The sequence below is a fragment of the Oncorhynchus tshawytscha genome, linkage group LG03 (genome assembly GCF_018296145.1).
Source record: "Oncorhynchus tshawytscha isolate Ot180627B linkage group LG03, Otsh_v2.0, whole genome shotgun sequence".
In the NCBI taxonomy this organism is placed as follows: domain Eukaryota; kingdom Metazoa; phylum Chordata; class Actinopteri; order Salmoniformes; family Salmonidae; genus Oncorhynchus; species Oncorhynchus tshawytscha.
The window spans coordinates 64,983,786-65,272,143 of record NC_056431.1 but is presented as its reverse complement, the minus strand read 5'-3'; the positions used below and the strand labels follow the sequence as shown (position 1 = coordinate 65,272,143).

The following is a 288,358-nucleotide window of genomic DNA, read 5'->3' as shown; positions in this document are numbered from 1 at the left end:
AATCAAGTTGTAGAAACATCTCAAGGATGATCAATGGAAACATGATGCACATTAGCTTTATTTTGAGTGTCATAGCAAAGGGTCTGAATACTTATGTATTTTTTAATACATTTGCAAAAAAATTCAAACAACCTGTTTTCGCTTTGTCATTGTTGGGTATTATGTGTCATGAGGATTTGTATTTATTTAATCCATTTTAGAATAAGGCTGTAACGTAACAAAATGTTGAAAAAGTCAAGGGGTCTGAATACTTTCCGAAGACACTGTATGTATTATGTTGTGTGTAATGACCAGTAATTACTATTCTCTATACAGCGTTACTGTTGTTCTAAGCCAATTTTCCCCTCAAGGACATTCAACTTTGTTCTATCCTACACACACAACTTACCCAGGCAGCGGTAGGGCACCACGATGTGTGTGTGACTGCTACACTCCTTGCGTCCCTTCTTGCGTCCCTTCTTGCACCAGCTCTGAATGCTGACTGGCTGGTTGGCCTCCACCACGTTAGTGATCTGGAGCTCAGGGTACACCTGGGGGAAGGAGCATGCTTTAATGAATGTACTTCGCAGTTGTTTTCTATGGGTTTAATATTCCAGACATTTACCTCGGACCTCCCCCTTTCCTATCGCTTCCCTTGTTCCCTTTTCTCACCCTAATCTCATTCTGTTTCCACCCTTCTATCTTCCCACCCTCTTCCACTCCTTTCCCCCCTCTCTCCTACCACTCGCTTTTTTCTCCCTCTCCCAAATTTCCCTCACTCTCCTCCCACCTCTCCTTCAGTCTCTCACCTACCCCTCGCCCACATCTCCGCCCCTCCCACCTCTCCTGCCCTCCATCCCATCTACCCCTCTCCCTCCCACCCCTCCTTCCCTCCCCCTCCCACCTCTCCCTCTAACCAACCTCTCCCTCTACCCGCCTACCCCTCCCTCCCTCACCCAACCCTCCCTCCCTCCTTCCTTCCTTCTTTCTTTCACCCAACCTTCTTTCTTTCACCCAACCCTCCCTCTCCCACCTATCCCTCCCTCTCCCACCTCATCTGATGCCTCTTCTTATCTCCTCTCCCACCTCATCTGATGCCTCTTCTTATCTCCTCTCCCACCTCATCTGATGCCTCTTCTTATCTCCTCTCCCACCTCATCTGATGCCTCTTCTTATCTCCTCTCCCACCTCATCTGATGCCTCTTCTTATCTCCTCTCCCACCTCATCTGATGCCTCTTCTTATCTCCTCTCCCACCTCATCTGATGCCTCTTCTTATCTCCTCCCCCACCTCATCTGATGCCTCTTCTTATCTCCTCCCCCACCTCATCTGATGCCTCTTCTTATCTCCTCCCCCACCTAATCTGATGCCTCTTCTTATCTCCTCCCCCCTCTCCCTCCCTCTCATCCCCCCTCCCCTCCTACCTCCTGACAGTACTGCAGGATGCCCTCCTTGGTTCCGATGCAGCTCTTGGTGCCAAAGGGATCCGACTCCCACTTGCCACTCTGAACGTTGACATGCATGTTGAATTTCCCACAGAACATGGCTACCTGGGGCTCTGCCAGCAGACCCACTGAGTCATCAGAAGGCACCTGCAGTGAAGGAGGAGTGCAGAGGGAGTCAAATTACTGTAAATAAATGATTAAAAACATTATTTGCAGTTGAAGTGCACTCAAAATCTAAACCAGCGGGCACAAAATACACATCTACGCCCCCCACCCGCCCACCTTTGCACTTTCCAACAAAGTTGAATGCAAAGCATTCTGAGATCATTGTTTTTCCCCACTCTTTTTGTTCCGTGATACAATGGGAGGAAGTTTCATTGTAGCTGGCCGTCTGGCTCTCCTTTTTGTCTCGCGCACATCGGAAAAGAAGGATGCCGTAAACTACAAAACAGAAGCCTGCTGCCATTCTGCTGGTAAATGGCCTGCGAAAAGAAAAACACAACGATCCATTTCCTAGATTGATGATACTCATTAAAAAAAAACTAGGCCCTAGTTATTTCTGCAGCCTGTAGTGTAGCAGTTAATGTTAAATTACCACACAAACTTGGATGTATATTCTATATATTTTCTCCCCATATTCATGGTTTCCATTTTGTCTGCAATACAAGTGTTATAGATGGACACATATACAGTGCCTTCGGGAAAGTTTTCAGACCCCTTGACTTTTTGTTAAGTGACAACCTTTTTCTAATATTGATTCAACTGTTTTTTTTTTATTAACTGAGATATTACATTAACATAAGTATTCCGACCCTTTACTCAGTACTTTGTTGAAGCACCTATGGCACCGATTTCAGATTGAGTCTTTTCGGGTGTGACGCCACAAGCTTAGTACACCTGTATTTGGGGATTCTCCCATTCTTCTCTGCAGATCCTCTTTAAGACTGGACCTACCTGGGTCACTCAAGGACATTCGGAGACTTGTCCCGAAGCCACTTCTGTGTTGTCTTGGCTGTGTGCTTAGGATCATTGTCCTGTTGGAAGGTGAACCTTCGCCCCAGTCGGAGGGACCCGAGAGCTCCGGAGCAGGTGTTCCATCAAGGACCTCTGTACTTTGCTCCGTTCATCTTTGCCTTGATCTTTACTAGTCTCCCAGTCCCTGATGGGGTCTGAATACTTTCCGAAGGCACTGTATGTTGCCCTTTAATTTCTTATAGCAGCAGTGAAGAAACAATTCAGGGAGTCTGGTTTGCGCTCACAAGGTGCTTGTTTTGTTATAGCCTACCTTAGGGCTGACCCCATTTAGTCAACTGTTCGATTGTTTGGTTGACCAAGATTTTTTCAGTTGAGTAGTGGCAAATATATATTTTAATTATGGAACACAAGACACCTGTCTGAGTGGACTAATCCATTGCGGAGGCTGTGAAGATAGCACACCTGTTAAGGGTTTGTACTGGAGGCGAAGCCAGGTGCAGGAGAGCAGAGTGAAGTGAACAGCCACACTTTTTATTCCGGTCCAACGAAAGTACAAAAGTACATAAACGTGCACAAACACGGAACATAGACAAAAAGTAAGGCGCGTAACAATACCCACATAACATAAATACAATTTCACACGAAGACATGGAGGGGAACAGAGGACTAAATACATGCAGTGTGATTGGGGAATGAGAACCAGGTGTGTATGGAACAAGACAAAACAAATGGAAATATGAAAAATGGAGCGGCGATGGCTAGAAAGCCGGTGACATCGATCGCCGAACAAACAAGGAGAGGAGCCGACGTTGGCGGAAGTCGTGACAACACCAGTAACACATTTACCGTTAATGATCATTTCTCATCTACAATGTTGGTTTGGTTACAGTCATTTCTGTTAATGCATTCAATATATTATTACAGTCTTCCCTATGTCATTGTAGGAGTGGACAACCTAGGTGACACGAGGAAAAAGTTTTGGTTTATTTCATTCCATGTTTATTTTTGGTTTATTTCATTTAAATGTATTCATTGTCTTTTGTTTAGAGCGCTCCTGTCAATCTTGAGTAAGGACACGCACCTGATTACGCATAGAACTAGGCCTAGTCTGTTTTTAAATTCACTGAGAATGACAATAGTTCAACGTAGCCTATTTGAAAAATCTTTCCAGCACTTTCCAGCAACATTTATTGTTCTGATCAGGTGGAAATGCCATAAAAAAGGGGTACCTGATTACTTACTATCACTTCCGCAAATAGCCTACAGCTGTGTCTGTCTGTCCGGAGCTCACAGACCCAGGGAACTCTGGGGCCTAGAATATTTTATACAATGCTGCAAGTTTGCTAGCACCAGTTTCAAGCTGGACCCAAGTTAAAAGTTATTTTAACTTGGGTCCAGCTTGTCCAGTTTGTAGGCACATTTTTTAAACATATTGGCAATAGATGTTACTTTTAGATTTGTATCATTTTAACTTAGATAGAATTTGATTAATCATATGACATTGATTTTGAGATATGAAGACTTTTATAAATGAAATGAAGCTGTTCTAAGAAAAGGTGCATATGAAAATCAGTAGAAATGGTACCATAACTTGGCACTCCAAATGGAAAAGGTTGTCGACCGCTGGTGTAGCCTATTACCGTCAACAGATTAAAGGCAGAATCTGTGAAGTCCAGCAGCATCGGGCAGGCTATATTCTGGTTAGCCTATATTGATCTCTGGCTCCCTCTTTAGTAATTTGTGTGTCTTAATTTGAAATTGCAGTGCTTAAAGCTTCAGGCAAAGTAGCCAACATATAGTTGATTTTATTCAAACACAGGGTGTGTCTATATTTGGAAAAGTACACATTTGAAAATGTGGACCAATCGATTGTTCAAAAGAACCAATGACTCTCGATCAAACAATATTTTGTTTTTTGTCGGGGACAGTCCTTGCCTACCTGCAGGGAAGCTCTTTGACACTGCTGGTTTATTAAGTCTTTGTCTAGTTTATTTGTGTTTAATTGTAAGGGGCCCTCGAGGAACATGGCTGACATGAGGAACACAAACATGAACCATAGTTATCATCCATTAAGGAGCCTGAATGGATGTTGATATTATGAGGTGGTAGTGGGATGCCAGAACCAACTGATGCGATGGGGAGAGGACTGCAGCATTTCCAAGATGGTGTCAACAGCAACGATGTTGGTATGGCAACGGAAAGGGAGACAGCATCAGCCGGGTTGCAGGTGTTGGTGCCTTCTAGAATCTTAATTCACCACCTGGTCATCAGGAGTGAAGACACTCACCATAGATTCACTAGGCTTGAGTCAGCACAATGAACTGGGTTAAGGTGCTGGTTGATGCAGGAGTTGCCATTCATGGAAAAATCCACCTATATATTTTGGCATTTCTTTCATTAGTCCACTGTTCATACAGTCCCAACATTTCTCAAGATATTGGACTTTCAAGAAGTAGTCTCATTTGTCACATCCTCATGATGATGTGTTTTACATCAAATTATGCATTTCGCATCATGATGATGTGGCAAGTGACACTGCTTATGGAGTGGATTTTTCCCTTAAGCACAGATCTAGGATCAGATACCCTCCCTGAATCCACCAATCGTCAGCTAGGGCTGTCCTGGTTCCACAGGCTTCCTCAGGCTGTGCAGATCTCTGAACAATTTGTTGATAGAGGAGGAATCCCTGTAACAGTAGTGGGAATGGGACAGAGATTGTACATGCAAATGTACTAGAGGTCGACCAATTAATCGGAATGGCCGATTAATCAGGGCCGATTTCAAGTTTTCATAACAATTGGAAATCGGTATTTTTGGATGCAGTTATTTTTTTTTACACCTTTATTTAACCTTTATTTAATTAGGCAAGTCAGTTATGAACACATTCTTATTTTCAATGACGGCCTAGGAACAGTGGGTTAACTGCCTGTTCAGGGGCAGAGACAGATTTTTACCTTGTCAGCTCGGGGATTCAATCTTGCAACCTTACAGTTAACTAGTCCAACGCTCTAACCACCTGCCTTACATTGCACTCCACGAGGAGCCTGCCTGTTACGCAAATGCAGTAAGCCAAGGTAAGTTGCTAGCTAGCATTAAACTAATCTTATAAAAAACAATCAATCATAATCACTAGTTAATTACACATGGTTGATGATATTACTAGTTTATCTAGCGTGTCTTGCGTTGCATATAATCGATGCGGTGTGCATTCGCAAAAAAGGACTGTCGTTGCTCCAACGTGTACCTAACCATAAACATCAATGCCTTTCTTAAAATCAATACACAGGAGTATATATTTTTAAACCTGCATATTTAGCTAAAAGAAATCCAGGTTAGGTTAGGAGGAAATATTAACCAGGCGAAATTGTGTCACTTCTCTTGCATTCATTGCACACAGAATCAGGGTATATGCAACAGTTTGGGCCGCCTGGCTCGTTGCGAACTAATTTGCCTAGAATTTTACGTAATTATGACATAACATTGAAGGTTGTGCAATGTAACAGCAATATTTACACTTTGGGATGCCACACGTTCGATAAAATATGTAACGGTTCCGTATTTCACTTAAAGAATAAACGTTTTGTTTTCGAGATGATAGTTTCCGGATTCGACCATATTAATGACCTAAGGCTTGTATTCCTGTGTGTTATTATGTTATAATTAAGTCTATGATTTGATAGATCAGTCTGACTGAGCGATGGCAGGCTCGTAAGCATTCATTCAAACAGTACTTTCGTTCGTTTTGCCAGCAGCTCTTCGCGGTGCTTCAAGCATTATGCTGTTTATGACTTCAAGCCTATCAACTCCCGAGATTAGGCTGGTGTAACCGATGTGAAATGGCTAGCTGGTTAGCGGGGTGCGCGCTAATAGCATTTCAAAAGTCACTCGCTCCGAGACTTGGAGTAGTTGTTCCCCTTGCTCTGCATGGGTAACGCTGCTACGAGGGTGGCTGTTGTCGATGTGTTCCTGGTTCGAGCCCAGGTAGGAGCGAGGAGAGGGACGGAAGCTATACTGTTACACTGGCAATACTAAAGTGCCTATAAGAACATCCAATAGTCAAAGTATATGAAATACAAATCGTATAGAGAGAAATAGTCTTATAATAACTACAACCTGAAACTTCTTACCTGGGAATATTGAAGACTCATGTTAAAAGGAACCACCAGCTTTCATATGTTCTCATGTTCTGAGCAACGAACTTAAACGTTAGCTTTCTTACATGGCACATATTGCACTTTCACTTTCTTCTCCAACACTTTGTTTTTGCATTATTTAAACCAAATTGAACATGTTTCATTATTTATTTGAGGCTAAATTGATTTTATTGATGTATAATATTAAGTTAAATAAGTGTTCATTCAGTATTGTTGTAATTGTCATCATTACAAATAAATGTAAAAAATTTTAAAAAATGTAAAAAAACGTCAGATTAATCGGTATCGGCCTTTTTTGGTCCTCCAATAAATCGGTATCGGCGTTGAAAAAAATCATAATCGGTCGACCTCTAAACTGTACCATTGACCATGATCAGCCACAGACCAGCCTGGTTTTGGTCACTCAACATTACACAGTATGTGACATGCAAGCAGTAATACAATCCCAAGAAAAGTCCTTGTTATTGAGGGGGTCAGTTGTAACAGGAGTAACAACAGAAATCCCATTCCACATGATTAAGACCTTGGGAGTGCCTGTTATGCTTAGGAAAAAGGGAGCTTGTGTTTATGTAGCTTGTCTTGTTCCAACCCTGCCAGGATTTGATACCTGCCACTGGCTGACTAGCACTCTGGTACCAACCATAGCCTACCATGAGACTAGAGCAAGCTAGCTAGCTAGGTGACAGACAGTTTACTTCAGGTCCCACCATCTCCAGGAAGGTGACATACCAAGGAGAGGCTACACTCTGCTATAGTGCAGCCTCTCCTTGGTAAGTACCACCTTCCCTGAGGGGAAATGACGTGGCATGTGATGGCATGGTGGGCACAACTCATCCAATGAATCTTAAAATCTGCGAAATTAGCCTATAACTAATTACACTACGGATAACAGAAAACTATGAACTTTTTATAGATTGACTTGCTGTTCAAGCATATCGAATTGACAAAGTGACCAAGAGAGATGATTTAATCCAGCGAAACGTCCTTCCAAACAATCAAACATAACAATGGAAGAGGATGCGGGTACAACAATGTCCAAAAAGGACAGTGCATTGACGGCAAGCATGTACATAAGGCCTCAACAGCTTGATCTACAGCCCGGAGTAATGGAGGACATCGAGGCCCTCAAGGTAGGAATGGATAACAGCAACAAATGAACGGAAGAAATAATGACTGAAAACAAAGGTTTGAAAGCGTCAGACTCCCTAAAATCAATGATGAAACTCCTGAGTGATAACACTGAAATGAAAGTGGAGCTACTTGACCTAAAAATGCAGAAGCATGACAAAGTCATAAAGTGAGCGAAAGAGAATGAAAATAAAGAAAAGGTGAAGGATTTTACTAAGCAATCTTAAAAATGGCCAACAAACAGGTGGATAAGATTGATTTCCGAAGACCGCATCATTTTGGCCAAAGGGTTCCCCAGAAACCCTGACCCATTCTTGCTAGACTCTCACATTACAAGATGAAGGTGGCCGTGTTGGAAAGGGGTAGGGAGTTGAAGGGCACACCATTCTCTATCAACGAAAAACTCCCCCATGAAATAAGAGAGACAACGCATCCTTTATCCCATTTTCAAAAGACAGAGCAGAGAAACAGAATGTGCGCTTAGTATTGGATAGGCTGTACATAAACAACTAGCTCTTCAGGGAATCAAAGGTTACAATATGACTGAGTAATTCTGGCATGCTAAGCTAGTTCCTAATACACAGCATTACAACAATATTTGGTAAAAACAGTTGTTTTTTGTCTCCATCAGACTACTAGGCCGCGAACAATCAGTAAAGGGCAAGGTGCCCTTACAGTAGGGCTGTCCCCGACAAAAAAAATCTTGATCGACCGAGAGTCGTCTGTTCTTTTGACCAATCGGTTGGTCAACATGTGTATTTTTTCCATATATAGACACCCTATGCTAGAATAAAATCAACTATACTGAACAAAAATAAAACTCAACATGCAACAGTTTCAAAGATTTAAATAAATACCATTATGCCTTAATTCATCTATGGATTTCACATGACTGGGTTGGCATAGGTCTACCCATTTGGGAGCCAGGCTCAGCCAATCAGAATGATTTTCTCCCCACAAAAGGACTTTATTACAGACAGAAATACTCCTCAGAAATAGAGCACAAATAGACACATTTATAGGTCTACATTTGCACGCAGACCACGTAGCCTAGGCCTAGTTCTATGCGTAATCAGGTGCGTTTCCTTCCTTAAGATTGACAGGAGCGCTCCAAACAAAAAACAATGAATAAATTGACATCTCGTAAATGGAATTAAATAAATCTAAACTTTTCTCACAAGTTTCACTAGGTTGTACGCTCTGCAAACAACATGTCAACTCCTACAGCGAAAACAGTCAGACTGTAATAATAATAATATATCGAATGCATTAACAAAATGACAGTTACCAAACAAACGTACATTTACCGTTAATTCTGATCATTTCTAATCTTCTTCTGGTGATACTGCTATGCCGCTGCCTCCGCGGTGGATTAGTCCACTAACAGGTGTCTCGTGTGCCATAATGTTTTCCCATGGTGCCGGACCATTTTGATCTTATTTCTTTTGTCTACGCTCTAGCTTTCTCCCTCCACACCTTTTCCACGTTTTGTAGAACAGCATTGGAACAGCGACCCTGGTGCAAAAGGGGGATGTCCTGGAATCATATTTTATAAAGATCTAAATTTACGATATACAACAAATCACTATAATTACAATTTCTGCATATATTGTTTTATTATTATTTTTCCCTATTTGTCCTTTAGTGTCAAGGGCAATTATACATTAGGATTATGTATTATTTGCAAGGGTGTTGGGATGTATAAATCAGATACCCATCAGTTATTGCAGATTCCTCAAATTATATTTGCAATGCTAGAATATCAACAAGGATGAAATTGACGACATGTTTTCAATTTATTCATCTCATTTTACTGACATTCTGATCTAATGAAATGAAGGAATGTCTTTCCTCCATTGTGATTGTAGGGATGTGAATTAGTGAGCCTATCATTTTCAGCAGAATTTGGCTTTCCTTTGTTGTATTTGACAACTGCCAACTCATAAAGGGAGCCAATAATGAGCAGCTGTATATGGATATTTGTGCATCACAGTTTTTATGACAGTAATGAGGATATAATAATTTATTATTGTTAGTAGTATTATGTTCCACATTCTGCTGTAATTGCAATGGCTTAGCAGATTGATTATAAAAATGACAGTCTTTACCTGGCTCAAAGAGAAGGAACATAATATCTATTGTTTACAGGAAACTCACTCTCCAATTACAGATGAGGTTATATGGAAAAAGGACTGGGAGGGAGAAATATATTTCTGTCATGGGCAAAGAATCTCAAAAGGGGTGATCATATTAATTAATAACAATTTTGATCGGAGTGTGCAAACTGTCCAAACAGATCGGAAAGAAAGGTGGATCATTTTAAAACATGCAATTGGACGATAAACAGATGTTGCTAATTAATCTATATGGTAGAAATAATGATGATCCACACTTCTTCTATATGATATATGCTAATCTCTCGAGCTCACAAGCAACAAATGACTATTACTATGGTGGGAGATTAGAATACAGTTTTAAGTACCCCAACGGATCATAAATGAAAACACCTTCAAGCTATTTGGGAAATTACGAATATCATGGACACATTAAAACCATTGCATATATGGAGGCTTAAAAATCCAGACTTAATGAGATATCCAGTTGAAGTCAGAAGTTAACATACACTTAGGTTGGAGTCATTAAAACTCGTTTTCAACCACTCCACAAATTTCATGTAAACAAACTATAGTTTTGGCAAGTCGGTTAGGACATCTATTTTGTGCATGACACAAGTCATTTTTCCAACAATTGTTTACAGACAGATTATTTCACTGTATCACAATTCCAGTGGGTCAGAAGTTTACTTACACTAAGTTGACTGTGCCTTTAAACAGCTTGGAAAATTTCAGAAAATTATGTCATGGCTTTAGCTTCTGGTAGGCAAATTGACATCATTTGAGTCAATTGGAGGTGTACCTGTGGATGTATTTCAAGGCCTACCTTCAAACTCAGTGCCTCTTGCTTGACATCATGGGAAAATCAAAAGAAATCAGCCAAGACCGCAGAATGAAAATTGTAGACCTCCACAAGCCTGGTTCATCCTTGGGAGCAATTTCCAAATGCCTGAAGGTACCACATTCATCTGTACAAGCAATAGTACACATGTATAAACACCATGGGACCACGCAGCCGTCATACCACACAGGAAGGAGACGCGTTGTCTCCTAGAGATGAATGTACTTTGTTGCGAAAAGTGCAAATCAATCCCAGAACAACAGCAAAGGACCTTGTGAAGATGCTGGAGGAAACAGGCACAAAAGTATCTATATCCACAGTAAAACGAGTCCTATGTTGATATAACCTGAAAGGCCACTCAGCAAGGAAGAAGCCACTGCTCCAAAACCGCCATAAAAAGCCAGACTACAGTTTGCAACTGCACATGGGGACATAGGTCATACTATTTGGATAAATGTTCTCTGGTCTGATGAAACAAAAATATAACTGTTTGATCATAATTACCATCGTTATGTTTGGAGGAAAAAGGGGGAGGCTTGCAAGCCAGAGAACACCATCCCAACCGTGAAGCACAGGGGTGATAGCATCATGTTGTGGGGGTGCTTTGCTGCAGGAGGGACTGGTGCACTTCACAAAATAGATGGCATCATGAGGCAGGAAAATTATGTGGACGTATTGAAGCAACATCAGGAAAGCTTGGATGCAAAATGGGTCTCCCAAATGGACAATGACCCCAAGCATACTTTCAAAGTTGTGGCAAAATGGCTTAAGTATAACAAAGTCAAGGTATTGGAGTGGCCATCACAAAGCCCTGACCTCAATCCTATAGAAAATTTGTGGGCAGAACTGAAAAAGCATTTGCGAGCAAGGAGGCCTACAAACCTGACTCAGATACACCAGCTCTGTCAGGAGGAATGGGCCAAAATTCACCCAACTTATTGTGGGAAGCTTGTGGAAGGAATGTGATGAAAGAAATACAAGTATAATTAAATCACTATTATTATTCCGACATTTCACATTCTTAAAATAAAGTGGTGCTCCTAACTGACCTAAAACAGGGAATTTTTACTGGGATTAAATGTCAGGAATTATGAAAAACTGAGTTTAAATGTAGTTGGCAAAGATGTTTGTAAACTTCCGACATCAACTGTACATTGAGGAGGCTTAATACAGAGACAAAGTGGAGTCGCAATTCAACCGCTCAGACACGAGAGGTATGTGGCAGGGTCTACAGTCAATCACGGACTACAAAACAAAAACCAGCCCTGTCGCGGATCATGATGCCTTGCTCCCAGACAGACTAAACAACTGTTTTGCTCGCTTTGAGGACGATACAGTGCCACTGACACAGCCCGCCACCAAAACCTGCAGGCTCTCCTTCACTGTAGCCGAACTTGAGTAAAACATTTAAACGTGTTAACCCTCGCAAGGCTGCAGGTCCAGACGGCATCCCCGGCCGCATCCTCAGAGCATGCGCAGACCAGCTGGCTGGTGTGTTTACGGACATATTCAATCTATCCTTATCCCAGTCTGCTGTCCCCACATGCTTCAAGAGGGCCACCACTGTTCCTGTTCCCAAGAAAGCTAAGGTAACGGAGCTAAATGACTACCGCCCTGTAGCACTCACTTCGTCATCATGAAGTGCTTTGAGAGACTAGTCAAGGACCATATCACCTCCACCCGAGACACACTCCAATTTGCTTACTGCCCCAATAGAGCCACAGACTACGCAATCGTAGTCCCCTATCTACATTGACAGGACAGTAGTGGAGAGGGTGGAGAGTTAAGTTCCTCGGCGTACACATCAAGGACAAACTGAAGTGGTCCACCCATATAGACAGTGTGGTGAAGGTGTAGCAGCGCCTCTTCAACCTCAGGAGGCTGAAGAAATTCGGCTTGTCACCAAAAACACAAACTTTTACAGATGCACAATCGAGAGCATCCTGTCGGGCTGTATCACCGCCTGGTACGGCAGCTGCTCCGCCCATAACCGTAAGGCTCTCCAGAGGGTAGTGAGGTCTGCACAACGCATCACCGGGTGCAAACTACCAGCCCTCCAGAACACCTACACCACCCGATGTCACAGGAAGGCCAAAAAGATCATCAAGGACAACAACCACCCGAGCAACTGTCTGTTCACCCCACTATCATCCAGAAGGAGAGGTCAGTACAGGTACATCAAAGCTGGGACCGAGAGACTGAAAAACAGCTTCTATCTCAAGGCCATCAGACTGTTAAACAGCCATCACTAACATTGAGGGGCTGCTGCCAACACACTGACTCAACTCCAGCCAATTTAATAATGGAAAAATTGATGTAATCAATTTATCACTTGCCACTTTATATTATATAAATGTTTACTTACCCTACATTACTCATCTCATATGTATATATTGTATTCTATACCATCTACTGCATCTTGCCATCTTGATGTAATTAAATGCATCACTAGCCACTTTATATAATGCTTACTTACCCTACATTACTCATCTCATATGTTTAAACTGTACTCTCTACCATCTACTGCATCTTGCAATCTTGATGGAATTAAATGCATCACTGGCCACTTTAAACAATGCCACTTTATAGAATGTTCTCATACCCTACATTTCTCATCTCATATGTATATACTGTACGCTATACCATCTACTGCATCTTGCCTCATTTATATATTTTTATTTACATATTCATATTCATTCCTTTACACTTGTGTGTATAAGGTAGTTGTTGTGAAATTGTTAGGTTATATTACTTGTTAGATATTACTGCACTGTTGGAACTAGAAGCACAAACATTTCTCTGCACTTGCATTAACACCTGCTAACCATGTGTATGTGAGAAATACATTTGATTTGAGTGAAATAAGTATGCCCCCAACGCAATTCTGAAGTATAATTTTTTAATAATACATCCAGTGTGATTAACACATTTGTCTAATTAACAAAATATTGTCTTTAGTTGATTATATATAACATTCCAACCTCGTTTAGCATGATCTATTCAATTATAGCATAATTCTACTATTTGTATTAATTTGCTTCACTGTCAAAGACATACGTTTATTTTGAAGGCTAAAGTTCACTACTGTGGCTAATCCTTATTGTGGCTAGCGTCACATAGATGTGTCCGACCACCATTAATCAAATAAGAACTGTCTTATGAATTCGGGTGATTTTAGATGATGACATCTAGCTAACTATAGCTACTGAAACAGATTGTTATTTTGCTATGTTTTTGGGGAAGAACATTGTACGCCTAGCCTAGTGGTTAGAGCGTTGGACTAGTAACTGGAAGGTTGCAAGTTCAAACCCCCGAGCTGACAAGGTACAAATCTGCCGTTCTGCCCCTGAACAGGCAGTTAACCCACTGTTCCTAGGCCGTCATTGAAAATAAGAATTTGTTCTTAACAAGCCTAGTTAAATAAAGGTTAAAAAAAAGGTTAAAAAATTAAAAATCCATGAGCTAGCTAGCACTTTTTATGACCAGCACTGAAGGTGTGCGAGACAACTACAGTCCCTGGTAAACGGGGACGTACGTAAATGGCAACAAAGTAACTTTGTGGTCAGTGTCTGTTTGTGTAACCTTTATGTAAGTAGGTGTAACGGTATAGCTTCCGTCCCTCTCCTCGCCTCGAGCCAGGGACCCTCTGCATACATCAACCACAGTCACTCACGAAGCATTGTTATCCATCGCGCCACAAAAGCACAAAAGCGGCCCTTGCAGAGCAAGGGGAACAACTACTTCTAGGTCTCCGAGCGAGTGACGTCACCGATTGAAACGCTATTAGCGCGCACCATGCTAACTAGCTAGCCGTTTCACATCCGTTACACTCAACCCCTTTTGACCTCCTCCTTTTCCTCAGCAACCAGTCATCCGGGTCAACAGCATCAATGTAACAGTATTACTTCCGTCCCTCTCCTCGCCCCAACCTGGGCTCGAACCAGGGACCCTCTGCACACATCAACAACAGTCACCCTCGAAGCATCGTTACCCATCGCGCCACAAAAGCCGCAGGCCTTGCTGGGCAAAGGGAACAACTACTTCTAGGTCTCAGAGCGAGTGACGTTACCGACTGAAACACTATTAGCACGCACCACCGCTAACTAGCTAGCCATTTCACATCGGCAAGTCAGAACAAATTCTTATTTAGAATGGCGGCCAAACCCGGACAACGCTGGGCCAATTGTGCGCCGCCATATGGGACTTCCGTGACCGGTTGTGACACAGCCTGGGATCGAACCGCAGGCTGTAGTGATGCAGTGCCTTGGACCGCTGCGCCAGATTGTGTTTTTATTGGTGATGTTGCAAATGATTAGGCTACTTGGTGTGGCCAAGTAAAATGTGCCTACAGTTGTGCTTTTCTTTCTCCATCAGTTACAGGTACACAAAACAAACACACACATACACACTGCAACCAAAGTAGACTATTCTTTCCCTAAACACCTTCAAAATGATATAAAGATGATAAGAAAACGTTAAACACATTGTTTTATGTTCCTAATAGAGCAGCTGTCAAACAGAGACTTGTCCATGTCTTTTAGCATGTCGGGGTTGACCGACTGTTCTGGTATGCACACTTTGTTTACTAGTTTACAGTGCAATTATCCTGTTGGTTTTATGCTTACAGTCAAGGCACCAAGGAATGGCGTAAAACAGTCTAGATGCAACATAAGCTACTACTATCGACCCAGGCCCATTTTGAGGCTTTACTCACGAACATAGACAATTTGATGCTGTGTCATAACTCTTAAATCAAATAATGCGCTGTTAAAAACAGCAACCTCCTCAGTGCCGTCTAGCCACCGTGTATCTCAGCACTGCAGCACTGACGCCATCTTGCTTGTGTCAAGCTTCACTCTTTTCCATTCTCCACTCCACATAAACCCATCAGCATCCACTGGCCGGTTATGTGGCAAACGCAACATTGTATCATGTTAATGTCTGTTCCATAAGTATCCATATGCACAGCAGTTCCATATTTCCATGTATCGGAAAAGCAACAATGTGTCTTCACTCTCAAAAGGAGTAGGCACAAACTGATTTATAGACTAAAATAAACCCTGCTATGTGAATCTAACATAGAGATTTGAAAATGGGTCACAGCATGAGCAAAATTATGTTGAAAAGACGTTGAAATCGAATCCAACATACAAAGATAAACGGGTTGAATTTAGGCTCTGAGCGAAAGATGAAACGACGTCGATTCTGGAAATTGAAAATACGCATTTACTGTACTGAACTATTACTCTGCTATGCCCTACTGTACTGTGCTGTCCAAACTTGTGAAACAAAGACATCTATTATTGTCAGAACCAAATCATAAATGTCTATGATCGGGACAAATCGAGGCCGGTCTGGGCCGGACGTCTGTGGACATTGAAATCAAGGCCAGGGTGGACGGAACACATTTCTACAACTTTTCAATGTCCATGTACATCAGGTGTCGGACGTGCTCACTGGGAGGCCCTACGCTAGTTAAAGTGTAAAATGCCCGAAGGATGTAACTTGTTGGTCCTTCATTTGATGTTGATAAGCAGATAGCCTATCATTGCAATAGAATTGCATTTTCATGGTAGGTTAATTTTAGGCACCGATTTTTTTTTGGGGGGGGGGGTATTGATATCCCCATTGATAACCCATGGGTTGCAGCGTCGCTTGCAGTTGAACCGGTCGACAACCTTAAAATGATAATAGACTGCTTTATGGTCCGTAGGCTTAATTATGTTGTTTATCAGGTCTAAACGCGTGTCTAGCCTAATCTGTTCAATATTCCTGAAAAGGATCACACACCCGTGAAAAATACAAAATGCGGGGTGTATTCATTAGTCAGATTCCGTTGCAAAACATTTTGCAAAGGAAATTGTTTACTCCAAACGGAAAACGTTTTGCAACGGAAGCTATATTTTATATTGGACAAAATCTGGTATGTCCCTCCCCGTTTTTTTTTGCTCTGTTTGCTTCCTAGAGTAAATGGTAAATTGTTTCCGTTGCAAAACGTTTTGTAACAGACGAAACGTTTTGCAACGGACTCCAACTAATTCATACACGCCAGCATACCTTTAACACCATTGAAACAACGTAACCTCACAATATAGCTAGGCCCTAATATTTTCGCATATAGGCTAAATGAGTAGTCTGTCAGTAGAGAAACGGACCAATACTTTATTTTGTCATTCCAGGTCCATGTAATCTAGTGCCAAACTGTCAATCCAGTGTCGTTGACAGATTCAACAGTAGGGCAATTATAGGCCTAAAAAGAAATGTTGAATGTTTTTGCTTTACGCATTTGGATATTCCACTCCAAAGCTAGTTAAGGCTATGAGGTAGATAAAAACAAGCTATTCTCGACACTACTACGCAGGCTGCAACTAGCAGAAATATGGAGTGGTTGGAACAAGATGAGAAATTTAGCCTAGTAATCGCATTAAAACCTATGGTGTTTAGCGTAGTGCCTTAAAAACATTGTAGAATTTTGTAATTTAGTAACATATCTTTCTGCCTCCAAATGCAATCCTGATTCACCGTGGGTCTGAATTCCGTTATTTTCACTCCTCCTGCCTTCAGTTCACCCTTATCCTCCGCTGCTACAGGGACGGGAACTAGCTTATGGAGGTTCGTGCTTTGCCCGATACACGAAGAACGCTGACCTGTTCTCCCCTTTTCTTACCTCAGATGCCAGCGTCAAGGTCGCAACCCATAACAGCAGAAATGCCGTTCGCTCGCCCATGCCGTTGACCCTAAATCAGTTTTGTCCGATATCTGGAAAATATTCCGATAAATCCGATGCTCTATCCCGTTCCCGTGCACTCCCGGTTGGCGATGGCGTGTTAAATGATGGAAAGCGAGAACGAGGCTGGCCAGCTTCCCCAAAGCCTGTCACCTGACCGGGCCAATAGTGTGTGATTGCGGCCGGAGAGAATAGGCTAGCCTATGGGAAGAAACTTGAGGGAGGAAGGACTGCAGCCAGCTCCGATTGTGGGATATTGGCCGATATGAGCAGATGTTTAACACACGTAGTCATACACTTTATAGAGAAAGATCTCTTTAGCCCCCTCTGTCCCCTACAAACACGAAGGTTTCCTCTGCTGCTTTAATCTGCTCTCATTCATTCTTTGTTTATGAAATGTCCCTATAGGCTAGTTCTGATAACACACACACACACACACACACACACACACACACAAAGACATACATACCACTAAAACCTCATTTCACAATCCTAAAAGAATTAGACAATCCCAAAATGCAGCAGTTTTAACGCAATATCAAATCATTATATATATTTTTGAATTGTTTAATTGAGCCTTTATTTAACTAGGCAAGTCAGTTAAGAACCAATTATTATTTACAATAACAGCCTATTTAATATTAAGTACCTTACTGTTATTTTTTTTCAATTAAAATGGTCAAAAAATAAGAGAGATACTTTTGTGTATATAGTGTATGTGGGCACCACTTTAAATTAGTTTATTTGGCTATTTCAGCCATACCCTTTGCTGACAGGTGTATAAAGTTGAGCGCACAACCATGCCGTTTCCATAGACAAACATTGGCAGGAGAATGGCCTTACTGAAGAGCTCAGGGACTTTCAACGTGGCACCGTCATAGGATGACACCTTTCCAACAAGTCAGTTAGTCAAATGTCTGCCCTGCTAGAGCTGCCCTGGTCGACTGAAAGTGCTGGTATTGTTAAGTGGAGTCTAGCAGCAACAACGGCCCAGCCACAAAGTGGTAGGCCACACAAGCTCACAGAACGGAACCACCAAGTGCTGAAGCGCATAAAAAACATCTGTCCTCGGTTGCAACACTCACTACCGAGTTCCAAACTGCCTCTGGAAGCAACATCAGAACAAGAACTGTTCGTCGTAAGCTTCATGAAATGGGTTTCCATGGCCGAGCAGGCGCACACAAGCCTAAGATCACCATGCACTTGCAATGCCAAGTGTCAGCTGGAGTGGTGTAAAGCACAACACCATTGGACTCTGGAGCAGTGGAAACACATTCTCTGGAGTGATTAATCACGCTTCATCATCTGGCAGTCCGAAAGACAAATCTGGGTTTGGCGGATACAGGAGAACTCTACCTGCCCCAATGCTTAGTGCCAACTGTAAAGTTTGGTGGAGGAGGAATAATGGTCTGGGGCTATTTTTCATGGTTCGGGCTAAGGCCCCTTATTTCCAGTGAAGGGAAATATTAACCCTATAGCATACAATGACATTCTACGATTCTGTGCTTCCAAACTATGTGGTAACAGTTTGTGGAAGGCCCTTTCCTGTTTCAGCATGACAATGCCCCCGTGCACAAAGCAAGGTCATACAGAAATGGTTTGTCAAAATCGATATGGAATAACTTGACTGGCCTGCACAGTGCCCTGACCTCAACTCCATCAAACCCTTTTGGGATGAATTGGAACGGCGACTGCGAGCCAGGCCTAATCGCCCAACACCAGCATCCGACCTCACTAATGCTCGTGGCTGAATGGAAGCAAGTCCCCTCAGCAATGTTCCAACACTTAGTGGAAAGCCCCCTTTTCTGCCATCTGGGAAGGACCAATTCCATATTAATGCCCATGATTTTGGAATGAGATGTTCAACGAGCAGGTGACCAAATACTTTTAGTCATGTAGCTTCTTAGCAAGGAGCAATTTCGCAAGCAAGAACTTTGCTAGGACTGTCTATAAGTGGTCTGAGTAGGGGCCTAATGGGAGAGATATATAACATGAAAACTAGCTGTTATTGGCAGAGAGGTTTGAAACTATTTTTGTTATTGGTCTATTAATTTATACCACCAGGTGATGTCGCCAGGCAGGCCAAAACTCCATCCCACCAAAACAGGCTGAAATTTTACAGTCTATTCAAACAGTTCTTGCACGAAAACACCATTATCGTCATTTTCACAATTATACAGTATTATTCCAACCTCAGTCTGAAAATATAAAACACAGGAAAATCACGTTTTTGACGTAATGTACTTTATTATTCCATAGAAACGTGTCAATCTGAAAATAACTGATCTGAAACTGTTTGTTTACCTTACTTTTTAGCCTCACAGTGGCCAGATGGACAGAGGAGAGGTTCCTTCTGCCAAAGAAATCAAATCAAATTTTATTCGTCACATGCGCCAAATACCGTGAAATGCTTACTTACAGTAGCTTGCGAAAGTATTCACTCCCCTTGGCATTTTTCCTATTTTGTTGCCTTACAACCTGGAATTAAAATAGATTTTGGGGGTTTTGTATAATTTGATTTATACAACATGCCTACCTCTTTGAAGATGCAAAATATTTTTGGGAGTGAAACAAACAAGAAATAACACAAAAAGCAGAACTTGAGCTTGCATAACTATTCACCCCCCAAAGTCAATACTTTGTAGAGCCACCTTTTGAAGCAATTACAGCTGCAAGTCTCTTGGTATGTCTCTATAAGCTTGGCACATCTAGCCACTGGGATTTTTGCCCATTCTTCAAGGCAAAACTGCTCCAGCTCCTTCAAGTTGGATGGATTCCGCTGGTGCACAGCAATCTTTAAGTCATACCACAGATTCTCAATTGGATTGAGGTCTGGGCTTTGACTAGGCCATTCCAATACATTTAAATGTTTCCCCTTAAAAATCAAATCAAATCAAATTTTATTTGTCACATACACATGGTTAGCAGATGTTAATGCGAGTGTAGCGAAATGCTTGTGCTTCTAGTTCCGACAATGCAGTAATAACGAGCAAGTAATCTAACTAACAATTCCAAAAAAAACTACTGTCATACACAGTGTAAGGGGATAAAGAATATGTACATAAGGATATATGAATGAGTGATGGTACAGAGCAGCATAGGCAAGATACAGTAGATGATATCGAGTACAGTATATACATATGAGATAAGTATGTAAACCAAGTGGCATAGTTAAAGTGGCTAGTGATACATGTATTACATAAGGATGCAGTCGATGATATAGAGTACAGTATCAACGTATGCATATGAGATGAACAATGTAGGGTAAGTAACATTATATAAGGTAGCATTGTTTAAAGTGGCTAGTGATATATTTACATCATTTCCCATCAATTCCCATGATTAAAGTGGCAGAGTCAGTGTCATTGACAGTGTGTTGGCAGTAGCCACTCAATGTTAGTGGTGGCTGTTTAACAGTCTGATGGCCTTGAGATAGAAGCTGTTTTTCAGTCTCTCGGTCCCAGCTTTGATGCACCTGTACTGACCTCGCCTTCTGGATGGCAGCGGGGTGAACAGGCAGTGGCTCGGGTGGTTGATGTCCTTGATGATCTTTATGGCCTTCCTGTAGCATCGAGTGGTGTAGGTGTCCTGGAGGGCAGGTAGTTTGCCCCGGTGATGCGTTGTGCAGACCTCACTACCCTCTGGAGAGCCTTACGGTTGAGGGCGGTGCAGTTGCCATACCAGGCGGTGATACAGCCCGCCAGGATGCTCTCGATTGTGCATCTGTAGAAGTTTGTGAGTGCTTTTGGTGACAAGCCGAATTTCTTCAGCCTCCTGAGGTTGAAGAGGCGCTGCTGCGCCTTCCTCACAATGCTGTCTGTGTGAGTGGACCAATTCAGTTTGTCTGTGATGTGTATGCCGAGGAACTTAAAACTTGCTACCCTCTCCACTACTGTTCCATCGATGTGGATGGGGGTGTTCCCAAGTCCACAATCATCTCCTTAGTTTTGTTGACGTTGAGTGTGAGGTTATTTTCCTGACACCACACTCCACCTCCTCCCTGTAGGCCGTCTCGTCGTTGTTGGTAATCAAGCCTACCACTGTTGTGTCGTCCGCAAACTTGATGATTGAGTTGGAGGCGTGCATGGCCACGCAGTCGTGGGTGAACAGGGAGTACAGGAGAGGGCTCAGAACGCACCCTTGTGGGGCCCCAGTGTTGAGGATCAGCGGGAGGAGATGTTGTTGCCTACCCTCACCACCTGGGGGCGGCCCGTCAGGAAGTCCAGTACCCAGTTGCACAGGGCGGGGTCAAGACCCAGGGTCTCGAGCTTGATGACGAGCTTGGAGGGTACTATGGTGTTGAATGCCGAGCTGTAGTCGATGAACAGCATTCTCACATAGGTATTCCTCTTGTCCAGATGGGTTAGGGCAGTGTGCAGTGTGGTTGAGATTGCATCGTCTGTGGACCTATTTGGGCGGTAAGCAAATTGGAGTGGGTCAAGGGTGTCAGGTAGGGTGGAGGTGATATGGTCCTTGACTAGTCTCTCAAAGCACTTCATGATGACGGATGTGAGTGCTACGGGCGGTAGTCGTTTAGCTCAGTTACCTTAGCTTTCTTGGGAACAGGAACAATGGTGGCCCTCTTGAAGCATGTGGGAACAGCAGACTGGTATAGGGATTGATTGAATATGTCCGTAAACACACCGGCCAGCTGGTCTGCGCATGCTCTGACTTACTCACCCCATGCAGTGAAGGAGAGACCGCATGTTTCCGTTGCAGGCCGTGTCAGTGGCACTGTATTGTCCTCAAAGCGGGCAAAAAAGTTATTTAGTCTGCCTGGGAGCAAGACATCCTGGTCCGTGACTGGGCTGGGTTTCTTCCTGTAGTCCGTGATTGACTGTAGCAACACTCGAGTGGTTTATCAGTGGTTTATCAGTGTGGTTAGGGTCATTGTCCTGCTGGAAGGTGAATCTCTGTCCCAGTCTCATTCTCTGGAAGACTGAAACAGGTTTCCCTCAAGAATTTCCCTGTATTTAGCACCATCCATCATTCCTTCAATTCTGACCAGTTTCCCAGTCCCTGATGATGAAAAACATCCCCATAGCATGATGCTGTCACTGTGGGGATGTTTTCTCGGGTGATGATAGGTGTTGGGTTTTGCGGTCTCTTTGTTGCCCATCTGATTAATGCTCTCCTTGCCTGGTCCGTGTGTTTTGGTGGGCAGGCCTCTCTTGGCAGGTTTGTTGTGGTGCCATATTCTTTCCATTTTTTCATAATGGATTTAATGGTGCTCCATGGGATGTTCAAAGTTTCTGATATTTTTTTATAACCCAACCCTGATCTGTACTTCTCCACAACTTTGTCCCTGACCTGTTTGGAGAGCTCCTTGGTCTTCATGGTGCCCCTTGGTCTTCATGGTGCCCCTTGGTCTTCATGGTGCCCCTTGCTTAGTGGTGTTGCAGACTCTGGGGCCTTTCAGAACAGGTGTATATATACACTGAGATCATGTGACACTTAGATTGCACACAGGTGGAATTTATTTAACTAATTATGTGACTTCTGAAGGTAATTGGTTGCACCAGATCTTATTTAGGGGCTTCATAGCAAAGGGGGTGAATACATGCACTACTTTTCCATTTTAAATGTTTTTTTGAAACAAGTTGTTTTTTTAATTTCACTTCACCAATTTGGATTATTTTGTGTATGTACATTACATGAAATCCAAATAAAATGCCATTATAATTACAGGTTGTAATACAACAAAATAGGAAAAATGCCAAGGAGGATGAATACTTTTGCAAGGCACTGTACAAGTCCTTAACCAGCAATGTAGTTAAGAAGAAAAAGAGTTAAGAAAATATTGACTAAATAAACTAAAGTTTTTTTTAAAAAGTTACAATAAAATACAAATAACAAGGCAATATACAGGGGGTACCGGTACCGAGTCAATGTGTGAGCGTACAGGTTAGTCGAGGTAATTGAGGTAATATGTACATGTAGGTAGGGTGACTATGCATAGATAATAAACAGCAAGTAGCAGCAGTGTAAAAAAAGGGGGGGGGTCAATGTAAATAGTCTGGGTAGCCATTTGATTAATTGTTCAGCAGTCTTATAGCTTGGGGGTAGAAGCTGTTAAGGAGCCTTTTGGACCTAGACTTGGCGCTCCGGTACCGCTTGCCTTGCAGTAGCAGAGAGAACATACTATGACTAGGGTGGCAAGGGTCTTTGACAATTTTTTGGGCCTTCCTCTAACACCGCCTGGTATTGAGGTCCTAGATGGCAGGAAGTGATGTACTCTGTAGCGCTCTTCAGCCAGAAAGTTAACAAGAATATGTGATCCACTTGACAGGAGGAATATAATTCAATATCAACTTAATTAGGTATGATACAACTTTGTCATTTAATTTAAATTTGTTGTTTGTATTTCAAGGAAAATATAGTGTTTTGTTTTTACACTGTCCCAAGCAATGGTTCTATAATCCTGAGATTTGGTTCTGGGTTGAGGCAATGTTGACCTCTCTGATGTAGATGTACTGCCCTCTGGTGGCATGTGCTTTAATGCTCATTTCTGCCCGTGCAAGTATTACTGTACCAATTTATTAGGCTCATGAGAAAAAGACAAAGATGTCTGGGTGGCCGATGAAGTTGATGTAGGCTACTCCATCAGATTCCAGTTATACTGCCAGATACATTTGATTGAAAACGAAGAGATTAACACCAGCAGCATCTCTAGCTATTACCAACGAAAACGATATGATAGGAAAACGTCGGTCACTCACCCACTCCTCCATTCACATTACATCCTCCCAGCAGCTAGCTAGCTAGCTAATGGTTATGCTGTGTCTTTCGCTTGCTAAATAAATAGCTAGTTACATAAATTGATAGGCTAGCCCAGGGTGTCAACTCGGGCCAGACATACCTATTTGTTTTGGCAATAAACTACGACCCAAACTGGACATCTTTTTAAAAAATAAAACAATGTCCCTTTATAACGTTCACTTACACTAAACAAACACATATAAACGCAACATGTAGTGTTGGTCCCTTTTTTCATGAGCTGAAATAAAAGATTCTAGAAATGTTTAATATGGACTAAAAGCTTATTTCTCTCAAATGTTGTGCACAAATTTGTTCATATTCCTGTTAGTGAGCATTTCTCCTTTGCCAAGATATTAAATCCACCTGACAGGTGTGGCATATCAAGAAGCTGATTAAACACCATGATCATTACACAGACTCAAATCACTGGCCACTTTAAAAATTGATTTAATAATGGTATCACTAGTCACTTTAAATAATGCCACTTCAATAATGTTTACATATCCTACATTACTCATCTCATATGTATAAACTGTATTTTATACCATCTATTGCATCTTACCTATGCCACACGGCCATCGCTCATCCATATATTTATATGTACATATTCTTATTCCATCCACTTACATTGTGTGTATGAGGTAGTCGTTGTGAATTTGTTAGATTACTTGTTAGATATTACTGCATGGTCGGAACTAGAAGCAAAAGCATTTCGCTACACTCACATTAACATCTGCTAACCATGTGTATGTGACCAATAAAATTGGATTTGATTTGACAGATGCACCTTGTGCTGGGAACAACAAAAGTGTGCCATTTTGTCATACAACACAATGCCACAGATGTCTCAAGTTTTGAGGGAGTGTGTAATTGGCACGCTGACTGTAGGAATGTCCACCAGAGCTGTTGCCAGAAAACGGAATGTTAATTTCTCAACCAGAATTTGGCAGTACTTCCAACAGCCTCACAACCGCAGACCACGTGTAACTACGACAGCCCAGGACCTCCACATCCAGCTTTTTCACCTGCAGGATCATCTGAGACCAGCCACCCGGACAGCTGATGAAACTGTGGTTTTGCCCAACTGAATCAACTCTGTACAAAATGTCAGAAGCCGTTTTAGGGAAGCTCATCTGCGTGCTCGTCGTCCTCACCAGGGTCTTGACCCTAACTGCTGTTGGTGGACGTAAGGAAAACTACAGGCGAATATCCGTCGAATATCCAACCTGAATCTGTTTTGACCTCAGTGTGAACAGAGTGCCCCATGGTGGCAGTGGGGTTATGTTATGGGCATGCATACGCTACGGACAACAACACAATTGCATTTTATCGATGGCAATTTGAATGCTCAGAGATACAGTGACGAGATCCGGAGGCCCGTTGGGGCGGCAGGTTAGCCTAGTGTTTAGAGCATTTCTCTAGTAACTAAAAGGTTGCAAGTTTGAATCCCCCAGCTGACAAGGTACACATTTGTCGTTCTGCCCCTGAACAAGGCAGTTAACCCACTGTTCCTAGGCCATCATTGAAAATAAGTATTTGTTCTTAACTGACTTGCCTAGTTAAATAAATCAAATTGTCTTGCCATTCGCTCACCTCACGTTTCAGCATGATAATGCACAGCCCCATCGCTATATACAATTCCTGGAAGCTGAAAATGTCCCAGTTCTTCCATGGCCTACATATCACCCATTGTTTGGGATGCTCTTGATCGACGTGTACGACAGCGTGTTGCAGGTCCTGCCAGCATCTTCGCACAGCTATTGAAGAGGAGTCGGACAACATTCCACAATCAACAGCCTGATCAACTCTAGGAAAAGGAGATGTCACGCTGCATTGGGCAAATGGTGGGCCCACCAGATACTGACATTTGTTTAAGGTAACTGTGACCAACATATGCATATCTGAATTCCTAGTCATGTGATACTCAGATTGTGGGCTAATTTCTTTCTTTCAATTGACTGATTTCCTGAACTAACTCAGTAAAATATGTTAAATTGTTCCGTTTATATTGTTCAGTGTATGTACGTAGGATGCTGTATATAGCATTTTCATATATTAAAACAAAAGCGACAATGAATATTTGTCCATCCTTTGCTATGTATTGTAGTTGAGTAGCCAAGGCTACTTGTAACGATGTGCGCTGAGAGTCAGGAAGCAAGTTCGGGGAGTGAGTGTTTTAATAAATGAAACGTAATACAAAATAAGAAACACGAACAACGCAAACAGGAAACTGAAACAGACAGAAAATACACAAGCTTATTGCCCAATTTCTGGAACCGTGACGTCAAAATTAAAAAAAATCGACAGGTGACACTACTGACTTTCACTCTTTCCACGTTTGCCGTCCAAACCGGATTCACGACAAACTTTGATCTCCTGCTTACATTGATTATAATTTCGGCAGAAAATGGAAACCTACAGGTAAGGTCATGATAATATGTTCATGCAATACACTTTGACTACAACGGTTGCCAGAAATGGAAGTGAATTGAATGTATTGTGTGTGTGCGGGGGAATTAAGCTCTGATTCATATTTCACCAAACATTATTCACTTTTTTTTAAGGTGTCTTTATTACAGTGTGAATACACGTCTTGTAGTTAATTGTCATTACAACTTGTAACTAACTGGTGGTAATTGCAGTGTGTAATTACAGGGGTTTTAACAACAAATGATTGTTACCATGCTAGTCACAAAGTCACCGATTTAGTGTTTAGTTTCATAACTGCATCCGATTAATTAATAACTGTCACAAGCTTTTAATATCATGTGGACAGATACACTGGGTGTCCAATATTGCAAGGGTTGGAGGCTCAATAGGCTCTAATTACCTACCAGTGAATGGCACTCTTCAAAATCTCTTCAAAGTCCTTGCTAGCACTTGCCCCCAAAAAGTGTACCATGTGGGTTAACTTGGTTGTTATGTTACAGCCTTATTATAAATGGGATTAAATTGCTTTTTTCCCCCTCATCAATCTACACACAATACCCCATAATGACAAAGCAAAAACAGGTTTTTAGACATTTTTGAAGAAAAAAAGCAAAACTATGAAATATCACATTTACATAAGTATTCAGACCATTTACTCAGTACTTTGAAGCACCTTTGACAATGATTACAGCCTTGAGCCTTCTTGGGTGTGCAGCTTTTTTCAAGTCTCTCCAGAGATGTTCAATCGGGCTCATGTCCGGGCTCTGACTGGGCCACTCAAGGAGAGACTTGTCCCGAAGCCACTCCTGAGTTGTCCTAGATGTGTGCTTAGGGGTGTTGTCCTGCTGGAAGGTGAACCTTCGCCCCAGTCTGTGGTCCTCAAAGCAGGTTTTCATCAAGGATCTCTCAGTACTTTGCTCTGTTCATCTTTCCTTCGATCCTGACTAGTCTCCCAGTCCCTGCCACCGAAAAACATCTTCACAGCATGATGCCGCCACCCCCATGCTTCACCATAGGGATGGTGCCAGGTTTCCTCCAGATGTGACGCTTGGCATTCAGGCCAAAGAGTTCAATCTTGGTTTCATCAGACCATATAATCTGGTTTCTCATGGTCTGAGTCCTTTAGGTGCCTTTTAGGAAACCAAGCAGGCTGTCATGTGCCTTTTACTGAGGAGTGGCCTCCGTCTGGCTACTCTACCATAATGGCTTGATTGGTGGAGTGCTGCACAGATGGTTGTCCTTCTGGAAGGTTCTTCCATCTTCACAGAGGAACTCAGGAGCTCTGTCAGAGTGGCCATCTGGTTCTTGGTCACTTCCCTGACCAAGGCCCTTCTCCCCAGATTGCTCAGTTTGGCCGGGCGACCAGCCAGTTCTAGGAAGACTCTTGGTGGTTCCAAACTTCTTCCATTTAAAAATGATGGAGGCCACTGTGTTCTTGAGGACCTTCAATGCTTCGGACATTTTCTGGTAATCTTCCCCAGATCTGTGCCTCAACACAGTCCTGTCTCGTAGCTCTATGGACAATTCCTTCGACCTCATGGCTTGGTTTTTGCTCTGACATGCACTGTCAACTGTGGGACCTTATATAGACTAGTGTGTGCGCTTTTCCAAATCCAAATGTCCAATCAATTGAATTTACCCCAGGTGGACTCCAATCAAGTTGTAGAAACATCTCAAGGGTGATCGATGGAAACAGGATGCACCTGAGCTCATTTTTGAGTCTCATAGCAAAGGTTCGGAATATTTATGTAAATAATGTATATTTTTTATAAATTTGCTAACATCTCTAAAAACCTGTTTTCGCTTTGTCATTATGGGATATTGTGTAGCTTGATGGGGAAAACAATTCATTTAAGAATTTAAAATAAGGCTGTAACGTAACAAAAAGGGGAAGGGGTCTGTAGACATTCCGATTGCAATATAGATGCCCTCACCCGCTAATGACATAATGCTGACTTTACTTTGGTCTGACCCCGCTACAGGCTTTCCAGCAAGAACCAGGCAGATGTGTCCATATTCAGAGTTTTATTCTCTAGTTCACCACCACACATCAGCACACACACACATAGAAGTGATTTTTGTGTGGTTCTAAGCAAAGGCAGAATAAACTATCATTAGGATCCATATACAAGAGGCTAATGAAATATACATACAATAGTAAAGAGATGACGTGATATATATATGGCATGCTGTTCTAACAGTGGATGTTATAGTATAACATGCAACACTTGGATATTCACACAGCAGGAATATAGAAGTACCCAGAGAAAGAAATAGAAGGCCTAGGCACTTAAGATTTATGTCCCTCTCTCAGGCCTGTCTACAGATCTTATCTGATCTTAGAAGGCACTGTTACTAGGCTCCTAGGTTGTTAACCAAAGTGCACATGCAAATGGTATTTGTCCCTTCTGGAACCTCTAGAAACTCTGCAATGTTGCCCTCTGATACAGCAGTATCATCTCTAGGCCATACAGTGGGGCAAAAAAAGTATTTAGTCAGCCACCAATTGTGCAAGTTCTCCCACTTAAAAAGATGAGAGAGGCCTGTAATTTTCATCATGGGTACACTTGAACTATGACAGACAAAATGAGAAAAAAAAATCCAGAAAATCACATTGTGAGATTTTTAATTTATTTATTTGCAGATTATGGTGGAAAATGAGTATTTAGTCAATAACAAAGGTTTATCTCAATACTTTGTTATATACCCTTTGTTGGCAATGACAGAGGTCAAACATGTTCTGTAAGTCTTCACAAGGTTTTCACACACTGTTGCTGGTATTTTGGCCCATTCCTCCATTCAGATCTCCTCTAGAGCAGTGATGTTTTGGGGCTGTTGCTGTGCAACACGGACTTTCAACTCCCTCCAAAGATTTTCTATGGGGTTGAGACTGGCTAGGCCACCCCAGGACCTTGAAATGCTTCTTACGAAGCCACTCCTTCGTTGCCCTGGCGGTGTGTTTGGGATCATTGTCATGCTGAACGACCCAGCCACGTTTCATCTTCAATGCCCTTGCTGATGGAAGGAGGTTTTCACTCAAAATCTCACGATACATGGCCCCATTCATTCTTTCCTTTACACGGATCAGTCGTCCTGGTCCCTTTGCAGAAAAACAGCCCCAAAGCATGATGTTTCCACCCCCATGCTTCACAGTAGGGATGGTGTTCTTTGGATGCAACTCAGCATTCATTGTCCTCCAAACACGACGAGTTGAGTTTTTACCAAAAAGTTATATTTTTTAGTTTCATCTGACCATATGACATTCTCCCAATCTTCTTCTGGATCATCCAAATGCTCTCTAGCAAACTTCAGACAGGCCTGGACATGTACTGGCTTAAGCAGGGGGACACGTCTGGCACTGCAGGATTTGAGTCCCTGGCGGCGTAGTGTGTTACTGATGGTAGGCTTTGTTACTTTGGTCCCAGCTCTTTGCAGGTCATTCACTAGGTCCCCCTGTGTGGTTCTGGGATTTTTGCTCACCGTTCTTGTGATCATTTTGACCCCACGGGGTGAGATCTTGCGTGGAGCCCCAGATCGAGGGAGATTATCAGTGGTCTTGTATGTCTTCCATTTCCTAATAATTGCTCCCACAGTTGATTTCTTCAAACCAAGCTGCTTACCTATTGCAGATTCAGTCTTCCCAGCCTGGTGCAGGTCTACAATTTTGTTTCTGGTGTCCTTTGACAGCTCTTTGGTCTTGGCCATAGTGGAGTTTGGAGTGTGACTGTTTGAGGTTGTGGACAGGTGTCTTTTATACTGATAACAAGTTCAAACAGGTGCCATTAATACAGGTAACGAGTGGAGGACAGAAGAGCCTCTTAAAGAAGAAGTTACAGGTCTGTGAGAGCCAGAAATCTTGCTTGTTTGTAGGTGACCAAATACTTGTTTTCCACCATAATTTGCAAATAAATTCATTAAAAATCCTACAATGTAATTTTTCTGGATTTTTTTTCTTCTCATTTTGTCTGTCATAGTTGAAGTGTACCTATGATGAAAATTACAGGCCTCTCTCATCTTTTTAAGTGGGAGAACTTGCACAATTGGTGGCTGACTAAATACTTTTTTGCCCCTCTGTACATTGCAGCGGTAACATTCAAACAATATAAACCTTGCTGATAAACATACTGAGTATTCAGCAATGATAATGACCACAACACTTATTATAAATGTAGTAATGATAACCACACTAAACCGAGGTAGCATGCACGGGATACACACAAACAATGCTATCATTAGCTGGTAGCTTTCAAAATAACATTACTTATCTACAAATATCTAGCACAGGGCAGCTATAAACAACAATCATCACACCAAATATCCCCATATTTACATGCCAATGGACGCACACAACACTAGTAAGGAAACAGCATGATAAAGGTCCATCAGCATCAAACACTTGATTCTTTCTCAAGGCGGCAGGTGACAACGCTCTAACTTGGGCGGAGCCCTGGAGTGCGTCCAATGCCCTGATTGGTTGGATGAACTGAGGCGTGAAGGGTCTGAAGGCCATTCAGGTTGAGCTTTTTTCTTTTTACAGCCGCCCCTGGATTTCTGGTGGAAATCCACACATCTTAAAAGGCCTCAATGCGGGACTTAGTCCTGAAAGGGCCTAGTTCTATCCAGCGGGGCAGAGGGGCAGAACAGCGAAAGGACCAGACAAGGCCGGGTCCAGTCCTAGTGTGCATCTGGCCGAACTAGAAGGGCAGCTGATCACTTTAGAGGGCCATGCGGGCCAGTAGGGTACTGGCTCCGGTGTGCATAAGGGTCTTAGGGGCCGCCCCGTGAAGAAGGTGCACGGAGACGCAAGGACAGTCCTGTGCCACCCCATGAAATGCCACTGGTATGGCGGAGGATCTTCTGACTCAGCTGGTGCAGGGCAGCTGGGGCCCATCTGTGAGCGCTGAGTACAGTGCTGGGAGCTGGCTACAGCTGGTGGAGGTAGCTCGCCTACTGCCTTGACGAAATTTGGCATTTCGGCCACAGCTGTCTTTTGCAGCTCACTGGTGGGTGACTCTCTCCCCACTGCTGAATACGATGGCTTCCATGGTGGAACAGGTGAGTACACCTGGGCGAGGCTTATGAGGGATCTGGAGGCAGGTAACGTCTGGGCCCCAGAGACGAGGTCAGGTGGTCTCTCGTGTGGCAAGGGCTGAGGGTCGTCCAAGTCAGGGGGCTGAGGGCCTAGCAGGTTAGGAAAATCAGGGCCTGATAGGGCAGGGGACTTGGAACCAACTAATGAGACTGAGGACTGCAACCCAGGGATGGAGGGAAACTGCGAGCCTAGCTGGGCAGGGAACTTTTAGCCTAGCGCTAGTGTAAGTGAATGGGTGCCGGCTGAGGTTGGGGGCTACGAACTGGCTAGGGACAGACTGCATATCTAGAGAAGCAGATAACTCTGAACCCAGCGGAACAGGAAACCCATGGCCTAGAACAAGGGCAGATGGTTTGGCGTGTAGCACTGAGGGAGCTGACTGCTTGCTGAGTGAGGCTGCAGACCAACTGAGGTCAGAGAACCTATTGCCTAGCGGAGCAGTGGACTGAAGGCCGACTAGAGCTGGAGACAGCAAAACTAGAACGGCTGAAGGCTGGGAGCCTAGTGCTGATAGCGCTGGGCCTGACAGGGAAACTGACTCTGGACCTGACAGGGTCAACGACTGAGGGCTAGTAGAGCTGGAGAAACTCGTACCTTTGAACCTAGCGGGTCAGGAGCCTGATAACCAACCTGGGCTAGGGACTGAGGTCCGACTAATGCTAGAGATAGCTGACCTAATGCAGCTGGAGACTGAGGACCTAGTGCTAGGGACTGAGGACTGAGAACCCAACACAGGTAACTTGTGGTTCAACAGGGCATAAGGCTGTAAGCCTCACAGTCTAGGTGTCTGTGGACTGACTGTTTCTGGAGACAGCGAGGCTAGCGCAGTGAACTTGGGGCCTACTAAGGCAGGAGGCTTTAAACCTGGTAGGACAGGCAACTGCCTGCCAACTAATGCAGGGGGCTGCAATCTGAGCAGGGCAGGAGACTGCAGACCTGAAGATGGGACAGATAACTTAGGGCCTAGCATGGCAGGGGGCTTTACGCCTGGTGGACTAGGATGCTGAATACCCTATAAGGAGGGGTCTGCTGTCCATGCAGGGTAGGATACTTAGGGCCTGGCAGAGCCACAAACGTAGGGGCTACTAGTGCAGGGAACTGTAAACCTAGAAACGGCAGAGGACTGGGGTCTAGCACTATGGCATGAGTCCGGGAACCTAAGTCAGAACAATGTGAACCTGCAACTAGGGCCAGAAACTGAAGGCCGGGTACTGGCAGAAACTGAGAACTTACCAAGGGAGCAGGATAGACTGGACCTACCGGGAAGGTATGGAGCTCTAGACTTACTTGAGAGGCAGGAAACTTAAACCCTACAAGAGAAGTAGGGAACTCTAAACCTGACTCTCCCAGGAGGGAGAGTTCCCTTCACTGACCCTACCGGGATGGAAGGGAACTCTGACCCTGTCCAGGATGGAAGGGAACTCTGACCCCCCCGGGGGAGGCAGGGAACTGGACAACTAGCTCAGGGGGACATCAGGGGTGACTTCTGATGGGTCACCTGCAGTGATATCTGGCGGGTCCCCTGAGGCAAGGTCTGGAGGTAGAAGGACCCTTGGTGCTGGAACTAGCATGGTGTTGGCAGGTGGGGCTGGAGAGGCCCCAGCTTCCTGGCTGCACTTGACATCTGCAGTAGCTGCAGGCTGTGGCCCTATTCTAGGAGCGGGCGAAGAATCCACTGCGGGCTTGGGCCTGGAGCAGGGAGGGGCTCCTGAGGGAGAGCAGGTGGAATCTTTGTGGCTGAAGGTTCCAGGGTAGCAGACAGTCAAACCTCGAGCACCAGAGTGTGTCTCGGTGAGCAGGGGGCCCCCACTGGGAGGAGAGCACAATTCTGCAACTGCGGCAAGAACATGCCCCAATGCAACGGCTGGCTGTGGCTCCACGACTGGAGCAGGAGTCTACTCAACTGTGGCTAGTCGAGAAGCTGGCTGAGGGGGGGTGCAGACATAGGTGTCGTGGACTGTGCACTCTGGAGTTGCCTTTATCTGATGGGGAGCTGGGCCGCCCTGGACAGCAGAGGCGGACCTGGTGATCTGTTGGGTTGGGAGGACCTAACAGGACGTTGGTCGAAATAACCTTTTTGTGCAGCTCATGAAACATAGGACCAACACTTTATATGTGGTGTTTATATTTTTCTTCTGTATATGGCATGCTGTTCTAACAATGAATGCTATAGTATAACATGCAAACACTTGGATATTCACACAGCAGGAATATATACAGTATGTAGCCAGAGAGAGAAATAGAAGGCCTAGGCACTTAAGATGTATGGTCTTCAAGCCTCCCGAGTGGCGCAGCAGTCTAAGGCACTGCATCAGTACAGATCCTGGTTCAATCCCAGGCTGTGTTGCAGCCGGCCGCGACCGGGAGACCCATGATGCGGTGCACAATTGGCCCAGCGTCGTCCGGGTTAGGGGAGGGTTTCGCCGGACGGATTGTCCTTGTCCCATCACAATCTAGCGACTCCTGTGGCGGGCCGGGCGCAATGCATGCTGACACCGTTGCCAGGTATACGGTGTTTCCTCCGACACATTGGTGCGGCTGGCTTCCGGGTTAAGCGAGCATTGTGTCAAGAAGCAGTGCGGTTTGGCGGCATCGGATTTCGGAGGACGCACGGCTCTGTTTTGGAGGACGCATGGGACAAGAATATAACTACAAATTGGGGAGAAAAAGGGTACAAATAAAATAAAAAAGAAATAATATTAATACTAAAATATTTAAAAAATACTAAAATAAAAAATAACAACAAAAAATAAATATTTATGTCCCTCTCTTAGGCTTGACAACAGATCTTATCCGATCTAAAAAGGCACTGTTACTAGGCTGCTACGCCGTAAATCAAAGTGCACATGCAGATAGGATTTGGCCATTCTAGAACCTTTAGAAACTCTGCCATGTTGTCCTTTCATACAGCAGTATCATCTAAGGCTATACATTGCAGCGATAACATACAAACAATATAAACCGGCTAACCACACTAACCCGAGGTAGCATGCATGGGATGCACACAAATACGGAATATCCCCAAACTTACATGCCAATGGACGCACACAACACTTTCGTGAGGAAATGCATGTCACCTGCCATCTTTCTCAAGACGGCAGGTGAACACACTAACTTGGTGTATGAACAGAGGTGTGAAGTGTCTGAAGGCCAATCGGATTGAGAGGGCTGGCCTTTTTCACAATACCCGCACTGTATCTGCGAGCTGTTGGCTAGAACGCACGTGTGATGGAAATCCAATTAACTTGTATTTTCTATTCGGTACATGGGAATTTAACTGCAGAAGTAATTTTTATATGCATTTTACCAGTAACAAGGCAATTTGATGGAAAATGCGCAAGGACATTTGCATATGGTTTTTATGCAGATTTGAGAATATTTGTGTGAAAATCTGTCGCCAATTGAATGGAAACCTAGCTAGTGTCTCCTTTTTACATTTATGTTCTAAACAATATCCTAAATCTAAAGCAATCCACCAATCATACAATATCAACCCACCACCTATCCTGCAATGCAATTTGTGATTCTATTATGCTTCTTCATGTTGATCAGCAAGCCTCTGACATATGTAATCATTTTCACCTTCAGAACACACATTGTCATGTGGACTGTCCTGTGGTTAGTAGAAGTCTTCCTGTGTGCCTCAGGTAAGTTATTCTCATTGCCTCAATAGAGACATGGTGTAGATGCTAAGTTTAGGAGGGGTGGTAATGGTCAGCAAAACATCTCAATTGCTTATAGTGTTATGTTGTCTTAAACTCATGTCTCTTGTTGTAACACATCCTCAACCTCTGTGGATATTCAGTATATCTTCAACTGAGACATGGTTCTGAGGTGAAGGTTGTTGTTTCTGGTTTCCTCAATGAAGAATCAGAATCAGAATCTTAATAATTGCAGTTGTCTCTCCTCAAACCTTTTTGTCACACCCACACATTCTCCCACACATCCTCAGTTCTCCTTTCTACTCCCCCGTGTGTGTATGTGTGTGTGTGTGTTTAAAGTAACATCCCATCCAAGAAATGATCAGTCTATAATTTTAATGGTAGGTTTATTTGAACAGTGAGAGACAGAATAACAAAAAAATCCAGAAAAACTCATGTCAAAAATGTTATAAACTGATTTGCATTTTAATGAGGGAAATAAGTATTTGACCCCTCTGCAAAACATGACTTAGTACTTGGCAATCACAGAGGTCAGACGTTTCTTGTAGTTGGCCAGCAGGTTTGCACACATCTTAGGAGGGTATTTGTCCCACTCCTCTTTGCAGATCTTCTCCAAGTCATTAAGGTTTTGGGGCTGACGTTTGGCAACTCGAACCTTCAGCTCCCTCCACAGATTTTCTATGGGATTAAGGTCTGGAGACTGGCTAGGCCACTTGATCATTTGTCAGTGGGCAAACGTACAAAATCAGCAGGGGATCAAATACTTTTTTCCCTCACTGTATGTGTATCAAATCCAATTTAATTGTATTTGTCACATGCTCCAAATATCCTCCCACATGTCACACATCCTCAGTTCTCCTTTCTACTCCCCCTCCTGTGTGTGTTTACAGTAACATCCCATTCATCCATCTGAGTATGTCAAATCCAATCTAATGTTATTTGTCACATGCGCCGAAAACAACAGGTATAGATAGACCTTACCGTGAAATGCTTACTTATCAGCCCTTAACCAACAATTCAGTTTTAAAAAAGAGTTAACAAAATATTTAGTAAATAAACTAAAGTAAAAATTAAATAAAAGTAACACAATAAAATAACAATAATGAGGCTATATACACAAGGGGTACCAGTATCGAGTCAATGTGTGGGGGTACAGGTTAGTCGAGGAGTTTGTGTGCGTTTACAGTAACATTACGAGGTTGTTTACAGTAAAATCCCAGTCATCCATCTATGAGTTTGTGTTTACAGTAACATCTGTCATCCATCTACGAGTTTGTGTTTACAGTAAAATCCCAGTCATCCATCTACGAGTTTGTGTTTACAGTAAAATCCCAGTCATCCATCTACGAGTTTGTCCCAGTCATCCATCTACAATACTATTATTATTTTCACATTGCACGTATACACTTCTCTTTGTATATCAAGCAGGCCCACACACACACCCTCTGTTGTCTTTTGAGAGAGAAAGATATCACTTTTGCTATTGCTGCTTGGCAGCTTCAGGACAAGAGACTTGATCAGCAAAAAGTTGTTTACTCAGAATGGGGAAACATTTAGTTTAAAAAAAAAAAAGTTTATATTGGACAAATTCAGCCTGGGTCTTGCCAGGACACACAGCGAGCCCTGCCACAGGCATCCTGTGTAACACAGCTCAAGTCAAGCCTGGGTGGGGGGGCTTGACTTACTACAAGTTTAGAAAGCTGTCCACTAGACTAATTTACCAATCTAAAAACATTTAGCTGACAGGGGCTAATTGAGTGACTGTTGATGTACAACCAAATTCCGAAATTGCACCTTGTATATTCTATTATTCTAACTCTCAACAGTAAGTTGAGACCCCGACTGAGTTCCTGTGTGTGAAACTGGTCCGCGGGCCTACAGAAGGGGGGTGGCGTGCCAGTTGCTCTAGTCCATTGTCATAGTCCTGGAGGGCCGATGCCGCTCGTTTTATAGTCAATAAATCCATGAATTGCCTTAACCAAATGTCCATGCTAATGTAACAGTATAACTTTAGTCCGTCCCCTCGCCCATACCCGGGCTCAAACCAGGGACCCTCTGCACACATCAACAACTGACACCCACGAAGCATCGTTACCCATCGCGCCACAAAAGCCACAGCCCTTGCAGAGCAAGGGGAACCACTACTTCAAGGTCTCAGAGCAAGTGACGCCATCGATTGAAACGCCACTAGCGCGCACCACCGCTAACTAGCTAGCCATTTCACATCGGTTACACTAAGCACTGAGGTTTACACTCTTTCCAATTCATAAGTATTGTCCATTTGACTGTTATGAAGGCCAATGCAATGATACGTTGCGTGGTTCTAGGTTGGATATTGTCCACCCTACTTCCTAACAGGCACACCACAAGACAAAGTGGGGATACATACACTCAAAATTCCAGTCAACATACAATCTACATCAGTCAAATCTTTTAACGACTGGACATTTCCAAAACGGATTCATTGGTGTGCCAACCTCACCGCAGCCATGCCAACACAAATCTGAAAGGCTTTGATCCATGTTTTTCAACCTGTGAAGTGTGATATGATCCTGGTGAAGTCCTTAATTTTAATAATTGTATACCTTAGACAGTTGGATATGGATGTTGTGTTTTTCCATATTGCATCCCACTGTGCTGCCGGGGGAGGGGGGCAGGGCAATGAAAATAGTCCGGGTAGCCATTTGATTAGCTGTTCAGCAGTCTTTTGGCTTGGGGGTAGAAGCTGTTAAGAAGCCTTTTGGACCTAGACTTGGCGCTCTGGTACCGCTTGCCGTGCGGTAGCAGAGAGAACAGTCTATGACTAGGGTGGCTGGAGTCTTTGACATTTTTTAGAGCCTTCCTCTGACACCACCTGGTAAAGAGTTTGTTTTTGGAAGATGGGCAGGGACTCTGCTGTCCTAGCTTCAGGGGGAAGCTGGTTCCACCCTTGAGGTGCTTGGACTAAGCTGAGCGGGAGCTGCATGACATGAGAGAACTTGGGAAGGTTGAAAACCAGGCAGGCTGCAGTATTTTGGATAAGTTGCTGGGGGTTTGATGGCATAAGAGGAGAGCCCAGCCAACAGCGAGTTGCAGTAGTCCAGACGGGAGAGGACAACTGCCTGGATAAGAACCTATCGCCGCTTCCTGTGTGAGGTAGGGTTGTACTCTACGGATGTTGTAGAGCATGAACCTGGAGGAGCGGGTCACTGCTTTGATGTTTACAGAGAACGACGGGGTGTTTTCCAGGGTCACGCCAAGGTTCTTTGCACTCTAGGAGGGTCGACACTGTGGAGTTGTCAACCGTGATGGAGAGGTCTTTGAGTGGACTGGCCCGCCCCGGGAGGAAGAGCACTTCAAGGTTGCGCTTAAGGTGATGGGCCGACATCCAAGTTAAGATCTCTGCCAGGCCTTCAGTGATGTGTTTTGCCACCTGGGTGTCAGAAGGGGGAAATAGTTCCCTGTTATCCGCATAGCAGTGATAGGAGAGACCATGTGAGGATATGACGGAGCCGTGTGACGCATAGAAAAAAAGAGGAGAGGGCCTAGAACTGAGCCCTGGGGGACAACAGTAGTGAGAGAGAGAAAAGGAAACAAAGTAGTGTTCAGAGACCTGGAGGGGGGTTGCAGTGAGATTAGTAGGTGAGCAGCCTCTACTAAAGATGAGGTCAAGCGTATTACCTGCCTTGTGAGTTGGAGGGGATTAGGAAAATGTGAGGTCAAGAGGCAAGGAAGGGAAAGAGTTGGAAAGAAATGAATCGAAGGCCGACGTCATGAGGTTATGTGTTTAAAGTAATAACCTGTCCTCATTTCTAATATCTCAAAACATGAGATGTCAAATATGATCTCAAACACCACCTGCACCGCCAGCTAACTGACTGAACAAAAATAGAAACGCAACATGTAACAATAAAAGATTTTACTGAGTTTAAGTTCATACAAATGGAATAAATTAATTAGGCCCTAATCTATAGATTTTACATGACTTGGAATACAGCTATGCATCTGTTGGTCACAAATACCTTCATAAGGTAGGGGCGTGGATCAGAAAAGCAGTCAGTATCTGGTGTGACCACCATTTGCCTCACGCAGCGTGACACATCTTCTTTGCATAGAGTTGATCAGGCTGTTGAGTGTGGCCTGATGTCCAGCTCCTCTTTAATGGCTGTGCAAAGTTTCTGGATATTGGTGGGAGCTGGAATAAGCTGCCGTACAGTGCCTTGCAAAATCTTCAATCTTTTTTCCTATTTTGTTGCATTACAACCTGTAATTTAAATAGATTTTTATTTGGATTTCATGTAATGAACATACACAAAATAGTCCAACTTGGTGAAGTGAAATGGAAAAAATAATTGTTTCAAAAAATAAATAAATAAATCAAACTGAAAAGTGGTGTGTGCATATGCATTCACCCCCTTTGCTATGAAGCCCCTAAATAAGATCTGGTGCAACCAATAGCCTTCTGAAGTCACATCATTAGTTAAATAAATTCCATCTGTGTGCAATCTGTCACATGATCTCAGTATATTCTGTTCTGAAAGGCCCCAGAGTCTGCAACACCACTAAGCAAGAGGCAACATGAAGACCAAGGAGCTCTCCAAACAGGTCAGGGACAAAGTTGTGGAGAAGTACAGATCAGGGTTGGGTTATAAAAAAATATCAGAAACTTTGAACATCCCATTAAATCCATTATTAAAAAATGGAAAGACTATGGCACCACAACAAACCTGCCAAGAGAGGGCCACCCACCAAAACTGACAGACCAGGCAAGGAGGGCATTAATCAGACAGGCAACAAAATGACCAAAGATAACCCTGAAGGAGCTGCAAAACTCCCCTGCAGAGATTGGAGTATCTGTCCATGGACCACTTTAAGCTATACACTCCACAGAGCTCGGGTTTATGGAAGAGTGGCCAGAAAAAAAGCCATTGCTTACAAAAAGCAAACACGTTTGGTGTTCACCAAAAGGCATGTGGGAGACTCCCCAAACATATGGAAGGAGGTACTTTGGTCAGATGAAACTAAAATTGAGCTTACTGGCTATCAAGGAAAACGCCATGTCTGGCACAAACCCAACACCTCTCATCACCCTGAGAATACCATCCAGATGAGCTTCCCTGAGATGATTTCTGACAGTTTGTTCAAATATTATTTGGTTGTGTTAACCCACAGTTTCATCAGGTGTCTGGGTGGATGGTCTTAGATGATATAGCAGGTGAAGAAGCCGGGTGTGGAGGTCCTGGGCTGGAGTGGTTACACATGGTCTGCGGTTGTGAGACCGATTGGACGTACTGTCAAATTCTCTAAAACGACTTTGGAGGTGGCTTATGGTAGAGAAATTAACGCTAAATTATCTGGCAACAGCTCTGGTGGACATTCCTGCAGTCAGCATGCCAATTGCACACTCCCCCAACTTGAGTTAACTTTGGCATTGTGACAAAACTGCACATTTTAGATTGGCCCTCTATTGTCCCCAGCACAAGGTGCACTTGTGTATTATTCTGTTTAATCAGTTTCTTGATATGCCACACCTGTCAGGTAGATGGATTATCTTGGCAAATGAGAAATGCTCACTAGCAGGGATGTAAACACATTTTTGCACAAAATTTGAGAGAAATAAGATTTTTGTGCATCTTGAACATTTCTGGGATCTTTCATTTCAGCTCATGAACTATGGGACCAACACTTTCAAAGATGTTGCGTTTATATTTTTGTTTCGGTATATGTCCCAAATGAATTGAAACGATCGGCACCACATGTCCCCATGATGACTTCTAATCATTATTGATCCAAGGAGCCCAATGCAGGCTAAACGCTGCTAAATATCACAAATGGGCACTTACAAACTGTCTGGGTCAATGAAAGACTGCCAAGGCTGGTTCCTCACTTTGTTTACCTAGCTAACCTAAGTACTCCATAAAGCTGTTGCGGTGACTGTATTACTGCCACACCGGTAGTCTGGAGTCATGACGGCAGTAACATTTCACGTGATCGCTGAGTCATGGTAATCTCTTCTTGTGCACTCTGAACATGCGTTGATCGTACCCAACTCACTAACTACCATCAGGTCGCTAATGGCCTGGTACTCAGCACTCTATTGTCCCTCTAGCCACTCTGACATTAATGAAAATACCATCGAAAATCACATAAATAGTATCATGCTTTTGAAACTCAAATCACTGTGATGATCAATTTGAAGAAAGAAGTTCAACAACAGGTTGAGCCTGAATGGAAAACATGGTCGTTGTGGATGTGTTTCAAAGCCAAACAATGAAACGGACAGCACTTTCTAAGCTGATGATTACAGTTATAGGGCAGTATTTTATATTTTCATAATTAATAGGCTGACACATTACCTTTAGCTATACAAAATATTTCACCACTGTGCATTTCCATCTCCTCATCAATCATTCATTCCTTTCTCGAGTGCGCAGAGAGAGGGGCTGTCAACAAACATGTTAAGTTGTGAAAACATTTTACTATCGATGTTCCCAACCAGATTTCCCTTGGTTTCCCAAATGAAGCAATGGGTATCTCTAGGAACAGTCTTGGAGAGCCCATGGCATACAGAGTTTGGGCGAAGTATCACCTGTCATGCAGTGAGAGCAACCTCCTCAAAGAGTGGTTGATGCATGGAGTGAAATAAGTTGTTTTATAAGCCCAGACATTTCTATGTAATCCTGTGTGAAAGCCGAGTTTTGATGGTTGCCACTAAAAAGACGAGTATCCCAGCTGCTACTATATTTATTATTTATTTCTCAACTGCTCTTGCTCTGGGAAAGAGGCGTCCATTCGCTATTTGAGTGCATACGGCTGGCATGTACTGTATATTTGCCCCTGCCCCTGTTCCTGACCATTTTATGGATTATTTTAGCAAAAGAGAAATGCTCATTAACAGGGATGAAAAACAAATTTGTGCACAAAATCCTGAGAGAAGTCCTCTTTTTGTGCGTCTGGGATTTCTGGGCTATTTTATTTAAGCTCATGAAACATGGGACCAACACTCTACATGTTGCGTTTATATTTTTGTTCAGTGTAGTTTTTCACGACTTAACAAGGGAGGTTCTAGTGAGGTGAGAGAGGTTGTGTTTGCTAACATGGGAGTGTTGGTTTCTTTAGGAGAAAGGGGCAGAAATAGTCTCATAAATATAAATAAAACCAAATGTTATTGGTCATATACACATGGTTAGCAGATGTTAAGGTGAGTGTAGCGAAATGCGTGTAGCGAAATGCGTAGTTCCGACAGTGCAGTAATATCTAACAAGTAATCTAACAAATTCACAACGACTACCTTATACACACAAATGTAAAGGGGTGAATAAGTATATGTACATATAAATATATGAATGAGCGATGGCCATGTGGCATAGGTAAGATGCAATAGATGGTATAAAATACAGTATGTACATATGAGATGAGTAATGTAGGAAATGAGGACATGATTAAAGTGGTGTTATTTAAAGTGACTAGTGATACCTGTATTAAATCTATTTATGACATTTATTAAAGTGGCCAGAGATTTGAGTCTGTATGTTGGCAGCAGCCACTCTGTTAGTGATGGCTGTTTAACAGTCTGATGACCTTGAGACAGAAGCTGTTTTGTTATTGGGATGTTACTGGAAACACACACAATCGCCATCTTGTTTAACTTACCTTGTGGGGACACACAATGTACACTGCATTCGGAAAGTATTCAGACCCCTTGACCAAACTGAGCAATCGGGGGAGAAGGGCCTTGGTCAGGGAGGTTACCAAGAACCCATCTCTGCAACACTCCACCAGTTTATGGTAGAGTGGCCAGACGGAAGCCACTCCTCAGTAAAAAGCACATGACAGCCCGCTTGGAGTTTTCCAAAAGGTACCTAAAGACTCCCAGACCATGAGGTACCTAAAGACTCTCAGACCATGAGGTACCTAAAGACTCCCAGACCATGAGGTACCTAAAGACTCCCAGACCATTAGGTACCTAAAGACTCCCAGACCATGAGGTACCTAAAGACTCCCAGACCATTAGGTACCTAAAGACTCTCAGACCATTAGGTACCTAAAGACTCCCAGACCGTTAGGTACCTAAAGACTCCCAGACCATGAGGTACCTAAAGACTCCCAGACCATTAGGTACCTAAAGACTCCCAGACCATGAGGTACCTAAAGACTCCTAGACCATGAGGTACCTAAAGACTCCCAGACCATGAGGTACCTAAAGACTCCCAGACCATTAGGTACCTAAAGACTCCCAGACCATTAGGTACCTAAAGACTCCCAGACCATTAGGTACCTAAAGACTCTCAGACCATGAGGTACCTAAAGACTCTCAGACCATGAGGTACCTAAAGACTCTCAGACCATGAGGTACCTAAAGACTCTCAGACCATGAGGTACCTAAAGACTCTCAGACCATGAGGTACCTAAAGACTCTCAGACCATGAGGTACCTAAAGACTCTCAGACCATGAGGTACCTAAAGACTCTCAGACCATGAGGTACCTAAAGACTCTCAGACCATGAGGTACCTAAAGACTCTCAGACCATGAGGTACCTAAAGACTCTCAGACCATGAGGTACCTAAAGACTCTCAGACCATGAGGTACCTAAAGACTCTCAGACCATGAGGTACCTAAAGACTCTCAGACCATGAGGTACCTAAAGACTCTCAGACCATTAGGTACCTAAAGACTCTCAGACCATTAGGTACCTAAAGACTCTCAGACCATTAGGTACATAAAGACTCCCAGACCATTAGGTACCTAAAGACTCTCAGACCATTAGGTACCTAAAGACTCCCAGACCATTAGGTACCTAAAGACTCTCAGACCATTAGGTACCTAAAGACTCCCAGACCATTAGGTACCTAAAGACTCCCAGACCATTAGGTACCTAAAGACTCCCAGACCATTAGGTACCTAAAGACTCCCAGACCATGAGAAACCAGAGTCTCTGGTGGATGAAACCAAGATTGAAATCTTTGGCCTTAATGCCAAGTGTCATGTCTGGAGGAAACCTTGCACCATCCTTATGGTGAAGCATGGTGGTGGCAGCATCATGCTGTGGGGGTGTTTTTCAATGGTAGGGACTGGGACACAGTCAGGATCGAGGCAAAGCTGAATGAAGAAAAGTACAGAGAGATCCTGATGAAAACCTGCTCCAGAGTGCTCAGGACCTCAGACTGGGGCGAAGGTTCACCTTCCAACAGGACAACGACCCTAAGCACACAGCAAAGACAACGCAGTAGTGGCTTCAGGACATGTCTTTGAGTGGCCCAGCCAGAGCCCGGACTTGAACCGGATCAAACATCTCTGGTCAGACCTGAAAATGGCTGTGCAGTAACTCTCCCCATCCAACCTGACAGAGCTTGAGAAGATCTGCAGAGAAGAATGGGAGAAACTCTCCAAATACAGGTGTGCCAAGCTTGCAGCGTCATACCCAAGAAGACTCGAGGCTGTAATCGCTGCCAAAGGTGCTTCAACAAAGTACTGAGTAAAGGGTCTGAATACTTATATATATGTAATATTATGTATTTTTTTAAACCTGTTTTTGCTTTGTCATTATGGGGTATTGTGTGTAGATTGATGAGGGGGAAAAACTATTTAATACATTTTAGAATAAAAATACCTAACAAAGTGTGGGAAAAGTAATGGGGTCTGAATGCTTTCCGAAGTCACGGTAAACATTCAAAATCCTATTTTCCCCAAACCTGACTGTAAAATCTAACCTTAACCCTAACTCCTAAACCTAATTATATCCCTAACACTAATTCTACCTTCACTCCCTAGAAATAGCATTTGAGCTTGTAGGGACTAACAAAAATGTGTTGTGTATAGTTAAACACATCCATAGATGGATGACTGGGATTTCACTGTAAACACACACACACACACACACACACACACACACACACACAGGAGGAGGAATAGAAAGGAGAACTGAGGAAGTGTGGAAGTTTGTGTGGGTGTGATAAAAATGTATAGATACAATTGACTAAGTCAGATTTAAGATTCTGCTTGATAAACAGTCTTCATTGAGATATAAAAAGTGTGTGCTCTTGTGTGTGTGTGTGTGTTTCCAATAATGTGCGGTATCATGTTTATTGGCAAACAATGTGTTGTGATATTGCACAATAACCGTTTTGAGAGAAACCACATACCTCCTTTAAAGTCTGGTTCTTCTTGTTTACTGTACTCCTCTGTACAAATGGGAGATTTTGTTGTTGTTGCCATTTCAATGTTTTTTCTTATCTTGTTAAAGACCAATGCAACTTCCCTAAAACATTATTGAAATTAACCTTGAACCTGCTCAACTGATATTCTAGCCCATTTGGAGCCGCTCCAAGCTATTGTGGGACAAAACGTCCTCCTGCAATGCCCCTGCAAGAAGAGAAACGAGAGAATGGACATGAAATGGCAGTTAGAAGACCATACCACCGTGCTTCACCACAGTGGAAGTCATAACACCACAAACATCGGGGAGGGATATCAAAACAGGGTCAGTCTCTTTCAGAATGAAGATAAGGACAACTGTTCCCTGCTCCTCTCAGGCATCACTGTCGCAGACAATGGGATGTACAAATGCTTCTTTCAAACCGAGACTTTGGTCTACATTCACATCACTCTGCATGTGATTGGTAAGACATTTGTTTTGCTTGTTTTTTGTTGTTGTTTATTGTCATTCTGCTATTGGTTGATTTATTTGTTTTCTCCCTCCCCCTTTTCTACTTCATAAATGACTCCATTTCAGGCATGCTGCAGTTGATTTATCTCCTCTCTGCTCTCCAGCCAGCTACAGTGTCTGTATGTACCAGGTACTAGACCAGGCTTCGATGGGTTCCGGATGGGGAGAGAGGTTCGGGGTGTACCAGTGTAAAGCCAACGGGGGATACCCAAAGGGCCAGATTCATTGGAAGATGGGTGGACATCCTCTGGTGAACACCTCCAGGAGGGATGAGACCCACCTGGATAACTCTACAGGACTATACAGTCTGACCAGCATCCTGACCATGGATCGGAGTCAGGGTGAAAAACTGCAGTGTATGGTGGAGAACACAGACCAGGCTTCTAAACTCAACTCCACCTGCAAGGAAAAGCCTGGTGAGTACACGAGACTAGTGACACCAGTAGCCATAACACAGCAGCAGTAAATCACGGTACTGTAGTCAGGGTCAGGAGTTTCAGCCCCATAGTGATTTCATTGAAGAATGTTGGTTAGAGTCTCAGCTTGTACCCAAAAATCCCAAAACATCTGCATAGGAATGCATGAGAATGAAAAGCTTGGAGTGGGTGCATGCGTATGTGTGTGAAAGTGCATGAGGGTGGGGGAATCTAGGGGCAAGCACAGGCATAAACACAGGAAAGGAAAAAAACTCTATGCTAGAGTGAAACTACAGAGAAACAACAGCGTTATCTTTGGGACTAAACTATTAGCATTACCAATGATGTAGTGTTTCCTCTGACTGAACACAAATGTTTGGATAAAAAGGAAGAAGCTGGAATACACAGTGATGTGTTAAAGAGTAGTAGACAAAGAAAGTTACACTGCTGTGACAAATAGGGAGGAAGTTAGAGTTTCATTTGGAAAGTCTTCTCACCACTTGGTCAAGTTACACTAAGAGGTCTGCCTTTTCAAATTCCTCAGCTTTTTGGCTTCTCTGTCTCTCATCTAAAACACGTTTTTGGAGCATTTCATAGTTTGTATTAACTATTTCTATGTTTTCTGTTTCCTCTCTGCTTTCCAGTATACATTAGAGAGAGTCCATTGGAGAGTCCTGATAAAGTAGCAGTAGCAGCAGGTGTGTCTGTCAGTGTGGTTGTGATGCTTGTTGCGGGAGTCCTGCTGGTGATCTTCTTACTGACTAGATGTCACCGGCGGGAAACGTCAACGGTGAGCCCTTGTCCTTATTATACCACTGTGATATCAGTCAGAGTGTTAATGCTGCTTGGATCTAGAAAAAATGCCAGCATCTGGGCACAAATCAGAGCGCAAACTGCAAAGGTGTTAGTCTTATTAGTCTTTTTTATTTGTAATTCTAACAAACCTCATACCGAACTTGCACATTCAATCTGATATTGATGCACCTAAATAGTGATTGAATAGAGCAGTTTCAGTCCTTGTGTGTGATTGATTCATGTTTTGTTTTCCCTGGAAGAAGCAGAGAGACACAGAGGAAAGAAGCGTGACCCAGCAGTTGAACATGTATGAACACTGAGTGTGTGGAGCATCTTCTCCCTCTGATACAACAATCTCTCCTCAAATGACGGACGACAAAATGGAGGGATGGTGACTTGCAACAAGACAAACTTAAACTTAAAATAATGCCTGTGTTCAAAGTAGCAATGTGGAGCAGCATTGAGCAATGAATTGTAATGTCATGTCTGAACCATATTCTGTGACCATTATGCAACGAGGCAGGAAGTGAAAGAAGTGGAGAACAGCATGATGGGAGAAATGACTGGTCAATGGACTGAACATGAGCCGAACGCAGTAAATGAAGTCCAGAGAAATCCCAAGAAATAAAGTAGACCTAAAGCAGCCTGTATATTATAGAGTTGACTAACTACAGGTGCATTCACATTTCTAAGAAGAGAAGCAGATGATACAGGACTACTATAGTTAACAGCCATCATGGAAACTCTTGTTACATACATCTACCGCATGTTCCTGGTGTTACCCATTTGAATCATGTTCATAATTCAGGTTGATAATTCGCTTTCATGTACAGCAGTCATTTCACCATTTAAATATGAATTTAATTATCTGAATAATGTGAAGAATTTGACATGATCAATGTTTTCATTGCTGCTTATTATTATTATGTAGCTTGCTGTGAAACAAGCGTGTCATGGAATGACTAAATCAAAAGATTAGTAACACTTTGGTCCAGGGTCCGTTTTGTTGTATTATTAACCATATTGGTTAAGCTTACAACACAGGAAGAGATGATTGGAAATCAGGGAAATAAAATGACTTTTTATAGGTCTTGTCCCGAGGGACTAATACAAGTTTCACATCTGTGTTCATGTTTATTTTGTGAGAGAAAAAAACTACAGACATTATACAAATACATTATCCACCCACCTCTCCCCTTTCCACCCACATGACCTGCTTATTTGAGTACAAATATCAAAGTAGTGATTTTAAACCGTTAATTGTTGGAGTCCATATGTTGATACTTGGTTGCCTGGGTGTTAGGTACAGTGAAGTTAGTCATCATTAAGCAGTAAGAGATTGGCAAGACAAGGGATTGGTTTAGATAAAATGCTTGATAATGATGAAGACAGATTGCCAAAAGGAGAACAATCTGTTTTAATACTTTTATACCACTTATATTTTATGCTGTAAGTGACAATACTGGCTGTTTTTCTGTGTGTGAAAGTATTGTTCAGTTGTTTTTATGTGTTTGTACTGTTGGAAAGTAGCTGAAATTCTCTGTCCTCTTCACTCTTGGTGTTTCTTTTTCAAATAAACTATGTACTGTAAATATGAAATGAGATAAACCCTATATTAAATGCCATAATAAACCATATATTAAATGCCATAATAAACCCTATATTAAATGCCATAATAAACCCTATATTAAATGCCATAATAAACCCTATATTAAATGCCATAATAAACCCTGTATTAAATCCCATAATAAACCCTATATTAAATGCCATAATAAACCCTGTATTAAATCCCATAATAAACCCTATATTAAATGCCATAATAAACCCTATATTAAATGCCATAATAAACCCTATATTAAATGCCATAATAAACCCTATATTAAAGCACAGCATTGATTGTCACTGCTACGCAGATGATACACAGCCTCACATTTCTGTGTCACCAGAGGATTCTAGCTCCACGGATACATTATTAGACTGTTTTAGTGAGTTAAATAACTTCCTCCAGCTAAATCAAGACAAAAACCTAGGTACTTATTGTTGGAGCCAAAGTACAGCGTGAGAATCTAGCAGCATATTTTAATTCACAGGCAATAAAGATAAAACACCAGGTAAATAAACCTAAGTGTTATTTTTACATTCTGAAGTAAATTTCGAATCACACATTAGGAATGCGACCAAAATTGCTTTTTACCAGGAACATTTTGAGGTGTGGATGTTTCTCTCTCAGGCTGATACAGAGAGACTCATCCATGCTTTTATTACATTCAGGTTTGACTACTGTATTGCTCTCCTGTCTGGTCTACCCAAGAAAGCCATTGGTCAACTGCAGAACATACAGAATGCTGCAGCACGGGTACTGACCAAGATCAGACGGAGAGCACACATTTCATAGGTTTTAAGGTCTCTGTACTGGCTGCCTGTGAGTTCTGTAATGCACATTGCATTGCAGTCCATGTCTGAAATGTTCTGTATAAAAAAGCTTGATTTGATTAAATGTCAAAATAAACACAATATTAAATGCTATATTCTAATCGTCCCTCTGTCTGAGATGTCCTCTGCCACATTGACTTTAAGGAGTTGCTCTTTGCAAGAGTCAATTCAGTTTCAACACTATATTTCCGAGACCAATTAAAACCTCATTAAATTGTTGACTTAACTATGGCATGCCATCAGGTAAGGTAAGTCAAGTAATTCAACAATTGAATGCGATATCTCAGCTTACTCATCATCATAAATCAGCCTTGGCCTGATTTCAACTAGAGAGGACGGGTATGTTGTAGTCTTGTTCATGTAAAAGATAAACATTTCAAGTTAAGCTATACTAGTCCTCAACATCTGCAAAATAAGGAGTTATCTTACTATAACCTTAATCAGAAGTTTTAGTTTTAATCTCAAGTTTTATAATAGATATTAAACGATGTAGCTATATAGTTTACACAGGGCACACCCATTCTCATAATAGTTTATACGCATGTTACAGTAATCACAGGAGTATGTCAATCTCCACCTTCACTGGTTTCTCTTCTAATACGACTAACAGATGGTATTACCTACTATCCACCTACTATGTACTTTGAATCTCAATATTCGACTAATAATAAGTTAAAATATATCCATCCTTGACAGATGTCTTTGTACGTGTCCTGGAAGTTTCATGATCAAGATAATGTTCTCTCGAGATACAATGATCTTTGTTCAAGTTAATATCAAAGAATAAAATCTGAAAGGTCAAGAGCACAGGAGGTTGGTGGCACCTTAATTGGGGAGAGCAGGCTAGTGGTAATGGCTGGAGCAGGATAGTATCAAATACATCCCACCCATGATGCCATTCCATTTGCTCTGTTCCAGGCATTATTATGAGCCCTTCTCCCCTAGTTCCTGTGGTGAAGAGTGGATATGAGAGTGTTAGCTACTTCCTGGTTTGCCTAGTTTGATCATAGTCTGTTGTAGCAGTGACGTGTCCAGTTTCGTTGAGATAACTGTTGTTAGAACATGAAACTCCCTCTGCCTCTGTCTCAACAAGCCTGTTTGTGAAATCCTCAGAGGACAACTTTGGCTTAACATTTAGTAATCAAGGGTAATCACTGCTTCCCACAGTTGTGTCAAGTTGGCTGGTAAACCATTCTTGATACGCACAGGAAACTGTTGAGTATGAAAAACCCTGTAGCGTTGCACTTCTCTACACAAACCACTCCACAAATTTCTTGTTAACAAACTATAGTTTTGGCAAGTCGGGTAGGACATCTACTTTGTGCATGACACAAGTAATTTTCCCAACAATTGTTTACAGACAGATTATTTCACTTTTAATTCACTGTATCACAATTCCAGTGGGTCAGAAGTTAACATACACTAAGTTGACTGTGCCTTTAAACAGCTTGGAAAATTCCATAGAATTATGGCTTTAGAAGCTTCTGATAGGCTAGTTGACAATATTTTAGTCTATTGGATGTGTACCTGTGGATGCATTTCAAGACCTACCTTCAAACTCAGTGCCTCTTTTCTTGACATCATGGGAAAATCAAAAGAAATCAGCCAAGACCTCAGATATTTTTTGTAGACCTCCACATGTCTGGTTCATCCTTGGGAGCAATTTCCAAATGGCTTCATCTGATCAGTTAGGATCACCACTTTATTTTAAAAATGTGAAATGTCAGAATAATATTAGAGAGAATGATTTATTTCAGATTTTATTTCTTTCAACACATTCCCAGTTGGTCAGAAGTTTACAAACACTCAATTAGTATTTGGTAGCATTGCCTTTAAATTGTTTAACTTGGGTCAAACGTTTTCGGGTAGCCTTCCACAAACTTCCCACAATAAGTTGGGTAAATTTTGGCCCACTCCTCCTGACAGAGCTGGTGTAACTGAGTCAGGATTGTAGGCCTCCTTGCTCGCACTAGCTTTTTCATTTCTGCCCATAAATGTTCTATAGGATTGAGGTCAGGGCTTTGTGATGGCCACTCCAATACCTTGACTTTGTTGTCCTTAAGCCATTTTGCCACAACCTTGGAAGTACGCTTGGGGTCATTGTCCATTTGGAAGACCCATTTGCGACCCAGCTTTAACTTCCTGACTGATGTCTTGATGTTGCTTCAATACATCCACATAATCTTCCTTCCGCATGATACCATCTATTTTGTGAAGTGCACCAGTCCCTCCTGCAGCAAAGCACCCCCACAACATGATGCTATCACCCCCGTGCTTCATGGTTGGGATGGTGTTCTTCGGCTTGCAAGCCTCCCCCTTTTTCCTCCAAACATAACGATGGTCATTATGGCCAAACAGTTCTATTTTTGTTTCATCAGACCAGAGGACATTTCTCCAAAAAAGTACGATCTTTGTCCCCATGTGTAGTTGCAAACCATAGTCTGGCTTTATGGCGGTTTTTGAGCAGTGGCTTCTTCCTTGATGAGCGGCCTTTCAGGTTATGTCGATATAGGACTAGTTTTACTGTGGACATAGATACTTTTGTAACTGTTCCGTCCATCATATTCACAAGGTCCTTTGCTGTTGTTCTGGGATTGATTTGCACGTTTCGCACCAAAGTACGTTCATTTCTAGGAGACAGAACGCGTCTCTTTCCTGAGCGGTATGACGGCTGCATGGTCCCATGGTGTTTATACTTGCGTACTATTGTTTGTACAGATGAACATGGTACCTACAGGCGTTTGTACCCACTGTATATAGCCTCGCTATTGTTATTTACTGCTGCTCTTATCTCTTACTTTTATAATGTCTTTTCTTAACACTGCATTGTTGGTTAAGGCCTTGTAGGTAAGCCTTTCACTGTAAGGTATATTGTTGGTTAAGGCCTTGTAGGTAAGCCTTTCACTGTAAGGTATATTGTTGGTTAAGGCCTTGTAGGTAAGCCTTTCACTGTAAGGTATATTGTTGGTTAAGGCCTTGTAGGTAAGCCTTTCACTGTAAGGTATATTGTTGGTTAAGGCCTTGTAGGTAAGTAAGGTATATTGTTGGTTAAGGCCTTGTAGGTAAGCCTTTCACTGTAAGGTATATTGTTGGTTAAGGCCTTGTAGGTAAGCCTTTCACTGTAAGGTATATTGTTGGTTAAGGCCTTGTAGGTAAGCCTTTCACTGTAAGGTATATTGTATATACCTGATTTGTATTCCTACAGTTTGTGTAATCTAAGATGAAATGTTCTTGTGGTTTTGATTGTTACTGCAGGGGGTTGATCAGCTTTAATAGTGTGTTTTTTTATAAATGTAATTATCTGCATTATTTCCAATCACCCCCCCCCACCCTAACCCTAATTAGAGTGACCTGATGGGCAAAATACAAAAAGGCTTCTACTTCCAGCTTATACATACAATACACATTTTACAGACAGAGTATACTGTACATTAGTCATCATGCCTTTTTGTTATTTCTAGTCCAAACCTTCAGCTCCACCCAACCCCTCCCATCTATCCCTAAACACCATCCAGTTTTGATTTTATATATATCATTCAACTGTGCTGTGATGTTTCACAAAAGTTAAGAATGTTTTTATTCTGATAGTTTCTACAGATTGTAAATTAAAGACATTTTTTGCGAAGAGTATTATTATATTATTTATCAATTGACTATGGCTTTTCAAACCACCCAGCAGTGCTCTTTGCAGAGTTAGCTCCAAGTAAATGTTGCAATTCTTCAGCCATTCCTTAACCCTCGACCAAAAACAAGCTACATATGGACGGTCCCAAAACAAGTGATCTAATGATTCTGTATCTTTGCAGCAAAGTCTTCAGGGCTAGGATGGTTGTATCCCCAATACAGTGCATTCGGGAAGTATTCAGACCTCTTGACTTTTTCCACATTTTGCTACGTTAGTCTTATTAAACTTGATAACATCATTTCCCCCCCTCATCAATCTACACACAATACTTCATAATGACAAAGCAAAAATGTTTTTTTTTTCTTTTAAATTTTGCAAATATATTAAAAGTAAAACACTGCTTCCAAACTTCTTCCATTTTAGAATGATGGAGGCCACTGTGTTCTTGGGGTCCTTCAATGCTGCAGAAATGTTTTGGTACCCTTCCCCTGATCTGTTTCTCGACACAATCCTGTCTCAAAGCTCTACAGACAATTCCTTTGACCTCATGGTTCTGTTTTTGCTCTGACATGCCCTGTCCACTATGGGACCTTATATAGACAGGTGTGTGCCTTTCCAATCAGTTGAATTTACCACAGGTGGACTCCAATCAAGTTAATATATTTTTTATTTTATTTTACCCCCTTTTTCTCCCCAATTTCATGGTATCCAATTGTTAGTAGCTACTATCTTGTCTCATCGCTACAACTCCCGTACGGGAGTCATGCGTCCTCCGATACACAACCCAACCAGCCGCACTGTTTCTTAACACAGCACGCATCCAACCCGGAAGCCAGCCGCACCAATGTGTCGGAGGAAACACTGTGCCCCTGGCAACCTTGGTTAGCGCATAATGTGCCCGGCCCGCCACAAGAGTCGCTGGTGCACGATGAGACAAGGATATCCCTACAGGCCAAACCCTCCTAAACCCGGACGACGCGAGGCCAATTGTGCGTCGCCCCACGGACCTCCCGGTCACAGCCGGTTACAACAGAGCCTGGGCGCGAACCCAGAGTCTCTGGTGGCCACTGCGCCGTCCAATCAAGTTTTAGAAACATCTCAAGGATGATCAATGGGCACCTGAGCTCAATTGAGTCTAAAAACCTGTTTTCACTTTGTCATTATGGGGTATTGGGTGTAGATAGATGAGGGGGGAAAAAACATTTTAATCCATTGAAGAATAAAGCTGTAATGTTACAAAATGTGGAAGAAAGTCAAGGGGTCTGAAGACTTTCCGAATGCACTGTATATATAAATTCTAGTCGTACTTTATCAAAAGCCTTTTCAAAGTCAGCTGTGAACACCTGGCCTGGTTTTCATAGTGTTCTGTTGTTTCCAGTGCCTGTCTTATATTATCTCCAATGTATTGTCCATGAAAAAACCTGTCTGATTAGGATGAATAATACTCAGCAATACCTTTTAAATTCAATGTGCTATGCATGTTGCTAGAATTTCATCACAACACTGAAGTGTGAGGGGAGTGTAAGGGGACTCCAATTTTTTAAATGGACTCATCATTATATTTACAACATGGTTACTGTTTCAGTAATAGTGAAATCAGACCTACTTGTTGAGTATCGGATAGTCAACCATTTTTATAGGAGTGGTCCAAACATGCGGTAACACTTTACATGACATCTAGCGTCATAACACATTATGACACAGTCATAACCATGTAATAATGTAATAACGTGTCATAACACTGTCATAATATGGTCATAACACTGTCATGACATATTTAGACTGGTTATTTTGTGGCTGGTTATGACACTGACATAAGAGTGTCAAAACCCACAACACAAGGCAAAACATTCCATTACACCATAGATTACTTGTCAACAGTATTTTTATGTTATATAGCATTTTCTGAAATTGACCATATTAAATTATCATTGTAATTGTGCACACATTAATGTCAGACATGTACCTACCCCAAAGCTCTGTTGCTGATGACCGGGATGAATGCATGAGCAGATTTCAGGAGCAGGACAAGACACCCTCTTTTTGACTGATGACTGACATTAGGGCATGTATGTGATAGGCCTATCTGGATTATATGATTAGGATTTTCATAATGTTTCATGACAGTCTATCAAATTTATTTATAAGGCCCTTCTTAAAATCAGCTGATGTCACAAAGTGTTGTAAAGAAACCCAGCCTAAAACCCCAAACAGCAAGCAATGCAGGTGTAGAAGCACGGTGGCTAGGAAAAACTCCCAGGAAAGGCCAAAAACCTAGGAAGAAACTTAGAGAGGAACCAGGCTATGAGGGGTGGCCAGTCCTCTGCTGGCTGTTCCGGGTGGAGATTATAACAGAACATGGCGAAGGTGTTCAAATGTTCATAGTTGACCAGCAGGGTCAAATAATAATAATCACAGTGGTTGTCGAGGGTGCAACAGGTCAGCACCTCAGGAGTAAATGTCAGTTGGCTTTTCATAGCTGATGATTCAGAGTATCTCTACCGCTCCTGCTGTCTCTAGAGAGTTGAAAACAGCAGGTATGGGACAGGTTGCACGTCCGGTGAACAGGTCAGGGTTCCATAGCCGCAGGCAGAACAGTTGAAACTGGAGCAGCAGCACGGCCAGGTGAACTGGGGACATCAAGGAGTCATCAGGCCAGGTAGTCCTGAGGCATGGTCCTAGGGCGCAGGTTCTCTGAGTGAGTGAGTGAGTGAGTGAGTGAGTGAGTGAGTGAGTGAGTGAGTGAGTGAGTGAGTGAGTGAGTGAGTGAGTGAGTGAGTGAGTGAGAGACAGAGAGAGACAGAGAGAGAGAAAGAAAGCAAGCTGTCATTGAAACGGTCTTGATATGTTCGTCAAAAGAGAGATCAGGGTCCAGACTAACACCGAGGTCCTTCACAGTTTTATTTGAGACGACTGTACAACCATCAAGATTAATTGTCAGATTCAACAGAAGATCTCTTTGTTTCTTGGGACCTAGAACAAGCATCTCTGTTTTGTCCGAGTTTAAAAGTAGAACATTTGCAGCTATCCACTTCCTTATGTCTGAAACACAGGCTTCCAGGGAGGGCAATTTTGGGGCTTCATCATGTTTCATCAAAATGTACAAAATTTTACAAAATTTTCATAAAAAATGTCATCCGCATAGCAATGAAAGTTAACATTATGTTTTCACCAAGACATCACCAAGAGGTAAACTATAGTGAAAACAATAGTGGTCCTAAAACGGAACCTTGAGGAACACCGAAATGTACAGTTGATTTGTCAGAGGACAAATCCATCCACAGAGACAAACTGATATCTTTCCGACAGATAAGATCTAAACCAGGCCAGAACTTTTCTGTGTAGACCAATTTGGGTTTCCAATCTCTCCAAAAGAATGTGGTGATCAATGGTATCAAAAGCAGCACTAAGGTCTAGGAGCACGAGGACAGATGCAGAGCTATGGACTGACACCATTAAAATGTAATTTACCACCTTCACAAATGCAGTCTCAGTGCTATGATGGGATCTAAAACCAGACTGAAGCGTTTCGTATACGTTGTTTGTCTTCAGGGAGGCAACAGCTTTTTCAATTATTTTTGAGAGGAATGGGAGATTCGATATAGCCCGATATTTTTATTTATTTTCTGGGTCAAGGTTTGGCTTTTTCAAGAGAGGCTCTATTACTGTCCCTTTTAGTGAATTTGGTACACACGTCCAGTATGCAGCTTGAAGGTTTAGAGGCCATAATTATTTTCATCAATGTGTCAAGAGATATAGAACTAAAAAACTTGAGTGTCTCCCTTGATCCTAGGTCCTGGCAGAGTTGTGCAGACTCAGGACAACTGAGCTTTGGAGGAATACTGTAATTTGCTTTCTAATGATCATGATCTTTTCCTCAAAGAAGTTCATGAATTTATCACTGCTGAAGTGAAAGCTGCTGCTTTTTAGTTAGCTTTGCAACAGTATCAAAAATACATTTTGGATTGTTCTTTATTTTCCTCAATTAAGTTGGAAAAATATGATGATCGGGCAGCAGTGAGGGCTCTTCGATACTGCACGGTACTGTCTTTCCAAGCTAGTCTGAAGACTTTCAGTTTGGTGTGGTGCCATTTCCGTTCCAATTTTCTGGAAGCTTGCTTCAGAGCTCAGGTATTTGCTGTGTACCAGGGAGCTAGTTTCTTATGACAAATGTTTTTTGTTTTTGTGGGTGCGACTGCATCTAGGGTATTGTGCAAGGTTAAATTGAGTTTATCAGTTAGGTGGTTAACTGATTTTTGTACTCTGATGTCCTTGGGTAGGCGGAGGGTGTCTGGAAGGGCATCTAGGAATCTTTGGGTTGTCCAAGAATTTATAGCACAACTTTTGATGATCCTTGGTTGGGGTCTGAGCAGATTATTTGTTGCAATTGCAAACAAAATAAAATAGTGGTCCGATAGTCCAGGATTATGAGGAAAAACATTAAGATCCACATCATTTATTCCACGGGACAAAACTAGGTCCAGAGTATGACTGTGACAGTGAGTAGGTCCGAAGACATGTTGGACAAAACCCACTGAGTCGATGATGGCTTTGAAAGCCATTTGGAGTGGGTCTGTGGACTTTTCCATGTGAATATTAAAGTCACCAAAAATTTGAATATTATCTGCCATGACTACAGCGTCCGATAGGAATTCAGGGAACTCGGTGAGGAACGCTGTATTTTTTATTTTATTTATTTTTATTTCACCTTTATTTAACCAGGTAGGCTAGTTGAGAACAAGTTCTCATTTGCAACTGCGACCTGGCCAAGATAAAGCATAGCAGTGTGAGCAGACAACACAGAGTTACACATGGAATAAACAATTAACAAGTCAATAACACAGTAGAAAACAAAGGGGGGAGTCTATATACAATGTGTGCAAAAGGCATGAGGAGGTAGGCAAATAATTACAATTTTGCAGATTAACACTGGAGTGATAAATGATCAGATGGTCATGTACAGGTAGAGATATTGGTGTGCAAAAGAGCAGAAAAGTAAATAAATAAAAACAGTATGGGGATGAGGTAGGTGAAAATGGGTGGGCTATTTACCAATAGACTATGTACAGCAGCAGCGATCGGTTAGCTGCTCAGATAGCTGATGTTTGAAGTTGGTGAGGGAGATAAAAGTCTCCAACTTCAGCAATTTTTGCAATTCGTTCCAGTCACAGGTAGCAGAGTACTGGAACGAAAGGCGGCCAAATGAGGTGTTGGCTTTAGGGATGATCAGTGAGATACACCTGCTGGAGCGCGTGCTACGGATGGGTTTTGCCATCGTGACCAGTGAACTGAGATAAGGCGGAGCTTTACCTAGCATGGACTTGTAGATGACCTGGAGCCAGTGGGTCTGGCGACGAATATGTAACGAGGGCCAGCCGACTAGAGCATACAGGTCGCAGTGGTGGGTGGTATAAGGTGCTTTAGTGACAAAACGGATGGCACTGTGATAGACTGCATCCAGTTTGCTGAGTAGAGTGTTGGAAGCCATTTTGTAGATGACATCGCCGAAGTCGAGGATCGGTAGGATAGTCAGTTTTACTAGGGTAAGCTTGGCGGCGTGAGTGAAGGAGGCTTTGTTGCGGAATAGAAAGCCGACTCTTGATTTGATTTTCGATTGGAGATGTTTGATATGAGTCTGGAAGGAGAGTTTGCAGTCTAGCCAGACACCTAGGTACTTATAGATGTCCACATATTCAAGGTCGGAACCATCCAGGGTGGTGATGCTAGTCGGGCATGTGGGAGCAGGCAGCGATCGGTTGAAGAGCATGCATTTGGTTTTACTAGCGTTTAAGAGCAGTTGGAGGCCACGGAAGGAGTGTTGTATGGCATTGAAGCTTGTTTGGAGGTTAGATAGCACAGTGTCCAATGACGGGCCGAAAGTATATAGAATGGTGTCGTCTGCGTAGAGGTGGATCAGGGAATCGCCCGCAGAAAGAGCAACATCATTGATATATACAGAGAAAAGAGTCGGCCCGAGAATTGAACCCTGTGGCACCCCCATAGAGACTGCCAGAGGACCGGACAGCATGCCCTCCGATTTGACACACTGAACTCTGTCTGCAAAGTAATTGGTGAACCAGGCAAGGCAGTCATCCGAAAAACCGAGGCTACTGAGTCTGCCGATAAGAATATGGTGATTGACAGAGTCGAAAGCCTTGGCAAGGTCAATGAAGACGGCTGCACAGTACTGTCTTTTATCGATGGCGGTTATGATATCGTTTAGTACCTTGAGTGTGGCTGAGGTGCACCCGTGACCGGCTCGGAAACCAGATTGCACAGCGGAGAAGGTACGGTGGGATTCGAGATGGTCAGTGACCTGTTTGTTGACTTGGCTTTCGAAGACCTTAGATAGGCAGGGCAGGATGGATATAGGTCTGTAACAGTTTGGGTCCAGGGTGTCTCCCCCTTTGAAGAGGGGGATGACTGCGGCAGCTTTCCAATCCTTGGGGATCTCAGACGATATGAAAGAGAGGTTGAACAGGCTGGTAATAGGGGTTGCGACAATGGCGGCGGAAAGTTTCAGAAATAGGGGGTCCAGATTGTCAAGCCCAGCTGGGTCCAGGTTTTGCAGCTCTTTCAGAACATCTGCTATCTGGATTTGGGTAAAGGAGAACCTGGAGAGGCTTGCCGGGGGGGCAGAGCTGTTGGCCGAGGTTGGAGTAGCCAGGCGGAAGGCATGGCCAGCCGTTGAGAAATGCTTATTGAAGTTTTCGATAATCATGGATTTATCGGTGGTGACCGTGTTACCTAGCCTCAGTGCAGTGGGCAGCTGGGAGGAGGTGCTCTTGTTCTCCATGGACTTCACAGTGTCCCAGAACTTTTTGGAGTTGGAGCTACAGGATGCAAACTTCTGCCTGAAGAAGCTGGCCTTAGCTTTCCTGACTGACTGCGTGTATTGGTTCCGGACTTCCCTGAACAGTTGCATATCCCGGGGACTATTCGATGCTATTGCAGTCCGCCACAGGATGTTTTTGTGCTGGTCGAGGGCAGTCAGGTCTGGGGTGAACCAAGGACTGTATCTGTTCTTAGTTCTGCATTTTTTGAAGGGAGCATGCTTATCTAAAATGGTGAGGAAGTTACTTTTAAAGAATGACCAGGCATCCTCAACTGACGGGATGAGGTCAATGTCCTTCCAGGATACCCGGGCCAGGTCGATTAGAAAGGCCTGCTCACAGAAGTGTTTTAGGGAGCGTTTGACAGTGATGAGGGGTGGTCGTTTGACTGCGGCTCCGTAGCGGATACAGGCAATGAGGCAGTGATCGCTGAGATCCTGGTTGAAGACAGCGGAGGTGTATTTGGAGGGCCAGTTGGTCAGGATGACGTCTATGAGGGTGCCCTTGTTTACAGAGTTAGGGTTGTACCTGGTGGGTTCCTTGATGATTTGTGTGAGATTGAGGGCATCTAGCTTAGATTGTAGGACTGGCGGGGTGTTAAGCATATCCCAGTTTAGGTCACCTAACAGAACAAACTCTGAGGCTAGATGGGGGCGATCAATTCACAAATGGTGTCCAGGGCACAGCTGGGAGCTGAGGGGGTCGGTAGCAGGCGGCAACAGTGAGAGACTTATTTCTGGAGAGAGTAATTTTCAAAATTAGTAGTTCGAACTGTTTGGGTATGGACCTGGAAAGTATGACATTACTTTGCAGGCTATCTCTGCAGTAGACTGCAACTCCTCCCCCTTTGGCAGTTCTATCTTGACGGAAGATGTTATAGTTGGGTATGGAAATCTCTGAATTTTTGATGGCCTTCCTGAGCCAGGATTCAGACACAGCAAGGACATTAGGGTTAGCAGAGTTTGCTAGAGCAGTGAGTAAAACAAACTTGGGGAGGAGGCTTCTGATGTTGACATGCATGAAACCAAGGCTTTTTCGATCACAGAAGTCAACAAATGAGGGTGCCTGGGGACATGCAGGGCCTGGGTTTACCTCCACATCACCCGCGGAACAGAGAAGGAGTAGTATGAGGGTGCGGCTAAAGGCTATCAAAACTGGTCGCCTAGAGCGTTGGGGACAGAGAATAAGAGGAACAGGTTTCTGGGCATGGTAGAATATATTCAGGGCATAATGCGCAGACAGGGGTATGGTGGGGTGCGGGTACAGCGGAGGTAAGCCCAGGCACTGGGTGATGATGAGAGAGGTTGTATCTCTGGACATGCTGGTTGTAATGGGTGAGGTCACCGCATGTGTGGGAGGTGGGACAAAGGAGTTATCAGGGGTATGAAGAGTAGAACTAGGGGCTCCATTGTTAACTAGAACAATGATAACTAACCTGAGCAACAGTATACAAGGCATATTGACATTTGAGAGAGACATACAGCACGGCATACAGTAATCACAGGTGTTGAATTGGGAAAGCTAGCTTAAACAGTAGGTGAGACAACAGCTAATCAGCTAGCACAACAACAGCAGGTAAAATGGCGTTGACTAGGCAACGGGGCCGACAGATAAAACATAAACAAGCAGAATGGAGTACCGTGATTAATGGACAGTCCAGAGTGCATCAGCTATGTAGCCAAGAGATCAGTGTCCAGGGGGCAGCGGTGGATGGGGCAGGGAAGCTGGACTGGCGAGTGTTATCCAGGTTGAAAAAAAGTTAACAATGACTAAATAGCTTGTAGCTAGTTAGCTGGTTAGCTTCTGGAGGTTCTTGAGTGTGTTCTAAAAATTAAAAATAATAGCGATTCCGTATCGCATTGGGTGAGGCAGGTTTCCGGAAAGGTATAAACAGATTAAAAATCAAGAAGAGATAGAAAGTAAATATGGGTCCGGTGAGTGTTTGGGACGCGGCGATTCAGACGGTTAGCAGGCCTGTGCTAACAAGCTAACAGTTCGTAGGCCCGGGCTAGGCAAGCTAGCAGTTAGCAGGCCTGTGCTAACAAGCTAACAGTTCATAGGCCCGGGCTAGACAAGCTAGCAGTTAGCAGGCCTGTGCTAACAAGCTAACAGTTCGTAGGCCCGGGCTAAACAAGGTAGCAGTTAGCGGACCGGGGCTAGACAAGCTAGCAGTTAGCAGGCCGAGTTTAGCAAGCAGGGAGATAGCGAGGGCCAGAGAGTTGGCCTTTGGGGGACGTCGCGATGGGGTGAGTCTGTTTATTCCTCTTCATGCGGTGACATCGATAGACCGTTCGTGGGCCCAGGAGTATGCTACGGTGGTAGTACAGGTGCGCTGGCCGGGCTAGCTTCACGCTAAGTGGGTGGAAGCGCTAGCCAGGAGTAATCATCCGGGGTTGCGGTTTAGCTAGATAGCTAGTTGTGAAGATCCAGCTGAAAAATGTTCCGTTTGCGGTGGGAATCCAGGGATGAATCCGGGGATGAAAAATAAATAGGTCCGTTATGCTCTGGTTAGTGTCGCGTTGTTCGAGCTGGCGAGAGCTTTCCGAGCTAAAGGTTAGCTTAGCTGATGATCGGTTAGCTGAAGACCGCTAGCATAGCTGGTGGTTAGCTGGCTAGCTTCAGTTGAGGGGTTCCGGTTCCAAAGTAAATATAAATACTTTAGGAAAAATAGCTACATTGGGTGAGGCGGGTTGCAGGAGAGTATTTGGAAGCTTATGTTTAGCAAAATGTTTTTGAAGAAAAATATGTAAAAAACGAAAAATAGACGATATATACAAGGGACACGACGAGACAGGACGACTTACTGCTACGCCATCTTGGTTTAGATCATATGGCCCAGGAGGCCTGTAAACAGTAGCTATAAAAAGTGATTGAGTAGGCTGCATAGATTTCATGACTAGAAGCTCAAAAGACGAAAACGTCTGGGGGTTTTTTGTAAATTGAAATTTGCTATCACACCTCCGCATTTGCGGGATGCTCGAGGGATATGGTCACTAGTGTTACCAGGAGGTGAGGCCTCATTTAACACAGTAAATTCATCAGGCTTAAGCCATGTTTCAGTCAGGCCAATCACATCAATATTATTATCCGTGATTAGTTCATTGACTATAACGGCCTTGGAAGTGAGGGATCTAACATTAAGTAGCCCTATTTTGAGATGTGAGGTATCACAATCTCTTTCAATAATGTCAGGAATGGAGGAGGTCTTTATTCCAGTGAGATTGCTAAGGCGAACATCGCCATGCTTAGTTTTGCCCAACCTAGGTCGAGGCATAGACACGGTCTCAATGGGGATAGCTGAGCTGATTACACTGACCGTTCTAGTGGCAGACTCCACTAAGCTGGCAGGCTGGCTAACAGCCCGCTGCCTGGCCTGCACCCTATCTCATTGTGGAACTAGGGGAGTTAGAGCCCTGTCTATGTTTGTAGATAAGATGAGAGCACCCCTCCAGCTAGGATGGAGTCCATCACTCCTCAACAGGCCAGGCTTGGTCCTGTTTGTGGGCGAGTCCCAGAAAGAGGGCCAATTACCTACAAATTCTATCTTTTGGGAGGGGCAGAAAACATTTTTCAACCAGCGATTGAGTTGTGAGACTCTGCTGTAGAGCTCATCAATCTCCCTAACTGGGAGGGGGCCAGAGACAATTACTCGATGCTGACATCTTTCTAGCTGATTTACACGCTGAAGCTATGTTGCGCTTGGTGACCTCTGACTGTTTCATCCTAACATCGTTGGTGCCGACGTGGATAACAATATCCCTATACTCTCTACACTCGCCAGTTTTAGCTTAAGCCAGCACCATCTTCAGATTAGCCTAAACATTGGTAGCCCTGCCCCCTGGTAAACAGTGTATGATCGCTGGATGATTCGTTTTAAGTCTAATACTGCGGGTAATGGATTCGCCAATGACTAGGGTTTTCAATTTGTCAGAGCTAATGGTGGGAGGCTTCGGCGTCTCAGACCCCGTAATGGGAGGAGTAGAGACCAGAGAAGGCTTGGACTCTGACTCCGACTTGGCTGAATGAGCGACACCGGTTGAGCATTCCTACAGCGTTTCCTTCCAGAAGCCATGAGAAAGTTGTCTAACGATTGTGTCTGAAGCTGGGCTTGGAGCACAGCTATCCTCGACGTAAGGCGATCGTTCTCCTGTATATTATGAGTACAGCGACTGCAATTAGAAGGCATCATGTTAATGTTACTAATTAGCTTCGGCTGGTGGAGGTCCTGACAAACCACGTCCAGATAAAGCGTCCAGAGTGAACAAGTTAAATGAAAAAAAGTTGAGCAAGGGAAACACTAAATATATAAACAGTAATTAAAAAGTAAAAACCGTAAAGTTGGCAGGTAGCAAAGTAAGGTTAGCAACAAAACGCACAGCAGCACGTAAACAAGTCTACAAGTTGTGTCACTACAAGAGTGACAAAGGATAGTCATAATGCTTCTTGACAGGGTCATAAACTATATTTTCAACAAGTTATTTAAAATATGATGGAAAAAACATGACTGCAAATAATGAATTACAACCAAGGATATAAGAAACAATCGAAAGGAAACTTCTTGGCAGAGAAAAAACACATTTGAATAAATGTGGGTTTTGACACTTATGTAGGTGTCATAACCAGCCATAAAAAAACTCAATATATGTCACAACAGGTGTAAATGTGTTTGACAGTGTACTGACCATATTATGACAGGTTATGACAAGTTATGTCAGCTGTTATGACATGGTTATGACCGTGTCATAATGTGTTATGACGCTAGGTGTCAAGTGAAGTGTTACCAAACATGCTGATAACGGTCCTCTGAGTACATCAGGAAAAAGGTTTGATATACCTCAACTGGTATGCTCATCCAGCCCAGGTATTTTCATGGACGTAAAGGCTTTAATTGCATCAAGAAGTTCCTCCTCCGTAATTTGGCCTTCACATGAGTGAGTACAGCTGTTAGTTTTACTTTATTAATAGGAAAAAAAATCCTTACAATTAACTTTGGTTAGTGGAAATTTAAATTAAAACATATTCTTAAAGTACTTTACTTCCTCTTTCAAAATATTGTTTGCTGAATCATGGGTGACAAGTTGCAGTAAATTATTGTTGGTAGCATTTATATGTTAAAGATTAACAAAGAATTTGGTGCATTTTTCTGCATATTCCACCCAGTTGCTGCAAACTTAGCTATACTTGAGTGTCTGAATAGGGGAGGAACTGAAGTGGAAACAGGAAGAGCAGATGAGAGGGAGCAAATATGAGCAGTGAAGCTTAACAAGACACAAGACATACTTTTGTGTAAGATATGTGTAAGATATGAAACATATCCATGACGGTCCTCTTAATCCTGTTTTTGTACTGGAGAGGTAAAGTGCACTGTAGCCTACAGATCACACATACCATTGTCTCGTTCATCTTCCAGGGCTGAGTATTTCAGTGAATCCTATTTATATGGACTTATGATAACCCTTTCCTCATTGTCATTTAATGTAATTTATCCTGATTTAGCCCAAGCCATGTGTATAAGGAGGCTAAATGGTTCAGATTGGTAAAGCCACAGATTATCCATTATATTGACCAGATCAGTTGCATAGCCAGAAATTTGTTGGTGGGTGGAACAACAGGCACAACTGAGATATACCGAGATGTCACCTGTCCTATATATATCAGTACCCTCGTAAGAACCTAAGCATTACATAAGAACCTAAGCATTACGGAAGTTCTGTTCGATCAAATAAGCCACACCTAGAAAATAAGCCATTCAATTTGACCCTCTCTCATTGACCTCCATACAAAAACTCCTCTCTTGATGAGTGAAAAAAACTAAAAGATGCCACCTGCTGGAGAAGACAGATTGTGGGCCCAGTTATCCCTCTCCCTTGGGAAAGACTATGGACATGCCTGGTACCCAAATTTACAACCTGGACAGCTTCTCATAGACTAGATGTAACATAGTAAAGGTAAATCCGGGACACTGAAATTATTCTGATAATTATTTAGTTACATAAGACAAAAATGAAATGAGGGTGGATGGATGGGTATACAATGCAAACATCTAGCAACTACCTTTTGGCTTCTTTGCACTTACTTAGCATGTTAGCTAACCCTTCCCCTAACCTTAATCCTTTTATCTAAGCCTTCCCTAACCCTTTAGCCTAACTCCTAACTTTAACCCTAACCCCTAGGGCTAGCTAACATTAGCGTAAGCCACCTTGCTAATATGAGCCACAACAAATTGGAATTTATAACATCCTCTATAAATATGTGGACACCCCTTCAAATGAGTAGTTTGGGCTATTTCAGCGACACCCATTGCTGACCGGCATTTAAAATAGAGCACACAACCATGCAATCTCCATAGACAAACACTGGCAGTGAAATGGCATTACAGAAGAGCTCAGTGACTTTCAATGTGGCACTGTCATAGGATGCCACCTTTCCAAGAAGTCAATTTGTCAAATTTCTGCCTTGCTAGAGCTGCCCCGGTCAACTTTAGGAGCAACAACGGCTCAGCCGCAAAGCTCACAGAATGGGACCACAGAGTGCTGAAGCATGTAGCGCAATGCCAAGCGCTGACTGGAGTGGTGTAAAGCTCGCTGTCATTAGACTCTGGAGCAGTGGAAATGCTTTCTCTGGAGTGATGAATCACGCTTCACCATCTGGCAGTCCAATGGACGAATATGTAGGCAGTACAAGCCATCTGCTGCTGAAGTGGCTCACATTTTCGGAAAGAAGATGGGCCTGTGATGGGGAGACGTGGAGGGAGACTTTGACCTCAACGTCCAATGGGATGCAGGAGGAGCCTACCAGACCCAGTGGACAAGCCTTAGGGATAGGCTGAAATTGTTATATCCTGCCAGGACTGACTGGCCAGCAAAAAACAATTGCACTCAGAAGAAATATCACTGCCTGGGGGACTATCGAAAATGCCTGGAGATGTGCTTCAGACTGAACAGTGGCATGGTCTCTGGCACAGATGCATACAGACATTTGATGAAAGACTTCTTAGTCCGAGGACTGAAGGAAGAGATCCAGAAAATGGTCAGAACCACCTGCATCAGTTGGGAGACGGAGCCAATCAACAGTGGTCCAGCACTGCAAGCATGCAGAACGCCAGGTGGGTGAGAGGCAGGAGGAGAAAAAGAAGGAGAGGGAGGTGAAAGGCCAGAAGTTACAGGCTGCCCAGCTGACATTCTATCAAGGGCAGGCTGAGAAGGGACGTGGAAGAGGGGGTGCCAAGAATGACAGAATCTGCTTCACATGCGGAAAACTGGGACATTATGCAAACAACTGTGATCAGGGCACTGCTCAACAAGGCACTGGCTAACCATGGAGAGGCAGGGGAGGACAGAGGGTTAGAGGAACCCCAAGGGGGGCCCTGGGAGTAGGAGGAGAAGGAATGCCCTGGATGACAAGACCACCTCCACAGACGACACTGTACAATCGAGACTATCAAGACGGATGTGAGGTAGAGACAGGGGCAGACAAAGGGGAAGTTGACACAATTGGAAAGAGGAAGTAGCTGAGGGACTAGAGTCAATTTTTCTTAAAAACAGTCAACTACAGTAAAAAAGGAACCTACTGTGGAGTCAATCATTTTTATTTATGATACTGGGGCTCCAATGTCTGTAATTAGCTGTAAGGCTATGGAAAAACTTCCCATGTCTAGTGAATCAGTAAATACGGTGGGGGAATCAGGTATTCGCATGAGAGAATATCTCTCCATGCCCCTACCAGTAAAATTGTGTGACAAAGATTACCAGCATCAGTTCCTCTTTTCTGATCACTGTCCTATAAATCACTAAGATAACATGTGAAGCAGATGGGTTGACAATGACTCATGAGGAGGAAGAGGGGGAGCAGCTAATGTCTGAATTTTGTGACTGGTAATATTCATGAGCGTTGATTCTTTAGAACTTACACGACACAAGTCAGTTAAGAACAAATTCTTATTTACAATGACGGCCTACCAAAAGGCCTCCTACGGGGATCGGGGCTGGGAATAAAAATAAGAATATATGACAAAACAAACATCACCACATGAAAGACACCACACCACTATATAAAGAGAGACCTAAGACTACAACATAGCATGGCAGCAACACCACATGACAACCACATGGTAGCAACACAACATGACAGCAGCAGAATACATGGAACAAACATTATTGGAAACAGACAAATCAAATGTTATTTGTCACACACACAGGGTTAGCAGATGTTAATGCAAGTGTAGCGAAACGCTTGTGCTTCTAGTTCCGACAGTGCAGTAATATCTAACAAGTAATCTAACAATTCCCCAACAACTACCTAATACACACAAATCTAAAGGGGTGAATGAGAATATGCACATGTAAGTATATAGATGAGCGATGGCCGAGCAGCATAGGCAAGGTATAATAGATTATATAAAATACAGCAGCAGCCTCTCTGAGTTAGTGATTGCTGTTTAGCAGTCTGATGGCCTTGAGATAGAAGCTGTTTTTCAATCTCTCGTCCCAGCTTTGATGCACCTGTATTGACCTCTGAACAGTCCTTGATTATCTTTTTGGCCTTCCTGTGACATCGGGTGCTGTAGGTGTCATGGAGGGCAGGTAGTTTGCCCGCGGTGATGCGTTGTGTAGACCGCACCACCCTCTGGAGAGCCCTGCGGTTGAGGGCGGTGCAGTTGCCATACCAGGCTGTGATACAGCCCAACAGGATTCTCTCGATTGTGCATCTGTAAACGTTTGTCAGGGTTTTGGGTGACAAGTCAAATTTCTTCAGCCTCCTGAGGTTGAACACCATTTGTGTGGGTGGACCATTTCAGTTTGTCAGTGATGTGTACGCAGAGGAACTTAAAACATGTTTATCTGTATGACATCGCCATGACATCGCCTACAAGATTGATCTTCGAGTCCAATGGTCATCTCGCACCGTACTGCCCATGTCTAGGCCATTAAATCAAAGACACTCCTACAATATAAAGTTGTTTTTGACAAAAATGTAAATGTGTCAGTTTGTCTCATTTACAAGGCAGGAGTAATAACATGTTCACCTACTTAAGATATTGGCTCGAATCTAGGTTGTGCCTTTAGATTTCGAGAAAATGAACATCTAAAGTAGAAATCTTCACTTCTCTAATTGACTTCTCAAACTCCAAACTCCGGCCTGGTCAGCTTGGTCTGCTTCGCAAGCGTTCCAGGAAGACTTGCAATGTTGCGCCTTGTTGAACCGAAGACATTAAAACAAGGGTTGCGGTCCATACACTTAAAAGACACACCCTATCCCATCAGACCTAAAATCAAGTGGACACTTCTGATGACGTATCATGATGTCTGACAAGTATACACTTGCAGGGCAAGGGGCGATGGAGGAAGGAATGATTTTTAAATTGACCACCCTTGGCCGGAAATTCTTCACTCCTTCATCCTGCAATGATTTTGTTTTCAGCCACTGGTAGCTTGTGGGTGCTTTATATGCGCTACAGTCAATTATGAGTGCATGTCTACTTATATTAAAAATATCATTATTAAAATACGCCTACTGTTTGATAGTTAGCAAATTAATTAGCTAACTAACATTAGCCTGCCTAGCTGGAACTTCTGAAGAAGGAAAATGTTTTATTTATACAATTTCCAAAAGATAACCAAACAAAAACATATTTACTTTTTATGTAGTAGCAAAATGTCTACCTTATTTGCATTAGTTTTTACTTGTATGTTGACTTCTCCATTGATGTTGTTTTAAAATTTTACGGACTTTTCTTAGCAGGATGTACAATCTTGAATTGAATTATGGGGAGTTTCAGGCCATAGTGAACATAATTGTACACTTGCAAAGTCGACTAAAAACTAGGGCTGAGGGGCTTACATTGCAAACTTCTCTTGCTTGGCTGATCATTTGAACCTCCCTCCAAGATGGCGACGGGGATTCCCCCAAGAGCATAAGGCGAAGGTAAGCGGACGAGGGTGTCTTTTAAGTGTTTGGACCGCATCCCAGGTGTTGAACGCACCAGACGCAGTGAGGCTATTCCTGACTACTACAGCAGGAGGCAGCAATAACACCAGATTCTAGAAGAAGAAGAAAATGAAGAAGAAGAAGACAATCTGAAGCAGACCAGGAAGCGACGAGGTTGTTTTGATTGACAGAAATTTGAATGAAGATGGGGCTCAGACAAAATGTAGGTTTATATCAAACAAAAAAACTATTTCGCTTTGTTTTGAAGGTAAGGTCGTAGTCTCTCAAGTCCCAATCATCTAAATGTTCTCGGAAGCATTACAGCAAACATACTAGCTGGCTTACCTAGCCTCATTTCTAACTTGCTAGCTACGTTAGCATGCTACCTCCAAGCCACAAATTAATCGGTTATCTATGGGAGTCGTTGTCCAAGCCACTACAAAGGTAATTCCTCGACTTGCTAGCTTACTTGCAACTGCTTATTCATAGATACACTTTGGTAATGACGCTTATGGAAAGGTTATGTTGTAGTTAGATCAAGTCATAGGTTAATCTGAGCAGATTGTGTAGTTGTAGCTATCCATTGACATGTTTATTTCATTGTTTACTCAGGTGCATGGTTCCTCTAAATGTAAGACGCCTGTATGAGTGACGCACACCACCATGGGCCAGCGAAGGAGGGGGGCAGCTTTCCACGCTCCCCCAGCCAACAGACACCCTGATGGGCTCACAGTGGCTCCCCAGGCCCCTGCCAGGAAGCACAACATCTGCATGGTGTCAGACTTTTTTTACCCCAACATGGGAGGGGTGGAGAGCCACATCTACCAGCTGTCTCAGTGTCTGATAGAGAAGGGTCACAAGGTGGTGATCGCCACCCACGCCTATGGCTGCAGAAAGGGGGTCCGGTACCTGACCAATGGGCTCAAGGTCTACTACCTGCCCCTGCAGGTTATGTACAACCAGTCCACAGCTACCACCTGCTTCCACAGCCTGCCGCTGCTGCGCTGCGTGTTTGTCAGGGAGCGTATCACCGTGGTGCACGCCCACAGCTCCTTCTCCGCCATGGGCCACGATGCATTGTTCCACGCCAAGACCATGGGCCTCAACACGGTGGGTAGCAGTCTAACAGAGTTGTGGGTAGCAGTCTAACAGAGTTGTGGGTAGCAGTCTAACAGAGTTGTGGGTAGCAGTCTAATCAGAGTTGTGGGTAGCAGTCTAATCAGAGTTGTGGGTAGCAGTCTAATCAGAGTTGTGGGTAGCAGTCTAATCAGAGTTGTGGGTAGCAGTCTAATCAGAGTTGTGGGTAGCAGTCTAACAGAGTTGTGGGTAGCAGTCTAATCAGAGTTGTGGGTAGCAGTCTAATCAGAGTTGTGGGTAGCAGTCTAATCAGAGTTGTGGGTAGCAGTCTAATCAGAGTTGTGGGTAGCAGTCTAATCAGAGTTGTGGGTAGCAGTCTAATCAGAGTTGTGGGTAGCAGTCTAATCAGAGTTGTGGGTAGCAGTCTAATCAGAGTTGTGGGTAGCAGTCTAATCAGAGTTGTGGGTAGCAGTCTAATCAGAGTTGTGGGTAGCAGTCTAATCAGAGTTGTGGGTAGCAGTCTAATCAGAGTTGTGGGTAGCAGTCTAATCAGAGTTGTGGGTAGCAGTCTAATCAGAGTTGTGGGTAGCAGTCTAATCAGAGTTGTGGGTAGCAGTCTTAACAGAGTTGTGGGTAGCAGTCTTAACAGAGTTGTGGGTAGCAGTCTTAACAGAGTTGTGGGTAGCAGTCTTAACAGAGTTGTGGGTAGCAGTCTTAACAGAGTTGTGGGTAGCAGTCTTAACAGAGTTGTGGGTAGCAGTCTTAACAGAGTTGTGGGTAGCAGTCTTAACAGAGTTGTGGGTAGCAGTCTTAACAGAGTTGTGGGTAGCAGTCTTAACATAGTTGTGGGTAGCAGTCTTAACAGAGTTGTGGGTAGCAGTCTTATCAGAGCTGTGGGTAGCAGTCTTATCAGAGCTGTGGGTAGCAGTCTAACAGAGTTGTGTGCGGTGAAACTTAGCCAATTTTGACCGAAAGTGGTGCACTTTAGGGAAGATGATGCCATTGCAGGCGCATCCTAGAGCAAGATGAGAGCATATAAAGTTCTTAAACTAGTTTTTGTGTGTCCATTTAGTATAAATATCTAAAAGTTGTTGTCTGTTTACAGGTGTTTACTGACCACTCCCTCTTTGGTTTTGCTGATGTTAGCTCGGTACTGACCAATAAGCTGCTGACGGTGTCTTTGTGCGACACCAATCACATTGTGTGCGTGTCGTACACCAGTAAGGAGAACACCGTGCTTAGGGCAGCACTTGACCCCGAGATTGTTTCTGTCATCCCCAACGCTGTCGACCCCACAGACTTCACCCCCGACCCTTCCCAGCGCTGTGACGACAGGATCACCATCGTAGTGGTCAGCCGCCTCGTCTATCGTAAAGGTAAGGAGCGGTGAGACTATATAATGATAAATGTAGACCCCACATAGCAAGAAGATGAACTATGTGTGCTTGTCATTTATCAATAAATAAAGCCTGTAGATATGATTGTAGGAATGTGAAGTCTCAACTGCTGCTTATACACTTTTTTTAGGAATAGATCTTCTGGGTGGGATCATCCCAGAGCTGTGCCTCAAACATCCCGATCTACATTTCCTGATTGGTGGAGAGGGACCAAAGAGAATCGTGTTGGAGGAAGTGAGAGAGAAATACCAGCTACACGACAGGTAGAATTAAACAGTGATGTGTGTGGGTTGGTATATATTTGCAGGTGTAGGTGTGTGTCTGATTTCCTTCTCTCTCTCCCCAGGGTGCGTCTCCTGGGGGCCCTTGAGCATAAGGATGTGCGGGGGGTCTTGGTCCAGGGACATATCTTCCTCAACACCTCCCTGACCGAGGCCTTCTGCATGGCTATAGTGGAGGGGGCCAGCTGTGGACTACAGGTCTGTTTGCCGACTGAATATACAGATACAGAGTCTGAGCGGAAAATCTGTCAGACAGCGCAAGAGCTACTGCTAAAATATCTCAATCAGCAAATGCATATGCAATGGAAGGCAGGCTACATCAATGTGACACACACCACTTTGCAATGAGCTGGAGGCAGTATCATTTTGAAAACATAAACTTTATTGTTTGAAATCTGAATGTTTTACTACATATTATGAGGCATGTCTAACCATGCTTCAAAGTAGCCTAAATCAGACCATATCCGTAGAGGCAATTATTTAAAATCCACTTTCTTTCATTGTCCATTAGCCAAAAGCACAATCCTTATTAGCAACCCATGTTAGTTGTTGCGTATTACATCTCCCCTCTTTCTACATTTCTAATGGATATTTTCATCTCTGTCACTCATGTGCAGTGCGCTTTGGATAATGCTGTTTTCCCGCTAATTGCATTACAGAACGAAACGTTTATACTATAGTAGATTGACAGGCTAGTGATTTTGCTGTTAGTTACTGGTATTGTTGTCTGAGGAAAAGTTAATGTGGATAGTTATTCTAACATCTTCAAAGTGCACATCAGAGTTCAGTAAAAAGGACCGCACATCGTTGCACCTTTTAACTTTTAATATGAATTACCATATTACCACAAGCTCCGTGAGTGGACACCCTAATCGGGTTATGCACCCAATGCATATGGGTCTGGGAATTTTCTCAAATGTCCAGTAAATTTAAGTTCTGCCTGTCAAATGTCCGGCACCACATTTTCCTAACCGAAACCCTGGTTGGTATCTGCATGTGGCTGGTTGGATAGGTGTCTGCTTGTTATTCTTAACATCGGTGGATTGAGTATGTGTGTGTGGTTAATGAGGTTCATGGAAGTGTGTGTGTGTAGGTGGTAAGTACGCGTGTTGGAGGGATCCCTGAGGTTCTACCTGAGGATCTGATCACCCTGTGTGAGCCCACCGTGCGTTCTCTTTGTGCCGGCCTGGACAGTGTCATTGCTAGACAACGATCGGGCAGCGTCGCCTCCCCAGCTTCCATCCACGCCCACGTCTGCACCCTCTACACCTGGAGGAATGTCGCAGAGAGGACAGAGAAGGTGGGCTCATACATGCGTAATATATTTTGTATGTTTCCTAAATCTAGTCTGTGATACCTTTAATTGACACAGACTGAGATATTGATGAGGTTTAATTCATTGATACTAACACTGTGTATCTGCTCTCTGTTCTGTCAGGTGTATGACCGTGTGGCTGGGGAGAAGGTTCTTCCTCTGGACAGACGGCTGCTCAGACTGAGAACCCACTGTGGCCCTGTGGCAGGCTCTATCTTTTCCTTCTTCGCTGTCCTCAACTTCCTCTTCCTGCTCCTTCTCCGCTGGCTCCTCCCAGACTGCCTCATAGACGTTGCCATGGATGCCACGGGGCCCCAGGGGCTGTGGAGGCAGGGCTTGGGCGATAGGAAAGGAACTCACTCTAAAAGTGCCATGTTGACAAAGGAGGAGCCAGGTGGTCAAAAGACCAAGCTATGATGATAACTCCAAGCAAACACAACTCCTTATCCTCAACCTTAATATAACTGCTTAAAAAAATCTTAACTTGACTTCTGACCCAACTACCTAATCACCTGTGGATACTGACCACTCATTGCAGAATGTTTTTAGGGGGACCCTGATGTTTACAATAGGATGAGTGTTCTTGCTCAGGTTAAGACGGTTATAGATATACGTTTTATTCTTTGTAACCCCGGAATGAACCCCAAAACTGAAGTACTCCTGTATTAATGTTCCACTCATAGTTTTTGTATTTTATAAAGAAGGATATAGGTTCATAGAGAATTATTTGATTAAGGAAGGAGGTTGGGGGGTACACCGTTATTACAAAAATGCCACATTGAATGCCACTGGTTGCCATAGACAGCAGTATAAACGTTAAGGGGAGTCTGTAATAACATTGTTTTGTATTCCAACCCCACCCACTAACCAAGTTCCCTTCCTTGTCCTTTTATGGTTGAATTTCATTTTTTGTAGTTCTCTGCTGTTTAACTTTTTTACTTATATCATGCTTTGCCAATGTCTTTGTTGGGTGGTTCCTCTGCTATGGAAATGTTTTTTTTTGTGTTTTTTTTAAAAATTTTTACAAATGTTTGTGAGCTCATGCTTAAGGCTGTGTGTACCCTGATGATGCACTGATTCCTGAACCTTGACCTATGATGGAAATAAGGAAAGTAAAGTCTGTTTCAGGATGACCTATTTTATCACCCTTTTTTCTGATCAAGGATTTTCAATAGCTAGGGCCTCAAACATGTTGTACGTCCTGGAATAAAAACATCACTGTTTTCACTGTAAACATCTTGCCAGACGAAACACATAGCAATGAAAGGGGAGGAGGTAGGATTGGCATTCCTATCTTTTCAAGGCTGAGGGTAGTGCACCATTCACACATCGTTAGGGTTGTAGTCTGGGTAAATAGCATCATTGTTCTCACTATAGGAACATTTTCTGCCTGAAGTGGTTAATTAAGGGTATTGATGAGGGTCAAATGTTTCAAAAATGCAGGAGAGAGTGTACTGTATGCAGGGAAGGTTCCACAGGTGCTGGACACCCATCCCCCCTATACATGTAACATACTAGCTCAACAGCTCAACAGTTTTAGAACAAGTCTGAAAAGTCTATATTGTATGTATGTAGCCCTCATTCAGACTGTTTGTGAAGAGTGAACCACAGTTTGGTAAAAACAAGTTTTTACTTTCAAAATACCCAACTATTCACCTTCCAATGTCGATGTACTACAGGCACCATGTTTTGACTGGCTGTTTTGAAGTGATGTCCCTGAAGGAAACAGTGAACCGGACTTGAATGATGTAATGACACAGATATGCAGATAGCTTTACAACTCCCCTCTTAAAATTGGCTTTTAGAAAGCCCTAAACAGATTTCTTAAATTCAATCACACCTTATCCAATTTTGTTTTTCTTACGCCATAAGGTTGACCTTTGCACATGTTGAAATACCACACCTTACCACCTAGATATCAGAATAGACACAGATGTTCCATTTGTGTGTGTCTATGTCTATCCGTCCTATGCTTACCTCTATTGTCATGCAACGGTTCCCCAATTCCACGGAAAGGGGGGTTGTAGGGGTGGTACTCCTTTCCTCAGGGTTGGGGGAGGAGGTAGCTTGGGGCCTGATAAGAGGTCTGGGAAAGCCAGCAGTGGACAGACAGGTTTGTGGATCCCACCCGTAGCTGGTTCATTCACTGTGGAGGAGGCTGCTGTTGTTTGACCATGGCTGGTGTGCAGACGGAGATTGCCCTGTGCAGTCGGCCTTGGAGGGGACCCTTCCATATCTATGGTGGACTGGCATGCAACTCACTCATGGCTGGTATGGTTTTCTCTTTTTCTTCTGCTGCTTTGGCAAAGTAAATACTGTTAGTTTGTGTTCTGTGAGAGCAAGAAAGTTACACTTACAATTTGAGAGAGGCCAAGAGCTCTTCAGTGTGTTCTGTGCTTTTGTCTGTGGTATTGGTGTTGTTCAACAGAGAAGGTTGGTGTCCTGAATAAACACATTATACAGTATGTTTTCCTAAGAGTTGAGAACAAGAGTTGGTTCAGATATTTCAGAAAGTTGGTAGAGGCGATGAGAGAGAGAGAAAATGGAAAGAGAGAGCAGTTAGGTCAAGATTTATTGGTGTGTGTTTTTAGAAGAATACTGTACCTACTGGTTGATTCAATGTTGTTTCCATGTAATTTCAACCCAAAAAATAAATGTGATGACGTTGAATCAATGTGGAAAACTGATTGGATTTGAAGAACAAAAGTAAACAATTTAAATCCAATGACATGGTCAAATATTTTTGTTGATAAATCCAACCAAATGTGAATCAAAACTAAACGTTAAATTGATATCTGTGCACAGTGGGTAGCCGACTGATGTATGCCCTGAATAAATATACTGCATATCATTTTTTTAGTGAAAGTAAGGGAACCAAAGTCTAGTTTAGTAATACCCTGTGATGGATAGAGTAACCAGTTGCCATACTTGAGTAAAAGTAAAGATACAGTGCATTTGGAAAGTATTCAGACCCCTTCAATTTTTTCACATTTTGTTACATTAGTCTTATTTGAACATTTTATTAAATTACAAATGTTCCTTGTCAATCTACACACAATACCACGTAATGACAAAGCAAAAACAGGTTTTTAGACATTTTTGAAACTTGTTTTTCTCATGTAGTGACATCATCGCAATAGTTAATCACGTCCACAGACACACATACACACTTCTGAAACCATTAATGTGCACCACACAGTGCACATTTTTATTTCAGTCCATTTCCCATCTTCAGTTTAACCATTCCCCCCACAGAGAGACAAACATATTTGCATGAGGGGGTGTAGAAATTGATAAGATATATTTGTGATGTTAGCCTGTAGCCTATTGCTTCCCCATGGGACATAGATGTGAGAGACTGTTCCATTTAGGGTGACACACATTAGCATTGCCGGTGTAGTCATTGGAAATCAGATTACCCGCTGCTGATGCATTACATGGATCTCTGAATCTGTGTGAGCACGGCAAGCAGGAGAGGTGTTGTTCAACATATCATAGTAGTAAACGAACGGGTATGAGGGCTACCCCGAGCGACCTCTGGGATCACTTAACATAAATTGGAGCATTGGGGTAGAGATGCCTGGGGGCTTTAACACGGAACCCAAACCGGCTGCGCGCGTGCGCCATCGTGCATTCATGTATTTTGTCCCAGTTTTGATCGCGTTTGGTGTAGGGGGACAAAATACATGAATGCACGATGGGGTTTGGGTTCCGTGTTACAACCTTTGATTGGCTTGTGCCATTATTACCGTGCTTTAGCGATGGCCGGAAACATTCGCTTAATCTCAGACCAAACACGTTGAGCACTCGATATATGTGAGTTTGCGACAGAATCAAGTCAATCTCAAAAGCTAGTTGCCGAGTCATCGAGGGCGCCTGCGCCCTTCGGAAGCCTCTTTATCGACAACAGTCGCTACTACATTCTTCTCAATTTTCCCCAAAACTTTTCCCACATTTTGTTATGCTACAGCCTTATTCTAAAATGGGTTAAATAAACATATTTCCTCAGCAATCTTACACACAACACCCCATAATGACAAAGCACATTTTTGCAAATGTACTAAATACAAAAAAACAGATACCTTATTTACATAAGTATTCAGACCCTTTGCTATGAGACACGAAACTGAGATCATGTTTCTACAACCTGATTGGAGGCCACCTGTGGTAAATTCAATTGATTGGACATGATTTGGAAAGGCAAACACCTGTCTATATAAGGTCCCACAGTTGACGGTGCATGTCAGAAAGAACCAAGCCATGAGGTTGAAGGAATTGTCTGTAGAGCGCAGAGACAGGATTGTGTTCAGGCACAGATCTGGGGAAGGGTACTAAAAATGTTGGCAGCATTGAAGATCCCAACGAACACAGTGGCCTCCATCATAGTTAAATGAAAGAATGGAACCATCAAGACAAACTGAGCAATCTGGGGAGAAGGGACTTGGTTAAGGAGGTGACCAAGAACCCAGATGGTCACTCAGAGTTCCTCTGTGGAGATGGGGGAACCTTCCAGAAGGACAATCATCTCTGCAGCACTCCACCAATCGGTCCTTAATGGTGAAGCATGGGGATGGCAGAGTCTGAATACTTATATTTTCATATAACATTTGTAAAGATCTGTTTTTGCTTTGTCATTTTGGGGTATTGTGTGTCGATTTGATGGGGAAGAATGTATTTAATCTAAAAGATTCCTAAAAACCTGTTTTTGCTTTGTCATTATGGGGTATTGTGTGTAGATTGATGATATAAAAATGGAATTAATCAATTTTAGAATAAGGATATAAAGTAACAAAATGTGGAAAAAGTCAAGGGGTCTGAATACTTTCCGAATGCACTGTACTGTAGTCTGATCCATACAATGAACTGTTTACAGATATGTATATATCTTCAACCAATGCTGAGATGTTTATGGATTGAGATGTCTATGGGTTTGTAGATAGAACGTTTCCAAGCCTTTGATGCAGGAGTCGGAATAATTATATTTTCATATAACATTTGTAAAGATCTGTTTTTGTTTTGTCATTATGGGGTAGTGTGTGTAGATGAGGGGAAAACATTTATTTAATCTATTTTAGAATAAGGCTGTAACGTAACATGTGGGAAAGGTTATGGTCTGAATACTTTCTGAATGCTCTGTATGTTACAGATACATCAGCATGTAGATATGCAGAGTAACAATAATGTACCTTAATAGAAAATGCCTCAAGTAAATGTGAAAGTCACCCAGTAAAATACTACTTGAGTACAAGACTAAGTATTTGATATTAAATATCAAAAGTATTTCATTTAAAATTCATTATTAGGCAAATCAGACTGCACAATTGTATTTTTTTATTTACAGTTAGTCAGGGGCACATTCCAACACAGATGTAACTTACAGAATAAGCATTTGTGTTTAGGGAGTCTGCCAAATCAGAGACAGTAGTGATGCACAGGGATATTCTCTTTAAGTGTGTGATTTTGACAATTTTCCTGTCCTCTTAAGCTTTCATAATGTAACAAGTACTTTGGTGTCAAAGTGTATGGCGTAAAAAGTACATTTTCTTTGGGAGTGTAGTGGAGTAAAAGTTGTCAAAATATACATCCCCCCCCCCACACACACAAAAAAAACTACTTAAGTATTTACACCACTGGTAGTACTTGAGTATGTGAGACTACATTTCCCTTACAGTGCCTCTCATTTGCACATGACCTCTCCTGGCTGTTCCAACAGCTTTGTCTGATGCATATTCATTTACTTCTGTTGATGAGATGAGCCAGTTAGTACAACCAGTTTGGGGGGAGAGAGGGAGGAAGTCATAGTGGTTGTTTAGTTCTCCCAGGTAGTGTTTTCTGTGATACCGGGGCAGGTAAGGGGGCAGGAACTGGGCTTCAGTGTCTCTGAGGTCCAGGAGGTTGATTGTCTGATAATGATGTGCTTGAGTATGTGAGACTACATTTCCCTTAAAGTGCCTCTCATTTGCACATGACCTCTCCTGGCTGTTCCAACAGCTTTGTCTGATGCATATTCATTTACTTCTGTTGATGAGATGAGCCAGTTAGTACAACCAGTTTGCGGGGAGAGAGGGAGGAAGTCATAGTGGTTGTTTAGTTCTCCCAGGTAGTGTTTTCTGTGATACCGGGGCAGGAACTGGGCTTCAGTGTCTCTGAGGTCCAGGAGGTTGATTGTCTGATAATGATGTGCTGTGTTTGGACCGGCTACAGTATGAATGATTTTGTGTGTGTTTCCACAGACTTGTGGTCAGACAGGACTCCTCTTCACGATGCCGCCTACCAGGGTAGACTCCTGATCCTGAGGACTCTGGTCTCACAGGTAAACAGTCAAAACCATGTCTTACAGTAATAAAGCTGCCATAAAAATGACATACTGACACTAAACAAAACACACACACATCACATAGACATGAAGTGCTCCATCTTCTCCACTCTCAGGGGTTTCCTGTGGACATGCTGACAATGGACAGGGTCTCTCCCCTCCATGAGGCCTGCCTCGGAGGACATTACGCCTGCACCACGTTCCTACTTGAGAACGGGGCCAATGTAAGGACACCATGTTTTTTCTCTCGCTCAAACTAGGAATAATCACAGGTTTTTACCAATATAGGTAGCGTCTAACCTAAAGCCGCTTCATGTGATTGCTCTCTGTGTGTCTGCAGGTGGAGATGGTATCGACTGATGGAGCCACACCCCTCTTCAATGCCTGCAGCAGTGGGAGTGTTGCCTGTGTCAGACTGATTCTACAGTACAGCCCCAACACCCATGCTGTCCATCACCTGGCATCACCCATCCACCAGGCTGCAAAGAGAGGTAAGTGTGCATGTGGATTTATTTTAAGTGCAGTGACTCAGAATGACCATTTCATGCAGCATAATAGTAAACATTGTAGTCAGTAAAAGTTGTTTCCCTCCCCAGGTCACAGGGAGTGTCTAGAGGTGTTGCTGTCCCATGGATTCCACATAGACCTGGAGCTGCCTGGTGTGGGAACCCCTTTGTACACAGCCTGTCTGGCCCAGGCCACCGACTGTGTGGAGAGACTGCTGCAATCAGGTGTTGATGTCCAGGGTGGGTGTGGTCATGACACACCATTACATGCTGCAGTGCTAGGGGGAGAAGTCAGGGTGGTGGAGCTTCTGATGGACTACGGGGCTGACAGGAGTTGTAGGAATTCAGACGGGAAGACTCCTCTAGAGCTGGCAGCTTGCGACAGTACAGTCAGAACTACAATACAGAAAAGAGGTGAAAATGCTTGTTTTATTAATGCATTCACACGCACATCCACGCATACATGACTCTACCCAAACGTCCCACTGGGAACACAATGTTTTAATCAACGTTGTTCCAACTTCATTTCAATGAAGTTAACTTGAACCAACATGGAATAGACGTTGAATTTACATCTGTGCCCAGTGGGCTATTAGTGCATGTCTACTGATGGAAGGCTATCAACATATTTTCCATGTCTGACATATCTCCTTCCCCTTTGTTTGACCTCCTTACTGCCTCACCTCTTTCTCCCCAGGTCCCTGCACTCTTTCTCAGCTGTGTCGGTTCTGCATTCGGAGGAGTTTGGGACAGACTCGTCTGGACAGAACATCAGCCCTCTTCCTCCCTTACAGACTCCAGGCTTTCCTGCTTTACCAGTAACACTGAAATGGCAACTTTTTTACAAATGTTTGGTAATTTGTATTTATTGCTATTTTAATCAACTTCTACTTGTTCAGTGGTTTTAGCAGTGAGTTGGTAACTGAACAAATGAATGGTTTTGTTTTTCTTGGTTTAATAGAAACTGGGTTGACTGATTTGTAGCTTTTCTCAGGATGCTATATTTTCTAATAAATGGTCATATTCAACATATCCAAAATAGCTTTTCTTTTGTCATAAACCCCTTATGTTGACGTGGACATGTTACCCAATTACATAAACAGTAAGGGAAGCCCCATCAAATACTGTATCAACCCCTGAACCCTGGCCTAGCCATCTACTTGACAAAAGGCGAGGTGTCTGGGCATTGCGAGTGCATCTCAACAGTCACCATCTTCTCCCTGATGCCTTTCCTTTGTCTGTGAGAAGAGGGGGATTAAGGTGCTGACTGAGAGGGAAGAGGCATAGCAGATGGAGAGGTGTGGCTCCAGGGTGTTTCCTGTCCTCCTTGTATGCCAGTTTAGATTGAGATTGAAAAGGTCATATCATCAAATGCCTGATGGCCAATCAGGTCTCCTGAAACAGAGATCACCTATGGCTCATTAATGACCTCATGGGATGCTGGAGTACCCATAATGATTGTTGTGATAATAATCGGAGCCAAAATATCACTTAGGATCTAGACCAAACTATGAATTACCTTGAGGGAGTCTGAGCATTCCACTGTGTGGGAATGCTAAAAAAAAATTCAGTGGGAGGGCCCAGGTCTCAGCTGTAAATGAGAACTTGTTCTCAACTGGCCTACCTGGTTAAATAAAGGAGAAATAAATAAAAAGCAGAATAAAGCAGATGGTTGGAATGTTGAGTACTGCGTGTTCCCTGGAGAGACATGCTATCAAAATCCAATCAAAGTTTATTGATCGCATACGTAGTTAAGCAGATGTTATAGCGGGTGAAGCGAAATGTTTGTTACTAGTTACTAACAATGCAGTAAAATGTCAAACGGGTACACAAATATTTAAAATAATAACAATGAACGAAATGTCTGAACGAATCCAATTAACCCAAATAGCAATGTAACAGTAATCTAAATGCAATCTATATGTATCTACACCAGATTAATTTACACAATATATACTAAGAATGATGTACAGCAGTAGCTATATTAGAGTGAGCTATGTCAAGACTCCAGTATATAAATTAACATGCGGTGTGTATATACAGTGTAACTACGAGGCAGTGTACAATTGTAGAAATGATAGAATGAGCTATGTTAAGAACAGAGTATTTAAATACACAGTGCAAAACCTCATGGCAAAATATACTGGTCAGCAGTTCCTGCAAGAGGAAGGCATTGATGCTATGGACTGGCCCGCCCGTTCCCCAGACCTGAATCCAATTGAGCACATCTGGGACATCATGTCTCGCTCCATCCACCAACACCACGTTGCACCACAGACTGTCCAGGAGTTGGCGGATGCTTTAGTCCAGGTCTGGGAGGAGATCCCTCAGGAGACCATCCGCCACCTCATCAGGAGCATGCCCAGGCGTTGTAGGGAGGTCATACAGGCACGTGGAGGCCATACACACTACTGAGCCTCATTTTGACTTGTTTTAAGGACACTACATCAAAGTTGGATCAGCCTGTAGTGTGGTTTTCCACTTTAATTTTGAGTGTGACTCCAAATCCAGACCTCCGTGGGTTGATAAATTTGATTTCCATTGATAATTTTTGTGTGATTTTGATGTCAGCACATTCAACTATGTACAGAAAAAAGTATTTAATAAGAATATTTCATTCATTCAGATCTAGGATGTGTTATTTTAGTGTTCCCTTTATTTTTTTGAGCAGTGTATATACTGCATGTATGAGAATGGTGCGTATGTTAATTGAAAATGTGTATAGAATACAGCATATACATGTGAAGTGGGTAAAACAGTATGTAAACATTAAGTGACCAGTGTTCAATGACTATGTACTGCAGCAGTCTCTAAGGTACAGGGTTGAGTGCCGGATGGTAGCCGTTTAGTGACCGTGTCTAAGGTTCAGGGCAGAGTACTGGGCAGAGGCCGGCTAAGCTGTTTTTCAGTCTCTCTATCCCAGCTTTGATGCACCTGTACTGTCTCTGCCTTTTAGATGTTAGCAGGGTGAACAGCCCGGATGTTGGGGGATGTGTTGAGGAAAAGTACAGGACAGCAACATTGAAACACCACACACCCTAATTTTTCAACCATTTAATCAACACTAAACATCATAATGTCGCCTACATAAAAAAAACATTTTAAAATGTACTGCTAAAAATATATTGCCACTTATTTTTAACACAATAAAAACTTTGGCACTGTAAACAAAGACAACACAAGCTTGTTCTACAAATAAATGTAGATCAAATAACATGATGGCGTGCTAAGCTGTGCTTTTGCAGAGACACCAGAAAATGCTCAAACAACAACAATATATTAAATTCACCCAGAGAGAATTACTTTTTATATTTATCAAACACTGAGAAACACAAGTATCACTTTGGACAACATCGAACTACTCTTGGTGTCACGTCCTGACCTTGACAAGGGGTGGTTTGTTTCGTTTTTTTGTATTGTCTAGGGGGTTTTGTATGTCCTAGGGGTTTCCTAGTCTAGGTGTTTATATGTCTATGGTTACCTGGATTGGTTCTCAATCAGAGGCAGCTGTTTATCATTGTCTCTGATTGGGAACCATATTTAGGTAGCCATATTCCTTGGTTTATCTGTGGGTTATTGCCTATGTATAGTTGCCTGTGTCAGCACTAGTGTTAATAGCTTCACGTTCGTTTTATTAGTTTGTTTAAGTATTCTTAGTTTAATAAATAGGAATGTATTCTCATCACGCTGCACCTTGGTCTCCTCGTTACGACGAACGTGACACTTGGACATAACTGTCAATTTTCATCTGAACCAAACAATCTGATACACAGAGTATTCAGAAAGTATTCAGAACCCTTGACCTTTTCTTATGTTACAGAATTGCTCTAAAATTGATTTAAAAAATAATAATTCTCATCAATCTACACAAAATACCCCACAATGACAAAGCAAAAACAGGTTTTTAGAAATTGCTGCAAATGTATTACAAATTTAAAACTGAAATATCATCTTCACATAAGTATTCAGACCCTTTACTCTGTACTTTGTTGAAGCGCCTTTGGCAGCGATTACAGGCTTGATTCTTCTTGGGTATGACGCTACAAGCTTGGCACACCTGTATTTGGGAAGTTTCTCCCATTCTTCTCTGCAGATCCTCTCAAGATCTGTCAGGTTGGAGGGGGAGCGTCGCTGCACAGCTATTTTCAGGTCTTTCCAGAGAAGTACAGGCTCTGGCTGGGCCACTAAAGCACATTCAGAGACTTGTCCCGATGCCACTCCTGCTTTATCTTGGCTGTGTGCTTGGGGTCGTTGTCCTGTTGGAAGGTGAACCTTTGCCCCAGTCTGAGGCCCTGCACCCTCTCGAGCTGATTTTCATCAAGGATCTCTCTGTACTTTGCTCCATTCATCTTTCCCTCGATCCTGACTAGTCTCCCAGTTCCTGACGTTGAAAAACATCCCCACAGCATGACGCTGCCACCACCATCCTTCACCGAAGGGATGGTGCAATGTTTCTTCCAGATGTGACGCTTGGCATTAAGGCCAAAGAGTTCAATCATGGTTTCATCAGACCAGCAAATCTTTTTTCTCATGGTCTGAGTCCTTTAGGTGCCTTTAGGCAAACCAAGCAGGCTGTTATGTGCCTTTTACTGAGGAGTGGCTTCCATCTGGCCACTCTACCATAAAGGCCTGATTGGTGGTGTGAGGCAGAGACGGTTGTCCTTCAGGAAGGTTCTCCCATCTCCACAGAGGAACTCGGGACCATCACATCCCTGACCAAGGCCCTTCTCCCCCAATTGCTCAGTTTGGCCGGGCGGCCAGCTCTAAGACGAGTCTTGATGGTTCCAAACTTCTTCCATTTAAGAATGATGGAGGCTACTGTGGTCTTGGGGACCTTCAATGCTGCAGACATTTTTTCGTACCCTTCTCCAGATCTGTGCCTCGACACAATCCTGTCTCACAGCTCTTGGGACAATTCCTTCAACCTCATGGCTTGGTTTTTGCTCTGACATGCACTGTCAACTCAGTAAAAGGCACATAACAGGCTGCTTGGTTTGCCTAAAGGCACCTAAAGGACTCAGACCATGAGAAAAAAGATTTGCTGGTCTGATGAAACCATGATTGAACTCTTTGGCCTTAATGCCAAGCGTCACATCTGGGACCTTATATAAACAGGTGTGTGTCTCTCCAAATCATGTGCAATCAATGGAATTTACCACAGGTGGACTCCAATCAAGTTGTAGAAACATCTCAAGGATGATCAATGGAAACAGGATGCACCTGAGCTCAATTTTGAGTCTCATAGCAAAGGGTCTGAATACTTATGTAAATAAGGTACTTTTTAAAATTTTTAATACATTTGCAAAAAATTCCTAAAACCCGTTTTTGCTTTGTCATTGTGGGGTATTGTGTGTAGATTGATGATATAAAAATTGAATTAATCAATTTTAGAATAAGGATATAAAGTAACAAAATGTGGAAAAAGTCAAGAGGTCTGAATACTTTCCGAATGCACTGTACTGTAGTCTGATCCATACAATGAACTGTTTACAGATATGTATATATCTTCAACCAATGCTGAGATGTTTATGGGTTTGTAGATAGAACGTTTCCAAGCCTTTGATGCAGGACTGACTAATCCTGGGCAGCTGTTGTTAAAGGAAGTTGATATTTCAGTGTAGGCTACAGAATTCAAACACTCATATAAACAACAATCCAATATGTACAGTGCCTTGCGAAAGTATTCGTCCCCCTTGAACTTTGCGACCTTTTGCCACATTTCTGGCTTCAAACAAAGATATAAAACTGTATTTTTTGTGAAGAATCAACAACAAGTGGGACACAATCATGAAGTGGAAGGACATTTATTGGATATTTCAAATTTTTTTAACAAATCAAACACTGAAAAATTGGGCGTGCAAAATTATTCAGACCCTTTACTTTCAGTGCAGCAAACTCTCTCCAGAAGTTCAGTGAGGATCTCTGAATGATTCAATGTTGACCTAAATGACTAATGATGATAAATACAATCCACCTGTGTGTAATCAAGTCTCCGTATAAACGCACCTGCACTGTGATAGTCTCAGAGGTCCGTTAAAAGCGCAGAGAGCATCATGAAGAACAAAGAACACACCAGGCAGGTCCGAGATACTGTTGTGAAGAAGTTTAAATCCGGATTTGGATATAAAAAGATTTCCCAAGCTTTAAACATCCCAAGGAGCACTGTGCAAGCGATAATATTGAAATGGAAGGAGTATCAGACCACTGCAAATCTACCAAGACCTGGCCGTCCCTCTAAACTTTCAGCTCATACAAGGAGAAGACTGATCAGAGATGCAGCCAAGAGGCCCATGATCACTCTGGATGAACTGCAGAGATCTACAGCTGAGGTGGGAGACTCTGTCCATAGGACAACAATCAGTCATATATTGCACAAATCTGGCCTTTATGGAAGAGTGGCAAGAAGAAAGCCATTTCTTAAAGATATCCATAAAAAGTGTTGTTTAAAGTGTGCCACAAGCCACCTGGGAGACACACCAAACATGTGGAAGAAGGTGCTCTGGTCAGATGAAACCAAAATTGAACTTTTTTGGCAACAATGCAAAACGTTATGTTTGGTGTAAAAGCAACACAGCTCATCACCCTGAACACACCATCCCCACTGTCAAACATGGTGGTGGCAGCATCATGGTTTGGGCCTGCTTTTCTTCAGCAGGGACAGGGAAGATGGTTAAAATTGATGGGAAGATGGATGGAGCCAAATACAGGACCATTCTGGAAGAAAACCTGATGGAGTCTGCAAAAGACCTGAGACTGGGACGGAGATTTGTCTTCCAACAAGACAATGATCCAAAACATAAAGCAAAATCTACAATGGAATGGTTCAAAAATAAACATATCCAGGTGTTAGAATGGCCAAGTCAAAGTCCAGACCTGAATCCAATCGAGAATCTGTGGAAAGAACTGAAAACTGCTGTTCACAAATGCTCTCCATCCAACCTCACTGAGCTCGAGCTGTTTTGCAAGGAGGAATGGGAAAAAATTTCAGTCTCTCGATGTGCAAAACTGATAGAGACATACCCCAAGCGACTTACAGCTGTAATCGCAGCAAAAGGTGGCGCTACAAATTATTAACTTAAGGGGGCTGAATCATTTTGCACGCCCAATTTTTCAGTTTTTGATTTGTTAAAATGTTTTGAAATATCCAATAAATGTCGTTCCACTTCATGATTGTGTCCCACTTGCTGTTGATTCTTCACAAAAAAATACAGTTTTATATCTTTATGTTTGAAGCCTGAAATGTGGCAAAAGGTCGCAAAGTTCAAGGGGGCCGAATACTTTCGCAAGGCACTGTATCTTTCAAAGCACTGAGGTTGTTGGTGTTTTAGTCAGCTGGAGATATCCCTACAGAACTGTCCTTTAGGCTCCTTTAGGCTCGTGTACACAATGGCAGCTTCATTACCTCTTCATTACCTGGTCATCGGCATCTTATTCACATCTGGTTGGGTTGTCAACTTCTCTAATGGATCAAAACAGTTCTAATGAGAAACCAGAACATAACTGCATCTCTGGAGGACTGAGACACATTGGTTTACATACGTAGCAGTAGCTGTTAAGATGATACATTTGAAACTTAAAATCAGAGGTGTAAAGTAACTAATTACAACTACTCCTGTTACTGTAATTGAGTAGCTTTTTCGAGTACTTGTACTTGTATGAGTACTTTAACTACTTGTAATATTTTTTTTTATCTCAACTACTTTTTCTGAGTACCTTTTAAATTAGCTACTTTTCATTTTTACTTGAGTTTTTTTACACCAGTAAATGTACCTCTTCTTGAGTAAAATGTAGTTAAAGTAACTTCTACTTGAGTAGGATATTTCATTAGTCTTTCCACTCCTGCTTAAAATAAAACACTTTGTATCAATCATGGATCGTGGGATGCATATACTGAAGCCCTGCATATCAACCATAGAATTAGAATTAATTAATGGTGCTACAATATCAACACTTGGAGTTAGAACACAGGCCCACTACAGTATATGGGTTACAGCCATAAATTATTCTGTGATTTGATTGGTTGGCAGTATGTCAGTCTTGGAATGTCACTTTTACAAGTCTAAAGCATCATCTTCAGCACAGTCACTACACACAGCCTTCCTGACTAACATGAGCCCCGTTGACGAGGCTGAAGTTAGCCAGAGACTGATTGTTGCTCTTGACCGAGGTCAGTCGCGTGTTGCTCCGCCCTGTGCTTTGAGCATTACAGTTGATTGGTGGACGACGGCGGCAGTGGAGCTGCTTGTTGAACTGCTTCTGGAAGCTATTACTGAGCAGGTAGAGGGCAAAAGGGTTGACACAGGAGTTGGTAAAGGCCAGGATGCGGGCACCCACGCTGGCGATGAAGTGTCCCAGGGACGTGTCCACCTGGCCGTAGTGGTAGGAGCGGTACAGGTAGATCACATGACTGGGGAGCCAGCATACAGCGAACAAACCCACAAAAACCAGGACTGTCTTAGCCAGACGCTTCCTTGACTCAATCTGTGGGGATGGTAAAGAAAGCATCATTCAATTGGAGTATTCAGCAGGACACACACACAAACTCATACACACATTTCTCATTTCCCTATTTGACTATTTACCATGTCTCATTAAATGATAAACACCTAAATGTCCAGTGTCCAAACACACATTCACACACCTGTTTTTTGATGTGTAAGTGTGCCTCCACGGGCATGTCTGAGGCGCTCTGGATCAGGCTGCGTGCGATGAAGCAGTAGTACACAGAAATGATGAGAAGGGGGATGATGTAGAAGATGAGAAAGAAGGCCATAGAGTGGATCTTAGGGTGCAGATCCCCAGCATGGGGGTAGGGAGCGCATGTCACAAAGGTGTCGTTGGTCTGGCTGATGTTGAAGGTGTGAAGGTCGGAGAAGACCACCTCAGGAACAGCTAGGGTCATGGAGAAGAGCCATATGGCTGCTGCTCGGAAGCAGATCTTAGCTGTGGACGTATGGATATCCATGGGTTTGACAATGGCCTTGTACCTGGGACGAGCAGAAAACTCATTTCATTACATTTACCAGTCATTTAGCACAGGGGTTCCCAACCATTTTTCCCCAAGGCCCCTTTTTCACATTTGAAAATAGATAGGCTATTTAATAATTATAATTATCATAATGGATAAGGAAAATAAAGTCTTGACCCGATTTCCCCAAATGCTACTCCGTTAGCAAATATGTTTTACTATGATAATTATACTTTCTCTTTTACAGAAAGTGAAGAGATCAATTGATAGTGACAGAGCCACACATTGTATAAGATTACTTCCCAAGCAAAGTCCAATTTTGTTGACTTCTCGACTTTAGAAGATCGTAGCTTAGCTTCTGAATATCATAGAGACAAAGCAAAGATATTCATTCCCATGTGCATCAGAGTCGGGTCAACATCTTGTTTCTAGCTTAAAGCCCACCCTCCCCCAGATCCTTTATCATTAAAGAAAAATTGTCTCACATTGCTCTGATTAAAAGAACCAGAGAATTCAATGAAAAGCAGCTGGTGTTGGCTAATTGAGTTTGATCATATCTGTAATGAGAGAATATGGATGCAACATACATACATAAGGGTACTTCAGGACTATCAAAGAGTGATAGAATGGCATTTGGTAATTAATGTATGGAAAAGAACAACTCTCATAATAAAACATGGATTTCCTAAATCAAAATCCATTGATTATATGGTATCAAAGTTCTGCAAATAATTACAAAAACCTTTGTTAATAAAACAAAAATATATATACAGTACGAGTCAAAAGTTTGGACATACCTTCTCATTTTCTTTATTTTAATTATTTTATACATTGTAAAATAGTAAGTAGAGAACACATCAAATCTATGAAATAACACATATGGAGTCATATAGTAACCAAAAAAGTGTTAAACAAATCAAAATATATTTTAGATTCTTCAAAGTAGTCACCCTTTGCCTTTACCTTGATGACAGCTTTGCACACTCTTGACATTTTCTCAACCAGCTTCACCTGGAAGGCTTTTCCAACAGTCTTGAAGGAGTTTCCACATATGCTGAGCATTTGTTGGCTGCTTTTCCTTTCACTCTGCAGTCCAACTCATCCCAAACCATCTCAATTGGGTTGAGGTCGGGTGATTGTGGAGGCCAGGTCATCTGATGCAGCACACCTAAGGACAGATTTCCCCTGGTCTAATGAATATTGCTCATGTTTCTTGGCCCAAGCAAGTCTCTTCTTCGTATTGGTGTCCTTTAGTAGTGGTTTCTTTGCAGCAATTCAACCATGAAGGCCTGATTCACACAGTCTCCTCTGAACAGTTGATGTTGAGATGTGTCTGTTACTTGAACTCTGTGAAGCATTTATTTGGGCTGCAATTTCTGAGGCTGGTAACTCTAATGAACTTATCCTCTGCAGCAGAGGTAACTCTGGTTCTTCCTTTCCTGTGGCGGTCCTCATGAGAGCCAGTTTCATCATAGCACTTGACGGTTTTTGCGACTGCACTTGAAGAAACTTTCAAAGTTCAAATTTACAGATTGGCTGACTATCATGTCTTATTAAAGTAATGGTGGACTGTTATTTCTCTTTGCTTATACGAGCTGTTCTTGCCATAATATGGACTTCTTCTATATACCACCCCTACCTTGTCACAACACAACTGATTGGCTCAAATTAATTAAGAAGGAAAGAAATCTGAAATATAAAATATATTTTGATTTGTTTAACACTTTTTAGGTTACTACATGATTCCATATGTGTTATTTCATAGTTTTGATATCTTCACTATTATTCTACAATGTAGAACATAGTAAAAATAAAGAAACACCTTTGAATGAGGAGGTGTCCAAACTTTGACTGGTACTGTATATATTCAACTGTAATAACAGGTGACATGTAAGGAATGTAAAAGTAATCCCTATTTATTTGCCTAGATTGGTTACATTATTGATGTTTTCCTGAAATTCTGCTGTTTCTAAAAGCATGGGTAGGGCAGAGAACTGCAGTGACAGGTAGGGTGTTAATGCATCCGTTTTAATGTATAGGGTTGTCGTGTCTTTGGCTATGCCGGATTAAGTGATATGACATGCTATTCTATAAAATATTTTCTCCGTAATTAATATTACCTGATTGAGCTAATCATGTAAATGTAATTAACTAGAGAGTCGGGGCACCACAAAATAATATTTATAGAGCTGTTATCTTCCGAATAAACTCTTAAAGACCTAGTAATATTTTACATCAATAGCAGTCAATATTAATCCTCACCTTAATTAAGTCTCATCTGAAAGTTGTAAATTCTTGGTTATCTGCACGAACCCTGGCTAACAAGTTGAATCAGCAATACAAAATTATTTATTTGCTAAATACCTAACTAATTACACATACACATAATGAATCATAACTTGATTACAAATTATGTCATAAAGGAAAACGTCCCTAGCAGGCGGAACAGATATGACAGCTTGTTACACAAAAGAAAAGGGACTGGGTTTGAGTGAAAGAGCGGGAAGACTGAGGAACAAAGGGCGAAGCTGTACTATCGTAAATACAGTATCTCATGCATTCTAAATTACAGCCCATTTGGAAAAGGAAAATGCAATAAATATTTACTCTGAGCTGAACTTCGGTAGGTTGGTGGTAGATGGGAGGCCGTGTTGCCCAACCGAGTCCTTTGTCCTTTGAAGATTGTCTCTGCTGGTAAATTGAATACGTTGTAGTAACGTCGTTCTGTGGTAGACGGGATACTCTGTCTGTTCCTTCCTAACCTACGTTTGCAGCTGCTGTTGCTAACTCAACGGCTAGGAGGTATCACTTCTGTAGTGAATAAGAGTTCAAAGTTCATACCTTTCGCAACCAAAGCTCACGCTGATGTTGGCTTCGTTCTGTAGTTATTATCTGAACCATTCTGACATCGGACCGTCGTCCTCACATCCTCGGAACAGGAGGTTATATTGTCGTCAAGGCTTGATATAGGAAGGGAGAGGAGGGCGTGTTTGAAAGGTTTTATAGCTCATGTCCCTTCACAGGGGCGGGCCACTGATTGAGCAGAGCCCTACCTTATGAAAACCCAAATCTCACATTTTAGAAGCTAAAATCACATTTCATCCCATCACGGATAGTTTCATATTCAAACATTTAAATTGAACAACAATTCCATGTGAATCCGATAACTTTGATGTGTAGACTGTCATCTTATCATTGATGAGAAGGTCTCAGATGACAACCGAACTGACATCATATTCATTAAGTACCACTGCATATGTTCAATTGGTCGGATTACCAGAATATAGTTAATTCCCCCCACCTTCTGATGTTCCCAGAATCTCTATGTTAACCAAGGGGTTTTCAAATGTAACATCAGTATGGTAGAGAGAGGAAAAAGGGGGGAAGAGATATTTATGACTGACATAAACCTACCCCCAGGCCAACATCACGACACTGTTTGAGTGTGTCATGTGTGCCTGTAAGAAATTAAGACTGAGTGAACAGCTCTCTGGTTGTTAATTAACTGAGATAGGCCAGTCTGCCTGTCTTCACCTCACTAAAGGAACATTCACTCTCTCTTTCAGCTCTGACTAATAGCCTTCTAAGAACTTTTTGAACTCCAGGTTCCAATGATGAAAGAACTTTGATGAACAAAGAACTCTGCAGAGCAAGAACAGAGGAGCTGAGAACATAGTGGGATAGAATAATAGAACCGAATAGAGAACAGCTCAGGAGCCTGCTGAGCATTCAGCCTTTCCTGCTCACTTTTCAATATTTGGTATTCAGTCGTGTAAAAGCGCTCTGCGGATGTGACTACCTTCAAATCCTGAAATACCCTCCCACTTGCTGGCCAACAGATTTTCTCCTGGACGTTTCATTCAATATAGTTGTTTGTACATTTACAGTATCTTAAGCCACCACTTTAAATACGGTATACCTTTCGGTAAGAATTTTTTCGACAGACTACAATATATAGAGAGAATGGTTCAGAATATTAAGGATCAATGAAAGAACAAAATCTAAATATATGCCTATTGTCTCTGTTTCAGCACTAATTGGTAGATTAAAAAAATACTCTGACATGTAGATTATTTAGGTTTAGGAAAGTATTTATAATTGCCTGCACTAATCATAGAATTGTTTGATAACACAGCCAAGTTTTGCTCCATATGTGGTCAGGTTCAAACTGTTACCGCTTGGTCTGCACTAACAGTTGAATTAGCCCACATGTGTTTTCTTTATATTATCAACTGTTACCGCTTGGTCTGCACTAACAGTTGAATTAGCCCACATGTGTTTTCTTTATATTATCAACTGTTACCGCTTGGTCTGCACTAACAGTTGAATTAGCCTACATGTGTTTTCTTTATATTATCAACTGTTACTAATGATCCTCAGTAACAGCCACACAGCCTTGACAGCGTTTACAGTGAGCAAATGAAGGTAAATTAGACAATGAAATTAAATGGAATGATAAGTGTACCAATTGAAGGGAACTAACAGTAAATTGGCAGTTGAATATTTGTGGTTATTAGGCCTACTGACGGTTGATACTGTTATTGGCTAATATTTGACATGATATAAATAGGAAACAGAGAAGGTCGGGGTAGCATATAATTTAGACATTCGATAGTGCCCATCCCTGGAAATGTATGCACGCCTAAAAACTCGGGTCAGAATCGGTCCCTTGATGTACTGTCGAATGCAACAGTTTTCTTTGCATCATGAGGGCAATTCTAAAGCCATTAATTATCAACATGTTGAAAATGGCTTTTATGTTGTTTCTGTGTGTCCTGACAAGTGATTTAATGTCCATGGGACTTCAGTACTGTGCCAGTTATACACTCTCACTAAAAGCCAAAAGCGGCCATTTAACGACCATTTCTGCCATTATTTCTAAAAAGTGGCGCCACAAATGCCACAAGGGTTGCCATATCTCTTTATTTCTGTTGATTGAAAATGTTAGGATAACAGAATTTTGAGGAGTGAATTGATGAATAGAACAAAATAAAAGATTGGACTTGAATTACATTAGGCCTACACAGAATGAACATGAGTATGTGAGCTAAACCCCACCGGTTCACTCTCTCTTCCGTGAATTTGTCTGCAGTGAACAACATCTGCAACCAGGCTGAAAGTGTAGGCTGGTGTAATAATGTATCACCTAATTACACGACCTGTCTGTTCGTGCTACCATACCTGCCTGTTCATATTACAATGCCAAAGAATGGTTGGAAAACTTCAATGAAGGCTGTTCTTTTGTTTTTACGTTTACTTGAAAAAGTTCATGGAACTTCCCGTCGGAGGGATTGAGAAAACAACACATCTGATTAAAAAAGCCTCACCTATCTGCAGAGAGCGCAGTGAGTGTGAAAACGGAGACGCCGACGGAGGTGAGTTGGATGAACGGGATGAGTTTGCATCCTACCCGGCCGAAGAGCCATTTGTCCGCGAGGTACCGGCTGGCGTCCACCGGAGCGCACGTTACTAGAAGCAGCAGGTCCCCGAGCGCGAGGCTGGACATGAACAGGTTGGGCACAGTCCGCATGGATTTAACTGTGATAAACGTCCTCATTAGCGTGACGTTACCAATAAGTCCAATAATTATTAGTAATCCGTAGACGGTGGCGATAGCAATACCGGGCAGCCAAATGTAGTGCGTCTGGACCTCTGTGTTGATACTGGACACTTGCGATACGTTAAAAATCATGTTCTCAGGGTTTAAAATGAACGAGTCCTCCAAAGACATAGTTGGTGTCTTCTTTCTTGAAAGTTTGTAAAAATATATATTCTTAAAGTTACCTTTGGGATGGCTTGCTGTTAAAATAAATGTTGTGACTCATAATTTATTGTGTTCCCCAATACCAATTAAGAATAGCCTAATAGTATCATAAAAAGCTGCCAATCTGAAACTAAACCTTTAAATATCAGGGCTCATCTGTAAAAGAGACGTTGGTCTCAGTAAAAAATTACATAAAAATATAATAATTTGAATGATGCAAAGAATGTCCAACTATCAGATATATATGTAGGGTTCTCTCATGAACCTTCAATGTATATTGAGTCGGCATCTGTGTGGGGGTTATAAACTCACTGACGGCGTGCGTCACTTGCGCCCTGCCCTATTCTGTGGAAGAGTTGCGACAAGTGGATGGATGGACTTAACTCAGGAGTTCCAGTCCACCACGCAACCAATGTACACTACTGGGATGTTTGTTTGGTGCATAGACGTAGGTTTGGTGCGCCTTATTCACCTTCATATTCCCTTTGCATTAACTCAGTCCCAACCCAGACCTTAGCCTGTGCTCTGTCTATCTGACCATTAGAAACACCGTTGTCATCTTTAACTGTAATTTGCTTGGGTAAAAAAATACCCCAAATAACGGTGGTTAAAAAAAACACAACATTCTATCTACCGTCTCAAAAATTCGACTACATCACACTGTCCTCGTTAATTTTGAGCCTGTGGTATGTGTCAATTCTCTGATAATAACCCAGCCCACTGAAAGTTGGTTTTGTCAAGATCCTCACCAGGAGGCCAATAATTGAGCTGTGATAATGGGGGAATTGACTGAATATTCATCACACATGGAATGACTAAGACGTTTTTGTGATGGACACACACGAATTTCCCATTTCACGTTTCTCATTAAATGATACACACTAAACGTCCAGTGTCCCGTATGTTATGTGTATACATAACGGTGAAATGAGCTATTTTCTGTGATTCACTGACTGATATTACAGTCCAAAAAATGGGTTATATTGTCACATACACCAGATAGGTGCAGTGAAATTAGTTGTTTTACAGGGTCAGTCATAGTAGTATGGCACCCCTATTGAAAATGTGGATTAAGTGCCTTGCTCAACGTCACAACGACAGATGTTTAACCTTTTCGGCTCGGATATTCAAACCAGCGACCTTTTGATTACTGACCCAAGGCGCTAACTGCTAGGCTACCTGCTGTGACTGTTCTTTTGTTGAAATACACTGCACTCTATGCCACAAAGACAAGGGGACCGTTTAATTATAGACACACCGGATCTGAATAACAATTAACTTATGGAAATCAAATCAAATCAAATGAGCAGTAGACAACAATGTGCAAATCAAATATGCTGATTTCTCAAGAGGTCTGCTGAGAAAATGAAGCTTTTAATGGGCAGCTACTTATTTCAAACCTTACATCATCATCCCCTAATGAATCTTTGTGTTCTTCTCAATTAGATGATTCATGTTATTCCCTGATTAGAAAGTTATTGTTATTCCCTGATTAGAAAGTTATTGTTGTTAAACCAGCTCTGTTCAATGCTCAGGCTGTGCTGACAAAATGAAGCTTTTACTGGGCAGCTACTTACTTCAACCCTTACATCATCATCCCCTAATAAGTATATTATATCTATGTGTGGCTGCATACCTGAAGGATGCACTAACCCATATCAGTGGAGATACTGCATGCCAACCTCGGTAGTCCCCAGTGATCCTCCCAAGGATTGGAATATCTCTATTGCTTCTGTCTGGTTGTTTGATATTTATTGAGCAACACAATCAACTCATAGCCAAAGGAGGGACTGTAAGAATGAATTACATCGTGAATTATCCAACACCCTCAAGATTCCACCTGCAACTTTGCATGAATATTTGTGCAGAATTCACAGCATCCAAGGATAAATTTGACATCAGCAGTTGATGTCAGCATTCCAAGGGTACAACTTTGCTCTCAGGAAATTAAGTTGTTAGTTTATATATGTTTATATATGTGCATGTAAAATGGAATATATCTACATAGTTTCATATTTCTACCTCATCACTAGTAGCAGCAGTAGTAGTATGATATTACAGTGTCTAGTATTATTAGTGTCTAGTATGAGAAACAGACGCCTCACAAGTCCTCAACTGGCAGCTTCATTAAATAGTACCCGCAAAACGCCAGTCTCAACGTCAACAGTGAGGAGGCAACTCTGGGATGCTGGCCTTGTAGGCAGAGTTCCTCTGTCCAGTGTCTGTGTTCTTTTGCCCATGTCAATCTTTTCTTTTTATTGGCCAGTCTGAGATATGGCTTTTTCTTCGCAACTCTGCCTAGAAGGCCAGCATCCCGGGGGCCTCTTCACTGTTGCCATTGAGACTGGTGTTTTGCGTGTACTATTTAATGAAGCTGCCAGTTGAGGACTTGTGAGGCGCTTGTTTCTCAAACTAGATACTCTAATGTACTTGTCCTCTTGTTCAGTTGTGCACCGGGGCCTCCCACTCCTCTTTCTATTCTAGTTAAAGCCAGTTTGCGCTGTTCTGTGAAGGGAGTAGTACACAGCGTTGTACGAGATCTTCAGTTTCATGGCAATTTCTCACATGGAATATCCTTCATTTCTCAGAACAAGAATAGACTGATGAGTTTCAGAAGAAAGTTATTTGTTTCTGGATGTTTTGAGCCTGTAATCGAAACCACAAATGCTGATGCTCCAGATACTCAACTAGTCTAAAGAAGGTCAATTTGATTGCTTCTTTGATCAGAACAACAGTTTTCAGCTGTGCATTACATAATTGCTAAAGGGCTTTCTAATGATCAATTAGCCTTTCAAAATGTAAACTTGGATTAGCTAACACAATGTGCCATTGGAACACAGGATTGATGGTTGCTGATAATGGGCCTCTGTACACCTATGTAGATATTCCATTTAAAAAATAATCAGTTTCCAGCTCCAATAGTCATTTACAACATGAACAATGTCTACACTGTATTTCTGATCAATTTGATGTTATTTTAATGGACAAAAAAATGTGCTTTTCTTTTAAAACAAGGACATTTCTAAGTGACCCCAAACTTTTGAATGGTAGTGCATCTCTTGTCCCCCTATATTAGGTTGGTATAAAATGCTACCATCTGGCTCGTCACATGCATTGTAGTCCACAGACTGCTCCTGACGACTTGCCCAGAATTGAATTCCGCTGCTCTATCGATCGCTACATACGCTCAATCTAAATTTGCAAGTTGTTTGTGTGACTTCAAAATGAGGGGTGTTGTATAAAACAAATTATTGGATAATGTCTAACAAATCTGACCAATCCGAGTATCAAAGTTGACAAAAGTCATCATGTCAGCTGGCTCTGTCTCAACCCACCGGTTTCTGAAACCAATCAGAACAGTCATAATGTGTTCCTATTCTAGAAATCATAGGAGAGGGAGGCAAATCTAGAGTCATCGTGGAGAAGGAACCTCAGTTTGGCCGTAGCGGTGTGGATGGGTAGCCAGGCTTATACAGCTTATCAGAGAGCCTGATAAAGTGAGTCTACCCAGATGCTTTTAAATGTCACACTGCAGATGATAACCTTTTTTACATGCTGTAATTGTGTACAACTCAAAGGGGAGCAGTGTGACAGTGAGTCCTGTTTTGTTGCTGGTGATTGTGGCTTGACATTTTTGGGGTTGGGGAGAAGAGGTGACCAGTAGGGGGTGACCAGTTTAGCCACTTCATTGCTCTCAGTCACGGCTCCTTAGAAACTGTGAAATAAAAACACATGAACTGAATGACATTCATCCACTCCATAACAGCACACCAATGGTTCCCCCACGGAGAGTGTTATCCACTGATTGAAGGAGGCACAATAGCCCCTCATACTTGATGAATAGATCTCCAAAGGTCCTCAGCATTGCTCTGTAACTTGGACTAAAAGCAGCAGATGATGTTTCATGCCATGCACCACTTCAGAGAGAGCACACTGGTATCTCACTAAAATAGGTGCAATTTTCACAACTAGGCTGTGTTGGAAGATCCAGTAGAGTCATGTGTACCAGTCTTTTTTGTGGTATACTTTGGTGTGAAATAGTCTAACATGCTGCTAAGTGCATCTTTTATACCTTAACTGGTTGATTAGAGGAATATTCTCAAAACTTTAGGTCACAATCTCAAAACATTTAGGATCCAGCGTTCCAGAACGTCCTCCTATGCCCAGCAGGGTATAAACATATTATAGGAGAAGACATGGCACAAAGCATCTGCCCTGACCATGTTTCTACATTGGCTCTCCCGCATGCCACAGAACTGTGTTAGCCAGCTGAAAAAAACACCTAGATATTAGAATTTGATTAATCAATCACATGCATTCTAACGTCTAGTAGTTTGATATTACAGGAGTAAAATCGATTGTCTGTTCTTTCAGAATGCTCTGGGATATCTGATTACCACTGAGATCTTGCTCAAGCATTGCCAGGGCTGGAAGTTATTATTATTCATTTAAGATAAGGAAAGGGCACAGGTTTCAGAGCATTGATGGCATTTTATTTCTCTAACTCAATCACAAATGACATTCAGCCTCTCTCTCTGTCTTCACTTCAATGAAAGGGGACAGAATTTACATCATAGTTCAGATTAGTATCTGGATTTCCCAGGCAACCAACGCTCCCCTCTATCGCATAGGGAACTGGTTATTTGTGTCTAAAATGAACTCATCTCTATTGTTCAGTTAATTTGTCTGAAATAGACTGTGGATATCCCAGAGAGAAATCAGTTATTTCTAAAAGCCATCGTTTGAATGAGTCATTCAAGACTCCTTATACAATTACCACCTCCCATAGAGTTAGAACCGCAGAAGGAAACAATAGGAATAAAAGTAATCTAAGAAATATAATTAAAAAAATTATCTATTAAAAGCACTTTCCTGAACTTCGTGAACTCTCTGAACTATATTACAATTATTGATATAATGTTGTCTTTGTGCCGCTCATTGTGCCGCAATGAGTTTTAGCACCACGGACAGCAACTGGTCCGACGCTCTAGCCGTATATGGAACCGCGAGAACATCTGTGCATTCCGCCTTCATCCTCTCCCGTTTGAAAAATATTTCTCAACGGGGTGCTCCGGCCAGCTAAGGCACTCTTGCTTTGATCTGCAACGCAATAAAACGTGACTACCGTCTGTGTATGGACATCGTGCATCATATATAGCTGAGTCCTGTCTACTCGCATTGCATTCAGTGATCAAAGGGGAATATAACGTTCCCATAGGCATTTTTGGTCTATAGGCCTACTAACTATGTCCAACTTTGTTTGGTTTTAAACTAAATGAAAAAAAAGTATACTTTACATTTGACGTTCATTGCATGAATAACAAGCCTTGTGTAAACTTGTGCATATACCACCATCTACTGGTAACACGCCTGTACTTGGAAGGCATGTATGAGATAAAACTTGTTGCTGGTCTGTGATTCTTCTGATCAAAAGTGGTTGGGATAATTTGCTTTAATCGATTGATTAACAAAAATAATTGTCTTAAAACACTAGGCACATGATGTTGGAATAACAATAACAAATCGGCATTGATTGAGGGGGATAGAGAATGCGGTGTTGAGAATACAAGTCCCATAAATCTTAGGTAGATAATGGTTGGTAAATAAGATATTTCCGGGTTCCATGAAGACGCCTGATCATCACCAATATTAGGCTACCAGACATTTTATCCAAGGCGTTTAACAGTCAGTGGTAGGCTATTGGCCAGTGCATTGCTTCTTTCCATTGGTGATGGAAAACACCCGTTGATTTGCCAACCGTTTCGCCGACTACAAAGGTGCGTTTCTCGTAGGTCAAGGCGTCGAATCGGTGGTACTCACGGTTAATGCCTTTATAGAGAAGATTCTAAACAAGGTGCCACCCGGATCCACCGGCTGCGATGGTGGGCTATACGACGGTCCCGCTGGGGTGGCATACATGCTGTACCATGTCTCCGAATGTGCTTTTTTTTCCGACCATAGGGATACTTATCTCAAAACCTCAAAGCAGATCATTGACGTGTCTGTGGGGTACGTGGATGGGGAGAAGGACACAAACATGCAGGCCTCATTTCTCCTCGGTGGGGCGACATCTATACCGTCGCCGCGATGGTGTACAAAGCCCTGGGCATGGCGGACTTCGTTGAGCCGCTTACCAAATTTCGGAACCTGCGGAAGATATGCTCACCCATCAATTTCTTGGAGTGCCGCTCTGACGAGCTGTTCGTGGGGCGGGCGGGGTACCTGTGCGCTGACCTGGTGGTGAAACAGAAACTGGGGATAGAGGTGAGAGCCTGAGGGAACAGGGAAAATACCAATTACTAAAATCAAAAAATTATTCGGCCTACTGACCAGGAGATATATGACCTGAAAAATAATGCATCTCTACTGGCTCTCTTGGCTCCATATTCCCTGATCTCAAACATTCCTTTAATGAAATAAACTTCTCAAATCTAATGTCACAGATTCTTAGCAAGGATCAGATCCAGGCCATTTGCCAGGCTATCACAGAGTCTGGTAAACAGTATGACACTAGGAAGAGAAAACCCTATCCTCTCATGTACTCCTACTATGGGACTGAGTATTTGGGGAAGTAGGCCTACATGTCTAGCCTACATGGTTGAGTGGCAGGAGGTGGGATTACTAATGAGTTTATATTGTCATGAGGGCCTTAAATTACCTCTTTGTCATTTGTGTGACGCCTTCACTCTTATCTGAAAGGACTAGATAGGTGAAAGCCCAGTAGCAGACACAGCACCCAGAACCACCGCCTCAACAGAACACAGTGCCCAGACCCAGACCCACCGCCTCAACAGAACACAATACCCAGACCCACCGCCTCAACAGAGCACAGTCCCCAGACCCACCGCCTCAACAGAACACAGTACCCAGACCCACCGCCTCAACAGAACACAATACCCAGACCCACCGCCTCAACAGAACACAGTACCCAGACCCACCACAGTACCCAGCCCACAACAGAACACAGTACCCAGACCCAGACCCACCGCCCAACAGAACACAATACCCAGACCCACCGCCTCAACAGAACACAGTACCCAGACCCAGAACCACAATACCCAGACCCACCGCCTCAACAGAACACAGTACCCAGACCCACCGCCTCAACAGAACACAGTACCCAGACCACAGTACCCAGACCCACCGCCTCAACAGAACACAATACCCAGACCCACCGCCTCAACAGAACACAGTACCCAGACCCAGACCCACCGCCCCCGCCTCAACAGAACACAGTACCCAGACCCAGACCCAGACCCACCGCCGCCCCCAACAGAACACAACCCAGACCCAGACCCACCCCACCGCCTCAACAGAACACAATACCCCAGACCCACCCAGACCCAGACCCACAACAGAACAGACCCACACAGAACACAATAGACCCAGACCACAGTACCGCCCAGACCCACCGCCTCAACAGAACACAGTACCCAGACCCACCGCCTCAACAGAACACAGTACCCAGACCCAGACCCACCGCCTCAACAGAACACAGTACCCAGACCCAGACCCACCGCCTCAACAGAACACAGTACCCAGACCCAGACCCACCGCCCAACAGAACACAGTACCCAGACCCAGACCCACCGCCCCAACAGAACACAGTACCCAGACCCAGACCCACCGCCTCAACAGAGCACAGTACCCAGACCCACCCACCGCCCCAACAGAACACAGTACCCAGACCCACCGCCTCAACAGAACACAGTACCCAGACCCACCGCCCCAACAGAACACAGTACCCAGACCCACCGCCTCAACAGAACACAGTACCCAGACCCAGACCCACCGCCTCAACAGAACACAGTACCCAGACCCACCGCCTCAACAGAACACAGTACCCAGACCCACCGCCTCAACAGAGACACAGTACCCAGACCCACCGCCTCAACAGAACACAGTACCCAGACCCACCGCCTCAACAGAACACAACAGAACACAGTACCCAGACCCACCGCCTCAACAGAACACAGTACCCAGACCCACCGCCACAGTACCCAGACCCAGACCCACCGAACACAGTACCCAGACCCACCGCCTCAACAGAACACAGACCCAGACCCAGACCCACCGCCCAACAGAACACAGTACCCAGACCCACCGCCTCAACAGAACAACAGAACACAGTACAGACCCAGCCTCAACAGAACACAGACCCAGACCGCCTCAACAGAACACAATACCCAGACCCAGACCCACCGCCTCAACAGAACACAGTACCCAGACCCACCGCCCCAACAGAACACAATACCCAGACCCACCGCCCCAACAGAACACAATACCAGACCCACCGCCTCAACAGAACACAGTACCCAGACCCACCGCCTCAACAGAACACAGTACCCAGACCCAGACCCACTGCCCCAACAGAACACAGTATCCCAGACCCACCGCCTCAACAGAACACAGTACCCAGACCCACCGCCTCAACAGAACAGAACACAGTACCCAGTACCCAGACCCACCGCCTCAACAGAACACAGTACCCAGACCCAACGCCTCAACAGAACACAAGTACCCAGACCCAGACCCACCGCCGCAGACAGAACACAGTACCCAGACCCAGACCCAGTCGCCCCAACAGAACACAGTACCCAGACCCAACGCCTCAGACAGAACACAATACCCAGACCCACCCAGAACCGCCTCAACAGAACACAGTACCCAGACCCACCGCCTCAACAGAACACAGTACCCAGACCCAGACCCACTGCCCCAACAGAACACAGTATCCAGACCCACCGCCTCAACAGAACACAGTACCCAGACCCAGACCCACCGCCCCAACAGAACACAGTACCCAGACCCAGACCCACCGCCCCAACAGAACACAGTACCCAGACCCACCGCCTCAACAGAACACAGTACCCAGACCCACCGCCTCAACAGAACACAGTACCCAGACCCACCGCCTCAACAGAACACAGTACCCAGACCCAGACCCACCGCCCCCTCAACAGAACACAGTACCCAGACCCACCGCCTCAACAGAACACAGTACCCAGACCCACCGCCTCAACAGAACACAGTACCCAGACCCAGTACGCCTCAACAGAACACAGAACACAGTACCCAGACCCAGACCCACCGCCTCAACAGAACACAGTATCCAGACCCAGACCCACCGCCTCAACAGAACACAGTACCCAGACCCAGACCCACCGCCCCAACAGAACACAGTACCCAGACCCAGACCCACCCAGCCTCAACAGAACACAGTACCCAGACCCAGACCCACCGCCCCAACAGAACACAGTACCCAGACCCACCACCTCAACAGAACACAGTACCCAGACCCACCGCCTCAACAGAGCACAGCACCCAGACCCAGACCCACCGCCTCAACAGAACACAGTACCCAGACCCACTTCCTCAACACAGTACCCAGAACCACTGTGAACAGAACACAGTACCCAGAACCACTTCCTCAACACCGTACCCAGAACCACTGTGAACAGAACACAGTACCCAGACCCACTTCCTCAACACAGTACCCAGAACCACTGTGAACAGAACACAGTACCCAGAACCACTGTGAACAGATACTGTATATAATGACGAGATGGTTTTGTCTCCACCCTAACAATGGGAGTCGTTGTCCCAAAGGTGGGAAGACAGGCGATATGCTTATCAGTCTGCTTATTAAACGCAATGAGTCCATAGAAACACATTGAATAACACTGCGTGGACAGATGTTGACGGTAGTGGACCCACAAGCTTCGCCTCTTCCTCTCTGCCCTGACCCAAGTCTCCTCTTTTCTCCCCACAGGTTTGCAGAGTTCCTGTTTACGGAAGAGTTCAAGATGGGTCCCTGCTCAGTCACCAGTGTTTATAGTCTGTTTGAGGGCCTGTCTGGAACCGTTTGCTTCTTGGGTTGACCTCCTTTTCCCGACCAATCAGAGTTCCCACTCTTCAGTGTGTTTGTGTGATTAAGGCTACGGTTGAACAATGCATCCTTCCTTCCTCCTTACATTACAAGAATAGCTCACCACAGAATTAAAACTTGAACTGGTTATGTGATCATTGATTGTTATTTTATTAATGTGAAGTGTTTATGTGATTCTTAGATGAAACGTGTTGTTAATATCTGAGGGTGAGCGTGTCGCTATCAATGTGAGACATTTCTCCCAGAACAACTATGCTCTGCTGACATTGACATTCTGCTTTATTTCCTGTCTGGTAAAAATATGAAAGGCTCCCTTTAGAATCAAATCAAATTATATTGGTCACATACACATGGTTAGCAGATGTTAATGCGAGTGTAGCAAAATGCTTGTGCTTCTAGTTCCAACAGTGCAGTAATATAGAACAAGTAATCTAACAAATTCACAACAACTACCTTATACACACAAATGTAAAGGGATGAATAAGAGAATGTACATATAAATATATGAATGAGCGATGGTCGTGTGGCATAGTCAAGATGCAGTAAATAGTATAGAATAAAGTATATACAGTTGAAGTGGGAAGTTTACATACATTTTAGCCAAATACATTGAAACTCAGTTTTTCACAATTCCTGACATTTAATCTGAGTAAAAATTCCCTGTCTTAGGTCAGTCCGGATCACCACTTTATTTTAAGAATGTGAAATGTCAGAATAATAGTAGAGAGAATGATTTATTTCAGATTTGATTTATTTCATCACATTCCCAGTGGATCAGAAGTTTACATACACTCAATTAGAATTTGGTAGCATTGCCTTTAAATTGGTTAACTTGAGTCAAACATTTTGGGTAGCCTTCCACAAGCTTCCCACAATAAGTTGGCCCATTCCTCCTGACAGAGCTGGTGTAACTGAGTCAGGTTGTAGGCCTCCTTGCTCACAAACGCTTTTTCAGTTCTGCCCACACATTTTCTATAGGATTGAGGTCAGGGCTTTGTGATGGCCCCTCCAATACCTTGACTTTGTTGTCCTTAACCCATTTTGCCACAACTTTGGAAGTATGCTTGGGGTCATTGTCCATTTGGAAGACCCATTTACGACCAAGCTGTAACTTCCTGACTGATGTCTTGAGATGTTGCTTCAAAATGTCCAGATAGTTTTCTTTCCTCATGATGCCATCTATTTTGTGAAGTGCACCAGTACCTCCTGCAGCAAAGCACCCCCACATGATGCTGCCACCCCTACATGATGCTGCCACCCCCATGCTTCATGGTTGGGATGGTGTTCTTCGGCTTGCAAGCCTCCCCTTTTTCATCCAAACATAATGACGGTCATTATGGCCAAACAGTTCTATTTTTGTTTCATCAGACCAGAGGACATTGCTCCAAAAAGTACGATCTTTGTCCCCATGTGCAGTTGCAAACCGTAGTCTGGCTTTATCTGGTTTTGGGGAAGTGGATTCTTCCTTGCTGAACGGCCTTTCAGATTATGTCGATATAGGACTCTCATTAGAACGTGCGTTGAAGATGTCGTTCCCATAGCAACGATTAAAACATTCCCTAACCAGAAACCGTGGATTGATGGCAGCATTCGTGTGGAACTGAAGGCGCGAACCACTGCTTTTAATCAGGGCAAGGTGTCTGGTAACATGACTGAATACAAACAGTGCAGCTATTCCCTCCGCAAGGCTATCAAACAAGCTAAGCGCCAGTACAGAGACAAAGTAGAATCTCAATTCAACGGCTCAGACACAAGAGGCATGTGGCAGGGTCTACAGTCAATCACGGACTACAGGAAGAAACCCAGCCCAGTCACGGACCAGGATGTCTTGCTCCCAGGCAGACTAAATAACTTTTTTGCCCGCTTTGAGGACAATACAGTGCCACTGACACGGCCTGCAACGAAAACATGCGGTCTCTCCTTCACTGCAGCCGAAGTGAGTAAGACATTTAAACGTGTTAACCCTCGCAAGGCTGCAGGCCCAGACGGCATCCCCAGCCGCGCCCTCAGAGCATGCGCAGACCAGCTGGCCGGTGTGTTTACGGACATATTCAACCAATCCCTATACCAGTCTGCTGTTCCCACATGCTTCAAGAGGGCCACCATTGTTCCTGTTCCCAAGAAAGCTAAGGTAACTGAGCTAAACGACTACCGCCCCGTAGCACTCACATCCGTCATCATGAAGTGCTTTGAGAGACTAGTCAAGGACCATATCACCTCCACCCTACCTGACACCCTTGACCCACTCCAATTTGCTTACCGCCCAAATAGGTCCACAGACGATGCAATCTCAACCACACTGCACACTGCCCTAACCCATCTGGACAAGAGGAATACCTAAGTGAGAATGATGTTCATCGACTACAGCTCAGCATTCAACACCATAGTACCCTCCAAGCTCGTCATCAAGCTCGAGACCCTGGGTCTCGTCCCCGCCCTGTGCAACTGGGTACTGGACTTCCTGACGGGCCGCCCCCAGGTGGTGAGGGTAGGCAACAACATCTCCTCCCCGCTGATCCTCAACACTGGGGCCCCACAAGGGTGCGTTCTGAGCCCTCTCCTGTACTCCCTGTTCACCCACGACTGCGTGGCTACGCACGCCTCCAACTCAATCATCAAGTTTGCGGACGACACAACAGTGGTAGGCTTGATTACCAACAACGACGAGACGGCCTACAGGGAGGAGGTGAGGGCCCTCGGAGTGTGGTGTCAGGAAAATAACCTCACACTCAACGTCAACAAAACTAAGGAGATGATTGTGGACTTCAGGAAACAGCAGAGGGAACACCCCCCCATCCACATCGATGGAACAGTAGTGGAGAGAGTAGCAAGTTTTAAGTTCCTCGGCATACACATCACAGACAAACTGAATTGGTCCACTCACACAGACAGCATCGTGAGGAAGGCGCAGCAGCGCCTCTTCAACCTCAGGAGGCTGAAGAAATTCGGCTTGTCACCAAAAGCACTCACAAACTTCTACAGATGCACAATCGAGAGCATCCTGGCGGGCTGTATCACCGCCTGGTATGGCAACTGCACCGCCCTCAACCGTAAGGCTCTCCAGAGGGTAGTGAGGTCTGCACAATGCATCACCGGGGGCAAACTACCTGCCCTCCAGGACACCTACACCACCCGATGCTACAGGAAGGCCATAAAGATCATCAAGGACATCAACCACCCGAGCCACTGCCTGTTCACCCCGCTGTCATCCAGAAGGCGAGGTCAGTACAGGTGCATCAAAGCTGGGACCGAGAGACTGAAAAACAGCTTCTATCTCAAGGCCATCAGACTGTTAAACAGCCACCACTAACATTGAGTGGCTACTGCCAACACACTGTCAATGACACTGACTCTACTCCAGCCACTTTAATCATGGGAATTGATGGGAAATGATGTAAATATATCACTAGCCACTTTAAACAATGCTACCTTATATAATGTTACTTACCCTACATTATTCATCTCATATGCATACGTAGATACTGTACTCTATATCATCGACTGCATCCTTATGTAATACATGTATCACTAGCCACTTTAACTATGCCACTTGGTTTACATACTCATCTCATATGTATATACTGTACTCGATATCATCTACTGTATCTTGCCTATGCTGCTCTGTACCATCACTCATTCATATATCCTTATGTACATATTCTTTATCCCCTTACACTGTGTATAAGACAGTAGTTTTTTTGGAATTGTTAGTTAGATTACTTGTTCGTTATTACTGCATTGTCGGAACTAGAAGCACAAGCATTTCGCTACACTCGCATTAACATCTGCTAACCATGTGTATGTGACAAATAAAATTTGATTTGATTTGATTTGACTGTGGATATAGATACTTTGGTACCTGTTTCCTCCATCATCTTCACAAGGTCCTTTGCTGTTTTTTTGGGATTGATTTGCACTTTTCACACCAAAGTACGCTCATCTCTAGGAGACAGAACGCGTCTCCTTCCTGAGTGGTATGACGGCTGCATGGTCCCATGGCGTTTATACTTGCGTACTATTGTTTGTACAGATGAATGTGGAACCTTCCGGCGTTTGGAAATTGTTCCCAAGGATGAACCAGACTTGTGGAGGTCTCCATTTTTTTCTGAGGTCCTGGCTGATTTCTTTTGATTTCCCCATGATGTCAAGCAAAGAGGCACTGAGTTTGAAGGTAGGCCTTGAAACACATCCACAGGTACACCTCCAATTGACTCAAATGATGTCAATTAGCCTATCAGAAGATTCTAAAGCCATTACATAATTTTCTGGAATTTTCCAAGCTGTTTAAAGGCACAGTCAACTTAGTGTATGTTAACTTCTGACCCACTGGAATTGTGATACAGTGAATTATAAGTGAAATAATCTGTCTGTGAACAATTTTTGGAAAAATGACTTGTGTCATGCACAAAGTAGATGTCCTAAACGACTTGTCAAAACGATAGTTTGTTAACAAGAAATGTGTGGAGTGGTTGAAAAATGAGTTTTAATGAATCCATTATGTAAACATGTATGTAAACTTCGAAATTCAAATGTACATATGAGATGAGTAATGTAGGATATGAAAACAATATTAAAGTGGCGTTATTTAAAGTGACCAGTGATACCTATATTACATCCATTTATTGAAGTGATCAGAGATTTGAGTCTGTATGTTGGCAGCAGCCTCTCTATGGTTGTTTAACAGTCTGATGGCCTTGAGATAGAAGCTGTTTTACAGTCTCAGTATTTTTGGCCTTCCTGTGACATCGGGTGTTGATGGTGTCCTGGAGGGCAGGTAGTTTGCCCCCGGTGATGCATTGTGCAGACCGCATTACCCCCTGGAGAGCCTTGCGGTTGAGGGCGGTGCAGTTGCCGTACCAGGCGCTGATACAGCCCGACAGGATGCTCTCGATCAGTGGTCTAAAACACTGCATCTCAGTACAAGAGGTGTCACTGCAGTACTTGGTTCGAATCCAGGCTGCATCACTTCTGGCAGTGATAGAGCCCGTCGTTGTGGACTATGAATCCCATTGTTAGGGCGGAGACACAAGCATCTCGACACTATATCCAGTTTCTCTGTTTACTGTGCAAATACAAATAAGAGTAATGGAGAGCACTGTATAATACGGCATACTGAGCATACTGATAGGTATTAGGCCTACACAGATCAACACATGGTGCACTTGAGGGTGCTGTTAAAATAGGTCCAAATATCATCATTAGTAATCTGGATCAACTCAAACCATTGTTTACCACCTGGGAATTCTTGCAACTTTATTGCAACTTTCTTAAGTCACATTAAACAGAGTTTTTAACATGAGCCATTTGCTTCACTGTATGGCAACAGCCGTACATTCATTTGTACCCTGATATTTGGTGAGCTACTCTCCAGTTGAAAAATGCCCAATTTCTTATGGACGCTATCTGTGATGTTCCTCTCTGAACTGGCCTTACTTGAGAACACTAGATTAGACTGTATCTGTGACGCAATTTCTTTGGTAGGAAATCTGTTGAGGTCAATGTTTCCAAGTGTTGCATTGTCAATATGTAGGTAGCCTAAAGGCTTCCTGTTCGTTAAAGATAACCTCTTGATAATGTATACTGTATACTATAATGTGGGCCTATTGATACATTCATGTTTTTACATTTTTTATTTATTTCACCTTTATTTAACCAGGTAGGCTAGTTGAGAACAAGTTCTCATTTGCAACTGCGACCTGGCCAAGATAAAGCATAGCAGTGTGAACAGACAACAGACAACACAGAGTTACACATGGAGTAAACAAAAGCCTCCTGTAATATTGTGGCATTTTTTTCCTTACATGTGTAATTATTGATTTGCAGGATCATTAAAGCCTTCCAAATTGAGGATAATTACTGTTATTTTTGTTGTTGTTGAACAGCGATGAGGGCGCCTCTGAATGTTTTTATCATTAGTTCTTCGCACACATGAGCGCAATGCGAACTCAACGCGCCACCTATCGGTCCTTTCCGGAACAACACCACTAGACGAGAAATAGCCTGTCAAATAGATGAGCCCTAGACACAGCAAGCGCTCGACAGGAGAGCATCTCCCTCACGGAGTCGGCTCTCGGTTAATGCACGATGGTAGGGAAGAGCGGCCCGCCTTCCCCGATGGCTGAGTGAGTGAGGATGCGACTCCCCAGCTCCATATTTGTTTCGGTGTCTCTGTTCACGGCTGAGACCACGGCAGCCCTCTACCTCAGCTCCACATACCGCTCCGACGGCGACCAGATCTGGCAAGGGCTCACCCTCCTCTTCACCCTAGTAACGTCGGTGCTCGTGCAGCTGACGCTCACCTTCATTCACCGGGACCTTAGCAGGGACCGACCGCTTGTTCTGCTGCTTCACATCCTGCAGCTCGGACCCATCGTGAGGTAAGTAGCCGGTGGAAGAGGGGAGAGAGCCGTGCTCTCCTACAGTTTCCCGTTATTTATGTGCGCTCTACCATCACCACACCGAGCCACCTCCAGATCCGTAGCATCATGCAGTTGTAACTAGGCTAGTCCACCACTGCTGATCTCTAAAGCTGCTTGGCAAAGATTGTACAATATATCGCCTTGAATGAAAATGTTTGGTAGACAATGACCAAACCGTGGCTGAAATGAGTGACAACGTCTTGGGTGATTCAATGTTGTTTCAATACAATGGAGATTTAAATTCCCCCAACTGTCGGGGGAATGCTCAATGTGTAACCTCATAAGAATATTATAGCCTGACGATGGAGAATCGGAGCTCAACGTGTCAGTCTTGCTGTCTTTGTTGTCGTGGCCCTTTTGTCTCTTGCTACAGGCCACAACACACACTGCGCCGTGCGCAGTAGGGCCTGCAGAGCCAGGGGCGGATTTAGTCATTTGGATGCCCCAGGCAGAGCCCAGGTTTTACAACCTGGAGTCAGGGGCAGAGATAACATTGTAACCGTTTATCTGGGACACCTGAAATAGTATGATATGTTAAGTTTAGTATGGCATGTATTAAGTTGTGAATGTCCATCATCCATTTTGTATGATATATTATGATCACAATATGACAAATTGCAATTCCTACAATATGTTACAAATTGCAATTCCTACAATATGTTACAAATTGCAATTCCTACAATATGTTACGAATTTGCTAAATGTATAATATCTTACGAATTCCACTGTTAGCATGCTAATGTTAGCATAGATAGGTGGCTAATGTTAACTCGGCTAGGGGTTAAGGTTAGGGTTAATGTCAGCAGAGGCTCCTTAGAGGAGGAAAGGGAGGACAATCCTACTCAGTGAATTTCCTAAAAATAAAAATAGTGAAACATTAAAAAGTTAGCCTTTTTAGATAAAACTATACTAAATATATTAATGTCACCAAACTGATTAAAACACACTGTTTTGGAATGAAGGTCTACTGTAGCCCCAACAGCACTCTTTGGGGTTGCACCATGGTGTAGCCAGAGGACAAGCTATTTTCCATCCGCCTCAGGGTACATTGACTTTAATACAAAACCTATTGAACCCCATCCATAGACTTACACAGTAATTATTAAGACTTACGGAGGATGTCCTCCAACCTACAGGAGCTCTTGCAGCATGAACTGACATGTTGTCCACCTGTAACGGCTCTCGTTGGACCAAAGCGCAGCGTGGAAAGTGTTCATGATATTTAATTTCAAGAAACACTCAAACAAAAATAACAAATCCTAAAAAAACAAAAGCGAAAAGTTCCGTTAGGCACAGACGCTAAACAGAAACCTCATAAGAATATTATACCCAAAGGTGCGGACTCCGGCTGCAAACCTGAACCTATAGGGGAGGGTCCGGGTAGGCATCTACTCTCGGTGGGGGCTCCGGTGCGGAACGCAGACCCCGCTCCGCTTTAGGCTCCCCCCACTTCGATGGCGCCTCCGGTGCAGGGATCATCGTCGCTGCAAGCTCTTGACTGGGGACCGTCGCTGGAGGCTCCGGACTAGGGACCGACTGGGGACCGTTGCTGTAGGCTCCGGACTGGGGACCGTCGCCGGAGGCTCCGGACTGGGGACCGTCGCTGGAGGCTTCGTACGTGGAGTCGGAACAGGTTTCACCGGACTGAGGAAACTTACTGGAAGCCTGGTACGTTGAGCTGCCACAACGCGTCCTGGCTGGATACCCACTTTAGCTCGGTGAGTGTGGAGAGCTGGCACAGGACGCACTGGGCTAAGAAGGCGCACTGGAGGGATAGTGCATATAGCTGGCGCAGGATATACTGGGCCATGGAGGCGCACTGGAGGTCTGGAGCGTAGAGCTGGCACAACACGTCCTAGCTGAATACCCCCTGTAGCACGGCACGTGCGGGGAGCAGGCACAGGCCGCACTGGGTTGTGCTGGCGAACTAGGGATACCGTGCGTAGAGCTGGCGCAGGATATCCTGGGTCGAAGAGACGCACCGGAGACCAGGAGCGCTGAGCAAGCACAATCCATCCTGACTGAATGCCCACTCTAGCACGACAACTGCGGGGAGCTTGCACAGAGCGCGCCGGTGCGCATCCACAGCCCGGTCGAAGGCACGGTGCGCAGAACCGGAAAACTTGGCACTTGAACCGTGACCAACTCCTCACTGTATTTACAGGGAGTTGGTTCTCGTTCACCCCTTAGTTCCGCTCGTTCCACTCGTCAACCTGTGTGCCCCCCCAACATTTCTTTGGGGCTGCCTCTCGAGCTTCCGTCATTGAGCTAACTCTTCGTATAGTCGCCGTTCCACTCTCGCTGCCTCCATCTGCTCCCTTGGACGGCGATACTCCCCAGCCCGTGTCCAGGGTCCTTCCCCCTCCAGGATTTCCTCCCATGTCCAGTTCTCCTGGCCACGCTGCTTGGTCCTTTTTTGGTGGGGTGTTCTGTAACAGCTGTCATCGGTGGAAGGAAGAGTGGACCAAAGCGCAGCGTGGAAAGTGTTCATGATATTTATTTTCAAGAAACACTCAAACAAAAATATCAAATCCCCCAAAAACAAAAGCGAACAGTTCCGTCAGGCACAGACACTAAACAGAAAATAACACCCCACAAAACCCAAACGGAAAATCACAACTTATATATGATCCCCAATCAGAGACAACAATAGACAGCTGCCTCTGATTGGGAACCACACTCGAAATAGAAAACATAGATTTTCCCACCCGAGTCACACCCTGACCTAACCAAACATAGAGAATAAATAAGGATCTCTAAGGTCAGGGCATGACACCACCCAATCAAAGGATCAGAGAATGAATCTAGTAAAAAAAAAGCTACAGCTACCTAGCACTGCAGTGCATAAAATTTGGTGAGTAGAGAAAGACGATAGTTGAACTGTTTTGAATAAATTCATTTATAAAAAAATTAAGGAGAAGCAGCAGAGAGAGAGCTATATTTAGTTATTTTTTTACTTTCACTTCCACTTCCATAACTAGCTAATGTAGCTCGCTAATTTAGCCTACTCAAACACCCAGGTCAAAAAAAGAGAAATGCTATTTATATTAGCAGGCTATCCAACACCGGAACTCTTCCAAGTTAAGGTAAACTTTCGGTTTTATTAATGTATTGCCACTGGGGCCCGCCGGTGAAACTGCTAAACTGCTTGCTTTACACTGTACTGCGTGATTGTAGCGGGTTTACTAACGCATTAGGTCTAGTAGCTATGTTGACTATGACGTTGGCTAATATGGTGACATTGACAACGATGTAGGCTGTGTGCAGTGGTTAGCGGTTATGGTATGAAGGTTTGGCTTGAATAGTTTTTTTTGCCTGGTCACAGAGAGCTGTTGTGTTGTCCACTGAATTCCACAAGCGAAGGGAAAATGTGAGAGTAGGAGAGCAGGTAGATGCGAGAAGGAATAACACAACGAGCAAAGTGATGTTGCTGTTTGAATGTGGCTGCTATGAAAGTGAACTGTGTGTGCGGGTGATCAGGGGTGTACTCATTCCGCTGATTCTGTTGAAAACGTTTCTTAAACAGAACGAAACGAGGATAAACCTATCTGAATTTGTCCAATAGAAACGCTTGTTTGCAACTGTTTGGACTAATGATTATACCCTAGATCAGCTAGATGCAGGCAAGAGTGGGCAAGGCAATATTGAATGTGTCACTGTCTGTCACCTTGGTTACTCCAATTGTCTCTCGACCTGTGCAACTACGTTATAAACTTTCATTCTTAGGCTAGGATGTAGCAACCTCGTGATGGGTAAAGGGAAAATTATCATGTAGTAGCCTAAACCTATCGATGTTACATTGAGCTGGGCGAATGGAATATGAATGAGGGGGGTGGCCTTGAGTGGAGCATGGGGGGGCCTTTTAAATTATTCCCAGCTCACAAGACCCCTTGATGATGTGAGGTCTGAGGCAATTGCCTATTCTGCCTTATGGTAAGTCCGCCACTGTGCAGACCTGATCAATAGGCCTAGTCCCATGATCAATATAGCACACCGCAAACCACTGCAGCACCGCATGAACAACACACCAACCACTTTGGCTGCATAAGGAGCCTTGATTTAAAGACCCTGGAATGCGACCGACCATTGACCACTCATTACTCTAATCAAATGCCCTAAATAACACATAGGCCTATCAATATACAGTCAATTCATTATGGAGGCCCTAACTGAAAATATATCAAATTTGTCCTTGCTATAGCTGCCTGAGCAATAATCCACAGTGCAGGCCTATTGTGAGATATGAACTTGTGTTTGGTTTATATGTCGATTGTCCATGACAGCAGCTCAGTATTCCCATGACTGGTGTTGAATCAGAGGTAATATAACACCCATAGCCATAATCTTCTCCTGCTGAGTCTCTGTTGCTTAATGATTTTCTTGACCTCCCATGGCACTGCTGTCTTTGTGTGGGAGGGCAAACCTCCAAGAATGCCTTGACAGTTCTGTCCTACTGGATAAAAAGGTATACCCAAACGCGCTTCAGGCCAGCTTAAATGAAAAAGGGGGATCAGGTGCTCGACCAAGGGACTTGAAAATCCAAAGAACATTCCTTCAACTGGTGACTATCCGGGAGAATAAAGAGGATCACTGTTTCTGTGTAAATCTGATAGATTTATTGACAAGACAAACAGTTCTGTCCTACTGTCATGGTCCTGACCAATAAATAACTAACCTGGTATAGCAGTGACTATGCAGTATGTATCCCTGAATAACCCCCATATGTATATAGCCCATATACACCCCATAATAGGCCAGGCCCTACCTTGTCCCAGACACTTAGTTATCAGTTATCAGTAAGCCCAGTACTGGCCTGGCCATCTGCCCTTCATGGCCAGACTCAGTAGGAATTTATACTAATCCCATCTCTAGAGAGACACACTGACCACAGTTCTTGCTACTGGATGGATGCACCAAATAATCACAGACACGCACAGTTTTGGAATCTGCAAACCAGAGGACTACAGAAAACACCCACCCAATAGCTACAGAAAACACCCACCCAATAGCTACAGAATACACCCACCCAATAGCTACAGAATACACCCACCCAATAGCTACAGAATACACCCACGGCGTTGCAGCCTTCTGCAATGGAATATGCAAATAGTAGAATCCTTGGGTATTACCCTTGGACTCAAGGTGCTCAGTTGATTTGAGTTTCACTGACCAGGGCCGTAACAACATATGAGGACACCGAGGTCCGGACCTTAGTAGTTTTGTCTAATTTGAAGGGGAAAAAAGAATACAAATATAAATGTTATACACAATAAAGAAAATCATTTACGAATCAACATAAATATTGCTCCCAGCGCTGATCAAAGCTCAGAAAGCTTATTTTCTTGATCTGACTGAGTTCTAATCACACAGGTCTGCCTCTTTGCGAATGAGTGGAATCATGAACAGTGGTTTGTTTTTTATGTTCGCCTGCTTCCGCCTGATTTGCCTTTTTAGCAGCACATTCATCACTTTCAAACGGCTTACTCCGCCCTTTGACGGCACAGGCCAAGGGCCTGAGACGTGAAACAAACCACCCCATCTCGGAGCCGACTCAAGTAGGCAACTAGAGACGCTGCTGACATTGTGTTTGCGAGATGCTGGACAAAAGGCCGTCCTGCGACTCATGCCGTGTCAACAGACATCCCCCCCAAACAAACAAAAACCGACTCTCTGAGAATGCACAAGTGATGAATAGCCACTTTTAAATATGTCAGTCAGTCAGGGGCCAGTTGCCAGCAGATACTTCTATTGCAATAATGTTGAAGGGCTCTGGCTAGTATTACTTAGCCAGCTAAGCCACTACATCACTGATATAGTGATTTGAGGCAATGTCTTAAGTAGTTGAACATGTTATTACTCCAACCTCGTTTTAATTTTTGTAAAAAAAACACTTTATCAAATCAAATCATTTTTGATTTGTCACATGCACCGAATACAACCTTACAGTGAAATGCTTGCTTACAAGCCCTTAACCAACAATGCAGTTAAGAAAATACATTTTAAAAAGTAAGTGATAAGAATAACAAATAATTAAAGGGCAGCAGTAAATAACAATAGCGGGGCTATATACAGGGGGTACCCGTACATAGTCAATGTGTGGGGGCACCGGTGTCGAGGTAATTGAGGTACATGTAGGTAGAGTTATTAAAATGGCTATGCATAGATAATAACAGAGAGTAGCAGCAGCGTTCCAGAGGGGGGAGGCAAGGCAAATAGTCTGGGTAGCCATTTGATTAGATCTTCAGGAGTCTTATGGCTTGGGGGTAGAAGCTGTTTAGAAGCCTCTTGGACCTAGACTTGGTTCTCCGGTACCGCTTTCCGTGCGGTAGCAGGGAGAACAGTCTGTGATTAGGGTGGCTGGAGTCTTTGACCATTTTTAGGGCCTTCCTCTGACACCGCCTGGTATAGAGGTCCTGGATGGCAGGAAGCTTGGCCCAGTGATGTACTGGGCCGTACTCACTACCCTCTGCAGTGACTTGCGGTCGGAAGCCGAGCAGTTGCCATACCAGGCAGTGATGCAACCAGTCAGGATGCTCTCAATGGTGCAGCTGTATATTCTTTTGAGTATCTGAGGACCCATGCCAAATCTTTTCAGTCTCCTGAGGGGGAATAAGAACAAATTCTTATTTACAATGACAGCCTACCCCGGCCAAACCATAACCTGGACGACTCTGGGCCAATTGTGCGCCGCCTTACGGGATTCCCAATCACGTCAGGTTGTGATACAGCCTGGAATCAAACCAGGGTCTGTAGTGACGCCTCCAGCACTGAGATGCAGTGCCTTAGACCGCTGCGCCACTTGGGAGCCCCTATCTATAACAGTGGACACTCACTGACACTATGGCTAGCCTGTGGGTATGTGTGATGTTGTGTTTCCTAGTTGAACAGATAGATGGATATGTGATGTCATACATCACTCAAAGCTGATGGGGTGTTGTTGAATAATGCTTGGCAGTAACGGCCTCTGGATATATGGCATGTATCTCTTGAGTCTAAAATGTAATAATGTGTCTAAAAGCATGTATCTCTGACTCACGCCCTTGCTCCTCCATTGCACAGGCAGCTCTAAGAATAGCACATGTTGCTGCTTCCTGGTTCTTATCTGTGATAACACAAGTGGAGAAGGCAGGGTATCAGTCTGCACAGAAGCAGGAGGCCACATCCTGAAAACATACAGCATACACTAGACTGTGAAGTGAGGCCAAATGACCAAAATGTACATATTTCTGCTTCTGGAATGTTTGGAGATGTTTAATTGAATAGTTTTAATTACATTTATTTGAAAGGGGCAGTACACAGGAAACAAGTGCCACCATGTGCCAGATTTAGACAAGAGGGCAATTCCCATCGACTCCCTGGGCAGGTGGTTAAAGCATCTAAATAGCTTTGTTGCTGTCTTTCTCCATTAACATGATTGAGTTACCCATTGTGACTTATTCATTTATATTTTATTCACTCTCACCCTAGCTGCTCCAGTTCCATTACAAGTCTGTGATCACATTCCTACTGTTGTAATTATGTTCTAAAGCCAGCCCCTTGCCTGCAGTCTCTAGTTACCACACACACACACACACACACACACACACACACACACACACACACACACACACACACACTAATTCATCATACAGGTCTAATTGGAAATGCTATGCGACGCTGGGACACTAAATCCCTTAATTGCAATTTCAATATTGCTTCACCATCAAGGTAGCTAAATGACGGACTGTATGTTGTATGTAGGGCCCAAAGATGTTTCTTCCCATGTGACCTGAACTATTCTGAGATCTATAGCCTCAGGCCCAGTGTCCTTGTCAGGGCATATGGTCAAGTAAAATCCCTGGGCCTAGACTACTACTGTATAGCATACTGATACGTGTGGGCTCTGATATTTAGCAAGTGTGTTGCTAAAGCTGTTAGGATTAGGATAGGGTTAGCAGTAGAGTTAGCAGTTAGCAGCGCAGCCTTTTAGCTGATGCATACTATTACCACTTTGCGTGTCACTGGGAGGCTGTTTAGCCTGATAAACAGCCTGTCCCTCACTGGCCCTGTGACCGTAAAGCTCCCTGCCTCGTCTTTTATTGGCACCGTGGACCAGAGCTGCTTTACCCAGACAGAGTGAATGAGTTATACTGCCCTGGCCCTGGCCCACAGCCCAGTCACACACCCGCCACCCGGGCCTTTAGTCTTTAGCCGCATTGGAAGATGACTGCCTCGAGTCTACTGCTCTACTGAGAAGCCTGGGTAGGTCATGTTGACTAATGTGTGGAGCTGCAACTGGTCAACTCACGGATAGAGTTTGGGGTGTTACTAATGGACATAGTCGATCCAGCTGGCTGTTGATAGTAGTGTTTATGTTGATAGTGTTGCAGGTGGTGTTTATGTTGATAGTGTTGCAGGTGGTGTTTATGTTGATAGTGTTGCAGGTAATGTTTATGTTGATAGTGTTGCAGGTGGTGTTTATGTTGATAGTGTTGCAGGTGGTGTTTATGTTGATAGTGTAGTAGGTGGTGTTTATGATGATAGTGATGCAGGTGGTGTTTATGATGATAGTGATGCAGGTTGTGTTTATGATGATAGTGTTGCAGGTGGTGTTTATGTTGATAGTGTTGCAGGTAATGTTTATGTTGATTGTGTTGCAGGTGGTGTTTATGTTGATAGTGTTGCAGGTGGTGTTTATGTTGATATTCAAAATGTATTATTTTATTATTATTTAATTTATTCAAATTAAATTGTATTTGTCACATACACATGGTTAGCAGATATTAATGCGAGTGTAGTGGAATGCTTATGCTTTTAGTTTCTGGCAGTGCAGTAATATCTAACAGGTAATCTAACAAACCCCAACAACTACCTAATGCACACAAATCTAAAGGGGTGAATGAGAATATGTACATATAAATATATGGATGAGTGATGGCCGAGCGGCATAGGCAAGGTGCAATAGATGGTATAAAATACAGTATATACATGTGATATGTGTAATGTAAGATATGTAAACATTAATTGGCATTATTATTATTATTATTATTATAGAGTGGCATTGTACAAAGTGACTAGTGACTAGTCCATTTATTAAAGTGGCCAGTGACTGGGTATCAATGTGGGCAGCAGCCTCTCTGAGTTAGTGATTGCTGTTTAGCAGTCTGATGGCCTTGAGATAGAAGATGTTTTTCAGTCTCTCGGTCCCAACTTTGATGCACCTGTACTGACCTCGCCTTCTGGATGGTAGCAGTGTGAACAGGCAGTGGCTCGGGTGGTTGTTGTCCTTGATGATATTTTTGGCCTTCCTGTGACATCGGGTGCTGTATGTGTCATGGAGAGCAGGTAGTTTGCCCCCGGTAATGTGTTGTGCAGACTGCACTACCCTCTGGATAGTGTTGAGAGTCAGTGAAGTGGAGAAGTTGTTTCCTACCTTCACCACCTGGGAGGCCCGTCGAAAGTCCAGGACCCAATTGCACAGGGTGGGGTTGAGACCCAGAGCCTCCAGCTTAATGATGAGCTTGGAAGGGTACTATGGTGTTGAATGTTGAGCTGTAGTCAATGAACAGCATTCTTACATAGGTATTATTTTTGTCCAGATGGGATAGGGCAGTGTGCAGTGTGATGGCAATTGTGTCGTCTGTGGACCTTTTGGGGTGGTATGCAAACTGAAGTGTGTCTAGGGTGGCCGGTAAGGTGGAGTTGATATGATCCTTGACTGGTCTCTCAAAGCACTTCATGATGACAGAAGTGAGTGGAATCGGGCGGTAGTCATTTAGTTCAGTTTACTTTGCCTTCTTGGGTACAGGAACAATGGTAGCCATCTTGAAGCATGTGGGGACAACAGACTGGGATAGGGAGCGATTGAATATGTCCGTAAACACACCAGCCAGCTGATCTGCGCATGCTCTGAGGATACAGCTATGGATGCCGTCTGGGCCAGCAGCCTTGCGAGGGTGAACACGTTTAAATGTTTTACTCACGTCAGCCACAGAGAAGGCAAGGGCAGGGCGCAGTCTTTGTTAGCGGGCCATGACAGTGGCACTGTATTATCCTCAAAGCGGGCAAAGAAGGTGTTTAGTTTGTCTGGAAGCATGACGTCGGTGTCCGTGACGTGGCTGGTTTTCTTTTTGTAGTCCATGATTTCCTGTAGACCCTGCCACATATGTCTTGTGTCTGAGCTGTTAAATTGCGACTCCACCTTGTTCCTGTACTGGCATTTCACTTGTTTGATTGCCTTGCGGAGGGAATAACTACATTGTTTATATTCAGTCATGTTCCCAGACCTCTTTCCAAAGCAAGATGGCTTTGCATGCATCGCGAAAGTTAGAGTAGCAGTGGTCGAGGATATAACTCATGCACGTAGCACAATCAATATGCTGGTAGAATTTAGGTAGGCTTGTTCTCAAATTTGCTTTGTTAAAATCCCAGGCTATAATAAATGCAGCCTCAGGATATATGGTTTCCAGTTTGCATATAGTTCAGTGAAGTTCCTTGAGGGCCGCCGTGGTTTCTGCTTGAGGGGGAATGTACACAGCTGTACATAACTGACAAGAATTCTCTTGGTAGGTAAAATGGCCGGCATTTGATTGTAAGGAATTCTAGGTTGGGTGAGCAGAAGGACTTGAGTTCCTGTATGTTGTTATGATTACACCATGAGTCGTTAATCATAAAGCATACACCTCCACCCTTCCTCTTCCCAGAGAGGTGATAATCTCTGTCGGCACAATGCATGGAGAAGCCTGGTGGCTGAACTGATTCCGACAACATCCAGAGAGAGCCATGTTTCCATGAAGAGCCATGTTTCCGTCTCTCTGGAAGGCAACCCTTGCTCGAATTTTGTCTACCTTGTTGTCAAGAGACTGAACATTGGCTAGTAGTATACTCGGGAGCGGTGGGCAATGTGCATGTTTATGGAGCCTGACCAGGTGGCCGCTTCGTCTGCCCCTTCTGCGGCGCTGTTGTTTTGAGTCGACTACTGGAATTAGATCCATTGTCCTGGGTGGTGGTCTGAACATAGGATCCACTTCGAGAAAGTCGTATTCCTGGTCGTAATATTGGTAAGTTGATGTTGCTCTTATATCCAATATTTCTTCCCGGCTGTTTGTAATAAGACTTAAGATTTCCTGGCATAACAATGTAAGAAATAACACATAAAAAAGTTTCCTAAGAACTCGATGCGAGGTGAACATCTCTGTCGGCGCCATCTTGTGAATAGTGTTGCAGGTGGTGTTTATGTCAAATCAAATCAAATCAAATCAAATTTTATTTGTCACATACACATGGTTAGCAGATGTTAATGCGAGTGTAGCGAAATGCTTGTGCTTCTAGTTCCGACAATGCAGTAATAACGAGCAAGTAATCTAACTAACAATTCCAAAAAAAACTACTGTCATACACCGTGTAAGGGGATAAAGAATATGTACATAAGGATATATGAATGAGTGATGGTACAGAGCAGCATAGGCAAGATACAGTAGATGATATCGAGTACAGTATATACATATGAGATAAGTATGTAAACCAAGTGGCATAGTTAAAGTGGCTAGTGATACATGTATTACATAAGGATGCAGTCGATGATATAGAGTACAGTATCAACGTATGCATATGAGATGAACAATGTAGGGTAAGTAACATTATATAAGGTAGCATTGTTTAAAGTGGCTAGTGATATATTTACATCATTTCCCATCAATTCCCATGATTAAAGTGGCTGGAGTAGAGTCAGTGTCATTGACAGTGTGTTGGCAGTAGCCACTCAATGTTAGTGGTGGCTGTTTAACAGTCTGATGGCCTTGAGATAGAAGCTGTTTTTCAGTCTCTCGGTCCCAGCTTTGATGCACCTGTACTGACCTCGCCTTCTGGATGGCAGCGGGGTGAACAGGCAGTGGCTCGGGTGGTTGATGTCCTTGATGATCTTTATGGCCTTCCTGTAGCATCGGGTGGTGTAGGTGTCCTGGAGGGCAGGTAGTTTGCCCCCGGTGATGCGTTGTGCAGACCTCACTACCCTCTGGAGAGCCTTACGGTTGAGGGCGGTGCAGTTGCCATACCAGGCGGTGATACAGCCCGCCAGGATGCTCTCGATTGTGCATCTGTAGAAGTTTGTGAGTGCTTTTGGTGACAAGCCAAATTTCTTCAGCCTCCTGATAGTGATGTAGGTGTTGTTTATGTTGATAGTGTTGCAGGTGGTGTTTATGTTGATAGTGTTGCAGGTGGTGTTTATGTTGATAGTGATGTAGGTGTTGTTTATGTTGATAGTGATGCAGGTGGTGTTTATGTTGATAGTGATGCAGGTGGTATTTATGTTGATAGTGTTGCAGGTGGTGTTTTTGTTGATAGTGATTCAGGTGGTGTTTATGTTGATAGTGTTGCAGGTGGTGTTTATGTTGATAGTGTTGCAGGTGGTGTTTTTGTTGATAGTGTAGCAGACTGTGTTTATGTTGATAGTGTAGCAGGTGGTGTTTATGATGATAGTGATGCAGGTGGTGTTTATGTTGATAGTGTTGCAGGTGGTGTTTAAGTTGATAGTGTAGCAGACTGTGTTTATGTTGATAGTGTAGCAGGTGGTGTTTATGATGATAGTGATGCAGGTGGTGTTTATGTTGATAGTGTTGCAGGTGGTGTTTATGTTGATAGTATTGCAGGTGGTGTTTATGATGATAGTGTTGAATGTGGTGTTTATGTTGAAAGTGATGATAGAGATGTGCGTTATTCTAGTAGTGCCATATGTGTGATGATGCTGTTGGTAAGGGAGCTCCGTATCAATGGCAGTTCATTGATGTTTGTTTTTGTTTCTATTGTTGTATGTTATCATCAATGGATTCTAGAGGCTGTATTTTCCAGCAATTGCAGGATTTGTATTTATTTTTATTTATTTCACCTTTATTTAACCAGGTAGGCTAGTTGAGAACAAGTTCTCATTTGCAACTGCAACCTGGCCAATATAAAGCAACGCAGTTCGACACATACAACAACACAGAGTTACACATGGATTAAACAAACATACAATCAATAATACAGTAGAAATATATATATACAGCATGTGCAAATGAGGTAGGATAAGATATGTAAGGCAATAAATAGGCCATGGTGGCGAAGTAATTACAATATAGCAATTAAACACTGGAATGGTAGAATGTGCAGAAGATGAATGTACAAGTAGAGATACTGGGGTGCAAAGGAGCAAGATAAATAAATAAATACAGTATGGGGATGAGGTAGATTGGATTGGCTATTTACAGATGAGCTATGTATGAATTGGTGCAGAGATCTGTGAGCTGCTCTGACAGCTGGTGCATAAAGCTAGTGAGGGAGGCAAGAGTCTCCATCTTTAGTGATTTTTGCAGTTCGTTCCAGTCATTGGCAGCAGAGAACTGGAAGGAGAGGCGACCAAAAGGAAGAATTGGCTTTGGGGGTGACCAGTGAGATATACCTGCTGGAGCGTGTGCTATGGGTGGGTGCTGCTATGGTGACCAGTGAGCTGAGATAAGGCGGGGCTTTACCTAGCAGAGACTTGTAGATGACCTGGAGCCAGTGGGTTTGGCGACGAGTATGAAGCGAGGGCCAGCCAACGAGAGCGTACAGGTCACAGTGGTGGGTAGTATATGGGGCTTTGGTGACAAAACGGATGGCACTGTGATAGACTGCATCCAATTTGCTGAGTAGAGTGTTGGAGGCTATTTTGTAAATGACATTGCCGAAGTCGAGGATCGGTAGAATGGTCAGTTTTAGGGTATGTTTTAGGGTTTGAGGGTATGTTTGGCAGCATGAGCAGCATGAGTGAAGGAGACTTTGTTGCGAAATAGGAAGCCAATTCTAAATAGAATTTTGGATTGGAGATGTTTAATGTGAATCTGGAAGGAGAGTTTACAGTCTAACCAGACACCTACATATTTGTAGTTGTCCACATATTCTAAGTCAGAACCGTCCAGTGTAGTGATGCTGGACGGGCGGGCAGGTGCGGGCAGCGATCGTTTGAAGAGCATGCATTTAGTTTTACTTGCATTTAAGAGCAGTTGGAGGCCACGGAAGGAGAGTTGTATGGCATTGAAGATCATCTGGAGGTTAGTTAACACAGTGTCCAAAGACGGGCCAGAGGTATACAGAATGGTGTCATCTGCGGAGAGGTGGATCAAAGAATCATCAGCAGCGAGAGCGATCATTGATGTATACAGAGAAGAGAGTCGGCCCGAGAATTGAACCCTGTGTCACCCCCATAGAGACTGCCAGAGGTTAGGACAACTGAACTCCGTCTGAGAAGTAGTTGGTGAACCAAGCGAGGCAGTCATTTGAGAAACCAAGGCTGTTGAGTCTGCCAATAAGAATGTTGTGATTGACAGAGTTGAAAGCCTTGGCCAGGTCGATGAATACGGCTGCACAGTAATGTCTCTTATCGATGGTGGTTATGATATCGTTTAGGACCTTGAGCGTGTCTGAGGTGCACCCATGACCAGCTCTGAAACCAGATTGCATAGTGGAGAAGGTACGGTGTGATTCGAAATGGTCGGTAATCTGTTTGTTAACTAACTAAGGATAAGATATTGTGTGAAAATACAGAAAAGTTCTTGCACACTGTTAAGAGTTTGAGACACTCCCATGGGTTTGGTATCCACAGCATTGTTCATAATGTCTTCCACATCTTCCCTCATTATTTTAGTATTTATGTGCTGCTGTAGGTGTCTGGAGGCGTTCTGTATCTACGGCAGTGTGGGCCGGGTAGAGGAGCCGTATGTCAGCATCACGCGGAAGCGCCAGATGCCCAGGGGGGGCCAGTCTGAGGAGGTGGAGAGACAGGTGGGGCAGGCAGAGGGCAAGCTGTTCACCCACCGTGCCGCCTTCGCCCGCACCTCTGTCATCCAGGCCTTCCTGGGCTCCGCCCCCCAGCTCACCCTGCAACTCTACATTTGTGTCCTGCAACAGGGGGTGTCCATCGGCAGAGGTGAGTGGTGTGTGTGTGACTGTGTGTGTTTGTGTGTGTGTGAGGTGAAGAAGTGTGACTTATAGTTGTTTAAATTTTCAGTGTCTGTATATGTTTGTGTTTCTATGCATGTGCGTGTGTGTGTGTGTGTGCGTGTATGTTTTCTCTCTGTTTGATCACACTTGAGTCATCTTGAGTTCCATGCATTGAGGGACAGAGGCCCCCAGCTTTCTCAGTATGTAGGAACCTCTTTGAGCCTGCACATGAACATAGTTGAGTTATATCTGCTGGTTACCCCCTATAGAGGCTCACTACAGAGACACAGTTCTTCCCCAAAATCCCTCCAGGCCGGTCCACCCCCCTCAGAGCAGTTTCACTATGGCGTGGGCTGATTAGCTAAGTGCCACGTTGGAAATAAGCGGATGGTGTTTTCATGACTCAAAGTGGTATTACGCAACACTCTCTAGCACTCTGCTATCAAGGTATTTTATTTAGATCACAGTCTTCAAACTCACTGTTTTCATCCACCATCTGAATCATGATTATGCATAATATAGCAACTAGTATCACAGACACATTTGAGTTATGTCACACAGTCTGCTAATACTTCCCTGTTTTATTTTCTGTTATTGAGAATGTCATTCCAGACTGAAGAAGTGCTTTGCTGTGTGAGACTGAGTGTGACCAGAGGAAAAGCTTCAAGCTGTTTCGGTGGTCAGGCAGAATCTGACAGTTCTATGCTATCAAAACAAAAGTGTGATGTGTTGACGACGTGAACTATGGCACTTGATATTGCAAATGCTAATCTGTAAATTGATCCAGTGGATCTTGTTTCTATTGTAATGTGTGTACACATTCAAATTTCTCTCAGCCTATCACACAATGTTATGCAAATTAGTTGCTGTATGTGATGATGCTGGGGGGGGGGTGCTGAGGAGTAGTGTGTTTTGGAGAGGCGCTTGTGTGCGTCAGGTTAGTGTTGGGGTGCACAGTGTTCATCCAAATAAATTACAACTTGATTATTTCATGGAAAATCATCGTCCTAGACTGTTTATGCTAGTTAATAACCTACCTGTACGTTTCGGTGGCCTTACAGAGTCGTTACAAATTGGTGGCAGCGGATTTTGGGATTAACAAATCAATTAGCTAACAGCAACTCACTCGTTTGGCTAACATTAGCTTGCTATCTGCGTGGGAAAATGGAGGGAGAAGTCAAACAACCCGGGAACAACAATCGACAGATGGTGGTAGATCAGCCAGGTGCAATGGACAGGCAGATTGACTGGCTGGCGTTCATGCCAGAATCGTTTGAGTGGAAAGAATGGACTGCTTGGATTGAACCGTTTGAGTGGAAAGAATGGACTGCTTGGATTGAACCGTTTGAGTGGAAAGAATGGACTGCTTGGATTGAACCGTTTGAGTGGAAAGAATGGACTGCTTGGATTGAACCGTTTGAGTGGAAAGAATGGACTGCTTGGATTGAACCGTTTGAGTGGAAAGAATGGACTGCTTGGATTGAACCGTTTGAGTGGAAAGAATGGACTGCTTGGATTGAACCGTTTGAGTGGAAAGAATGGACTGCTTGGATTGAACCGTTTGGACTGCTTGGATTGAACCGCTTGAGTGGAAAGAATGGAAAGAATGGACTGCTTGGATTGAACCGTTTGAGTGGAAAGAATGGACTGCTTGGATTGAACCGTTTGAGTGGAAAGAATGGACTGCTTGGATTGAACCGTTTGAGTGGAAAGAATGGACTGCTTGGATTGAACCGTTTGAGTGGAAAGAATGGACTGCTTGGATTGAACCGTTTGAGTGGAAAGAATGGACTGCTTGGATTGAACCGTTTGAGTGGAAAGAATGGACTGCTTGGATTGAACCGTTTGAGTGGAAAGAATGGACTGCTTGGATTGAACCGTTTGAGTGGAAAGAATGGACTGCTTAGATTGAACCGTTTGAGTGGAAAGAATGGACTGCTTGGATTGAACCGTTTGAGTGGAAAGAATGGACTGCTTAGATTGAACCGTTTGAGTGGAAAGAATGGACTGCTTGGATTGAACCGTTTGACGTGGAAAGAATGGACTGCTTGTGGAAAGAATGGACTGCTTGGATTGAACCGTTTGAGTGGAAAGAATGGACTGCTTAGATTGAACCGTTTGAGTGGAAAGAATGGACTGCTTGGATTGAACCGTTTGAGTGGAAAGAATGGACTGCTTGGATTGAACCGTTTGAGTGGAAAGAATGGACTGCTTGGATTGAACCATTTGAGTGGAAAGAATGTACTGCTTAGATTGAACCGTTTGAGTGGAAAGAATGGACTGCTTAGATTGAACCGTTTGAGTTAGATCGTTTGAACTTTCCCATGCTTTCACTGAGGGAAATTTGCATTTTGAGCATACTGACTGGAATCTTACCTTTTTTTCAGGACAGGAAACTTAACGTGAGTGAGTGCATTCGTAAATTTGGCCATGATTTAAGCAGGCTAGCTTCAAGGGTTTACCCAGATTAGAGTGTGTGCGCACGTGATTCGCTTGCACGAGACCATTTTATTACACAGTGGTTGCAGTGATCTTCGTATTCACCTGCGCAAGGCAGTACCAGAAATATTGGAAAGGGAATTAGCATTGCTACAGAGCTTGATCAGATAAGACAGCTAGAATTGCTGGAAAACCAAGACACTGCACAATACAAAGTGAACATGTGTGGCACAAGGTCACTCTGCCTCCAGTTGGAGACAACATCAGAGTTCCAAAAGAGATGTTTGAGTCATTGTGTGAGAGCTTTGCACAGTGTGATCTGAGGTACAACATCTAGCAGAGAAGGAGCCACATTAGATGTGGAGGCATATTAGAGCAGATATCGTTTCCAGGGTCTTCTACAGCAGCAATGGGAGATCTAGGTTCCCCGGGAGTGACAGAGGACGACCTATGGCAGAGGTCTGCTGGATGAAAAAAGGTTGTCCTGACGTGGAAAAGGACAGCACAGCATCGGCTTAAACTACACTCACAGCTGACCAGTCCACAGCAAGTGTTGTGGGGAGTGGGGTTTACCTTGAGTGCAAAATGGCTGACTTCGAGTGTGAGGTCATGGTGGACTCGTGGGCCCAGGTTTCCATGGTACATGAACAGGTATAGAGAAATGCTACTGGAGGTAAGAGTGGTACATTGCAACCATACCACTGCACGGTTAAAGTAGCAAATGAACAGTTTCTCTCAGTACTGGGGAGCTGGTCCACAGTCATGAACATTGACGGTCTGAAACTGACCGGGGACTTTGTCGTTGTTAGTGACACAGACCAGTGTGCACTGATAGCGACAGACTTCCTGGTAAAATACGGGGCTGTACTTGATTTACAAAAGAAAACATGCAGTGTTTTGGGGAAGCGAGTGCAGAGTACACTGATTTTCAGGAGAGAGGCATGGAGAGTTTATAAAGTGATGACTGACACGATTATACACTCCAGAAGTTACATATAAGTTGAGGGTACAGTAAACAATGACAAAATTGAGGATCTTCTTGAGCCGTGTGCTGAAGTCACTGATACAAGTTGGCAGCTCAGTGAAGGGGAAAATGCCAGTGCGGGTGATGAATGTCACCCCTGATTCACAGTTACTGCGGGAGGGCACTGAACTGGGGTTTCTCTATCTAGGAGAAGGGTAGTGAAGACACTATCGTTGCTAGCCTACAGGATTCTAAACTGCCGCCGTACTCTCTCACCACAGCAAAGTGGGACATAGAACAGTTAATGCAAGAACTGGACATAGATTGCAGACAGCTAACTGAGGTGCAGCTGAAAGCTGTAAAGGAAAAGGTGCCACCGTCATAGGATGCCACCTTTCCAACAAGTCAGTTCATCAAATTTCTGCCCTGCTGAAGCTGCCCCAGTTAACTGTAATTGCTATTATTATGAAGTGGAAGTGTCTAGGAGCAACAACGGCTCAGCAGCAAAGTGGTAGGCCACACAATCTCACAGAACGGGACCGCCAACTGCTGAAGCTCGTAAAAATCACCTGTCCTCAGTTGCAACACCCACTACCAAGTTCCAAACTGCCCCTGGAAGCAACGTCAGCACAAGAACTGTTTGTCGGGAGCTTCATGAAATGGGTTTCCATGGCAGAGCGCCCGCACACAAGCCTAAGATCACCATGCGCAATACCAAACGTTGGCTGGAGTGGTGTAAAGCACTCCAGCATTGGACTCTGGAGCAATGGAAACGTGTTCTCTGGAGTGATGAGTCACGCTTCACCATCTGGCATTCCAACGGACGAATCTGAGTTTGGTGAATGCCAGGAGAATGCTACCTGCCTGAATGCAAAGTGCCAACTGTAAAGTTTGGTGGAGGAGGAATAATGGTCTGGGGCTGTTTTTCATGGTTCGGACAAGGCCCCTTAGTTCCAGTGAAGGAAAATCTTAAATCTACAGCATACAACAGCTGCCAACTCTGTTTCAGCATGACAATGCCTCCGTGCACAAAGCACAAAGCGAAGTCCATACAGAAATGGTTTGTCGTGATTGGTGTGGAAGAACTTAACTGGCCTGCAGAAGAGCCCTGACCTCAACCCCATCAAACACCTATGGGATGAATTGGAACGCCGACTGCAAGCCAGGCCTAATCGCCCTGTTGTGGCTGAATGGATGCAAGTCCCCACAGCAATGTTCCAACATCTAGAGGAAAGCTTTCCAAGAAGAGAGAAAGGGGAGGGGGGCAACTCAATATTAATGTCCATGATTTTGGAATGAGATGTTCGACGAGCAGGTGTCCACATACCTTTGGTCATGTAGCGTATGTGCGAGAGTGTAGCACTGGTGATTTTAAATTGGGCGGCACAAAACTAGTCCAGCATAATATTAACACATGGGACACCAGGCCTATCAAAATCAGGTTCCGTGTGAATTACAGAAGGTTAAACGAGAACACTGTAAAATATGCATATCCACTTCCTATGATAGATGAGGCCTTGAACGCTATTGCCGGTGCTCAGTAGTTTTCCACTTTAGACTTAGCCAGTGGGTACTGGGAAGTCGAGATGCACCCTTCAAGATGCACCCTGAGGGTCGTAGCTAAACTGCTTTTGTGACAAAGAGAGGGCTTTTCGAATTCCAGGTCATGGGGTTTTGGTTGACAAATTCTCCAAGCAGCTTCCAGCGTCGCACCGACCTGGTGTTGGCTGACTCACAGTGGACAATATCTCTGGTGTACTTAGACGACATCATAGTGTTTGGTTGTACATTCCAAGAGCATGTGAAGCGCTTATACGAGATTTTCAGTAGATTGGAACAGTCAGGATATAAGGTGAAACCATCTAAGTGCCATTTGTTCAGGTGACAGGTGAGCTACACATCATCTCGGCTGAGAGAGACAGTCAGGTCATGGCCTAGCCCCAAGTCACAGACAGAGACAGTCAGGTCATGGCCTAGCCCCAAGTCACAGACAGAGACAGTCAGGTCATGGCCTAGCCCCAAGTCACAGACAGAGACAGTCAGGTCATGGCCTAGCCCCAAGTCACAGACAGAGACAGTCAGGTCATGGCCTCAAGTCACAGACAGAGAGGTCAGGCCTAGCCCCAAGTCACAGACAGAGACAGGTCATGGCCTAGCCCCAAGTCACAGACAGAGACAGTCAGGTCATGGCTAGCCCCAAGTCACTGACAGAGACAGTCAGGTCATGGCCTAGCCCCAAGTCACTGACAGAGACAGTCAGGTCATGGCCTAGCCCCAAGTCACTGACAGAGACAGTCAGGTCATGAGACAGTCAGGTCATGGCATGGCCTAGCCCCAAGTCACAGACAGAGACAGTCAGGTCATGGCCTAGCCCTAAGTCACTGACAGAGACAGTCAGGTCATGGCCTAGCCCCGAGTCACTGACAGACAGAGACAGTCAGGTCATGGTCAGGTTATGGCCTAGCCCCAGTCACTGTCACTGACAGAGACAGTCAGGTCATGGCCTAGCCCCAAGTCACTGACAGAGACAGGTCAGGCCTCATGGCCAGGTTATGGCCTAGCCCCAAGTCACTGAGAGAGACAGTCACTGACAGAGACAGTCAGGTCATGGCCTAGCCCCAGCCCACTGAGAGAGACAAGTCACTGACAGAAGTCACTGACAGAGACAGTCAGGTCATGGCCTAGCCCCAAGTCACTGACAGAGGCTAGAAGCTTTTTAGGCCTGGCGTCATACTACAGGAGGTTCAGACCAGATTTTGCAGCTACGGCGGAGCCCTTGTACAGATTGACAGATAAGGGGAAAATGTTTGAGTGGCACGCAGCGTGTGAAGTGGCCTTTATTGAACTAAAGTCCAAGCTTACCACATCCCCCATATGTGCTTTCTCTGACCTAGATTTCATAATGGATACTGACACATGTGACACAGGCATAGGGGCAGTCCTCTCCCAGAAACATGAGGGTAGGGAGAGAGTAGTAGCATATGCCAGTCGGCCACTGTCAAAACAGGAGAGGATGTACTCCACTACCAAGAAGGAACTTCTTGCTGTGGTAGTGTTTCTTAAACATTTCAAACACTTTCTGCTGGGAAGGAAATGTCTACTGAGAACTGATCACAGCTCACTGAGGTGGCTGAGTACCTGAGGTACAGTTAGCTAGGTGCCTAGAGAAACTGGAGCTGTAGGACTATGATATTGTCCACAGGCCACTGCACAGTAATGCAGATTGTGTGTCATGCCGACACACAGACAGAGAGTGTAGACTCTCTGAGAGCCAATCTGAGAGTCATCGTAAACAAGCCTCAGGATGTCACTATTGAGCCTGCAGTCAGAGCTCAAATGACCCAGACAGCTCCCACAAATGCAGCTTTCCTGTTGGAAGCACAGGATAGAGACCTGGTGGTCTCCCAGTTAAAGACATGGAAAAAAGGTGGTAGAGCAGAGCTGGAATCTGAGCCAACGTTCAAGCGTTTCAAACAAGTGTGGGGGGCATTACATGTGAAGAATGGAATGTTATGCCTTTAGAGTTAAAACTATGAGACAGATGACACCATCTGGAGAGGGGTTGTTCCAGATGAGCTCGTACTGTACATGAGATACTTACCTTTATCCGCAATGATAGAACAGCAGGCCATTTAGGAGTTAATACGCTCACCAGTAAAATCAGAGCAAGATGTTATTGTCCAGGCTGGCAGAGAGCCATAAAGCCATGGTGTAAGGGCAGTGGGGAGCTGCATACAAATGACATGGTCCAGCCCCCAGAGCACCCAGGACAAGTTCTGTCACAGGTTGCTCTTTCCAGAGGATATCTATAGACTTAATGGGTTCATTTACAGACTGGATGAGGTAACAAGCCCATTATGGTAGTGTCAGATTGCTTTACTACAGTAGGTTTGTCAGAGGCATATGCCATACCCAATCAGGAAGCAGTAAGAGCGGACAAGAAACTGGTAGAGGAATTTGTGTTGAAGCTAGGTGTTCCTTGCTCAATCTATAGCGATCAGGGGCAACAAAAAAAAAATCATTTTTTTCACCCCAATTGGCTGTTACAGTCTGTCTTGTCCCATCACTGAAACTCCCGTATGGACTCGGGAGAGGCGAAGGCCAAGAGCTGTGCGTTCTCTGAAAGACAACCCCACACCATTGTGTCAGAGGAAACACTGTACAACTGGCAACCGTGTTAGCGTGAATGCGCCCATCACACCACAGGAGTCGCTAGAGCACAGTGGGACACAGACATCCCAGCCGGCCAAACCCTCCCCTAACACAGATGATGCTGGGCCAATTGTGCTTTGCCTCATGGGTCTCCCGGTCACAGCCGGCTGCGACACAGCCCGGTATCAAACCAGGATCTGTAGTAATGCAGCTAGCACTGCGATGCAGTGCCTTAGACCGCTGCACCACTCAGAAGGCCCAGTGTTTTAGAGAGATATACAATATTTTACAAATTAACAAACAAGACTACTAAGTACAACCCACAATCAGATGGTTTATGGGAAAGAAAACAGAACTCTGATCAACATGCTATAACTTTTAGTTGATGACAATCAGAGAAATTGGTAGGAGATTCTCCCATATGTGATGATGTCATACAGGAGTACTGTTCAATCTTCCACAGAGTTCACACCATACAAGGTGCTGCTCGGTAATGAAATGACTACCTGTTGATATGGTTATGGGAACACAACAAAATGAAGGGAAACAAATATGTTTCTCGGTATGTACAAAAGGTACAAGCGTATTTAAGCACTGTAAGGGCCACAGGTAAACAAAAGCAATACTTCGGTCTAAAGGTGACACCCCAGAGGTATGAGAAAAATGAGTATGTGTGGCTTAGAGCCTACCAGAGGAAAATGACTATGTGTGGCTTAGAGCCTACCAGAGGAAAATGGAGTTGTCACCTAAACTAAGAAAGAAAATCAAGTCAAACTGTCAGATGTACCATATGAAGTAGTACAGTGTAATGGACCTTATCATGCCGTGGTACTATACAACATGCTAAAACAACTGAAATGTGTCTTCTGCATTTCACCCAACCCCTCTGAATCAGAGAGGTGCAGGGAGCTGCCTTAATCAACATCCGGGAGCAGTTGTTGTTGGGTGTTAACTGCCTTGCTCATAGGAAGAACAGCACATTTTTCCACCTTGCCGGCTCAGAGATTCAAACCAGCAACCTTTTGTTTACTAGCCCAATACTCTTCACTGCTCGGCTCCCTGTCACCCTAGTGGTTAGAGCATTGGGCCAGTAACTGAAAGGTTGCTAGATCGAATCCCTGAGCTGACAAGGTAAAAATCTGACGTTCTGCCCCTGGACAAGGCCGTTAACACACTGGCCATCATTATAAATAAGAATTTGTTCTTAACTGACTTGCCTAGTTAAAAGAAGGTTAAATAAAAAAATATAGAGGCTGTTAATGTGTCAGCTGAAAAGTAACTCGACACTGTCAGGACCGAAAGCTCAGTCAAAGACACAGTGACTCATGTAAACACTGAAATGCCCTGTGAACCTGCAGGAGAAAGTGTTTTGTGAGATGGGTCAAGCACCTGAGTCAACAGAAGGTCACATGGGTCAGGGAGGTATCACTATTAGGAAGCCTGTTTGGCAGGAGGGCTTTGTGTTGAACACGGTTATTCAACACAGGGTGTGTTTTAGTCTGAGAAGGTTGAAATGTAATGTGTGTACACATTTGATTGTCTCTCAGCCTATTTCACAATGTTATGCAAATGCTGTATGTGATGATGCTGGGGGCATGCTGAGTCACAGTGAGTTTGGAGAGGTGCTTGTGTTCGTTGGGTTAGTGCTGGGGTGTACTGTGTTCATCCATATAAACAACAACTTCATTATTTCATGGGAAGTCGTGGTCCTAGACTGTTTATGCTAGTTAATAACAAACTATGTGTGAATTTTGGTGGCTTTACAGGCTGTTTACACTATGTACAGTTAGTGAATGAATGAACAGTCATATTAATTAAAAGCTCAGCCTCAAATGACAAAACAATATTGAATGGAATGGAATATTCTGAATGCGCTCTCTCTCTCTCTCTCTCTCTCTGTCTCTCTGTCTCTCTCTCTCTCTCTCAATTCTCAATTCTCAATTCAAGGGCTTTATTGGCATGGGAAACATGTGTTAACATTGCCAAAGCAAGTGAGGTAGATAATATATAAAGTGAATATATAAAGTGAAATAAACAATACAAATTAACAGTAAACATTACACATACAGAAGTTTCAAAACAATAAAGACATTACAAATGTCATATTATATATATACAGCGTTGTAACAATGTACAAATGGTTAAAGGACACAAGATAAAATAAATAAGCATAAATATGGGTTGTATTTACAATGGTGTTTGTTCTTCACTGGTTGCCCTTTTCTCGTGGCAACAGGTCACAAATCTTGCTGCTGTGATGGCACACTGGAAATTCACCCAGTAGATATGGGAGTTTTTCAAAATTGGATTTGTTTTCGAATTCTTTGTGGATCTGTGTAATCTGAGGGAAATATGTCTCTCTAATATGGTCATACATTGGTCAGGAGGTTAGGAAGTGCAGCTCAGTTTCCACCTAATTTTGTGGGCAGTGAGCACCTTTCTCAATAGCAAGGCTATGCTCACTGAGTCTGTACATAGTCAAAGCTTTCTTTAATTTTGGGTCAGTCACAGTGGTCAGGTATTCTGCCGCTGTGTACTCTCTGTTTAGGGCCAAATAGCATTCTAGTTTGCTCTGTTTTTTTGTTAATTCTTTCCAATGTGTCAAGTAATTATCTTTTTGTTTTCTCATGATTTGGTTGGGTCTAATTGTACTGCTGTCCTGGGGCTCTGTAGGGTGTGTTTGTGTTTGTGAACAGAGCCCCAGGACCAGCTTGCTTAGGGGACTCTTCTCCAGGTTCATCTCTCTGTAGGTGATGGCTTTGTTATGGAAGGTTTGGGAATCGCTTCCTTTTAGGTGTTATATAGAATTTAATTTCTCTCTCTCTCTCTGTCTCTCTCTCTCTTGGTCTCTCTCTCTCTCTGTCTCTCTCACTCCCAGGCACCCTCATGGTGATCTCCCTGCTGTCCATCGTATATGGTGCCCTGCGCTGCAACATTCTGGCCATCAAGATCAAGTATGACGACTATGAGGTGGACGTGCGTCCCGCCGCCTACCTCTGCATATTCCTGTGGCGCAGCTTCGAGATCGCCACGCGCGTCACCGTCCTGGTCCTCTTCAGCTCCGTACTGCAGCTCTGGATCCTCCCTGTGGTTCTGCTCAACTTCTTCCTCTTCTTCCTCTACCCGTGGGTGCTGTTTTGGCAGAGCCACTCGCCCTTCCCGGAGAACATCGAGAAGACGCTAACCCGGGTGGGCACCACCATCGTCCTCTGTCTCCTCACGTTCCTCTACGCAGGCATCAACATGTTCTGCTGGTCGGCGGTGCAGCTGAAGCTCAACGACCCAGACCTGATCAACAAGTCCCAGAACTGGTACCGAATGGCCGTGTACTACATGCTGAGGTTCGTGGAGAACGCCTCTCTGCTTCTGCTGTGGTACATCTACAAGACAGACTTCTATAGGTTCATCTGTGCTCCGTTGTTAGTGCTGCAGCTGCTGGTGGCCTACGCTATGGCCATCTTCTTCATGCTGGTGTTCTATCAGTTCTGCCACCCCTGTAGGAAGCTCTTCTCCTCCAATATGACCCAAGGCCTGTGGGACTGCTCCGCCCTGCTCTGTTTAGTCTGCTACGCTCCTGACAGGGACGCCATCAGGCCAATAGAGAAGGCTGGTCTGGACCCTCTGGCCCCTGACCCCACCCCCCACACAGAGACAGCCAATGACACGTCATATGATGTGGCCAATGACACGGCATACACCATGCCCAATGACACAATGACCTATGACATGCCCAATGACACGACTCATGAAGTGTTGAGCGAGATGAACGGCGACGTAAGCCACAGTCTGTCCAGCAACACTTAAAGAGCTGTGATTGGTTGTGTGTAGGGTAGGGCTGCACGATATGGGCAAAAACTCGAATTGTGATTTTTGGACCAAATATTGTGATTGTGATTTGACTTGCGATATAGATACAAAACCTTTGGCTGAACTGTTGGAATCGTTGAAATAGAATGATTTATATTAAGAAACAAAGTGGAAAGTAGCATTGGCCTTCTTTGGAACTGTTGACTGCATTTGACCTAACAGAACAGCATGCAAATGTATAGTGGGAAGCAGTCGCAATAGTAGAGGGAGAGGGATGACAAACAGAGGCAACTATAAAAACGGAAAATACACACAGCTTAGTCCCGTTTCAAAATATTGCATGCGATATGGATCTCTTGCGATATGGCTTTTGCAAATGTCAATATTGTGATTTGATGTGAATTCTATTAATTCTGCAGCCCTAGTATAGGGTCAGGAGTGTTCCTAAACTTGTGACTGAACCAGGAAGAGGCTTTCCTGTTCAGGTCATGTGGTCTGGAAATACTCCTGGTCCTAGTTATGTGCCATTCAAAGGAAGGTGGACACAGAGCAACATTTGCTGTACTGTCTCCTTCTGTAAGTGCCATATGAACCCCTCTGTCCTACCTGTCAGTTTACACTGAACTAGGGTTGCAAAATTCTGGGAACTTTTCAAAAATTCCCTGGTTTTCCAGGAATTCTGGTTGGAGGATTCCCCTATTTCCGGTTTATTCCCTCGTAATTCCAGGAATCTTCCAACCAGGATTTCTGGAAAACCAGGGAATTTTGGGAAAGTTACTTGAATTTTGCAACTCTACTCTGAGCCGTAATCTGAACTGTACACTGAACCGTACTCTGAACCGTAATCTGAACTATACTCTGAACCATACTCTGAACCGTACTCTGAACCGTACTGTGAACCATACACTGAACCGTAATCTGAACCATACACTGAACCATAATCTGAACCATAATCTGAACCGTAATCTGAACCATAATCTGAACAATACACTGAACCAGACACTGAACCATAATCTGAAACATACACTGAACCATACTCTGAACCATAGCCATAATCTGAACCGTAATCTGAACCATGATCTGAACAATACTCTGAACCCTATGATCTTAACCCCATACCCATAACCTTATTCTACTGTGTCTCTAACCAAATCATTTGAATGCTATCATTCTGTTTAACCCTTAACCCCCATTCTGTTACCAAATCCCAAAACTGTAACCCCTTACTCCCCTAACCAATGCTGCAATGGCAGTATCCCCTTGCCATGGAGAGACACTACAGCTTCACTGTTAGTGTATAATGGAAGAACAGGCAATGTATGATATCATCCACCAGCCGGCTCTCTCTGAATTTAGCCAGGGGATGAGGTTAGGCAATGTACAGTGATGCTGACGAAGTAGTTCTTGTGAGAATGTCCTTACGCAGTCCGTGATGTTTATTCTACCTAAGCCAGTATTACCGACCAACTACAGACAAATCATTGGATGTAGGGATTCTTCAGCAACGGACTCAACTACTGACATAGTATCAGTGTTTCAGTGTTGAACAGACTTTCCTACAACCAGAATGTAACTTGTCTGCAGCCTTTTCTATGGAAGTCAAGTCCTGGCGGTATGGACAGAACGCTACACTCAGACAGATTAAACTGGTCCGAAGTGAGTCTGCCACAATAGCTTTTCTAAGGAGGTTTCCTAATTTGGTTATGCATTTCATAGAACTAAATACTTGTCTATACAGTCACTCACATTAATCAATCAATCAAATGTATTTATAATGCCCTTTTTACATCAGCAGATATACAGAAACCCAGCCTAAAACCCCAAACAGCAAGCAATGCAGATGTAGAAGCACGGTGGCTAGGGAAAAACTCCCTAAAAAGGCAGGAACCTAGAAGAAACCTAGAGGAACAAGGCTCTGAGGGGTGGCCAGTCCTCTTCCAATGGATTTATACATTGCATTACTACATTACTCATCAGAACTTACCAAGTATTTGGGATTTAGTGTATTTACAGTGTTTCACATTGGCATGGGGGTGTGCATGTACTGAACTGGACCCATCACCCACCACATACACATTTTAAAGCTTTGTGTGGTGTAATGTAAATATTGGGTTGGGTTTACTGTTTTTTTCCTTAGTACACTCTACTCTTACGGCTGCGACCAACGCTGCTTTTATACTTCCTTGAAAAAGAGCTTAATCATTGATGTGCTGCTTCTGTGGTGTTTCTAAGTGCTTGTGACAAGGGTGACAGTGATTTCTAAGCCAGCACTAGAGTACGTGTAAAGAGACCCATCTCTCATCAAACAGACAGGAAACACATAACTGTATTTCAGACAGGAAACACCAAGTGTTTGTTTAACCATTTATTATAAAAGATTTCAATACAAGCAATACGTTAGTCTTGGCATTAGAGGCTCTGCTCCTTCGGGGTAGCTCACTGCCAGAGCATGCATAATGTTAAGATAATAATAATTACAGGCAGAGAGAAAGGTATTCTGTACCATTCCCCCTGCAGGAAGGGAACAGAACCAAGCAGGTGGACACGGGTGGGAAAGCAGAACACAGACATGCATGGCGAGTAACGCATGTCATAGCAATAGCATGTCAGCAAGAACACCAGTGCATAGTTTGTGTGCGGCAGCCATCAGAGAAAGTGTGTGTAGAGCCTGGTGGACTAAATAGACTGCCATATTAATGTAGAGAGATGAATCTAATGGGTGCAATATCAGCTACGGTTGCGCTTGGTGTACTGAACCCACCGCATGACCACGGCCACCGACGCACTATCTGGGCGCCTTCGAGCGGATCACTTTTGTCAAGTCGGTGACCATCATCACCACCTTTCAAAGTGTGTTGCATTATAGAGACAAAAATTGTCCAACTTGCATGAACTTTACAACAACCATGTGATCAAAGGTCATGAAGTTTCAACTGCAGTTGACTTCGATTTTCTGCAGTTGCTCCTCACCAGCTGCAACTTGCCGCCATCGCCTGCATTGTGGGAGTCACTATTTGTCAACCAATCATGACAATATTTTTGTTTGACCCATGCAAACAGGACCATAGATGTGACTAAACAGGAAGCAACTTTGCTACGATTCATATGTACAGTGCATTTGGAAAGTATTCAGACCCCTTGACTTTTCCCACATTTTGCTACGTTACAGCCTTATTCTAAAAAAATATTTTTTTCACCTCATAAATCTACACACAATATCCCATTTTGACAAAGCAAAAACTGGGTTTTAGAAATGTTTGCAAATGTATAAAAAAAAAAATATATATATAATTTACATAGGTATTCAGACTTTTTACTCAGTACTTTGATGAAGCACCTTTGGCAGCGATTACAGCCTTGAGTCTTCTTGGGTATGACGCTACAAGCGCTGGACAGCTGTATTTGGGGAGTTTCTCCCATTCTTCGCTGCAGATCCTCTTCGAGATCTGTCAGGTTGGATGAGGAGTGTCGCTGCACAGCTATTTTCAGGTCTCAGAGATGATCGATCGGGTTCAAGTCCGGGCTCTGTCTAGGTCACTCAAGGACATTCAGAGACTTGTCCCGAAGCCACTCCTGTGTTGTATTGGCTGTGTGCTTCGTGTCGTTGTTCTGTTAGAAGGTGAACCTTGTCCCCTGTCTGAGGTCCTGAGCACTCTGGAGTAGGTTTTCATCAAGGATCTTTCTGTACTTGGCTCCGTTCATCTTTCCCTCGACCCTGACTGGTCTCTCAGTCCCTGCCTCTGAAAAACATCCCCCAGAGCATGATGCTGCCACCACCATGCTTTACGGCAGGGATGGTACCAGGTTTCCTCATGACGTGACACTTGGCATTCAGGCCAAAGAGTTCAATCTTGGTTTCATCAGACCAGAGAATCTTGTTTCCCATGGTCTGAGAGTCTTTGAGTGCCTTTTGGCAAATTCCAAGTGGTCTGTCATGTGCCTTTTACTGAGGAGTGGCTTCCATCTGGTCACTCTACCATAAAGGCCTGTTTGGTGGAGTGCTGCAGAGATGGTTAACCTTCTGGAAGGTTCTCCCATCTCCACAGAGGAACTCTGGAGCTCTGTCAGAATGACCATCGGGTTCTTGGTCACCTCCCTGACCAAGGCCCTTCTCCCGCGATTGCTCAGTTTGACTGGGCGGCCAACTCTAGGAAGAGTCTTGGTGATTCCAAACTTCTTCCATTTAATAATTATGGAAGCTACTGTGTTATTGGGGACCTTCAATGCTGCAGAATTATTTTGGCACCCTTCCCCAGATCTGTGTCTCAACACAATCCTGTCTCAGAGCTCTACGGACAATTCCTTCGACCACATGGCTTGGTTTTTTCTCTGATATGCACTGTCAACTGTGGAACCTTATATAGACAGGTGTGTGTCTCTCCAAATCATGTCCAATCAATTAAATTTACCACAGGTGGACACCAATCAAGTTGTAGAAACATCTCAAGGATGATCAATGGAAACAGGATGCACCTGAGCTCAATTTCGAGTCTCATAGCAAAGGGTCAGAATTTTTTTTTCCCACCTTTATTTAACCAACAAGTTCTCATTTACAACTGCGACCTGGCTAAGATAAAGCAAAGCAGTGTGACAAAAACAACAACACAGAGTTACACATAAACAAACGTAGAGTCAATAACACAATAGAAAAATCAATGTACAGTGTGTGCAAATATAGAAGAATAGTGAGGTAAGGCAATAAATATGCTGTAGAGGCAAAAATAATTACAATTTAGCATCAACACTGGAGTGATTGATGTGGAGGTGGGGATACAGGGGTGTGAAAGAGCAAGAGGATAAATAACAATATGGGGATGAGGTAGTCATGTGTGCTATTTACTGATGGGCTGTGTACAGGTACAGTGATCGGTAAGCTGCTCTGACAGCTGATGCTTAAAGTTAGTGAGGGAGATATAAGACTACAGCTTCAGAGATGTTTGCAATTCGTTCCAGTCATTGGCAGCAGAGAACTGGAAGGAAAGGCGGCCAAAGGAAGTGTTGGCTTTGGGGATGACCAGTGAAATATACCTGCTGGGGCGCATGCTATGGTTGGGTGTTGCTATGGTGACCAGTGAGCTGAGATAAGGCGGGGCTTTACCTAGCAAAGACATATAGATGACTTATGGATATAAGGTATATCTGTTTTTGCAAAAATGTCTGAAAACCTGTTTTTGCTTTGTCATTATGGGGTATTGGGTGTAGATTAATTAGAATTGTTTTTTAAAATCTGTTTTATAATAAGTTTGTAATGTAACAAAATATGGAAAAAGTCAAGGGGTCTGAATACTTTCCGAATGCACTGTATACAGTAGATATGTACAAATGAATGTGCTATTTGAGGCTCTCTCACCAATTGATATTACATGCATATATTTACATTTTGTGAGTGTGTGATATGGAGGTTGGAGACGTGTTTATTTTGATATTACAAAGAACAACTTTTATAAATGATGGCAACACTGCCATGTTGTGCTGAGCCTTGCCATCAGTGTCCGACTTTCGGCTGTAGCAGATGCACCTCCCCCGACTTCACTTCTTGACTTTTGTCTGCAGTTGGTTGCTTCAGCCTTACCACTCACTCTCCGTCTCACACTTTTGCACGTTTCCAGCACGCTTTGGTTCATCTTTGTAAGGGCAATAGTCAGCAGCAGCTGTTGTTGATGTGGCGCCAGTGAGATGCTTTGATTGGATGTCTATGTGTTTTGCTCATTCATGCTGTGCTATTGTATGTCTCTGAGTCTGTCTGGTGTTTCATTATGTATGGAAATATACACACAGACTTGCACAATATCTATTTGAAATGTGTTTAATATTTGTCATGGTAAAAAGTGTCTTTGTATAGCTTGAATCTTACATGTATTAATGTGTGTGTTGTATATTTATTTTATATGTGTTTTTATTTGCACTAGCTCTTCTTTTGCAATGCAGTTGCACAGGGCTTGATGACATTTAGTATCATATGAATGCTTCATATAGTTTTTATTAAAAAAGACAATCTTTGAAGCCAAACAGAATTTTTGATATCTAATGAACACACACACACAGTATTGTGAATCAATTTCAGAGAGAATATGATTATTAAAAGATCAAATTCAAACAATATGTGAAGTACATTTATATTTATGTGACTTATTGAGTGATTTGTTTTGTCATCATCGGACCCCATATACTGTCTTATACTGACCCCTAGTGGAACAATACAGAAACACGACTGACTGTGTAAATCTCATCCATCAAGACCAAAAAGGATGACAGTGGTGGAAAAAGTACCCAATTATCATACCAGTAAAATACTAATTGAATAAAAGTCTAAAAGTATTTGGTTTTTAATATACTTAAGTATCAAAAGTAAATGCAATTGCAAAAATATACTTAAGAATCAAAAGTAAAAGTATAAATCATTTCAAATTGTTCATATTAAGCAAACCAGAAAGCACAATTTTCTTATTTATTTTATGGATAGTCAGGGGCACATTCCAACACTCAGACATACTCAACACAAATGCTTTGTTTGTGAATTAAGTCCTCCAGATAAGCAGATAAGAGGCAGTAGGGATGGCCAGGCATGTTCTCTTGACAAGTGTGAATTGGACCATTTTCCTGTCCTGCTAAGCTCAAGTACTTTTGTGTGTCAGGGAAAATGTATGAGTGAAAAGTAAATTACTTTCTTTAGGAATATAGTAAAGTAAAAGTTGCAAAAAATATCAAATGTACTGATACCCCCCCAAAACAAGGAGAGGTAGCAAGTTTGGACAATGGAATCCAGCCAAGAATATTCCTCTAGTTTGTTAGACTGGGATCAAATTCTTTACAAGTTCCATTTCTCCGACTCTCCATCATTGAAGTAATTGATCTGCTTTGCTTGGTGAACAGAATAGTATAGAAACAGCTTTCACTTCTACAATGAGTGATTACCTCATTGTAATCAACAAAATGCTTAAAGCGGGGACGCAATCATCCAACTGAGGCAATCATTTTCAGAAGATTTTTTAGGTAAACGTTTCACCAGCCATAACCTCTCTCATCATCAGGCTCAGGACAGCCTTGCTTCATCAGACCTGTAGAGGCAGACTCATCATCAGGCTCAGGACAGCCTTGCTTCATCAGACCTGTAGAGGCAGACTCATCATCAGGCTCAGGACAGCCTTGCTTCATCAGACCTGTAGAGGCAGACTCATCATCAGGCTCAGGACAGCCTTGCTTCATCAGACCTGTAGAGGCAGACTCATCATCAGGCTCAGGACAGCCTTGCTTCATCAGACCTGTAGAGGCAGACTCATCATCAGGCTCAGGATAGCCTTGTTTCATCAGACTTGTACACAGACTCAGGATAGCCTTGCTTCATCAGACCTGTACACAGACTCAGGATAGCCTTGTATCATCAGACCTGTACACAGACTCAGGATAGCCTTGCTTCATCAGACCTGTAGAGGCAGACTCGGGATAGCCTTGCTTCATCAGATCTGTACACAGACTCAGGATAGCCTTGCTTCATCAGACCTGTACAGACTCAGGATAGCCTTGCTTCATCAGATCTGTACACAGACTCAGGATAGCCTTGCTTCATCAGATCTGTACACAGACTCAGGATAGCCTTGCTTCATCAGACCTGTACACAGACTCAGGATAGCCTTGCTTCATCAGACCTGTACACAGACTCAGGATAGCCTTGCTTCATCAGACCTGTACACAGACTCAGGATAGCCTTGCTTCATCAGACCTGTACACAGACTCAGGATAGCCTTGTTTCCTCAGACCTGTACAGACAGATTCTCATGTGTTGGCCTCTTTTCATGCTCATCATTTGCCTTAATGAAAAATGAATAAACTCTTGAGACAAGCTAGTCATGTGAGTTTTAATAGATGAGGTTAGTCTGTTTAGACATTAAAGGCTTAAAGAAGATTTGCAGTGCTCGTTTTAAACATCTGTGATTAGTAAGCATCCTAATTCCTCTCGATCTTATTTTAAAATCCCATCTGGTACATAGAATTTATTACAACAACAATGTAGCAAATAGACAATTTGTAACAACAAAAGATAATTAACATAACTACTACCTCAACTACCACAACCCCCTTATGTACAGGAATGTGTGTAAGGTAAGAAACCAGCAGTTGCACTTGTTTCACCCCATCCTAAATCTCATTAGCTATTCTGTCAACCTGCTTTACTGGTGAGACATCTCAATTAAACACCAGGAAATCATGTGACGATAGTTAAATAATACATTTAATGACAAAGGTCAATGTACAAACACGGTCAGTCACAAGTCATACTTGTAGTGTCATGAGCATTTTCAGTCGATTTAATATCACAAATGACATAAGGGCTAGTGAGGTAAATGTGATACAAAATGCAGGAGAGCTACAACTTCAACAATCCAGAGGGAATGAGTAAATATAATACACATTCTTAAAGAGAAAGTACACCGTCATAAACCTGCAATGCTCCAACAGAACCTCCAATGTCTCTCTCTGCACTCTGTTAGGAATGTATAATAACTTGACCTCTGCTTTGAGACTCCAATTATTATTATTTTTTATAGTGGTTCAACTACGACACACTATTGAAACTGTAAATGGGATGTATTGATTTAGTAAATAATTTTCCACATGTCCAGTGTGGTTAGTTCCATTTTCTAAGTCCATGCTGAGCATATCTCTAGAACTACTGGTCTATTTACATTTACACACAGACAACACTATGTATCCACCACTTATAGCAACATCACAATTTCCCATCCTATGGTTCCCATTGGGAGTGGTCAAAGTTTGAGAGTGTGGGGTTGAAAGATGTTGTACAACAGACATTTATTTTCATGGGTAATCAGCTTGGATCTTCAAGGCTTGGTGGTGCTGGTGCATGCCAGGTTGTGTTCAGCTCAGTGCGAGAAAGGGGTGGGGGTGGGATGTTAACAGGTCAAGGCCACGGCGAAAACACTCACCACACAGTACATGGTGCGGTTCTCCCACCTGACCGTGCAGCTTCCTGTGGGAGGACACCACAAAGACCAATCAGGTCAACCCACTAGATCTCAACCAATCAGATTCAACACATCAGAACCAATTTGGACACACAAAATACATTCCAACATGTGGCTTCTTCAGTGGAGAGCAACATTTCAAAACATACGCAGATAGAAACAGAGAATGACCAGATTCCTTTTTCCAGAAAATCACAGGGAATCATGTATGTACAGTACAATACTTTTCTATTAGAGCCCGACCAATGTTTTTTTGGAGGGTCCAATACCAATTGGGGGACAAAATGTACCAATATATCTGCCAACATACTGTTTTACAGCGGGAAAATGAAAAAGGGTCATTTTTCCACACCGAGTTCTCATAAATTGCCATCCCAAAGAGCAATTGTCCAAGAAATATGCTTCAAATGTTGATTTCTTACATTGTGACAATAATGAAACTAGGGCTGACTCCATTTAGTCGACTGGTCGATTGTTTGGTCGATAGGCTGTTGGACGACCGAGACTTATTTAGTCGAGCAGTAGCAATAAAATAAAATAAAGTATAATCATGTTGTACAAGACTGATTGGACTGATCCATTCTGGAGGCCGATGGGATGGCACACTCCATCAGTCTAAGACATGTGCTACTGAAATTTGATATGGTTATATTATGAAACAATGGCACAACATAAATAAAAATGTGAATATTTTATAACAAATGCGCTTTCTGCCACGTTGGATAGTGGTAGCTGTCCGCGGTTCTGAAACACATCAGTGCGCTGTTGAATTGGCGCATTATTCCAGACCATGTTGCTCGATGCATAATAGCAAACAGCCTAACTGTTAAATGTGACTGGCTTTATAAATCTATATACAGAACCAGTCAAAAGTTTGGACACACCTGCTCATTAAAGGGATTTTATTTGTACTATTTTCTACATTGTAGAATAATAGCGAAGACATCAAAACTATGAAATAACACATATGGAATCATGTAGTATCCAAAAAAGTGTATAAATATATTTTACATTTGAGATCCTTCAATGTAGCCACCCTTTGCCTTGATGACAGCTTTGCACACTCTTGGCATTCTCTCAACCAGCTTTATGAGGAATGCTTTTCCAACAGTATTGAAGGAGTTCCTACATATGCTGAGCACTTGTTGGCCACTTTTCCTTCACTCTGCGGTCCAACTCATCCAAAACCATCTCAATTGGGTTGAGGTCAGAAAATAGTAAAAATACAGAACAACCCTGGAATGAGTAGATGTGTCCAAACTTTTGACTGGTACTGTATATCTACAGAAATAAGAAAGATCCTGCTTCCGTTGCCTGTGAGTGTTTGGTTGATTGATTCCACGAGAACCAAGCCTCACGAAATAATTTCACAAATTCTGCTATTTTTCATCTTTGCTGTAATAAAGGCTTTACACTTTTTCCTCTCGTTAGACCAGCCTTTCTGGTATTATTTATCATACATTGTGTTCTTCACACTATTCCAAATTGTCAGAAATATTTATAATAAAAATAACTTTCCTTTTTCCTTGATCTCCTTATTGTTATTATTATTATTATAATAATAAGTAATGTCATTATCATTAGTGGTCTTAGTATAGCAGCCTTGCATAACCACCATCAAGCTGCAGACCTAAGAGCGCATCCTGTTTAGTCTTAATACCATAACTTACTTAGGCCTGTATTTCAATAGTTATACAGGCTACTGTATCAATCAATCATTTATTTGTTCATGTCGACACACAGCATACGAGTCATTCATGATGTGAAATGCAATCAAACATTTTAAACATTTTAGTTCTAAAATAAAGCAACCAAAGACTAATTTGAGTAAATAATAAATATGCCTAAACCGTTCACGGATGAATGAGACTGTTGTAATAAAGCCGTCACAAAAAGCCGTTCCAACCGGCTCTCTGGAATGCTTAGAACTGGTTTACATTGTTCCAAATGGTCAGAAAAATTATATTGGAATCTAACAGCACCTGTATGGCACACACAGACTTAATATGCACACAGAGCTCACTCCTTACCTTCTTTTTCTTGATCTCCAGTGTTTTCCACAACTAGTCACATGTACTCCACACATCTGGCTTCCCCTTTACCTCCAGCGCAACCAGTAAACATTCCCGTTTCCAGTTTATTTGTCACGCCCTCTGCATCCATTTTGCTGTCACGTGTTACAATGTTCAGAGTTTGTTTATAACCAATTTATTGATGTGATTATGATATGCTATGCTATAGGTCAGGCCCTATTGGCCACGGGCATGTGATGCATACATGTGTCACCTAAAGAGAGCAAGGGCTGAGGGAATAGGGAATGTTTTGACTAAACAAACCAGGGATTTCGTCAACATCACTTTTCAGTCAAATGTCTTATCATGTTGCAGCTTCAGCAACACGGACAGCGCTGCACACAATGATGTTGTGCGGTGGTCTCTGCAGCAGGGAGGAGAGAGAGAACGGGTGCTAGTCACACAGTCACTCACTGTTTTTATTGTGTTTTTTTTACAAAACGCAGCAAGTCTGAGCCAGGCGGCACAATCAAATCAATTGCGGTCGGACTCCCTCTAGTCATTTGTGTCTTAATTATTTCATCAAACAGTTCGCTTAAAGAATCAGACTAGCTCAGTGCATATAGTGGATTTGATTCAAACACATAGGATATGTCTATATATGGAAAAATATACGTTTCAAAATTTCAACCAATCGATTGATCAAAAGAACAGACTCGGTCGACCAAGATTTTTTGTAGTCGGGGACAGCCTTAAATGAAACAATGTTCAGATAAGCATAAGATTCCCTTTTTTCCCTATCCTATTTATTAAATATTGGTTATTGGTGGAATTATTGCCGATACCGATACAGCGCTAAAAAGGTCCATATCGGTCGGGCCATACTTTGTTGCACCCTTCTGAATAAGCCAAAATGTAATACACTGTTCATTAGCACAACAAAAGCAAATGGCTGTTCAAAGGTTAGTACAGTATGCGTGGGGGTTTCATCTCTCTCACCATCAGTAGCAGTGTCCCAGTAGCAGGAGTTGGCCGTGTGGAGACCAGCACCACTCTTCTGCATGATGGCACAGTTCACTGGAACACAAGACCATGTTGAAGATACATTTCCTGCTGTAGGCATTGTCATGCACAGGGCTTTGCTCCTGGTCACAAAGGCTATCATATAGATATACCTCTATCATACTGCTATTATACAGCACTTTGCGACCGGGAGCACACACAGGGCCCATCATCCAGCTTGTTAAGGGTGGAGTAGAGTAGCCTTCTTCTAAGGCAGTGGTCACCAACCAGTCGATCGCGATCGACTTGACGATCTCCAAGGCATTTCTAGTCGATCGCCAAACATTTCTGTAAAAAACCCAATGATAAAGCCTTGTGTTCCTATTTTTTTATATTATGTATTGGTCTGTTGGTGGTAGGTGCAGCCAATTCAGCTGTCCTGTGCAAACTGTTGCCATTTCATGTGTCTGAAGGTACAAACTCTGCCTTCCCGGTGGGCCTGGAGAGTAAATTAAGTGCACTACATCACCGCTGGCCAATCAGATTACTCAGATGACCGAGTCCGCAGTAACGTAGCAGGCATAAATAAAGCTACGGCAAAATTGATACTGTGAAATTTCAAAACGTTTAAAACCATGACTAATACAGCAAAGAGCTGCTGTTTTTATGACTGAGTTCATGTTTAGGTTCTTACTCAGTACTGCCAACACTTTGTAGTCAACACTTTTATAACCCATAAAATGCGCGTTCTTCCTATTTACACTCAACGCTACAACAATCCCTGCAGCAGTAATGAATGAGTAGGAAAGTATCTAGAAGCTTGCGTTGTTGTTATTATTAGCGGCTTGGGTCTTTTTTAATATCAAGGAATATTTCACATTCTCTGTTCATAGGAGGAACAACATGAATTTGTGCACGATGCAGAAATAATGCGGTGCGACTCGAGTTTCGCCATCAGCTGGAAGACGGTGTCCCTTTATGGTCAGTGTCAGTGGAGGAAAGGGAGAGTGAGGGATGTTGAGAAACGGACCCTCAGTCTGCTGCTCTCTCCCTCCTCTGAGACTGACCATCGGATGCAGGCACCATTAGCCCAGTAAAATAAAAAGCTAATTATTTAAATGTATGCTCACTCAGCTGGTTGGTGACCACTGTTCTAAGGGATACCAACAACTTCAACTTTTGCTGCATCTACAGTACCAGTCAAAAGTTCCCACACCCCTGCTCATTCAAGGGTTTTTCTTATTTTTACTATTTTCTACATTATAGAATAATAGTGAAGACATTCAAACTATGAAATAACACATATGGAATCATGTAGAATCCCAAAAAAAAGTGTTCAACAAATCAAAATATATTTTATATTTGAAATTCTTCAAAGTAGCCACCCTTTACCTTGATGACAGCTTTGCACACTCTTGGCATTCTCTCAACCAGCTTCATGAGAAATGCTTTTCCAACAGTCTTGGAGGAGTTCCCACATACGCTGAGCACTTGTTGGCTGCTTTTCCTTCACTCTGCTGTCCAACTCATCCCAAACCATCTCAATTGGGTTGAGGTCAGGTCATTGCGGAGGCCAGGTCATCTGATGCTGCACTCCATCACGCTTGTCAAATGGCCCTTACACAGCCTGGAGGTGTGTTTTGGGTCATTGTCCTGTTGAAAAATAAATGATAGTCCCACTAAGCACAAACCAGAAGGGATGGTGTATCGCTGCATAATGATGTGGTAGCCATGCTGGTTAATTGTGCCTTCAATTCTAAATAAATCAGACAGTGTCACCAGCAAAGCACCCCCACACCATCACAACTCCTCCTCCATGCTTCACGGTGGGATCACACATGCGGAGATCATCCGTTCACCTACTCTGCGTCTCACAAAAGCACAGCAGTTGGAACCAAAAACCTCAAATTTGGAATCATCAGATCAAAGGACAGATTTCCATCAGTCTAATGTCCAATGCTCATGTTTCTTGGCCCAAGCAAGTCTCTTCTTATTATTGGTGTCCTATAGCAGTGGTTTCTTTGCAGCAATTTGATCATGAAGGCCTGATTCACACAGTCTCCTCTGAAAAGTTGATGTTGAGATGTGTCTGTTACTTGAACTCTGTGAAGCATTTATTTGAGCTGCAACCTGAGGTGCAGTTAACTCCAATGAACTTATCCTCTGCAGCAGAGGTAACTCTGGGTGTTCCTTTCCTGTGATGGTCCTCATGAGAGCCAGTTTCATCATAGCGCTTGTTGGTTTTTGCGACTGCACTTGAAGAAACTTTCGAAGTTTTCCAGATTGACTGACCTTCATGTTTTAAAGTAATGATGGACTGTTGTTTCTCTTTGCTTATCGGAGCTGTTCTTGCCGTAATATGGACTTGGTCTTTTACCAAATAGAACTATCTTCTGAATACAACCCCTACCTTGTCACAACACAACTGATTGGTTCAAACGCATTAAGGAAAGAAATTCCAAATTGGACCGCAGAGTGAAGGAAAAGTGGCCAACAAGTGCTCAGCATATTTGGGAACTCCTTCAATACTGTTGGAAAAGCATTCCTCATAACGCTGGTTGAGAGAATGCCAAGAGTGTGCAAAGCTGTCATCTAGGCAAAGGGTGGCGACTTTGAAGAATCCTAAATATAAAATACATTTTGATTTATTAAACACTTTTTTGGTTACTACATGATTCCATATGTGTTATTTCATAGTTTTGATGTCTTCACTATTATTCTACAACGTAGAAAACAGTAAAAATAAAGAAAAACCCTGGAATGAGTAGATGTGTCCAAACTTTTGACTGGTACTGTATGTTTTCTCACCACTTCGATGTGACTAATTGTTGAGTGACTCTTGTAATACCATAACTTCCTTGTGTTATAACATCCTTACAATCATACCTATGAACTTGAATGGTCTCCCTTGCTTGACCAGTTGGGTGAGAGAGTGCTCCACGATGCTGGCAGTCCACTGGTTCACTTTGTTCTGGTTGTAATCTAGTCCTCCAATGATGACTTCGATACACTGAGACACAGACACCAGACAGTCAGCAAGGAAGACAACACAGTCAAGCATCTATGAAGGGATAATCAGTGTTTTTGATCATCTTTACCATCCAAGAAATAACACTGCTGACAAACATGTTTCAAATATCCCTTTACCTCTTTAACTGAGACACTGGCCTCATCTGCGTTGAAGGACACCTGTGATTCCAAACGATATAAAAAGATATATAAAAATTATAATTATGAAAAACATTTAATATAAAGTGTGGATTACTTTGTTATGATACAACTCAAAACAAAAAGCTTGTGCTGTTCAGTGTTGAGCATTCATTCACACAAAAGTAGCTGACCTACTTTTTCCTTGCACAACAAATTAGGGTACACAGACAGACAGTCCACTATGTGAGAACTTAGTCAACACTACAGCTGTCAGGACTAGATATCAAATCCTTTCAGGCAAGCCCCGGGAGGAAGGACTGCTGCAATAAACTCATAGCTAACTGTTGATAGGATCTTCAGAATAACTTGCACAGAGAAAATGTGTACTGCAGCCTGCTACTGGAAGATTTATAGCTAAGTAGATTCAACGTTACATATTTAAACTCTTAGTACCTTTTTTTTCTATCTAGAACTTAAAACGGTTCTTCATCTGTCCACATAGGAGAACCATTTCGGGTTCCATGTAAAACCCTATGGGGACAGCCGAAGGTTTTATCTGTATAATACTGTAGATATGCCTATGCTGAATGTTGATAGATGCTAGCGCGCTACTAATCAAGTCTTGCCCAGCCCAGTCTGATTGATTTGACCACACCCAGCTAGCTGCTAAGCTTACAAATTCCCCACATGCAATAATATGACATAATTTGCATGACAAATGTTTGAAAGGTGTATATTATCGTGTCAGTTTCATTTGACTACTTAATTAAATACTCATGTACTCGTCAGATACGTTTTCAAAGCCAGCACCCTCAATGCAATGCATGCTAACGTTATCTAGCTAGCTGACCATTCATCTAGCTAACTCGGGCCGTTTGAAATCAGTGTCAAAGTCTGAAATTTGTATCTAGCTTAATGCACAATCTACCTCCTCTCCGGAATTGTACTCCTCCATTGCTTTAAAAGCAAAATTCTCCACTTTCGACAAGATTCTTCACCGAGTCTGTTGTTTTTTCTGATTATCTGTCACCGAGATGGAGATAATCAAAGAAAGCGACTCTGTGAGACAAGACACACCCACAACGACTGCAAGTGAGAGTAGTAGATTATATTGACTGCCACCTGGCGGTGAGAGGTATTTGAGGTTTTCTGGAAATTAACGATAGTGGATCATAACTAGGCTATGATAAAGGATCAATAACTATTTTATCCACAGAGATCCTATAATTCATTGGTGGTGATATAGTGGTAAACAATCTTGTATGTACTTTTTTATTTGATTGTAATGTTTGTGTATTGTTATTATTTGATTTGTATGTGTTTGTGTTTTATATTGTGTTTTTGACGGAGGTCGGGAATGGTGTTGGCCCGACAGCGGTGCGTTTGTAGTCTAGTAGACTAGTGGTTAGAGCGTTGGGCCAGTAACCGAAACGTTGCTAGATCGAATCTCTGAGCTGCCAAGGAAATAAATGTCGTTCTGCCCCTGAACAAGGCTGTTAACCCACTGTTCCTAGGCCGTCGTTGTAAATAAGAATTTGTTCTTAATTAACTGACTTGCCTATTTTTTTTTTAAACAAGGCATTTTATAAATATTTTTTAAATTGGCCTAATGAAAACAGTTGTTCACAAAAATAAATCCTATAATTCAGTGTTCTGTGTAATTATACAAGTGTGATTATATAATTGTAACGCTATAATCTATAATTGTGATTATATAATTGTAACGCTATAATCTATAATTGTGATTATATAATTGTAACGCTATAATTGCATCCCGTAACAGCTAAGGGCAGAAGTACCGTACGATATCACAATCTGCACCTAGATCTGGAACACTTCTTCCTCACGCTTTTAACACACACAGAGAGAGACTTATGAACAAATAATGTGATACTGCGGTATGACTTATTGAGTTAATTGGATATTATTAGGACATTCAATATCACGGTACATTGCCACTGGATAATTTAAACCCTAAATAGGGTTCAGCAGATAGCAGAGAAGCTGCCCCAGCTGGCTCCCCGAAACTGTGACCACGCCCCCTACACACCGGAGCACCCGGCTGCTGCGCGGAGCGGGGCTGTTGATGCCACGGCTGTGATCACACGCCACAGAGGCGCGCCAAGAGACGGACTGCACAGGCTCCACCACCAGCCACTCTCACGACACACCAAGCCACCACTTGCTGTAGTGCAATTCTCAGGTAAGAGAGGTTTTCTGTTGCAATCTTTACAGAAACGTTATAATTTTCTGATGGTGGTTGTGTGAAACATGCACTGCGGTGTCCCATAATGATTATGAGAAGGGGATTCCCGACGAAGACGTAACAAACGACTAAGACCACAGCCATTCCCAACGCGATAGCATTATTATAGTGGTTACCACTCATAGGATCGCCTAAACTACAAGCAGTTTTTGCTACTAATTGCGGTTAGACTATATTCATTGATTTCATACTGTAACTTGTTACAAACATTCAAAATAATGTTATGATGGAAAATTCATTAAATTATATAGTCATTATAAAATGAAACGTTTCAGTTCAGGTGAGGTCTCAACTAACCTACATTCGCCTACAAGTGTTTGTTTGGACAGGTGCAATGCAGCAAAATCGTTTTTTTTGTGCTCTCCACCCACGTGAAAAATACTATAGTATACTATGGTATAAATACTGTAGTATTACTATATTTATATTCCATAGTATTCACTGTAGCCTAGTGTTTTTTTTTACTGTAGTATTAACCTAACGTAACAGGTGTAAAATAAATGCCTGAAACTAGAACCCTTACATACTGGTCTGAAACTAGAACCCTTCCATACTGGTCTGAAACTAGAACCCTTACATACTGGTCTGAAACTAGAACCCTTCCATACTGGTCTGAAACTAGAACCCTTACATACTGGTCTGAAACTAGAACCCTTACATACTTGTCTTGACAAGAAGAAAAAATACTACCGGGAGAGGTTCTTTTCTGCACTGTTCAACCAATCCAGGGAAATGTGGACGAGTTAAGATGGAGTGTTGCCTTGTTAACGTCCAAATGCTGAAGTTGCTCTCTTTCCATTTCCCCTGAAAACCGGACATCCAGTGGTTAGGGACTCCGCAAAGGCTACTGTAGTTTTTATTTTTAGGTGCAGTAAAATGTGCTGTAAAAGGTTTAAGTGCCTTGGTCATCGGGTATTCTAACCAGCAATCTTTCAGTTACTGGCTAAACGCTAGGCTACCTGTCGCCTTGTGTTATTTACTGTAGTGTTTTGGCATTCATTGGTGGTATACTGTAGTATTTACTGTATTGTTTTTTGCTGACATTAGTAGTATACTGTAGTATTTACTGTAGTGTTTTGCAGAAACCTACTGTATGTAGGTAGTAGAGGGCAGCATTCCTGCAGGATTGCCCCCCCCCTACCACCACAACCCTACCACCCATACCCTAAGTGGAGTAAACTAACATATAACAATATTTATACTGCTACTTACAGCTATTTCGCTCACATCGATGGTAACTGTAGTTACAGAATTATACATATATTCCTATTTTCCAATTTGTTGAAGTGCTGGAATTTCACCCTCCGCGGCCAATCCACCATTCATTCAGTTCTTAACTCCAACCCTCCGATGTCCACAGATGAACCCATCTTTCCCAGTATAATGGAACCGGTCGTCTTTCTGCTTTGTATGCGTTACCTTAGGCCTGCCTATTGTATTTAAAGCACGTCTCTGTCGCATTATTCACACACTCAGAACGCACTGCTTCAAGTTAAGGAGCCTACCTCCCCTCTTCAAATTGAGTGTGCGAGACCAAGAGCGCGTATACTCTATGTTTGGTCTCAATGAAATACACTAGGCTGCCTATGCATGGGTGGAGAATCATGTGGCATTTATCTTTCTAAGGAAATTAACTTAAATATGATTGTACTATATAGTTTGCTACAGTGTCTGTAAATAAATATTCATACTGGAATGAAGTGGACGTGAGTCGACGTGTTGTTGATAATCGTCGAAAAGGAAAAAGCGCATCGCGCGCATAGGCTACCATGGTGAGCGAGCGGTTTCTTTATCATTAAATATTGCGATGGTGGAAAAGCACCCAAGTGTCATACTTGAGTAAAACTAAAGACACCTTAATAGAAAATGACTCAAGTAAAAGTGAAAGTCACCCAGTAAAATACTACTTGACTAAATCTAAAACTATTTGTTTTAAAATATAATTAAGTATAACAAGTACATTTAATTTCTAAAATATACTGTGTCAAAAGTAAAGTAGAAATTCTTTAAAATTCTTCATATTAAGCAAACCAGGCGGCACAATGTTCTTATTTGTTTTATTTTACGGAGAGCCAGGGGCACACTCCAACACTCAGACATCATTTACAAACGAAGCCATTTGTGTTTAGTTTAGGGATGACCTGGCATGTTCTCTTGACAAGTGTGGGAATTGGACCATTTTCCTGTCCTGCTAACCTCTTAAAATGTAATGAGTACTTTTGGGTGTCAGGGAATATGTATGGAGTAAACAGTACATTATTTTCTTTAGAAATGCAGTGAAGTAAAAGCTAATAAATATAAATAGTAAAGTACAGATACCCCCAAAAACTACTTAAGTAGTACTTAAACGTATTTTTTACTTAAGTACTTTACACTACTGAAATATTGATTACCCATTCATACCTCTCTGCCTGAAAATCGTCCTCCTAAAAGGTAGGCTATATCCAATATGCAAAACGTAGCTCAAGAAAAAATGCAAGTGTCCACTGTCATCATTCTTGCTGCTTCAAATTCAGTGGCCAGATGTGTGAGATCAGGTGCACCTGTGGTCTCAACTAAAATAGTAGGCTGTAGCCTATTTATGGGCGGAGAAAGATGGGGCTGTTATAGTTCCAAGAAAATGTACTTCCTAAATATGATTAGACTATAGTTGACTATGGCCTAGAAATAAATATTGTTCACCCATATTTGTCTCCATCTGAAAATCATCCCACTCCTAAAAGGTAGGGTATAGCTCAAGAGAAAGTACAAATCTCTCCAACTCTGTTCTCCTCAGACTACGTCTAGCCTATTGGCCGATGCAAGTGTCTATTTGTGTAGTATTAACCTTTTTTTGTGTAGTATTTAATCTTTTTGTCAGGTTATTTTTTGCACATGTTGATATGGCCTTTAGGGCAGACAACTGCTGCGATCATCAGCAAGTGAGCTGGGTCATATACGCCTAAAATAGAATTGCAGGAATGCAGTTGTGGGTGGGTGTTAGACAGAAAGCCAGTTGTGGGTGGGTGTTAGACAGAAAGCCAGTTGTGGGTGGGTGGGAGTTGTGGGTGGGAGTTAGACAGAAAGCCAGTTGTGGGTGGGAGTTAGACAGAAAGCCAGTTGTGGGTGGGAGTTAGACAGAAAGCCAGTGGGTGGATGGGAGTTAGACAGAAAGCCAGTGGGTGGATGGGATTTAGACAGAAAGCCAGTTGTGGGTGGGAGTTAGACAGAAAGCCAGTTGTGGGTGGGAGTTAGACAGAAAGCCAGTGGGTGGATGGGAGTTAGACAGAAAGCCAGTTGTGGGTGGGAGTTAGACAGAAAGCCAGTGGGTGGATGGGAGTTAGACAGAAAGCCAGTGGGTGGGTGGGAGTTAGACAGAAAGCCAGTTGTGGGTGGGAGTTAGACAGAAAGCCAGTTGTGGGTGGGAGTTAGACAGAAAGCCAGTTGTGGGTGGGAGTTAGACAGAAAGCCAGTGGGTGGGTGGGAGTTAGACAGAAAGCCAGTTGTGGGTGGGAGTTAGACAGAAAGCCAGTGGGTGGATGGGAGTTAGACAGAAAGCCAGTTGTGGGTGGGAGTTAGACAGAAAGCCAGTGGGTGGATGGGAGTTAGACAGAAAGCCAGTGGGTGGGTGGGAGTTAGACAGAAAGCCAGTTGTGGGTCGGAGTTAGACAGAAAGCCAGTTGTGGGTCGGAGTTAGACAGAAAGCCAGTTGTGGGTCGGAGTTAGACAGAAAGCCAGTTGTGGGTCGGAGTTAGACAGAAAGCCAGTTGTGGGTGGGAGTTAGACAGAAAGCCAGTTGTGGGTCGGAGTTAGACAGAAAGCCAGTTGTGGGTCGGAGTTAGACAGAAAGCCAGTTGTGGGTCGGAGTTAGACAGAAAGCCAGTTGTGGGTGTGGGTGGATGGGAGTTAGACAGAAAGCCAGTGGGTGGGTGGGAGTTAGACAGAAAGCCAGTGGGTGGGTGGGAGTTAGACAGAAAGCCAGTTGTGGGTGGGAGTTAGACAGAAAGCCAGTTGTGGGTGGGAGTTAGATGGAAAGCCAGTGGGTGGATGGGAGTTAGAAAGCCAGTTGTGGGTGGGAGTTAGACAGAAAGCCAGTGGGTGGATGGGAGTTAGACAGAAAGCCAGTGGGTGGGTGGGAGTTAGACAGAAAGCCAGTTGTGGGTCGGAGTTAGACAGAAAGCCAGTTGTGGGTCGGAGTTAGACAGAAAGCCAGTTGTGGGTCGGAGTTAGACAGAAAGCCAGTTGTGGGTCGGAGTTAGACAGAAAGCCAGTTGTGGGTGGGAGTTAGACAGAAAGCCAGTTGTGGGTCGGAGTTAGACAGAAAGCCAGTTGTGGGTCGGAGTTAGACAGAAAGCCAGTTGTGGGTCGGAGTTAGACAGAAAGCCAGTTGTGGGTCGGAGTTAGACAGAAAGCCAGTTGTGGGTCGGAGTTAGACAGAAAGCCAGTTGTGGGTCGGAGTTAGACAGAAAGCCAGTTGTGGGTGGGAGTTAGACAGAAAGCCAGTGGGTGGGTGGGAGTTAGACAGAAAGCCAGTTGTGGGTCGGAGTTAGACAGAAAGCCAGTGGGTGGGAGTTAGACAGAAAGCCAGTTGTGGGTCGGAGTTAGACAGAAAGCCAGTTGTGGGTCGGAGTTAGACAGAAAGCCAGTGGGTCGGAGTTAGACAGAAAGCCAGTGGGTGGGAGTTAGACAGAAAGCCAGTGGGTCGGAGTTAGACAGAAAGCCAGTGGGTCGGAGTTAGACAGAAAGCCAGTGGGTGGGAGTTAGACAGAAAGCCAGTTGTGGGTCGGAGTTAGACAGAAAGCCAGTGGGTCGGAGTTAGACAGAAAGCCAGTTGTGGGTCAGAGTTAGACAGAAAGCCAGTGGGTCGGAGTTAGACAGAAAGCCAGTTGTGGGTCGGAGTTAGACAGAAAGCCAGTTGTGGGTCGGAGTTAGACAGAAAGCCAGTTGTGGGTCGGAGTTAGACAGAAAGCCAGTTGTGGGTGGGAGTTAGACAGAAAGCCAGTTGTGGGTGGAGTTAGACAGAAAGCCAGTTGTGGGTCGGAGTTAGACAGAAAGCCAGTTGTGGGTGGAGTTAGACAGAAAGCCAGTTGTGGATGGGAGTTAGACAGAAAGCCAGTTGTGGGTGGGAGTTAGACAGAAAGCCAGTGGGTGGATGGGAGTTAGACAGAAAGCCAGTGGGTGGGTGGGAGTTAGACAGAAAGCCAGTGGGTGGGTGGGAGTTAGACAGAAAGCCAGTTGTGGGTGGGAGTTAGACAGAAAGCCAGTTGGTGGATGGGAGTTAGACAGAAAGCCAGTGGGTGGATGGGAGTTAGACAGAAAGCCAGTTGTGGGTGGGAGTTAGACAGAAAGCCAGTGGGTGGATGGGAGTTAGACAGAAAGCCAGTGGGTGGGTGGGAGTTAGACAGAAAGCCAGTTGTGGGTGGAGTTAGACAGAAAGCCAGTTGTGGGTGGGAGTTGTGGGTCGGAGTTAGACAGAAAGCCAGTTGTGGGTGGAGTTAGACAGAAAGCCAGTTGTGGGTGGGAGTTAGACAGAAAGCCAGTTGTGGGTGGAGTTAGACAGAAAGCCAGTTGTGGGTGGAGTTAGACAGAAAGCCAGTTGTGGGTGGGAGTTAGACAGAAAGCCAGTTGTGGGTCGGAGTTAGACAGAAAGCCAGTTGTGGGTGGGAGTTAGACAGAAAGCCAGTTGTGGGTGGGAGTTAGACAGAGCCAGTTGGGTGGGAGTTAGAAAAAGCCAGTTGTGGGTGGAGTTAGACAGAAAGCCAGTTGTGGGTGGAGTTAGACAGAAAGCCAGTGGGTGGGGTTAGACAGAAAGCCAGTGGGTGGGAGTTAGACAGAAAGCCAGTGGGGTGGGAGTTAGACAGAAAGCCAGTGGGTCGGAGTTAGACAGAAAGCCAGTGGGTGGGAGTTAGACAGAAAGCCAGTGGGTGGGAGTTAGACAGAAAGCCAGTGGTGGGTGGGAGTTAGACAGAAAGCCAGTTGTGGGTCAGGCCAGTTAGACAGAAAGCCAGTTGTGGGTCAGAGTTAGACAGAAAGCCAGTGGGGTCGGTGTTAGACAGAAAGCCAGTTGTGGGTCGGAGTTAGACAGAAAGCCAGTTGTGGGTCGGAGTTAGACAGAAAGCCAGTTGTGGGTGGAGTTAGACAGAAAGCCAGTGGGTGGGTGGGAGTTAGACAGAAAGCCAGTTGTGGGTGGGAGTTAGACAGAAAGCCAGTTGTGGGTGGGAGTTAGACAGAAAGCCAGTTGTGGGTGGGAGTTAGACAGAAAGCCAGTTGTGGATGGGAGTTAGACAGAAAGCCAGTTGTGGGTGGGAATAGACAGAAAGCCAGTGGGTGGATGGGAGTTAGACAGAAAGCCAGTTGTGGGTGGGAATAGACAGAAAGCCAGTGGGTGGATGGGAGTTAGACAGAAAGCCAGTTGTGGGTGGGAGTTAGACAGAAAGCCAGTGGGTGGATGGGAGTTAGACAGAAAGCCAGTTGTGGGTGGGAGTTAGACAGAAAGCCAGTTGTGGGTGGGAGTTAGACAGAAAGCCAGTGGGTGGGAGTTAGACAGAAAGCCAGTGGGTGGATGGGAGTTAGACAGAAAGCCAGTTGTGGGTGGGAGTTAGACAGAAAGCCAGTTGTGGGTGGGAGTTAGACAGAAAGCCAGTGGGTGGGTGGGAGTTAGACAGAAAGCCAGTGGGTGGATGGGAGTTAGACAGAAAGCCAGTTGTGGGTGGGAGTTAGACAGAAAGCCAGTTGTGGGTGGGAGTTAGACAGAAAGCCAGTGGGTGGATGGGAGTTAGACAGAAAGCCAGTTGTGGGTGGGAGTTAGACAGAAAGCCAGTTGTGGGTGGGAGTTAGACAGAAAGCCAGTGGGTGGGAGTTAGACAGAAAGCCAGTGGGTGGATGGGAGTTAGACAGAAAGCCAGTTGTGGGTGGGAGTTAGACAGAAAGCCAGTTGTGGGTGGGAGTTAGACAGAAAGCCAGTGGGTGGGAGTTAGACAGAAAGCCAGTTGTGGGTGGGAGTTAGACAGAAAGCCAGTGGGTGGATGGGAGTTAGACAGAAAGCCAGTTGTGGGTGGGAGTTAGACAGAAAGCCAGTGGGTGGATGGGAGTTAGACAGAAAGCCAGTTGTGGGTGGGAGTTAGACAGAAAGCCAGTTGTGGGTGGGAGTTAGACAGAAAGCCAGTTGTGGGTGGGAGTTAGACAGAAAGCCAGTGGGTGGGTGGGAGTTAGACAGAAAGCCAGTTGTGGGTGGGAGTTAGACAGAAAGCCAGTTGTGGGTGGGAGTTAGACAGAAAGCCAGTTGTGGGTGGGAGTTAGACAGAAAGCCAGTGGGTGGGTGGGAGTTAGACAGAAAGCCAGTGGGTGGGTGGGAGTTAGACAGAAAGCCAGTGGGTGGGAGTTAGACAGAAAGCCAGTGGGTGGGAGTTAGACAGAAAGCCAGTGGGTGGGTGGGAGTTAGACAGAAAGCCAGTTGTGGGTGGGAGTTAGACAGAAAGCCAGTTGTGGGTGGGAATAGACAGAAAGCCAGTGGGTGGATGGGAGTTAGACAGAAAGCCAGTGGGTGGGTGGGAGTTAGACAGAAAGCCAGTGGGTGGGTGGGAGTTAGACAGAAAGCCAGTTGTGGGTGGGAGTTAGACAGAAAGCCAGTTGTGGGTGGGAGTTAGACAGAAAGCCAGTTGTGGGTGGGAGTTAGACAGAAAGCCAGTTGTGGGTGGGAGTTAGACAGAAAGCCAGTTGTGGGTGGGAGTTAGACAGAAAGCCAGTTGTGGGTGGGAGTTAGACAGAAAGCCAGTTGTGGGTGGGAGTTAGACAGAAAGCCAGTTGTGGGTGGGAGTTAGACAGAAAGCCAGTTGTGGGTGGGAGTTAGACAGAAAGCCAGTTGTGGGTGGGAGTTAGACAGAAAGCCAGTTGTGGGTGGGAGTTAGACAGAAAGCCAGTTGTGGGTGGGAGTTAGACAGAAAGCCAGTTGTGGGTGGGAGTTAGACAGAAAGCCAGTTGTGGGTGGGAGTTAGACAGGAAGCCAGTTGTGGGTGGGAGTTAGACAGGAAGACAGTGGGTGGGTGGGAGTTAGACAGAAAGCCAGTGGGTGGGTGGGTATGAAAAGCTCAGGGTGCAGGCGGAAGCGGGATGAATAAATCATTACTGAGCGCACCTCTTGTAGGTAAGACTGGAGTGTAAATGGATAGTTTCACTTTAGGGAACGCAGTTTATGGTCTATACTTGCCATGTACAGTAGGGTTCTCATTCATGGGTGGCACAAATTGGGCTATGGGGAGGGGAATGGGTGGGGTATATGCAAATTAAATACTTTAATATTACTATAGTGAAAAAAACGGTTGCGTTTTGCTAACACTAGTGCTTTTGCGGACATTACTGTAGTATTTAGTTAGCACTACACAATTGAGGGATACTACAGTGTGTAGTATAGTATTATACAGTATACTATACTGTCACAATCGTTATAATGAATGTCGGACCAAGGCGCAGCGTACGTAGTTCCACATGCTTAATTGAAATGAAACTCACAAAAACAATAAAGAGCAAAAACAAAACGTGAAGTCATAGAATGATCACACACCACTACACACAAACAAGATCCCACAAAACACAGTGGGGGAAATGGCTGCCTAAATATGATCCCCAATCAGAGACAACGATAAACAGCTGCCTCTGATTGGGAACCATACCAGGCCAACATAGACATACAATACCCTAGATAGCCCACCCTAGTCACACCCCAACCTAACTAAGGCTCTCTATGGTCAGGGCGTGACATATACAATTCTATAATAAGCACTACATGATCAAGGAATACTACAGTGGGTAGTATAGTATTCTACAGTATACTACAACATTCTATAGTAAGCACTACATGATCAAGGAATACTACAGTGGGTAATATAGTATACTACAACATTCTATAGTAAGCACTACATGATTAAGGAATACTACAGTGGGTAGTATAGTATTCTACAGTATACTACAACATTCTATAGTAAGCACTACATGATTAAGGAATACTACAGTGGGTAGTATATTATTCTACAGTATACTACAACATTCTATAGTAAGCACTACATGATTAAGGAATACTACAGTGGGTAGTATATTATTCTACAGTATACTACAACATTCTATAGTAAGCACTACATGATCAAGAGATAATACAGTGTGTAGTATAGTATTCTACAGTATACTACACAGATCTATAGTAGGTACTGCACATGATTGAGGGATATAACACTGTGGAGTATAATGTTCTACAGTATACTACAATTTACTACAGTTAACTTCAGATAGTAAGTACTATATAATTATATAGGAAACTGTAGAATCATGTGGGCAGGCCTACTTGTTTTTGTTGTCTAGACAGAGTTGTAGACTTCTAGGCTAATTATATATAAATATATATATATATAAAATGCTTACAAAAATGATGCCCATGACAGATAGATTTTTATCAGCAAATTTTCCTTTTGATGGGCTATTATTGGGCTATTTTGAAACAACAATTGACACATTTTGCCTGTACTAACCTCGCCCATTCATATACGCTAACTACCTTCAGCGTCTTTTCACGAAGGTATCTTCTGGCCGGGTTAGTTTTTTGAAGAGCTAACGCTTGCGGTACAGTTTTTGAAACATATGGAATTATCTTTCATAGCAGTGAGAAATAACAATATAAAAAAAAAGATTAAATTACTACACACCTTTATAGGGTTAGGGTTCTCACACGGCCATATCTCCATGTTACAGCGATTGTTTACAGAAGACAGACAGAAAACAGAGATGCCCACCTGTGCTAATTAGCCCAAACACCTGTGTGTAAGCATAACAGGGGAGGAAGTGTAGTTTACCGGCTGGAGGGACACATCCGTATGGATCTGACCTGCTACAGTAAGTGTATCTTTTTCATTTGAAAGATTCTTTCTCGCTGATATGAAAGATAATTCCATATGTTTCGAAAGCCGCATCACAAGCAATGATTATTGACGTTTCTAAATTTAAAACAGAGCATAGGGATTGTAGTTCAAATGGTCCCACTGGTAAGTGGTGCTTATAGCTAAGAACCCTTAGGTTAAGGTAGAATGCCTTCTTAATTACATGTAATGCCTTGGGTTCTCGAGAGCATGTAGGTCTACTAACCTAGTAATTAGTAAGCTATAGCCGCAGGGACCAGTCTTGCATTTGCAATAGGATGAACTGAACCTATCAAAATGTTTCATATTAACATAGCACGTTTTAAACTTACATTGGTTCAAAGTTACATGGCCACAGGCAAGTGTGACGGTCATTTTCATTTAATAGATTCAACTGGATCATTTGTAGGGCCTAGTCTAGTGGATTTTTCAAAACAACCGAGAGCGAATTTGACGGCAAGTTTGTCAAGCGAAAGCCTCGTGCTCATCGCAAAGGATGGAGAGGAATGGGAGAGAAATGGAAGAGGTGTCCAAAGAGATTATCAATGAACCATCAAAAATACAAATAGTTTTCCTGTGCTATTGTTTGTTCAGATACCCATGTGACATTGGTTAGAATAATCTGGTTTTAGAATTATTGTAGCTCTATTTTAAACTTCAGAAAAACATTCAATCATCAAAAATATGTCCCCAGCACAAGACCAGCACATTATAATGTAGTATTGTAGTCATTACACTCCCTGGATTTCCCCAGCCATGAATCATCTGCAGAACATTTATGAGGGCCGCCTAATGTCCCTCTAACCACGAACAAGCACTTAGATAAGTCACACACAGGAGAGAAGGGGGAGAAGGAGGGAGAGCAGTATGTTTAAGAAAGAATAAAAGCAGGAGAGGGGGAGGCAGGAGAGGGGGAGGCAGGGGAGGGGGGCAGGCAGGGGAGGGGGGGGATGCAGGGGAGGGGGAGGCAGGGGAGGGGGATGCAGGAGAGGGGGAGACAGGAGAGGGGGAGGCAGGAGAGGGGAGTCAGGAAAGGGGGATGCAGGAGAGGGGGAGGCAGCGGAGGGGGAGGCAGGAGAGGGGGAGGCAGGGAGGGGGAGGCAGCGGAGGGGGAGGCAGGGGAGGGGGAGGCAGGGGAGGGGAGGCAGCAGAGGGGGAGACAGGAGAGGGGGAGGCAGGGGAGGGGAGAGGGAGGTGCAGGAGAGGTGGAGGCAGGAGAGGGGGAAGCAGCAGAGGTGGAGGCAGGAGAGGGGAGGGGGCGGCGTGGGAGGCAGGAGAGGGGGAGGCAGGGGAGGGGTCAGCGGTGGAGGGGGGCAGGACAGGGGGAGGCAGGGGAGGGGGCAGCGGGGGAGGCGGGAGAGGGGGAGGCAGAGAGCTCATCCATCAGAGAATCCAGTCACAGGGAATTAGACATCAACCTCTGCAGAGCTGTCTAGGAGACCAGGGAATGTAGGATTCAACACACAGGGAGGTGTGTGTGTGTTGTCAGTATTTGTTCTGAGACTGCCTCATAAACCTCTTATGTTACTATTCCCTTGGCTCCTCCAGCCAGTGGCTACTTGGCCAGTCAGCCTGGATTGGGGCCTGTGCTGGGTCCATGTTTGTGCCATTCATATGATGTGGTTTTCTGTTTGCAACTGGGAGTATGGGTGAACTTGTGCCCTGACAAAGACATGAGAGGAATACGGTAATTAAGTCTTATCAATGCCATGAGGGATTGATAAAGTCTCATCAAATTAAATTCCTTTGAATTGAATTGCTGCCATGTGCTTTGCTAAACTGTGCAGTGCATGGTGTTCAATGCAGTGCTACAGTGTTCCAGACTGTTCTAGAATGTTCTGGAGTAATGTTGTGTTGGACTCTGCTGTGTTGTACTGCAATTAATACACCACGCTGGTGGGGGAAATGCTGCATAGTTGTGCCTGTGATGTGCTGTGTTTTTGTGTCGTGCTGGGTTTCCCTCCCTCCCACTCGCTGGCTTTGATCCCTGCTCCCCCTCTGAAGTGTGCACACCGCAACGCTGCAACTACACTGCCTTTTAGTATGAAGTGTGGAGCCCTGACTCGTGGGCTCAGAAGACTGTGGCGGTCTCCGTTCAATTGCAGCCAGCCAGCCAGCCAGCAAGGCAATCAGGGAGAACCCCGCTTCAGCAGGACCAACTACTGAACCAAACAGCCTTGAAGAAGCTGCAGCAGCAGGGAGAGAAAAGTCATTTTCTACACATTGCAGAGGACAAGTGACTGGACTGGATAATAGATTGCCAATCACGATGCACTGCCCTGCCATGCATCCCTCTCTCAGCTCCCTCCCCATGTGTACACCTCTACCTGTGACCCCCCTCTCCCTACCACCGCCCATCCCGCATAAAGGCACAAAGGTCTTTCTGCCCACCCCAGGGGAAGGGATAAGAAGGGAGGGGTGTAGAGAGGGATGGAAGGGGGAGTCTTCTGTCTAGTATTTACCTAGTGAATGCCGCTGAACTCTACAGTTCTTTAATGATATCTCACACACACATGGCACACACATCACGCAGACGCAAACACACACACACACACACACACACACACACACACACACACACACACACACACACACACACACACACACACACACACACACACACACACACACACACACACACACACACACACACACACACACACACACACACCCCTCAACGGGATTCCCTCCTCAGGCTCAGCCCTACCCAGTTATTCAGCAGCCAGCCTCGTCTTTGAGAAGCGGAAGTACATTTAAAAGCAGCAGTGAATCTGAAATGGGTTCTATTAAATATTCAGTCTGGTGCTTTCTGCCGGAGGAGGAGGAGGCTGTTTACGTCTCCAGCCTCTTTCAGTTCTCAGTGAGACCGCAGCACTCCTGAATCTGGGTTAATAGGATGGACTCATCTTTATCCAGCACAGCATCTCTCTGTTCTGTTCTAAGCTCTCCACACACAGAAAAACTATAAAGCCACCATTAACCACTGCAGTAAAGAACAAAGGGTTCTTGCATCCTAATCTTAGCAGGGGAGGTGTCATGTCTGATAGATCTTGAAGATCAGATATGTAACTTAATCCCTCTTGCTTCATCACAGTTTTATCAGAGTGAAGAATCCATCTGTGATTCTAGTTAATCTAGCCTAGGCCAGGGTTCCCAGTTGTATTCTCACTTTTTGTTTTGAACTGTTTAAAGTTTCTAAAGAAGTTTCCCACTGGGAACAAATGTTGTTTCCACTGCGTTTAAAAAAAGTTCAATGTGATAATGTGTAAACATAGGAAAACTTAGAGATGCTCAATGTCATCACCAAACACCATTATCATCTTATTCGAACTCAATCTGAAATAAAAGGTAAACAACATGCCTTGGTGTTTCTTGAGTCTACACTGAATTCACATTAGTCGACAATTCAATGACATCTCTCTAAACTGGACGTTGACATCTGTGCCCAGTAGGTAGTTATTAAGTAATGAACTGATAAGCTGATAGACCGCTCACCTCTGCACTACAGATGACGTATGTTGGAACCCAGCTTCTCACCACTCCTTGTAATGAAAGGATAGAAACAACACAGCCATAACTGAGTTCATTCTCCTTTCAACAGACTGTTTCACTGCCCATCCCCACTGCCCACCCCCACTGCCCACCCCCTCTGCTCACCCCCACTGCTCACCCCCACCGCCCAATAGATTTTAGCTTCTGTATTCATTACATTGATCTGCTGGTGAGGACTGGTCAAATCAAATCAAATCTATTTATATAGCCCTTTGTACATCAGCTGATATCTCAAAGTGCTGTACAGAAACCCAGCCTAAAACCACAAACAGCAAGCAATGCAGGTGTAGAAGCACGGTGGCTAGGAAAAACTCCCTAGAAAGGCCAAAACCTAGGAAGAAACCTAGAGAGGAACCAGGCTATGTGGGGTGGCCAGTCCTCTTCTGGCTGTGCCGGGTGGAGATTATAACAGAACATGGCCAAGATGTTCAAATGTTCATAAATGACCAGCATGGTCGAATAATAATAAGGCAGAACAGTTGAAACTGGAGCAGCAGCACGGCCAGGTGGACTGGGGACAGCAAGGAGTCATCATGTCAGGTAGTCCTGGGGCATGGTCCTAGGCTCTGGCTCTGCTCTCACACTTAGATTCACACAGGACACCGAATAGGACAGGAGAAGTACTCCAGATAAAACAAACTGACCCTAGCCCCCCGACACATAAACTACTGCAGCATAAATACTGGAGGCTGAGACAGGAGGGGTCAGGAGACACTGTGGCCCCATCCGAGGACACCCCTGGACAGGGCCAAACAGGAAGGATATAACCCCACCCACTTTGCCAAAGCACAGCCCCCACACCACTAGAGGGATATCTTCAACCACCAACTTACCATCCTGAGACAAGGCTGAGTATAGCCCACAAAGATCTCCGCCATGGCACAACCCAAGGGGGGGCGCCAACCCAGATAGGATGACCACATCAGTGAATCAACCCACTCAGGTGACGCACCCCTTCCAGGGACGGCATGAGAGAGCCCCAGTAAGCCAGTGACTCAGCCCCTGTAATAGGGTTAGAGGCAGAGAATCCCAGTGGAAAGAGGGGAACCGGCCAGGCAGAGACAGCAAGGGCGGTTCGTTGCTCCAGAGCCTTTCCGTTCACCTTCCCACTCCTGGGCCAGACTACACTCAATCATATGACCCACTGAAGAGATGAGTCTTCAATAAAGACTTAAAGGTTGAGACTGAGTTTGCGTCTCTGACATGGGTAGGCAGACCATTCCATAAAAATGGAGCTCTATAGGAGAAAGCCCTGCCTCCAGCTGTTTGCTTAGAAATTCTAGGGACAATTAGGAGGCCTGCGTCTTGTGACCGTAGCGTACGTGTAGGTATGTACGGCAGGACCAAATCAGAAAGATAGGTAGGAGCAAGCCCATGTAATGCTTTGTAGGTTAGCAGTAAAACCTTGAAATCAGCCCTTGCTTTGACAGGAAGCCAGTGTAGAGAGGCTAGCACTGGAGTAATATGATCAATTTTTTTGGTTCTAGTCAGGATTCTAGCAGCCGTATTTAGCACTAACTGAAGTTTATTTAGTGCTTTATCCAGGTAGCCAGAAAGTAGAGCATTGCAGTAGTCTAACCTAGAAGTGACAAAAGCATGGATTAATTTTTCTGCATCATTTTTGGACAGAAAATTTCTGATTTTTGCAATGTTACGTAGATGGAAAAAAGCTGTCCTTGAAATGGTCTTGATATGTTCTTCAAAAGAGAGATCAGGGTCCAGAGTAACGCTGAGGTCCCTCACAGTTTTATTTGAGACGACTGTACAACCATTAAGATTAATTGTCAGATTCAACAGAAGATCTCTTTGTTTCTTGGGACCTAGAACAAGCATCTCTGTTTTGTCCGAGTTTAAAAGTAGAAAGTCATCCAGCAGCCATCTACTTCCTTATGTCTGAAACACATGCTTCTAGCAAGGGCAATTTTGGGGCTTCACCATGTTTCATTGAAATACAGCTGTGTGTCATCCGCATAGCAGTGAAAGTTAACATTATGTTTTCGAATAACATCCCCAAGAGGTAAAATATATAGTGAAAACAATAGTGGTCCTAAAACGGAACCTTGAGGAACACCGAAATTTACAGTTGATTTGTCAGAGGACAAACCATTCACAGAGACAAACTGATATCTTTCCGACAGATAAGATCTAAACCAGGCCAGAACTTGTCCGTGTAGACCAATTTGGGTTTCCAATCTCTCCAAAAGAATGTGGTGATCGATGGTATCAAAAGCAGCACTAAGGTCTAGGGGCACGAGGACAGATGCAGAGCCTCGGTCCGATGCCATTAAAATTTAATTTACCACCTTCACAAGTGCCGTCTCAGTGCTATGAACTGGACTGGTCACTCTCTTTGTGTCTGTTAGTCATATTATTATATATCAAAAATGTTTTTGTACTTTTACCCCTTTTCTCCGCAATTTCTTGATAGACAATTGGTAGTTACAGTCTTGTCCCATCACTGCAACTCCCGTATGGACTCGGGAGATGCAAAGGTCGAGAGCCACGTTCCTCCGAAACACAACCCTGCCAAGCCTCACTGCTTCTAGACACACTGCTCACTTAACCCGGAAGCCAGCCGCACCAATGTGTCGAAGGAAACACTACAACTGGCGACCGAAGTCAGCTTGCAGGTGCCCAGCCCACCACACGGAGTCGCTAGAGCGCAATTGGAGAAGGACATCCCGGGCCGGCCAAACCCTCCACTAACCCAGGCAACGCTGGGCCAATTGTGCGCGCCTCATTGGTCTCCCGGGTCATGGCCGGCTGTGACACAGCCTGGGAACAAACCCGGGTATGTAGTGAGGCCTCAACCACTGTGATGCAGTGCCTTAGAACACTGAGCCACTCGGAAGGCCCAGCATAGCCATATTAGCCAGGTTAGAAATTCTATGGATTATTGTCACCCAGAGCTGATTGGTAATTAATTTGAGAACAGCAGAAGAGTTGGAAAGGTGGGGGAGAGGGCTTCTAAGTACAAGTGTTGATTTCAGTGTTACTTGTGTATAATTTTGAACAAAGACTTATAGAATAGAACGTTTTCAAAGAAAGCTGGGTTTGGCTGTTTAAAAAACCATACTCTCTCTTTGACTGTGACTCAACCAGCATGATGACTCCTTGTAGCAACATGTCATGATAGACATGAGGGTGAAAACCCAATCATTGTTCGATAATGATATCATCCCATTGTGTTTTGTTCTCAGCATGCCTTGGTTTACTTCTGTCTCATCGTTGCCAAGGCTTCTCCTCAAGGACTCATAAGCAATCCCTCCCTGGCATTCACAATGTCACAGAATATGACACGTACACTCTTAGAATTTTTTTTTCCGAAAACTGTTCTTCAGCTGTCCCCATAGGATAACCCTTTTTGGTTTCAGGTAAAACCCTTTTTGGTTCCAGCTAGAACAATTTTGGGTTCCATTTAGAACCCTCTGGGGAACGGTTTCTACATGGAAACGGTTTTAGTTAGAACCAAACAGGTTCTATCTGGAACCAACAACAGTTCTTCAAAGGGTTCTCCTATGGGGACAGCCGAATAACGCTTTTAGGTTCTACATACCATCTTATTCTAAGAGTGTACAACAATACTATCAATGATAAAGGTCAAAGGTGATTTCTTTCTACCGTTCTCTCCTCCCGCCACCGCTCGTTATTCCCTTATTTTCTTCTTTTACGTCTCTCTCTCTCTCTCTCTCTCTCTCTCTCTCTCTCTCTCCATCTCCATCTCTATCTCTCTCTCTCTCTCTCTCTCTCTCTCTCTCTCTCTCTCTCTCTCTATCTCTCTCTCTCTCTCTCCCTTTCTCCCTCCTCCTCCTGCCTTTTTCTCTCTGTGGGTGTGTGTTTGATTGAAGGGGACTGTCATCTCGGTGCATAGGCTTGGTGTTTCCATGCTAATTTTGGCCTGTGCATGCTGGCATCTCTCATTTAGAGGACAAAAGACACGCAGGTCATTAACAGCATCGACGAGGAGATGCATTCCTTCAGGGGCAGTAGGAGAGCAGATAACAAGAGAGGAAATGAGGAGGGAGATGGAGGAAGCCAACAAAACCAATCATAGGGAAAGGGGGAAAGGAGAGGGGGAGATGAATAATAGAGAGATGAGAGGAGGAGGAGGGATGAGGAATGGAGAGGACAGGTTTGAGAGGAAGGAGAAAAGATGAGGAGAGGAAAGGAGGAGGAGAGTGATGAGGAATAGAGAGGACAGGTGCCAGCACAAAGGAAGGGGTGAAGTAAGTCTATATAGACAAATGCTCAGATGGCTTAATCTATTTTTCCAATTTTCTGCTTCATTGAGCCCCACAGGAAGTTGCAGTGGCCTTGGACATGGTTTGGTGATTACTCAGATTCGCTATGATGGGTTGTAGCAAAATTGCTGCAGGGCAATGATGTTCCATTGTTACTGCTGTATGTGTGTCCTTTATTACATACATATAACAAGTGACCCTATCCAGACCTGTGTGTGTGTGTGTGTGTGTGTGTGTGTGTGTGTGTTGTAGGACTCTTTATTTATTCGGCCCCCTGCCCCAGTGAATGTCAAATTAATTGAGGCAGCAGATCACAATAGGGAACCTGCCTATGAGTAGAACCTCGCCGAACACACAGATGTAGAATCGGCGTACTACCCCCAATCCTAATTGTTAATATAGGGTAGGAATACTTGAGGTTGATTAACATCTAGGGGGAAACTTCATCCAACCGCCACTTGCAGTTATTTCATCACAAAATGGCGTCATATGTGGACTGTGTATTTTTGGAATGTCAGGGTCGCATGATGACTGAAACACAATTTGAATGTATACTATATTTTTAATATATTTTTCGACAAATAGAATTAGAATGTTGTACCTTTTATCATTGGTTTCCAACAGATTCTCCGTCTTAGTGTAGCACCGTGGTTATTTCTCTCAGACATTTGCAGTGATTGTCAAGCTTAAATGGGATTGTGATTGGCATGAAATAATTAGCAGTATTTCTCAACAGGTATTGGCATGCGTGTCTAACAGCATGAGTGAGTGAGATTGATAGGTATGTAATAGTATTCTTAGACTTTCTAGACTGATTGACGGTAGCAAGGAGAATGTGACTGACAGGTCTGAGATGGTCATTAGTTCACTGATAGCTCTGCTACCGGCCACGGGGCAGTGTGTGCGTGTGTTAAGTCAGAGTGTGTGTGAGTGTCTAGTTGTGAATTTGGAGTCTGTGGGTGTGTGTGTGAGTGCCTAGTTGTTAAATTGGAGTGTGTGTGAGTGACTACTTGTGAAGTCGACACAGGCAAGGACCATTCCGCTCAGTCAGACACGTCACGTATAATCAAGTCTCGCGGTGCTCCCTCCTCTATACCCAACAAGCATTTTATCCCAGAAACATCCCCAATCTCCCTGCAGCATGCCAGGTCTTATCTCCGGCTGGCTGTAAATGGGCCGGCTGCCCATCGATTGCACCTCATTGTACAAAGAGACTGACATCCTACCTCAGGAGGAGTATTATACAGTGCCTTGCGAAAGTATTCGGCCCCCTTGAACTTTGCGACCTTTTGCCACATTTCAGGCTTCAAACATAAAGATATAAAACTGTATTTTTTTGTGAAGAATCAACAACAAGTGGGACACAATCATGAAGTGGAACGACATTTATTGGATATTTCAAACTTTTTTAACAAATCAAAAACTGAAAAATTGGGCGTGCAAAATTATTCAGCCCCCTTAAGTTAATACTTTGTAGCGCCACCTTTTGCTGTGATTACAGCTGTAAGTCGCTTGGGGTATGTCTCTATCAGTTTTGCACATCGAGAGACTGACATTTTTACCCATTCCTCCTTGCAAAACAGCTCGAGCTCAGTGAGGTTGGATGGAGAGCATTTGTGAACAGCAGTTTTCAGTTCTTTCCACAGATTCTCGATTGGATTCAGGTCTGGACTTTGACTTGGCCATTCTAACACCTGGATATGTTTATTTTTGAACCATTCCATTGTAGATTTTGCTTTATGTTTTGGATCATTGTCTTGTTGGAAGACAAATCTCCGTCCCAGTCTCAGGTCTTTTGCAGACTCCATCAGGTTTTCTTCCAGAATGGTCCTGTATTTGGCTCACTCCATCTTCCCATCAATTTTAACCATCTTCCCTGTCCCTGCTGAAGAAAAGCAGGCCCAAACCATGATGCTGCCACCACCATGTTTGACAGTCGGGATGGTGTGTTCACGGTGATGAGCTGTGTTGCTTTTACGCCAAACATAACATTTTGCATTGTTGCCAAAAAGTTGAATTTTGGTTTCATCTGACCAGAGCACCTTCTTCCACATGTTTGGTGTGTCTCCCAGGTGGCTTGTGGCAAACTTTAAACAACACTTTTTATGGATATCTTTAAGAAATGGCTTTCTTCTTGCCACTCTTCCATAAAGGCCAGATTTGTGCAATATACGACTGATTGTTGTCCTATGGACAGAGTCTCCCACCTCAGCTGTAGATCTCTGCAGTTCATCCAGAGTGATCATGGGCCTCTTGGCTGCATCTCTGATCAGTCTTCTCCTTGTATGATCTGAAAGTTTAGAGGGACGGCCAGGTCTTGGTAGATTTGCAGTGGTCTGATACTCCTTCCATTTCAATATTATCGCTTGCACAGTGCTCCTCGGGATGTTTAAAGCTTGGGAAATCTTTTTGTATCCAAATCCGGCTTTAAACTTCTTCACAACAGTATCTCGGACCTGCCTGGTGTGTTCCTTGTTCTTCATGATGCTCTCTGCGCTTTTAACGGACCTCTGAGACTATCACAGTGCAGGTGCATTTATACGGAGACTTGATTACACACAGGTGGATTGTATTTATCATCATTAGTCATTTAGGTCAACATTGGATCATTCAGAGATCCTCACTGAACTTCTGGAGAGAGTTTGCTGCACTGAAAGTAAAGGGGCTGAATAATTTTGCACACCCAATTTTTCAGTTTTTGATTTGTTAAAAAAGTTTGAAATATCCAATAAATGTCGTTCCACTTCATTATTGTGTCCCACTTGTTGTTGATTCTTCACAAAAAAATACAGTTTTATATCTTTATGTTTGAAGCCTGAAATGTGGCAAAAGGTCGCAAAGTTCAAGGGGGCCGAATACTTTCGCAAGGCACTGTATGCAGTAAGATAGACAGCAGAGAATTAGATTTGTTGCGTTTCCCCTTAACTTCAGATAAAGTTTATATTAAGTGTGGCTTTTCCGTGAAGAAGAGGCTTTTCCGTGAAGATTACATATTAAGTCTAAAGGTTAGGTTTCATTGATGAGCGATCTCATTAAATATAACTAGTTATTCTCAGTAGTGGCCATGCTTGGCAAAATAACTGGAAATGTCCTAAATGTCCCAAGGCTAAAACATCCAGAAATAGTCATTACAGCCAACCTACATACAAATCAATCAATCCGTCAATCAAATGTATTTATAAAGCCCTTTTTACATCAGCTGATGTCACAAAGTGCTGTACAGAAACCCAGCCTAAAACCCCAAACAGCAAGTCATTCAGATGTAGAAGCACAGAGGCTATGAAAACCTCCCTAGAACGGCGGGAACCTAAGAAGAAACCTAGAGAGGAACCAGGCTCTGGGGGTTGGCCAGTCCTCTTCTGGCTGTGCCGGGTGGAGATTAGAAACCTAGAGAGGAACCAGGCTCTGAGGGGTGGCCAGTCCTCTTCTGGCTGTGCCAGGTGGAGATTAGAAACCTAGAACCAGGCTCTGTGGGGTGGCCAGGGCTAACCAGGCTCTGTGGGGTGGCCAGTCCTCTTCTGGCTATGCCGGGTGGAGATTAGAAACCTAGAGAGGAACCAGGCTCTGGGGTTGGCCAGTCCTCTTCTGGCTGTGCCGGGTGGAGATTAGAAACCTAGAGCGGAACCAGGCTCTGGGGTTGGCCAGTCCTCTTCTGGCTGTGCCGGGTGGAGATTAGAAACCTAGAGAGGAACCAGGCTCTGGGGGTTGGCCAGTCCTCTTCTGGCTGTGCCAGGTGGAGATTAGAAACCTAGAGAGGAACCAGGCTCTGGGGGTTGGCCAGTCCTCTTCTGGCTGTACCAGGTGGAGATTAGAAACCTAGAGAGGAACCAGGCTCTGAGGGATGGCCAGTCCTCTTCTGGCTGTGCCGGGTGGAGATTAGAAACCTAGAGAGGAACCAGGCTCTGGGGGTTGGCCAGTCCTCTTCTGGCTGTGCCGGTTGGAGATTATAAGAGTACATGGCCATTTAAGGCCAGATTGTTCTTCAAGATGTTCAAACGTTCAAAAGACGACCAGCAGGGTCAAATAATAATCAGTGGTTTTAGCGGGTGCAACAGGGTGCAACCTCAGGAGTGAAATGTAATTTTATTGGTCGCATACACATACAGTTGTAGTCGGAAGTTTACATACACTTAGGTTGGAGTCATTAAAATTCCTTTTTAAACCACTCCACAAACTTCTTGTTAACAAACTATAGTTTTGGCAAGTCGGTTAGGACGTCTACTTTGTGCATGACACAAGTAATCTTTCCAACAATTGTTTACAGATAGATTATTTAACTTATTATTCACTGTATCACAATTCCAGTGGTCAGAAGTTAACATACACTAAGTTGACTGTGCCTTTAAACAGCTTGGAAAATTCAAGAAAATGATGTCACGGCTTTAGAAGCTTCTGGTAGGCTAATTGACATAATTTGAGTCAATTGGAGGTGTACCTGTGGATGTATTTCAAGGCCGACCTTCAAACTCAGTGCCTCTTTGCTTGACATAATTGAACAATCAAAAGAAATCAGCCAAGACCTCAGAAAATAAATTGTAGACCTCCACAAGTCTGGATCATCCTTGGGAGCAATTTCCAAATGCCTGAAGGTACCAGGCTCATCTGTACAAACAATAGTATGCAAGTATAAACACCATGGGACCACGCAGCCGTCATACCGCTCAAGAAGGAGAGTTCTATCTCCTGGAGATGATCTTCTATTGGTGCGAAAAGTACAAATCAATCCCAGAACAACAGCAAAAAGGGGGAGGCTTGCAAGAACACCATCCTAACCGTGAAGCACGGGGGTGGCAGCATCATGTTGTGGGGGTGCTTTGCTGCAGGAGGGACCGGGGCATTTAAAAAAATAGATGGCATCATGTGGAAGGAAGATTATGTGGATATATTGAAGCAACTCAAGACATCAGTCAGGAAGTTACAGCTTGGTCGCAAATGGGTCTTCCAAATGGACAATGACCCCAAGCATACTTCCAAAGTTGTGGCAAAATGGCTTTAGGACAACAAAGTCAAGGTATTGGAGTGGTCATCACAAAGCACTGACCTCAATCCTATAGAAAATTTGTGGGCAGAACTGAAAAAGCATGTGTGAGCAAGGAGGCCTACAAACCTGATTCAGTTACACCAGCTCTGTCAGGAGGAATGAGCTAAAATTCACCCAACTTATTGTGGGAAGCTTGTGGAAGGCTACCAGTTACCAGTTAAACAATTTAGGCTACCAGTTATGGAAGGCTACCAGTTAAACAATTTAAAGGCAATGCTACCAAATACTAATTGAGTGTATGTAAACTTCTGGCCCACTGGGAATGTGATGAAAGAAATAAAAGCTGAAATAAATCATTCTCTCAACTATTATTCTGACATTTCACATTCTTAAAATAAAGTGGTGATCCTAACTGACCTAAGACATGGAATGTTTACTAGGATTAAATGTCAGGAATTGTGAAAAACTGAGTTTAAATGTATTTGGCTAAAGGGTACGTAAACTTCCGACTTCAACTGTATTTAGCAGATGTTATTGCATATGAAGCGAAATGCTTGTGTTCCTGTTAGAGGTCGACCGATTAATCGGAATGGACGATTAATTAGGGCCGATTTCAAGTTTTCATAACAATCGGTATTTTTGGGCGCCAATTTATTTATTTTTTATTCCTTTATTTAACTAGGCAAGTCAGTTAAGAACACATTCTTAATTTCAATGACGGCCTAGGAACGGTCGGTTAACTGCCTCGTTCAGGGGCAGAACGACAGATTTTCACCTTGTCAGCTTGGGGGATCCAACCTGGCAACCTTACAGTTAACTAGTCCAACGCAATAACGACCTGCCTCTCTCTCGTTGCACTCCACAAGGAGACTGCCTGTTACGCGAATACAGTAAGCCAAGGTAAGTTGCTAGCTAGCATTAAACTTATCTTATAAAAAACAATCAATTATAATCACAAGTTAACTACACATGGTTGATGATATTACTATATCTTATCTAGCGTGTCCTGCGTTGCATATAATGTGACTGAGCATACAAGCATACCAGTATCTAAGTATCTGACTGAGCGGTGGTAGGCAGAAGCAGGCGAGTGGAGGACAGAGGAGCCTATTAAAGAAGAAGTTACAGGTCTGTGAGAGCCATAAATCTTGCTTGTTTGTAGGTGACCAAATACTTATTTTCCACCATAATTTGCAAATAAATTCATTAAAAATCCTACAATGTGATTTTCTGGATTTTTTCCCCTCATTTTGTCTGTCATAGTTGAAGTGTACCTATGATGAAAATTACAGGACTCTCTCATCTTTTTAAGTGGGAGAACTTGCACAATTGGTGGCTGACTAAATACTTTTTTGCCCCACTGAATTTAGACACTAGAGGTTAAACTGCCCAGCCAGCATCTCCCTTCATTAATAATAGTGTATATATTTAGACACTAGGGGTTAAACTGCCCAGCCAGCATCTCCCTTCATTAATAATAGTGTATATATTTAGACACTAGGGGTTAAACTGCCCAGCCAGCATCTCCCTTCATTAATAATAGTTTATATATTTAGACACTAGGAGTTAAACTGCCCAGCCAGCATCTTCCTTCATTAATAATAGTGTATATATTTAGACACTAGGGGTTAAACTGCCCAGCCAGCATCTCCCTTCATTAATAATAGTGTATATATTTAGACACTAGAGGTTAAACATCTCAGCCAACTCAGACCTCTAGCCCCTAGGTACAGATACCCAAATCTTGAGACCTAGCTGGATATACTAGTCTAGATATTTTCATGTTACTGGGGGTGGGGTGAAAGAGATAACTTCTTACAATTCTACAAATTTTCGCCATGGGGCAGAGAGAGAAAAATGTGCAGTTATAGCGAATCTCATGCTATTCTACACATTTTTCGATGAGGCTGACAGTATTTAGCATTTTTAAAGCTAATTTCCTGATATTCTACACATTTTGCCATTATGACATGTTCATATGCTATCTAGGGAGAGGGGGGCACCTCCTTTTTTGGGGTTGGGGGCCCTCATTTTTTTACAAAAAATGTAACACAATGTGATTTCTGTCACTACTCTGAGCTGAGGTTGTGTGCTCCTCTGGCTTTTTCCGACAGGATTAGAATATCTGACATAGGACTCTATGGATCTATCCTTAAACCAGAAAGAATTTAGTAGGAAATTGTTATGCTGCACAATTAACTTACACTCTAACCATTGTTGTGCATGATTCCAAATCTCTCTTTGTGTAATAGTCTGTGGTACCATCTACTGTTGCAGGAGATTCCATCCGTACAGAATGCTGTTTTCTCTGCAGTGTAATGTAGTGTCGGTTAAGTGGGGGCCCTCTGCTGTTTATTGCTCTCCTGGGGTGTCGCTGGGTCGAGATGCTCTGACATTCACCATTCATCTGTGTCCATGTCAGATTGGCATAAAACCTTTCAGAGACACAGCCTGGATGGACATTCACACCACACACACAGAGGATGTACTGCATAATAACAGCACAGAATGCAACGGAGCTGAGCAGTACATTATTGGAACACTACACATCACAGTAGGACTGGGTGAAATATATCATATTTTAAGGTGTACTAGCATGGGGGCGGCAGGGTAGCCTAGTGGATAGAGTGTTGGGCTAGTAACTGAAAGGTTGCAAGTTCAAATCCCCAAGCTGACAAGGTACAAATCTGTCGTTCTGCCCCTGAACAAGGCAGTTAACCCACTGTTCCTAGGCCGTCATTGAAAATAAGAATTTGTTCTTAACTGACTTGTCTAGTTAAATAAAGGTTTTAAAAAATGAAATAGATCCACATACTGGGTGGATCTTTACAGTACTGTTGATATTGCAGAACATATTTTGATGCAGTGCTAAAGAAAGCAACACTTGTATAAATTGGACTCCTGAACTGTCAGGTTTGTTCTAGTCTGGGTATCAATAAAACCAGCAGAATTGAGAAAGCCCATTAAAACCACTTAGAATTAATTTGTTGCAATCCTAGGGTCATGCACTACTTGTAAAACATGCTGTATTTAAAAAATGTATCATTAAAAAACATTAAATACTGTCAAATACCATCATACTGCTAAAATGTAGAAAAATATTGTGATATGACTTTTTGGCCATATAGCCCTTTAATTATACCAGAAAAGCTGGTGTTTGGAGGATATATTGGCACAGGGGTTGTTATGCCCAGTAGCTGCATTTGCATAAGCTGTTTTCTAGTGACATTTATTTGGATACATCCATATCAATGAACTAATGAGGCATGATTTCGCCTGGCATAGAAAATGTGCTCTCTCGTCAGGACACTGTTGTTCAGAGGAGCTAGCCAACAACACAGCTAACACAATCACTTCAAACAGAAGCTGGAAAGACTGTAAACTAGCTGCACTTCTTTTCATTTGACCCTTTTTCAAATGACATTTCTTTGTATATATCCATAAAAACTATGCCAGCTGATTCATGATTTCAATTGGCTGAGAAACGCTGCCTGCCTGTCTGTCTCCTCCAGACTCTTTCATTACTATAGGACAGCTGCAGATGGAATTTGAATACTGAAACAATGTTGCAAATGTCAGAGAGACAGACAGCAAGGTTTATACAAATCTCTGCTGTTGAAAACTAAGTGTTAGTCTAAAAGAAATGTGAGATGATGTCTATATGTTTTTTATAGTGGAGATCAAGTTTATAAATTGCCTGGCAGGTCTGATGAGACAGTGGATTGCGCAGTCAGATGGAACAGAGTAAAAATAGGCATTTTAACCTCATAGATTTAGCCGGTGGTAAATTGTGGAATAGACACTGGCTGGAATGCGGTTTTAACTATTCAGCATTCAGGATTCGAACCACCCTTTGTATAATACAGTACAGCCATACAGTCAGACAATAATTGTCTTACAAATAAAATAGAGTTATGACAGTTATACATTTAGAACATAAGCTAATAACATTAGAACAACAATAGAATCCACCAATAAGAACATAATCCAGTCATATTTTAGGTATAAAATAGACCTACACATTAAGAACTGAGAACAGTATACATCAACCACAGTCCATCTACATGAATAGATGACAGCTTTGCATTTCTCGCAGAATCGATCTATACATTAACAGCAGGAAAGAGTAGACTCTTGTTCAAGGACAGAGTTCTGCATTAAGAAGAGAACAATGAGACAGACAGCATGGCCCCCCAAACTGCTTGTCACAAACCCTTAAGCACAGGCCGTACCCCCGAGAATTACGTTACATCTCAGTGTGTCCACGGTGAAATTATCTTGTAGGATCCTGTATACCTGCTTCTCTAGAGATGAATGGAGAAAGATCTGTGAACTGAAATATATTTTATTTATGATGAAAGTCCCACTGATTTAAGGCCAAAGAAATACTCCAAAGTCTGAGAAATATGTGCTGATCTTAGCTGAAATAATGAGGCTAGACACTAAGGTCTCTGGGAGATCCGCTGTGTTTTCCATGGGATTCATGGGATGACGATACAGGGTGGTCCACATACACACATATACTGTAGAGGGGCATTTCGATTTAAAATGACCCATGAGCACCAACATGCGAAGTTCATAGGAGCATATCTAATTGGGTGTCAAATGAATGCTAATAGTCTATATTTTGGGGGAATTAAGGCATACAGTGCCTTTGGAAAGTATTCAGACCCCTTGACTTTTTCCGCAAAAAGAAATCCTCAGCAATCTACACACATTACCCCATAATGAAAAAGCAAAAACACGGTTTTAGATTTTTTTTGCAGATGTATAAAATACAATTTTAAAAATACCTTATTTACATAAGTATTCAGACCCTTTGCTATGAGACTATATATTGAGTTCAGGTGCATCCTGTTTCCATTGATCATCCTTGAGATGTATCTACAACTTGATTGGAGTCCACCTGTGGTAAATTCAATTGATTGGACATGATTTGGAAAGGCACATACCTGTCTATGTAAGGTCCCACAGTGGACAGTGCATGTCAGAGCAAAAACCAAGCCATGAGGTTGAAGGAATTGATTGTGTCGAGGCACAGATCTGGGGAAGGGTACGAAAACATGTCTGCAGCATTGAAGGTCCTCAAGAGCACAGTGGCCTCCATCATTCTTAAATGGAAGAAGTTTGGACCCACTAAGACTCTTCCTAGAGCTGGCCGCCCGGCCAAACTGAGCAATCGGGGGAGAAGGGCCTTGGTCAGGGAGGTGACCAAGAACCTGACAGTCACTCTGAACATCTCCAGGCTGTGTAAGGTTTATTTGACCAAGAAGAAGAGTGATGGAGTGCTGCATCCGATGACCTGGCCTCCAGAATCATCCCACCTCAACCCAATTGAGATTGTTTGAGATGAGTTGGACCGCAGAGTGAAGGAAAAGCAGCCAACAAGTGCTCAGCATATATGGGAACTCCTTCAAGACTGTTTGAAAAGCATTCCCGGTGAAGCTTGTTAAAAGAATGCCAAGAGTGTGCAAAGCTGTCATCAAGGCAAGGGGTGGCTATTTTGTAGAATATAAAATACATTTAGATTTCTTTAACACTTTTTTGGTTACTACATGATTACACGTGTTATTTTATAGTTTTGTTGTCTTCGCTATTATTCTACAATGTAGAAAGTAGTCAAAAATATAGAAAATCCCTTGAATGAGTAGAAGTGTCCAACATTTTGACTGGTACTGTACATCAAAACACAATAATGTTGACATAAAGACCTATGCCAACTAATAGCATCACATATTTATTTTTGGAGAAATTGTTGACATCTGGTAAGTTTAAGAAATATTGCCTTGTACCATGTCATTTCGTTACCAAAAACTCATATATTTTACAAGGTGTCCAATCAAAAACAAATCTTTTGACCATTGGGTAAAATATTAATTGTGTAGATATACTCCTCTAACAAAAACTATGGGTCAAGGTGTCTATCATAATTTGTTCAAAAGTTATTGGAGTTTTTACCCTTGGATGAACGTCAGAATTAGGGTGACTAAATCAATGGAGGCCAGAGAAAAAAAGCAGAAAGAAATCTCCGTGGGTAGAGACCCTATATCTTTAAGATATTTTCTCATTTCTCTCCCTCATGAGTAAGGAAGATAATGAAAGTTCACAGAAGTAACAAGTAATCACCAATTAGTTATAGTGATTTTACTGATATCAATTTTGTTTCTGAATTATTAAGTGATTAAAACTCAGAATTCCATTACCAAATTGGTAACGGAATTACCCAAAAATCTGTACTGGAATTACTGCAACTGAAATGGTAACAATGGGTGATTCATAATCGACACAAACCATAGTTGGGTCACCTGCTACTTTCCTCCCTTCCACTGGCATGCTGTTATGTTCAGATAATAACTGTTTTTTTTGTCTTTCTGTCATCTGGTAGTCAAACCAAGAGTGTTAAAACAGCCTGGACAACCTCTCCCTCTCTCTCTTCCTCTCGCCCTCGCTGCCTTTCTCAATATCCAGTTAATGTCACCTCTTCCAGATCTTACTGACACCTACCCAGGAGCCCCCTCTCTCTCCATTTACTTTAACCAGCATCCTCACCCACTGAGCACCGACCAACACCGGACGTCTATGGACGTTGGAAAGTAGTTGAAATTTGGTCAGTCCACCCTGGCCTTGATGTTAATGTCCACAGATGAACCAGACTAGAACAAATCTGAACCTATCATAGACATATGTTTCACAAGTTTGGATAGCACAGTACAGCACAGTGAGTACAGCATAGTAGAGTACAGAACAATAAGTACAATACAGTACAGCACTGAGTACAGTACAGTAAATAAAAGTAGAATATAGTATATTGTACTATATCGTATGTTTCACAAGTGTGGATAGCACAGTACAGTACTGTGTACAGTACAGTAAAGAAATGTAGAGTATAGTACAGTACTGTACAGTGAGTAGAGCACAGTGCAATGCAATACAGCACAGTAAAGAAAAGTAGAGTACAGTATATTGTACTGTATTCTACTGTAGTGAACTATACTCTACTTTACTGTACTGAACTCTACTATACTCTACTTTACTGTACTGAACTCTACTGTTCTCTACTGTGCTGTACTGAACTCTACCCTATTCTGCTCTGCTGTACTGAACTCTACTGTTCTCTACTGTGCTGTACTGAACTCTACCCTATTCTGCTCTGCTGTACTGAACTCTACCCTACTCTGCTCTGCTGTATTGTACTCTACTGTTCTCTACTGTGCTGTACTGAACTCTACCCTATTCTGCTCTGCTGTACTGAACTCTACTGTTCTCTACTGTGCTGTACTGAACTCTACCCTATTCTGCTCTGCTGTACTGAACTCTACCCTATTCTGCTCTGCTGTACTGAACTCTACTGTTCTCTACTGTGCTGTACTGAACTCTACCCTACTCTGCTCTGCTGTACTGAACTCTACTGTTCTCTACTGTGCTGTACTGAACTCTACCCTATTCTGCTCTGCTGTACTGAACTCTACTGTTCTCTACTGTGCTGCGTGCGCTGTGATGTCCAAACTTGTGAAACATGGAGAATGACTTTCATATCCATAATTATGCATTTCTGTGTAGTCAGTGTTGGAAAGCTACTCTGAAAATATAGTTTACCAGCTACCAATTACTTCACATAGGAAGAGGTTAGTCTACACTATAGCTACCCTTATTAAGAAACATATAGTTTACTTACCTAAAGACTAAGTAGTTTACTACATCCCAACTACTTTGTGAAAAATGATAATCTCTAAATCAGAAATGTCATAGACTACACATTGCAAGAACAGATCACTCTGCAGTCAGATGTTAACATAATGTGAAATTTATCCTATTAAACACAAAAACTATGTTTCAAGTGAGAATAAGGCTGCTTTGATACATACAAAGAAAGGAAATCTTGCCTACTTTTCCCATGTAGTTAGTTACACCACTACATGGCAAAAAAAAGGATTAAAGATGCAGTATGCATAAATCTATCCACCATTTCCTGGTTGCTAAAATGAAATGGACAGCGCTTTATAAGGTGATGATTCAAAGCACCCATATGCATATTAGAGCTTATGCATAAGCGTATGATCCCAAGCCCCCTAAAAAAAACGGAATTTTAATTATGATTGTGCCATTATTGTCACGTCTGCTCCTGCTCCCCCTCTCTGGCGCTCGAGGTCGCCAGGCTGCCTATCATTACGTACACCTGTCATCATTGTTACGCGCATCAGCGCTTCATCGGACTCACCTGGACTCCATCACGTTATTAATGACCTCCCCTATATCTGTCACTTCCTCAGTTTGTTCCCCGAGTCAGCATTAATGTTGTTATGTGTCCGTTGTCCAGACGCTGTTCATGTTGTCTTTCCCGAGTCAGCATTAATGTTGTTATGTGTCCGTTGTCCAGTTCATGTTGTCTTTCCCGAGTCAGCATTAATGTTGTTATGTGTCCGTTGTCCAGTTCATGTTGTCTTTCCCGAGTCAGCATTAATGTTGTTATGTGTCCGTTGTCCAGTTCATGTTGTCTTTCCCGAGTCAGCATTAATGTTGTTATGTGTCCGTTGTCCAGACGCTGTTCATGTTGTCTTTCCCGAGTCAGCATTAATGTTGTTATGTGTCCGTTGTCCAGATGCTGTTCATGTTGTCTTTCCCGAGTCAGCATTAATGTTGTTATGTGTCCGTTGTCCAGTTCATGTTGTCTTTCCCGAGTCAGCATTAATGTTGTTATGTGTCCGTTGTCCAGTTCATGTTGTCTTTCCCGAGTCAGCATTAATGTTGTTATGTGTCCGTTGTCCAGACGCTGTTCATGTTGTCTTTCCCGAGTCAGCATTAATGTTGTTATGTGTCCGTTGTCCAGTTCATGTTGTCTTTCCCGAGTCAGCATTAATGTTGTTATGTGTCCGTTGTCCAGTTCATGTTGTCTTTCCCGAGTCAGCATTAATGTTGTTATGTGTCCGTTGTCCAGTTCATGTTGTCTTTCCCGAGTCAGCATTAATGTTGTTATGTGTCCGTTGTCCAGATGCTGTTCGTGTTTTCTTTCCCGAGTCAGCATTAATGTTGTTATGTGTCCGTTGTCCAGACGCTGTTCATGTTGTCTTTCCCGGTGTAAATCCACTTCACTTACTGTAGTTAAATAACCAAACTCAAGGCTGACAACCCATTCTTTCTGCCTTTTTTACATTTTAATTTGGCACAAATACACTATATATACAGAAGTATGTGGACACCCCTTCAAATTAGTGGATTTGGCTAATTCAGCCACACCCGTTACTGCCAGGTGTATACAATTGAGCACACAGCCATGCAATCTCCATAGACTAACATTGGCATTAGAATGGCTTTACTAAACAGCTCAGGGACTTTTAACATGGTACCGTCATAGGATGACACCTTTCCAACAAGTCAGTTTGTGAAATTTCTGCCCTGCTAGAACTGCCCCGGTCAACTGTAAGTGCTGTTGTTGTGAAATGGAAAAGGCTCAGCCACGAAGTGGTAGGCCACACAAGCTCACAGAATGGGACTGTGCTGAAGCGCAGTGTAAAAATCAGCTGTCTTTGGATGCAACGTCAGCACAAGAAGTGTTCATCTGGAGCTTCATGAAATGGGTTTCCATGGCCGAGCAGCCGCGCACAAGCCTATGATCACCATGCACAATGCCAAGCCTCGGCTGGAGTGGTGTAAAGCTCGTCGCCATTGGTCTCTGGAGCAGTGGAAACGCATTCTCTGGAGTGATTTATCACACTTCACCATCTGGCAGTCCGACGGCTGAATCTGGATTGGCGGATGCCAGGAGAACGTTACCTGCCACAATGCATAGCGCCAGCTGTAAAGTTTGGTGGAGGAGGAATAATGGTCTAGGGCTGTTTTTCATGGTTTGGGCTAGGCCCCTTAGTTCCAGTGAAGATACATCTTAACGCTACAGCATACAATGACGATTCTGTGCTTCTAACTTTGTGGCAACAGTTCGGGGAGTTTTTAGAAAACGTGGTCGCATAAAAACCTGAGAGAGATTTTACCTTAATCCCGGTACCAAAGTTTACATCTACACAGTTCTTCCACAAAATTATTTTTTGCACATTTTTCAATGTAAATTGTTAAAATAAGTCATTGTGCAAAGAGTTTCATGGTTTGTTCAACTGTGAAAACACTGATTTTTGTTTGACATACATATTAGAGTAAAATAAATTAATCAAAACGTAATTAGAGTTCACACACAGGCACACAGTTGCACTGCATACATGCACATGCATGAACACACAGGCACACATACACGTACACAAACACTTGCACACACATAGAGAATAGTGTGTTACTGTTATCTGTAACGCTGCTCCTCGCTCTAGAGCTCTACAGTACAGCGCTGTGCCCAGAGGCTGTCTGTAACACTCCTCCTCCCTCTAGACCTCTACAGTACAGCGCTGTGCCCAGAGGCTGTCTGTAACGCTGCTCCTCCCTCTAGAGCTCTACAGTACAGCGCTGTGCCCAGAGGCTGTCTGTAACGGTGCTCCTCCCTCTAGAGCTCTACAGTACAGCGCTGTGCCCAGAGGCTGTCTGTAACGCTGCTCCTCCCTCTAGAGCTCTACAGTACAGCGCTGTGCCCAGAGGCTGTCTGTAACGGTGCTCCTCCCTCTAGAGCTCTACAGTACAGCGCTGTGCCCAGAGGCTGTCTGTAACACTGCTCCTCCCTCTAGAGCTCTACAGTACAGCGCTGTGCCCAGAGGCTGTCTGTAACACTGCTCCTCCCTCTAGAGCTCTACAGTACAGCGCTGTGCCCAGAGGCTGTCTGTAATGCTGCTCCTCGCTCTAGAGCTCTATAGTACAGGCTGTCAAGGGATATCAAAGTAGAAATGAGAGCTGAGAGAGTGGGAGAAAGAGGCTGTGGGGGAGAAATGCTCTTCGAAAAGCTCATTACATTTGTAGGGGAATTGTTTGTCTACCATAATGGGTTTTAATAATTTTTGTGTTGTTTTAGTTGTGTGTGTGTGTGTGGTTCGTGTTTGCTATTAAGTACTAGATGTCTCATTTATCTCCTGTTCTCATTGATAGTCAGCGTGTTATCACTCTACACATACTTTAATTTGTTTCTTGTGCTTCTTGCCAACTGGGACATGGCCACTCTCCCTCGCTCTCCTGTGGTGGGTAATATGTAGATAGATGCACCTGTCTGCAGTGAGCCAAAACGTCTCCCGGGTATCCACAGTCCATTCTCTCAGATAGAAATGTAGTTGTAAACCATATTGAACCAAAAGAATGAAAACTCCATACCCTTGGTTCAAAGTCACACTGGGCCCAGCTGATAGTTGATATGTGGTGGGTGAGCAGGCTGGCGCTCACAAGGCTGCCATGCGTCACCTAGGCAGATGAGATGCTTCACATTGACCCACCTTTAAATGTAAATGGCAGAGGCCTCCGAAATGTGCTACATGAATCCAGTCCATCAGCAGCTGCCCAGTCACCCAGGTATCAACAGGCCTTTCCCTATGATGTAAATGCAGTCATAACCCACATAATGAAACAAGCCATACAGGACACCTCCCTTCCACATACTGAAGTATGTTAACATAGACTCCCATTCAAGAAACCACAGACTTTGTGGTGACTCATGCCTTTCTGCCTACCCACCGTGGTATGGAAGCGATATTGACAAAGCATTAGTCAGACCATGAACTGTAGCCTTGTGCTACATAATACTGTAACAAGGGACGAAACTCCCTCCACTTCCACTCCCACACTGAACCAAGAAATCTCTGCATTTATCGTGTCTTGACTCATGACCCAGAGGTATTTAGATCCTGGCCTGCTGGTTTCTATCCTTCACCTCTAATCAGGTACTGTTTAAGACCTGGGACCTCGGGTGAGTGGACAGTGAATGGTCAATCAATGACATTAAGCAATTAGTTAATGAGCAGAGAGAGAAGTCCAAGAAACAGAACTGAAGAAAACAAAGATGAGGAGACGAGGAAAGAAGCAGTAAGTCAAGAACCGTATTTGAAAGGCTTTGTCCTAACCCTTTATTGGTTGAGTGCAGAGTGCGATGCCTCTGGTTAGAGGCTGAGGTTTAGACCTTTCTGGACATTGTATTTGCTCAGGGCAGAGACGACTTCAGAGAGACTGTTACAGATGTAGGATATTCATTTGAGCCAGTTTTCTACAGCAGGAAAATGATCCTTCAGCAACAGGAAATGTGAATTATAATTAATGGACATTTTTGTAGGGGTTGAATTTGATTTTTTTTAATGGAAAATTGTCTGAAATTTCAAAGTGGAAATTACAAACTTTAGAAGCTGTTTTAAACCTCAAATAAACTAGAAGTTTTACATTTCCTGCATTTCAGGAAAATTCTCCTACAGCAGGGTGATCAAATTAAGACAATACATCTGTAGTGTGTGTAACTGTGTACTGAAGGAGGGCTCCCACTCCCACACAATACCATAGCAGCTGCTGTATCAACAGTCTGGTGTAAAGAGACAGGCACTGTAGACACAGTAGTGCACCACAGCACCAAAATGAATGGCACCAAGTCAAATCAAATAAAAACATGTATTGAATCAATAGACATTGTTGTTCAAGGCTGCTAACATGGGTCACCTCTCACACGCCATAGATCAAATCAAAAGGTATTGGTTGCATATGCATATTTAGCAGATGTTAACGCAGGTGTAGCAAAATGCTTATGTTTCTAGATTCAATGGTGCAGTAATACCTGACCGTACAAAACAATACATGTTCATTTTTAAGAAATCGAAAGAAAGGGATTAAGAAATATAAAATATTAGAATGAGCAATGTCATCGTCCGGTATATAAATATATATGTATATAATGGTGTGTATACTCTAGAAATTATGGGCAGTATATGAATAGAAAAGCTGTGTACAGCAGTAGTTATATAGAATAGGCCTTGACTAGGATACAGTATGTAAACATTATTAAAGTGTACATAGGGAAGCAGTTTCTAAGGTGCAGGTTTGAGTATTGGGTGGTAGCTGGCTAGAACAGTGACTAAGGTTCAGAGTAGGGTACTGGGTGGTAGCTGGCTAGAACAGTGACTAAGGTTCAGGGTTGAGTATTGGGTGGTAGCTGGCTAGAACAGTGACTAAGGTTCAGGGTAGGGTACTGGGTGGTAGCTGGCTAGAACAGTGACTAAGGTTCAGGTACTGGGTGGTAGCTGGCTAGAACAGTGACTGGTTCAGGGTTGAGGGTGGTAGCTGGCTAGAACAGTGACTAAGGTTCAGGTGACTAAGGTTCAGGTACTGGGCAGTAGCTGGCTAGAACAGTGACTAAGGTTCAGGGTAGGGTACTGGGCGGTAGCTGGCTAGAACAGTGACTAAGGTTCAGGGTAGGGTAACTGGCTAGTGACTAAGGTTCAGGGTAGGGTACTGGGCGGTAGCTGGCTAGAACAGTGACTAAGGTTCAGGGTAGGGTACTGGGCGGTAGCTGGCTAGAACAGTGACTAAGGTTCAGGGTAGGGTACTGGGCGGTAGCTGGCTAGAACAGTACTAAGGTTCAGGGTTGGTAGCTGGCTAGAACAGTGACTAAGGTTCAGGGTAGGGTACTGGGCGGTAGCTGGCTAGAACAGTGACTAAGGTTCAGGGTTGAGTATGGGTGGTAGCTGGCTAGAACAGTGACTAAGGTTCAGGGTAGGGTACTGGGCGGTAGCTGGCTAGAACAGTGACTAAGGTTCAGGTAGGGGCAGTAGCTGGCTAGAACAGTGACTAAGGTTCAGGGTAGCTGGGCGGTAGCTGGCTAGAACAGTGACTAAGGTTCAGGGTAGGGTACTGGGCGGTAGCTGGCTAGAACAGTGACTAAGGTTCAGGGTAGGGTACTGGGCGGTAGCTGGCTAGAACAGTGACTAAGGTTCAGGGTAGGGTACTGGGCGGTAGCTGGCTAGAACAGTGACTAAGGTTCAGGGTAGGGTACTGGGCTGGCTAGCAGTGACTAAGGTTCAGGGTAGGGTACTGGGCGGTAGCTGGCTAGAACAGTGACTAAGGTTCAGGGTAGGGTACAGTGACTGACTAAGGTTCAGGGTAGGGTACTGGGCGGTAGCTGGCTAGAACAGTGACTAAGGTTCAGGGTAGGGTACTGGGCGGTAGCTGGCTAGAACAGTGACTAAGGTTCAGGGTAGGGTACTGGGCGGAGCTCGCCTGTTTCACAGTCTGATGGCCTGGAGATTGAAGCTGTTTTTCTGTCTCTCGGTCCCAGCTTGGATGCACCTGTACTGTCCCCGCCTTCTAGATGGTAGCGGGGTGAACAGGCTGTGGCTCGGGTGGTTGTTGTCCTTGATGATCTTCTTGGCCTTCCTGTGACACCGGGTGCTGTTGGTGTCCTGGAGGGCAGGCAGTGTGCCTCAGATAATGCGTTGGGCTGACCGAACCACTCTCTGGAGAGCCCTGCGGTTGAGGGAGGTGCACTGGCCGTACCAGACGGTTATACAGCCTAACAGGATTTTCTTAATGGTGCATCGTAGAAGTTTGTGGGAGTCTTAGGGGCCAAGCCAAATTTCTTCAGCCTCCTGTGTTTGAAGAGGTGCTGTTGCACCTTCTTCACCACACCGTCTGTGTGGATGGACCGTTTCAGGTTGTCAGTGATGTGCACGCCAAGGAACTTGAAGATTTTCACCCTCTCCAATGCGGCCCCGTCAATGTGGATAGGGGTGTGCTCCTACCTTGTGTTATTGCCTACCTTCACCAGCTGGGGACGGCCTATCAGGAAGTCTAGGACCCAGTTGCAGAGGGCGGGGTTCTGACCCAGGGCACCAAGCCTACTGATGAGCTTGGAGGGCGCTATGGTATTGAAGGCTGAGCTGTAGTCTGAACAGCATTCTTACATAGGTATATATCTTGTCCAGATGGGATAGGGCACTGTGCAGTACGATGGCGATGGCATCATCTGTGAATTTTTTTATTTTATTTTTATTTCACCTTTAGTTAACTCGACATCTGTTGGGGCAGTATGCAAGTTTTAATGGGTCTAGGATTTCGGGTAAGGTGGAGGTGATATGATCCTTAACTAGCCTCTCAAAGCACTTTATGATGACAGAAATGTTCTGCTACGGGGCAATAGGACTTTAGTTCAGTTACCGTTGCTTTCTTGGGTACAGGAATAATGATGGATATCTTGAAGCAAGTGGGATAGGGATAGGGACAACAGACTGGGATAGGGAGAGATTGAATATGTCCGTAAACACTCCAGCCAGCTGGTCTGTACATGCTCTGAGGACGCGGCTTGGGATCCATCTGGGCTGGAAGCCTTGTGAGGGTTAACTCTCACATCTGCCACGGAAAACGAGAGCTCCCAGTCCTCGTGATCGGTGGTGGCCCACGTTGGCTGCACTGTGTTTTCCTCGAAGCGGGTAAAGAAGGTGTTTAGATTGTCGGTGTCCGCAACGTGGCTGGTTTTCCCTTCATAATCCGTGATTGTCTGGAGTGCCTGAGACATACTTCTCATATCTGAGCCATTGAATTGCGACTCCACTTTGTCTCTGTACTGACATTTTGCCTCTTTGATTGCCTTATGAAGGGCATAGCTGGATTGTTTTTACTTGTCCATGTGCCCAGTCACCTTGCCAGGATTAAATGCCATCTATCCACGGTTTCTGGTTTGGATAGGTTGTAATCATCACAGTATGGCTGTCAAGAAGTGCACTGAATCAGTCCGGATGTTGGGATGTTCTAAGATATTGCAGATAAAGTGTAACTACAGGTTACATAAGATGAGGACCTTAGAGACATGTGTGTGTATACAGTGGCTTGCAAAAGTATTCACCCCCATTGGCATTTTTCCTATTTTGTTGCCTTACAACCTGGAATTAAAATAGAGTTTTTGGGGGGGTTTGTATCATTTGATTTACACAACATGCCACTTTGAAGATGCAACATATTCTTTATTGTAAAACAATCAGGAAATAAGACAACAACAAAAAAAACAGAAAACTTGAGCGTGCATAACTATTCACCCCACAAAAGTCAATACTTTGTAGAGCCACCTTTTGCAGCAATTACAGCTGCAAGTCTCTTGGGGTATGTCTCTATAAGCTTGGCACATCTAGCCACTGGGATTTTTGCCCATTCTTCAAGGCAAAACTGCTCCAGCTCCTTCAAGTTGGAGGGGATCCGCTGGTGCACAGCAATCTTTAAGTCATACCACAGATTCTCAATTGGATTGAGGTCTGGGCTTTGACTAGGCCATTCCAAAACATTTAAATGTTTCCCCTTAAACAACTTGAGTGTTGCTTTAGCAGTATGCTTAGGGTCATTGTCCTGCTGGAAGGTGAACCTCCGTTCCAGTCTCAAATCTCTGGAAGACTGAAACAGGTTTCCCTCAAGAATTTCCCTGTATTTAGCCCCATCCATCATTCCTTCAATTCTGACCAGTTTTCCAGTCCCTCGTTTCTCGGGGTGATGATAGGTATTGGGTGTGCGCCAGCATAGCATTTTCCATGATGGCCAAAAAGCTAAATTTTTGTCTCATCTGACCAGAGTACCTTCTTCCATATGTTTGGGGAGTCTCCCACGTGCCTTTTGGCAAACACCAAAAGTGTTTGCTTATATCTTTCTTTAAGCAATGGCTTTTTTTCTGGCCACTCTTCTGTAAAGCCCAGCTTTGTGGAGTGTACAGCTTAAAGTGGTCCTATGGACAGATACTCCAATCTCCGCTGTGGAGCTTTGCAGCTCCTTCAGGGTTATCTTTGGTCTCTTTGTTGCCTCTGATTAATGCCCTCCTTGCCTGGTCCGTGAGTTTTGGTTTGCAACCCTCTCTTGGCAGGTTTGTTGTGTTGCCATATTCTTTCAATTTTTTAATAATGGATTTAATGGTGCTCCGTGGGATGTTCAAAGTTTCTGATATTTTTTTATAACCCAACCCTGATCTGTACTTCTCCACAACTTTGTCCCTGACCTGTTTAGAGAGCTCCTTGGTCTTTATAGTGCTGCTTGCTTGATGGTGCCCCTTGCTAGTGGTATTGCAGACTCTGGGGCCTTTCAGAACAGGTGTATATATACTGAGATCATGTGACAGATCATGTGACATTTAAATTGCAAACAGGTGGACTTTATTTAACTAATTATGCGACATCTGAAGATAATTGGTTGCACCAGATATTATTTAGGGGCTTCATAGCATATGCACGCACCACTTTTAAGTTTTAATTGTTGTCACGGTTTTCTGTAGGCAAAGGAGAGTCAGACCAAAATGCGGCGTGGCTATTGCGATCCATGTTTAATGAAAACAAAGTGAACACAAATCCAATACAAAAACAATAAACGTAATACGAAAACCGAAACAGCCTAACACTGGTGCTAAGTAACACACGACAGAAAAAGGACAATCACCCACAAAACCCAACACCAAACAGGCTACCTAAATATGGTTCCCAATCAGAGACAATGACTAACACCTGCCTCTGATTGAGAACCATATCAGGCCAAACACAGAAACAGACAAACTAGACACACAACATAGAATGCCCACTCAGATCACACCCTGACCAAACAAACATAGAAACATACAAAGCAAACTATGGTCAGGGTGTGACAGTACCCCCCCCAAGGTGCGGACTCCGGCCGCGAAAACCTGAACCTATTGGGGAGGGTCTGGGTGGGCATCTGTCCGCGGTGGCGGCTCTGGTGCTGGACGTGGCCCCCACTTCACCATAGTCTTAGTCCGCCACCTTGTCCGCTTCCTTGGCCTCCTAACTACGGCGACTCTACTACATGACCCCACTGGACAGAGGGGCAGCTCAGGACAGAGGGGCAGCTCGGGACAGAGGGGCAGCTCGGGACAGAGGGGGTCTGGCGCCTCTGGGCAGAGGGGGTCTGGCGCCTCTGGGCAGAGGGGGTCTGGCGCCTCTGGGCAGAGGGGGTCTGGTGCCTCTGGGCAGAGGGGGTCTGGCGCCTCTGGGCAGAGGGGGTCTGGCAGCTCCGGGCAGACTGGCGGCATCTGGCTGACTGGCTGCACTGGCGGCCCCTGGCTGACTGGCGGCACTGGCGGCCCCTGGCTGACTGGCGGCACTGGCGGCCCCTGGCTGACTGGCGGCCCCTGGCTGACTGGCGGCACTGGCGGCCCCTGGCTGACTGGCGGCACTGGCGGCCCCTGGCTGACTGGCGGCCCCTGGCTGACTGGCGGCACTGGCGGCCCCTGGCGGCACTGGCGGCCCCTGGCTGACTGGCGGCCCCTGGCTGACTGGCTGCACTGGCGGCCCCTGGCTGACTGGCGGCACTGGCGGCCCCTTGCAGACTGGCGGCACTGGCGGCCCCTTGCAGACTGGCGGCACTGGCGGCGCTGGGCAGACGGGCGGCGCTGGGCAGACGGGCGGCGCTGGGCAGACGGGTGGCTCAGATGGCGCTGGGCAGATGGGTGGCTCAGATGGCGCTGGGCAGACTGACGACTCTGATGGCGCTGGGCAGACGGGAAGCTCCAGCAACGCTGGAGAGGAAGGCTCTGGCAGCGCTGGAGAGGCGGGAGACTCCGGCAGCGCTGGAGAGGAGGAAGGCTCCGGCAGCGCTGGACAGGCGGGAGCACCTGTAAGGATGAGCCGGAGAGACAGCCTGGTGCGGGAGGCTGCCACCGGAGGGCTGGTGCGTGGAGGTGATACTGGGTAGACCGGACCGTGCAGGCGCATTGGAGCTCTTGAGCACCGAGCCTGCCCAACCTTACCCGGTTGAATGGTCCCGGTCGCCCTGCCAGTGCGGCGAGGTGGAATAGCCCGCACTGGGCTATGCAGGCGAACCGGGGACACCATGCGCAAGGCTGGTGCCATGTAAGCCGGCCCAAGGAAATGCACTGGAGACCAGATGAGTAGAGCCGGCTTCATGGTACTTGGCTCGATGCCCACTCTAGCCTGGCCGATAAGCGGAGCTGGAATGTACCGCACCGGGCTATGCACCCGCACTGGGGACACCGTGCGCTTCACAGCATAACACGGTGCCTGCCCGGTCTCTCCAGCCCCCCGGTAAGCACAGGAAGTTGGCGCAGGTCTCCTACCTGGCTTCGCCATACTTCCTGTGAGCCCCCCAATAAATTTTTGGGGCTGACTCTCGGGCTTCCATCCACGCCGCCGTGCTGCCTCCTCATACCAGCGCCTCTCCGCCTTCGCCGCCTCCAGCTCTTCTTTGGGGCGGCGATATTCTCCAGGCTGTACCCAGGGTCCTTTACCATCGAGGATTTCCTCCCAAGTCCAGAAATCCTTATTTAACTGCTCCTGCTGCTGCCCGTTACCACGCCGCTTGGTCCTGTTGTGGTGGGTGATTCTGTCACGGTTTTCTGTAGGCAAAGGAGAGTCAGACCAAAATGCGGCGTGGCTATTGCGATCCATGTTTAATGAAAACAAAGTGAACACAAATCCAATACAAAAACAATAAACGTAATACGAAAACTGAAACAGCCTAACACTGGTGCTAAGTAACACACGACAGAAAAAGGACATAAGGACAATCACACACAAAACCCAACACCAAACAGGCTACCTAAATATGGTTCCCAATCAGAGACAATGACTAACACCTGCCACTGATTGAGAACCATATCAGGCCAAACACAGAAACAGACAAACTAGACACACAACATAGAATGCCCACTCAGATCACACCCTGACCAAACAAACATAGAAACATACAAAGCAAACTATGGTCAGGGTGTGACAATTGTTTAGAATTTTTTTGAAACAAGTTATTTTTTTCATTTCACTTCACCAATTTGGACTAATTTGTGGATGTCCATTACATGAAATGCAAATAAAAATCCTTTTAAATTACAGGTTGTAATGCAACAAAATAGGAAAAATGCCAAGGGGATTGTAATGCTCCGGGTGTCGTGGGTGTGGAGTCAGACGCAGGAGACAGAGAGTGCAATGCTGTGCTCTTTAATGCACAAACGCACCACAGGGTGCTCACAATAATAACGGCCCCAAACACGAGGAATGAGAAAGGTACAACTGAAATTTCACGACCAGGAACAAACACATTCCTCTACATTAGAGCCGAAGGTTGCAATCATTAATCCCGCACAACAACCAGGCGGGCCGGCTGTCTAATAAAGACAAACTAATCATTCACCAACAGGTGCTACCAATAAACATACAAGGAGGGAGAGGAAAGACAATCAGTGGCAGCTAATAGGCCGGTGACGACGACCGCCGAGTGCCACCCGACCGGGAAGGGAAACCACCCTCGGTCGGACTCGTGACAGGGATGTCACACCCTGACCTTAGATATCTCTGTTTTTCTATATATTTTGTTTAGGTCAGGGTGTGACTAGGATGGGTACTCTAGTTTTTGTATGTCTAGGGTTTTTGTATGTCTAGGGGTTTTTGTATGTCTATGTTGGCCTGATATGGTTCCCAATCAGAGACAGCTGTTTATTCGTGTCTCTGATTGGGGATCATATTTAGGTAGCCATTTTTTCCTCATTTGTGTTGTGGGATCTTGACTATGTTTAGTTGCCTATCTGCACTAAGTTGTATAGCTTCACGTTTAGTTTGGTTGTTTTTGTTAAGTGTTTCATTTATTAAAAGAGAATGTACACATACCACGCTGCGCCTTGGTCTCACGCATACGACAATCGTGACAGGGGATGAATGCTTTTGCAAGGCAATGTATGTGTGTGTCTGTTGTGAAGTCTGAGTGTGAACTCATACAGAGCGTGTAATGAGGATTGTATTTGCTTCTGTTCCCTCTGAGTCAGAGAGAAACAAAGGCGCAGTGTTACCCAAGTCCTACCGCATAAGGGTGTGCACAGACAGCACACACAACAGTGCACGTACACACACACACACACAACAGTGCACGTACACACACATACACACACATACACATAACTTGTTTCCTCATTTCAATAAAGAAATGCAATATGATGACGTTGAATCAACATGGAAAACTGATTGGATTTTTTAAAAGTCATCAACGTCAGGGAATTCCATATCTTTTTCACCCAACTTGTAACCTAAATTCAATGTCATGGTGACATTGTTTGGTGATTTCACATTTAATTAATCTTAGTTGACAACTCAACCAAATGTAAATTGAAAAATAGACATTGATCTGACTTCTGTGCACAGTGGGACACACACACACACTCTCACTCATCCACACACACGCTTCATCTCACTAAGATGGAATGCACTCACATTTACATTAACAAGACTTATCAGACAAAGTCTTGGCGGAAAACATTTTTCTGAGTGACTTAAAGAATTCCCCACAAGTGAAGCAGGAAACGGTAACTCATGTTGTAGAGTAGACTGTGAAGTGTGTATGTTCTCAGAATGCAGGACTCTGGAGAAATGCTGCAGTGCAGTGTACTGTTTGATACTCAGATTGACTCAAACCAAAGGTAAACCTTGTTGATGTTCACTGTCTGTCGCTTAACCAAACAGCCATTTAGTGTCTCTGGCTGTTGATTCATCTGTCAGTTGTTGTGGAGGAGCAGCACAGCACCACTTGATATGCTAATCACAAACACCTCAGTGTCTCCTGGGCTGAGACAGATTTGACAGAGGTGGCTGTGCCTCTTCATTAGCTTCTAGTTTATGTAAAGAGGGGGAGTGGAGAGGGGAGGAGAGAGAGAAGACAGAATGAGGATGAAATAGACAGGTATAAATGGAGGGATGGATGGAGGATGGCATTGACACTTTCCCTCTCCTCTCACTTTCATCTCATCTTTCACTCAAATCTAATAACAAATCTAACATTACAAAACATTACACGCAAATCTCCAAAAAGAAAAAGAAATGTGCAGTTGCCATACCAGGCAGTGGTACAGCCCGATAGGAGGCTCTCAATTGGAGACGTGCGTGGCCAAATAGTCATGGGTGAACAGGGAGGACAGGAGGGGGCTGAGTACATACCCTTGTGGGCCCCACGTGTTATGGATCAGCGTAGCGGAGGTGTTGTTGCCTACCTTCACCACCTGGGGTCAGCCTGTCAGGAAGTTCTCCTTCTCCCTCCCTCATACACACACACACACACACACACACACACACACACACACACACACACACACACACACACACACACACACACACACACACACACACACACACACACACACACACACACACACACACACACACACACACACACACACGCACAGTGGATGTGTGTTGATTGTTTTGATAATGTGATTTAAGTTTTTCACATGGTACAAAGAATAGAACAATCAAGGTGCTTGTCTAGATAAATCACTAGCGGACACATATTGGTTTTTATGCCTCTGGTGAGGCAATGCATCACTGCTGTAGCTATAAAAACTTCATCTGTAAATGTGCTTATATTATACTCATGTCTCATTTGCATAAAGACATATACCATTTTTGGGTTTCAGAAACCCCAGTCTTTCACACCTGTGCAATCATGTTAGTCTTGCTTGGTATGATACCATGTCCATTTTGCTTATATTTCCATGGTCTTCACAGACAGAAGACCTAAGTTTTCTCACTTCTCCCTCAGTTGCTCTCTTCCACTCCGTGTACCTGTTTTGTTCTCCACTTGATCTCTCCTCTCCTCCCATTCTTTTCAGTCTGTCTGCCCCCTGATTCATTCCTTTCAGTCTGTCTGCCCCCTGATTCATTCCTTTTCTTCTATCTCCATCACTCTCCCATCTTTCTCGTCCTTTGTCCTTCCGCCTCTTCGCTGACCTGTCTCTCCTATGTTATTTTATCCCTCCATCACCCTCTCCATCTCTCTGTGTCAGCGACTTGAAAGCAGATCATCAGCCCTTGAAAAGCTGAATCATAATTACAGGATGAACCAATGTCACTTCAGTCCCTATTATGCTCCGGTGTTATTCAGGGAACGATCAAAACGGAACATCTGTAAACAAAATCATTACATTGTATTTATTTATCCGTTTCTCTCTCACTCCAGTAGAGGAGGGTGCATATAGATTAGACAATTAACTATTGATCATGGTTTCTGAAACATATTGGGTAATCACCCAGATTCTTCTAAACTACAGATTTGACACAGATAGCACAGCTGGTGTATATACAAAATTGTCTGTGTACTTTTAATCAAAGAAGACCATCCTGTGTGTGTGTGTGTGTGTGTGTGTCTTTGAAATAACAGCAGTACTCAGTGTTGACAGTGGCGTGCAGTAATGAGCCAGTTAGCATTCCCATGGTGCACTGCAGCTGGAGACGGGCTGACATTTGCACCGCCGCTGAAGGCCAAGTACCCAGTGGACTTACTTTCGTTTAAGAGGACAGGTGCATACTGTGTGTGTCTGTGTCCAAGTGCATGCCTGCGTGCGTGTGTATCCATTAGTATTAGCAGCTATTAATTAGACTAATTTGGCAGGTAATTTGATAAGGTTAACTGGTATAGAGTGATGAAGGTGATGGCGTGTGTTAAGCCTGGGGTGTGAGATGTTCAGACTGATTGGGTGATGGTGGGATTGTCAGGGGCCGTTAGACTGTAGTAGTTACCATGGTAATCCTCCTGACAATCAATATCGACTGTCTGTTCATTAGAGCTTCAACACAGTGGGAATGTGATTAGACCAGAGATTAACTATGAGCTCAATAGGTTGTTCGACCAGACTCTAACATCAAGGGTCAGCTGCAGACTCTAACTTCAGAGATCTCTAACAACAGTTTGTGTTGTGTTGTGTTTTGAACAGGATCAGGTTTAGGCAGGCTGTGGACCAGTCTTTGGGGATACAGTAACTGCTGTGTGATTGGCGGTTTGTCTGATACACCAGAGAGAAACAAGATAAGGAGAAGAACATACTAGAGGAACCTTGGATAATCTGGAGAACGTCCTGCTTTACACAGAGACCATGATAATGCTAACAGAACGCTAAAGGAAACCTAATGGAATGCTGAGTGAGGTCATGTAGCTGCCCTCTGACACCCCTGCATGTGACTACGCCTTCTGCGACACCTCGGCTTTTCTAATTGGCTGGTTTGGAGAGCGACGGACCAATGGAGAAGAGTGCTGAGGAGCTGAACCTCTCGTTCCTGCTGGAGCATGAGCGAGAGATGATCCTCGGAGTCCTGCAGAAGGACGAGACTCTGAGGAAACTAGAGGAGAAGAGGATACGGTGAGGGCGGAATAAGTCTTCATCATATTCATCATCATCACTGTACAATCCACTACAATGATACATCTACTACTACAACTTCCTTGATGTTGATGAGGATTCTTTTATCGTAATCATCATCCTTATTCGTACCTCTGCAATCACAATACGACCACAACTTCACAACAACTACAATCACAATAGGATCACAACTTCACAACAACTACAATCACAATATGATCACAACAACTACTACATTCACAATACGACCACAACTTCACAACTACAATCACAATACGACCACAACTTCACAACAACTACAATCACAACAACTACTACAATCACAATACAACCACAACAACTACAATCACGATACAACCACAACAACTACAATCACAATACGACCACAACTTCACAACAACTACAATCACAATACGATCACAACAACTACTACAATCACAATACAACCACAACTACTACAATCACAATACAACCACAACTTCACAACAACTACAATCACAATACGACCACAACTTCACAACAACTACAATCACAATACAATCACGACAAGTACTACAACCACAATACAACCACAACTTCACAACTACAATCACAATATGACCACAACTTCACAACAACTACAATCACAATACGACCACAACTTCACAACAACTACAATCACAATACGATCACAACAACTACTGCAATCACAATAACTGACCACAACATCATGACCACAACATCACAATAACTACTACAATCACAGTACGACCACAACATGACAACAACTACAATCACAATATGATCACAACAACTACTACAATCACAATACAACCACAACTACTACAATCACAATACAACCACAACTTCACAACAACTACAATCACAATACGACCACAACTTCACAACAACTACAATCACAATACGACCACAACTTCACAACAACTACAATCACAATACGACCACAACTTCACAACAACTACAATCAATATACGACCACAACTTCACAACAACTACAATCACAATACGACCACAACTATTACAATCATAATACGACCACAACTTCACAACAACTACAATCACAATACGACCACAACTTCACAACAACTACAATCACAATACGACCACAACGTCACAACAACTACAATCACAATACGACCACAACTTCACAACAACTACAATCACAATATGACCACAACTTCACAACAACTACAATCACAATACGACCACAACTTCACAACTACTACAATCACAATATGACAACAACTTCACAACAACTACAATTACAAAAACTACTGCAATCACAATATGACCACAACATCACAACAACTACTACAATCACAAATCGACCACAACTTCACAACAACTACAATCAAAATATGACCACAACAACTACAATCACAATAAGACCACAACTTCACAACAACTACAATCACAATATGACCACAACTTCTACAATCACAATATGACCACAACTTCACAACAACTACAATCACAATACAATCACAACAACTACTACAATCACAATACAACTACACCTTCACAACAACTACAATCACAATATGACCACAACTTCTACAATCACAATATGACCACAACTTCACAACAACTACAATCACAATACAATCACAACTTCACAACAACTACCACAATCACAATATGATCACAACAACTACTACAATCACAATACGACCACATCACAACAACCACTACAATCACAATATGACCACAACATCACAACAACTACCACAATCACAACAACTACTACAATCACAATATGATCACAACAACTACTATAATCACAATACGACCACAACATCACAAAAACTACTACAACTGTGGTTGTAATAATTAGTGACAATAACAAACTTGATAAGTGTTCTTCCTCTGTTTCTCTCTGTTGTAGGAAGCTGAAGAATGAGCTGGTGGAGATCAGGCGTAAGGGTTCGCGGCGCCCCCAAGAGGTTGGGGAGCGTCAATGCGCCCGTTGCCTGAAGGGCCTGGGCCTGATTTTCGACCGCGGGGAGCTCTGTGAGCAGTGTCTACAGCGTGTCTGCAGCGACTGTCGCGTGATGGCCCCTAAAGCAAAGCATTGGAAGTGCTCCATCTGTGCCAAAGTCTTGTGAGTCTGGGCAAAGGTATCAGGGGACAGGCCATGGTTTAGCACTACTAACAGTTGGGTGTGTGTGTGTGACTGTGTGTGTATGTGTGTGTCTGTGTGTTTTATTTAAGGCCAGATGGCTCCTATTTGTTGTTTAACCACTCTGCAGCTGTCTTAATTTCCTCTGTCACATGGCGTTATCACTTATCTGGGCCGATTGACGTGAACATAAGAGCCGGTTAAAGCCAGGGTTAAAGTTGAGAGGTCAGTGTACCGTACAGGGGTCAGAGGTCAGGGGTCCCCTGTGTCTCTGATTGGCAGGGAGCTGAAGGTGGTGACCGGGGAGTGGTTCCTAGAGGAGCGGTCCAAGCGGTTTGACAAGGGGACAGTGCTCAGCAGTGATGTGGTCAAACAGTCTATCATGAGCAGCCCCGCAGGAAGCCCCCACAGGAAGTCCCCAGTGCCAGCTGACTCACCTGAGAGGCCTGACACCCCAAAATCAGGAAGAAGTGCCGTGAGGAACCTGGTGGATGGTGCCAAGAGGAAAGGGAAAGGGTGAGAAACACACACACATACACACACATACAAACAAATACACACACATACACACATACAAACACATACAGTATGTACACCAACAGGTTTGGGCTGGATTACTTCAACATGTAATCAGTTGTCAATCATAGTTTGACCATTTACAATACAATTAAAGGACACAGGAGAAGATCACTGCACAGATTTAATATAAAGAGAAATCTACTACACAAGCAAGTGGAAAGTTGGGCTTCCATCAGAGAATGGGTTTCGTATTGCATCCACACACACACACACACACACACACACACACACACACACACACACACACACACACACACACACACACACACACACACACACACAGTCTGATGTGTGTGTGTAGTGACTAGTTCTGTTGGATCCTAGGATATTGATGGATAAGAAGGGCAGCCGTCCCAGCCTGAAGCCAGAGAACGGGGTGCAGGGTGGGAGTGTGTGTGCTCCTGTCCCCGACACAGACACACACAGCGTACGCAGTGCCCGGTCTGCACCACGCTCCACAACCCGCTCAGCGCCTCACTCACATAGGTGAGGACAAATCACCAAACCACACTCATGCAAGTAACACCCACCACAGGCACATCTCCACTGTCTAAAGGAAGTTCTTTACATCGTCTCCTTACGTTCATCATCTCCTTCCTTGCCTTGTCTCCACTCAGTTGATGTTACTGGATAGGTGAAAGAAACACAAATAGGAAACACAAATAGGGCTCCCCAACTCTGGATTTCCAATTTAACCATATGTAATAATCATCATAATCATCTGAATCTCATGTGTTATCCCAGTGTGTGTGATGTTTAATGTGATGGTGTGTATTCTGTCTTATCCTCAGGGGTAGTGATGTTTAATGTGGTGGGGTGTATTCTGTCTTATCCTCAGGGGCAGTGATGTTTAATGTGATGGTGTGTATTCTGTTTTGTCCTCAGGGGTAGTGATGTGTAATGTGATGCTGTATTCTGTTTTGTCCTCAGGGGTAGTGATGTGTAATGTGATGCTGTATTCTGTCTTGTCCTCAGGGGCAGTGATGTGTAATGTGATGGTGTGTATTCTGTCTTGTCCTCAGGGGTAGTGATGTGTAATGTAAAGGTGTATTCTGTCTTGTCCTCAGGGATAGTGATGTGTAATGTAATGGTGTATTCTGTCTTGTCCTCAGGGGTAGTGTTGTGGCTCTGGAGTCTTCAGGGATACGTACTGTACCTAACAACCTGCGCTCCCAAACCCTGGAGAGGGACAGGTCCCCTACACCCAGCAGCAAGAGCAGGAGGGTCAGGGTCAGCAACCCCAAAAGACACACACACACACACACACACACACACACACACACACACATAGACATACACGGACGGACAGACAGACAGACAGACACACACACGGATAGACAGACACACACACCAATAATCCTTTTACAGCATTATAAGGCTGCGTTGAGACAATAACTTATCAATGACCCAAGCCCAACTCAGGTATTCCCTACCATTGTGACTCAGAGTTGTCATAATGCTTCAGCAAATGTACATTACACCAAGGGCGTTGGTAGACGCAATGTAAGTAACCTAATTTATGTCCCTCTAACTGCCATGAATGTCTCTTGCTGTTCCTACAACTATTGTATGCAGTAATCATGGGCCTATGAACCAGATTTATACTGTGAGCACTGAGACAGTATGCTCTAGGAGGAAGTCCACTGTGTGCAGCTCACCCTGCACTAAAATAAATAACATGAGCATATCTACTTCTGCTAAGCTTCCCAGTAAAGCAATGAAAACAAGTAAGCATGGCAGAAGGCCATAAGCAAAGAAGAAAATGCTCACCCAGAAGTGGCGTAGTGGCCGGGGACTTTAATGCAGGCAAACTTAAATCAGTTTTACCAAATTTTTACCAGCATGCCACGTGAAACCAAGGAAAAAAATCCTAGACCACCTTTACTCCACACACAGAGATGCATACAAAGCTCTCCCCCGCCCTCCATTTGGCAAGTCTGACCATAATTCTATCCTCCTGATTGGAGGTCGACCGATTATGGTTTTTCAACGCCGATACCGATTATTAGAGGGCCTAAAAAAAGTTGTTACCCATTAATCGGCCAATTTTTTATTTATTTATTTGTAATAATGACAATTACAACAATACTGAATGAACACTTATTTTAACTTAATATAATACATCAATAAAATCAATTTAGCCTCAAATAAATAATGAAACATGTTCAATTTGGTTTAAATAATGCAAAAACAAAGTGTTGGAGAAGAAAGTAAAAGTGCAATATGTGCCATGTAAAAAAGCTAATGTTTAAGTTCCTTGCTCAGAAGATGAGAACATATGAAAGCTGGTGGTTCCTTTTAACATGAGTCTTCAATATTCCCAGGTAAGAAGTTTTAGGTTGTAGTTATTATAGGAATTATAGGGCTATTTCCCTCTATACCATTTGTATTTCATATACCTTTGACTATTGGATGTTCTTATAGGCACTTTAGTATTGCCAGTGTAACAGTATAGCTTCCGTCCCTCTCCTCGCCCCTACCTGGTCTCGAACCAGGAACACATCGACAACAGCCACCCTCGAAGCATCGTTACCCATCCCTCCACAAAAGCCGCAGCTTTTGGGGAACAAATTCGCCAAGTCTCAGAGCGAGTGACGTCACCGATTGAACCGCTATTAGTGTGCACCCCGCTAACTAGCTAGCCATTTCACATCGGTTACACCAGCCTAATCTCGGGAGTTGATAGGCTTGAAGTCATAAACAGCTCAATACTTGTGCTGTTTGAATGAATGCGTACAAGCCTGCTGCTGCCTACCATCGCTCAGTCAGACTGCTCTATCAAATATCAAATCATAGACTTAATGATAACATAACACACAGAAATACGAGCCTTTGGTCATTAATATGGTCAAATCCGGAAACTATCATTTCGAAAACAAAACGTTTATTCTTTCAGTGAAATACGGAGCCGTTACATATTTTATCTAACGGGTGGTATCCCCAAGTCTAAATATTGCTGTTACATTGTACAACCTTCAATGTTATGTCAAAATTACATAAAATTCTGGCAAATTAGTTCGCAACGAGCCAGGCGCCCTAAACTGTTGCATATACCCTTGCGTTCATTGTGTGCAATGAACGCAAGAAAAGTGACACAATTTCACCTGGTTAATATTGCCTGCTAACCTGGATCTCTTTTAGCTAAATATGCAGGTTTAAAAATATATACTTCTGTGTATTGATTTTAAGAACGGCATTTATGTTTATGGTTAGGTATAGTCGTACAACGATTGTGCTTTTTCGCAAATGCGCTTTTGTTAAATCATCCCCTATTTGGCGAAGTAGGCTGTCTTTGTTAGGTAGAAATAGTCTTCACACAGTTCGCAACGAGCCAGGCGGCCCAAACTGCTGCATATACCCTGACTCTGTTGCAAGAGAAGTGACACAATTTCCCTAGTTAAAAGAAATTCATGTTAGCAGGACTGTTTTACTAGCACAGACTGGAATATGTTCCGGGATTAATCCAATGGCATTGAGGAATACACCACCTCAGTCATCAGCTTCATCAATAAGTGCATCGATGACATCATCCCCACAGTGACTGTACGTACATATCCCAACCAGAAGCCATGGATTACAGGCAATATCTGCATCGAGCTAAAGGCTAGAGCTGTCGCTTTCAAGGTGCAGTCGACCTACCAGGGTAGTTACAAACAGCACATGAATGAAATCATCAACATGTATTGATCACATCTTTACTAATGCTGCAGAAAGGTGTTTGAAAGCAGTATCCAGATCCATCGGATGTAGTGATCACAATATAGTAGCCATATCTAGGAAAACCAAAGTTCCCAAGGCTGGGCCTAATATAGTGTATAAGAGGTCATACAAGAGGTTTTGTAGTGATTCCTATATTGTTGATGTAAAGAATATTTGTTGGTCCGTATTGTGTAATGAGGAGCAAACAGACGCTGCACTTGACACATTTATGAAATTGCTAATTCCATTTACTAATAAGCATGCACCTATTAAGAAAATGATTGTAAAAACTGTTAAATCCCCATCGATTGATGAGGAATATGAAAAATTGCATGTTTGAGAGGTGGTATGAGGCAAAAGGAATGGCAAATAAATCTGGCTGCACAACGTATTTCAAATTGAGAAATCATGTGACTACACTGAATAAAAAGAAGAAGAAACTACACTATGAAACAAGATAAATGACAAAGAATTATAGTAAAAAGCTTTGGAGCACCTTAAATGACATTTTGGGGAAAAAGGCAAACTCAGCTCCATCATTCATTGATTCAGATGGCTCATTCATCACAAAACCGACTGCTATTGCCAACTATTATTTTTTGAGTTTGAGTTTGAGTTTATTTTTATTTTTACAGGGACAGTGCACATTAATCAACGTTTCAGTAAAAGTGCCGGTTTTAGCCAGCCGGCTAATTTTCAACCGCAGTCCCTGGGCAGGTTATTAAAAACAATTACAATATAGACAATAGCAACATAGAACAAGCAAGACATAGCAACATAGGACAAGCAAGACATAGCATACAGACAGAGCAACATAGAACAAAAAGCAGCAAGACAAAATTCATAAAAGCAACAAAGTGTTTCCACACCTCACAAGCTACAGACAACAGACAACATGGAGAACGGCAACACACAGCTAGGGACCATGTTCACAAATCTGATTGACCTTTAGCCATGTCTTCAAGCATTTTGTGAAAGTGTGATATGTGGTGCAGTTATGTGTGTCTGATGGCAGTGTATTCCAGACATGGGAAGCTCTCACAGAGAATGCAGATTTACTAAAGCTGCTTTTCCTTAGGGGAACTATACAGTCACCTCTCATGGCAGACCTTGTGGATCTGCTGCCATATGTCTGGGTTTTCTGTTTAACAAAAATATTGAGTGGAGGGGGAGCCAGGCCATTAAGGATCTTGAATACAAGACATGCGTCGGTGTATTGCACAAGATTTTCCCAACTCAAGAGCTCATGCTTTCTAAGGATGTGACAATGATGATGGCTATTGGGCTTCCTATCAAGCACTTTGAGAGCCTGTTTGTAGACAGACTGAATAGGTTTTAATGTTGTACAGCAAGCTTGGGCCCAACTAGTCAAGCAGTATGTTAAGTGGGGAGTATCATAGATTTGAAGTACAGTTTTGCTACCTCTGTAGTCAAACAATTTCGTATAAATCGGAAATTAGCTAGGTTGAATTTGGTTATTTGAATTACCTTTTCACATGCTTTTTAAAAGAGGTTGGAATCAAGTATGATGCCAAGGTACTTAAAATCGGATACCACCTGGAGCTTCTCCCCTGACACATAGACATCTGGCTCAGTAGCATCTGTTGCCCTCTTTGTGAAGAACATGCAAACAGTTTTTTTCACATTGGGATGCAGACACGAGTCACTGAGCCACTTTGTAACCTGGACCATTACAGTAGTGAGTTCTTGTGCAGCTTGTTGTTTGCTCTTTGCATGCACATATATCACTGTATCATCTGCATACATTTGAACTTCAGACCCAGTACAGACAGAAGGCAGATCATTAATGTACAGGCTGAACAGGAGGGGCCCCAGTATTGACCCTTGGGGCACGCCCACATCATAGCTACGAGTGGGCGACAGCTCATTGCTCACTCTGACACACTGAGTTCTGCCTTCAAGGTATGATTTCATCCATCTCAAGGCATCAGGGGAAAAGTTGAACTTAGACAATTTTGTGATGAGAATCTCATGGTTAACAGTATCAAAAGCCTTCCTTAGGTCCAGAAACACAGCCCCAACAGCACCCCCTTTGTCCATCTTGGACTTCACAGTTTCCAGAAGAAAGCAGTTGGCCGTTTCTGTGGAGTGTTTCGCTCTGTAGCCAAACTGCATGGAGTGTAATGTGAAGGGGCTGTTGTTGAGGTGGGCAATCAGTTGTTCTGCTACACACTTTTCAACAACCTTTGACACCACAGGTAGTATACTAATGGGCCTGTAGTTACTCACGTTAGCAGGGTCGCCTGATTTAAAGATGGCCGTTATTATGGTCTTTCCCTGTTAACTTTTTTAGATTCTCCCATATCAATTTAGAATTTCCCTTTGCTTCACCAATTATATTAATAAAAAAGTTTGCCTTGGCCTGTCTGATTTCTTTCATCACCTTATTTCTCAACATGGTAAACCTACGTCTGTCGTGCTCTAATTTAGATTTTAGGGCTATTTTTAGAGCATAATCTCGTTCTTTCATCAATTTCCAGATTTCTCCATTTAGCCAAGGAAGAGTGCTCTTTTGGCCAGGTTTGGATTTGATTTTCTTTAGGAAGCCATTTATTGTAGTCTGGATTGTGGATAGAAAAACCTGACTGTCAGCTTTTAATTGACAAGATTAGCAAACTTAGGCATGACATGCCAGCAACAAACGCTGACACTACACATCCAAGTATATCTGACTCAATTATGAAAGACAACCATTGTAATTTTGAATTCCGTAAAGTGAGTGTGGAAGAGGTTAAGAAATTATTGTCTATCAACAATGACAAGCCACCGGGGTCTAACAACTTGGATGGAAAATTACTGAGATAATATCAGACAATATTGCCACTCCTATTTGCCATATTTTCAATTTTAGCCTACTAGAAAGTGGGTGCCCCCAGGCTTGGAAGTAAGCAAAAGTAATTCCGCTACCTAAGAATAGTAAAGCCCCCTTTACTGTCTCAAATAGCCGACCAATCTGCCTGTTACCAACCCTTAGTAAACTTTTGGAAGAAATTGTGTTTGACCAGATACAATGGTATTTTACAGTAAACAAATTGACAACAAACTTTCAGCATGCTTATAGGGAAGGACATTCAAGAAGCACAGCACTTACACAAATGACTAATGATTGGCTGAGAGAAATTGATGATAAAAAGATTGTGGGGACTGTTTTGTTTGACTTCAATGCGGCTTTTGACATTACCGATTATAATCTGCTGCAGGAAAAACGTATGTGTTATGGCTTTACATCCCCTGCTATATGGTTGATAAAGAGGTACCTGTCTAACACAACACAGAGGGTGTTCTTTAATGGAAGCTTCTCCAACATAATCCAGGTAGAATCAGGAATTTCCCAGGGCAGCTGTTTAGGCCCCTTACTTTTTAAATTCTTTACTAATGACATGCCACTGGCTTTGAGTGAAGCCAATGTGTCTATGTATACGGATGACTCCACACTGTAAATGTCAGCTACTACAGCAACTGAAATTACTGTAACACTTAACAAAGAGCTGCAGTTAGTTTCAGAGTGGGTGGCAAGGAATAAGTTAGTCCTAAATATTTCTAAAACTAAAAGCATTGTATGGGGGACAAATCATTCACTAAACCCTAAACCTCAAAGAAATCTTGTAATAAATAATGTGGAAATTGGGAAAGTTGAGGTGTCATGGTCAAAACATATTGATACAACAGTAGCTAAGATGGGGAGAAGTCTGTCCATAATAAAGCGCTGCCTTACCTTCTTAACAGCACTATCAACAAGGCAGGTTCTACAGGCCCTAGTTTTGTCGCACCTGGACTACTTTTCAGTTGTGTGGTCAGATGCCACAAAAAGGGCCAATTGCAATTGTCTCAGAAGAGGGCAGCACAGCTGGCCCTTGGATGTACACAGAGAGCTAATATTAATAATATGCATGTCAATCTCCCCTGGCTCAAAGTGAAGGAGAGATTGACTCCATAACTACTTGTATTTATGAGAAGTATTGACATGTTGAATGCACCGTGCTGTCTGTTTGAACTACTGGTGTACAGCTCGGACACCCATGCATATCCCACAAGACATGCCACAAGAGGTCTCTTCACAGTCCCGAAGTCCAGAACAGACTATGTGAGGCGCAGAGTATTACATAGAGCCATGACTACATTGAACTCTATTCCACATCAAGTAACTAATGCAAGCAGTCAAATTGGATTAAAAAAACAGATAAAAATATACCTTATGGAACAGCGGGGACTGTGAAGCAACACAAACATAGGCACAGACACATACATACACACACACGATAACATACGCACTATACACACACGTACACATGGATTTTGTACCATGTGGTAGGTATGGAGTAGGGGCCTGAGGGCACACAGTGTGTTGTGAAATCTGTGAATGTATTGTAATGTTTTTAACATTTTATAAACTACCTTCATTTTGATAGACCCCAGGAAGAGTAGCTGAATGGGGATCCATAATAAATACAAATAAAAACAGACAGACAGACAGACAGACACATTGCATGCACTCATAAACACACATACCTCATAGCACACAAACCTCATTAACACGTGTGTGTGTGTGTGTGTGTGTGTTTGTGTGTGTGTGTGTGTGTGTGTGTAGCCGGACGGAGCGGAGAGCGTGGCTAGTTTCCGCTCCAGCGACAGCGTGTTTGACAAGATGTCCGACACCGTCACCGGGCTTGGCTGGACAGGGTCTGATACCGCCCCACCCACCATTGCTGTCTCCAGGGCCTCTGTTTCATCAGGTATCGTCATGATAACACACTCTTCACACCTCCAACATGTGTGTATCTGAACACCTTACAGAGAGAGACAGGATTCTCTCTGTTTCACAGAGCCCAGACAACGTTACTTGTTTACTTAGTTTGAATCTGACAGGGACGAAGATTAAGCATTTAATAAAAAAGTGTTCTATTAGACTGGGTGCATGGGAGCATGTGTTAGGAAGTGTTCTATTAGATTGAATGTGTGGGAGAATGTGTTAGGAAGTGTTCTATTAGACTGGGTGCATGGGAGCATGTGTTAGGAAGTGTTCTATTAGACTGGGTGCATGGGAGCATGTGTTAGGAAGTGTTCTATTAGACTGGGTGCATGGGAGCATGTGTTAGGAAGTGTTCTATTAGGCTGGGTGCATGGGAGCATGTGTTAGGAAGTGTTCTATTAGACTGGGTGCATGGGAGCATGTGTTAGGAAGTGTTCTATTAGACTGGGTGCATGGGAGCATGTGTTAGGAAGTGTTCTATTAGGCTGGGTGCATGGGAGCATGTGTTAGGAAGTGTTCTATTAGACTGGGTGCATGGGAGCATGTGTTAGGAAGTGTTCTATTAGGCTGGGTGCATGGGAGCATGTGTTAGGAAGTGTTCTATTAGGCTGGGTGTATGGGAGCATGTGTTAGGAAGTGTTCTATTAGGCTGGGTGCATGGGAGCATGTGTTAGGAAGTGTTCTATTAGACTGGGTGTATGGGAGCATGTGTTAGGAAGTGTTCTATTAGACTGGGTGCATGGGAGCATGTGTTAGGAAGTGTTCTATTTGACTGGGTGCATGGGAGCATGTGTTAGGAAGTGTTCTATTAGACTGGGTGCATGGGAGCATGTGTTAGGAAATGTTCTATTAGACTGGGTGCATGGGAGAATGTGTTAGGAAGTGTTCTATTTGACTGGGTGCTTGGGAGCATGTGTTAGGAAGTGTTCTATTAGGCTGGGTGCATGGGAGCATGTGTTAGGAAGTGTTCTATTAGATTGAATGTGGGGAGCATGTGTTAGGAAGTGTTCTATTAGGCTGGGTGCATGGGAGCATGTGTTAGGAAGTGTTCTATTAGGCTGGGTGTATGGGAGCATGTGTTAGGAAGTGTTCTATTAGGCTGGGTGCATGGGAGCATGTGTTAGGAAGTGTTCTATTAGACTGGGTGTATGGGAGCATGTGTTAGGAAGTGTTCTATTAGACTGGGTGCATGGGAGCATGTGTTAGGAAATGTTCTATTAGACTGGGTGCATGGGAGCATGTGTTAGGAAGTGTTCTATTAGACTGGGTGCATGGGAGCATGTGTTAGGAAGTGTTCTATTAGACTGGGTGCATGGGAGCATGTGTTAGGAAGTGTTCTATTAGATTGAATGTGTGGGAGAATGTGTTAGGAAGTGTTCTATTTGACTGGGTGCTTGGGAGCATGTGTTAGGAAGTGTTCTATAGGCTGGGTGTATGGGAGCATGTGTTAGGAAGTGTTCTATTAGACTGGGTGCATGGGAGCATGTGTTAGGAAGTGTTCTATTAGATTGAATGTGTGGGAGAATGTGTTAGGAAGTGTTCTATTAGACTGGGTGCATGGGAGCATGTGTTAGGAAGTGTTCTATTAGATTGAATGTGTGGGAGAATGTGTTAGGAAGTGTTCTATTAGACTGGGTGCATGGGAGCATGTGTTAGGAAGTGTTCTATTAGATTGAATGTGTGGGAGAATGTGTTAGGAAGTGTTCTATTAGACTGGGTGCATGGGAGCATGTGTTAGGAAGTGTTCTATTAGATTGAATGTGTGGGAGAATGTGTTAGGAAGTGTTCTATTAGACTGGGTGCATGGGAGCATGCGTTAGGAAGTGTTCTATAGGCTGGGTGTATGGGAGCTTGTGTTAGGAAGTATTCTATTAGACTGGGTGCTTGGGAGCATGTGTTAGGAAGTATTCTATTAGACTGGATGCATGGGAGCATGTGTTAGGAAGTGTTCTATAGGCTGGGTGCATGGGAGCATGTGTTAGGAAGTGTTCTATTAGACTGGGTGCATGGGAGCATGTGTTAGGAAGTGTTCTATTAGATTGAATGTGTGGGAGAATGTGTTAGGAAGTGTTCTATTTGACTGGGTGCATGCGTTAGGAAGTGTTCTATTAGACTGGGTGCTTGGGAGCTTGTGTTAGGAAGTATTATATTAGACTGGGTGCATGGGAGCATGCGTTAGGAAGTGTTCTATAGGCTGGGTGTATGGGAGCATGTGTTAGGAAGTATTCTATTAGACTGGGTGCATGGGAGCATGTGTTAGGAAGTGTTCTATTAGGCTGGGTGCATGGGAGCATGTGTTAGGAAGTGTTCTATTAGGCTGGGTGCATGGGAGCATGTGTTAGGAAGTGTTCTATTAGACTGGGTGTATGGGAGCATGTGTTAGGAAGTGTTCTATTAGGCTGGGTGCATGGGAGCATGTGTTAGGAAGTGTTCTATTAGGCTGGGTGCATGGGAGCATGTGTTAGGAAGTGTTCTATTAGACTGGGTGCATGGGAGCATGTGTTAGGAAGTGTTCTATTAGGCTGGGTGCATGGGAGCATGTGTTAGGAAGTGTTCTATTAGGCTGGGTGCATGGGAGCATGTGTTAGGAAGTGTTCTATTAGGCTGGGTGCATGGGAGCATGTGTTAGGAAGTGTTCTATTAGACTGGGTGCATGGGAGCATGTGTTAGGAAGTGTTCTATTAGGCTGGGTGCGTGGGAGCGTGACGTAGACTGGAGAGTTGTAGCACTTTGTAAGAATTAAGTTTACACGTTAAACTGTCACTAAAGCTGCCAAGGGCATAAGATATTACAGCTCCTATGTTACTCTCTTCCTCCCTCCCACCCTGTTATCTCTCTCTCTCTCTCTCTCTCTCTCTCTCTCTCTCTTTCTCTCTCTCTCACTTTCTCTCTCTCTCACTTTCTCTCTCTCTCTCTCTCTCTCTCTTTCTCTCTCTCTCTCTCTCTCTCTCTCTCTTTCTCTCTCTCTCACTTTCTCTCTCTCTCTCTCTCTCTCTCTCTCTCTCTCTCTCTCTTCTCTCTCTCTCTCTCTCTCTCTCTCTCTCTCTCTCTCTCTCTCTCTCTCTCTCTCTCTCTCTCTCTCTCTCTCTCTCTCTCAATTTAAGTGTCTTTATTGGCATGGGAAACATATGTTTACATTGCCAAAGCAAGTGAAATAGATCATAGACAAAAGTGAAGTAAACTATCAAAAATGTACAGTAAATTAACATAAATACATGTTGTATTTACAATGGAGTTTGTTCTTCACTGGTTGCCCTTTTCTTGTGGAAACATGTCACAAATCTTGCTGCTGTGATTAAACACTGTGGTATGTCACCCAATAGATATTGGAGTTTATCAACATTTGATTTGTTTTGGAATTCTTTGTGTGGTCTGTGTAATCTGTAGGAAATATGTGTCTCTAAGGAGGTTAGGAAGTGCAGCTCAGTTTCCACCTCATTTTGTGGGCAGTGGGCACATAACCTGTCTTGTGAGCCAGGTCTGCCGTCGGCGGCTTTTCTCAATAGCAAGTCTATGCTCATCTGTACATAGTCAAAGATTTCCCTAATTTTGGGTTGGGGGGGCTCTTCTCCAGGTTCATCTCTCTGTAGGTGATGGCTTTGTTATGGAAGGTTTGGGAATCGCTTCCTTTTAGGTGGTTGTAGAATTTAACTGCTCTTTTCTGGATTTTGATAATTAGTGGGTATCAGCTTAATTCTACTCTGCATGCATTATTTGGTGTTTTACATTGTACACAGAGGATATTTGGTGTTTGTCCCATTTTGTGAATTATTGGTTGATGAGAGGACCCCAGACCTCACAACCATGAATTGCAATGGGTTCTAGAATTTATTTTTTTGAAAGTATTTGAAAGTATTTTTTTGCCAGATCTTAATTGGTATGTCAAATTTTATATCCCTTTTGATGGCATAGAAGTCCCTAGATGGAATTTGTATTCGTGGTCCTGGCAACTGGACCTTTTTTTGGAACACCATTGTTTTTGTCTTACTGAGATTTACTTTCAGAGCCCAGGTCTGACAGAATCTGAGCAGAAGATCTAGGTGCTGCTGTAGGGCCTCCTTGGTTGGTGACAGAAGCACCAGATCATCAGCAAACAGTAGAGATTTGACTTCAGATTCCATTAGGGTGAGGCTGGGTGCTGCAGACTGTTCGTTGATTCGTTGATATATATGTTGAAGAGGGTGGGGCTTAAGCTGCATCCCTGTCTCACCCCCCGGCACTGTGGAAAGAAATCTGTCATACGGTAATTTGGTAAAAAGCCAATATGACATTTGCTCAGTACATTGTTTTCGCTGAGGAAATGTACAAGTTTGATGTTAATGATAATGCAAAGGATTTTCCCAAGGTTACTGTTGACACATATCCCCGGTAGTTATTTGGGTCAAATTTGTCTCCACTTTTGTGGATTGGGGTGATCAGTCCTTGGTTCCAAATATTGGGGAAGATGCCAGAGCTGAGGATGATGGTAAAGAGTTTAAGTATAGCCAATTGGAATTTGTGGTTTGTATATTGTATATATGTATATAGCTACCATAGGAGTCCTCTGACAACAGCTCCAGGGCATGCCTAGTGTTTGGGCACCAGAGTTTAGCCACTTTGTGTTTGTGAAAAAGTTTATCCTCTTGAATGTATTTGCCATTTGAGTCAATGAGGAGCACAATCTCTGGCTTTTGTGTGTCCTCAGTGGATGTGGGTGGGTTGTCAGGAGGGCTATCAGGAGAGCTGACAGGAGGGGGTGGGGTCTGTTGGGTTGGTGGGTCCTGTGTTGTCTATCCCATTGTGGTGTTGAGGTTGTGGTCCGGGTCTGAGGTGGGCTGTTCTGCTGGCTTCTCTGGGGGAGTGTACTGCTCTCTGTTACACCTCAGCTTTCTGACCTCGTTCAGTACCGTGTGTGTCTCCATAAGTTCTCTCACCTCAGTCCATATAGCAGCCAGCTCTCTCAGCCAGCCGTCCATCTCCAACTTCTGCCCTCCGGGTCTTGTTGGGGGGTTGTTGTTGTGCTGGTCTGTTTTGTGGGTTTGTTCTGTCTGGATTGTGTGGACTAGTTCTCTGAGCTCCACCATGTCTCTCTCTAGCTCTGTGAATTTATCCCTCTCTCTCTATTTATTTATCTCTCTCTCCTCATACTCCTCTCTTCCTCACTCTTTCTTTCTTTCTCTCACTCTAGACCTCTCTTGATCTCTCTCTTACACTCACATACTCCCCTGTTCTTGTTCCTCTTCTACTCTTTCTCTTTCCTCTCTCTTCTCCCTTTCTGTCTTTCTCCCTTTCACCACTCAAACACTTTTCTCATCTTCCCCTGGTAGCAGATGGCTGTTGTAGCAGCATATGGTGCTCTGTCACATGTTAGCATTTCATAACAACTCCAATTAGTGCCATTAGGCATAGCTGTGAAATAACTGGAAATAACAGTCTTTATGTGTGGCTGTGGGGAGGGAATACCTTGTCACTTCCTCCTCTCATCTCTCTCTCTCTCTCCCTCTCTCCATCTCTCTCTCTCTCTCTCTGTAGATCGTAGTCGTTCTGAGGTGGACCTGTCTGTTCCTGGTTCTGCCAGTGATGAGGCCCTCAGCCTGAGGAGCCGCTCCGTTCCTGGGCTCAATGACACGGTACACACACACACACCTCTTGTCCACCTCCACACACCACCCACACACCTTACCCCGGAATAAGTCAACATATTTTGTGTCCATCTCTATGGCAACATAACCATGATCTTTGATACATACAGATAGTGCACAGTACAGTGGACTTCCTCTAAGCTATTAGAAACCCCAAACTACTTTTTAAGTGAGAATAGTCATTGGTCTGAAGCCAAAAAATAAAGGAAACTCACAAGCACCACAATGCCTATTCCACCCATGCTCTACCAAGGTTTTCCAGCACACAGTTTTGACCTACTACAGTAGCTATGTTTGTATTGTACTATGTGTAGACAGGTTGCTTAGGATTCAAACATTCTCAAACAGCCTAATACATACTCTTCAGAGGGATAATGGACTTTACAGTGTCCTGCTATTAAAATGATGTATACCGGTATTTACCCTTGTGCCCCTTGTGCAGCCCCCATACTACATTTTACTTTTGCATGGCGATGCTGTCAGTTGAGTCTGGTAAATTGATGCTAGCATGCACAACTGAGGTTCTGTTTAAATGTGCGTTATGGGTTTAACCATTTACTAACTAGCTTAGTTTCTTAACAAAACATTTTTTTTGTCTGCTATGGTTGGTGTGGTCTTGGTTATTCTTTGAGGAAACGTAGCGTAGCTAATTGCAGTGTTTGTTCTGTCTGAAAACTAGCTAAAAGAAAATGTTTCACAGCAAGAGAGGTGTTGCTACATTCATCCTTTTTCCATCATTTTATCAAGCGAATTAAGAAGGAATATCGATGTCATTTTTAACAAAGTAGGCTAAGAAGCAAAATTCGGTTTTCCATCAAAATAATGATTCTTGTGAGTTTAAGAATATGTGACATGAGAAAAGATAAATTGCTCTTATTAAACTCTCCAGATCATTTACCATCAATGGATGCCGATTTAACTTGTTTTGACTGCTATGATTAAACAATAAGGCCAGAGGAGGTGTAATGTATGGCCAAAATACCATGGCTAAGGGCTGTTCTTAGGGCATAGCCCTTAGCACTGGTATATTGGCCATATACCACAAACCCCTGAGGTGCCTTATTGCTATTATAAACTGGTTACCAACGTAATTAGACCAGTAAAAAGTATGTTTTTGTCATACCCCTGGTACACGTCTGATATACCATGCTTTCAACCAATCAGAATTCAGAGCTCAAACCACCCAGTTTATAATTGTAAATAAATCTTGTTTGCGCATGTGCATAACTATAGATATATCCGACAGGAGAGTTTGAGTGATGAAAATTGGACAGAGGATCTCAAAATCTCTGTGCAAGAAACACTTGGACAAACTTCAAAAACCGAATGTATTTGTGCCGTTATTATGTGCCGGATGCTAACACTATAAACTGTTATAAATGGCCTATTTGCAAGATTGACTTGTTATTTCAATAGGCCTAGGCTACTGACTAAAATCTGGGTTGAAAATTGCAATTAAACTTTGCTAAGCTAGGTGCAGACAGCCTATAGCCCAGGGGTACTCGACTAGTATTTCAGAAGGTCCAGTGACAAATGTCCGGATGGATATCGTCCTTTATCGGCGCTGTGGTTCAAGCGTAGAAACAAAGCTTTTAGTCTACGACTTAGGAAACATTTTGTTACATAAAATGTAAATTAAATACATTAAATTAGACTAATAAGTACTATTAATTATTACTTCTTTTGAATGTAAGAATGTGCAACATTACATCAACATTGCTGAATTATGAAAGTGGTTGCATAATTATCTATCTAAAAAGTCCACCATTATACATGGGCCTTGAATTAAATCATTTATTTTTTATCAAATAAAGTGCATGTTTTCTGGAGAACGAAGGAGAGTTGAACAATAATAAGAATCTGAATGCACAGAATGACAGTGGGCCATTGTCACACCCTGGTCTTAGTATTCTGTGTTTTCTAATATATCATTTGGTCAGGCCAGGGTGTGACATGGGTTTTTGTGTTGTGTTTATGTATAGGGGTTTTTCGTAGGTATTGGGATTGTGGCTGAGTAGGGGTGTCTAGCATAGTCTATGGCTGCCTGAGGCGGTTCTCAATCAGAGTCAGGTGATTCTCGTTGTCTCTGATTGGGAACCATATTTAGGGAGCCTGGGTTTCACTATGTGTTTTGTGGGTGATTGTTCCTGTCTTAGTGTTTTGTGTTTGTACCAGATAGGCTGTTTCGGTTTTCATTATTTCATTTCGTTAGTTTTGTAGTTTCTGTATGTATAGGTTTTCCTTCATTAAAATATATCATGAATCATCATCACGCTGCATTTTGGTCCGATCCTTGTTCTACCTCTTCGTCAGAGGAGGAGATAGAAGAGAGCCGTAACAGCCATGCAATATTCATGTCGAAGTCACTCTGGGCCTTGCCCTTGCATCAATGAGAGAAATGACACTTTCTGTCTACTGCCAATGGTTTTAACTTTGGCACAAATGGTGTGAGAGCAACTCTGAGACATTAGTGCAGGTGTTCATTGGTAAACCTGGTGCGGTATTTGTTTTTAATAAAGTTCATTGTGGAGAAGGCTGTATTCACAGCTGTATGTGGAACAGGGACAGCAGCTGAAGGCACCATCTTTCCCCAGAAAGTGACAGGGTCACAATCACCAGCCTGCTCCTTCAAAGACACATTTTCTTGCAGCTTAATCAACAATTTTATTGGGTAATGCAACATCTACCCATCTGAAGATCGGTTTGGCTTCTTTTGACAACTTTGTCACTTTTGTGACTAAGAAAGGGTTCTGGATGAGCAGCAGAAGTTCTCTTCCAACAGTGAAGTCCTCAAAGCAAGCCTTGAAGTTATCCATCAGCTTCTAGATGAAATCAACATGATTGGGAACATCTTTCTCTCCCTGCGTTTGCACCAGAAGATTGGGGAAGTGGACAAGTTCTCTCTGAAGATCATTCTTGAAAAGCTCCAATTTCTTCTGGAAAGCCCGGACTGCTGTTATCATATCACACAATGTGTTGTCCTGTCCCTGCAGCTTGACATTCAGTTGATTAAGGTGTGAGATGTAATGTCTGTCAAAAATGCTGCTGCTCCAGTTTCAACTGTTCTGCCTTATTATTATACGACCATGCTGGTCATTTATGAACATTTGAACCTCTTGGCCATGTTCTGTTATAATCTCCACCCGGCACAGCCAGAAGAGGACTGGCCACCCCACATTGCCTGGTTCCTCTCTAGGTTTCTTCCTAGGTTTTGGCCTTTCTAGGGAGTTTTTCCTAGCCACCGTGCTTCTACACCTGCATTGCTTGCTGTTTGGGGTTTTAGGCTGGGTTTCTGTACAGCACTTTGAGATATCAGCTGATGTACGAAGGGCTATATAAATAAATTTGATTTGATTTGATTTCCATCTTCTCCTCATCTTCCAAAAACTCTGTCAAACTCTCAAACTCTTTTGCTCTAATAAGAAAGCTTTGATTTCCTCCTGAATGGCCCAAAATTGTTCCAAAACCCTGCCTTTGCTGAGCCATCTGACATTGTTGTGCTGTAGTAACTCATCAAAACTGGCATTGACCTCTGTCAGAATGCCTCGTAGCAAGCGGTGTTGTAGAGATGAAGTTGCTCTCAAAAGGTTGATCAGTTTCGTCATCGTTGTCATGACCTCAGAATGCTATTTTCCCAGACTGGCACACAGGACAGATTGATGGATGATGCAGTGATAGGATGTCAGGGTGGTCCTCTTTCAAACGTGCAACCAGTCCTCTCCCTCATGGCTGGACCTCCATCTGTGGTGTTGGAGACCCCTGACTTCAGATCTATCCCCCTTTTTGTCAGCATCCCGTTGATGGCCTCATGGATATCCTCTCCCTGTGTGTGTGCTTCTAGATGTGTTAAGCCCAACAGCTCCTCACAGAATTCCTTCTTTGCTTCGTTAGAAAATCTGACTAACACCAGACGGCTAAAGAAAAGCATGGTGCATTCTGAATGGGCTCATCCAGGCTGTGTCACATCCGGCTGTGATTGGGAGTCCCATAGGGCGGCGCACAATTGGCCTAGCGTTGTCCGGCTCTGGCCGGGGTAGGCCGTCATTGTAAATAAGAATTTGTTCTTAACTGACTTGCCTAGTCAAATAAAGGTTCCATTTTTTAAAATACATTTAAAAATGTAAAAATAAAGTTGAGTTAAATCTTCAGCTAATATTTCAGTTCTCCTCATTGCTGTGGAATCTGACAGTGGGACCTGTTTGATCTTTACCCTCAGCTCATCTTTTTGTTCACCTTCAAGCAAGATGTCAGCAACTTCACACATTCTTTTACCATCTCAGTGTCTGAAAATTTTTTTGGGGGTGTTTTCCCAAAACCTAAGCTATCCTCAGTGAACACTCCGTTGCATGTTGTTGGGCTCTCACTGAATAGACAAGGACTTTGGTGGACCTCTCATAGTGGTGAACCTCTCATAGTGGTTGGCCTCTCATATTGGTTGACCTCTCATAGTGGTGAACCTCTCATAGTGGTTGACCTCTCATAGTGGTGGACCTCTCATATTGGTTGACCTCTCATAGTGGTGGACCTCTCATAGTGGTGGACCTCTCATATTGGTTGACCTCTCATATTGGTTGACCTCTCATAGTGGTGGACCTCTCATTGTGGTGGACCTCTCATATTGGTGGACCTCTCATATTGGGATTTGAGTTGGTTAATCTTGTTTGATCTCACCTCTGTGTTCAGGGGATCCGTCTGATCGAATTTACTATGCCTGGTGTCATAATGCCGCTTAACATTGTCACTTTTCACGAGAGCTATGGACTCGCTGCATATCAGGCACATTGGTTTTGTGCTAGTTGCGGGGAGAATGAATATATACTGTTCCGTCCACTCGTCTTTGAATATACGGTTTTCAGAGTCAACTTTTTTTATTTTTTACAAACCATATTAACAAAGATACTGGTAACTAAGCTCCTCCTATCTGTGATAGTAACAGTTGAACCGCGGTCAAATCTTTCTGTTTCTTTCTGCCTGCTTGTCCCAGGGTTCTGCAGAGGATATTTGGATTGATGTAAATGGGCCTCTTGTATTTGCATATAACCATGCGATTGGATTAGACGGGGCACTAATAGAGGTGGGTGTTGCTTCTAGAGAGAGCGAGAAAGAGAGCTTGCTGAGTTAAAGAGGCCACTGCGCCCGGTAGATTTTTAAGCTGTGTAAAAATAATTGATTGACTTTTAACACAAGGCTACAACAGCAAACTGAGTTATAGGCTATTTATGAAATCTGTTTGCCAGCTCCAGGTAGGCTACACAAGTGGCACAAATTGATTTGCAAGGACTCCAGTGATATCTTCATTTCAATATATTTATTGTATCAAATGGAAGGCATTCTCCACATTTCATGTCATTTTCATTGTGGTCTTTTTCCCCATAACACAAGCACACGAGGGAGTTCCATAATTTCCATTTCAAATTTCCACCCGCACAGCGCTCCAAACCCTAGATCTGAGCATGAGTAAAACTTATCGCTTGATACTGTTCTCCATAAGAAAAGTTGACATTAGAATGCAGGTTACTTTAAACCACCTCTGAGCGAATTTATCTAAAGAGCTCTAGTGCGCCTAAAGTAGTATTCCAATGCTTTGTCTCTGTTCTATCAGTTCTAGATGGTTAATATGTTTTATGGAAAAAGGGTGTCTCCATAATGACCAATCTAAATGGCCTGGTAAAAAGTTGTCATGACGTGTGCATCCTGCTCTGCCTCCTTGACTCAGCTGCCTCTGCACTCAATCAGTAACAGCCTGCTCACTGCCTCACAATGAGAAATACACTACTGTTCAAAAAAAGAAGAAGAAAAAAGTCCATTAAAATAACATCAAATTGATCAGAAATACAGTGTAGACATTGTTAATGTTGTAAATGACTATTGTAGATGGAAACGGCAGATTTTTTATGGAATATCTACATAGGCGTAGAGGCCCATTATCAGCAACCATCACTCCTTTGTTCCAATGGCACGTTGTGTTAGCTAATCCTAGTTTATCATTTTAAAGTCTAATTGATCATTAGAAAACCGTTTTGCAATTATGTTAGCACAGCTGAAAACTGTTGTTCTGATTAAAGAAGCTATAAAACTGTCCTTCTTTAGAATAGTTGAGTATCTAAGTGACCCTAAACTTTTGAACGGTAGTGTATATACAGTATCAGTCAAAAGTTTGGACACACCTACTTATTCAAGGGTTTTTCTTTATTTTTTAAAACTATTTTTACTATTTTTTTTACTACTAGTAGGATGATAGCGAAGACATCAAAGCTATGAAATAACACATGGAATCATGTAGTAACCAAAAAATTGTTAAACAAATCTAAATATATTTTATATTTGAGACTCTTCAAAGCAGCCACCCTTTCCCTTGATGACAGATATGCACACTCTTGGCATTCTCTCAACCAGCTTCATGAGGAATGCTTTTCAAACTGTCTTGAAGGAGTTCCCACATATGCTGAGCACTTGTTGGCTGCTTTTCCTTCACTCTGCGGTCCAACTCATCCCAAACCATCTCAATTAGGGTGAGGTCAGGTGATTGTGGAGGCCAGGTCATCTGATGCAGCACTCCATCACTCTCCTTCTTGGTCAAATAGCCCTTACACAGCCTGGAGGTGTGTTGGGTCATTGTCCTGTTGAAAAACAAATGATAGTCCCACTGAGCACAAACCAGATTTAACATTAATTTGCAATCAATGCCTATACATTGTGGGGGCTATTGCCCAGTTAAGAGCTCATTAGTGAGTGTAGCCTCACATAAAAGCCTGTAGCAGCAGCTGAGTAGCAAGGCTGGAGGCTGTGTGGTGGAACAGCTGTACATAAGAACCACTGGCTAAGGGTCACTACTCCGTATTTACTGTAGGTGAGCATTTAATTAAGTTGTCTGATCTTTCTACACACGTGAATACACAATCACACACATGCACAGACACATACACATTCACACACATACACAGACACACACACACTCATAAAGAGCTCAAAGACAGTGTGTGATAAGCGAGTAATCTAATTAACACCCTGACCTGTCTGATTAAATCCTGACCTGTCTGAATAAATCCTGACCTGTCTGATTAAATCCTGACCTGTCTGAATAAATCCTGACCTGTCTGAATAAATCCTGACCTGTCTGATTGAATTTGAAGTTGCCACAGAAAACTGACGGATGTGTTTACACTGTATTGCCTTATTACTGTGAATCTACAGAGAGATTCCATTGGTTGATGTCTCCTTTGATGGTTTCTGTGTTCTCCAGGAGTTTGATGATAATGATAAAGATGAGGACATCGATGCTCTGATGTCGGCACACAGCAAGGCCGCCAGCCGACGCATGAGCTACGCTGTGTCTACGGTAATACCCTGCCGTATAGTAAACACAGACACACACACAAACGCACACACACACACATAATGGACACAAAGATGCATCTGCCATGCTCTGGCACACAAGAAGACAGACTGGCAGGCCTACTGCCACACACACACACAGCCCATAAAGAGGATTGATGAGTGAGTCATGGCTGTGTTGAAACCATTGTGTGAACAGTGTCAGGTAGCACCAGTGACCTCAGGGCTGAGGAACAGCAGGGCAGTGTCTCACACACACACAGCACAGCTCACAGCACAACTCACAGCACAGCTCACAGCACAGCTCACATATAGACATTGACTAGGAGCCAGGAAAATGTGCCTAAACTCACAGGTGTATATACTGTATATCTTTTGTATGTGTGCTATGCTCTGGTAGAACCTGGCTTAGAACAACATTTCTGTTTCTTTTCTCACAACACTAAACTAAATAATTAGCTGAGTTTTGTGATTGACAGAGTCATATTGACCGACTCTCTTAAGTTCCGATTTTGAGACCTAGGTCTCTTTTACAAATGAGCCCTGCAGAATACAAACATACAAACATCCCACTGGGCACAGACTATTCCCACGTTAATAAATAGGAAATACCCCCCAGAATATAGAAGAGATCAAAAACACAATCATAAAAAAAAGGACAAATCGGAGACATTGTTAGGTTAACAGGCGACACACTCTTCCTGCCTGTCTGACATTTCTAATTTCACCTCAGACATGACTAACAACATTAATTCTGGCCGTTGGCTCTGCTCTCAATAACAGCAGAGGTGGAGGGCCATGATTACAGAGATTATGGAGATGAATGGTGACTGGCTTCTGTGAATCTCCCTGCTTGAAAATATTGTATGAATAGAACAGAATGAATATAGGGGTGGATGAGGGAAACAAACACACAGTAGATATCTATAGCAGCAATTCTTCCTATAATGTTCATGTACACTGTGAGTAATATTCATCATAACTGAAGCCCGGTGTTCCGGTTTCAGTGGCATGCATTGAAACGTGTGGTTTTCTCGTGGCTTTCCTTTGCAAAATAACTATGAATTAACTGACTTATTTTCAAGTAATTGTCAGCATATAACATCACATTAAGGTGTGGGACATTAACTGTATTACAAAGAACAATAGCTGGTCTATTTCGCTCCAGCAGCTGGCATATTCTGTCAGTTTACCATTCACCTGTGGGAACATGGCCGCTCCAATGAGTGGGATGGGTGGGGGAACAACCAATGAGTGGGATGGGTGGGGGGAACAACCAATGAGTGGGATGGGTGGGGGGAACAACCAATGGGGAGGGTGGGGGTCTGAGTGGGAAACAATCAATGGGTGGGGGTTTCTGGGTGGGGAACAACCAATGACTGGGGGACCAGGGGATGACATGACAACCAATGGGGGGCGTTCTGAGTGGGAAACAACCAATGGGTGGGGGTTCTGGGTGGGGAACAAATCAATGGGTGGGTTTCCCTGTGGCTCCTGCTTTTGGTTTCTTACACCCATGGGGTTATTAACACTGAAGATAACAATGACATCATCAATATTACATTTTTAAACAATTAAATGGCAACCCTAGCTATTTGTTCCAGCTGTCTTGATATCCTGGCAATATAGCCATGCTCAAAGAAGCCGGGACCGAGAGACTAAAAAACAGCAATCAGACTGTTAAATAGCCATCACTAGCCGGCTACCAACCGGCTACTCAACCCTGCACCTTAGAGGCTGCTATCCTATATACATAGACATGGAATCACTGGCCACTTTAATAATGGAACACTAGTCACTGATAGGAGAAAACTGAGCATGGATCAACAACATTGCAGTTACCCCACAATACTAAACTAATTGACAGAGTGAAAAGAAGGAAGCCTGTACAGAATAAAAAAATATTCCAAAACATGCATCCTGTTTGCAATAAGGCATTAAAGTAAAACTGTAAAAAATGTGGGAAACCAATTAACGGTTTGTCCTGAATACAAAGTGTTATGTTTGGAGAAAATCCAATACAACACATTACTAAGTACCACTGTCCATATTTTCAAGCATAGTGCAGACTGCATCATGTTATGGGTATGCACGCCCACTCTTTGCCTGGAAGGAGAGTGAGTGCACAATTTTTTTTGAGTGAATTGTTTGTTTCAGAAAGTTGAATAGGCTATAGTATATTTAGTTTAATTTAAAATCTATTGGGTGTACTTTTAGATGGACTGTAAGGCTATAACCTAGCAAAATGTGGAAAAGGTCAAGGGGTCTGAATACTTTCCGAAGGCACTGTATAGGCCTAGCGTGTTATGCGGTAGAGCCCGGTGCGCTCTATTCCAGCTCCTCGCATTGGCCGGGCTAGAATTGGCAAACAGCCAGGAAGGAGGGTGCCGGCTCAGCGCTCCGGGTCTCCAGTATACCTCTTTGGACCAGGATATCCTGCGCCGGCTCTGCGTACTGTGTCTCCGGTGGATCTGCACAGCCCAGTGCATCCTGCATTTGCAGGGCGAAAATAAACATCCAGCCAGGACGGGTTGTGTCAGCTCTACACTCCAGACCTCCAGTACCACCAGTGCCGACACCACGCACCAGGCTTCCAGTGCGCCTCCAGAGTCTAGTACGTCCTGTTCCTCCTCCCCGCACTCGACCTGAAGTGCGTGTCACCAGCCCGGTACCACCAGTGCCGGCACCAGGCCTACAGTGCGCCTCGGCAGTCCAAAGAGTCCGGCGACAGTACCCAGTCCAGAGCGTCCGGCGACAGTTCACAGACCGGAACCTCCAACGACGAGCCACAGTCCGGAACCTTCAACGTCGGGCCACAGTTTGGGGTCTCCAGTGACGGTCCCCAGCTCGGGGTCTCCAGCGACGGTCCCCAGTTCAGAACATCCGGCGATGATCCACGCAGCAAGGGTCCCCAGTCCGGGGCCTACGTCAAGGATCCGCAGTCCAGAGCCTCCGACGATGATCCACAGGTCAGTGCTACAAGAGCGGACTCAGTGTAAAGAAGGGGGGCGGCGTCCAGAACCAGATCCTCCACCGAGGTTAGATGCCCACCCAGACTCTCCCATATAGGTTTAGGTTGCAGCCGGGAGTCCGCACCTTTGGGGGGGGTACTGTCATGCCCTGACCTTAGTTATCTTTGTTTTCTTTATTATTTTGGTTAGGTCAGGGTGTGACAAGGGTGGTTTAGATTTCCCTGTCTAGGGTTTTTGTATATCTATGGGGTTTAAGTATGTCTAGGTATATGTAGGTCTATGGTGGCCTGAATTGGTTCCCAATCAGAGGCAGCTGTTTATCATTGTCTCTGATTGGGGATCCTATTTAGGTTGCCATTTTCCATTTTGGTTTTGTGGGTTATTGTCTATGTGTAGTTGCATGTCAGCACTAGTTTATAGCGTCACGTTCATTTGTTTAAGTGTTCTTCATGAAATAAAATGACATATTCCAATCAGTCTGCGCCTTGGGCTCCTCGTTATGACGTACGTGACACATGGATTCTGGGTGGGGAGGGAGGATGCTGGTGGGTGGATGGGGACTGAGTTGGGGGTTATCTTTGTATACATTTCTTTGATAGTTGTTTTGTTCCTGTAACCCCCCTAAAAATAGACAACACTAAATAAAAAGTTGGTCCCCCAAAAAGAATATGAAGCCCAGAAGGCTGATTCTCTTGTATCTACTAAAACTGGAAATCCATTGCTCCCAGATATGTTGCTTTGGTGGAAGCATCTGTGTTTAGTTGTCTTTGATATTTACTGGTGCTTTCAGCCTGTCCGCTGTCGCTGTGTCCTTCTGTTTATTCATTGATGAGTTCTAATCGGGTCCTGCTTCATCTGATAATCACCATGGTAACCCTGATAGATTCAGTTTTGTGTCCGTGTCTGGGGTTTCTGCCCTGGTACATGGGGTCTGTCCTCTCGTCTCTGTCCTCTTTACACTTTCACGTGTATCACCCCTCTCTCCCTCCTCTTTTCTCTCACCTCTCTACTCCTTCCCTCTCTCCTCCTTCCCTCTCTCCTCTCTTTCTATCTCCTCTCTCCTTCACTCTCTCCCTCCTCCTTCTCTCTCTCCTCCTCCCCCTGCTGGCTCGGGTTCTATTCTTCCTCTGGCTGCTAGTCTTCTACTCCCGGCTCAGAGAGAAAATGGGGCTACCTCAGTGTTCCTGGCGACTCAGACGCAGAAACTGTGAGTTCTTGTGTATGTGTGTACCTCACTTATTGTGAATATGTTTCCACCAATCGGTGCAGCTGTGCTCCCATCGCTGCCACTGACTGCCTAAATTGGTCATTCATCATACTGGCTCACTCTATGACATAAATTAGATCAACTTTAGTGTTTTACATTCCCCAGCCAGACCCATCTCTCACCAAATGACTCAATCTGTCCATTCTGCATTTTTACCTGCACAAAGACGAAAGGCTATCCCTGCCTCCATCTGTCTTCCTCCTTTTCCCTCCACTCCAATCTTAATGTCTCCCCCACTCTGGCTCTCCTCTTCTCTCCCTCATCTGTTCTGATTCTCTACCCCTGATCCTCTACTTCTCTGTCCTCCATTCTGATATTTTCCTCTCCCCTCTTCCCCCTCCTCTATTACTCTTTTAATAATTTTGCTCTCTCCCTACCCATCTCCTCTCTCTTCTCCCTTTATCCTATCTATTCTCTCTCTCCCTCTCCTCTCTTCCCCCCTCACAGAGCAGTCTGAACAGTATGATGAGTATGTACAGTGAGACTGGTGACTATGGCAACGCCAACGTGAGTGGCGAGCTGCTGTTGAACATCAGCTACAGCTATAAGACAGGCGCTCTTAACGTCCTGGTGAAGGAGTGTCGCAACCTGGCCACCGGGGATGAGAAGAGGCAACGCACAGATGCGTAAGGGCACACACACACACACACTTTATTTTCATTTCACCTTTATTTAACCAGGTAGGCTAGTTGAGAACAAGTTCTCATTTACAACTGCGACCTGGCCAAGATAAAGCAAAGCAGTGCGACATAAATAACAACACAGACTTACACATGGAATAAACAAACATACAGTCAATAATACAATAGAGAAAGTCTATATACAGTGTGTGCAAATGAGGTAGGATAAGGGGGGTGAGGCAATAAATAGGCCATAGTGGCAAAATTATTGCAGTATGGCAAATTTAACACTGGGGTGATAGATGTGCAGAAGATGAGTGTGCAAGTAGAGGTACTGAGGTGCAAAGGAGCAAAGTAAATCAAATAAATAACAATGTGGTGATGAGGTAGTTGGATGGGCTATTTACAGATTGGCTATGTACAGGTGCAGTGATCTGTGAGCTACTCTGACAGCTGGTGCTTAAAGCTAGTGATGGAGATATGAGTCTCTAGCTTCAGTGATTTTGCAGTTCGTTCCAGTCATTGGCAGCAGAGAACTGGAAGGAAAGGCGGCCGAAGGAGGAATTGGCTTTGGGGGTGAACCGTGAGATATACCTGAAGAGATATGAAGCGAGGGCCAGCCAACGAGAGCATACAGGTCGCAGCGGTGGGTAGTATATGGGGCTTTGGTGACTAAACGGATGGCACTGTGATAGACTGCATCCAATTTGCTGAGTAGAGTGTTGGAGGCTATTTTGTAAATAAGTCAAGGATCGGTAGGATAGTCAGTTTTACTAGGGTATGTTTGACAGCATTAGTGAAGGATGCTTTGTTGCGAAATAGGAATCTGATTCTAGATTTCATTTTGGATTAGAGATGCTTAATATGAGTCTGGAAGGAGAGTTTACAGTCTAACCAGACACTTAGGTATTTGTAGTTGTCCACATATTCTAAGTCAGAACTGTCCAGAGTAGTGATGCTGGACGGGTGGGTAGGTGTGGGCAGCGATTGGTTGAAGAGCATGCATTTAGTTTTGCTTGCATTTAAGAGCGGTTTGAGGCCACGGAAGGAGAGTTGTATGGCATTGAAGCTCATCTGGAGGTTAGTTAACACAGTATCCAAAGAAGGGCCAGAAGTATACAGAATGGTGTCGTCTGCGTAGAGGTGGATCAGAGAATCACCAGCAGCAAGAGCGACTGTTACGTAACTAGGAGTGGTGGGTGCGGAGTCAGGTGCAGAGAGCAGAGGTTTAAGGAAAACCGTATTTATTCTGGTGAGAAAAGGTCATGCCAAAACAACAGGTGAATAAATGACCGGCCCAAAACAGGACACAAACAGTCTGTAAAAATACAAACAACACCATCCACAAAACAGAACAGAGAAACAAGCCCGCACAAAAGCAGGCGGGCATAACAGGCTTAAACAGCCCTAAACCAAAACCCAAACGAGAAACAGGTGAAACCAATAAGACATAACCAACAGAAAAGGAAAAGGGAATCAGTGGCAGCTAGTAGACCGGTGACGAAGTCCGCTGCCCGAACAGGAAGGGGAGCCACCTTCGGTGGAAGTCGTGACAGCGACATCATTGATGTATACAGAGAAAAGAGTCAGCCCGAGGATTGAACACTGTGGCACCCCCATAGAGACTGCCAGAGGTCCGGACAACAGACCCCCCCGATTTGACACACTGAACTCTGTCAGATAAGTAGTTGGTGAACCAGCCTAGGCAGTCATTTGAGAAACCAAGGCTGTTGAGTCTGCCGATAAGAATGTGGTGATTGACAGAGTCGAAAGCCTTGGCCATGTCGATGAATATAGCTGCACAGTACTGTCTCTTATCGATGGCGGTTATGATAGGGTTTAGGACCTTGAGCGTGGCTGAGGTACACCCGTGACCAGCTCGGAAACCAGATTGCATAGTGGAGAAGGTACGGTGGGATTCGAAATGGTCGGTGATCTGTTTGTTAACTTGGCTTTGGAAGACCTTAGAAAGGCAGGGTAGGATAGATATAGGTCTGTAGCAGTTTGGGTCTAGAGTGTCTCCCTCTTTGAAGAGGGGGATGACCGCGGCAGCTTTCCAATCTTTGGGGATCTCAGACGATACAAAAGAAAGGTTGAACAAGCTAGTAATAGGGGTTGCAACAATTTCGGCGGATCATTTTAGGAAGAGAGGGTCCAGATTGTCTAGCCCAGCTGATTTGTAGGGGTCCAGATTTTGCAGCTCTTTCAGAACATCAGCTGTCTGGATTTGGGTGAAGGAGAAATGGGGAGGCTTGGGCAAGTTACAGTGAGGGGTGCAGGGCTGTTGACCGGGGTCGGGGTAACCAGGTGGAAAGCATGGCCAGCCGTAGAAAAATGCTTATTGAAATGGTCAATTATCACGGATTTATCGGTGGTGACAGTGTTTCCTAGCCTCAGTGCAGTGGGCGGCTGGGAGGAGGTGCTCTTATTCTCCATGGACTTTACAGTGTCCCAGATCTTAGTGTTACAGGATGCAAATTTCTGTTTGAAAAAGCTAGCCTTTGCCTAACTGCCTGTGTATATTGGTTCCTAACTTCCCTGAAAAGTTGCATATCGCGGGGGCTATTCGATGCTAATGCAGAACGCCACAGGAGGCAGTACGCCACTGAAGAACCTATGCTTACTGTGAAATTACACACACTTCATTATCACACATTCACACTTGAAAAAGAACACACACCTCTTAACATCACAGTTCCTGACCGTCAGCTCAACTTGAACCAATCCATGAGTAACGTGTGACCTCAGCATGACCCACAATAACTGTGACATTCATGGTATGTCAGAGTAACCTTAGTGAAGCCTTGGGGTGATCATATGGATCACGGCACACAGGTCTTCCTATGAAGAGTGTGGCTGAATGTCTTTTCCATTGGCAGCTATGTGAAGGCCTACCTCCTCCCAGACAAGTCTCGCCAGAGCAAGAGGAAGACCAGCATCAAGACCAACACAATCAACCCTGTATTCAACGAGAACCTTAGGGTGAGGGAGTGTGTGTGTGTGTGTAGCTTGGGAAATAGTCATATTTAATGAGTTTGTTTTTGTGTTCATGAGAGTGTGTGTTCTTGGATGGGATCAAGTTACCTGGAGACAGTGTGTGTGTCAACAGGAGTGTGTCAGTCAGCAGGTGTTCATACTGATGTAGGAGCTTAACTTGATCACCCTGTTGCAGGAGAACTTTCCACATAATAATTCACAACATTTATTTTCCTGCTGTAGCAAACTGAATTAAGATCCTACATCTGTACAGTATATAAATTAATGAAGCCTGCTCCTCCCATGTGTTTTTATTAACCTGTACCACCATACCTACAGTGTATAGCCGTCAATAGACTTCACCTCAAGCACCCCTGCTGTACATGTGTTATTCCTGTAAGAGGCAGGAACTATGATTTTTGTACTCAGTCCTACTCTCCTGTCGTCACTTTCTCCTGTGCTGTTTTGTGTAGTATGTGATCAGCCACTCCCAGTTGGAGACACGAACGCTGCAGCTGTCTGTGTGGCACCATGACCGCTTCGGACACAACAGCTTCCTGGGGGAGGTGGAGCTGACCTTTGACTCCTGGGAGTTTGACAGCAACACAGAGGAATGGTACTCTCTGCAGCCCAAGGTATCCTGTGTGCAGATGGACAATAGTGTCTATGTGTGGATTTATACAGCACTGTATGTTTATCAGTGGTAAATACTGTAAGTAGATGTGTTTTATGTGCAGCTGGACAGTAGTATGGACTCCACGCTCCAGTATAAAGGGGAGCTGACCGTGGTTCTGAAGTACATCCCTGCAGAGAAGAACCTCATGCTACCCCTGGACCAGGTCCAAGGTGCTCCACAAAATCCTTCTGTTTTAATTGCTCCAACCCATCCATCACTAACACATATCATTCAACTAATGACATTTCATGAAAGACTGTTTGGAATTTTGCTCATTCACCTCTCTCTTCCTCTCCTCCTCTCAGTGAAGAAAGGCTTTCTGAAAGGAAAGAAGACCAGCATCAAGCTGCCTCAAGGAGGTATGGTGGAACTGCTGGTCAAGGAGGCCAAGAACCTGACCTCGGTCAAGTCTGGAGGCACTTCAGACCCCTTTGTGAAAGGGTGAGACCCAGATAGACCCATTCAGTTTCATCCAGCCTTCATTCCTAGTAAGAATGATGGCAAGGACCTACTACCTACCTAATTCCAATTCCTCTGACAGTTTTGTCTTGTTTCCTGTCTCCCCATCCATCCAGGTACCTGCTCCCTGACAACAGTAAGTCCACCAAGCACAAGACGGTGGTGGTGCGTCGCTCGGTCAACCCCCAGTGGAACCACACCTTCACCTACTGTGGCCTGCAGGCCGGAGACCTGAACAACGTGTGTCTGGAGCTCACCGTCTGGGACAAGGAGGCTCTGGCCAGCAATGTCTTCCTGGGGGGAGTCCGACTCAACGGAGGGACAGGTCTGTCTGGGAAGAACCAGGGGCAGGGATGGGCTGTTTGGTATTGGACTTCTCTGCTGTTCTCTCTTCTTTTGTTTTGTTCTCTGGTCTTCTCTTCAGTTTAACTCTAGTCTTTACTTCTCTTCTCTTCTCTCTTCTCAGAGGTTATGGTGATTTGTAGCATATTCAGTCAGCATAATGCCGTAGGGATATGGAGTGTATCGAACAGATAGTGATGATCTATTGTCTCCCTACAGGCCAGAGCTATGGGAACGAGGTGGACTGGATGGACTCGTACGGAGAGGAACAGCGGCTATGGCAACGCATGATTGACAACCCGGAGGTCCCCCAGGAGTGTACACTGATGCTGAGATCCAGCATGTGCAAGCACAACACATGAGATGGAGGGAGGGAGGGAAAGAAGGACAAAAGAAAAAGGGACAGAGAGAGGTGGCAGAAAAGGGAGAAACAGTGGATGGAAAGGGGGGGAGAGAAAAAGAGAAGAAAAGAAAGAGAAGGACATTGGTTGGCAGTGCTCCATGTCCAAGCTCTATCCCACAATACAGAGCTGATGACATCACTCCACTTCCTGACCCTTGAACCCTAACCTCTGAGCTACCCTGATCCTGCACTGGGGTTCATAGTCCTCTACCTGGTAAAGAGGTCAACCAGTCATGCCTTACACACATGGCCATACCCAGCCAAGACCAAGCACTGCTGCTACTACTACTACTACTACTACTTCTGCTACTACTACTAATACTACTACTACTACTACTAATGTACATTATGACATGTACAGGTAACTGCTAAAATAATGGAAACACTTGAGTAAATGAGAGATACAAAGTATATATCCCTCCAATAGAGTTCCAGACACTCATAGAAGGTGGTAGCCCAACGCCCTATTAAGACACTTTATGTTGGTGTTTCCTTTATTTTGGCAGTTACAACATGTATGTAACATAATGAACAAGCACATTGTCATTTGTATGATCTGATCTGACTATGCACAACGCTCTCCTCTCCCTGTGTTGAGACTACTTGAGGTAGAAGTTGTTCTTAACCCCAGATCTAGGATCAGATTGCTCTGACCTGCTCTTAACCATAACCATTTAGGGGGAAGATAATGTATCTGACCCCGCATCAGTGGCTCAGGGTAGCTTTTACCTAGGCTTTGACTCAATCAGAACCCGCGTTGGCAGACATCCACTTAGCGGATGTTTTGTTTCGTGTCCACAATAAGCTAACGCATGGAGCCACTTGTGGATTTTCAACTCTAACGCAGTTACACTTCAGACACCGCCAAAACAAACGATATGGGGATCTAATAGAATCTAGTCCCTTCTCTCATAAGGTAACTTCTCCAAAGGCACTTAGGGGTTGATGCATGCTGAGTAGATTTAAACATTCCCATAGTATACTGTAAAATGATAATAAGGGTGTGTTCAAGATTGCATTGTTTAATGCAATAATGTTATTATGCAACATTTTTGAACTGATAAACCCCAGTTTCAAAGTGTTGCAAAATTGCATTCGAACTAATCCCGAACATACCAATGGTTTTACTGTAGTTTTGATAAAGCACACATTACGAGTAGAGTGGCACAAATAGCCACTTCATAAACATATGTTTTGGACCTCATTTTGGGTGGAAACAGAGATTAAGGCAGAAATCTAACCAGAGATCCAGCAGCACCAAATCGCTGATAGAAATGTATTGTGTCAAGTGTGGAATAGAGAGTCAAGGGGGCAGTTATATCTGCAACACAGGAAACATTTTGCCCCAGGAGCCTTGGGGAGATGGGAGAAGGATTGCATGTTCCAGAGTGAACCCATGTCCAGGCCACCCTCTCAGTCATAGGGAGAACTCAATTGCATACTCCTCCCGTCTTCTCTCCTCGCCTCCTTCTAAAAACCCACTGGAGGAGAAAGTCAGAGGGGAGGGACCTTTGGCTTTTTAATCCAATGGGTTTTGAGAAGAGAGGACGTGAGGAGAATGTAATTGAAATTCTCTCTATGACTCATTGAATAGAACACATCCGTCAGCCTGTCTGTCCCTGTAGCCCAGGCCACTGTGACCTGTCTGTCCCTACGACCTCATTGGATGAGTAATAGCACTTCTAGTATCCCCCCATTAGTGGTTCTGAAGTCTTGGCATGCACCTCAAATGGCACCCTGTTCCCTATTGGGGTGGCAGGGTAGCCTAGTGGTTAGGTTCCTAGGCCGTCATTGAAAATAAGAATTTGTTCTTAACTGACTTGCCTGGTAAAATAAAGGTAAAATAAAATAAAAAATAAATATGGGTGATTCTACAGAAGTGGTGTAAATTGGGGGTTGGGAAAAAAATCACATTTGTATCCTATTTTTCCTAAACTGTCAGCACACATCTCATATGCCAGATAGACATATCTAATACTCACACACTGTTTGTATTAATACTCACACACTGTTTGTATTAATACTCACCCACTGTTTGTATTAATACTCACACACTGTTTGTATTTCAAATTTGAAGTATTGTCCTGAATTTCTTACCAGGAAAAAAAATGTGTCACGACCGAAACATACTGAAAAAGTATAAATACATGGAGAAACATGCTCATTATTGATCATTTGGATTAACCTTCTATTAATGTTTTATTTGCATACAAAATGGTCAAAATAATAAAAACATGATTTTTAACCGGACTTTCAAATCCTTTAAATTGAATTTAGAGAAATATAATCTCTATTGTTCTTCTGTAAAATGTTCAATGTTGATTGTAGAATCTAAAATGTTTTGATTAATTAATTTACTTATGTATCTAATTCATTGTTGCTTGATGTATACATTGTAACTTTTCCTATCTTTATTTTAGCAAAATAAAGATTGTCAATGGATATATATTGGGTATATTTTAGTATAGACATTACCATTGAGGGCTTCCATCATTTTAAAGTAGTCAGCTGGATGGGGATTCTTATGGGTTGGGAGCATTGTCTTCTTCAAATTGAGTTGCCTATGGTTTGTAAACCAAAGACTAAGGTCTTGTCCGAGAGCATGAGCCAAGACCAAGATTTAAACCAGGACATTGGTCCCAAGATCCATACCTAGGGAGTTGAGACCATGACAAGTTAAATACATAATGTATGTGGACCTGAGTGGTCTCAAGACCACAAGACTCCATGGGCCCTTTCTTCAATTCTAAGAAACTTGAGTGGAGTAAAGTAGAGTATAGTTCACTGGAGTACTGTATAGTACAGTACAGTAGAGAAGAGTACAGTACAGCACAGCACATTATAGACGTCTATGTTTGGGCTCTTTTTTCCTGAAGTGTGCTCTTGACCACTACCTACATGGTTGCTCAGGATGTATAGCATGGCACTTGCAAATTTAAAACGGAGATCTGCCTGTGCTGGCACAGATGTCATGCTGGCACAGATGTCATGCTGGCACAGATGCCATAATGGCACAGATACAAAGATGAGACCTCTATCAATCTCTATGGTGTCAATTGTTTCAGTTGTGACTGCTTTGGTTGGACAATTTAGACTTTTGGACAGATGTACTTCCCACCAAACACATACATACATATTTCTTGAAATATTAGATGTTGAGTAGTGAAGCGTCTTAAAAATACATGAAGATTTATTAAACCTGCTCACAAATTTTATCCAAAATGTTTGCAGACAGACTACTCACTATGTGGCCATGCTAGAGAGGGGTGCAATGGCTTCATGCAGATTCATTCTACAGTCTTTTAATGTGTGTGTTTTATCAGTCTTTTAACGGTAGTGACATCAAAAGGTGGGCCAGCATTTTTTTGGGAAGTATGGTTTAAAATAAACAAATCTACTAATTATACCAGTATCTTTCAATGTAATAATAGAACAACTCAAGATGTTCTGTTGAAATAATAATACTAAAACTATTTTAAAAATCATGAATTGCTTTATTTTCAAACATGAAGTTTAAGAGTCAGTGTGTGAGACAGACATCTCTCAATAGAAACAGCTATATAAACAATGACTATGTACTATATTAATTGAAAAATATGTTTGTTATTCCCTTGAAGTGAATTAGAATATATCATGATGTAATGAAATGTCCTAAGTTTGGAGACTTAAATGTTTTTCTAAATCGTTTATTATACATTTTTAAGTGGGACAGCAATTTACAACACTTCTGTAGAACACCCCAAATACTCTATAGGGAAAAGGAGGCCATTTGGGCTGCAGACTTGGTCTCGGTGTCACAGCCTACTGTCACAACCTACAGTCTACTGTGGAATGCAAGTCTACATATTCACCATTGTCTGAGTTCCTGTTATGCTCTGAATTCTGAGTGTAAACAACCATTGAAAACTACAGAATACAGTAATAATAATACTATTAAAATGGCATTTACTGTGTAGATGAGCTGCGGGCAATACCCTGCTACTGAAGAAACACTAGACGTGTCTGACAGCATGTTACTGTCTCTGTTTTAATGTCCTCTCATTCAAAACTAGATTGTTAGATTTGGCATGGCAATGTGACTGAATCAATCTCTTATTTGGTTTAAAATGTTTTATCTGAATATTTTGAAGAAATAAACAACACATATCATTCCTCAGATGACTTCTATGTATGTTGAGAACAAACTTTTCTGTGTGTTGTATAACTGTCTGTATCAGATCCAGTGTGTGTGGGCGTCTGTAAAAGTGTGAACAAATTATGATTAGTGTTATTTCCTGATAGTTGCAGGTTGAAAATACAATCTAAACAGGACCATCTAATGAGCCGGTTTACATGGGCAGGAGTTTCGGCTTTCCATGGTAACATCACCATGCGGTAAAATGGTTAAAGCTGCAATATGGCGACCCTAAAACATATTCACATAGAAATGTGAGTTATAGATCTGTCATTCTCATTGAAAGCAACTCTAAGAAGCGATAGATTTGTTCTATGGGCGCTATGTCTATGCTTCCCATTCTTTTTCGTTTTTGCATCTCTTACATTCGGTTTTGTACACCAGCTTCAAACAGCTGAAAATACAATATTTTTGGTTAGTCAAAATATATTTCACAGCAGTTTATATGGTACAATGATTCTCTACACTATACTTGCTTGTTTTGTCACACAAACTAAAATTAGGCAAACTATTAGAATTGTAGCAACCAGAAAATGGGAGCTATTTCTGCATATTGAACCTTTATTAGACAAAGAACAGCTTGTTTTCAGTTATCCAAAACCCTTTAGTTTGTGTTGACTGTATTTATAGACGGGGAAACGGTTTCCAACAGTAAAACTCCAAACATCGCTGGAGGACGTCTTTAAGTACTGAAAGGCGTTACATTGGTGGGAAATGCAGGGTTGAACCATTTGAGGGAGTCTCCTAGTGAGGGACAAGTTGACTAGCCGTGGTCTGATATGGGGAAGTGGAGGATGGGAGTCATGAGTTCAGGTAGTAAGCTTGAGCGACAGTTTAGTTTAAGTAGTAAATTGGGTTTAAGTGACAGAAGGGTCTTTGTTGAGATGGGGAGGACTGGGGTGGGGGTGGGGGTGTAAAGAGAAAGTTGCGGGCAGAGTCATATATATATATATACATGCATGTATATATATATAGAGAGAGAGAGAGAGAGTTGGGCCAATGCGCATTGTCTGAACGAAAGCGGCACTTTCTCTTCCATAGCCGTTGCTAAGTGAATATTGATGCTTCCACGTTAGTTTTCTAAACCTATGAAGATGTCCAGTGAAAGCAGATATGCAATTTGTTGACACCACAACACAGTACAGATGGATACATCTAATTATCACATAATTATACACATAATACACATAATTATCCCACATATACACATAATTATCCCAAATAAAAACAAAACACTGCTCTGTTGTGATTGTTTACAGCAAGAATGAAGACACTAACATGGCAGCAGTTGTAAAACCTGGCCCACTCTCTATATGATTCTGGTTGGGGGCAGGGGGATTATTTGGGGTGAGGGCGTTGTTGAGCTGTTGTACTACTGGCAGGTGTGGCCTGCCTCCTGCTGCTGCTGCACCATCTAATCTACGCGTCCCTGCCATGTGTCAATGGTGGTGAAGATCTGGGCGGAGGTGATGGGGTACGTGTAGCGCTCCCTGTCCATCCCCTGCTTGTCAATCATCACCATGTTGAAGTTATTATGGGAGATCTGGAGCAGTAACCTAGACAACAGACATCAACACTTCCATCAGGTCAAGGCTGAACACACAATGGTCAGTCCGAAGAATGCTGTGAAAATTAGTTGTAGGTTTGTTATGAATGATGATGGTGTGTGTATACCTGAGTTGTAAGGCCAGCCCTGGAGGGATAAGTCTGTGGCGGATACGGCCGATCTGTGCGGGGTAAATCCCCACCAGCTCAATCACTGTCACATGCCTGAGGTCCAGACCACACTGGGCATGCTGGAACATGCATGCACAAAAGCACACACACACACACACACACACACACACACACACACACACACACACACACACACACACACACACACACACACACACACACACACACACACACACACACACACACACACACACACACACACACAGCCATTAATATCATAAACACACAAATAACATTGTACACACACTAGCACACTAGCACAGAACATGAAAATGCACTCACATAGACGTTTCACTGAATCTATCACCTGGACAGTTAAAGGCGAGTTTGAAATGACTCACAGCATATGACAAGAGTCACTTCTTTCGTGACACTTTTAAAGGTCAGGCCTTTTAAAGGCCACTGGCCTTTAATAGCTTTTTATGCCAGAGAACCCTCCAAACAGCCTGAATTTACAGAGAGCACTGGCCTTTAATAGCTTTTTATGCCAGAGAACCCTCCAAACAGCCTGAATTTACAGAGAGCACTGGCCTTTAATAGCTTTTTATGCCAGAGAACCCTCCAAACAGCCTGAATTTACAGAGAGCACTGGCCTTTAATAGCTTTTTATGCCAGAGAACCCTCCAAACAGCCTGAATTTACAGAGAGCACTGGCCTTTAATAGCTTTTTATGCCAGAGAACCCTCCAAACAGCCTGAATTTACAGAGAGCACTGGCCTTTAATAGCTTTTTATGCCAGAGAACCCTCCAAACAGCCTGAATTTACAGAGAGTACTGGCCTTTAACAGAGAACCCTCCAAACAGCCTGAATTTACAGAGAGTACTGGCCTTTAACAGAGAACCCTCCAAACAGCCTGAATGTACAGAGAGCACTGCCCTTTTTACTCTGCGCCATGACATTTTCTGTGTAGGAACTGTGGCACTACACACCCCATCAGCACAACCACTTCAAACACACACATTCTGCTGCGGCACTCAATGAGCAGAATTTTACCTACTCTCCCACTCAGTCTCTCCTTTCTCTCAGCCTTCCTCCTCTTTCTCTCAGCCTTTCTCCTCTCTCTCTCTCTCTCTCTCTCTCTCTCTGTCGCTCTCTCTCTCTCTCTCTCTCTCTCCCTCCCTCCCTCCTTCCCTCTCCCTCTGTCCCTCCCTCTCCTCTGTCCTCCTTCCCTCTCTCCCTTCGTCTCCATCTATCCCTCCATCCCTCCCTCTATCCCTCCATCCCTCTCTCCCTCACCTGTAGGTCAGTCATCTGGAACCTGTAGTAATGAATGGCAGCAGTGGGAGCAGAGATGATGAGGAGGCGTCGTTTCTCATAGAACTGGTCCAGCAGCCCCGAGGCCGTACGCACCCCCACGTTGATGTTCATAGCTGTGACATGACATGATAAAACACGATATACCATTTCATCATATCACATCATCACATTTTATGAACGTAAATTATGTTATTTTTTGAAACACTTGAATTGCAATTGACAATTTAAAAAAATGTTTTTATTTATTTCATTGCTGTTTTACTCTGTACTGGTCTTGTTGCTAGAAACGTTGTTAGCCAATTACCCAGAGTGTATAAGAAGAGCTATGTGAATTGTCACTATATTACACAATACAATAGAAGTATAATACACCTCTATTAGACATTATAAACTGGGTGGTTCAAGCCGTGAATGCTGATTGGCTGACAGCCGTGGTATATTTAAGCAATAAGGCATGAGGGGGTGTGGTATATGGTAACCAGTTTATAATAACAATAAGGCACCTCTGGGGTTTGTGATATATGGCCAATATACCACGGCTGTATACAGGCACTCTGTGTTGCGTCGTGCATAAGAACAGCCCTTAGCCGTGGTATATTGGCCATATATCACAAAACCCTGAGGTGCCTTATTGCTATTATAAACTGGTTACCAATGTAATTAGAGCAATAAAAATAAATGTTTTGTCATACTCGTGGTATATAGTCTGATATAACACGGCTGTCAGCAATCAGGGCTCGAACCACCCAGTATATTACAGGCCATATACCACGGGTATGACAAAACATTTTGATTTTTACTGCTCTAATTACGTTGGTAACCAGTTTACAACAGCAATAAGGCAACTCTGGTTTTTATGGTATATGGCCAATATACCACGGGTAAGGGCTGTATCCAGACACTCCGCGTTGCATTGTGCAAAAGAACATCCCTTAGCCATGGTATATTGGCCATATACCACACCACCTTGGGCCTTATTGCTTAAATAACCCACATAAGTATGTGTCACAGACAGTGCTGGTCGATTTCAGAGCAGGCGGTATTGATCTTCTGGATCTCTGTGATCGATCGACAGCCCACCCTGGCCGAGGGAGACATGCCCATTTTCACCTCCAGCGAACCCCTCAGCACCCCTGACCACCGCTTCACAACTGCTAAACACAACATGGTGGATGTGTCATGTACGTTTGTGTGGTGTGTGTGTGTGTATGTGTGCACAGACACGTACCTGCACAGTTGGTTTCCGTGCCAGACCAGGTGAGGCCTTACTGGCACACCCTCGCAGCGCTGCCCTGCAGCTCATACCCTCCTGTACACTTGAACTCACAGGTTGCTCCATAGTTATTACCATCGCTATCACACTTCATAAAACCGTTGTCTGGGGGGGTCATGGGGCTGCAGCGACGCACTGGTGGCACAAAACAGATTCAGAAAGCCACTTTCACAGGAAAAATGTGTAAGTTATGTGATTGTTCCTTCAAATGTTGTCAGAACATTGCCCCAGTAAATTTCAAACTGGCCCTTATGTTGGGGGGTCACCTCGTACTCTGATAGAAAAGCGGCAGCTGCCCTTATTCCCGGCGCGGTCGTAGACGGTGTAGGACATCTTATGGAGACCCTCAGGGAAGTGTCCAGGAGGCTTCCCTTTCAATATAACACTGAAAAAAGCCTCAGTCAAATACTATACTGTGTCAATAGTGCTGAAGCCTAACTAAAGATTTACCCTACTATTACTGCTGCTACTACTACTGCTATTCATTTGGCAATTAAACATTTTTTACTTCCTGAGAGTCAGATAAACTGATGGATACTATTGTTATGTCTCTGCGTGCAGTTTGAAGGAAGTTGCTAACTTCCGCTATGTTGCGCTAACACTAGTTAGCAATGGCACATGAAACTATCTTCAGACTGCACACATACAAATGGCATCCATGAGCTTATCTGACTTTGGGTAAGTAGAACAATTGCCTGCTTGGCTCTGCTGTCTTCTCCTTCAGGTTAGGACACTTTATTACTGGGATGTCAACATCTACCAGAGAGAGAGCGAGGGGGGAAAGGGAGAAGTAGAGAGAGGGGGAAGTAGAAGAGAAGAGGAAATGTCAGGAGACAGAGACAGGAGAGAAACAGGAAGAGAGAAAAATAAAAAGGAAAACTGTTATCCAGAGTGATCCCCCTGTTCTGTTCTGCGATGTTGTGTCCTGTCTATGTAACTGGGCTGAATCTAGACTAGAGAAGCTATTGTCACCGCAGACCAGGAGAATCAATGTCATTTCACTAGAGCAGAAAGCACTCAACTCCATCACAGCTATGTGTGTCAGTGTGTGTGTGGGTGTATGTGTGTGTATGTGTGTGTGTTACACAACCTGTTCTTCTAAATCACTCAAAAAGTCAAAATCTGACTTTCTTGGACAAAAGAACATGCAATATGATGTATTGTCTTGAACGTCAGTGATAATTTGTGAGTCTCAGGCTTAGCCACAAACGCACACACACACACACACACACACACACACACACACACACACACACACACACACACACACACACACACACACACACACACAACACACACACACACACACACATACATTACACACAAACACACACACACACAAACAAATTCAGCCATGCTTATAATTACATAAACACAGTCATTGAACATCTACTTTCTCTGTGAGATTGCTAGTTGGCTGCTGGGTGTAATTTGCTGGTGGGGATGAGGAGGGAGGAATCTGAATCTCACCATATCCATCGTCAGTAATGAAGACAAGCTACAGTGAACAACGTCTCCACAACTGCATTAACAAATCACACACCACCTTAATGAAAATGTGTTTGCATACGAGATGCTACTCCAGTTGTTCTGAGACTGGGATTGTCATAGTTCATAGTGTGTCATGCTTGAGCTAGCAGCACAGGCTTATGGTTACTCACCCTTACACTGTGTGTGTGTGTGTGTGTGTGTGTGTGTGTGTGTGTGTGTGTGTGTGTGTGTGTGTGTGTGTGTGTGTGTGTGTGTGTGTGTGTGTGTTGATGCAGGTCTTAGATCTTGATTAAACCTGTCTATATCACAGCCTCATGAAGTCAGTCAGGATTCAGAGTGAATGTGATTTATCATTTAATTGATCCCATAGTCTAGAGAGCAGCCTATATGCAGCTGTTAAACCGTGTGGGGGTTGAAATTAGGATGTGGCTAAATTCAATGTGCTTTTGAAGTGGAAACCTCAATAATAATCACATAGCTACAGACACACACACACACACACACACACCACAAACACACTGTACATCTGTAAATGCACGGACGAACACACACACATACACACGCTCTCTGACTAACCCACACAGACGCTCTCTCCTGAGGTCCAGGTCTTGTGGTACTGGCAGGTGACAGTATTGGGCCCCTTCAGATTGTATCCAGGGGAGCAGAAGAACTGACAGCGGGAGTTAAGGTAGGATCCGTCTGAACATGTATAGCCCCCATTCGCAGGCATCTGCAGCTTAGGACAGTGAATCTCTGACATAGAAACATAAATGAATAGTCCATACATGTCTGATTGTCAGGTAGATGGTCAGGTAGCTGGACACACAACTCTATTTTTGGTGTAGAGGTGTGTGTCCAGTGATGTTGTGTCTCGCCAGTAGTACAGGTGTGTGTGTGTGTGGTGGTCTCACCCCTGCAGGCATAGCTCCCTGACCAGTGTTTGCTGGCCATACACACCACCTCTGCGTGTCCATGCTGCACCTCATAACCCCTCTTACAGCGCGATCCCATCACGTTCCCATAGTATTCCCCGCCGGGACTGCGACAGCTCACATTACCGTGCTTCACCTTGATGGGGGCGCACCAAGGTGTCCCTAAAAACAGGGGTGGGAAGGGAGTGAGAGGGAGAATTACAGTGCATTTGGAAAGTATTCAGACCACATGACTTCTTCCACATTTTGCTACGTTACAGCCTTATTCTAAAATGAATTAAATAAATATTTTTCCTCATTAATCTACACACAATACCCCATGATGACAAAAAATACTATTCAGACCCTTTGCTATGAGACTCCAAATTGAGCTCAGGTGCATCCTGTTTCCATTGATCATCCTTGAGATGTTTCTACAATTGATTGGAGTCCACCTGTGGTAAATTCAATTGAATGGACATGATTTGGAAAGGCACACACCTTACTGTATAAGGTCCCACAGTGGACAATGCATGTCAGAGCAAAACTCAAGCCATGAGGTCGAAGGAATTGTCCGTAGAGCTCCGAGACAGGATTGTGTCGAGGCACAGATCTGAGAAAAGGGTACCAAAAAAGTTCTGCAGCATTGAAGGTCCCCAAAAACACAGTGGCCTCCATCATTCTTAAATAGAAGAAGTTTGGAACCACCAAGACTCTTCCTAGAGCTGGCAAGCCCGGCCAGACTAAGCAATCGGGGGAAAGGGGCCTTCGTCGGGGAGGTGATCAAGAACCCAATGGTCACTCTGACAGATCTCCATAATTCCTCTGTGGAGATGGGAGAATCTTCCAGAAGGACATCAATCTCTGTGTCACTCCACCAATCAAGCCTTTATGATAGAGTGGCCAGATAGAAGCCACTCCTCAGTAAAAGGCACATGATCGCCTGCTTGAAGTTTGCCAAAAGGCACCTAAAGGTGCAAGAAACATGATTCTCTGGTCTGATGAAACCAAGATTGAACTATTTCGCCTGAATACCAAGTGTCACGTCTGGAGGAAACCTGGCACCATCCCTATGGTGAAGCATGGTGGTGGCAGCATCATGCTGCGGTGACTAGTCAGGATCGAGGGAAGGACCTCAGACTGGGGCGAAGGTTCAACTTCCAACAGGACAATGACCCCAAGCACACAGCCAACACAATGCAGGAGTGCATTCAGGACAAGTCTCTGAATGTCCTTGAGTGGCCCAGCCAGAGCCTGGACTTGAACCCAATCGAACATCTCTGGAGAGACCTGAAAATAGCTGTGCATTGACGCTCCCCATCCAACCTGACATACCCAATATAATAATAATAATAATAATAATAATAAGACTCGAGGCTGTAATCTTTGCCAAAGGTGCTTCAACAAAGTAAAGGGTCTGAATACTTGTAAATGTAAATGTGATATTTCAGTTTTCTATTTGGAATACATTTTCAAAAATGTCTAAAAAACTGTTTTTACTTTGTTATTGTGGGGTATTGTGTGTAGAATGATGAGGGGAAAACATTGTTTTATTCCAGTTTAGAATAAGGCTGTAACGTAGCAAAATGTGGAAAAAGTCAAGCAGTCTGAATACTTTCCGAATGCACTGTATACCATTCATATAAAAGAGTGAAATAAAACCTACTGGTTCAGCTATCCATCCATAGAAAATAGAAATATTATTTTTGCATCAATGTAAATAAACTAGGGTTGTGTGGACATCCATGTTTTCTTACCTTACACACAGACTCTCTTAATTTTAAAGAGAGCAGGCACTGACTTACCCATAGCAACATACATAACCTATCCCCACTGACCACAGGACAGTGTTTACAACATAGACTAGAGAGGTAAAAGCTGCAGTGCTAGTGTTCACCCACCAATCAATCATCACAGGTAGATAGACTGATACAATGGGTTTGTCACTTACCATAGTCCACACTGACATAATAAGAAATGCTTGCTTGAATAAAGAAGAGACCGAGGGGTTGAGAGAGAAGGAAAAAGTGTGTTTGAGGGTGTGTACTTGTGTTCGTCTGTCTTTGGTCGCTGTAGATACAGTGGATTAAAATGGGATCATTCAATCATAGTGTTGATTAGAGGTACTTAACCCCTTCAATTCAACTATCAACAAATAAAACCTTCAGAATAGAGGCTGAAGTGGATGATAATTAAGAGCTGATTTACAGCAATATGGTCATAAAATCAAATCAAACTTTATTTGTCACATGCGCCTAATACAACAAGTGTTGACCTTACTGTGAAATTACCGTGAAAATAATAAAAAGTAACACAATAACATAACAATAACGAGGCTATATAAAGGAAGCACCGGTACCGAGTCAGTGTGCGTGCGGGGGTACAGGTTAGAGGTCACAGAGAAAACCGTCTATGACTTGGGTGACTGGAGTCTCTGACAATTTTATGGGCTTTCCTCTGACACCGCCTATTATATAGGTCCAGGATGTCAGAAAGCTTGGCCCCAGTAATGTACTGGGCTGCACGCACTACCCTCTGTAGTGCCTTACGGTCAGATCCCAAGCAGTTGCCATACCAGTTGGTGATGCAACCGGTCAGGATGCTCTCAATGGTGCAGCTGTAGAACTTTTTGAGGAGCTGGGCACCCATGCCAAATCTTTTCAGTCTCCTGGGGGAGAAAAGGTTTTTGTCGTGCCCTCTTCACGATTGTCTTGGTATGTTTGGACCATGATAGATCGTTGGTGATGTGGACACCAAGGAACTTGCAACTCTCTACCCACTCCACTACAGCCCCGTTGATGTTAATGGGGGCCTGTTCGGACCGCCTTTTCCTGTAGTCCACGATCAGCTCCTTAGCTTTGCTCACATTGAGGGAGATGTTGTTGTTCTGGCACCACACTGCCAGTTCTCTGACCTCCACTCTATAAGCTGTCTCATTGTTGTGATCAGGCCTACCACTGTTGTGTTGTCAGTAGACTTAATGATGGTGTTGGAGTCGTGTTTGGCCACACAGTCGTGGGTGAACAGGGAGTACAGGAGGGGACTAAGTACACACCCCTGAGGGGCCCCAGTGTTGAGAATCAGCGTGGCAGACGTGATGTCACCAACCCCTATCCCCAGAGGAAGGTGTTAAGTCCCAGGGTCCTTAGCTTAGTGATGAGCTTCGTGGGCACTATGGTGTTGAATGCTGAGCTGTAGTCAATGAACAGCATTCTGACATAGGTGTTCCTTTTGTCCAGGTGGGAAAGGGCAGTGTGGAGTCAGATTGAGGTTGCGTCATCTGTGGATCTGTTGGAAAGATATGCAAATTGAAATGGGTCTAGGGTATCCGGGAGGATGCTGTTGATGTGAGTCATGACCAGCCTTTCAGAGCACTTCATGGCTACCGACGTGAGTGCTACGGGCGGTTATCATTTAGGAAGGTTACCTTCACTTCCTTGGGCACAGGGACTATGGTAGTCTGCTTGAAACATGCAGGTATTACAGACTCAGACAGGGAGAGGTTGAAAATGTTTGTGAAGACACTTGCCAGTTGGTCCGAGCATGCTTTGAGTACACATCCTGGTAATCCATCTGTGTGAATGTTGACCTGTTTAAAGGCCTTGCTCACATCGGCTACCGAGAGCGTTATCACACAGTCATCCAGAACAGCTGGTGCTCTCGTGCATGCTCTGGATGACTATGTGATAACGGTCTAGGTAGCCTATGTGAGCAAGGTCTTGAAACAGGTCAACATTCACAAAGCCGCGGGGCCAGATGGATTACTAGGACGTGTAATAATCGTGAGGGATAAAGATTTGTCAGAAGATTTGTCATCTTTCCTCTGCCAGTTGGACCACTCTATCCATCCCTCAAACACTTGTGTAAAGATTCCTTTAGAGAATGTGAAGTTTGAGGGGACACCAGGTTCGTATTCCAGGGAAATAAAATCTGCAGTGCATTTCCCGCTGGCTCGGAACACACACACGTCCTTGTACGCACACATACACACTCTCAAACACACACTCTCTCAAACACACACTAGCCCAGGCTAATCTCCAGCTTCCAGGAGCCGGTGTGTGTTTGTGTTGGCTATATCTCCTGTGTAAGAGAACACAATACTATATTTGCATCTCTACAGAGGAGAACGAGTTTGGTTTGGCCTAGAGGGTAAGGTTCCATGTCCAACTGACCACAATGAGAAGTTGGAAGTTAGTTTGACATAAGTGTCAATTTGTAAAACACAGTGAACGGATGCAGAATATCGGCATCTTGTGGAAAGAAAATGAACCCAAGTGTAGACATCACATTTCTAGGCTATTCAAGTAACAATTATTCCCCCATGTTTTTAAAAAGTAAAAAGTTATTGCTTTGCGTTTCAGAGACTTACGTCAACCCTAAACTCTCCTGCATTGTTGAAAGCGAGTGTCTGAGAGTGTGGAAAAGTGTGAGAGCATGTGGCAGCAGAGCTTGATCAAAGCATTCACCTCCATTTCTACGAGCATATGTGTCTTCATCATCTCCATAGACATAGTAGGCTGACCCTGGGAAAATATGAGGGAGAAGAAAGCAGCTAGTTACCAGGCAAGGAGAGAGCAAGGCTTTGTTTGGGATAAGAGTAGTTCTGCATTCAAAGGGATTAGCAACATTTCAAAACATGACGTGGGCCTCATCCTTGAGCAAGAGTTTGGGTTGGATTTTACTGGTGTTTTGTCAGAGGGAATTATTAAATCAAGGCTATCACTGTTGGAAAACATTGCTGAGCGATTCCTCCAAAGAAAACCCCAGAGGTTGGACCATAAGAGAGATCTCTTGAAAAGGGGTGGCAGGTAGCCTAGTGGTTAGAGTGTTGGGCCAGTAACTGAAAGGTTGCTGGATCAAATCCCTGAGCTGACAAGGTACAAATCTGTTGTTCTGCCCCTGAACAAGGCAGTTAACCCACTGTTGGCTGTTGTAAATAAAAATTTGTTCTTAACTGACTTGCCTAGTTAAATAAAGGTTACACAACACACACAGAGAGAAGATAAACCCCATGGGAGCCTTTCTCCCCAGCAGGTTTGCTCTTAGTGAAACCTTGTTGTAAAACCAGTGGTGTAATAGCCACCTCACAATGGGTTCACACTCAGTAAGCATGAATGTGACCCAGGGTGTTATTGTGCAGTCACCAACATACTTACTGTGCTATTGGTTTCCTCTTCTTCTTGGTCACTGGTATGAGAGAGATAGAAAGATGATAGCAAATAATGGCCTTTGATTGCTTTCACCTGTTCTTTGACAATAGTTGTCAAAAGGAAAGAAGATAAGAGTATTGGGACATCACTTGTCAAGCAGACAATGCTTCACTGTCACAGCAAAATTACTGCATGATCCAGAACTTTCTGCTTCAAAATTATACATGACCATTCAATGGAAAATAAAGATAGAGTGACATGAGGGAGAGAGAATGGGTGATAGAAGAATGAGGAGATGGGCGGAGAGAGAATGGGTGATAGAAGAATGAGGAGATGGGCGCAGAGAGAATGGGTGATAGAAGAATGAGGAGATGGGCGGAGAGAGAATGGGTGATAGAAGAATGAGGAGATGGGCGGAGAGAGAATGGGTGATAGAAGAATGAGGAGATGGGCGGAGAGAGAATGGGTGATAGAAGAATGAGGAGATGGGTGCAGAGAGAATGGGTGATAGAAGAATGAGGAGATGGGTGCAAAGAGAATGGGTGATAGAAGAATGAGGAGATGGGCGGAGAGAGAATGGGTGATAGAAGAATGAGGAGATGGGCGGAGAGAGAATGGGTGATAGAAGAATGAGGAGATGGGTGCGAGAGAGAAGAATGGGAGATGGGCGGAGAAGAATGAGGAGAGATGGGCGGAGAGAGAATGGGTGATAGAAGAATGAGGAGATGGGCGGAGAGAGAATGGGTGATAGAAGAATGAGGAGATGGGTGCAGAGAGAATGGGTGATAGAAGAATGAGGAGATGGGCAGAGAGAGAATGGGTGATAGAAGAATGAGGAGATGGGCGGAGAGAATGGGTGATAGAAGAATGAGGAGATGGGCGGAGAGAGAATGGGTGATAGAAGAATGAGGAGATGGGCGGAGAGAGAATGGGTGATAGAAGAATGAGGAGATGGGCGGAGAGAAATGGGTGATAGAAGAATGAGGAGATGGGCGGAGAGAGAATGGGTGATAGAAGAATGAGGAGATGGGCGGAGAGAGAATGGGTGATAGAAGAATGAGGAGATGGGCGGAGAGAGAATGGGTAAGGGGAGTGACCAGCTGAGGACGTCATGGTCCCCAGCCAAGTATGAATCTGTCCCCTGTTCTGAATCCTTAAGGGACATAACAGACAGAGAAGAGTTTCACTCCTGCTACAGCCTTAAGTTCTCCGCCCTATGGGTCTACACTTCAGCCACATGTCTATCAATGGCTGTCTGATACTCTAATTACATTCTGTCACTGAGACGTGAGTGTCGGACTTTCCTCTCCTCAACGTGGCTTTTCTGTCAAACGAACACGACCTGTCTGGAACAGAAATCACAAGGGTTTGATGTTCCTCAAAGGGGAATTCTTTCACCGCTGCGGTCTGAGGAGAAGCTAGATGACTGCTGCAGTGCACCCGTCTTTACTTTGTGCCTCCAGCTCTGTCAACACACACACACACACACACACACACACACACACACACACACACACACACACACACACACACACACACACTGCAGTTTTAGCAGTCAGATCACACTGCTATTGAGGACATCCTCACACAGACTTTGATCCGATTTAGCTGGCTGAGGGGAAATCTCAAGCTTGCAGACAATTCACTTGTATAATACAACCTTACATAGTACAAGCACCCACACCAGAGAGCACATGGAGCTACACATCTCTACTGGGCTTGGTTATGGAGCCATAACAACAGATAATAGACTCAAGCTAACACAAACATAGGCCTTCATTTCTGTCTCTACGGAGACTGTTCTACAGATTGCTATCCTGCTTCAATGATGAAAGTTCTGCTCGGAAAACCTAACTTCTTAGTTTTGTTTTTCCATAATAAATAGACTCCTACATGGGCCCTACTGACATACACCATACCAGCAGAGAGCCAGCACAGCCTATGGCAGGGGATATTTCCCCAGACACAGAGCACCACATTCACATCCTTAGAGACAGCCAGGTAGACTGGCACTCACATCCCATCCAGGGAACTGCAGCAGAGGGCCTAACACATTATTATAGACTGTCAATCTCTATCTCCCTCCCTAAGGGATCTTACAATATCTTACAATAAAGCTGACTCCAGAACAGCCAGGGGTAAAATAACACTTTGATTGACTTGAAACTATCTCATCCACATCATCAACACGAGCCAGCCTTGAATGCAAGCTGATATGCTGAAAGGTTGACAGTATAAAGGTTCCTTTTATTACTTATTTCCCATTTGGTTAACATCAGTGAGTGAATACAGGCTAGATCCTGATCATACAAGATCAAAGAAAGAGACGGCTTACATCCACTCCAAATGGTATGTCTCTCAGATAGCATCCCGGCCTTAGCTCTCTCTTTCTCTCTCCTCTCTTATTTTTTCTTCTCTCACAGTGAAAACGGCTCCTCAGAGGGTGGAAAGACGTCAGAGAGAACAGAGTGTTGATACAATAGAGAGAGAGAGAGAGAGAGAGAGAGAGAGAGAGAGAGAGAGAGAGAGGGAGAGGCTCTCCTATCAAGCTCATAGAACAACAGGACCATAGGGAACACAAATGGAGGTTCCAATCAGATCAATAATGTAGAAACATGCCAGGAGGGGAACTGAATAGATAGTACAGACAGCCTCTGTTGTTTTATCTGGGAACAAGGCAACAGTAAACACGGGCCAATTAGTAACAATTATTCAAACGTATGTTGTGTGGATTAATGAGAGAGAAAAATCATATATACTGCATATGCTTGTTCAATGTTTGGTGGGGGACAAACAGTCCCACACTGTAGCTCAAACGGGACAATATGGGTTTCAGAAATATCTTTCAATTCGCAAGAGGCTGAATATATCTCAATGGAGAAAGCATCCAAGAGAACAAAATTGTGCCCCTCTGTGTCAGTATGTGTAGCGTATCTGATGCTGTCTGGTCATAAAGAGTATGACATTGTTGCCCCTCTGTGTCAGTATGTGTAGCGTATCTGATGCTGTCTGGTCATAAAGAGTATGACATTGTTGCCCCTCTGTGTCAGTATGTGTAGCGTATCTGATGCTGTCTGGTCATAAAGAGTATGACATTGTTGCCCCTCTGTGTCAGTATGTGTAGCGTATCTGATGCTGTCTGGTCAAAATTAGTATGACATTGTTGCCCCTCTGTGTCAGTATGTGTAGCGTATCTGATGCTGTCTGGTCATAAAGAGTATGACATTGTTGCCCCGCTGTGTCAGTATGTGTAGCGTATCTGATGCTGTCTGGTCATAAAGAGTATGACATTGTTGCCCCTCTGTCTCAGTATGTGTAGCGAATCTGATGCTGTCTGGTCATAAAGAGTATGACATTGTTGCCCCTCTGTGTCAGTATGTGTAGCGTATCTGATGCTGTCTGGTCATAAAGAGTATGACATTGTTGCCCCTCTGTGTCAGTATGTGTAGCGTATCTGATGCTGTCTGGTCATAAAGAGTATGACATTGTTGCCCCTCTGTGTCAGTATGTGTAGCTCTGTGTCAGTATGTGTAGCGTATCTGATGCTGTCTGGTCAAAATTAGTATGACATTGTTGCCCCTCTGTGTCAGTATGTGTAGCGTATCTGATGCTGTCTGGTCAAAATGACATTGTTGCCCCTCTGTGTCAGTATGACATTGTTGCCCCTCTGTGTCAGTATGTGTAGCGTATCTGATGCTGTCTGGTCATAAAGAGTATGACATTGTTGCCCCTCTGTGTCAGTATGTGTAGCGTATCTGATGCTGTCTGGTCATAAAGAGTATGACATTGTTGCCCCTCTGTGTCAGTATGTGTAGCGTATCTGATGCTGTCTGGTCATAAAGAGTATGACATTGTTGCCCCTCTGTGTCAGTATGTGTAGCGTATCTGATGCTGTCTGGTCAAAATTAGTATGACATTGTTGCCCCTCTGTGTCAGTATGTGTAGCGTATCTGATGCTGTCTGGTCATAAAGAGTATGAGTATGTATGTGTAGCGTATCTGATGCTGTCTGGTCATAAAGAGTATGACATTGTTGCCCCTCTGTGTCAGTATGTGTAGCGTATCTGATGCTGTCTGGTCATAAAGAGTATGACATTGTTGCCCCTCTGTGTCAGTATGTGTAGCGTATCTGATGCTGTCTGGTCATAAAGAGTATGACATTGTTGCCCCTCTGTGTCAGTATGTGTAGCGTATCTGATGCTGTCTGGTCATAAAGAGTATGACATTGTTGCCCCTCTGTGTCAGTATGTGTAGCGTATCTGATGCTGTCTGGTCATAAAGAGTATGACATTGTTGCCCCTCTGTGTCAGTATGTGTAGCGTATCTGATGCTGTCTGGTCAAAATTAGTATGACATTGTTGCCCCTCTGTGTCAGTATGTGTAGCGTATCTGATGCTGTCTGGTCATAAAGAGTATGACATTGTTGCCCCTCTGTGTCAGTATGTGTAGCGTATCTGATGCTGTCTGGTCATAAAGAGTATGACATTGTTGCCCCTCTGTGTCAGTATGTGTAGCGTATCTGATGCTGTCTGGTCATAAAGAGTATGACATTGTTGCCCCTCTGTGTCAGTATGTGTAGCGTATCTGATGCTGTCTGGTCATAAAGAGTATGACATTGTTGCCCCCTGTAGCATTGAATTCAAGGGAAGCCAGCGAGCATTTGGCCTCCCTTGATTAAAAAGTATAAAATAACAGACAATCAGCGTTGAGCTAAACAGATGAGCTCAGCTTTGAAAAAAGGTGTCAAGGAAAGTGCTTCACACCAATCACATCACATCACATCAAAAGCCAAAGGTGGAATTGAAAAATGTAATTGTTGCATCATCTCGTTGTGTAGTTGTCCTAGGGTGGCTAGCTAGTTAGCTAAAATTATCCCTTTCATAAATTAGCCATGGATTTTTTTATTTTACCAGGCAAGTCAGTTAAGAACAAATTCTTATTTGCAATGACGGCCTAGGAACAGTGGGTTAACTGCCTGTTCAGGGGCAGAACGACTGATTTGTACCTTGTCAGCTTGGGGGTTTGAACTTGCAACCTTCCGGTTACTAATCCAACCACTAGGCTACCCTGCCGCCCCAGGATGGACATAGGGATTGGACTTGTGGTTTTACTTAATTCTCTGTACTGGCTAATGATTATAACGGTGCTTCTGATCCAACCATAAATTCATACATTGTGCCTCTGGCCTGACAGGATGGAAGTTCAACATGTAGCTAGTAGGCTAATGTTAACTAGCTGGGTCATCGTTACAAATAAAAGGAAGTTATGCTAGTAAGCAAGAACTTTAGCCAGGTAGCCTAGGACACCAAAAACGAAAAGCGTGTACAGAGTCATAGACCGTTTAGACAACATGAAAGAGAGGAGGATGGCATTGGCATTTTTCAACAAGAAGAGTGAGTCAACATGTTTTTTTTTCTACTTTCATTCACGCACGCACGCACACACAAACACACACACACACACACACACACACACACACACACACACACACACACACACACAAAACACACAGAAAATGGAAAGGCGCATCATATTTAGCATATGTTGATTGGACTAAATTGTTATTGGTATCTTTTAGATGTATATTTTAAGGTGATTAGATAATGTAGAAATGTTGAAGTTGAAATGGTGCTGAAATAGTTGGAGCAGCTCCTGTTTTCTTTGTGACTTGTGGTAACTCTCCATGGTTCTAAACCAATAGTTGTCTAGAAGTCCAAAAATGTTGGAAACATGAACTTGATTGACCTGCTGTAGGTCATGTAACTGTTTGTTCCATGCAACATGTTTTGTGGACTTCACCGGACTTCATGTTGCTCTGGTTTTGTGATGAAACAAAGGTGTGGTTGAATTTATCATGCCACTGTGTCTTCTTATTGTCTCAGCGCTAGGCCTATACAGTGCCTTCGGAAACCCCTTGACCTTTTCCAAATTTTGTTAGGTTAAAGCCTTATTCTAAAATGTATTATTTTATTCTTCATTAATCTTCACACAATAATACCCCATAATGAGAACGCAAAAACAGGATTTTAGAAATTTTGACTAATTTATATATATTTAAAAAAAACATGGGTATGACTCTACAAGCTTGAAAAACCTGTATTTGGGGAGTTTCTCCCATTCTTCTCTGCAGATCCTCTCAAGATCGGTCAGGTTGGATGTGGAGCGTTGCGCACAGCTATATAATAAGGTATTTCTGTTTTTATTTTTAATACATTTGCAAAAATGTCTAAAACCTGTTTTTGCTTAGTCATTATGGGTTATTGTTTGTAGATTTTGGAGTATTTTTATTTATTTAATCGATTTCAGAATAAGGCTGTAATGTAACAAAATGTGGAAAAAGTCGAGGGGTCTGAATACTTTCTCGAAGGCACTGTGTATCATGGTCACAAGGCATATGAACTAACAGGTTAAAGAGCAAACAATGCAATTATCACAACACAAAATCGAGGTTGTAATATGGATTTTCCCCCCTGGCTTGACTTCCCTGGTGATTTTACACACACCGCTACTGTCCTCAATCAACCCCTCTCTCTATCTCCTTCTCTTTCTCTCTCTAACATCACATGCTCACCGACACCTTTCTTATTGCATCAATCACTCACTCTCTCACTGTCATGCACTCTCTTTCTCTCTTTCTTTCATCATGCATAATGTGAAGAACCAATACTTCTGCTATTTCAGTAGTATTAAAGGCATTGCATGGTCAATCTCAATTGGCTGTACAGCATTTACGGTGATACTGCCGCTGCAAAAGTCAGGGCATTCATACTTCTTGCGCTTCAGAGAGCAGTTGGGCAGAGCTGTTGTGAAGGATGTTGTCGAGGAAGTGAGTTTGTGTTTATATAGGACCTCCCGCCCCCACCTACCGTCAACCAATCATGTCAATGCTGAGCTATACGGAGCCCTCCACATCATTACAAAATTTGGGAGACACACGGTGATGCGATACAGATATATATTTGGCCTCTGAATGCCCCCAGAGGCTCCACAATTGCATAACACCCTCCATCCATATGGATATAGCATCAAGCATAAATTGGCTTTCAGTAAACTGTCCGGCTTAGAGATTTCCCTGGGTTACATCACACTGTGTTATAACTAGTTATTGGGGGGAAATCAATACAGTTACATATTGCAATATTATTATGTATGATATTATTTGATACTTTGACTCCAAGTATCGATTAGTATATATTTATTTTTTGCTAGTATTAGGTAGTGCTATTTGTCTCTCTTGTCGTGATGTGTGTTTTGTCCTATATATGCATATTTTTTTTTTAAATCCCAGCCCCAGTCCCGCAGGAGGCCTTTTGCCTTCTGGTAGGCCGTCATTGTAAATAATCATTTGTTCTTAACTGACTTGCCTATTAAAATAAAGGTTAAATACAATAAAATAAATGTTTGGAACATCAAATCGCAATAAGTCCCAGTATTGAATCGCAATACATCTAGAATCTTAAGAATCGCAATACATATTGTATCGGCACCTAAGAGAACCAACCATCAAACACTTCCCTTCCCAGTTGCCACCCACCTTCATATAATGCCCAGGAGGTAACATCAAAACTCAGCCTGTCTCTCAGTATAGACACCTCAATGTACTGTACACTACCATAGGAAGGAGAGGCTGCCAAATAAAGACTAGAAAAACCCAAACCATCCTTCCTCCCCTTCTCAACCCCCTTTAACACACACATACACACACAAACAAACACACACAGATGCTGCCACATAAACAAAGAGTATAACTAACAACCCCATAACCAACACCCTTGTTAAATCAACACCCCCATTACCACACACACACACACACACACACACACACACACACACACACACACACACACACACACACACACACACACACACACACACACACACACACACACACACACACACACACACACACACACACCAGTGACCACCAGTGATCAGTTTCAGCTATCTGAGTCAGTTTGACGAGCTGTGTTTGCCCTGTCAGTGTAAATCTACAGTGACTCCAGTGGCGTGTGTATGTACTTGTTCCAGCATGTGGATCAGACAGAAGCGGTGAGCTGCGCCACCACTGAACAAGACATTTAAATCTCCAACACAACACCCTCACACACTCTCAAGAACACACACACAATCTCTCTCTCTATTTGACAAACCGCTATCTTTGGTATGGGCATCCATTGCATATATACGCCGTGACAGACTAGAAATGGGGCAGAAATAGATATAGTTACATGTTGGGATGATATTTTTGACGATATATCGTATCGTTTTGACAATATCACAATACTATTGTTGCGGTCGTTTGCTGTACCTGCACCACAAGTCAAGTATATCTTCTTTTCAGCACTTTTATCGGTGTCCTGATCAAAACTCGTTTTCTCATGGCCCTCCCTTGTCCCTCTGCAACAGACAGATGCTCCCTTGTCCCTCTGCAACAGACAGATGCTCCCTGTCCCTCTGCAACAGACAGATGCTCCCTTGTTTTCTCCCTTGTCCCTCTGCAACAGACAGATGCTCCTTGGCCCTCCCTTGTCCCTCTGCAACAGACAGATGCTCCCTTGTCCCTCTGCAACAGACAGATGCTCCCTTGTCCCTCTGCAACAGACAGATGCTCTCTTGTCCCTCTGCAACAGACAGATGCTCTCTTGTCCCTCTGCAACAGACAGATGCTCCCTTGTCCTTCTGCAGCAGACAGATGCTCTCTTGTCCTTTCTGCAGCAGACAGATGCTGCAGACAGACAGATGCTCTCTTGTCCTTCTGCAACAGATGCAGATGCTCTCTTGTCCTTCTGCAGCAGACAGATGCTCTCCTTCTGTCCTTGTCCTTCTGCAGCAGACAGATGCTCTCTTGTCCTTCTGCAACAGACAGATGCTCTCTTGTCCTTCTGCAAGACAGACAGATGCTCTCTTGTCCTTCTGTCCTTGTCCTTCTGCAACAGACAGATGCTCTCTTGTCCCTCTGCAACAGACAGATGCTCTCTTGTCACTCTGCAACAGACAGATGCTCTCTTGTCCTTCTGCAACAGACAGATGCTCTCTTGTCCTTCTGCAACAGACAGATGCTCTCTTGTCCTTCTGCAGCAGACAGATGCTCTCTTGTCCTTCTGCAACAGACAGATGCTCTCTTGTCCTTCTGCAACAGACAGATGCTCTCTTGTCCTTCTGCAGCAGACATATGCTCTCTTGTCCTTCTGCAACAGACAGATGCTCTCTTGTCCTTCTGCAACAGACAGATGCTCTCTTGTCCTTCTGCAACAGACAGATGGTCTCTTGTCCTTCTGCAACAGACAGATGCTCTCTTGTCCTTCTGCAGCAGACAGATGCTCTCTTGTCCCTCTGCAACAGACAGATGCTCTCTTGTCCTTCTGCAACAGACAGATGCTCTCTTGTCATTCTGCAACAGACAGATGCTCTCTTGTCCTTCTGCAGCAGACATATGTTGAACAATATGTAGTGCTGAACGATTAGTACTTTTTGAGGTCGGAACGGTTTCAGTTCGATTATTAAAAAATAATCACAGTTTTCATTTCGATTATATATTTTTTTACATTAAATACATTATGAATCAATGATCAATGACATTAAAATTATTTTAGAGATTTTTAATGGAAAATCCAAATCCAGTCTCTGTCTGGTCCACATTGGGTAGACATCAACAGAAAAATAGGAAATTACTATGAAATATTTAAATATTTCAGTTGTGTATATTGCTTAGTTTTTATTTGATAACTTTATTATTTTTCATTCCTTAAAGTCATCATCTAATCTCTGCTCAGGCATTAGCAGCCTGACAACATTCTCTGTGCTTCCCACACTGTACTGTCTTAGTCAGAGCTGTTTGACATGCTGCAGAGCTGTCGGACAAAATAATTTAACGACTTCTTTTAATTAGATAAGGCACACTTTCACAAACTGTCTCTATCTCTCTCTCGTTGTTGTGTTGTGTACATTGCTCTGTCATGCGGTCTATGCGGTCTGTGTGTATCTAACCTAAAGTAAAAGTGTATCCATCTCCATCCTATACGGAAAAAAACAGGTGCAATGGATCATGGTCATTGTAGTTAATTACCACGTTTCTGCGTCGAACAAAGTTCAATATTTGCTTAATAATGATGAAAACTACAACTCCATTTAGCCCAACGTCCCACATAGTTCTTGACTTGATGTATCTTTTAAGTGGGAGAACTTGCACAATTGGTGGCTGACTAAATACTTTTTTGCCCCACTGTACTTTACCATACCTCCTCGGGCCTTATTGCTTAAATGTGTCACGGCTAAATTGTGACTGACTGACTGATCTACAAATAATGAGTATTATTTATGATGCAAGGTTATTTGTAGATCAGTCAGTCCGCAGTTGCCTGCAGTCATTTTTATGCGCTCGAACACCGCCAATGATAGGCTATGATTTCTCTCTAAAGAAACGGTGTGTTGGGCACACAAAAAAACTAAAAACTAAATGGAATTCAAGTAGTGGAGGCTCCTCAGATGAGGAAGGGGAGGACCATCCTCCTCCGTGAATTTCATAAAAATAAAAATTGTAAAACATTTCAAAAGTTATCCCTTTTACATAAAACTACACTAAATATATTGACTAAATAATTGACTAAAACACACTGTTTTGCAATGAAGGTCTATAGTATCCTCAACAGTACTCTGTTGAGTTGCACCAAGGTGTAACCGGAGGACAGCTAGCTTCTGTCCTCCTCTGGGTACATTGACTTCAATACAGGACCTAAGAGGCTAATGGTTTTCACCCCCTTCCATAGACACAGTAATTATGACAACTTCCGGAGGACATCCTCCACCCTATCAGAGCATAAACTGACATGTTGTCCATTCAATTAAAGGGTCATCGAATTAATCTAGTACTGAAAGCATAAGCTATAGCTAGCACTGCACTGCAGAAAATGTGGTGAACAGCTGTTTCAAAGAGAGAGAAAGACAATAGTTGAACTATTTTAAACAAATGAATTTCTTCCTAAAAAAAAGAGATGAAGAGAGAGATAGAGTCTTTCAGTTTCAGTTTCAAATGCACATAACTAGTTTAGCCTACTCAAAAACCCTGCTCAAACTGAGGGATGCTATGTTAGCTAACTGGCTATGACTATCCAACACAACACTATAACTCTTCCATGTCAAGGTAAGCTTTTGGTTTTACAAATATATTGCTACCGGGGCACGCTTACTGACTGTACACTGTAGCGTTACTGCATGATCGTAGAGGGTTTACTAATGTGATAGTTCTATTATCAATGTTGACTATGATGTCACTTTAGTTAAAACCTCTTACAGCTACCCCCTTACTTTTTTCAATTTCCGCCTGAAGACATACCCAAATCTAACTGCCTGTAGCTCAGGCTCAGAACCAAGGATATGCATATTCTTGATTTCATTTGAAAGAAAACACTCTGAAGTTTGTGTAAATGTGAATTGAATGTAGGAGAATATAACACAATATATCTGGTTTAGATAATACAATGAAAAAACCATACTTTTTTATTTTTATTGCTGTATCATCTTTAAAATGAACAAGACAAAACAAACATTCAGATAGGATGATGGGGCCAATTTCAGTGAAAAACATAAGAGGGCAACAGTACTTGTGCAAAGTTTCAGAATGATAACTTCCAAAATGAGTGTGCTACATGACATTTATCATGAAGTCACCCAGGTGTCCCACACAAGTAGCCCAAATGTACCCAAGTGGCCAAATTGGTGAAGTTATAAATTTTGAATGGAATAACTATATACAAAATACCAAAATGGTATTCTAACACACCCCCCAAAAAAAAAAAAAGAAATGGAGAAAAAAACATGAAAAAAAAATAAAATATATATATATATATATACATTTTACAAAATAACACTTTCAATATTTGGAAGACCCTCAGTCCTCTACACAATATTGTGCTGCTGATGCCAGGTGCCAAAGCAGTCTCTTTCTGTTGTAAAGCAGAGGGTCACCAAGCATGTGGTGCAGGTGATGTGGGACTTCATTTTGCAAAGGACACAGCGACGCCTCCATGCTGTGCCCTTTTGGCCCTAATGCACATCCATGCCTGCAGAAATAAATTTGGGCAGATGAACGCCACTTGTGGCAGGAGCTGGATGAACCAGCTTCAGTGGGGGATGGACACCTTGGCACTGGGAGCTCCCATTCTGAGTCAGTGTCACTGTGAAAGAAAATGTTCAGTTAGAATAGTTTCACATATGAGCCCTGTATCAACAGGTATAATAAGCAGATACTGTATATATACAGGGAGTACAGGGAACATAAGGTTGAATATATTATTATAGACCTGCTAGATCTACTGTCTCATTTATATTATGACAGACCAGCTAGATCTACTGTCTATTTTATATTATGACATTTCAGCTAGATCTGTCTCTATTATATTATGACAGACCAGCCAGATCTACTGTCTTTATTATACACTGCTCAAAAAAATAAAGGGAACACTTAAACAACACAATGTAACTCCAAGTCAATCACACTTCTGTGAAATCAAACTGTCCACTTAGGAAGCAACACAGATTGACAATACATTTCACATGCTGTTGTGCAAATGGAATAGACAACAGGTGGAAATTATAGGCAATTAGCAAGACACCCCCAATAAAGGAGTGGTTCTGCAGGGTTGACCACAGACCACTTCTCAGTTCCTATGCTTCCTGGCTGATGTTTTGGTCACTTTTGAATGCTGGCGGTGCTTTCACTCTAGTGGTAGCATGAGACGGAGTCTACAACCCACACAAGTGGCTCAGGTAGTGCAGCTCATCCAGGATGGAACACCAATGCGAGCTGTGGCAAGAAGGTTTGTTGTGTCTGTCAGCGTAGTGTCCAGAGCATGGAAGCGCTACCAGGAGACAGGCCAGTACATCAGGAGACGTGGAGGAGGCCGTAGGAGGGCAACAACCCAGCATCAGGACCGCTACCTCCGCCTTTGTGCAAGGAGGAGCAGGAGGAGCACTGCCAGAGCCCTGCAAAATGACCTCCAGCAGGCCACAAATGTGCATGTGTCTGCTCAAACGGTCAGAAACAGACTCCATGAGGGTGGTATGAGGGCCCGACGTCCACAGGTGGGGGTTGTGCTTACAGCCCAACACCGTGCAGGATGTTTGGCATTTTCCAGAGAACACCAAGATTGGCAAATTCGCCACTGGCGCCCTGTGCTTTTCACAGATGAAAGCAGGTTCACACTGAGCACATGTGACAGACGTGACAGAGTCTGGAGACGCCGTGGAGAACGTTCTGCTGCCTGCAACATCCTCAAGCATGACCGGTTTGGCGGTAGGTCAGTCATGGTGTGGGGTGGCATGGACTGACCTGCCCGTTCCCCAGACCTGAATCCAATTGAGCACATCTGGGACATTAGGTCTCGCTCCATCCACCAACGCCACGTTGCACCACAGACTGTCCAGGAGTTGGCGGATGCTTTAGTCCAGGTCTGGGAGGAGATCCCTCAGGAGACCATCCGCCATCTCATCAGGAGCATGCCCAGGCATTGTAGGGAGGTCATACAGGCACGTGGAGGCCACACACACTACTGAGCCTCATTTTGACTTGATTTAAGGACATTACATCAAAGTTGGATCAGCCTGTAGTGTGGTTTTCCACTTTAATTTTGAGTGTGACTCCAAATCCAGACCTCCATGGGTTGATAAATTTGATTTCCATTGATCATTTTTGCGTGATTTTATTGTCAGCACATTCAACTATGTAAAGAAAAACTATTTAATAAGAATATTTCATTCATTCAGATCTAGGATGTGTTATTTTAGTGTTCCCTTTATTTTTTTGAGCCGTGTATTACAACAGACCAGCTGTATCTACTGTCTCCATTTCACTTTGGCCATTGTTGTGGGCCTGCCCTCAACAGCCTCAAGTAGGCTATTTCATTTCACAAATAATATTTTATATTATTAATTTCAAACAAAGGCATTGGCATGAGAAAAACTTACCAGTCCAAAATGATGTCCTCTCCGTTCAAATAATATTCCTCCATTTGGGAATCGCTAAATGAATCGTACTCCAACAATCTTTCTCATTTTACCGATCAATTTCTTCTAAAATTGTGTGTACATCTGTATATCTAGACTTAGATTTAGCTTTCCCTGACTTAGTCGCCATACTGATTGATATATGAACAGCTGAATATTCGCTTTATCAAAACAATACTGTGCGCAACATGCGTTGCTCCTTCCGGTATGAATCGTCAATGGCGAATGAACCTCTACACCGGAGTTTACTACATGGGTTGGTCTTCCAACACATAAACATTACATATTGCCGTTTACCTCAGCTCATTGGCTATCTACCCAGCTAGATTTCAAGACAATCAGTAGTCATTGGGTTAAAATACAGTCAATCAACGAAACAGCGGTCATATCATTGGTGCACAATGATGTCATTACTTGTTGTCTTCAAATCGGTTTCTTTCAGTCAATACGTCCCGTGAAAATGACCCATCAGGTTTGGTTGTGTTACAAACAAACCAGTTGATTGCAATGAAACCAAACATGACTGGAAAAGTCCCGTTTCGTGTGTTTATTTACATCGAATGTGTCGTCGAAAATGGAATGAGATGGAATTCACGACACAAGCGCTTCACAAAATGTTTCCTGTTAGGCTATAAAAATGGATTTTATCAAACAAAAGACCATTCATTGTGTAACAATGAACATTGGGATTGCAAACAGAGGAAGATCGTCAAAGATAAACAATTTATTTTATTGTAGTTTGTGATTTTGTTACGCCTGTGCTGGTTGAAATAGTTGTTTTTTATGGGGCTCTATCCTCAGATAATCGCATCGTATTCTTTCGCAGTAAATCCTTTTTTAAATCTGACAATCTGCCAATTCTGTTTAAAAACTTTTCTTAAAAGGGAGCAAATGGAACAAAAACGGGGATAAACACACCTGAATTTGTCCAATAGAAACTATCATTTGCAACAGTTCGTCACGACTTCCACCGAAGGTGGCTCCTCTCGCTGTTCGGGTGGCGCTCGGCGCTCGTCGTCACCGGTCTACTAGCTGCCACCGATCCTTTTTCCTTTTCTTTTGGTAATGTCTGTTTTGTGTTTCACCTGGTTTCATTTTGGTTAATTGGGGGGGTATTTATCTCGACATTTCCTTTGGGTTTTTGTGCGGGATTGTTTTCGTTTGACTGTCAGTGAGTTTTGGGTTGCGTTTTCTTTAGTTCATTTTTAACAGGTGGTTTTTCCCTGGACTGTGTCTGAGTGGGGTTTTGTGGTTACTGTTGTAGTCCGGTGTCCTGTTATTTTGAGCTTGTTTAATAATACGCCCTTTTCCTTCGGAACTTGTTTCTCCTGCGCCTGACTCCACACCCACACCCACACCCTGACTCCTTGGGGAGATCTGACAGATAATGGAGTCAGCAGGAGCGGACGCGCCCACCCCGTCCATGGAGGAGCGTGTTCAACAGCATACAGCGGTATTACACCGTTTGGGGATAGCTATGGATCAGGTATTGGTGAGAATGGAGAGATGGGAAAGGAGCGGCCTCCCTACCCCATCTTCAGCCACTCTCCAGCCTGCACCACCAACTTCTCCGGCGGTGTCCGGCCCCAGCGGGATTTGGCTCGCTCTCCCGAGGGACTACGATGGGACGGCAGCCGGGTGTAAGGGGTTCCTGCTCCAGCTGGAGCTTTACCTGGCGACTCCCTTGGGAGAGGACAGTGTCAACGTCCTCGTCTCCAACCTTTCGGGTAAAGCCTTGGAGTGGGCCAACACAATCTGGTAGGGCCCAGACTCGGCGAGGGACCATTACCCAGAGTTCACCCGCCACTTCCGGGCGATGTTCGATCACTGCTGTTTCACTTAAGGCAGGAGATGAGGAGCGCACAGGATTTCGCGCTGGATATCCAGACCCTGGCGCGGGGTGGAATGACAGGGCCCTGATGGACCATTATAGGTGTAGCCTGCGGGAAGACGTCCGCAGGGAGCCTGTCGTGACACTACTCTCACTCTGGACCAGCTAATAGACATGTCCATCAGGCTGAGCACGGCTCAAACACCTCAGGTGAGTCAGCACCCGGCTCACCCAGAGCCCCCTATTGGTCATATGTATGTGTTGATTTCCTTTCCTGAGTTTCTCCCTCATTCCCAGCATAAGGCGCTAGTCAATTCAGGAGCAGCGGGGAGTTTTATTGACCGCGGTTTCGCGCTTAAGTTAGGGATTCCCTTGGTTCAGATGGAACAACCCTTCCCCGTGCACGCCCTAGATAGTCAACCGTTAGGGTCAGGGCTGATCAGGGAAGCCACAGTTCCACTGGACATGAGGGGGGTCATGAGGAGCGGATTAGTTTCTTCCTCATTGATTCTCCTGCGTTTCCAGTGGTGCTGGGTATTCCCTGGTTGGCTTATCACAATCCGAAAATTTAGTGGAAACAGGGGACTCTTAAGGGGTGGTCAGAGGAGTGCTCAGGTAGATGTGTGGGAGTTTCCATCGGTGCAACGACGGTGGAGAGTCCAGACCAAGCCTCCACCGTGCGCATCCCCCCGAATATGCCGATTTGGCAATCGCCTTCTGTAAAAAGAGAGCGACCCAATTACCACCACATCGACGAGGAGATTGTGCGATAACCCTCCAGGTAAACACCACACTTCCCAGGAGTCACGTGTAGCCCCTGTCACAGGAGGAGACCGTGGCTATGGAGACATATGTCACGGAAGCTCTGGGACAGGGGTACATTTGGCCCTCCATGTCACCCGTCTCCACGAGTTTCTTTTTTGTGAAGAAAAAGGAGGGTGGTTTGCGTCCATGCATTGATTATCGAGGTCTCAATTACATCACGGTGGGTTTTAGTTACCCACTACCTCTCATCGCTACAGCGGTGGAATCATTTCATGGGGCGCAGTTTTTAACGAAACTGGACCTCAGGGGCGCGTATAATCTGGTGCGTATTCGGGAGGGAGATGAGTGGAAAACCGCGTTTAGTACCACATCTGGCCATTATGAGTACCTCGTCATGCTGTACGGGTTAAAGAATGCTCCAGCCATCTTTCAATCCTTTGTCGACGAGATTCTCAAAGACCTGCACGGACAGGGTGTGGTGGTGTATATTGACGATATCTTGATCTACTCCGCCACACGTGCCGCGCATGTGTCTCTGGTGCGCAAGGTTCTTGGGCGACTGCTGGAGCATGACCTGTATGTGAAGGCGGAGAAATGTGAGTTTTCCAAACTAGCCGTTTCCTTCCTGGGTTATCGCATTTCCACCTCGGGGGTGGTGATGGAGTGTGACCGCGTCAAGGCCGTGCGTAATTGGCCGACTCTGACCACGGTAAAGGAGGTGCAGCGGATCTTAGGGTTTGCCAATTACTACCGGAGGTTTATCCTGGGTTTTAGTCAGGTAGCGGCTCCCATTACTAACTGCTGAAGGGGGGGCCTGTGCGTTTGCAGTGGTCGGCAGAGGCGGACATGGCTTTCCGTCGTTTGAAGGCGCTGTTCACCGACACGCCAGTGTTGGCGCATCCGGACCCTTCTTTGGCGTTCATTGTGGAGGTGGACGCATCCGAGGCTGGGGTTGGAGCCGTGGTCTCACAGCACTCGGGTACGCCACCGAAGCACCGTCCCTGTGCTTTTTTTTCAAAGAAATTTGGGCCAGTGGAGCAAAATTATGTTGTGGGGGAACAGGGAGTTGTTGGCTGTGGTTAAGGCCCTGAAGGTGTGGAGACACTGGCTCGAGGGGGCTAAGCACCCTTTCCTCATCTGGACTGACCACTGTAATCTGGAGTATATCCAAGCAGCTAGGAGACTGAATCCTCGTCAGGCAAGGTGGGCCATGTATTTCACCAGATTTCGATTTACGATCTCGTATAGACCAGGTTGCGTCAACACTAAGGCCGACACGCTGTCCCGTCTCTACGACACCGAGGACCGGTCCATCGATCCTACTATCATCATTCCGGCTGCTAGGCTGGTGGCACCGGTAGTATGGGAGGTGGACGCGGACATCGAGCGGGCGCTAAGGGACAAACCTGCGCCTCCACAGTGCCCGGCGGGTCGTAGGTACGTGCCGCTCGCTGTTCGTGATCAATTGATTCGGTGGGCTCATAGTCTACCCTCGTCGGGTCACCCGGGTATTTCGAGGACAGTGCGAGGTCTTAGGGGGAAGTATTGGTGGCCCACCTTAGTTAAGGACGTGCGATTCTATGTCTCCTCCTGTTCGGTGTGCACTCAGAGTAAGGCTCCTAGGCACTTGCCACGAGGGAAGTTACAACCCCTCCCCGTTCCACAACAGCCGTGGTCCCATCTATCGGTGGACTTTCTCACTGATCTTCCCCCGTCTCAGGGAAACACGACGATCCTGGTCGTTGTGGATCGGTTCTCTAAGTCCTGCCGTCTTATCCCGCTGCCCGGTCTCTCTACGGCCCTACAGACTGCGGAGGCTATGTTCACCCATGTCTTCCGGCACTACGGGGTGCCCGAGAACATCGTTTCTGATCGGGGTCCCCAGTTTACATCACGAGTGTGGAAGGCATTTATGGAACATCTGGGGGTCTCGGTCAGCCTGACCTCGGGGTTACACCCGGAGAGTAATGGGCAGGTGGAGAGAGTGAACCAGGATGTGGGTAGGTTTCTGCGGTCATATTGCCAGGACCGGCCGGGGGAGTGGGCGAGATACATCCCCTGGGCTGAAATGGCCCAGAACTCACTAAGCCACTCCTCTACCAACATGTCACCATTTCAGTGCATGTTGAGGTACCAGCCGGTCCTGGCACCATGGCATCAGAGCCAGACCGAGGCTCCTGCGGTGGAGGAGTGGGTGCAGCGCTCTAAGGAGACCTGGAGGGCTGTCCAGGAGTCATTACGTCAGGCGAGTGGATGGCAGAAGAGGAGTGCTGACCGTCACCGCAGTGAGGCCCCCGTGTTTGCCCCGGGGGTCAGGGTCTGGCTCTCGACCCAAAACCTGCCCCTCCACCTGCCCTGCCGGAAGCTGGGTATGCAGTGTGTGGGGCCATTCAATGTCCTGAGGAGAATAAACGAGGTGTGTTATCGATTATTACTTCCTTCGTATTATCGTATTAACCCCTCGTTTCATGTGTCCCTCCTCAGGCCGGTGGTAGCTGATCCCCTGCAGGAAGGTGAGGTTCCGGAAGTCCCTCCGCCCCCTCTGGACATCGAGGGGTCCCCGGCGTACACGATACGGACCATTCTGGACTCGAGACGCCGGAGGGGACTGGGAGGGGTACGGACCAGAGGAGAGGTACTGGGTCCAGGTGGGGGACATATTGGATCCATCTATGCTGAGAGAGTTCCATCGCCTCCATCCAGATCGCCCTGCGCCTCGCCCCCTGGGTCATCCCCGAGGCCGGTATCGGCACGCTGCGGGAGCCGCACGTCGGGGGGTACTGTCACGAATATCACCGAAGGTGGCTCCCCTTCCCGTTCGGGTGGCGGTCGTCGTCGCTGGTCTGCCACTGATCCCTCTTTTCCCTTTTCGTTTGGTTTTGTCTTATTGTTTTCACCTGTTCCTTGTTGGGATTTTTGGGTTGGGATTATTTAAGTTCAGTTAGCCCGCCTGTGTTTGTGCAGGCTTGTTACTGTCTATGTAAGAGGTGTACTCGCTGTCCGGTATTACCAGTTGTACTTAGGTTTGGTATGTTACGCCTCTGTTCGGCGTCACCCATTGTACGTGTTCCTGTTTTGGACATTAAAGAGTTTTTCCCCAGATACTTCTGCTCTCTGCGCCTGACTCCACACCCATCCTCTTCGTTCGTTACAATGTATGTATGTACAGTACCAGTCAAAAGTTTGGACATACCTACTCATTCAGGGTTTTTCTGTATTTGTAATATTTTCTACATTGTAGAATAATAGTGAAGACATCAAAACTATGAAATAACATGGAATCATGTAGTAACCAAAAAAGTGTTAAACAAATCAAAATATATTTTATATTTGTGATTCTTCAAAGTAGAAACCATTTGCCTTGATGACAGCTTTGCACACCTTTGGCATTCTCTCAACCAGCTTTATGAGGTAGTCACCTGGAATGCATTTCAATTAACAGGTGTGCCTTCTTCAAAGTTAATTTGTGGAATCTCTTTCCTTCTTAATGCATTTGAACCAATCAGTTGTGTTGTTTCAAGGTAGGGGTGGTAGACAGAAGATTGCCCTATTTGGTAAAAGACCAAGTCCATATTACAGCAAGAACAGCTCAAATAAGCAAAGTGAAACGACAGTCCATCATTTTAAGAAATTAAGTTCAGTCAATACGGAAAATGTCAAGAACTTTTAAAGTTTCTTCAAGTGCAGTTGCAAAAAACATCAAGCTGTAGGATGAATCTGACTCTCATGAGGACCACCACATGAACGGAAGTTACCTCTGCTGCAGAGGATAAGGTCATTATAGTTACCAGCCTCAGAAATTGCACATCTCAACATCAACTCTTCAGAGGAGACTGTGTGAATCAGACCTTCATGGTCGAATTTCTGCAAAGAAACCACTACTAATACCACTACAAAGAAACCACTACTAATAAGAAGAGACTTGCTTGGGCCAAGAAACACGGGCACTAACCCTTAGACCGGTGGAAATTGTCCAAATTGGAGATTTTTGGTTCCAACCGTCATGTCTTTATGAGACGCGGTGTGGGTGAATGGATGATCTCCGCATGTGTATTTCCCACCATAAAGCATGGAGGAGGAGGTGTTATGGTGTGGGGGTGCATTGCTGGTGACACTGTCTGTGATTTATTTAGAATTCAAGGCACACTGAAACCAGCATGGCTACTACAGCATTCTGCAGCGATACGCCATCCCATCTGGTTTGGGCTTAGTGGGACTATAATTTGTTTTTCAACAGGACAATGATCCAACACACCTCCAGGCTGTGTAAGGGCTATTTTACCAAGAAGGAGAGTGATTGAGTGCTGCATCACATGACCTGGCCTCCACAAGCCCCTGACCTCAACCAAATTGAGGTGGTTTGGGATGAGTTGGACCGCAGAGCGAAGGAAAAACAAACAAGTGCTCAGCATATGTGGGAACTGCTTCAAGACTGTTGGAAAATCATTCCAAGTGAAGCTGGTTGAGAGAATGCCAAGAGTGTGCAAAGCTATCATCAAGGCAAAGGGTGGCTATTTGAAGAATCGCAAAAATAAAATATATTTAGATTTGTTCAACACTTTTTTGGTAACCACATGATTCCATATGTGTTATTTTATAGTTTTGATGTCTTATTCTATAATAAAATAGTAAAAAATAGTAAAAAATAAAGAAAAACCCTTGAATGAGTAGGTGTTCTGAAATGTTTGACTGGTAGTGTATATGTATTTCCCCAAAAATATATGGGGGATTGGAAGTGATACAGACAATTACATTGATGGGAGCTAAAATCTATCTGCAATTTTAAATCTGATCTACCCCCTAAAAAAGGTGTGCAAGGCAGTATTACATTTGTCACTGTCTGTCCATGTGTCACTGTCTATCACCTACATTTTTTATCTCACCTGTGTGCACCTACATTGTAATCTTTCATTCATAGGCTAGGTTGTAGCAACCTCATGATGGGTATAGGGCAAATTCGAGAATCATGTAGTAGCCTAAACCTATTGCTGTTACATTGAACTGGATGAATGGAATATGAATGACAGTCATCCAATATGCTGTAATAGAAATAAGGCCATGCTCATGGGAAAAACAATCGTTCTCCCTCATCTTAAACAGCACTGACCACCACTGAATTCAAGTAATTGAACTGACGTGGGTAATTAGTTGTTTAATAACACCAAAAAATAAAATAAGTTGGTTAATTGCTCAGCACTAACAATATAAATCACAGTATCGAATCGCAATACATATAGAATTGTGAGAATAGCAATACATATGGTATTGGCACCTAAGTATCATGATAATATCGTATCGCTAGGTCCCTGGCAATTCCCGGCCATAGTGTACACTCAAGCACACAAACTCTTATCTGGTCCCATCCTGTCTATGAACTTATCTCAGCTTCTCATTAATCCCCAGTAAATGTTTCGCCGCAGGCTACTGTCCCTGCCCTGTTTGCACTTGTCTATCTGAAAGATGTGTGTGTGTGTCTGTGCGCCCTGCACGAATGGTGTAACCTTCCTAAGATGAAAGAACACTACATGGCATCACATCCATCAATCAGCATATAACAACAATAATGGGCTCCATCCCTTCATGGCATAGGGTCAGTAGTTAATCAGTGGTATGCTATGGACTGTTTGATTCCATCTGATACATGGTCCTCCTGTCACCCTCGTCTATATGGCAGCCCCCCGGCACCTCTCTGATTTAGAGGGGATGGGTTAAATGCAGAAGACAGTTCAATTGAATGCATTCAGTTGTACAACTGACTAGGTATCCCCCTTTCCTTTCCTTTCCCCTCCGGAGACCCTGCAGTTTTACTCTTATCAAACATAAACACCTAGCACGTTTCAGAGACTGACTGCACATATCTGAAGGGTTCTGTGTGCAGCAAGCTATGAAACATGAGGAGGGAGTCCGAGCAAATGTGCAGTTAGTCCGAACACAGGAGCCCTTGTGTGGCTTGTGACTGCCCCGACGTCCAGGAGCTATGGGCTCTGATTGTAGGGCACTGAATCTCCAAAGATTGTCACACTGGCCTGGAATGTATTTGGGAAATGTTGACTGGAGAGGTGGAATTATCTAGGCTACTGGATCTAGGAACTTCAACGTGATTCACTTCTGTTGGGTGACAGAAATCACAGGCCGTTATAGGCTGACCACACCGCTTGCGTGCGCGAGCGTTGTAAAATAAATGTAGAAATCTATATTATTCAATTATTGCACCCACACTGCTCGCACGCGTCAATGAGGATCTATGTTGCCAAGGGCTAAAATAAAAGTCCTTTCTATTTCTGACGCAGATCGCGCTGCAAGTCCTGCCTCTCCCATCTCCTCATTGGTTTATAGAAGCAGGTACCCACGTGCCATCTCCTCATTGGTTATACCCATGTGGGTGATTGAAAGACGAACTGTGTTGCCGGTCGGTGTAGTAATAGTATGAAAGTTTAGATGCCAATCACCATATAAGTTAAAATATGAAAACGCCTGGAAGGAGGAGAGATGACTAGAAACGATTCGGTTGACCGTTTTGTGTGTGGATTAATTGTCGGAGTAGAGGACCTTGTGCATTTCAGGTAAAATAACAACTCAATGTTTATATCCCAGGACAAATTAGCTAGCAACAGCAAGCTAGCTAAATAGGACAAATTAGCTAGCAAGTGCAAGCTAACTAGCTAAATTGCCATAAATGTTTAATGCTTTTCGACCTGTTCCCAAATTAATGTAATTGGTTCAGAGTTTGTTTTGATATTTTAACCTGCATGTTGTTTGGTGTAGGGGGACAAAATAAATGTATGCATGATGGCGAATGCGCGTTCCGTGTTACGCCTCGATCATACAGATAGTGAAACACAAAATGTGATGCATCATCTGGATATGTATGCAACAAAAGTTCAACATTCAACTTCTGCTAACATTTCTGTCAAGCTGTCTGCGAATACAATTTGAGCAAACGTTTGATAAATCGAATGTAATCACCACACAGTGCGCACTGCAACTGCCTCTGCAAAGCAATGCTGCAAGGCAAACAGCGTTCCATTGAAAGTGAATGTACTTCTAGTGTACCAAAATGCAACTGAAAAAGAAAAAGAGAGCCGCACACTATGAGCTCAGATGCAATAATTGAATAACCTAATGACCAACGTTTCGACAGACAGGCTGTCTTCATCCGGGTACCAAAATACGACACTGTCGGTGTGATCGAGGCGTTAAGACTCCTAGGCACGTTTTATTCACCGATCCTCGGTAAAATAATGGACATCGACTGTTCAACTCATTATGGATATTGTAAAATAGTTACTTTGCATGGCAAAAGAACTTGAACGATTTCTATTAATAAATGTTTATATAACCTGAGGCACGAAGGTAAACTAAGTCACCGAGTAGAATGCTGGCTTTAGTGTTAATCTTAAACCCCCGCTTTCACCCCAGCCTCAGCTCCCTCCACATAAACAGAAATGTGGCTCACCAAACAATAGCAGTTGGATATAGCAGATAATTAATGCGCAATAAACTAACCAATTGCAACAACCGCTACCCAAGTCATTCAAATTCCAACGCATTCATGTATGTCTAAAAACGGTTTGTTTGAGAAATGAACGGACCTTGTCCGTTTGGACACTCGTGGGTGAACTAGATCCCTCTGATCCGCGGGATGGAACATACATGCCATTCCTTACCTTCATAGTCTAAACTGAAGCAGAACTGGACATACACCAACAGAGACACTACCAGCCATGTGTCCATATTCAGGAACACGACATCCTTCAACATCTTTGGAAAGTATAAGAACACTTCCATCGCATTCAAACTTTCCAAAGACCCGCCTACTGCTCCAGAAACGAGAGGATTTTCCCCCGTCCGAATGGATCCTAATCGAATCTGGCCTGAGCCTCGGCATGCGGCCCGGGCGTCACAGCTGAGTGAAGCAACACTGAACTATAGCCCCTGCAACCCGTTCAAACAAATAATTAGAAAATAAAACAAAGTGACTCAGAATAGCTTACGCATTTAGGTCTAGTTGCCAGTGTTGCTGGGGAAGTAGCCTACATTCCCCAACTTGAAAGAAAACTAAAAGCCCAACCAAATAAAAGCATCTCAAACACCTAAATGATACATCAATGCTGGACATACAGTATACACAAACACACATACACCCCACTGGGCACAGACATAATTTCAACATCCATTTGGTTGAGTTGTCAACTAACGTGAATTCAACGTGAAACCAACATAAAAAAATGCACCAAGTCATTGGATTTAGGTGAAAAGTTGGGTGAAAAAAAGAGGAAATTCTCTTAAGTTAGTTACCTTTTGCAAATCCAATCAGTTTCCCACGTTGATTCAACATCACATTGAATTGTTTTGTTGACATGACATGGAAACAATGTTGATTCAGAAAGTTTTTTCAGCCTTATTCTTAAATGGATTAAATAAAAACATTTCCTCAGCAATCTACACACAATACCCCATAACGACAAAGTGAAAATAGATTTTTAGACATTTTTACAAACGTATTCAAAATAAAAAACAGATACCTTATTTACATAAGTATTCAGACCCTTTTCTATGAGACTCGAAATTGAGCTCCGGTGCATCCTGTTTCTACAATTGATTGGAGGCCACCTGTGGTAAATTCAATTGATTGGACATGATTTGGAAAGGCACACACCTGTCTATATAAGGTCCCACAGTTGACTGTGCATGTCAGAGCAAAAACCAAGCCACGAGGTCGAAGGAATTGTCCGCAGAGCGCAGAGACAGGATTGTGTTGAGGCACAGATCTGGGGAAGGGTACCAAAACATTTCTGCAGCATTGAAGGTAATCAAGAACACAGTGGCCTCCATCATTCTAAAATGGAAGAAGTTTTTCCAGAAGAACAACCATCTCTGCAGCACTCCACCAATCAGGCCTTTACGGAAGAGTGGTCAGACAGAAGCCACTCCTCAGTAAAAGGCACATGACTGCCCGCTTGGAGTTTGCCAAAAAGCACCTAAAGACTCTCAAGCCATGAGAAACTAAATTCTCTGTTCTGATGAAACCAAGATTGAACTCTTTGGCCTGAATGCCAAGCGTCACATCTGGAGGAAACCTGGCACCATCCCTATGGTGAAGCATATTGGTGGCAGCATCATGCAGTGAGGATGTTTTTTCAGTGGCAGGGACTGGGAGACTAGTCAGGATCGAGGCAAAGATGAACTGAACAAAGTACAGAGAGATCGTTGATGAAAACCTGCTCCAGAGCGCTCAGGACCTCAGACTGAGGCGAAAGGTCACCTTCCAACAGGACAATGACCCTAAGCACACAGCCAAGACAATGCAAGAGGTGCTTCAACAAAGTACTGAGTAAAGGCTCTGAATACTTATGTAAATGTGATATTTACATCTATTTATTTTTAATAAATTAGCAAACATTTCTAAAAACCTGTTTTTGCTTTGTCATTATGGGGTATTGTGTGTAGATTGATGAGGGAAAAAACTATTTAATCAATTTTAGAATAAGGCTGTAACCTAACAAAATGGGGAAAAAGTCAAGGGGTCTGAATACTTTTCGAAGTCACTGTATATTTATAAACTGGGTTCGAGCCCTGAATGCTAATTGGCTGACAGCCGTGTTACAACAGACCATATAGCACGGGTATGACAAAACATAACTTTATTTTTTTTTTCATAACTTTTTACTGCTCTAATTACCCAGTTTATAATAGTTTATAATTAACCAGTTTATAATAGCAATAAGGCACCTCTGGGGTTTGTGATATATGGCCAATATACCATGGCTAAGGGTTGTATCCAAGCACTCTGTGTTGCGTCGTCCCTAAGAACACCCCTTAGCCGTGATATATTGGCCATATATTTAAATATCTTACTATATATATTTTACTGTATTTTATTTATTTTACTACACTATATATTTTCCTAGATTACATCACACAGTGGATTCTTTAAAGAATACATTTTTAATCCTAACTCATGAGTCCTATGAAGTTATCTAAATTGCTCTTTATTTTATGAAAAATATTTACATATTACAATTCAGTTAATTTGTGTATGAGTACACTCAGTGAATTACCTTACAATACATTACAGCACACATACTGTGTAAATTATATGCATAGGTATTGATTAAATCAAATAGATTTTTCACAGGGACAGGCTGTATGAGTGCCTGTATTTAAAATATGGAGCAATGTTGTTTGTAAAGATGTTTTGGCAATGAACTACACATGAGATGATATTTAAGAAATAAATATATCTAAGAAATACTATTGACATCTGCTTGGCCCTGTTTGTGTCAGGCAGGCTAAATGACAAGATGTTACCTCTAATACCTCATGATCTATGCCAAAGGTCATATACTGTATCACATTTTTACAACAGTCAGGTCAAGGCATTCAATATTAGGTGCACAAGAACAAACTATGTATTCATGAGAATAAAAAGATACAGTTTGTGCAATTTTTTCCTCAATACATAAATACATCTAATTTTTTTTGTGTGTGGGGGGGGGTCACAACTATGGATAAGTGACATAATAGAAAGTACAAGCAAACATCCACACAGAGGTTCTCAAACACCTGTACTGTGTTTGTCTTATGACTCAGGTTTCTCAGGTCCAGAATCGTTCCAGCCACTGTAATCAGGCAGGTTTGGGCTCGGACCCATAAAGGATTTGGAACCATTGAGGTCCAGAATGTCTCACTTCAGCTCCAGGTACTGGGGTAAGACATTATTCCAGAACTGTTGGGATTCTTGGGTACTTTTGGCCTGTTTTCCCCCTGTGGTCCTCTGTTTGGTACGGGCTGCTGGTTTGGGTTTCTCCCTCGGGGGATCTTCAATCCCTTTCCTGCTGGGGGGAGTTGCTTTAGGTGGTACGCTTTGTGAGCCTTTCTTTTTCCCCTTTGCAGGTTTTATCTCTTCCTCCTCTTCTTCCTGTTCTTCCTCCTCTTCCTCTCCCTCCTCATCTTCTTCCTCCTCCCCCTCTTCTCCTTCTTTACTATCTTTCTCATCCTCTTCTTCCTCAACTTGTTCTTCTTTAATATATCTTTCTTCCTCCTCTTCTTCTCCTTCCTCTTCATCTTCTTCCTCTCCTGTTTCCTCCACCTCCATCTCCCCTTTCTGTTCCCCTGCAGCTTCTTCTTCTAATTCACCATCAATTTCTTTATTTTCTTTCCATTCTTTTTCATCTCCCTTCTCCTCCCCCCTTTTTCCACCCTCCTCTCCCTCTGTGTCTTTTCCACCTACTTCCTGTCTATCTTTTTCTTCTTCCTCCTCTTCCTCCTCTTGCTTCTCCCTTTCCTCTTCTTGTTTGTTCGCTTCCTCCTCTCTCACTTCTATTTCCTCTTTCTCATCTTCCTGTTTTTCACCATCTTCCTCCTCTTCCCCTTCTCCCTCTTCCCCTTCTCCTTTATCATCTTCTTCTTCCCCCTCATCTTCTTCTTCTCCCTCCTCTTCCTCACATTTTTCATCTTCAAGTTCCTCCTCTCCACTAGCATCTTCCTCCTCTTCCTCATCTTCCTCTCCTCCCTCCTCTTCCTCCTCACCCTCTTCGACTTCACCGTTCTCCTCTTCACCTTCATTTTCATCCTCTTCTTCCTCACCCTCAACCGCTTCCTCTTCCTCTTCTCCTACATTGCCCTCACCTTCTCCACTTTCTGCTCCATTTTCCTCATCGTCATCCTCTTCTCCCTCCTCCTCACTTACACTTGCCTCCTCCTCCTCTTCTTCACTTTCACAACCTTCCTTATCCTCTCCCTCTCCTTCCTCATCTGTTCCACTCTCTCCCTCTCCTTCCTCCTCTCCTGACTCAGTAGCTTTACTTTCTTCACTCTCTGCTTCTTCTGCTTGTTCATCTTCCTCCTCTTCTGCTGATCCCTCACTCTTGCTCTCAGCCTCACTTCCTGATTCATCACCACCCTCCTCCTTGTCCTCTTTGTTTTCATCCCCACTCTCTTCATCAGTGGACTCTTCTTCACTCTTATCCTCCTCTTCCCCCTCTCCACTTGTCCCAGAACCACTCTCTCCCTCCTCTCCTTCCCCATCACTCTCTTCACTTTTCTCCTCTCCCTCTTCCTCTAGGCTTGCCTCAGAATCACTCCCTTTGCTCTCCTCCCCCTCTCCTGTCCCCTCAGAATCACTCCCTTTGCTCTCCTCCCCCTCTCCTGTCCCCTGAGAATCACTCTCTTTGCTCTCCTCCCCTCTCCTGTCCCCTGAGAATCACTCTCTTTGCTCTCCTCCCCCTCTCCTGTCCCCTCAGAATCACTCTCTTTGCTCTCCTCCCCCTCTCCTGTCCCCTGAGAATCACTCTCTTTGCTGTCCTCCCCTCTCCTGTCCCCTGAGAATCACTCTCTTTGCTCTCCTCCCCTCTCCTGTCCCCTGAGAATCACTCTCTTTGCTCTCCTCCCCTCTCCTGTCCCCTCAGAATCACTCTCTTTGCTCTCCTCCCCCTCTCCTGTCCCCTGAGAATCACTCTCTTTGCTCTCCTCCCCTCTCTTGTCCCCTCAGAATCACTCTCTTTGCTGTCCTCCCCCTCTCCTGTCCCCTGAGAATCACTCTCTTTGCTCTCCTCCCCCTCTCCTGTCCCCTGAGAATCACTCTCTTTGCTCTCCTCCCCTCTCCTGTCCCCTGAGAATCACTCTCTTTGCTCTCCTCCCCCTCTCCTGTCCCCTGAGAATCACTCTCTTTGCTCTCCTCCCCTCTCCTGTCCCCTCAGAATCACTCTCTTTGCTCTCCTCCCCTCTCCTGTCCCCTCAGAATCACTCTCTTTGCTCTCCTCCCCCTCCCCCTCCGCGCCCTGGCTCTCTTCACTCTTCTCTTCTCTATCCTCCTCTCCTTCTCTGCTAGCCACAGAATCACTGTCTTCTGCTTCTCCCCCTTCGTTCTGTTCACTGCTCTCTTCCAGACCCTTACTACTCCGGTCATCCTCTTCCTCCTCTTCTTCTTCCAGACCCTCACTACTCCTGTCATCCTCCTCTCCCTGTCTCTTTGTGAAATCTTCATGTTCATCATCCTCATCCTCTGACCTTTGACCTCTACTAGTGTTCTCATCGTCGTCAACCTCGGCCTGACCTCCCGACCCGTCACTAGCATCCTCTGTGGGGTCTGGGTTCTTCTCAGAACTCCCGCTCCCTGCTTCCTGATCAGAATTCCTGAGAACACTGATGCAGATGGAGGTCCTGTTTCTTTGCGCTACCGCACTGGGATCTGATGTTGAAGAGGAGGAGGCGGAAGGCTGGGTGATGGCGCTCTGTTTGGTGTACCTCTCTACCCGGCTGGACCGCCGAGGAGGGATAGAATTGGCTGTGTCACTCTCTGACTGAAACCCCCTCACACTTGTCACCGCCTCACTCAAGACCCCCATGGCTACGCCTGCCACCCCCACGGCTGGAAGGAGAGAGGCTGCATCGCTGAGAAATCCTCCCCAGCCAGGCTCCCCCTCCTGGGATTCACCAATGGTATCTTCCCCTGGGACCGCCACTCTATCTTTGACCTGTGAGACAGCCAGTGGCTCTCTAAGCTCAGACTTCGCTGACTTCTTATCCCAAGCATTTTGAGGCATTGCATCTGATAATGACAGTGATGCGGATGGTGATTTGGTCTTTGTGGTAGGTTCTACTAAGATTGGTTGGCTGGAAACCTCTGTTGGCTTGCTTTTCAGTTTCACCAGGGTTCCATTCAACTCAGTCAATTTAGCTTTAACCTCTTCAGGTTCAGGCACTTGTTTTGTTTTAGTGGTTGCACTTTTTGTTTTTGTGACTTTGCCTTTATCTTTAACTGCCATTTTCTTCCCCTCTGTTGTCCCTGACTCTTTGAGAGTAATAGACTCTCCAGTCTTTTGTTCATTCACCTCTTTTGCCTTCCTTTGTCCCTTTATTGGAGTGTTTTTACCTTCACATGTTTTATCTACTACCTCCTGAGGAATCCTCTTTACATTCAAAGGAGTGTTTTCAGCCACAGTTTTACTTGGAATTGGCTCCTTTTCCACAGGTTTACCTTTAACTTTGACTGTAGAGGATTTGGCCTCTTGAATGTTACTTTTCACAGGGATGAATTTGACCTCTAATTGTTTACCTTTAACTTTGACTGGAGCGGACTTGACCCCTTGAAGTGGTTTATTTTGAACTTCAATAGTTTTAGTATCTTCCTCTGCAATTTTTGATTTCTTGTCTTTGGACTCCAAACTTTTCGTTTTGATGGGAGTGCTGGTCGCCTCGGCCTCCTTAATTCTGATCTTTACAGGGCCTTTCCCTTTCATCTCTGTACCTTTATTCACCTCAGACAGCTTGCTTTGACCATGCTTTGGAGTGCTGGGTTTAGACACAGATATCTGGATCTGACTGTGTTTAGGAGTGCTAGGTTTCGATATAGATAACTTGCTTTGTTTCCTTGCAGGTGTATTTAGCTTAGACCCTGCTTTACCTGTGCTTTGAAGATTGCTCTCTAGTTTACTGGTTTTCACTTTAAGGCCAGCCTTTTCTGTTGTCAAAGTGATGTTCTCCTTGCCCCTGGCTGGGGTTTGGGGGGTCTGAGGGGTCTTTAGTGGTTTGGGACTCTTTGTGGGCATGGCCTCTGCCTTCAACAAATTCAAACTGGAACCTCTCTGGAGCTCGGTGGGAAGGGCTTCATGGGAAGGTAGCTCCTCCTTCCTGTTGGTGAGGGTTTGTTCAACCTTCCTCTCTGCCTCCTTCACAGCTCTCCAATGAACCCTACCCTTTTCATGTCCCTGGAGAGATGAGAAAGAGACAAGGAGACAGAGAGAAAAAGAGAGGAGGTGGCAGAGAGAGAGAGAGAAATAAAAGAAAGAGAGAGGAGGGTAACGTTTTGCAAAGAGAGAGAATATTCAGAGGGTTTGGAAGAAAGAGAGAAGGATGTGAAACACGAAGAGAATACAGTAAAGTGTCAAGCAGAATAAAGGAGCCAAATGTACAGTGAAATAAAGGAGAAAGGAAGACAGACATGTAGATGCCAGTCCTTCTTTCCTGTCCCTTATAGTAAATACACTAACATACCTTATCCTTCTGCTCTGCAGATGTAGTCCCAGTCTCATTGCCAGAATCTCCTCTCGATAGTGATACCTGCCTCAAAAAGAACGGGACACAAGTCTCACAACCAAACTCAACATTTCATTTAACTATGTTGAGATACGTTAATAACCTACATTCAAGCTCTTACATGAAACAACTATAAAGGGTTACAACACAAAAGCCAGAACCTTCCTTCCATCAGGAATATAAACAAGTCAGCTTTCCTGCAGGCAAACATGAGCCTGTATAAGAACTGCATAACATAATAAAAAGCAGAAGCTGGTAGGAAGAACTACGACACGTGACGATGAAATTCATCTATTTGTTCCCCCCCATCCCTGCTGGAAATAAATTATAATCCAAGTTAATGAGAGGGTATTGAGGTGTTATGCAAAAGCAGACCGATTCGCTCATTGCCACGGCAACCTTCATTAGAAGCCTTTCCATTCAGTCCATTAACACATCCACCTTCATCATCGGGTGCCAAACTCCTCACGTATTACACCTCAGAGAGTCTCTATGGAATGGATGAAACACGTATGCAGGTACAGTATACACACAGGCTCATAGCACACAAGACCCCCTAGCGCTCCTGTGTATAGAATGAACTAAAGTGCATGGGAGAGGCAGCACAACACAAATAAATGCCTGGTCTTCCCAGCATCATGTGTTTTTTTTATCTGCTCTCTCTCCTCCATGTCGGTTGTTCACACTGCTGGGTTTCACTGTGTGCTGCAACAAGAGTAGGCCGATGAAGACCACGATGAAGATGTTGAAAACGTTGTGCATGTATCAGTAAAAACAGTGTTAGGATGTGTGTAGCTAAATACTCTTCTCCTCCGAACACAGGAAACTCCCTCACAGTCTCCCTCAGCAGGAGTCATGGAAAGATGGGCGTGAAGTGTGTCGACATCCCAGTCACGTCAACACTATGGATTAGCTATGAGCCAGGAGGAGCTGTGTGTGTGTGTGTGTGTGTGTGTGTGTATAATTACGTGTGTGTATGTTCATGAGAAGAATGGCGGCAGGGACAGCGATTAAACTCAAACCCATTTGCATTGAAGCTGCAACAGGAGATTTAAGACATGTTTTCTTGGAAAAGCAAATGAGCAGGAGACAGATGCAGAGACAGACAGAAAGACAGACGCAGAGACCTTACAGAGAGACAGACGCAGAGACAGACAGAGAGACAGACGCAGAGACAGACAGAGAGACAGACGCAGAGACAGACAGAGAGACAGATGGAGAGACAGATGGAGAGACAGATGCAGAGAGACGGAGAGACAGACGGAGAGACAGATGGAGAGAGACAGACGGAGAGAGACAGACGGAGAGAGACAGACGGAGAGACAGACGCAGAGACAGATGGAGAGAGACGGAGAGACAGACGCAAAGACAGATGCAGAGACAGATGGAGAGAGTCAGAGGAAGAGATGGATGGAGAGACAGACGGAGAGACAGACGGAGAGACACAGACGGAGAGACAGACGGAGAGACAGACGGACAGACAGACGCAGAGACAGACGCAGAGACAGACGCAAAGACAGATGGAGAGAGTCAGAGGGAGAGATGGATGGAGAGACAGACGGAGAGACAGATGACTGCATGGTTGAGCACGACTCCAACACCATCATTAAGTTTGCTGATGACAGCGGTGGTAGACCTGATCACTGACAACGATGAGACAGCCTATAGGGAGGAGGTTAGAGACCTGGCAGTGTGGTGCCAGGACAACAACCTCTCCCTCAACAAGGCAAGACAAAGGAGATGATCGTGGACTACAGGAAAATGAGGGCCGAACACACCCCCATTCACAAGAAATAGGCTTTGATTATGTTTTACTGGTAAATGCCAACAAAATACCTTTTTGGTCAGTGTGGTATGTGAGTGTGTGTATAACCTTTATTTAACTAGGCAAGTCAGTTAAGAACAAATTCTTATTTACAATTACGGCCTACCCCGGCCAATTGTGCGCAGCCCTATGGGACTCCCAATCACGGCCGGATGTGATACAGCCTGGAATCGAACCAGGGACTGTAGTAACTCCTCTTGCACTGAGATGCCTTAGACTGCTTTGTCCACGTGTGTCTGTTAACTATTTAACTATACTAGAATGCTTAAAAGGCATCAAAAAATGTAAATATCGGGGAACAGTGGGTTAACTGCCTTGTTCAGGGTCAGAATGACAGATTTGTACCTTGTCAGCTCGGGGATTCAATCTTGCAACCTTCCAGTTACTAGTCCAACACTCTAACCACTAGGCTACCCTGTGATAGGACAAAACTGAGGATCAATCAAAAACATTGTAGTTACTCTAAAATACTAACCTAAATGACAGAGTGGAAGGAAGCCTGTACAGAATCAAAATAAAAGTGGCAAAGAAATGAACTTCCTGTTCTGAATAGAAAGTGTTCTGTTTGGGGCAAATCCAACACAACACATCACTGAGTACCACTCTTCATATTGTCAGGCATGGTGGTGACTGAAACATGTTATGGATATGCTTGTCATCGGCAAGGACTATAGAGTTTTTTTTTAGGATAAAAATAAATGGAATAGAGCTAAGTACAGGCAAAATCCTAGAGGAAAACCTGGTTCAGTCTGCTTTCCAACAGATACTGGGAAACAAATTCACCTTTCAGCAGGACAATAACCTGAGACACAAAGTCAAATCTACACTGCTTACCAAGACGACATTGAATGTTCCTGAGTGGCCTAGTTACAGTATTGACTTAAATCGGCTTAAATCTATGGCAAGACTTAAAAATGGCTGTCTATCAATGATCAACAACCAACTTGACAGAGCTTGAAGAATTAAAAAAATAATATTGTGCAAATATTGTACAATCCAGGTGTGTAAAGCTCTTAAGAGATTTACCCAGAAAGACTCACAGCTGTGATCGCTGTGAGTCTGCTGTAATCGCCGTCAAAGGTGATTCTAACATTATGTAAATTATATATTTCTTTATTTAATTTTCAATAATTTTGCTAAAAGTTCAAAAAACATGTTTTCACTTTGTCATTATGGGGTATTGTGTGTAGATGGGTGATAAAATATATATTTAATCCATTTTGAATTCAGGCTGAAACACAACAATATGTGGAATAAGTCAAGGGGTATGGATATGTTCGAAAGACACTGAAGTACACATTATAATATAATAAATCCGCTGTACTCACCAGGTTTGACAACGTGCCCTTTTCATCCTCCATATTCTCAATGAGCATCAGGCTGTCAGGGGCTTCTGTCACTGTGTCCTCGTTCCTGTCTGTAAAAACACACAGAGAACACTGGGATAGGTCATAGAATATGGCTCACAGTTATGCCTACAGCTTGTGGCCATATAGTTTTACGAAAAGGAAAGACAGGATTCAACTACTGTACCTGTCTGTGGTGAGGTGGGACTCCGAGAAGGGCTTGGGTGCCCCTTAGACAGCGCTTTGGGGGATTGGTTGTAATCTGTGGGCTTTTTAAAGGGGGTTTTAGGGGACAGTGTGGTGTCGGGGATGAGTTTAGGCATGGATAGGAAGGACTGTGAGGGGCTACTGGGTTCTTTAGATGTAGATTTTGGTGATTTTGACGGGGTGGGCTTCTTCTTCTTAGGGCTGGACTTTGAGGAGAGTGAAGGGCTGGGAGGGTCTGGGAATGTGAATTGGGGTGACCGTGATGGTGTTAAAGGGGGTTTGCCTCTGGGTTTGAGTGACAGAGAGGGACTGGGGGCGTTGTTTGAGGAGGGATTGGAAGACAGTGAGGAGGTGGAGGGGTCTTTACATGGTGTTCTGGAAATGCGGATGTTCCTGGACACGGGAAGGGAGGTGTTGAAGAAGCCAGACATCAGAGGAGGAAGGTTATGGAACATCTGGCCAAACTGCTCTGGAGAACACTCCTGAAACAGACCACACAGAAAAGTAAACTGAACAAAAATATAAATGCAACATTCAACAATTTCAACGATTTTACTGAGTTACAGTTCATATAAGGAAACCAGTCAATTGAAATAAATTCATTAGGCCCTAATCTATGGATTTCACATGACTGGACAAGAGTGCGGCCATGGGTGGGTCTGGGAGGGCATAGGCCCACCCACTTAGTAATCAGACTCATCCACTGGGGAGCCAGGCCCACCCACTGGGGAGCCAGGACCTGCCAATCAGAATGAGTTTTCCCTCACAAAAGTGCTTATTACAGACCGAAATAATCCTCAGTTTCATCAGCTGTCCGGGTGGCTGGTCTCAGACGATCCAGCAGGTGAAGAAGCTTGATGTGGAGGTCCTGGGCTGGCGTGGTTACACGAGGTCTGTGGTTGTGAGGGCAGTTGGACGTACTGCCAAATTCTCTAAATTGGAGGCGGCTTATGGTAGAGTGAATGTTCACTTCTCTGGCAACAGCTCTGGTGGACATTCCTTTCTTCAGCATGCCAATTGTACGCTCCCTCAAAACTTGAGACATCTGTGGCATTGTGTCGTGTGACAAAACTGCAAATTTTAGAGTGGCCTTTTATTGCCCCCAGCACAAGGTGCACCTGTGTAATGATCATGCTGTTTATTAATCAGCTTCTTGATTTGCCACACCTGTCAGATGGATGGATTATCTTGGCAAAAGAGAAATTCTCACTGACAGGGATGTAAACACAC

At 43.8% G+C, this 288,358-nt stretch overlaps 10 protein-coding genes and 1 pseudogene across 17 annotated transcripts in view; 6 read left to right on the top strand and 5 right to left on the bottom strand.

The window, feature by feature from the left end:
* The window catches only part of LOC112241784 (amyloid-beta A4 protein-like), a 51,670-nt gene extending 34,047 nt beyond the window's left edge, over window positions 1-17,623 (bottom strand). The window contains exons 1-3 of one of the 2 annotated variants that reach the window (XM_042319834.1): window positions 17,304-17,623; window positions 1,404-1,571; window positions 389-530 (exon numbers count right to left, since the gene is read on the bottom strand). In XM_042319834.1, the coding sequence (XP_042175768.1) occupies window positions 389-530; window positions 1,404-1,571; window positions 17,304-17,363 (370 nt within the window). In that variant the 5' untranslated portion in view covers window positions 17,364-17,623. The remainder of the gene's footprint in view (window positions 1-388; window positions 531-1,403; window positions 1,572-17,303) is intronic. The other variant, XM_042319832.1, reaches the window with a different exon arrangement.
* Window positions 17,624-26,352: 8,729 nt separating this feature from the next.
* Window positions 26,353-49,689, top strand: LOC112241760 (ICOS ligand). Of its 3 annotated transcripts, none has more exons than XM_024409801.2 (6): window positions 26,353-26,543; window positions 35,233-35,291; window positions 45,594-45,905; window positions 46,057-46,368; window positions 47,013-47,158; window positions 47,424-49,689. In XM_024409801.2, the coding sequence occupies exons 1-6, from the start codon at window positions 26,530-26,532 to the stop codon at window positions 47,481-47,483; spliced, it is 903 nt and encodes a 300-aa protein (XP_024265569.1). In that variant the 5' UTR covers window positions 26,353-26,529; the 3' UTR covers window positions 47,484-49,689. The 3 variants fall into 3 exon arrangements, with proteins under 3 accessions (XP_024265569.1, XP_024265581.1, XP_024265574.1); XM_024409813.2 differs by having other exon boundaries at window positions 26,358-26,543; window positions 47,430-49,689; XM_024409806.2 differs by having other exon boundaries at window positions 26,358-26,543; window positions 47,427-49,689.
* Window positions 49,690-69,977: 20,288 nt separating this feature from the next.
* piga (phosphatidylinositol glycan anchor biosynthesis, class A) lies at window positions 69,978-75,184 on the top strand. 2 transcript variants are annotated; one of them, XM_024409784.2, is made up of 7 exons: window positions 69,978-70,204; window positions 70,594-71,091; window positions 72,164-72,434; window positions 72,586-72,718; window positions 72,802-72,934; window positions 73,830-74,036; window positions 74,175-75,184. In XM_024409784.2, exons 2-7 carry the CDS (start codon window positions 70,645-70,647, stop codon window positions 74,466-74,468), a joined length of 1,485 nt encoding a protein of 494 aa, XP_024265552.1. In that variant the 5' UTR covers window positions 69,978-70,204; window positions 70,594-70,644; the 3' UTR covers window positions 74,469-75,184. The 2 variants fall into 2 exon arrangements, with proteins under 2 accessions (XP_024265552.1, XP_024265544.1); XM_024409776.2 differs by having other exon boundaries at window positions 69,978-70,425.
* A 248-nt stretch (window positions 75,185-75,432) lies between these two features.
* Window positions 75,433-81,905, top strand: asb11 (ankyrin repeat and SOCS box containing 11). The gene is made up of 6 exons (XM_024409792.2): window positions 75,433-76,322; window positions 80,285-80,364; window positions 80,484-80,591; window positions 80,708-80,858; window positions 80,964-81,287; window positions 81,571-81,905. The coding sequence occupies exons 1-6, from the start codon at window positions 76,226-76,228 to the stop codon at window positions 81,693-81,695; spliced, it is 885 nt and encodes a 294-aa protein (XP_024265560.1). The 5' UTR covers window positions 75,433-76,225; the 3' UTR covers window positions 81,696-81,905.
* A 6,754-nt stretch (window positions 81,906-88,659) lies between these two features.
* Window positions 88,660-95,572, bottom strand: LOC112224565 (gastrin-releasing peptide receptor). The gene is made up of 3 exons (XM_024388192.2): window positions 95,169-95,572; window positions 89,515-89,860; window positions 88,660-89,354 (listed from the first exon to the last, which is right to left on the bottom strand). The coding sequence occupies exons 1-3, from the start codon at window positions 95,570-95,572 to the stop codon at window positions 88,959-88,961; spliced, it is 1,146 nt and encodes a 381-aa protein (XP_024243960.1). The 3' UTR covers window positions 88,660-88,958.
* Window positions 95,573-101,222: 5,650 nt separating this feature from the next.
* Window positions 101,223-105,858, top strand: LOC112245965 (lanC-like protein 3). The gene is made up of 2 exons (XM_024414212.2): window positions 101,223-101,869; window positions 105,378-105,858. The coding sequence occupies exons 1-2, from the start codon at window positions 101,693-101,695 to the stop codon at window positions 105,441-105,443; spliced, it is 243 nt and encodes an 80-aa protein (XP_024269980.1). The 5' UTR covers window positions 101,223-101,692; the 3' UTR covers window positions 105,444-105,858.
* Window positions 105,859-111,493: 5,635 nt separating this feature from the next.
* On the top strand, window positions 111,494-138,996 carry xk (X-linked Kx blood group (McLeod syndrome)). The gene is made up of 3 exons (XM_024409767.2): window positions 111,494-111,871; window positions 126,571-126,833; window positions 137,281-138,996. The coding sequence occupies exons 1-3, from the start codon at window positions 111,627-111,629 to the stop codon at window positions 138,204-138,206; spliced, it is 1,434 nt and encodes a 477-aa protein (XP_024265535.1). The 5' UTR covers window positions 111,494-111,626; the 3' UTR covers window positions 138,207-138,996.
* Window positions 138,997-146,417: 7,421 nt separating this feature from the next.
* Window positions 146,418-154,427, bottom strand: dynlt3 (dynein light chain Tctex-type 3). Of its 2 annotated transcripts, XR_006083128.1 has the most exons (6): window positions 154,286-154,427; window positions 153,355-153,396; window positions 153,094-153,217; window positions 150,205-150,282; window positions 149,224-149,629; window positions 146,418-147,198 (listed from the first exon to the last, which is right to left on the bottom strand). XR_006083128.1 is itself a non-coding variant. In XM_024409754.2 (5 exons), the coding sequence occupies exons 1-5, from the start codon at window positions 154,310-154,312 to the stop codon at window positions 147,122-147,124; spliced, it is 348 nt and encodes a 115-aa protein (XP_024265522.1). In that variant the 5' UTR covers window positions 154,313-154,427; the 3' UTR covers window positions 146,418-147,121. The 2 variants fall into 2 exon arrangements, 1 of the variants encoding a protein (XP_024265522.1); XM_024409754.2 differs by lacking the exon at window positions 149,224-149,629.
* A 1,020-nt stretch (window positions 154,428-155,447) lies between these two features.
* Window positions 155,448-236,484, top strand: LOC112241691 (synaptotagmin-like protein 5). Of its 3 annotated transcripts, none has more exons than XM_042319830.1 (17): window positions 155,448-155,560; window positions 201,860-202,282; window positions 204,168-204,383; window positions 204,684-204,917; window positions 205,305-205,466; window positions 206,093-206,204; window positions 213,289-213,433; window positions 218,962-219,059; window positions 226,315-226,410; window positions 230,517-230,585; window positions 231,093-231,271; window positions 234,145-234,247; window positions 234,715-234,876; window positions 234,979-235,087; window positions 235,223-235,358; window positions 235,493-235,701; window positions 235,938-236,484. In XM_042319830.1, the coding sequence occupies exons 2-17, from the start codon at window positions 202,164-202,166 to the stop codon at window positions 236,078-236,080; spliced, it is 2,292 nt and encodes a 763-aa protein (XP_042175764.1). In that variant the 5' UTR covers window positions 155,448-155,560; window positions 201,860-202,163; the 3' UTR covers window positions 236,081-236,484. The 3 variants fall into 3 exon arrangements, with proteins under 3 accessions (XP_042175764.1, XP_024265505.1, XP_024265510.1); XM_024409737.2 differs by having other exon boundaries at window positions 206,093-206,210; XM_024409742.2 differs by lacking the exon at window positions 230,517-230,585 and having other exon boundaries at window positions 206,093-206,210.
* Window positions 236,485-240,739: 4,255 nt separating this feature from the next.
* Window positions 240,740-276,472, bottom strand: LOC112224558 (annotated as a pseudogene).
* A 2,210-nt stretch (window positions 276,473-278,682) lies between these two features.
* LOC112224550 (transcriptional regulator ATRX) overlaps window positions 278,683-288,358 on the bottom strand; it is a 36,224-nt gene continuing 26,548 nt past the window's right edge. The window contains exons 11-15 of the mRNA XM_042320096.1: window positions 287,109-287,610; window positions 286,904-286,992; window positions 283,709-283,774; window positions 281,378-283,422; window positions 278,683-280,902 (exon numbers count right to left, since the gene is read on the bottom strand). Of these exons, the coding sequence (XP_042176030.1) occupies window positions 279,399-280,902; window positions 281,378-283,422; window positions 283,709-283,774; window positions 286,904-286,992; window positions 287,109-287,610 (4,206 nt within the window). The 3' untranslated portion in view covers window positions 278,683-279,398. The remainder of the gene's footprint in view (window positions 280,903-281,377; window positions 283,423-283,708; window positions 283,775-286,903; window positions 286,993-287,108; window positions 287,611-288,358) is intronic.

Coding starts and splice junctions, on each gene's coding strand:
- LOC112241760 (XM_024409801.2), top strand. Junction 46,369..47,012: donor CACCTGCAAGGAAAAGCCTG/GTGAGTACACGA, acceptor TCTGCTTTCCAG/TATACATTAGAGAGAGTCCA. Junction 47,159..47,423: donor ACCGGCGGGAAACGTCAACG/GTGAGCCCTTGT, acceptor TTTCCCTGGAAG/AAGCAGAGAGACACAGAGGA.
- asb11 (XM_024409792.2), top strand. CDS start 76,226: ATGGCTGGTGTGCAGACGGAGATTGCCCTGTGCAGTCGGCCTTGGAGG. Junction 76,323..80,284: donor ATGCAACTCACTCATGGCTG/GTATGGTTTTCT, acceptor GTGTTTCCACAG/ACTTGTGGTCAGACAGGACT. Junction 81,288..81,570: donor AACTACAATACAGAAAAGAG/GTGAAAATGCTT, acceptor CTTTCTCCCCAG/GTCCCTGCACTCTTTCTCAG.
- LOC112245965 (XM_024414212.2), top strand. CDS start 101,693: ATGGTGTACAAAGCCCTGGGCATGGCGGACTTCGTTGAGCCGCTTACC. Junction 101,870..105,377: donor AACAGAAACTGGGGATAGAG/GTGAGAGCCTGA, acceptor TTCTCCCCACAG/GTTTGCAGAGTTCCTGTTTA.
- piga (XM_024409784.2), top strand. CDS start 70,645: ATGGGCCAGCGAAGGAGGGGGGCAGCTTTCCACGCTCCCCCAGCCAAC. Junction 71,092..72,163: donor AGACCATGGGCCTCAACACG/GTGGGTAGCAGT, acceptor GTCTGTTTACAG/GTGTTTACTGACCACTCCCT. Junction 72,935..73,829: donor GGGCCAGCTGTGGACTACAG/GTCTGTTTGCCG, acceptor GTGTGTGTGTAG/GTGGTAAGTACGCGTGTTGG.
- dynlt3 (XM_024409754.2), bottom strand. CDS start 154,312: ATGGAGGAGTACAATTCCGGAGAGGAG. Junction 153,397..154,285: donor AGTACAATTCCGGAGAGGAG/GTAGATTGTGCA, acceptor TTGGAATCACAG/GTGTCCTTCAACGCAGATGA. Junction 150,283..153,093: donor GAGACCATTCAAGTTCATAG/GTATGATTGTAA, acceptor CTTGTGTTCCAG/TGAACTGTGCCATCATGCAG.
- LOC112224565 (XM_024388192.2), bottom strand. CDS start 95,572: ATGTCTTTGGAGGACTCGTTCATTTTAAACCCTGAGAACATGATTTTT. Junction 89,861..95,168: donor ACTGCGCTCTCTGCAGATAG/GTGAGGCTTTTT, acceptor TGCTCGTCCCAG/GTACAAGGCCATTGTCAAAC. Junction 89,355..89,514: donor ACTTACACATCAAAAAACAG/GTGTGTGAATGT, acceptor CCATCCCCACAG/ATTGAGTCAAGGAAGCGTCT.
- LOC112241691 (XM_024409737.2), top strand. CDS start 202,164: ATGGAGAAGAGTGCTGAGGAGCTGAACCTCTCGTTCCTGCTGGAGCAT. Junction 204,384..204,683: donor TCCATCTGTGCCAAAGTCTT/GTGAGTCTGGGC, acceptor TCTGATTGGCAG/GGAGCTGAAGGTGGTGACCG. Junction 230,586..231,092: donor GCGACTCAGACGCAGAAACT/GTGAGTTCTTGT, acceptor CCCCCCTCACAG/AGCAGTCTGAACAGTATGAT.
- xk (XM_024409767.2), top strand. CDS start 111,627: ATGCGACTCCCCAGCTCCATATTTGTTTCGGTGTCTCTGTTCACGGCT. Junction 111,872..126,570: donor CAGCTCGGACCCATCGTGAG/GTAAGTAGCCGG, acceptor GTGCTGCTGTAG/GTGTCTGGAGGCGTTCTGTA. Junction 126,834..137,280: donor GGGGGTGTCCATCGGCAGAG/GTGAGTGGTGTG, acceptor TCTCACTCCCAG/GCACCCTCATGGTGATCTCC.